This window comes from Dipteris shenzhenensis, chromosome 8 (genome assembly GCF_047967505.1).
Source record: "Dipteris shenzhenensis isolate YYH24624 ecotype China chromosome 8, Dip_SZ_1.0, whole genome shotgun sequence".
NCBI classification, from domain to species: Eukaryota; Viridiplantae; Streptophyta; class Polypodiopsida; order Gleicheniales; family Dipteridaceae; genus Dipteris; species Dipteris shenzhenensis.
This window is the reverse complement of record NC_141603.1, coordinates 23,201,306-23,456,010: the sequence shown is the minus strand read 5'-3', so window position 1 is coordinate 23,456,010 and position 254,705 is coordinate 23,201,306. Positions and strand designations below refer to the sequence as shown.

At 41.3% G+C, this 254,705-nt stretch overlaps 3 protein-coding genes and 1 pseudogene across 5 annotated transcripts; 3 read left to right on the top strand and 1 right to left on the bottom strand.

Annotated features, from left to right (window-relative positions):
- Positions 1-15,674: 15,674 nt before the first annotated feature.
- On the bottom strand, positions 15,675-17,235 carry LOC147899304 (uncharacterized; annotated as a pseudogene).
- Positions 17,236-67,240: 50,005 nt separating this feature from the next.
- Positions 67,241-70,649, top strand: SR (serine racemase). The gene is made up of 6 exons (XM_087378314.1): positions 67,241-67,645; positions 67,733-67,819; positions 68,006-68,236; positions 68,434-68,507; positions 69,978-70,164; positions 70,278-70,649. The coding sequence occupies exons 1-6, from the start codon at positions 67,410-67,412 to the stop codon at positions 70,516-70,518; spliced, it is 1,056 nt and encodes a 351-aa protein (XP_087234440.1). The 5' UTR covers positions 67,241-67,409; the 3' UTR covers positions 70,519-70,649.
- Positions 70,650-98,045: 27,396 nt separating this feature from the next.
- On the top strand, positions 98,046-220,868 carry LOC147899301 (UDP-glycosyltransferase TURAN-like). 2 transcript variants are annotated; one of them, XM_087377865.1, is made up of 17 exons: positions 98,046-98,136; positions 189,846-189,896; positions 190,140-190,254; positions 190,428-190,461; positions 190,615-190,670; positions 190,771-190,905; positions 191,763-191,911; positions 196,717-196,806; positions 196,918-196,984; positions 197,160-197,413; positions 203,471-203,592; positions 203,839-203,949; positions 208,040-208,101; positions 208,233-208,285; positions 208,386-208,461; positions 219,897-220,025; positions 220,263-220,868. In XM_087377865.1, the coding sequence occupies exons 3-17, from the start codon at positions 190,162-190,164 to the stop codon at positions 220,281-220,283; spliced, it is 1,452 nt and encodes a 483-aa protein (XP_087233991.1). In that variant the 5' UTR covers positions 98,046-98,136; positions 189,846-189,896; positions 190,140-190,161; the 3' UTR covers positions 220,284-220,868. The 2 variants fall into 2 exon arrangements, with proteins under 2 accessions (XP_087233991.1, XP_087233990.1); XM_087377864.1 differs by having other exon boundaries at positions 203,471-203,628.
- LOC147899302 (UDP-glycosyltransferase TURAN-like) lies at positions 98,072-129,093 on the top strand. Of its 2 annotated transcripts, none has more exons than XM_087377867.1 (16): positions 98,072-98,121; positions 98,365-98,479; positions 98,653-98,686; positions 98,840-98,895; positions 98,996-99,130; positions 99,988-100,136; positions 104,942-105,031; positions 105,143-105,209; positions 105,385-105,638; positions 111,696-111,817; positions 112,064-112,174; positions 116,265-116,326; positions 116,458-116,510; positions 116,611-116,686; positions 128,122-128,250; positions 128,488-129,093. In XM_087377867.1, the coding sequence occupies exons 2-16, from the start codon at positions 98,387-98,389 to the stop codon at positions 128,506-128,508; spliced, it is 1,452 nt and encodes a 483-aa protein (XP_087233993.1). In that variant the 5' UTR covers positions 98,072-98,121; positions 98,365-98,386; the 3' UTR covers positions 128,509-129,093. The 2 variants fall into 2 exon arrangements, with proteins under 2 accessions (XP_087233993.1, XP_087233992.1); XM_087377866.1 differs by having other exon boundaries at positions 111,696-111,853.
- Positions 220,869-254,705: the final 33,837 nt, after the last annotated feature.

Here is a 254,705-nt window from a genome sequence, read left to right as displayed (position 1 = left end):
CCTGTTGCGTTTAGACAAAACCACGTGAGTGAAATTATAGCAAAGTTTCGGATGTTTTTTATTATTAATTCCTGTAGGTGTTTAAACCCGAACATAAGACATCGATTCATGTCACGATGTAGAAATGACCATCGGAAACTCCTTCGAACATGACCATTCGTAAACGCTCAGAGCAGCCAGAGGTCGAGCTATTCAACTTGATATAACATCAAGAAAGATGTCCTTGAGGCCAGCTACGTCATCGTGGTTGACCATCGCAGATAGATACAAGCAATGGGTTAGTAATTGCGCGGCTATTTTCTCTAGCCTTCAAATCCGCGGTGTCTGTGGCATAACCACGCTACTGTCTGCAAACCAAAGGATCGTTTCTTCGCAAGGCATAGGGATCTCAAGCCACAGCGCCGCACTCGGAAACATGATACTTTTGGATGCCTGCGAGAATATGGGCATGCAAGTGACTTACTGGAAATGCCAAAGCTGCACACGAGATGCCCAGCGGAGCAGATACATTGTGCGGTTGATGCCACAGTACTCTCGGCAGTTGCTTAAAACAAACCACCTCCACATGCAACTGCTAAGCATCATAGATGTATCCATTTCAGTTACCACGACTGCAAATGCGATTGCTCGTGGCACACTCGATCGAAGGTCACTTCTAGACAATCCTCTGATATCTTGGCGAAACGTCCCACTAAGCTTGGCTCAAGAAATCGTGACGAACGAGCTATCAGGTGTGCTCGCATACAACATCGAGAACAATCCAATATTGCGCAAGTACAATTCTTTAGCAGAGCGTGCGGACATCAAGATGGGTATGTGCATCTTGAGTCCTCAAACCATTGCAGGTATCTTGGAACTACATGATGAGACAGCTCCCTTCGAGTTAATGTCAATAGCGGAATCTCAGCCTGAGCTCCTGCTTTTGCAAAACATGGTGGACCCCGCGAACCGTCGCACCTTTGATGCAAGGGACAAGCATGAGTTTGCCTCCATACAGCTACGGGGTACAGAAATGCTTTCAGAGAGGGTCGCTTCATTCCACGTCGATGGAGTAGCAGCAGCTGGCAGTGCGTGCGTTGACATAACCATGGAGTCAGCAATGTTCCCATTCCTGTTCCCTTTCGGACGGGGCTACTATGATGGCTGCATACAGTTCAGCAACTATGTGAAAATGAGAATATGCACCTTATTCTCTATCTACACACTCTACAAGCCATACCTGTTGATCATGTTCCAGTTAAAACAGGCAGTGATGATTGCCAATTCAAGCAACTCTACATGCTTGCAACGAGACATCGACCAATATAGGAAAGCCAACCCTGCCACGACCGATGAAGATGCAATGAGACACGTGCTTCGCTACAGCATGCCGTCAACAATGGCGGGGTCCCCATCGTGGCATCGACGGCAACTGAAGGACCTCATAACGATGGTCGATGCTTGGGGCCTCCCAGATTTCTTTCTGACATTCACTACAGACGAGGTCACCGATACACGGTGGCAAGAAATTAATGTGATCGAGAGCATCGCAACGCATTATAATGCGCAATTCACTTGGAAGGACTGTCTTGTTGAATGCGTGGCACTTTTCCACGCACGCTTCCACATGTTCATGCGCAAGCATTTGCTTTCATCCGACGGTCTGCTTGGCCGAATAGAACACCATGTCGTTCGTTATGAGATACAAAACAGGGGCTCCCTACACGCCCATGTCATATTGTGGGTCCACCATGATGACCGTCGGCGAATCGCAAATGAGATTGCAGCTTACGTCCCTAGGGACGAGGCCCTGGATCCTCGAAACACAAGGTTGCGAGAACTAGTTCTCAGGAAGCAATTGCACGTATGCAGGAAAGCGTGCTACGTCGCGGACCGTCACACCACAGTTGCAAGCACGGCTTCCCTTTCGCAACACAGCCAGAATATGAACCCATCCTCGACCCTCTGACGCAACGTTGGTTGTATTACCGGTCGGGACATGAGCACCGAAACGTCATCCCTTACCACCCTTCCGTGTTACTGTTGTGGGGTGCGCACATGAACATACAGCGGGTGACAAACTCAATCTCTCACTACCTCCTCAAGTACGCAATGAAGTCTGAACCAATGGGCAAACTGAACATCCGTTCAGAAGACGCCTCACGTTTGGGGTTGCAACATCTCGACGAAGTAAAGCTGAAACTCATCGCCGCGAGCCTCCTATCAAAACCAACCTCTCCAACAGAGGCCGCGCTAAACTGCATGCAGATACCAATAATCACAAGGAGCGAGACCGTTCACTATGTCGACTCCTCGCCACCATCTCTAAGACAACGCATTGTCTCGCGAAACAACAACGTCACCCTGCACCCGGTCGACATATACTGCGGGAGACCGAGCGTCATCGAGGAGAGCACGTTCTACGATTACCATAGGCAATATGTGATACGAAAGCCCAAGGAAACGCAATGTGGAACGATCGGTCTTGACCTCTTCGGCAACAGGATCGCAAAATGTGAGCGAGTAGTCAGATTCACTGACTACCACCCTGGACATCAACCAGAGGGGTACTTCTACAATGTGCTCTTGCGAAAACTCAGCTTCAGGAATGAAACGGAGCTCATATCACCTGCCAACACAGCTGGATCCTACTTTGTCGAATGCCAAATGCGCGGCCTCATATTGAGCAACGAGGACCTCGAGATGTATGTGACCGAATACACGCAAAGGAACTTGCTAGCGACTGACCACATGGACCAGTTGATCAATATGATATTGCAAAAGGTTGCGATCATCCGAGACTGCCCGATGGAAGCGCCTAACATCGACCAACAAATCGTCGAAGGGCCAACACGCGCGAGGATGTTGCAAAAAATGGCCGAGTTTCGCACCGTCGCCAATGCCGCATTGACAGTAGAACAACAAAGAGTCTTCGAAAGCCTGGCTTCAACAAGCTCGGGGCTACACGTTGTCTGTGGAACACCAGGTAGCGGCAAAAGCTTCTTGATACGGTACTATGTTTCGCATCTGGTAGCGCAAAACAAAACGGCAATACTCTGTGCATCAACAGGGGCGGCTGCGACGCGGCTGAGCGGGATTGCAACCACTGTACACTACCAATTCAAGATCCCTGTGCGCAGCAGTCAATACCCACTGAACATCCATGAGACGGATGAGCGACACCTCGCAATCAAGGAAGCCAATGCGATAATCATTGACGAGATGTCCATGCTAACAAGGATGACTTTCGATCTCGTGGTAAGACAAATCGTCAATGTCACTAATGGCACATTGCATGAGCCATTCAGACACAAAATGCTGATAATTTTTGGTGACCTGGCACAATTACCGCCAGTCTGCAAACACCGCGAGGATCTCTGCGAGCCATGCCACATCACGTCCTCCGCGCACTGGCCTGCAGCGAAAATGTACCACATGCAATTCTCGGTGCGACATGCACGAGACATGCCGTTCCTGGCATTCTTGCATACCATAAGACTCAGGACGCCCACAACTGACGAGATTTCCGACTGTTTGGGGCAGTGCATTGTCGACAAGGAAGGTGCATGCCACTTCATCGATGCCGAAACAACCATCATTTGCACACACAGAGTCGATGTCGCTACCTTCAACGATGAGCTTGTGGAGAAATTCAACACTCCCGAGACGATTGTGCATGTTCAAATACACAATAACGCCGCGAGTGAACCAGCTCTCAAAGAATGGTTGGAGGACAAAAGCTTCAACGAGATAGGAAAAATTTGCGTGGGGGCGAAGGCAATGATAACGGAAAACATCGACCTCGCAATAGGTGCCGCAAATGGAGCAATGTGCAAAATCAAGAGCATCAATGCAACTAGCAGGGGGGGAATCAACGGTATCACTGTCATCGTGGACACAACAGCGGCCGTGCTCACATTACGACGCTCGAAACATCAGCGAAAGGCAATAAATGGAAAATGGTTCCACAAGTCCACATTTCCACTGACCCTAGCATACGCTATCACGGGACACAAATCCCAAGGCGCAACCATATCCAACAAAGCGCTGCTCATATTCCGAGGAGTGTTTGCCCCTAGCCTGGCATACGTGATGTTGTCCAGAGTGACTGAGAGAACGAGGATGCGCATACTACATTGCCCACATCCAGACATATTCAGACCAATTCCACGAGAGTTCTCACAGCCGACAACACAACCACGCGCATAAAGGTATTCACTACCAGAGATTGAAAAAGGTAGAGGCAAGTCATGAATATGTTGCGTCAAACATGCGTGCAAGGAAAATGGTTTTAATATCTTGTCTGTTGTCGAGAACAGGTGCAGAGAATCATAAAGCTCGGGACATTGCAGCATAAGACATGGACGCAGACAAGGTAAATTCCACCAGCATGAAAGAATCTTTTTTTCTTGAAGATTTAAAAAGACGGCTCATTTGAAAAGACGGTGTAATAAGTCGTGCCTGCAAGCAGCTATTTGCACTATACAAAAGCAATGCGAAGGCAACAAAACCTCCACCAGCAAAGAGGAGGTTCTTCCTAACCACAAAGCAATTCCGGCTAGCAAACAATGCAGGAGAACGTCCGGGAGCTTACATCAACGGCTTCAACACGTATGCGGAACTACGCGACTTCATTGACAACTGCAATAGGCGTTTGCCAGCTAAAAGAGAGCCGGGAGGCTTGAGATTCGCAAATGGTGCGTAATGCTTCCGAAAATTTAAAAAAAACACAACAATTGAGAAAAAGAATTAACGAGTTGCAAGAACAACAAACTCATCATCGATTGCACTTCTCCTGCAGGACTCCTCAAGCAACGGCTATACTCGAACAATTCATGGAACAATTTGGAGGGACGCACGACGCGACGCACCCGATGATGACAATGGAGAAGCTAACGTATATTTTCGACAGGGACTTATACGAGGAGCGCTTCGGTGTTGGAAACGATCCTTTCACGCCAACAGAGAAAAACCAGGGCAAGTAAATAAATGCATTCTATTATGGAACTCAAATGGGAAAAAAAAGTCCGAAAACCTCGATGACTAACGTAACTGTCAATGTTTACGCAGGTACGACATTGAAAGACGCGAGCCTCGAGATGGAGGAGGAGCCTCCACTGAAGCGCCCGCGCAAGGGAATCGCGCGAGCCTCGTCGTCTACTGCATCACGTGCAAGCCCAACAACAGAAAGTACATAGGGAGCACGACGGACCTGCCGCGGAGGATCAAACAACACAATAAAAAACCACCGGCGAAAATGAAAGAGGACTTGCAACGTTACAAGCCCTTCGAAGAAAATTTCGAAATCAAAGTTTTGGAAACAACAGACACCGTAGACAAAGCACGAACTTTAGAGCAGTACTACATAAGGAGCCACAACACAGTAGGTCCATTAGCTTACAACACGCTCGAGGGCCATCCGGCCAGAGCGCGGAAGTACTATTTCCTAAAGCGTAGGAACATAATTTGACCCAAAAAATAAACATTTGTGCCTTAGAAAAAAGGGATCCAATGAAGTTGCAAATGGTGCTGGAACTTTTGTCGTACATGCAATGCAGCTTTGGGTTTGGATTTTTCCAGTCACAGTTGCATGCTTCTGGCTCAATTTGGTTTTGATTTATTATTTATACATTTCTGAAATACATCTCCTCATCGTTCGCTCGAAGTGGAATGACAATAGATTTGCTTACAGTGCAAAGAATAGGAATTTGTCTTCCTCCAAAAAAAAGAAAAACTACGTTTTACTGTCGACATGAACAACATCAAGTGCAAGCAGGACTGGATGATAACGGAATCTCTAGAAAAGGTTGCATGCAATTGAACATCAATCTTCTGCATCATTTCTGACAACGTGACTCATGTGAACCTCAACAATATAGCAAAAGAGAGAAGTATTCATCAAGAGCCCAGCTGGCCAAGCACTCTAGTTTAATCTAGGAGGAAGAAAGAGCAAGAGTGTGGAAGATGAGGATGCACGATCGGAGACAAGCTCTTGCAGAAACCCTTGAACGGTTTTGTTGCCCTTCCTCCTCCTCCTCCTCCTCCTCCTCCTCCTGCATAGCCAACTCCTTCTTGAGAGGCCATGGAAGCATGCATGAAGGTGCTCGTGTTGAATGGAGCGAGAAAAAGAGGAAGGGGAAGATAAGGATGGAAGGTTACGAGAGAAGCTCTTCAAGGTGTTGTTGCCCTCCCTCCTCCTCCCCCATAGCCAACTCCTCCTTGACAAGGCTTAGTTACCTAGCTTTTATTCAATTGGCTAGCTAAAGCCCAAATCATTCTAAGGAGGAGGGGGGGAAGCAAAGAGGTGACACTGAGGCTAGAGATGGATGAGGCCATGGAAGCAAGCATGAAGTTGCTGCTGAATGGAGGAAGGTGATGATGGAAAGTAGGAGAGTAGTAGGAGAGTAGCTCTTGAACCTCCTCCATAGCCAACTCCTTCTTGAGATACTAAGTTTTTTTGTTTGTTTTTTTTTTGTGTGAAAAAAATGAGAAATTTTATTAGAGGAAAAAAGAAAGAAAATTACAACTGACCCACAATAGAGCCAAACTTAAGCATAGCAACTGTTATATTGGAAACCTCATATCTTGCAAAGTACAATTGCTATAAACACTAAGAGTTCTATCTTGTACTAACAACATCCGACCAGAGACTATGCAAAATAATCCTGTTCCTGCAAAACTATACTTGCTCTATCACCACTGCTCTGATGATGTTGGACTTGAGAATCATTCAACTTACCAACATTACCAAGAAGTGCCATTTTCCACGTGAGGAAATATGGAGTTGAGATTTCCACATGAGGAAATACTGCTCCACAATGTCGTAATGGGAATACAAGTTCATAACAAATGAAAGTGCGTTTCAAAACAACATTTGCATAGAGGCTAACTGGAGAAATGTCTTTCCATTTACTACCCTATCTTTTTTTAATAAATTTGTAGAAAGCACTCTCCACAAAAGGAAGTTGAGGCAATTTTATGATGTAGCCCTCCAAACTCTACCAAGCATGCTACTCCAAATCATAGTGGAATCACGCGGGGCATGTAGACGCCAAGACTCTTTCAGCTTTAGTGGGATATTTTATGAACTAGCCTGCAAGAAATCCTTATGTGTTAGACAATCAATGGGATGCCCCTTAGCATTTATCCACCATTTCTACCCTGATAATTCACGGTAAACCAAATTGGATGGCCATGAATGGGGGCACTCTTTACATTGTGGAGTGCAAAAATTGTTTCTCTTGTGCCGTTAGTAAAAATACCTGCCCAATCATGTCTAGATCATGCCATTTCTAACATGAAAAATCCCTCAGTGTTCTCCATGTCGTAATACCCTTGTCATGAAGCCTTCTTGATATGTGCGGGCAAATCTATATAGGCGCGACAATGTTGACAAAAGGAAAAGCATTAAACCGAATATTTAGAGCAAAAAACCATCACCTTGAATGCACGATGATGCAGTCCAACGTATATCACCCAGTGCTTTCCTCCACAGCAAAATCAATTGAGATAGCACCTTTGATTCCTTGATGCGAACTGGGAATTTAGATGCTAGTAGTTATTGTCAAGAAATTCTTCCATGTGTGAAACCCATTGCACTAGTACTCTCAATAAAGTGCCTAGAAATCTTGGCCCATGGTTGCTCATACGGGATGCGTAACACCCACTTGCCATGCAAAGCTGCTCACAACGAGATTGCAGAGTGCAATCACCAAGTCCTCCATCTTCTTTGGGTGAAGCTAAGATCTTCCAATTGATAGAAAGCCACTGATCATTCCACATGAATTCACGAGCCATTTTATCTACTTGTTCACACCCAGCTGACGAAAAAGGAAGCAGATTACCAACATAAACCATAGATGCATCTAATATGTGCTTCAGTACCGTCATTCCTCTAGGAAGTGAATTTTTTTAATCCCACCATTTATGAAATTTCTCCCACACTTTAGCAAGACACCATTGTAAACATTGTTGCATCGTTATACCTAAGCCTATTGGGACAACCCAGATATCTAAAAACTATACTATAAGGAATTTTCTTGAAAGCATACTCCTCCATCCATTGTGGGCTTCTGTCCCAACCCAGATATAAACCTGACGATTTCGATGCATTGACACGTGAATCAAATAGCTTTGCGAATTCATTAACCACTTCTAGAAACATGTTTAGATTACCATGATCTGCTTCCAAGATATTAGCATTATCACTTGCAAAAAATTGAGAGGGAAAATAAGATCCATCTAGCACCTTTAAAACACAAATAGAGTGTCGTTGATCATGAAGATCAAGTTGCTTGAGAAGGGGCTCAATCAGTATTGCAAAAAGAAGAGGTGTAAGTGCTTGGCTTTTAGATCTTTGAAGTGGAAACAAATCATACCAATAGCCATTTAATGGAAGAATAACAAATGCATTAGAAAGAAGGTGCAAATCAGATTACAAAACCCTGCACCAAGTCCTAGCTTCATCAGTACTCGTAGTAGCATGAATCCCCAATTGACTCGATCCACAACTAATTGAATAAAAGCCTCCATAACTTAGTATCTCAAGAATATAACAGGCAATCTTAGATTCTTGAGATACTAAGTTGTGGAGGCTTTTATTCAATTAGCTAGCTAAAGCCCAAATCATTATAATCTTGTTGGGTGACAAGGGTGGTCTACATGACAGTCAATATGGAACTTTGCATCTTGCTTGTGGTGTGGTTTTGCAGGAAATTCACTGATCTGCCAAATTAAATTGCTAGCTAATTTTGGGGTGCTACAAAAAACTCGTATTAATTAATTAGTTTGTGTGTGGGGGGTTTTTTTTTGGGGGGGATGGGGGGGGGGGAGGGAGGGGGGGAAGAGGCTAAGGTTGCATGATATGCAATGTGTCGTGCCATGCGTGGGGGATTCTGGAGAGTTCCATGCTATTTTAATTTGCGGGCTTTGGCTGCCATCATTTGTGCATTGCACCACAATTAGGTATTCCTTTATGATGCAATTGAACATGATATATGTGTCGGACTGGAGATGGACCTGGTGGGTCATGAAAAGGAGGATGAAGGCAAAGGTACTAGCTATGCATTGTGGTGCGATAGATTCAAAGGAGGAGGATGACGAGGGTGACATAGATCACATATTGAAGAAGCTGGAAGGACATGTTCTTGTACATGAGAAGCCAGGTAAGTGTTGGAGTTGTATGTCAGAGCTTTGCATGAAGGGCTTGTATTGAAATTTGGTGCTTGTCATTGTAGGACCAAGAGGAGGACCGGGAGGCTTGTGAAGTGTAGTAGCAAGAAAAGTGCAGATCCTTACGAATATAGAGTAGTTCTTGTAGGAGGCTTGTATGTCAGGATTTTGTACTATCAAACATGGAGGTGCATTGTCTCACTTACATGTCCAAATGGTAATTCGGATTTCTTCTCGGAGCATATAGACCGTTAACAAATTGTTACATAAATATCAAGTGGTTGGGATGTAAAGAGGCGAGAAGGCAGTTGATTATGTGTCGTGGTTTGAAACAACGTAATAAGCATACTTACCACAGAATTAGGGTACTATCTCAAAGATTATGGACAGCCTCAATTCAAAAGCATATCTAAGAATGTAAGTTGTCATGATTTGGAAGTTGGGATAGAGCTTTATGTCAGGTATGGCATAGCTGAGATCAAGAACTGCATTTGTCCAAGCTACCTAAATGTTTTAATCATTCGTTCCACTTTTGGAAATTCAAGTTGGGAGATTGGGAATGCCCTTGAGAAAGTGTTTGTTGAAGATGCTCTGATCAGGCCAGTACCATCCATGTGCCGGGTGGGTAATTCCTTACCAGGGAAAAGGAATGGATGTTAGAAGGGCGCATTGTCTTTGGAAGTCAAAGATTTCTCCAAAAGCTTTGAAGCAGAGTGACGTGTGTTCAATATTCTTCTGTTGCAACCAATGTGTCATTCGGCACAGTGACTAACGTGTTGTGGGGATTTGGGAAGGATGTCATCAAAGCCTCTACTCTCAAGAAACTCTTTGTGGGAGCTTCGTATGCGCAAGCCTCATGCTTGTGTCACCCAAGTGTCTACCAGTCTTTATGCGAGTGATTCCATGAGGAGGAAAGGAGAGAGGAAAGAGTGGAAGGAAGAGGGAGGAAGGGAATGAGAGCAAGAGGGAGGGGGATAGTGGTAATCACAAGACAACTTAGCAAGAGGGAACAAGAAGGCTCAATGAAAAATAATGAAGAGAAGGAGAGAGATTGTATTCCAAAACTTGCAAGTACACAATGAGGACCAAAGTCAAACTTTTGGCCTTATATACATTCGGATAGGCATGCTGTTCCATAGCAATCACAATGAAGCTAATTGTATAATAAATGCCACCTATAGAAATGACTACATTCTACAACATACCTTTGGGGTCAACTGGTTGTTGATTTGCCATGTGCACTTAGAAAGGTGATAGCATATATGACTTGAACTTCAGTCTTGAGCAATCTCTCCAGAGATAATGTAACATGTTCACTCCTGAACCCCCATCCACTATTACTCCCAGTATCGTTTGTTTCTTAACCTTGATGATGATCATTGGAACTTACTCATCAGCTATCAAAGTATCAATCACAAGGTATAGTGGCTAAGGATTGCACTTTTGTTTGTTGCTCGGATGATTCCTTGTTCTAATGAGAAAAGAAATCATGACTGTATGGAGCTATTTGCATTAACTCGACAAATGTCAAACTGACTTGCATATTCTTAAATGTTTCCCATGCTCGGACTAGCTTTGCACTAGATGCTTGTGAAGCACTTGGTTCTATTTCATTTGCCTTAGATTTTGCGGATTCCCCTCTCTCAGTGACAAACTACCGAATCTACTTGGGCATTTCTACTACTGGAGCTTTTCCTTTCAACTCCCTTGCAAACTTGGCTACCAAATCCTTTTGAACCTTCCAAATGTTGTCTTTGCTCAAGGACACTTGGCAGTTCAAGAGAAGGACCTAGATGTTGCATGGAGTCGTGAACACTTGGAACTTCATGAGAAGAACCTAGATGTTGCATGGAGGCAGTGATCGAGTGGCGGTGATTCTTCACAGCTACAAAGACCTTCACGATGATTTCATACGTCCTTTTGTCGTAATCACGAGACATAGAGTCCTTTTGCCATGAGGTCATCTGTTAGAGTCCTCTGTTGTGCAGCTGCTCCATCAGAAAGTTAGGGTCATTAGTAGAGTCTTCTTGGTTTGCAATAAGCCAACAAACTCAGTAGAGTTGAGGCGCAGAGTCAGATTAAATAGAGAGACTTATTGTGTCGTCTATTTTGACTTCATCCGTTTGTGTACCGAGGTTATTTATTGAGTGATTCTTTTTAGTCTATGTGAAGAGTGAATCTCACAAGAAAGAATTGTACATTCACTCTATTTTCCAACACTTGGTATCAAAGCGTGGTTGTGAGGATCCTCAGAAGAAGAATTCATGAGCATAGTTAGAAGATTTAGCTCAGGCAGTCTTGATATCGACAGTCGTGTGTTGGTATGGAAGACGAAGAGGCCAAGGAGTAAACTACATCATCGTTCCAAAGCTCCTTTAGAAGTTCTAGCTACTGTGTGTTCTCAGTTGCTCTCGAATCGGGTGCATGCTAGATTGAAAGAATGGAGTCAATGAAGATGTTAGAGACGTCCCTCGCATCAGGTTCACTAGTAGGAATTTTGTGAGCTGGCAGCTATCGGCCAAATTGTGGTTCATGTAGAAGGGCTTGTGGGAGATTGTGTCCAGGTCAGAGAAGGAGTTGACAACTAGAGAAGTAGAGAAACGATTGTGGAAGAAGAACGATGACAAAGCAATTGGTATGATGGGGAGAGGAATACTTTTACCATCTTGAGATGACAAAGTCAGCAGCAATGAACTGGTCAATTCTAGAAGCACTATTCAGGACCAAAATGCGTAATTCAAAAGCGACTCTCAAACAACAACTTTACAATCTCCATATGAATGACAACGAAGATCTAGCAACCTTTCTGAATCACATGCAAGTGCTCTTGAAGCAACTTCAAGGAGTACATGCCAAAGTTGAGGACGATGATCAAAAGGCAATCCTCTGGAAAAGTCTTCCTTCCAAGTTCAGTGAGATAGCATGGATTCTCAGTGATGATGAAGCTGATTTTGTCGACTGTGTGTGACTTCTCATGAGCCAAGAAAAGAGGTAGGAGGATCTCTATGGCAGCGACACTGCTTTTGCTATGAAAGATAGGAGAAATACAAGCAGACACTCATGCATGTTACTATTGTGGCAAGCCTAGCCACATTGAGAGGTTTTGTGTTAAGAAACAGAAAGATGAGGAAGAAAGAAAAGAAAAACATAGAGCTTGCACAACCGGGGAGACAACGTCAAAGGAGAGAGCCAGACTAATGAGTGATGATATGCTCGACATTTTGATGGTTCTGCAGCTTGGCTATGATGCCAACCACTAGGCTTTGATGCTTGGGAGATTTTATGTGATTGAGCTACGATGCTTAGGAAGTTTTTGTGTGGACTGTGATGTCTTTCAAAGCTATGAGGTTTTGATTTTGTCTGAGTATTTAATTGTAATGGCGACAAGTTTGGTAGGAATGAGCTAAAATTTTTTTGTTGTGATTTATTATTGACTCCCTATTCGAATCAAGGGAGGGTGTTGGAGAGGTGATCCTCGTAGGAGTGGTATCATGATTAGGGTTTGGTGACAGCCTTGTGATTGGTTGATACATGCTGGTTGACACTTTGGACCATGTAGTAGGTCAAGCGTGATTAGAGAATTAAGGGAGTCGTGGACACTTGGCAGTTCAAGAGAAGGACCTAAACGTTGCCTTGGGGTGCCAACTCAATGTGTAATATATTACTACCCTCGTCCAAAATCCGAGGTATGGGGGGACAAGGTCCATATATAATATGCATGGATTTACTTTAAAAAATTCAAATATGCAAGAGAAAAATATAAAAATTTCATGGCCCCCCTCCCACAAAATATAAGCTATATACCTATAAAAATATTCAAGATTTTTTGATTTATACATAGTTTTCATAATATGTAAGGCCCAAGGCGGGGGATCTTTTGGAGGGGGGGGGGGGGGTAAAATAAAAAATACACTAAAACCTATCTCCTTTCAAATTAATGTAACATTTTCATGTGTTGCCCAAATTTCAAGGGTCAAAGACATATTTGAAGCTCTTTAAGTGTAGAACACAACCATGCTAATTTGAATAGTTTATACTCATGGCATATTATTAAATTCATCTCATACTCAAGATTTTGATAGGTTTTCTTACTAAAGGGAGTTGGCACCCTAGGGATGTTGCATGGAGGCGGTGATCGGTGGCGGTGATTCTTCACGACTACAAAGACCTTCACGATGAGTTCATATGTCCTTTTGTCGTAATCATGAGCCATAGAGTTGAGGTCGACATCTGTTAGAGTCCTCTGTTGTGTAGCTTCTCATTAGAAAGTTAGGGTTGTTATTATTAGAGTCTTCTTGGTTTGTAATAAGCCAGCAAACTTAGTAGAGTTGAGGCACAGAGTTTGATTAAATAGACAGACTTATTGTGTCATCTATTTCAACTTCATCCATTTGTGTATCGAGGTTATTTATTGAGTGATTCGATTTAGTCTATGTGAAGAGTGAATATCACAAGAAAGAATTGTACATTCACTCTGTTTTCCAACAAGTGTGTGCAAGGAGCGAGTTTTGGAGCCAGTTTTTTTTGGAAACCCACTATTTCTTATTCCACCTATTTTAGTTAGTCCTCTCTCTCTCTCTCTCTCTCTCTCTCTCTCTCTCTCTCTCTTGTTGTGTGTGTGTGTGTATGCGTGTGCGTGTGAACATAACAATGTGTGTGTGTGTGTGCATTTTCTGAGCGAAATCTTCCGAGCGTCCGAGCGAAGGAAAAAAAAAGCTTCCAACTATGCATAAATATGGCAAAAATCGATCAGAAGAAAACATAGTTTCACTTAGAAATATGCAAAGTATTATAGCAATGCCTATTTTATACAAAAATCTTTAGGTGAATCTGTAGGAATGGTGAGAGCATAATGGGATGGCTTTTGAAGAAACCCACATGTAGAGTAGACTTCTCTATGAAAATTCCCTTATGATCCTTCTTACAACTTTTACGTAATAGGGGGTGACATTGAAAACCCTCTCTCAACCTATCTTCATGAAAGAGTTTCTTCAAAGAAAACTCATTGAAGCAAGCCATCCAGGTAGGAGCAAAATCTTCCGAGCGTTCGAGCGAAGGAAAAAAAAAGCTTCCAACTATGCATAAATATGGCAAAAATCGATCAGAAGAAAACATAGTTTCACTTAGAAATATGCAAAGTATTATAGCAATGCCTATTTTATACAAAAATCTTTAGGTGAATCTGTAGGAATGGTGAGAGCATAATGGGATGGCTTTTGAAGAAACCCACATGTAGAGTAGACTTCTCTATGAAAATTCCCTTATGATCCTTCTTACAACTTTTACGTAATAGGGGGTGACATTGAAAACCCTCTCTCAACCTATCTTCATGAAAGAGTTTCTTTAAAGAAAACTCATTGAAGCAAGCCATCCAGGTAGTTTCGCCAGCGAAACCCCTTTGAAGCAAGTCTCCCAAGGTAGTTTCGCTGGCGAAACTACCTTGGATAGCACTTTTAAAAGTGACATAACTTTCATATCCAATGTCCAAATATAGTCATTCAACCACTCAAATTGATCGAAACACCCCATTTGAGCACATCTATGAAGTTATATTTTGGAAAATCTTCCATATATAGTATTAAATATTACATGTATTTTATGAGAGTGATATATAAGCCCAAGTTAATACTTATTTATAGTAATTTAAACTTCTTTAGAAACATGTCCATAAATATGCTATAAAAACACTAAAAAGATATTGCCATATGATATAAATGTGTTAATAAGTAATTATATATGCATAGTATTATTACATTGAGAGTGATTATGAGGAATGTTTCTTAAAGGAATCAACACTTTTTTAAGGTAATAAGAGGGGTACAAAGGGATGTCTCTAAATAAGAAAATTATGTTGTGTAAAAATGAATGAGTAACTAGTCTGTATATTTTTATGATAAAGGGATCTAGTTCTAGTGAAAATAAAAGTGTAAAAACCATGTTTCCTAAAGAAAATTTTTTTAAAAAATCTATTGAAAAACACGCTCGGATAAACCTGCTCATAGGTTTTTGCTCGTAAAATTGACGCATCCCTTGCATGCAAGGAATGCCTTCCTCTCCATCACTCGATCCATGAAATCCTGACAACTACATGCTAAGTTCTTGGCAATGTCAACATTATAACTTTCCCCCATCACTCTAGAGTTTTCAGCGTCTATCTTGAAAACTTCATGTTTCAAGGCTTTCAATACTGTGTGGTCCTTTACTATTCCTTCTAGAGGAAGGGCAGAATTGATCCTTGTAGCTACAGCTTCCGAGACTCCTAGTTGATATCTTGGTGTAGATGCATTCAAATGACACTCTATCGATACCCTGTGTAGAACAAATCCTCCTGTCTCTAGGGAGTTTATCTCATCCTTAGTAGATTTGTTCCATGAGCTACTGGCCATACTTGTGGAACTCTAGTCGGAGAATTTTTTATTGAGGAGAATATATTCCAGGCATGGTCCACGTTGTCATTGCAGAACCACATGTATTGCCTTTGTGAGCCCACTTGATTGCTTGGTTGCTTGTGCGAGGTGGACCACTCAATCATCTCCCAAAAGGATGGAGCTAGCACTCCTACTACTGTGTTCTTGGTATTTTCTTGCACTTTTCCTGTCAAGCACCACGTACTGTATAATTGAACCTGAGCCAAGGTTGTCCATTCGACTATGCATTATGTTGCTTCTAAGAATGTAAAGAAAACACATTTGCATGTACTTGCCATTGGGTTGGCCCTGTATGGTTTACTTGTGCCTTTGGATAAGAGGCTCCAACTCCTCAAGCATTGCCATCAACTCATTTTCCATAAGGGAGATGCCCGAGTCATGGATGAGGGTACTTGAGACTATTTTTTTTGCGACTACCATTTGTAGGTCTCTGGGACTTGCTGCACTAAAGTCCTTCACCATCTCTTCGACCATTCACCTAAGTCTTTTATGTGGGCTCTACAGGTATGTCTTTGCACCTCATGATTGTGTGTGCCCACGTGGAAAAAGAGTCTCGTCATTTTGGACCCTGCCATCACATAGTACGCCACCCATTTGCATTGCTTCAGAAGAATGGGGGACCGTTTGCAAAAGAAATAGGCCAAGGTTCCCAAGCCTGTAACAGACATTCCAATAGTTGGGATGTTGTTGTTCATTTTTCCTACACCAGACAAGAGAAGATTATAATATGCAATCAAAGAGACATAGTCAATGTTCTTTAACTCAATTTCTCAGCAATGGGTGTGCTATGGACTGACCTATCCATGCAGTGCGGTTCGGCAATCCATTAATTGACCTTCTGGAGCAAAGGGGGTTTGCACACTCTAGTTCATCTAGGAAATGTCATGGTTGTCGACATTGGTTTCATCCAGCACTGGTTGTCATACTTTTGCTCCATGCTGTCCATTGCACTCACTCCATGTGGTGTGGGCAGCAGTAGGAATGCAATGTTCCCATTGTACATTGTTGGAACTTCCATCAACTTCTCCACTATGGTTGAATTGTGCAACAGTTGATGAAGCAATCGATGACATCCCCCAGAAGACTTGATGTATGATGACATGCTAATAACTACTTGAGGACCCTCCATTGCATATATTATATCATTTTCATCATCGATTAGTACCATGCCATGGCCTCCTAATGTTTGTTCAACATGGCTTGAACTCGGGAGCTCGAGCTTCTTGGGCTAGCCATGAGATCTATTGTGGGTGTAACTTGTGCAATGGATGCCTTCCCTCGTGCTCAGAATGATGGGTCCAACTCGCATGGTCTTTGCCTCAAATTGGCCGGGCTTTGCATGAGATCTATTTTGGGTGGAGCATGGGCAGGTGCTCTCTTTCCTCTCTCCAGCACATAGTCACGTGACAACTCCGTGTTCAGCATGTACAATTGCCCCAATCCACTTGCCTGAATGGCTTCCACTTGTGTAGTTTGTAGGCGGCCATTTACATGTGATGGCCATCACACAAATGCCCTTGCCTGTCATGGGGTCATCCTCACTTAGCACAATGGTTCCGCCATTTTCATGTCGTATCATTGGCTTTGACGAGAAGGAGTTTAAATAGATATGCATTTCATTGAGGTTGCTAGAACTTACACCAGTTGGGCTGGCCATTGCAAGAGGGATCTGAGAGAGAGAGAGAGAGAGAGAGAGAGAGAGAGAGAGAGAGAGAGAGAGAGAGAGAGAGAGAGAGAACAACTATATAAAGACCACATATTTGTCAGACCACATGTAAATATTAAATACTATTTGTCAGACATCAACTATATAAAGACCACCTAAACCCCTTGAACCCCCCCCCCCCCCCCGCCCCGCACATCTCTCTCAAGCTCTCATTATCTCTCAACTCCTCCCCCATACCGAATGCAGGTCTTGCAAACCCAAACTTTGTACCGTATCCTCAATCTGCATCCTAGTAAGAATGGCATCACTTGTATTCAAGTGAGATGAAATCGTATCTTATACGATGAACAAACACAATCCCGTGGCTCAGGCACGCATCCATCAGACATGAGCTAGAAGGCATTCGATTCGGCAATGTTGGTGTCATCATTTCAAGCATGTATGAGAAGGCCCCATTTAAAGGAATCAACAAGGATGGGGCTTAAGTGGACCTCAAAGAGAACACGTTACTCGTGTGGCCCGTTGAACAAGTGGTGCGCTCCTCTATCATGTCTTTCTTTCTTTGCATCGGGCTTTGTTGGATTTTTCTGAACCCATTTTACCAATTTCTATGAGCAGAGACTTGATGATATAGCCCAGCCTGATATACCCCAGTCGGATGATGATATAGCCTAGGACATGCCTCTGATGGGGAGTGCAATTCTGCGAGAGGAAGATTGCGTGGTCCCAGGGGTGCTACTTCAACACAAGGGGGCGATAGACAAAGAAGGACAATTCAACTCAATCCCTCAGACGTGCAGGATCTTATCGATACATCATCGATGGAGGCTTGTCCTTGGAACTTTGTGGAGCCTTGGCGACATCTACTGGGGATAGTGTCGGTGCTGCTAAGGGGGATTCCAAAGGAAAGAGGAAACTTATGATGCAAGAGAGTTTAGTTGAAGAAGAGGATGATGAGGAAAACGAGTTCCTCAGGCGAGTAGCAAAAGTGTGAGCACACCCTCTTCTCGGGGGCAACATAGCAAAAGCAAAGGTCGATGTGCACCAAAGCAATCAGCTAGAGAGGAGTGTGAGGACGATGATGAGAAGGATGTGGTTGGGGAGATAGCATTGAGAGAAGACAATCATACGGGAGTGCATCGAGGACCACAGCTACAATCATTCACTGTGAGGCACGGAGTGAGAACAAATGTTTGGGCTAAATAATTTTTTTTCCTTTATAGGTGGGAAAAAATATCCCTTTACCACTTGTGTCAATTTCTCCCAATGCCCACTATTCATTAGATCACATCCCGGTGTTAGAAAATACCCAACGGAGGGTACACATAGTAGAAGACTTGTAGTAATGCCCAAGAGCTCACACAGTGTGCCTGTGGGATGTGGAATCACATTCTTCTTTACTTAATGTGCATTCAATAGATGTGCAGACTCATCAATATATAATGAATTGGCCAGATAGAGAAACCACCAAAATATATATTTCTGTCCAAAACTATGGACACAATACAAGAGAGATAGATTCAGAGTCCCACCAATGGTGTGGTCCTCTGATCTTACCACAAGGTCCTTCTCCTATGAGCTATTTTCATAATATGTTTGATGACAAGGCAACGAATGCATGTGCAAGACACACATGACAAACACTTGTGCCCAGTCATGCATAGCCATAGTGAGTTGTTGGATACTAACTTTTGAAAGAAATGAAGCGAAGCAAACTACAGTGTGAACAACAAGCTCTTGAAGATACATGTCAACTCCTGAAGTTGTTTGACCCTATACTAGGAGCAAGATGGTGCAAGCAAGTGAATTGTGGGGATTATAGGTGAAACGATAACAATTAGATGACAAGCTTGCATATAAAGTGATTGTTTATTGAAATCACTTTTGGTTTGTAAGACTGATGAAGCCCTTGGGGGTGATCAATGAGGAGAGGCTGCATAGCCTCGCTACGTTGGGGTTGATCGAGGATGATAAAATAAGGTCTGTGGAAGCTCTGGCAAGCGACGACAAGGGGAAGTGGTCATGATGGGCATTCTTGAGCGTATGCTTCAGCACACCCTAAACCCACAATGAATAGGCTGCTTTGGTTTTGAATCTGTGGGGGTTAAAGGTCACTGTGCCTTTACCCTGGTTATGTACAATACTCAAACACATATATAAATGAATGAAAAGAAGATTAGGGTGGTTCTGCACCCACCAAAACTTGTGTGGCTCTCTGTTTCTCTCTCTCCCTCTTCCATTCTTGCTTCCATTGAGAGCACTCTCAACTGGTATCAGAGCCCGGGTGATCTAGTTGAGCATGCGTGAATGCCTAGAAGCTCAGCAGCTCTATGGGAGGAAGGAGAAGCTCTGTGGGAAGCTTTGTGGGTGACTTTACTTGCATCCGAGTGTGCAGAGACCTTGGAGGAACCTTTGGAAAAGTCACTTTGGTTTTGCGAAGTGGTTTTGAGAGCCTGTTAAGTGTTTTCCAAGAAAAAGTCGTTTTTTGAGCTTTTCCTTGTTCCGTTCAATGACAGAGACTCTGTATTGACTTGTAGAGGCAACTATTGCTTACTTTTGGTGTCCACTTCACTTCAAGAGCTTGGAAACACCTTCATTCTTGAATCTGGGATCATTTCATTGGATTTCTGACTCACTGTGTCAGTTTCTGCGTTTTTCTGCCCGAGTGTTGGAACTCAAGTTTGGAGTAACCATTTGCAGATCTGTCAGTTCCGGTGGACTCAGGAGGTCCTAAAACTTCTATGTTGCTCATCATTCGCACTCCGGTGGAGTTTACAAATAGCTCTGTTTCCAAAAACGTTTTTCAGTCCATGTGTTAGACCCAGTGATTGAGACCACGGTTTCCAAAACTGTCTGTCCATTACGTTTCAGATGCCCAAAAACCCCTACCTGTTAGTTCTTATGCGATTTGATGGAGGATTTTCAGAGTTATAAATCTCTGTGTATTCAATTTCATCTCTCTTTTATGCAATTTTTCATTCTAAGGTTTTGAAACCTTAGATTTATGCCACATGGCATTAGATAAGTGTTGATTCCCATTTCTCACTCATCGATTGGGATTTTGGAGTTCTAGCAGAAGAGAGATATTTGCAGATTTTCTTGCTGAGTCTAATTATGCAATGGTGCCCATGTTTTGAGGCATCTCACGTTCTATTTTTAGTAGCGGTCTTTTTCGTGGGACCATGATTTCTTGAGCATACCTTATGCAGATCACTCGGTTACAGTTTGAGCCATGTGTGCTCATTCATGGTGTGCATTGGGTTACAATGGATGATTTATAGGCAATTCGGATGCATTGCGATCCTTATTAGATGCACTGATAGGCCCAGATTGCCTTGTGGGATGCTATTTTTATGGATGCTTTGCACATGGATGCTATTTTATGCTGAGGGACAGCTTTGACACATTGCAGGTGATGCACGGATAGTGCTATGCTCTCTTGGATGAGATATTATTAATGCATATGCCAGTGGACGGTGTTTATGCTTGAGTCATTTGGCACTTATTGGCATTTTCTTTTGGGCCAGATTTGCTCATATGGATGCATAGTATATGCACATGAGTCCGATGCTTTGAGACATGAGTTTGGTGATATTTCACTCTATTGTGGCATACACATTTGGGTGCACCTAGTATTTGGTGTGATTCTCTCTTGTAGGCACTAGCATTTGGGATTTTTGCTTCATTTGCATCATGGCATCCTCTTCCATGTCTGAAAAGGAGTTTTTTAGCATTAAAAAGTTTGATGGGACAAAATTTTCTTTGTGAAAAGAACAAATAAGGGATGTGCTTATTCAAAAGAAGCAGATTAAACCCTTGGTAGGGATTGAAGCTAAGCCTGCAAATATGTCTGAGGATGATTGGAATGAGTTGGATGCATTAGCAAAATCTACTATTAGACTTCATCTTGCAGAGTCAGTTTATTTCACAGTAGTAAATGAGCAGACTACGGAAGATTTGTGGAAGAAACTGTGTGCCACTTATGAAAAGGAAACTACCTCTAATAAAGTTTACCTCATGAAGAGATTGTTTGAGCTGCAGATGAAGGAAGGGGTCTCCATTGCTTCTCACTTGAATGAATTCAATATTATTTTCAGCCAGCTTCACGCTCAAAAGATGAATTTTGATGTGGAGACTAAGGCAATATTTCTCTTATGTTCATTGCCATCCTCATGGGATACCTTCCGTACAGCTGTCAGTAACTCTGCACCTGGTGGAGTACTGAAATTTAATGATGTTGTGGGTAGCTTGTTGGCCGAGGAGATTAGACGGAAGTCTATGGATGGCAACAAGCAAGATGCAGCCTTAAATGTGCAAAGGGGCAGATCACAGTTCAGGGGGAAGTACCAAGAAAGAGGGAAGTCTCATAGCAAATCCAGGGCATGGAACATTGAGTGTTACCATTGTGGCAAGAAGGGCCATATGAAAAAGGATTGCTACAAGCTAAAAAGAGACAAAAAGGATAAGAAAAAGAATGCAATTTGGGGTGCAAATCAAAAGGAAGAGAGTCCAAGGGAGGACAAAGGAAAAGTGAAGATCGAGGAGATCAATGTAGTCACACATGATAGTGACAATGATGTTCTCTTCTTTATCTGCAGAGTTGCTTACCACTTCAGATGATGCATCTTCCCAGGATTGGATTTTGGATTCTAGTGCTTCATTCCATGTTACTCTCCATAGGGAATGGTTCTCCACTTATGACAGTGGAAAGACAGGTTGCATGCATCTTGGAAATGACTATGCATGTGACATAGTGGGAGTAGGTGACATAAAGTTTTCTTTTGCAAATGGGTCTGCATTTATTTTGAAACATGTGAGACATGTGCCTAAGTTGACCAAGAGTCTTATTTCAGTGGGTCAACTAGATGATGCTAGTTTTCACACCACTTTTGGCTTTCAAAGTTGGAAAATTCAGAAGGGCTCTATGCTTTTGGCTAGGGGTGCCAAGTGTGGGACTTTATATCCCTTACATGTATCAGGGGTATTTGATCATGTTGTTGCAATAACCGAGCAGCCAAGCACTTCTTTGTGGCATTGCAGGTTGGGGCACATGAGCCAGAATGGAATGAAACTCTTATGCCATTTGGGTTATGTACTACATTTGAGTTTCTCTGATTTTGAATTTTGTGAGCACTATCTCTATGGGAAGCAAACTAAATCAGCCCATAAAAGAAGGGGAAAGAAAGAGTTTGAAAAGCTTGATTTGGTGCATTCAGACATATGTGGTCCCATGCCTACATGGTCATTAGGCAAGGCTGAATACTATGTGACATTCATTGATGATGTTACTAGGAAAGTGTGGGCTTATGCTATAGCTCGAAAGAGTGATGTGTTCCAGGTATTTCAGAAATGGCTGGCCTTGGTTGAGAATTAGTTAGGTAGAACACTTAAATGCCTACGGACTGACAATGGTGGAGAGTATCTCTCTCATGACTTTCAGCATTTCTGTGATACATGTGGGACTAAGAGGGAGCTCACATCCCCTCGTACTCTAGAGCAAAATCCAGTTGCAGAAAATATGAACCGTACCATTCAAGAAAGGTTGCAATGCATGCTTTCCAATGTAAGTCTTTCTGGTGGTTTTTGGGCTGAGGCAATGAAGACTGCAGTGCATGTGATCAATAGATCACCTAGTAAGAATTTGGATGGTGGTATTCCTGAAGAGGCATGGAGTGGCAAGAAGCCCTCTTACTCTCATTTGCGTATATTTGGGTGTGAGGCATATGCACATGTGCCAAAAGAGCTTTGAAAGAAGCTAGATCCTAAGTCTAGGAAATGCATCTTTTTGGGTTATGGTGAAAGTGAAGAGATGGTCTATTGTCTCTAGGATCCAAAAGCAAAGAAGATCATATGTAGCCATGATGTAGTCTTCAATGAGAAGAAGATGCATAAGGCACCCATGAGGGATGTGGAAATGAGGAGAATCACTTTCTAGGATGTGAATCCACCTGCATATATTGATAGACAGCAAGCTGTCCATGCACCAAATGTGCAAGAAATGGTACCACCAAGTACTCCCACAGGTATACAATCAAGGGTAGATGATGGATCCTCTATTGGTGGAAATGATGAGCGAAATGTGGCTAATATGCAGGTGGGACAGCAAGCTGAAATGCCCTTAAGAAGATCATCTAGAGTGTCTAGACTGCGTGATAGGTTTGTTCCATTGGTAGACTATGTGATGCTTATTGATTACGGGGAGCCTTCTTGCTACAGAGAGGCTATGATGCACGAGGATCAATGCAAGTGGGAGTATGCTATGCAATCAGAGATGAGTTCACTTATGAAGAATAAGACTTGGGACTTGGTTTCTTTGCCACATGGAAAGAAAGCATTGCCATGTAAATCGGTCTACAAAATGAAGGTCACAGATGATGATGTGCCTAGGTACAAGGCCCATTTGGTCACTAAAGGGTTCAAGCAAGAGAAAGGTGTGGACTTTGATGAGATATTCTCTCTAGTTGTGAAGATGACCACACTTAGATGCATGCTTGGAGTAGTGGCATCAGAGGATATGGAGCTTATGCAGATGGATGTCAAGACATCTTTCTTGCATGGGGATTTGCATGAGGAAATTTACATGGTGCAGCCGGAAGGCTTTAAAGAAAAAGGCAAAGAGCATTTAGTTTGCAAGTTGAAGAAGAGTCTCTATGGTCTTAAGCAAGCGCCTAGAGAATGGTATCAAAAGTTTGATGCTTTCATTTGGTCCCAGGGTTTTAGAAGGAGTGAAATTGATCACTGCCTCTACACTAAAAGGGCTAAGGATAATAGCCTGATAATCTTGGCACTATATGTGGATGATATGCTATTGGCTAGCAAGAATACTTATGAGCTAGATGCATTAAAGGCCAAGTTGCATGAGGCCTTTGATATGAATGGTTTGGGACTTGCAGGTCATATTATTAGTATGCACATCACGATCGGAGTAGGAAACTCCTTTGGCTTTCACAAAAAGACTATGTTACAAAAGTATTGCAGCATTTCAATATGGAGGAGGGGAAGGCAGTGAGTACTCCATTGCCTCCATATGTGAAACTGAGCCATACAGACAGTCCCAAATCAGATGAGGAAAGGGCCATGATGGCCAAGGTTCCTTATGCATCAGCAATTGGAAGTCTTATGTATGCTATGATAGCTACTAGACCAGACATTGCATTTGCAGTGGGAGTTGTTAGCCGGCATATGGCTAATCCAAGAAAGAGGCATTGGGAGGCAGTTAAGTGCATCATGAGGTACATGAAGGGTACCAAGGAGATGTGCATATTCTTTGGTAGAGGACACATGCGTGTACTTGGGTACACAGATTCAAACTATGTAGGACATGTGGATAGTAGGAGATCCACTTCTAGTTATGTGTTCACCCTTGCAGGTGGTGCAGTGTCATGGATGTCTCGTGCACGAAAGTGCATTGCTTTGTCTACCACAGAGGCTGACTATGTTGCAGCCACAGAGGGTTGCAAGGAGGCTATATGGCTTTATCGGCTAGTGGGAGATTTGGGGATTCATACACGTGTACTGACATTGCATAGTGATTCCATGAGTGCTATTTAGCTAGCACAGAATCTAGTCTTTCATGCAAAGACCAAACACATTGAGGTCAGGTATCATTTCATCAGGGAGGTACTTGAGGACAAGCGCATAGAGCTTGTCAAGGTTCATATAGATGATAACCCTGCAGATATGCTGACGAAGAGTCTACCTAGTTAGCGGTTTGAGTATTGTCATGTATTGATGGGCATTGGATAGTATGCTCACTGGTTGTTCTCCCTTAAAGGCACATTGTCCTTTAAGTGGGAGGTTGTGGGGGTTAAAGGTCACTGTGCCTTTACCCCGGTTATGTACAATACTCAAACACATATATAAATGGATGAAAAGAAGATTAGGGTGGTTATGCACCCACCAAAACTTGTGTGGCTCTCTGTTTCTCTCTCTCCCTCTTCCATTCTTGCTTCTGTTGAGAGCACTCTCAGAATCATGTTATCATTGCTCAATTGATGAACACTTGTTTTGGGTGCTTTTTTGCAAATGGAAGTGTGGTTTTCAGGACCTAGCTAAGGCGGGAGACATTGTGGTCCAAAATGCATGAAGATGGACTCCACATTTTATGGCATTGGAGAAATTTCTACTCAGTGCCAATAAGTTCTTTAGACACATGCAGGAAACCAAGCATAATTATGGGAGTGCCTCTTCATGCGCGTCCACAAACATTTCAAGTCGGTACTTCCTTGATAGCCCAAGAAGGTGCAAAAATTACAAGTTGGAGGCATGTGTATCGGTTTGCTTTGATGGCGCACGTTTTTTTATGAGATGTATTTGTGTTTCATAGTGGAAAGACTAACCTGGCAGGCTCGGCCTTTTGAATGTGCTAGTTTCATGTCTGTAGAAATGGTGAACCAAGATTTAAGCCATTTGCCAGGTGAGTGCAAGGATTGGGCAACGGTTATGATCCGAACGCATCAATGTATAAGGAGTTCTAGTTGGATCAAAAGTGGCTGGAGGAAGTGTACAAGAAGTGCCTGTTATTCTTGGACTACCCTATAGGGGAGCACCCATGGGAGGAGAAAGAAATGTACATGATGTACAATAAACTATGGGGGCCCAAAGAACCACATAGGCCTGCAATGATGGTACGTACAAACTCAAGTGTGCCCCAACAGATTTATCTTCTAGGTTATTTTATGTACTTACAAAGGACTCTACGCTACAAGAAAGTGTAGCAAGCAAGGTGGGGGCATGGGTACAAGACAAGATTGTGACAAAAATTAAGTTGGATTAAGAGTTGCATGGACGTTGTTTTTTATTTTTTAGAGGGCCTCAAATAATTGGCAATGTATTAGCTTCTACAAAAATAGAGCCACTAGCCACATAAGTTAGAAGAACCCAAATGCGAACCCAAATTGGATCTATAGGGGGAGAAGCTCAATGTGGAGATCAAGGTGAGGAGGAGCTTCGTGTGGCAGAATTTCTAGATGCAGCTAGGTAGGTGCTTAATGAATTACTGACACAAAGAAGTCAAATGGGATTGCTACTTTTGGCCCTCAATCCACCAGTGTAGGTGGGGGTGCAACTGTGTCCACACATATGATGTTTTGATGGCATGATACTTGCTTTATATGATTTGAGGGTTTGACGCTACTTGCTTTTTTAAAATAGTAGAGGCTGGCACCTTCTAGGTGTATTTTCTTGTCATGAATATAGCTTAGGCTATGCTACACACTTTTCTTAGTACAACGAGGATAGTAGGAAGACAACAAAGAGGCAAATGTTTTGTTCAAGGAGTTAGGATGCTCCACATAACTCACTCATTTTGAACCCAAAGTGGACCCCATTTGAACCAAGACTTCACACATGAAGACACCATGCTATGAAAAAATTTTCCAACCCATTCCACACCATTTAGGCATCACTGACGTGGGCCCCTTTTTGCACTAATTCACTCATAAATTTCAACCGTGACCTTGGATTTACAATTTGTCTGCACCAGCACATTTCCCCACTCACGTGGGACAATCCTAGGCACACTATTAACACGACGGTCCCTACTACACTAACGCATCTTGAACCCCCCTAACACACTTACATCAACAACCACACTTGTGGAAGAGCCACCCACTCCATCTCTCAACAAATCTGCATGCAACTATGCTTCAGCCAATGCTGCTTCTAACAACCCTCTGCCTCGAATTCCCCCCTTGAAATTCAACCAATCCCTTTGACGACTCCACAACACAACATGGTAGATCATTGTCGTGATGATGATGACCTTGAACTAGAAGCGAATGGGGACAATTTCTTTAACCCTCACAACAATTTTGGCCGCAACAATAATAATCAAGGAAGATGACCCTTGGGCAAACTTGAACTTCCCAAATACAATGGCCGGGGCAATCCAAAAAGATTCCTCCTACATTTTAATGCCACATGCTGAGCCGGATATCAAACAAAACCAAGGTCGCATAGTTCCCCATGGCTATAACTAATGAAGGCTCTGAATGGTACCTAGACCTCCTAGTGAAAGAATGTGCCACATGGGACCTACTGCAAACCGAATTCAAGAGGCACTTCCAAATGGAGAGACTACAAGATGATCCCGATCTCTAGCTAAGCAAGCTCAAGCAAGGTTGGCAAGAAGGTGTATGCATGTACTTGGGCAAAATGAAATGCTTAAATGCCAAATGTGACCCATGCCCTAGCGATAAGTACCTCACAGTCTCGTTCATTGCAGGCCTAAGAAAGAAATCTGAAAAGACATGAATTTAAAGATGCTATTGAAGCTACTAGTCAAAGAGGGGAGATTGTGATAGATAGGGAGCAGGAATTAGCATGAGGCTGTGATCTAAAAGTATGTAATCATTTTGATTTTATTTACATTCATCTATAACCTTTTTGTATAAGCTAACAAGAATCCATTATCTTTGTAGTACCATTTGTTCAATGCAATGTGGGTGTATGGTAATCATTGCTGAGTAGAGAAAATTGATGTAAGGCGTAACACATTTGATGGCATAGTTAGGTGCCCACAAGCACAATTAGGTGGTGGAGAGCCACATAGGATGATTGAGAGAATCTAGGAGTAGATTGAGGAGATGATTGTGGAGCTCTGAAGTCATCAGTGATGTCAGTGAGCATGTATGAGGTGCCTACTTAAGGACCTCACTCTTCTTCATTCCATAATGCAAGTATTCTGAGTTTGTGTTCACTCTTTGCTTTCCTTTCAGCTTACCAACATGGTATCAGAGCCCTTTGATCCCCCTTGAGCCCATTTCTGCCACATCATCATCTTCTTCTTCATCTTCTTCTTCCCCATTTTCCTCCTTCTTCCCAAAATCTTTGAGAGCTTGGTTCTCTGCCTACAAATGACCATTGCCCAAACCCTCTGAGCTGTAAACTCCTCTAGTATGGGCGAACTTCCACCTACAAGAAATTGAAGAAAAAACGTCTCTGTTGGCTGCCATTCTCCAAACAGTGCATTTTTTGCCATTCTTCTATTGCTTAATACTCCCTGCCTACTTCATTATTGCTTGAGCCCTCTTAGGAGTAGATGGGCGACCTCAAGACAAAGATTTTGAGTCATTTTTCAGCTCATTTGGTTCAGTAACAAAGGAGAAATTGTCAAAACTTAGGGTTAGCCTATAGCAACTCCCCCGAGCAATAGCGCACGCCATTTCGTCCAACCTCTGTGCTGGATTCTCTCTGGTATATGAGCTTTCTTTAGCTTCACAAATCCCTCTTTTCCTTGCTTTGAAGAGTGAGCTACAAGCCCTCCAAGTTTAGCCTTTTGGTTTTGATAGTTTTGGACAAGTTTTTGAAGATGATGCTACATAAAATGCTACTCTAGCACTTCTAAGTTTTTGAAGTTTTCAATAGCATCAATACAAGTGTGGCTTTAGTTTTTCTTGAAGTGCTAGACCTAGTTTTGATTGGAAAGTATTCATTTTAGCCACCTTTGTGAAGCATGTAAGTGAAAGCATCATTGATTGAAATTTGGTCACAAGACTTTGCTACATTAAATGCTTATATTTTGAAGCATTTCAGTTGTTATTCTAAGCCTTGTAAGAGAGAAGACAATGCCCAATACCTGGGTTAGACCCTCTCATGGCTTGCTTATGCAAAATATGTGAAAAGCCAAAACATAAAGCAATGTCTTGTTATGCTACAAAGGATGAAAATGCCAACCTGACTTCCTTGTTGAAGATTGCCAAAACAATGGTTGCCAAAAAGGAAGCAACTACAAAGCCAGAGATCTACCCTCTCATGGCACTTTTATTTGACTCCAAGTACAAGAAAAAGATGAAGGTCAAATACCTAAGATATGCTTCTCTACACAACTATGGAGATGACAAGATAATTGTTCTCTTGAAGGATATGATTTTCAGATCCACTTGTTCTATCATAGTACCATCTTATAAGGCACTAGACACTGCCCATGTGGTAAGACCTTGCCTTGACATGGATATTTTGCCTCTACAAGATGAGGCATCCCATGAAGATTATGCATTTTAAATCATCTCTATGTATGCTCCAGATCTCTCTTTTTATGTCAAGGTACTCAGCCTGGATAGTCCTCCAAAATGAATGAAAATAAACTATTGTGTTTTGTGTGTTTTGTAAACACCTCTAGTCACCTTATGATGTAGGCCATGTGTATGTTTTGCTCCATGTACCTCCTGCAGACATTGTGTGCATGTACATGCAGGGGAGATAACCATTGGAAGGTCTTTTTGTATCCCTTTTGTTTACCTTACACCCATGGGAACCCTTGCTAGCATGAGAACCTAGCCATAGATTTATCCTTGACCACCATGAGATGGCATGAGAAACTATGAGATTAGATGTATCCTTGACATAGCCTGAGGCATTCCCTTGAGGGGGGGTTTGATGGGATATCTCAAGGTGTATGCCTCAGGCACACCTTGGTTTCTATGTTTGAGTGCTAGAGGCACAGTTAGGTGCCCACAAGCATATTTAGGTGGTGGAGAGCCACATAGGATGATTGAGAGAATCTAGGAGTAGATTGAGGAGATGATTGTGGAGCTCTGAAGTCATTAGTGATGTCAGTGAGCATGTATGAGGTGCCTACTTAAGGATCTCACTCTTCTTCATTCCATAATGCAAGTATTCTGAGTTTGTGTTCACTCTTTGCTTTCCTTTCAGCTTACCAATAGTACTTGCATAAGGCTACTAATAATACCTCTTAGGAATCCAACTTGCATGTTCTACATACGATTCCTACATGCAACATGCAACTCCTACATGCAACATGAAACTCCTACATGCAATTTTTGTATGCAAGTTCTGCATGTAGAGAGAGAATGTCTTACAATTCCTACATGTAGAGAGAGAAGCTCTCCAACTTGTACAAATACCCCATAATGGAATGAAGCTCGCACTCTTTGGGGCGTTGTCTCGGGGGGGTCACTATATAAAAACCCTCTATACCACGTGCGTTCAAGGACTATTTCTAAAATCCCTTATCTATAAATTTTTCATTAATAAAATGTACCCCTTTTCTATACAAATCTGTAAATTTTTTCCAAAACTATTTTAAATAGTCCCTTATGTATATTTATTTCTGTAAATTTTAGAAATAAAAATTGTCCTTCTGTTGAACTCACGTGATAGGGTTATGTATGATGAGTGACCCCCCCGAGGGCGTTGTGTTGAGTTCTACTTTGGTATTCCAAGCAAATGTCTCAAGTGTTCATGCTTCCTTGCACTCGATGTCCTAAAGCATGTCCTACCCTTGCAACTCCTCCCTCCCCCTCCCTCCTCCTCCTCCTCCTCCTCCTCCTCCCTCCCCCTCCCTTCCTTCTCCTCAGGGAGGGAGGGAGGGAGGGAGGGATGGATGGAGGGAGGGAGAGAGGGAGGGAGAGAGAGAGGGAGGGAGGGGGGGAGGGAGGGAGGGAGGGATGCTTTTGATGTCCCATCATTGTGTTTTGGGTTTTCAAGTCTTTTTATGCTTATGAGTAATTTCAATCTTTTAGTATACAAGGAGAGTCATGCAACAAAGGGGAGCATTTGAAGAATTAAAATCCATAGAGTAAAGCTATGCGATGGAGGAGATTGAGTGCACAATATTTAGAATTTTAATGTCAAATTTTTACAAACAAGCAAAGGAAGGTTTTAACAACTTTTTAGGTCTTTCCCATTCATAAGTACCTTCCTTTAGGTCATTTTCTCATTCACTTTTTACTCCTCTCCTTCTTGGAAACTATCCTTATTTGCATAAGATTTGCTAGTCTATTGCCCTAGTTTGCACCATTTTGCTTCATAGTTATGGATTCTAGTAGGATTTGAGATTGGATGTAAGCAACTAACTCAATACTTCATAGCTTTGAGTGACCAAACCTACCTACTAGTATTTCGCAAGTCAATAAAAGTAGAGGAAACCTTTAAATCCTTCCTATCTACTGACCATCTCTCCCTCCAATTTTTTAACAAGCTTGTGGTAGCCAATCCTTGAAAACCCTTCAATAGTGGGTTCTTATTAATGTATTGTACCTATGGATACTACCCAAAAATTCAAGAAGGTTATTGGTAGGCTATAGAGAATTCCCCTTAATCTCTTAATGTGGAGTTTTTACCCCTCAAGGATACCTCCAATGTCCCCCCTCCATTGATCGAGAGAGATGAAGGCCTTATAGTAGTCATACAATCCTCACAATTTGAGGAGGATCTTGTGATAAGCATCTTGAGGGACCATCTTCTTCTATAATTTCTTCATGTGTTATCATGAACATATAGGCACCAAGATACAATCCTCGGGGGGGTCACTCATCATATGTAACCCTATCACGTGAGTTCAACGGATGGGTTTTTATTAATTCAATTACTTATAGATTTATATATACATAAGGAAGTAATTTAATACCCAAAGGTTAATATACAGAAGGGTGTTTCATATTAAAATTTGTCCAGAAGCTTGCAACATGTGACATGGATATTTGCATAGAGTGGCTTATGCCATGGGACATTTTGAAATGCTATTACTGGCATTTTCCTTTTGAAATGAGTAAGCGCTCCTCTTGCATTTTCTTGAATTCTAGAGAATTCTAAAAACCTTTTCTCTCTTTATTTCTCTTTTTGGACTTTGCATTAGGATGAGATTAGGATACTATGCTTTCTTGAATTCTAGAGAATTCTAAAAACCTTTTCTCTCTTTATTGCTCTTTTTGGCCTTTGCATTAGGATGAGATTATGATGCTATGATTTTTCTCTTTATTGCTCTTTTTTGGCCTTTTCATTAGGATGAGATTAGGATGCTATGCTTTCTTGCATACATTGATCTCTAATCTTGATGAACGCCATTAATTTTGAATTTATTTTTTGAAGTTTTTTTATCTCATCACTCTCTTTCTTTTCTTTCTGTCCACAGAGGGATTGCATTGAATCAATGGTGGAGGAGTATTTTTGAAGTTGATGCCTCTTATACTTGATTTTCTTTAGTTCTACTCAGTCTATATAGCACTGCCTTTGTAAATATCCTTCAGGCTCTCAAACAATTGATCTATTATTTGAAAATGGATAGATAGGGGAGAAACACTTCTATAATTAAATCCATCAGATAAAACCTGTGAGAGTAAAGAAGTAAGGTATTTATTTTTAGATAGCCCTATTCAAAAGGATTCTCCCACTTGGGAAAATATAGTATCCATATAGCAACAAGGGATCAAAGCAAAGGAAAATTATCATTGAGTGAGAATCCCATTATGTTTGAGGGTTTTTCACGCACTTTTGCCTAGAGTTGTAGATTAGCAAGTACCATGAGCATCACTACCAGTTACAGTTTGAACTAGAATATGGTAAACATGATCAATTTAAAGTAAATGAAAGAATAAAACTATTTCTAGGTTAGGAGAACATAACTTGTGTCTACTACATTGAGAGCTAAAGAAGGCTCTTATATATGGTATCTTCAAAGATTAAAGAAGACCCTTTCTAGCTTCTTAGACCATATCTTTTCTCGAGGTATTATATACGCTACACAATGCCTAGAAATGTCATCTTGTTGTTTGTGGCATATGCTACACAATGCCTAAAAATGCCTAGAAATGGCATCTTGTTGATTGTGGCATCTAGTGGTGGATTAGTTATTAGAAGGACAATGCTAAAATCTCCCCGAGTTGTCATGGATGTGGTTACACATAGGTGTTAGCATGGCGTTAGAGCATAGGTCCTAAATGCAGTTATATTATAGTCATATATGTAGTGATGCAATAAGCTATGTGCATATGCAATAAGCTATGTGCATATATAATTGAGATATAATTTATATTATTGTCATGTATTAGAGAGGTATTAGATGTTGATTTTGTGATGAAGGGATAGAAGACTAGAAGATGTGGCTACTCAATTGTTTTCTTTGTTGCAATCTATTATGAGTTGCATTCTTCTTGGGCAACTTATTTTCCATTACTTTTGGTCTAAACAATTGTGAATAATTCTACATCTTCTTAACATAGGTGGAGTGTATAAGAGTGTGGTATGACATTAAGGCTACATTTTTTGGAGACTAATATCTTTCCAAGAGCATCTCATGGTACAAGTTATAGAACGTATAGATGACTACAATTCATAACATGGCATGAAGAGAAATCTTGTTTCCAGATTGCAAAGTTATAGAAATCTGTTTAATGGGCCTAATTGTAGTTTTGCACTATTTTGCATAGTGTCTCTCGGACATAGTAAGCACCATTTTGTGAGCGTTTTATTGAGAATTTGTAACTCTTGTAATCTAGATGATATGAGAGTGATTCAAGCACCTATATTTTTCATTTTCTAAATAGAAAATTCACATGCGTAAAACCAATCCACATTAAATTTCATAAATTGGCATTAAGGTATTGGCACTTTTGCTTAATAGAAGCTAACATAAGCTATTCCAATTAACACAATGTATAGTAATAATAAAACCTAGCATAATTTAACAAGAAGTAGCTAACCTAATGTACACAGGGTTGAGGGGGGCACAAGGAAACCCGTTGAGCCACCTCCCTTTCACCATAGCTAGGAATCTTGGTGGATAGCAGGGCAACCACATGGCTAGGCAAGTTGAAGCAATGGATGAGCAGAGGTTAGTGTACAATAGAGAGCAAATGCTCGCCAGGAGGGCTACTATTTCCACGAGGCAAGGGGAGGCACAAGGCATTGCTAGGAGGACTGGGAGAGAGTGGGGCAAAGGAGGCCAAGGGGTAGCCACCATGGTTATATGCACAAATATTTGGTGTGCTTGGAAACTATGGAAAATATGCATTGGTGCACTGTACTTTTCACCATCAAACTACTATTGCCTTGTTAAGATTTTTAATTCTTGACATTGATTCCACCCATTACGAGCTATGGATCTTATGGGGTGGAATCTACATTTGCTAAATGCCTACATCTCCATCCTCTTCCCTCTATCATCTCTACACCAATGACAATGCAACTCTTGTGTTCAGAATCTATTTGCCATCATCAGTCACGAAGTTTCATTCCTTTGGTTAGGCCCTAGCACCCATTGCTCTACAAGAGACCTTTGTCTCACCCTGCCTCGATCCTTGACCTAGCGTAGAGCAATGAGAGGGAACTTGATCTGGTCTCTCATCTGGTCTTGGCTAGAGAGGTAGCCACTGTTCCAAGGCTCAATGTTGCCTTAGTTGGAGCCTTGGTGCCTCCTTGATGGGCATCACAGCTCTGTCTACTAACTCAAATCATTAGTCATGCCTTCTAATAGAACACCATTGTAACACATAAAATTAAGCATACTAACCAAAACATCCTAAATGACATGCCAAAATCCCTTATAAAATTCAACAATGAGGCCATCTTGTTTTAGAACATTCTCACAAATCCTCTCCCATTCGCTATCAACCATAGGAGAAGAATTGTCGAGGATGCAATTGCAAAATCAATCCAACCATGTGTCTAGGTTGTGCAATATTGTGAGAATATTCTTGAAATATGGAATAAAATGATATATGGTTGCAAGCTCTCTACAAGCCTTGGGGGGGTCACTCATCATATGTAACCCTATCACGTGAGTTCAACAGAAGGATATTTTTTATTTCTAAAATTTACATAAATAAATATACATAAGGGACTATTTAAAATAGTTTTGGAAAAAATTTACAGATTTGTATAGAAAAGGGGTACATTTTATTAATGAAAAATTTACAGATAAGGGATTTTAGAAATAGGCCTTAAACGCACGTGGTATAGAGGGTTTCTATACAATGACCCCCCCGAGCTACAAGCTGTGAAGGTGATAGCTCATGCAACCTTATCTTAATCTTGCTAAATCTTGCTGCCAAAATGTAATGGCCCTTTAATAGGCCGCCACTTTTGAAATCCCCTCCTAATCCTCTTCCATCTTCCTCACCATCTCCTTCTCCCCCATCCTCCACGATCCCCTCTTGCTAAATCAATAACTAGCAATGCAATATGGATAGAGTGTTTCTACAATGAGGTCATAGCCAACACAATGGGAGAGATGGTGCCCAAGAGTGAAATGACTGAAGGTGGAGTACGTCACATGATCAATAGCATAATAGGAAATATGAAGAAATGTGTAGAAGACTTGTGAGATGACTTGCCTCCTAATGTTGACATGGAAAAATTAGGTTTTTGGGATTTGAAGTGGAAAGAGGAGAAGGGTAGAAGCAAGAGGGCAAAAGACATAGATTCACATTTCACTATTTCGAAAAGAGTGCGATATGAGCAATCAAAACATTCATGTGATCTAACTTTTGAGGCATGGTTAGCTATTGACGGTAGTCGCGGAGATGCTTCTCACAAAGCACATTCATTTAGGAATAGTGATTATTCAATTGTGTTAGGTATCCCCCATGAGGCTATATAGGAGGGTGAGAATCTTGATGCTGGCTCATTTGGAGTATGCTTTAAAGTCACTTTTAATGGCATCTCTTTCTTTCCTCGAAGTATTACTTATGCGGCGAAGCGCTACAAAGGGAACATATATCACACCTTAAAGTCATTTGACAAAGAGTATGGAATGCAAATATTACATCCACGTATTGTCAAATGCATAGGATTTACTAGAAGCTTACCTTGGATCAACATTTTTCTATACTAGCATGGAGGGAGTATTGGAGACATGATGATGCAGCTACCCTTTGAGAAAGGGACTTTCAGAAAGCAAGTGTTATGCTTGAAAGGCAATGGAGTCACTAGGAGAGAACCAGATCCAATACTAAGTGATGTACAGCTTACGAGATTAAAGGCATTTGTGGAAGCTACCCCAGACATCATACACGCATTGGTTGATGCATTAGCAGCTGTACACCAAGAAGGCATTATACATTGTGATCTACACCCTTTCAATGTCATGCTAGATTTTACCAAGAATCATAGTCCATGGGTTGGCATCATTGATTGGGGATTGCTGCCAGAGAAGCTGTTAATTTTGTGAAGCGTACTTCAGATATGGATGATGTGACTTATAAGATCAAGAAGAGTACAACAATAAGACAAAATCAACTCTGGCCTTGGCAAGCTCCAGAAATAATCGACCCTGAGAACACCAATGCTTACAATAAAGAATAAGATGTGTTTGCCATGGGATACATGATTAAAGAGGTTATTAATTTTTATAAGGAGTGTAAGGAATACTACTTCAAAGAGGATTACACAAAATAGTCAGCATGGAGTGGCAAGTTGCAGCAAATTTATTTCAATGCAACTATCTATATGTTTGTGGAAAAACAAAATAGAATGACACTGGCCGAGATGAATAATCGACTAGCAAGATTTAACACTCAACCCCATGCCTGTTTGCGGCCTGTAGTTGAGATGATGCCTCAGTTCTATCAATCCGATTTTATTATAAAGCTACTCTTGGACAATTATGTTTATAAACTATAATGTTACTCTTTCAATGCACTTTGAATACTACTATATGCATCTATACTATTTGAATTTAATAAAGTATTATAATATATATATTTTTTAAATTCTCAAATTTTTATCTTCGTGCTCTAACTTCTTGCATTTTGAATACTAGTATATGTGTTTATAGTATTTGATTTTAATAAGGTGTAAAGTGTCTTAGAATGTATTTTTATTTTTTTTCCAAAATTTTATATTTGTATATTAGAATTGTGTATTAATTTGGGAAGAGTTTGTGTTTCTTATGGTTAAACTCAAACCCATGAGTCATGTATACAAATTTTTATTATAATGATTAAATTTAAACTCACCAGTCATGCACAAATTGGCAATCTAAATTTTGCAGGTCATGCACACACAGGTGGAGGGGGAGTTATAATTAAGGTTCTCATTTTATTTTGAAGTACATCGGTCTCCTATCATGGCATCTTTTTTCAGGATTCAAGTGATTGACTATGATAATAAGGAGGAATTAGGTGTTGTTAAGGTGACAAGAGACACAGGTCATCCCACATTCTCTCATGTTCGTGAACAAATTGAAGGTGATGAGCTTCTATAGGAACCCTTTGAGTTTGTTGAGGATGAATATACAATAACCAAACGACAAGAGGAACGATGGACAATCAATGATCAACTCTTAGTGCACATCAAGAGAAGTCTATGCCGCATAGAGGAAACTCCTTATCCATGTAAAAGACATTGCACTCAACTAGTTGATGACATAAATCTTGATGCCCAAGTGCACATGTCTTCAAAGCTTTCTAGTAGATTACTAAGCCCAACTATTCTTGAATGTTGGCAACGTGAATCTGATAGAGTTAGATCAAAGCTAAAGGAAATGGTAGTGTCAAGGGATGATAAGTTTGAGTTGCATTCTGAGGACTTCAATGGGGTGCCCCATGTGCGAATTTGTGTCATGAGTGTAATGAACTTTATGGTAAAGGATTGATAGAAGGCAAGCATGCAGCATACAATTGCTTCTCTAACTTCATGAGATTTCACATATTAGAAAGTAAAAAGCATGAGCTCAAGTATATGGTTGCTCGAGGACTACGAAAGAAGATATGCCCAAAGTAGTGCATCAACTGACAAAGGATGACAAAAGAGAGATAGAAGATGCGATAGAGAAGATGAAATCTTTTATGTCCACAAATGAAGGTATTATTTGTTCCTTTATTCCTCAATTAGTATTTGCCATCTTCTTACATTAAGTCTCTTACTCATCTCCTATTGTTTCAATAGGTTGGGATTTTGAGGTTGTTGAAGCTACAATACATGATTTTAAGGACAAGCTTGGTGAAGGTGTGATGCAAATATGATGATGCATGGTTGCGTTTATGTCCTCCAAGATCAAATTTGTACACGGTTCTCAATGAACACACAAAGTCAAACTCTCATATCAAGTTGCTCATGAGAAAAGATGAAAATCCAAAGGTAGCACTCACTGGCTTGCGAGGGTGTCCTCGAAAGGATAAGGAGCATGATCCAAAGCAAAGACTTCTTAGCAACTCTTTGGTTTCAACAAAAACTAGAAGCCCAAGTACGACGTGCTTTCTCTGTTGATTCAAGTTTTAATAGAGAAAATGAATCGTCTTTTGTAAATTTTGACTTGCTATGTTGGGGCCTTTGGAGCCATGAGGTCAAAGTAGGTAACAAGTATGTCAAGGTAAAGCCTTTCTTAGATGATCAATGTGGCAGGAAGTATTGGTTTATAGAGCGTCATGTTAAGGCAACAGTAAATAATGGATGTACTGATATTCATGTGGATGGATGCTTTTGTCACATAAGTTGCATATGCATTTCATAAGATGGGCAACCATTTAAAGGCTTTACATGCCACCATTGCAAGGGGATAGTTAAACTTGCTGACTTTAGAATGAGATTGTACAGAGAAGAGAAGGTTGAGAATAAGAGAGGAGATAGGGGTACCGGTTGTGGAAGAAGGATAGATTAACTTACAAAGACTGAGCTTAGAAATGCAACTCTTTTTGCTAAAAGTCGAGTAAGAGAGCTTTCTAAGCAACTATGGTGGACAAAGTCTCAGGTTGCCATTCTTTCAGTAAGAGTCCGCACTTTAAGAAAAGCTAGCATAGAGTCTCTCAATCGAAAGGATGTAAAACGATTTTGCAACAATATAATCGAAGCCCATAGATTGGAAAAGTTTGGTGGTAAAGTTGCCTTATGGGACTATCTACAAGATGTTGCCACAAACATAATCAAGTCAAGTACTGGACAAAGATATAGTGAGAACACAAAGGCAATATTTGAGGTTGCAAGGATGTTTGGTGGTCCAAGGTTACATGACTTCTTGAGTTCCAACCTCAATGGACCTTCTTTATCAACGAAAAAGTGAGGGCAAAGACTTGCTACTCAGTTTGTACCTGGTATAGATGGATATCTTTTTGATGCAATCACTGAAATTTATGAAAAAGAAAAAGAAAAGCATGGAATCATGTCAAGAATTCCCTTCATCATAGTGGAAGATGAAACTGCAATAAAGAAGCGAATAAGGTAACCTCCTTTTTCTCTAAATTATTTTCATAATCTAAATCTTGTTTTTGAATGCAAGAGGATTGCATATGATCTTACAGACTTGTGCTTATTATTGCTTGTAGGTGGAATCCAAAGCATGACATGCTTGTGGGTTTTGATGGATATAAAGTAGATGATCATGAGTGCATGACCACATGCATGATCAAAGTGGGAGAAGGACAAAAAGGGTATGATCAGATTATTGATGCATTTCAAAAAATTGTCATTGGTGGACGTGCAAGAGTTTTTCTTGCCAATCCATTGCATGATGCACTCCCATGCTTGGTTCTGGCACTTCATTGCACTTGCAGCCGATTTGATGCAAGTTTTGTCTGCAAGCAATGGGATGCTATCTTAAATTTATGGAATGAGAAGCTAAAGACCACGGTTGGTCCAATTATTAGACATGCATCTGATAGTGATAGTCAACGAAGAACATTGATGATCTCTGATTATCTAGATAAAAGAGGTAGTAGATTTGGGATAAAATGGGATGGATGGCCTCTCTCAGCAAAAGTTTTTGGGCTGCATGATCAAGATTTTGTACATAATGGAAAAAAGTTAGTCAATGTTCTTGACAAGCCTAAGCATCAATTGGCATTTGGCAATGTTTGGATCACCTTAAATCATGTCATTATTGTGTATGATGCTTTTTCTATCGACAAGTATATGCTAAGGGAGGGAGACATTAGGTGAGATGACTGCTAAAATTGGGTTGGAGCTCAAAGAATATGTAGTAGACAAGTGCAATGGTGCTTGGGAGAATTGGCAAACAATGGAATTCATAGAAAAGAGAGGAGCATGCTAGGAACACAAGCTTATCTTGAAATTGCTGGGGACTACATCGACATCTTCTTATCCCCACATTTGAATCTTGTGGATCGAGTCTATCTTGCAGGCAAAGTCTCTTTTTCTTTCAGATTTGGAGGTCTTGGATTGTTCATCATGCCAACTATACGTTGAATAGAAACTTCATAACTAAGGAAGCTTTCTTAGATGTGCAACTCTCATGCCAATTTGTGGTCCTACTGATCAAGTACTTTAGAGAATTTTGTCCAAGCCTAAGGTGTCCTTTACATCTTACAAGTTCAGATGCGTTTGAAATCTTCTTCAGTAAGATTGGAAGCATGGTGGGACAAGAACACGCTTATGACTTGATGGATATGTTACATAGTGCAGGTAGTATGAATAGGCTTGCACATTTTGAATGCAAAGAGGATAGTCCTCTATTTACAAGGGCATATAAGAAGCAAGAACATGTCTGGAGAGAATTGAATCTCAAAGAGAACATGCAAGAAGCTAATCTAGGGACTATGAAAGTGTGTCAACTGATGATAAAATCATCGAAGCATTGAAGAAGGGACTAAAAAGGTGCTCAAGAAAGGTGTGAAAGTTTGCATATGAAGCCAAAGGGTGAGAATATGAAGAGGTGGATGGAACCTTGGTCAAATGGATTTGCAGATGCATATTTCACAAGAATCTGATTCTAAAGAAGAAGACCAATGTCAAGCAGATCATGTGTCAAAAATAAATGATAATGACAATGATGCCTCCATAAGTGAAATCAGACATGTGGTGGATTCTCTCCTAGATGAACAAGAAGCAGTGAGCCCAGTTGTTACCATTGATGGTAAACTTCTCTTCAAGTCCACATTGGTAAGTCAACTTAATGGAAATCCCACACTCTCTAAAGATAGACTCACAAGGGTTCACCAAGGAGTATACTACTCTAAGGAAGATATACCTCTTGCTACATCAAATGAGAACCTATTTGGAATAGGTTCTGATTGTGCTGTATTATTTCATGAAGAACACAAAACAAGGAAAAGCAAAAGGAAATGCAATCCAAGATCTTTGCAAAAAAAGAAAACACAAGCTATATGGTACCTTGGACGAGTTCAAAAAATGAGGAGAAAGGTTGGTGGGGGGTATGTGGAATATAAAAGAGGGTTCAACCTTTCAGATAGACCTTTTGGAGTAGAAGTCCAGCTTGGGTGGTATCAAAAGGCAAAAGGTTCAAGATGCTTCACATATGACCTTACAGACCTTGACATGATAAATATTGAGAGCGTAATTGCATTGGCAAACCTCACCTATGAGTGTAATAGCAATAAGTATACTTTAGATGAGAATGATTGGAATGTATTCAATGACTTTGTAAAGGGGCATTAAATGCACTTGGTAGGGGCTTCTTTGTTATCGTTCTAATATGATAAAAGCTTTATTAGGATTATTACTATGCGCTGAGTTTAGTTTGATTTGTCTTGATGGATTTTTTAAATTATTTTTTTGCAGGACCTTGAATCATAGAAGTGGATGATTTGCAACCGTCTGGGTACTTTTGTTTATATGAATGCGATTAAGCAAGTTTGAAAATGCTATTTTGGCATCGGGTACAACAAGATGTTGTATGAATGTAGCCTCTATGGTTTTAATACCATGCTTTGATATGACTTAGTAGATGTTTGTATTTGGCAAGAAATAAATATTATATATCATCATTGAATGCTTTGTAAAATTGGCTAATCTATCATCCCTTCTCCTAGCTAAAAACACCCATACATATGGTTTTGTAAAAAATTGAAAGATATAAAGCATTTATAAAAGCTCCCAATCTTTCATGTAGTATTTTTATAAAGGTTGTTTCTTGAGCTCTTTACGTGTTTCAAGTGACTTTGCACAATTCTTTGCTCTTGGTGTACGGCACACATGATTTGTCTTGTTTGATATTTGTTCCTCTTAATTTTTGCACATATGTCTTTATTCTTTGTTTCTCTTGCCTTATGGCATCATCAAGACACAAACCCATCTTAAACTTATGCATTGCCCATTATTACAGTCAGTACCTTAATTTTTTTTGTGTGGATTCAAATAATGCAGGTGATGTAGAGATCTTGCAGTCTAAATATCTCATCCTACCTAAAGGGACTCCAAAAGTAGTAGTGTATAACTCACATAAGGACTTTTAAAATTCCTCTAGAAAAATAAATATACTTACAGAAGGGGATCTATAAAATTTCCCAAAATTTATAGAGGGGATACTAGGAAATACTACAAATAGGTTACATAGGGATTTAGAAAAGAACCCTTGAATGCACGTGATATAGACATATTACACTAAGTGACCCCCCAAAGATACAATCAAACTTGTCAAAGGGAGCCAGATAGTGACAAATTCGTTTTTAGACCCATTAAATTGTAAAATCCTTTCATTTATTGAATCTTAATAATGGATTTCCCCCCTCCAATTAAGGATATTACTCATTCCCTAATTTTCGTGTTATGAGGCCCTTTTTTTATTCCATATCTCCCCAAATAAATTTTGGCATTTGAAGCTTGGAGACAAATAAGATTCGAGGTAGAAAAACCACTAATAGATAATATTTTAGAGGCTTAAGCATTTTCAAAAACTTAGCTAAAATAAAGGAAGAAGTTGAGAAAAGTATCCATGACTATTGTAATTACTACAACAATGTTCAAGAGGAGCAAGGGCTTGTAGAAGATGCTCAATTGAGGGCTTTATAAACCAAGCAATTGTTGAGATATCGAGCTCCACTCGTGATATGCCAGGCTGACCGTTGTGCATTTATGTCATCGACTTGTTAGCTACAGATGCAGTTGGTACACCGCCCATGAATAATAGCTAGATGACAGCTATCCTTATCTACTCTAGTTTGTGGCTCAGTTAGTATGCCACCTTAGGTAGTTGAGTTTGGTTTGAGACCCACATATAGGGTTCTTCAATTTCTTTATACTAGAGTTCTTTTGGCTTTCACAACTAAAAAGAGGAAAAACAAGCTTGACAAGAACAACTTCCAGGCATGGAAGTTTAGAATGACAAATTTCCTTATGGGAAAAGGCTATTAGGAGTTCATTAGAGGAAATAAAGAAGAACCAGTTCTTCCTAATGTTCCCAATCAACAAGAAATGCTGGCATGAGAGAGCCAGAAAAGCTATGTACTGGCTGTCTATCAGTATTTCTAATTCTATGATTGTGCATATTCAGGATGCAAGTATGCCAAAGGAGGCATGGGATACTTTGGCAAAAATGTACATCACAAATACGCAAGCCAGGAAAATGCAGCTCAAACAGGAGTTGCACAATGTGCAGAGAGAAAATTTGAGCATCAATGACTACCACATGAAGGTGAAGAAAATTGCAGATGCACTTGCTTCCATTGGGTCGCCAGTGGAAGATGATGATCCAGTTTCTGTGACCTTGAATGGTCTAGGAAAGGATTATGCACAGTTTCGGACATCCATTGCTGTCCGTGAAAAATTTCTTGATTTTGAAGAGTTGTTTGCTCTTCTAATTTCTGAAGAGCAGAGAAATGGGGGTGCATCTTCTTCAAGAGGAACTTCAAAAGAAACTGTCTTCTACTCAAATGCTAGAAGAGGTAGAGGCAGAGGTAGAGGAGGCCAATCTGCAGACTGTGTAGAAATCAGAATATGCAGCAAACTCAAGAAAACCAGTCCTATGCAAGAGGACATGGTAACTCTAGAGGCAGGGGGAGCCAACGAGGCCGTGGTGGATGGCAGAGAGGCCAAAATGCAAACAACAATGTTGAATGCTACTACTATGGTAAAATGGGTCATATGGCTAAGGACTGCTACAAAAAGCAGAATGACATTATGAATGGAAAATTGCAGCAAGGCAATTATGCATCTTCCAGTAGACAGGGCGATGACAGAAATGAGCATCTATTTATGCTGCAGCACATGACCAATTCTGTGACAAGTGCAGAAGAATGAAATGATGTGTGGTATGTTGACTCAGGTGCATCAAACCACATGACAAGTCATGCAGAGTGGATGCAGGATGCAAGGAAAATGGAAAAACTAGGATTTGTGGAGACTGGTGATGAGACTGCACATCCTATTGTGCAGATTGGTAAAATTCCTTTGTTTATGCAGGATGGGAAAAAAAAATACCTGTCTGATGTATTTCATGTGCCGAACATTACCAAGAACCTGGTTTCTATTGGTCAAATGGTTGAGCAGGGCTTGCAGGTCAGATTTAATCCTCATGGATGCTTTGTTGAGGATATGAAAAATAACGGTCGCTTGATAGCAAAAGGAAAGAAGAAGGGCAGGATGTTTACGTTGGATGTGGACATGCCTGAATTGAGTGCAACAATGTTTGCACATGGGACTGGTGTAGTTGCAGATATTGATATCTGGCATAAATGCATTGGTCATGTTAATATACAGTGACTTAAATCAATGCAAGCCCAAAATATTGTTGCAGGATTGCCTAAATTCAAGGTTGCAAAAATGCATAAGGTTTGTGAAGCCTGTCAATTTGGAAAACAGGCAAGGAAACCATTTCCTAGGCATGTTGAAGAGAGTAAAAAGCCATTGGAATTAATTCACTCTGATGTGTGGACTACTAAAGCTGCATCTATTGGAGGCTGTCACTATTTTGTCACTTTTATTGATGACTTCAGCAGAAAAGTTTGGGTGTATTTTATGAAAAAGAAAAGTGAAGTGTTTCGGCACTTCAAAACTTTTAAAGCTATGGTTGAAAAAGAAACAGGCCTACAAATAAAATGCCTAAGGTCAGATGGAGGGAGAGAGTACCTCTCAAATGAGTTTTCAAGGTTCTTGCAGGAGCATGGCATAAAGCAGTAATATTCATGCAGTCATACCCCACAGCAAAATGGACTTGCAGAAAGGAAAAATAGGCATATTGGAGAGGTATCTCGGGCCATGCTAAATGAAAAAGATCTACCAGATTATTATTGGGCATTATTATTGGGCTGAAGCAGTTGCTATAGCAGTTTACATAATGAACAGGACTCCCATTGCAGCAATACATGGCATGACGCCAGAGGAGTTGTATACTGGTAGGAAACCAGACATTTCTCATTTGAAAATTTTTGGTTGCATTGCCTATGTTCATGTGCCAGATGAGTTGAGGTCTAAGTTGTATCCAAAGGCTGAGAAGTGCATCTTTATTGGTTATTCTCTACAGCAGAAAGGGTATAGATGCTATAACCCTTATACTTGTAAGTTTACAGTGAGTAGAGATGTTATTTTTTATGAGATGAGCAGCTGGTATAAACCAGTAAATGTGATGATTGATGTAGATGCACAAAATGGTAATGCTGCACAGAATTCAATGCAGCAGTCACAAAATATCAGTGGACCCACAGTGTCCTCTAGCAGTGGTTCACATACTTCGCCATGGACAGGCAGATTGAGATTAAGAGAATCTCCTCAAAGAATTGCCGATAGTGGTACGCAAGTATCACGAAAAGGAAAAGAGAAGGTAGATCAGCCCATGTTTGATGTGAATGCAGGTCACTCTTACTTGGAAGCAAATGCTACATGGGAATTGGTGCCTTTGCCTAAAGACAAGAATGCAATTGGCTGTAAGTGGGTTTATAAGATCAAGCACAATGCAGATGGTTCTGTGAATAGATACAAGGCAAGATTAGTTGTCAAGGGGTATGCACAGACATACGGCATTGATTATGAAGAAACATTCAGTCCGGTTGCAAGGATGGCAACTATAAGAGCAGTCATTGCTATGGCTGCATCAACATCAAATGGATGTAAAGAATGCCTTCTTGCATGGTGATTTGCAAGAAGAGGTCTTTATGGAGCAACCACCAGGTTATGTTCATGCTATTCATCCTGAGTTTGTTTGGAGGTTGAAGAAAGCGTTGTATGGCTTGAAGCAAGCACTTAGAGCATGGTCTGACAAGATAGGACAGTATCTTGTCACTATTGGCTTTCAGATTTCCAAGGCATATTTCTCACTCTATGTGAGAAAAACAGAGAAAGGTATTATGCTGCTTGTCATTTATGTTGATGATTTGATCATCACAGGTGATAGTGATGAAGATATCCTTCATGTGAAAATGCTATTGAAGCAGAAGTTTGAGATGAAGGATTTGGGAGAGCTGCGTTATTTCTTAGGCATTGAGGTGATTAGATCACCAAGTGGGATACAGCTCTTGCAGAGGTAGTATGGATTGGACATGCTATCCAAATATGGGATGACAGGCTGTAAGCCTATTTCAGTTCCTTTGGAGCAGAATATGAAGCTGAGCACAGATGCATGTGAGCTTTTGGAAGACCCTACTATGTATAGACGCATAGTAGGAAGTTTGCTTTATATGACTATTACCAGGCCAGATTTAAACTATGCTGTTGGATTGGTAAGTCAGTTTATGCAGGCTCCAAGGAAACCACATTTAAATGCGGCTAGATGCATACTCAGGTATGTGAAGTCCACATTGCAGTATGGACTATTTTATGAGGCTGGGGTTCTGATACAGTTGCATGGATACACTGATGCTGATTGGGCTGGTAGTACTTCTGATAGACGATCTACCAGTGGATATGTGTTCTCTTTTGGGAGTGCTGCAGTCACTTGGAGTAGCAAGAAACAGCCTACAGTTGCCTTGTCGAGCACAGAGGCTGAGTACAGGGGTGCAACAATGGCTGCATGTGAGGTATCTTGGTTGCATAAGCTACTTTATGATATACATCAGTCTACAGATGGGCCAGTTGTCATTTATTATGACAAAATGAGCAGTATACACTTGGCAAATAACCCAGTCTATCATGCTAGAACAAAGCACATTGAGGTGCATTATCACTATGTGCAAGAGAAGGTTTTACTAGGTCTTATTGATCTAGTTTATGTCAGCACAGAGGATCAGGTCGCTGACATATTCATGAAGGCATTGGGTGCAGAGAATCTGCGCAAGTTCAGAGACTTGCTTGGTGTGCAAGAATTGGGATTGAGCTCGAGGGGGAGTGTTGAGATACCGAGCTCCACTCGTGATATGCTAGGGTGATCGTTGTGCATTTATGTCACCGACTTGTTAGCTGCAAATGCGGTTGGTACACCGCCCACGAATAATAGCTGGATGATAGCTATCCTTATCTACTCTAGTTTGTGGCTCAATTAGTATGCCACCTTAGTTAGTTGAGTTTGGTTTGAGACCCACATATAGGGTTCTTCTATTTCTTTGTACTAGAGTTCTTTTGGCTTTCACAACTAAGAAGAGGAAAACTGTTTTCAGCCTCCACCTGTGTGTGTATTCCCCCATTGTGTATGTGAGAAAGCCGCAAGTGAGAGTCCTTCCCTCTCTCCCACTATCGTCACAACAATAGGCTAGGTAATCGCCCAACCAAGGGCTACTAATGACACGAGATCTTGGAAAAAACTTGTGAGGGCCTTAGAGAAGGTAGCTATTAGTACCTCATGAAACTCAAAGAATGGGTTTAAACAACAAGCCATAAGAGCATAAGAGCTCTCTTGATGCCTCAACAGGCTTGTGAGATTATGAGATATTTGGATGATGGGTAGAAAAGATGACCAAAAGGCTTTAGCTCACTTAAAGAAATATAGTCCATGAAACTAGAAACAGAACTGATGGTGGTAGCTATCTTCCTTCTAGTGATGACCTGCAACTTCACAAAGAAGGCTATGTAGTCATGAAGGTGGAGGAGAGAATGAGCTACAGGTTCAAGATGGTCACAAAAGTAGGGTTTAAAGTTGTGCACAATCACATAGAGATGGACAAGCTTAGAAACAAACCATGAATATTAACGATAAGATTTGGAGAGAGAAACTCCCCATATGATATATGGCCATTTAAGGAACTTTAGCCCTATTGCAATTTAACTTATAACATACCAACTGTTTCTAAGACCAAAAGTTGGAATTATTCATACTTTTGAATCCACTTTTGCATTTGTGGCTATTAAGTATACAAAACTCATCGACCTTATCTCTTCAAAATTCATCCATGTTTGCTATAATCCCTATCCCTTGAAGAATCTTGTCTAGGTCACATCGCCATCATTCTTACTATGCCAAAGGATTGACATATTAGAATCCATGCATGCAAGGAGATCTACCATTGTATACTAACCACCCTTGCAACAACCAAATCTCTGCCATGCTTGCTTTGCCTCATAATTTCCTTCAAGGTTTCCATAAAACTTTTAAGGAAAGACATCCAAATGGCCATGGATTGCTCTAACAATGGAAACATAAACATATGTTGTATCTTATCTATGATAAAAAAATATCTCAAGACTTTTAGTAGGATGGTTTAACCCTAGAAATCTTGTATATAATGAAGATCCCAACATTCTTGACAACTCGACAAATCCTTATACTCATGTTGAAAGAGAATGTAATCAATAGGACAAGTGTGGATAGTGTTGTAGTCCATCTCAACACTCATCATCATCTTCTTTACTTTATCCCTTGATGTTGGCATGGTATTTGGCTTAAACAAAATAATTTTGGATAAACCTATTATAAATTACATAAGCATGCAACTTTAGTAATATATTTTGTGAAAACCTCTACAACATAGTGTGAGAGCTCCTCCTCCCCTGATCTTGAAATCATGAAATATGGGAGCTCCTCTCTCGCTCTTCAAAAGCCCAATTTGGATGCTCTCCAAAACTTCACCAAGTCTGTACAAGAGGTGAACGTGAAGCCAGGGCAACTAGTCTATCAAGGTCAGAAGATTACCACCATCAATGAAAGCATGATTGAAAATGCTCTAGGAACTTTTGGAGGCAGCTTGCAAGCACACTTTTTCGAGAAGTAGTGGAAGAGACAAGATATTCTAGATGTATACCCTAATTATTAGATTAGTAAAGATGGTGGAGTCAAGATTTCGAGCTTGCCAATAGACCTCCAAGATGTGTTGAAGAAGACCATTCACTTCTTTCCTAATATAAGAGGAACTTGCAAGTTCAAGCAAGTTCAAGCAGCAGTAGAGTAACTAAAAGGACGTGATGTATCTTTCTAAAGGGCAATCTCCAAGAGTGTGTTAACCAACCTAAAGAATTGCATGGATGGCAAATCCCAATTGTCATCTTAGTCCGCTGGAGTTGCAATATAGCTAATGGCAAAGGGATTTTTGAGCAATACGATAAGCAGATGTTCAGAAGGTGACTTTTCTACAAGAGAAAGCTACCGATGTAGCAAAGGTAGGGCAACTTGAGAAAAGTTTCAAAAAAGTCTCAGCCAAGGTAGAGGAGGCATAAGCGAGGGCCTTGCAGGCACAAGACCAAGCTGAGGCCACTATAAAATTGGTCGACATCGAAAGGCATAGAAGAGAAGATTCAGCAGAGAAGCACATGAAGGAGCTCTGAGATAGGATCAAAGAAGTGAGAAATGACAGGGACATGGTAGACAAGGAGCTAGAAAAGATGTAAAAGAATCTTGAAGATCAGAGAGCCGAAAAGGAGGGTCTTTACAATTGGCTTTGCAACATGCAGAATGCATTAAACATTGAAAAAGGCCAAATGATGGAGGAGCTAAAAAGGGAGAATGCAGAAACCAGAAAGGTGATGTAGGAATTGCGAGAGAGCTTTAAGGCTAGGAAGGATGGGGGCAGAGAGCGATCGAGGTGGAGAAGACAACGAGGTAGCTCCCCAAGCCAGGAAGGATGCAAAGAGTAGCCATAGTGGAGCAAGTTCCAGCCACTATAGTGAAAGCCACCAGAGTGGAGCAATTTGCAGCAGCCATGGTGAGGGTTGTTTTTTTGAAACACTATTGGAAGTCCAAAGAGCAAGCTACAAGACCCTGCAAGAAGATCAAGATAGATGTTTGCACGAGTTGCCGTGGCTTTTGACAGTTACAAAAAGCAGTCTGTCATCCTGAGAGATTTCCAAACTAGAGTGAAAGTCTTGGAAATGGCCCATGAAGATATTTTTTCAACAATTTACGTAGCTTCAACAGATGCTGAGGGATTTAGATGAAGCTATTGCACAGAGTGAGCAAAAAGTGGAGGAGGGAAGGAGGACATCCACACCTTAGCATAAGGGAGGAAGATATTAAGAAGCAACTTTGTCATGTACAAAGAAAGACTATGGTACTGACAGCCACAATAGTTAAATCGGATGCCTATCCTGCTATCTAGCAAGGTCTGAAATGCATGGTCTGCCATGCCCACATCATAGATGGCTGCTGTATCTGATGGCCTATGTGCTACCACCCTATGCATGTTTTTTTCTTTGGAGTGTTTATGCATACACAATCACTATGTAGAGAATGCCATTTGCCATTGCCTAGGTCATGGACATATCAAATGTGCCTGCCTACTATAGCTATCTACAACGAGAAAGTAGATGCTGCAACTCAATTTGCCATTTGGGCAAAAGATCTTAAAGACAAAAAGCTCAAATTGAAGAAGGCCAAGACCAAGCCTGACTATGAGGAAAAGGAGCCTGAAGGGAGGAACCAATCCCCTTCAGGAAAGGAGCAAGAAGGGTTGAGCCTAGAGCCAAGAAGCTCAAGTCAAGGAAAGAGGAAGCGGCATGAAGGGAGGGGCCAGGCCCCTGCAGGAAGGAACCAACCCCATTCTGGAAAGGAGCAAGGAGGGTCGAGCCTACAATTAGGGAGCTCAACAAGGAGTCCTTGAGATGTAATCTAAAGTAAAGGAGTCTTTGAGATTGTAATCTATGTAATGTGTGTGTAATCTATTGAATTGTTAATGTTCTCTAGAGTTTATTTGGGCAATGCTTTCTCTGCTATGTGACTAGATAGTGTCCTTTAATCCACACCAACGCGATGATAATAATGAGACAAAAGAGCGATGATAATAATGAGACAAAAGATTTCGATTTGACAAATAATGTGAGACGAAGATTTTGATTAGATCACTAATGTGAGACAAAAAGATTTTGATTAGTGAACTAATGTGAGATGAAAGACTTTGATTAGACAACTAATGTGAGATAAGATTTTGATTAGACAACTAACATGAAACTGAAGAATGAGAATGTCAGTTCAATGAACTCTCTCCCTATTTAAGTGTAGTGTAGACAAAACTAAGATCCCGTTACAAAATCTAGCTTCAAAACTTTGTACACTGATCCAAACTTTGTACATCGATCCACCTACAACGAATATATGGCATACCCAAATAACTTTGGAATGCTATTGTTCTATTTGAAAACGATGTTGGATGGCATCCTCACAGAAATAGACTCAGAGAAGGAGGAAAATAGTTGCAAGGAGGACATGCTTCGGTGGCGGGTGTATTACTTGGAGTCGGCATAGACGGTGAATATTAATTTCCCTGGCTATTGTTTTTCCTATTTCCTTAAGGTACTTGTCAAGCTCATGATGTAGGTTTCTTTTGGCAGGACATGATAGAGGCGCGAAGATGTATAGAGTGCAAAGACCAGGATGAAGAGGACTCCCAGTGAAAGGAGGAGTTACTATGGGCATATAGGTTGACAGAGTCAAGCAAGTAGTGTGTAATCTGAGTGTGTGAAGAGGTATGCCATTGTGCAATAGACTAGCCTCAAGAACTGGGAGATGCTTGCAATAGAGAGGCTGATAAGATAGTTGGAGTCTAGAATTTCCTTGAAAAATCAAAATGTCATTGTGTTTTGAAATAATAAAAATCTTGCAGACATTTCTTGAACTTGTGGATATTCTCATGGTGCTCATAGTACCTAATTTTGTATCAACCTACTTCCATGTTAGTACTTAAATGTTTTAAGTAGCCTGGTGGTTGAAATCTGATGATGGTTAATTATAACTAGCCTAAAGGGCACTAGCATTGTGCTACAAATTTTAGGATAGCACGGCAGTAGTGTAGGGATAGCATGGTAGTAGTGCACGATTAGTGCATGATAAGTTATCGTCAGCAAGGTGGTTGGTTGCACTAGGACACTGTTGGCTCTTTCCCATGGCTTTCATAGGAAGAGCAGGGTATTCTCAATATGCAGGGTTCTAAGGCTTTTTGTCACCTATAGATATATTGGGGTTATCATTTGTAGTATATGTGTAGCTTAGAACCTCGAGTCGTATTCTAATGAGAGACATATGCTTAAGTGTGGTAAGAAAACATAGTGCATACATGTGTAAAAGGAACGTGTATCATCATGGTTGAGGTAATGAAGGCTTTCACCTTCATTGGGGGTTGAGGGGTTTATGAGGAATTTAAGGGTTAGAGGGAAGTTCAGGGTTTAGAAGAAGGTTCCAAGTTTTAGAGAGAGGTTCCAGAGTTTAGAAGGAGGTTCTAGAGTTTAGAAGAGTTTCTAGAGTTTGGAAGAGGTTATAGGGTTACGAGGAGGATCCAAGGTTCAGGGTAGAGTACATGGTGGAGAACTCATCTCCCTCATAGATCATGGAGGTTAAGGGTTGAGGAACTAAGGGTTTAGGGGGAGCATACGAGTGGGAGAGGAAGAAGATGTAAGAGCATGGGGGAAAGAAGGGAGGAGGGGGGAGGAGGAGGAGGAGGAGGAGGGAGAAGGAGAAGGGAGGAGGAGGAGGGAGGAGGAGAGGGAGGAAGGGGGAGGAGGAGGAGGAGGAGAAGGATGGAGGAGAAGGGAGGAGGAGGAGGGAGGAGGAAAGGGAGAGGATGGGTTGCAAGGTTAGAGGAGAGGGGACGAGGAGTTGCAAGGTTAAAACATGCTTTTGGACGTGGAGTGCAAGGAAGCATGGATATTGAGACAATTGCTTAGAATACCAAAGTAGAACTCAACACAATGCCCCAAAGAGTATGGGATTCATTCATACAAGTTGGAGAGCTTCTCTCTGTGCATGTAGGAATTGTAAGACATTCTCTCTCTACATGTAGAAATTGCAAGTTGCATGTAGGAGTTGCATGTAGAACTCACATGTAGGAATCGCATGTAAAAGTTGCATGTCGGAGTTGCATGTAGAACATAACTCGCATGTAGGACTTGCATGTAGAACTTTCATGTAGGACTTGCATGTAGAACTTGCATGTAGAACTCGCATGTAGGAGTTGCATGTAGGAATCATATGTAGAACTTGCATGTAGAACATGCAAGTTGGATTTCTAAGATGAATTATTTCTAGCCTTATGCAAGTACAAGTGGAGCTTTGCCGCTACTCTACACACTATCTGTACTACCTAAATCCATGTTGGCATAGAGACAACATACTCCCAGATCCATTTGATTACCCATCCTCTGGTTATGGCTTATTTTGATTTCGGAGTTGGGATGCCATGTGTGTAACCTAGTGGGTGTTGAGCTTATGGCATGTGAGCATTAGGAAAAAAGGGAGCTCATTTTGGGGCCCTATAAGAAATTCACTATTTTCTCTTTTCTCTCTCTACAAAAGCAAGAAAATATGGATACTTGCATGAGAAATGTCAGTGTGAAAAGGAATAAATATATTCTTTCACATGCTTTATATTCAATGTTCATATAAGAGCAACACTTTTCTGTGTAGAATTTGGTGATTCTGACACCGCAGATGCGTCCAGAACGGCCCAAAACCCCAAGAACGGCCATTTGAATCGCTGGTACCAAATCGCGTTTTTCTACAAATCTCACTTTTCGACCTTTTTTGATCGTTTTCGGGCCTCCGGATGTCTGATTCCAGCGTTTCCAATGCCATTCTTGGGGTTTTCGGCCGTTTCGGATGCGTCCGCAGTGTCAAAATCACCAAATTTTTCACAGAAAACAAATTTTTTAAAGATTCAAATTAGATCAATGTGACATGCTTCTATGAACATATAGTACTATTTCTTTTTCTTATTTTCATCTTCTTTTGTTGAATTTTCAACGTTACATTAGCCCACTCCTGATTGGTTGAGAGCCTATTTTCTCTCTCTTCGAAAAGGCCCCAAAATGAGCTCCCTTTTTTCCTAATGTTGTTCCTGCTGTAATGCCTTTGCACCATACAATTTCTGGTCTATAGTCAGGAAGCTTATCTCCTCTTAAGGAGGGGTAGACGGCTGTGAATTTCAGAGGGGATCTCGTTGCTGAGGATGTGGACTCTGCCATCGAATCTTCTTGGGAAGAGGTTTGGAGGGGTTCTCGTTATTGAGGCTAGCATTTCTTGCTACCTTGCATACATGTTGGATGCGGTTGCACCCATATCATTGAGCTTATAGAGATAAGATTGTATGCAAGTCTGATATTTTTGCATTTAGGAGATGGCTATGATGTTTGGGGAGGGTCTCATTATTGAGGCTGCAGACTCTTTTTTTGAGTTTTGGCATAGCTTCTTGTCCTGCTTGTGAATTCATTGCATGCTTTGAGAGTATGGAATGAAAGTTTGTGATACTATTATTGATGCAATCTACTATGTGCCTATGCAAAATCGTGTGAATGGATGTGATGTGTCGATTAGGTAGGGACTAATTCTATGCTTATTTGTGGGATTTAATAGGGAAACTAAGATTCAATCATCCCTAATACAAAATTGATTAGATCTTCCTAAATGTGCATATGGTAGTGAGTGTGCGTGTAACAATCTAGTGCAAACTATATGTGCAAAAACGTGCATATGCTAGTGAGTGCGCGTGTAACAATCTAGTGCAAACTATTGAAGACTTGGGGTTCCCAAAACTTCATTATTGTCGGGGATGGCTTGCATGATGATGTTGTATCACTTCAATCGGCTCCCGGTTATGGTTGTGTTGAATTGAAATCCGTCCAATGTTTCTAGCAGCACAACTTGAACTTTAGATTATTTTAGAGATCTTGGCATTGCTATGGGGACATTGCCACTTGTGTAATTTTTGATGTACTCTAGCACTTCTTGAAGATCAACCTTTGATGGTGTTGAACTAGCCTAACATGTGCCATGTGTACGGGGTGGCATAGTATTATAACCAATTTTTTTGGCTCTTGGAAACCTGTTTTTTCTTTTTCTCTTTTTTTTTTTTGCGGTAAATTCTCTTCATTGAACTTCATACGCACATGTGGCTTATACTTTCTAAACTTCTTATGTTGGGAACTATAGGGTAACTTTTCCACTGGTAAGGTGTTCCCAAGTAAGGGTTCATTTGCTGTGCATACTCCTTCCAGTCCCTCAGGGGACCATTCGAGAGGTGGTGGTTCTAATTTTGAGGGAGCTGGCTTTGCAAGATACAATTCGACGATCCTTGTTTGGACTCATTTGAATTCATTGAAGTATTTGGCCTTGGCTTTTCTACGATTTCCTCCTTTAGCTTTCTTGCGAGATCTCTGCTATTATTCAAGTTGGAGGTTCAATTTTTGGAAGCTCGTCTGCCATTAGGGCATGAAGACTGGCTAGGTCAAAGTCAAAGATTTGATCTTCGGCATTCTGGAGCATAGCTCTTACTAGATGAGAGTACACACATGTTTGTGGACTCTTATGTAGTAGTTTGTAATTGAGGCCTCTCTTGGATGTTTTTTTGTACCAAAAAGCTCCGATTACTACATCCCACTTCTCATAGGTTGTTACCCAATGATCCTTAAATGTTTCCTCAACCTTGTACTTAGGTTTTGTGCACTGCAACAGAAAGTATGGGTCATCTTCCTCGTTCTCCCTAGAATTTGCAACAACTACAAAGTTATCCCCCTCTTCCAGATAGTCAGTGAGGTCATCAAAACTCTCCTCAAACTGTGGCGACTCATTTGTCTCTCCATTGTTTGTCACTCCATTTGAATGTAGGGAAAACTTGTATTCACTCCCATGTCTTCATAATTGTAATGTTCTCACAACCGTCATGATCCTCTATGATGCACACACTGCAGAAATAAGAAAGTTTTCTCATCTTAATCAGTTGGTTGTTTGAAAAGCCCCATATGTTGTGCACACCACAAACACCTTTAATTTTCTCGCAAACATGCCAGCTTCTCCTTAGAAGACTAATGATGAATCTTTTAGTAAGTTCAAAGAATGGCATGTGATGGTCGAGAAAGAAACGGGGAGGAAGGTGAAAAGTTGAGATCAGACAGAGGTGGTGAGTTCACATCAAGTAAATTTGAAAGTTACTGCAAAAGTCACAGGATCAAGAGGCAGAAACCCCCGCCACATACACCACAGCAAAATGGAGTAGCAGAGCACAAGATGTATGTCATCTGCGAAATGGGCAGGAGTATGATGAAAGGGAGAGATTTGCCAAAGTCTTCCTGGGCTAAAGCATGTAACATGGCAGTTTCCATTCTGAATCGTAGCTACACGAAGACTGTGAACCGAGATGACTTTGCTGTAGGCCTTTTCTAGTAAGAAACCTTCAGCTGCACATTTTAGAGTTTTTGGATGTGACTGTTTTGTGCATGTCCCTGATGCTAATAGGACCAAATGGGAACCGAAGAGCCGAAAGTATATTTTCTTGGGCTACAGTGAAGAGACGAAGGGTTACCGTCTCTATAATCCTATTACCAAGAAGGTAATAGTAGTCGCGATGTGGTCTTCTCAGAACAGCCGCATTAATTAGAGGAGGATGCTTCCTTCCCAGACAACCAGGACCAGGATATCCATCCAGTATAACCACCAACAGCAGAACGAACCCCCCCAATGGTGCTTGGGAGGATTCAAGATAAAGAAGAGGAAGAAGAGCCTGTAGAACCAGAATGGCAACGGCCATTCCCGAAGTGGGTAAAGCAACTTTTGGATGGTAGAGAACCTCTAGCCATTGAGGAGGAACCATCCGAACACTGCCGGTCTAAGAGATTAGAGGAGCAAAGAAGGGCATAGGAACACTTGGTCAACTACGCTTTGATGACAGAGGTGATCCATGCTAAAGAACCCAAGTGTCTTGAGGAAGCACAGGGTGATGATAGGTGGATGGAGGCTATGCAGTCGAAGTATGGCTCCATAATGAAGAACAACACTTGGGACCTTGTGGATCAACCACTAAAACGCAAGGTAATCCGTACCAAGTGGGTGTACAAGACCAAGTACAAGTCCAACGGCACGTTGGATAAGTACAAGGCTTGGCTCATGGCAAAAGGATTCGCACAGGTACATGATTTTGATTATCAAGATGCTTTTGCTCCCACAGCTTGACTAACCACAATTCGCAGTGTTTTGGCTTTAGCAGCATAGGAAAGTTGGCCCATGTTTCAATGTAAAATCTGCCTTTCTAAATGGAGATCTCAAGGAGGAGGTATATGTGGAACAACCACCACGTTTTGTGATCCTTGATTCAGAAGGTAAAGTCTGTAAACTGAAGAAGGCACTTTACGGGCTAAACCAGGCCCCACGAGCATGGTACCAACGGATTGATGCCTACTTTCTACAAAACAGGTTCATGAGGAGCCCATTTGATGCAAATTTGTATATCTATAGAGAAGGAGGCAGGAGTATGATCGTGGTCCTTTATGTGGACGACCTTGTCATAATAGGGAACCATGAAGAAAAGATCTCGCAGACAAAGCAGTTGCTAGGAAGAGAGTTTGAAATGACAGACCTCGGACTGATGCATTTTTGTTTGGGGATTGAAGTTTGGCAAGAGCCAAAATAGATCTTCATCTCACAGCTGAAGTATGCTGGAGAGATACTGAAGGCATTTGGCATGGCTGAGTGCAAGACAATTGGCAACCCTATGGAGGTTGATGTGAAGCTCTCAAATGAGGATTCATCACCACTGGTGGACGAAGCGAAGTACTAAAGGCTTGTGGGCAATTTGATTTACTTGTGCAACACACAGCCGGACATCAGTTTTGCGACTGGTGTACTAAGCAAGTTTTCCAATAAGCCCCGGGAGAACCATTGGATGGCAGGGATGTGGGTGCTTAAATACATCAAAGGCACACTTGATTATGGCATCACCTATACCAAGGGCAACATCTTGACTAGATTCTATGACTCGGATTGGGCAAGAGATGTGGACAGCAGGAGATCAGTGATAGGTTACTGTTTCTCACTTGGATCTAGAGCTGTGTCATGGGTCAACAAGAAGCAACCTACAGTTGCTCTTTCTTCTACCGAGGCTGAGTACAAATCAACATGTTTTGCCTCTTGTGAGGCAGTGTGGTTGAGGAGGATTTTAGGGGACATGGGTGCAGTGCAGAACAAGCCTACGCAGTTATCATATGACAATCAGAGTTGCATGGCAATTGCAAAGAACCCTGTGTTCCACACTCACACAAAACACATTGAGATTCAATACCACTTTGTATGTGAGCTCATCATGGATGGAGAGGTCAACTTGGTGTACTGTCAAACTACAGAAAATGCTACGGACATCTTCACAAAGGCTCTTGGAAGAGACTTGCTAGAGAGGCATCTTCATCGACTTGTCATTGGGCCGAAAACGTAAGTTCATTTACGGGTGGACATTGAGGAGGGGTGTTAGATATCAATGCTCCACTCTTGTCTAACTACGTAGGAACCAGCTAACTCTACTTGTAAGGTCCCCATATGAGGAGAAGGCATGTGAGTAGCTCAGTTATCTGATAGGTTCTGGTTTGGACACCAGATGGGGGCCATGTGTGGCCTGATGGCTGGACGCGGCTTTAGATAGATTTGACACACTGCCAACTAGGCTACATGCAAGTGTGGGAAGGCATCCCATGACTGACCGCACTAAGAGTAGATAGAGCATTTCCCGAGGTAGCCCACTCTTGGGTTGCGGGGCCCGTTTGGAGCCCCAGATGATCCCAAATGGCTCTGGGCCAAACGAAAACCATATGTAAGTTGCTCTATTTTGCGCCACGGTTCTATCGTGTGGTCGGTGGCCTATTTCGAGACCAACCTCTAGTCAGTCATTTTGGGCGGACTGGGTCGGTCACCCAATTGGGTCTAACCGATGACTAGTGGCTATATAAGAGCAAGCCCGTGAAGCCCATCATTATCACTGGCTATAGCAACCCTGATTCCTTAGCATCCAGCCTCCGTCCTCTACTATTTCCAGCATGCCATCGAAGCTTCTCACATAGGAGAACACAACTGGGAGGCAGCGCCATCTATTGTATTAGTTTTACAGTAATCAAATTTTTGATTCTCCATACTATCTGCTTTTCTCTCTTGCATATGAGATCCTGTTATCTATTGACTCAGACGATGGGTGAAGGATTGCAAAGACAGAATGAGATGGGGGGATCATCACGCAAAGAAGGAGCGGATGTGTGGAGAGAAATGGCATGAGCTTGAGGAGTGGGGGGGGCTTGCTAAAAGGATCGACGGAGATGAGCAAGGGACTATGTGAAGGAAGAATGTCTTGATCATGGAGGCGTCGCTACTACATAGGAGAGCTTGGGGGAGTAACTTAGGCAACAAATGGAGGCTTGCTGATGGAGCATGCCTAGGTCCATAGCATAGCCAAAAAACAATCTTTGAAAAAAAGATCAGGCTCCACATACAACAGTGATCCTTCCATGATCCTCCCCCTCTTTACATAATTGCAATATTTTACTATCGACTTGTGTCTCTTAGTCTATGTTACAAGATGTGTAACTTTCACTTAGCTTGCCCATGCTTCATCACAGTACCATAGAGCAATCTTAGGCATGCATGTGGTTTGTTTTTAGCCATTGAATGCATTTCCTTACTCATATCTTAATAAAATATTCATTTCATTTGTTGTTTGAAGTATGATGGTTGTATTCATCATTAGGTGGTTATAACCCAGTTGGGTTGGATAATGTGCATTTCTAAGGTATTCTTCATTGTGTGACTAGATTGTTCAATGTGGAGCTCCAACCTCAATGCCTAAACTTTAAGAGAATCTAAGTCACTGATGAATAAATTTGTATATTCTAGTAGTATGTCACATAGAGCTACATATTGAAAAAATGTGTATATTCTGCTACTCTATGACACTAATGAAAAATAGTAAGTATTATGCTCGTATGGTACCTTAAGGGAGTTAATTTAATTGTAGATTTCTTTACAAAAAATAACAAAAATCCTTGATGAACATGAGTGTGGTATATGCCTTGTGAGTTTCCATTCCATCATGTTTATTTTTTTCTACTACCTTTGGTTGGTTAAAGTTTATGTCCAGCTTGATGTTTTGACATAGTGTAGTAGCCTAATGTTCAAATTTTAGCTTTTGTTATGGCTCAAAATTGTCCATGATTTCCTAACAACCCTCTTAGGTTTCACAAGTAGATATCATTATGTGTTTCATATCAATTCCAATCGTAAAATTATCTAAAGGTGTGTTCTATATCCAACCTCTAAAGCAAATTTCATTCCTTGTTTTATATCAAGTCCAATAGTAAACTTCTCTAAAGCTATGTTCTAACTTGAACCTCTAAAACTCCTTGAAAATCAAAACATGTTATCCCTTATACTCAGTCTTTTAAGAAAACTACAAGGTTTTTGTTCATTATTAAGTGTTGAGAAGTCCTTTCTATATGAATGACTCATAGAAATGTATGGGACTTTTACCAAAGTGATGATTTTTTGAAATATAGTGCTTAAGCTAATGAAAGAATCCTGAAATATAGTGCTTAAGCTAATGAAAGACTCCTTTTATTTACTAATTTCAGCTCATTTGTTTCTAATTATGATCTCAACCAGTTTACTCAAAAATTTAGATTATTTTAATTTTGGATTATTCTTATCTATTAATGTAGATCGCTTTTTAGTAGATCTGATTTCCTTAATGGAACTGGTAAAGGATTTTAGCATCCTTCTAGCTTTTTATGCTAACATGTTGTCACTAATGAAAAATATTGTGTATCTGGCTATTATGGACTTTGAGAGAGTTCATTGTGATTTAAAAAAAAAAGGGATATGTGGGTGCCTTTTCCTAATGAACATCAAGGTTGTATGTTCCTTGTGTGTTTCCATTCATTACGCTTGCTTTTTGGCACCTTTAGCTCGTGAAAGGTTTATGCCTAGCCTAATGTTGTACCATGATATAGCAATCTGATAATCATATTTTAGCTTGGGTTGTCGCTCAAAATTACCCATAGAAACTTAACAACCCCTTCAAGCTTCACAAACATTCCTTATTTCATAGCAAGTCCACTAATAAATTAATGCATTGAGAAGTCCTTTGTATATGAATAACTTACAGGTAATGTAAGGGATTTTTTACCAAAGTTGATAATTTTTTGAAAATACGGTTCTTAAGTTAATGGAGAAAGGCTCCCTCTATTAACTATCTTTAGCTCACTTTTTCTTATTATGATCTCAACAACTAATAGAAACCCTACTCAAATTTTTCTAGTTATTTTTGTCTATTGGTGTAGAGAATTTTTCATAAATCTAGCTTCTTTTATGTAAGTAGTAAAAGTATTTAGTATCTCTTTACTACATATTGCTCTTGGCTTTTATGCTAACATGTTGTCCATAATCTCACCCTATTTATGATGCTATCTCTTGTAGTTGCAAGTTAACAATGTACCTAAATACAATTATGAGTCTAGTTCAATATGATTGGATATTTGTAATAAATCCAAGTTGTATTTTAAGTTTGGCTCACAACACACCACTGCTTAGCACTGAGCTTTTAAGCTGTAGCATACTATTGGATTGTGTACCCATCCTTCTTCTAAAATATGGCTATACATAAAGTACATTTTCTCTACAATACTAGTGAGCAGTTGGCTAACTAGTAGAGATTGGTTCAGTTAAATCTAAGCAACATCTAGCTAACCCTCTTTGCTAGATAGTAGCATGTATGTGGGTTCCCTAAAAGTGGTGCACATCATGAGCAAGAGTTCATGTTTGCACAAAAGCACTGGCTTTGGCTATGAGACTTTCTCAATTAAGGCTCTTTCCAAAAGAAATTTGAAAACAATTTCCCCACCCATGTAGTTAAAAAAATGTATTAAGGTTACTTCAAAGTCAGTAGCTTGTACTTAACCCTGAGAGACCCGCTTATTGTCACTGATAGCTCTCTAAATTTCAGACTCCTTGGTATGTCTTTATTAATTCATTCATTGCTCACTCGCTATACTTCAGAGTTCCTTCTTTTGTCACAGAGCACATAACTACTATCTTAAAATGAAACTTGGATCCTGCCGTTTAATGAAATTTTCCTTAAGGAAAAAAAAAGGAGCAAAAAAAACATGAACATGAGACACAACACAAGGTCCATCAGGACCCAATCCTCCCTGCAAATGTCAGGGGTAGTGTTTTATTATTACATTGGTGACATACAAAGATATGCACCTTTTGGGAATTGAAGCCCAATAAATACATGAACAAGACTATGCTCACAAGAGCTCAAAACTCATCCTTGGTTGCAACTTAAATAATATTGTGTCATGCAGTAGAATCATATGAAATGTCATCCTTCCACCTTGTACCTAACTGGGCTATCTCTACTGATTCCAATTCTTTACCTTTGATCAAGGACATGCATCAAAATCTATGAGTCGAGAGGATGATGTAGACCAAAACAAGGAAATATCTAGAATGTTAAACCAAAATTAAGTAATCTAAAGTCACCTCTCAAACATTAACAAAGTTATTGTCAAATTGGCCATATGTCACGAGCTGAGACCACCTGCAAAGGATGGACTTCAATTCTTTGAATGGTTTTTGTCAAACAACATGCAAGTTGAGTGCCCAGCGAGGAACTACTTAAAGAAATGTATAATTTATACAGAGATATGAAAACAAAGATGGAAAGGCAAAATTTTTGAGGTTAACAATGAAGTTAACCTAGGTCACGTGGAAGAGCAATGAAGGATGATTGAGATCGCTAATAACACTCCATGTCACTTTTCACAGGCACCAACGAACACTCAATAAATGGAGTTGCACAATCCAAGTATTTAATGGACCCACGAGGGGCTACCTCTTGAGGCATCAGAGTTTTTAGAATCACCCTGCTCCATTCAAACATAAACAAAACGTCAGAGCTCTCAAACAACTTTGGATGAAAAATACATAGCAATCGTTTGTATGATTGATGGACCCTCGATAAAACTCTATTTATCAAAATTTGCACCAAAACCTATACCCTAGAACATGCTGGTCTCCATCATGAACTTCCTTGGAGATGAGGCCCATAAGTCCTACACTCCCTCCACCATAGACCAAGTTTATTTTATGCTTCACCTGCAATAGTTCTTAGATTAATCAAAATTGGTTCTCAATGTGTGACGCATTAGAAATTATTCAATCAACTGCAAAGAATCCTTCATACACCCAAATTCCCATAAGCTCTTCTAAAGATCCATGTCCACCTACAAAGCATGGACTTCAATTCCTTGAATGGCTTTTGCCAAACAATAGGATAAAGAAAAGTGTTTGTAGGACAATTGGCCAGTGAGGAACTACTTAAAGAAATGTATTATTTGTACAAACATACAGAAACAAAGATGGAAGGTGAAATTTTCGAGGCTAACAATCAAGGTTAATCCAAGTCACCTAACAGAGGAATGAAGGATGACCAAGATCAATAGTCGATGTCACTCTTCACAAGCACTAATAAAAAGATATCGAACACTCAGTCAATGGAGTTGCACAATGCAACGGCAGGCAAAAAGCCCTTTCGGAAGGTAAAAATCCATTTTCAGTAGGCAATAACTTTTTTCTAACTGAATTCTAGCCTCTTCGCTGGATTAGTGGACCAATATTGTTGCATCATCTGGCCTCTTTGTTGGAGAAGTGGACTAGCATTGTTGCATCAATATTTGTAATTGTGTGGGGCAATCAGATGGTACAATTGGCCTGCCATTCTACATAGACCTTAAGACAATTAACACAAATCAGATAGTCTACTCAATATCAACAAAGTTTTTAGATACCATGCTTGTGGATAGTGGGGAAACTTACTTTCTCAATATGTAAGCAAGATGGGTCACGGGAGGATCCCAAACACAGTAAGATTAGTTCATCCCATCCAACTCATAGTGTACAGGCGCTGATCTATAGTTTATCCTCCTATTAAACTATCATCCTTTCAACACTTTGCATCTTTAATGCTTCAAAGAATACCTATCTTAGAGCATAAGTAGATGAGACTAAATGGAAATTACCTTTTGGGAAATTGCAAACACAACTTGAACCATAGTCATTCCTTCAAACGGGGTTAGGCTAGTTAACAGCTCCCAAAGAATGATGCCAAAACTATAAACATCAACTTTTCTAGAACAAGGTTTCTCTTTAATCATTCTAGAGCCATCTAATGATAAATTCTCATATAACCTTTCATCGTGTCTTTAAGCCAAAGTCTGCCACTTTAATGTGTAGGTCAAATGTCATGATAAGATTACCTAATCTTAAATCCCTATGAATTATGCCTTGCAAATGAAGGTACTCGATACCTCTTGCCACATCAAGCACTATACTAGCCACGAGTTCTATTAGGAGTTAGTTCTAAGGAAAGGGAATGTGGCTCCCTTCTATGTAAAAAGGCCTTTAACGACCCTCCAGGCAAATACCCCATGATGGACTAGAAATTCTAGATGGCTTCACACAACACAACCATGGGGAGAAAGAATCCCAACATGAGGTCATAAAGATGCTAATCTATGCGACCCACAATTGAAGAAGTAACCTGGATTTGAGCATGGATGTCAAAGGGTGGCTTCTTGCATGCAGCAACAAAATGTAATCAAAATTGAATCCACAATAACCATGGGGCCAAATACATGACGTTCATGCTTGCTGCCAAATGAAAAGCAAAAGCTTATTTCAACAATGTTGCAATGGTGAAGATAGCAATTGACACTTGGAGGCTTTTTAACTACATATTGATGCAGGAATGTTGGTTTTTTTCAATTCGTGTCAAAGGAATTTGCAGGCGGATTAATGCCTCCGAAATTTCGCATCAAAGGTATTTGCAAGCTAATTAATGCCTCTGAAATTTTGCATCAAAGGAATTTGTACGCGGATTGATGCCTCCTAAAATTGTGTCTCGCTTCAACTCGGAGTTAAAATGCCTCTGAAAACCAATGTTTCTTCTCGTTGTCTTGATTGTCAGAGCCAAAAGTTAACAGCAATGTAAATTTTGTTGGGAAACTTAAAGGTTTTAGCAACAATCCATTATTTGTCGCTCTCTCAATCGAATCAAACCACATCACAACAATCTTTATTAACGCTTCATTAACAATCTAATTCTACAGTTCTATCATTCTTGGCTTGACGGAAGTTTAATTACTAGGGTGCCGGGCAGACACTTGACCATGCAACCAAATCGACAGTAACAGCTTGAATATGGAGATTTTGCAGATACAACTTGTTTTGTGCTGGGCGAGGAAATGGACCTGCAACTATTTTGGCCTAGTTTGTTGCATAATCGCATAGCCTGCTATTGAGAGAGAGAGAGAGAGAGAGAGAGAGAGAGAGAGAGAGAGAGAGAGATGTTGAAAAGCCAACAACCATCTAAAAGTAGAGGTTAAGAATTTTAAAAATTTCTAATAAAAATTCATAAAACTCTAAGAATAATCACAAAACTCCCACTCAACTCAATCCTAAAGCATTGTCTTTAGGAGAGCCAACACTAATAAAGAGAGATGAGTTCCCCTTATCTATTGGTCAACTCAGCCACTACAAAGTTCTTCTTGAGTTTGTTGCTTGTAGTAAGTTTCTTTCTTATACTCAGGCCTTCTTTATCACAGTACCAGCAAGTGTGGGCTTAAGTAGAGTAGTATGTTCCACACGCTGTTGTCTTCTCTCTCTCTCTCTCTCTCTCTCTCTCTCAAATCTTTCTAATACCCTTTGCAAGGGAGAAAATAAGATGACCTGGGGCCAATTATTAATATGCATAAAGCTTGGAGAAAAAGGGTAAAATGCAAGGACAAGGGAGAAGGTTGTGTATAGTAATAAGTGTTGGATATAAGGAATAAAGTCTTGAGAAATAGTATTAAATAGGATATGAAGAGGCAGGAGAGTGGGTTGAGAGCTAAAGACACAACTCTTAAGCCCATATAATGATTATACACTATGTGTTTTTGCCTTTTTCAACAAATTACTATCATGTACTTTGCTCTTGAGCACTCTATAGGATGTATTCTTATAATAATGCTTTTGGGTCAGGTGTTGTAGCTTTTACAGCTTACATATGTTTTTTGGATCAATTGTTGTAGCCTTTATAGCTCACATACGTCACCTTTTGGAGATGGGAAATTCCGATGTATATATTTCAAAAACTTTAAGAATACAATATTAGATCCTAGTCCGTGCCACTTGCATAGCTCGATATTTACAAAGTACCTTTGTATTGTGCCTACCTCTTTTAGGAAGCTTACTTTTCTTCTATTTTGTATTCCCAATTTTGACTATATAAATAAGAACTTTTTTCTCCCCAAAAAAAAAAAGATACAATATTATTTTCTCTTGACAAACAAAACCCTTGAGTTTCACGCAAGTGTAATGGGTCCAAACTTAGGAAGTGAAGCATGACCAACAAACAATGAACCCTAAATGCAATACCATCCATAACAAGGCTAAAAATACAATAGAGTGTTTGGAGAGTCACTCTTGTGTGAACTCACTATTGGGGCCCTTACATCCTGGGGGAAATGAGAGGTAAATGCAACAAGTGCCATGTCAGCCCCATCAAAAAAATTATGTAGTCTATAAACACACTCTGTCCGCAATCCTCCTCCTCACGTGCTCATTGGTTAGTGGAGCGTAGCCCAAGCTTGGGCACTTCTGTGTGTAAACACCCTTAGCATGAGGGCCCTAAGACCTTTGGTGTTCTCTCCCCCCACTCTTAAAGGTCAGGGCTCGACTTAGATTTAATTTGAGCTATCCAATTTGGCCACTTTCAAAAAGGGGATTAGCCCCCCCCCATTAAATGTGTCGTGTCAATTCGTCGCGAAAATCTCGCCCAACCTCCTGTTGTGCTACACCACGCGATGACTATCTGACACATTGGGCAACGCAATTGTAGCACGACATTGGCGTGATTGTGCCATGTCACCTGCCATTGTCCGCCTTACTTTGGTGCTTCACACAAGGAATAAGCTGAAGTCGGACATTCCAAGGAGGTAAATGCCCAGAGTGCGGGGTGTTTCTTGTTCGAAATGCCCTCTCCCCGTCCCATTCCCACTATTGCACACTCTGTGTTTCTCTCTCTCACACACGAGTGAGTCCTTCTGACAGGTATGTGTTGATGTGGCAAAACATAACGTGCAATCGGTGCCTAATGTTGCTTATCCAAGTGCACAGGTAGGTAAGTTCTGCAACTCATCCAACAACCAATAGGATGGTTGCCACCCCACTCGAGCACGCACTACAAAGAGTCTACCTACTGGATTCCTATCAGATCATGTGCCAATAAATCCGAGAAGGCCGAGCGAGCTTCCGGTAACCATGTGCTTATAAATCCGAGAGGGTCCCATAGGCAATATATGCCCCCCTCCAAAAAAAAAAAAAGAGTTCTATCTTGGTCATCCATTAAGGGGGCGCTACAAGCACTTTCAATTTCAGTACAATATATACAATCTCTTGGAGACATGTTTGAGGATCTATCTCCTCTCCCCTCGCTCTATAACCTTGTAATTATAGCATAGGCATTTCCGTCCCCTATACATTATAGCAGAGGCATTTCCGTCCTAGTAAGTCGCTCTATTACCTTGTCATTATAGCACAGGAATTTCAGTTATGTCATTGTAGCACAGGCATTTCCGTCCTATGAGTGAATTGGTCTTGTTCAATGGGAAGTTCTACGGTCGAGGCCAACAATCACTCGACTCCGAGCTCAAATGCTAGCTCGCATCAAAACCCACTTGGTATTTCCAACCCCCAGTATGCTGCCAGTCTCGCTTCGATCCAGGACGCCCTCCAACGCATCCGCCCATCCGTTCACATCACCCCCGTGCTCACCTGTTCCTCTTTGGACCAGCACGCTGGAAGAAAACTTTACTTCAAGTGCGAGCTCTTTCAGAAGGGGTATGAATCATGCTTGTTGTTGGGTTTCGATTATATCCGCGTTCTGGAATCCCTGTGGAAACATGGGTTTTAACAATTGTCGTGCAGAGGAGCTTTTAAAATAAGAGGAGCCTCCAATGCTATACTTTCTCTATCTCCGGAATCAGCCAGTAAAGGTGTCCTCACGCATAGCAGGTAGAATGAGCTCTAAAGTGCGGTTTTTCGTAGGAATGAAATAGGGACCTTGTGTTTCCTCCGAGATAAAAGGGACATAATTCAAATTTTACGTCAGCTGGTGTGAGAAGGCTCCGACATCATCCAAAGGAACGGTCGTTGGGTATCCAATTTTTTATAAGCTCACGTGGGCGTTGTGACAAACAGTGGCAACCATGCTGCAGCAGTGGCTTTGGCTGCAAAGCTGCAACATATTCCAGCCTACGTCGTGATGCCTAAGAATGCTCCCAAATGTAAAATTGAAAACGTCAAGAGATACGGGGGCAATATCATTTTCTGTGAACAAACGATTGAGGCTCGTGAGGAGACAGCTCTTAAAGTGCAGCAGCAGACGGGCTCAGTGATGATTCATCCATTTAACGATGGACGTATCATCAGGTACGGGCTCAACTTTTTAGTGCGTGTAAGCACTTTGCTTACCCATGACTTGGTGCTTACAACTTTATGTCAAAATATCAATGCATCTACATGTTTGCCTTGAACTGATATGAAATGAGAAATCTTTCTAGATCAACCAAACCTACAACCATCAAAGTTCACTTTCATTTAACCCACCTATTGTTTTAATGAAGCAGTGGGCAAGGTACTATTGCGCTAGAATTTTTGCAGCAGGTGCCACAACTTGATGCCATCATCGTTCCCATTAGTGGTGAAGTGCTGCTTGCCTTAACAAAAGTCTTTTGGTGCTCATCTATTCTGTTCTTAAGCTTGAATAAAAAGCTCTTGAAAAGTTTCATACTTCGTTAGGTCTTGCTCAGCAGTTGATGTTGTTTTGTTTTTTGGTTGTTTCAAATTTGTGGGATATAGTTGTGCCTCTGGCACATTTGGGGCTGTATATTGTGGGGCACCAATAAAGTGGGTGGAGAAATTGAATTAGCTAGTCCATGCTAGGCATGATTGGCCTCATGGCTTTATAACTTCTCAAGTTCTCATGTGACCAAGTCAGTTTAAGAACTTCGCCTTTTGTTTTATTATATGCGATCAGTTTAGGCATACCAGATATTCCTGTTTTTCAACGTTAATTCCATAGCCAGTAATTTAGTGCGTATATCTTTCCATGTATGAGTACCGCTTTTTTTAAGAGCGTATGATTGTCAAAATGTAATATGGCATTATTTAAGGTCGGAAGCTTTTTTTTGCTGCTCTATAAGTGCAAGATCAAGACGGCAACTCACTGCCCTTCCCTCCGCCTCCCTACTAGCCTGCTTGCTGGCCCCCTATGCATGGCGCATTCACCAATGTAGAACGTGTCCAATCTCTCCAAGAGTCCGTCATGTCGGTGGTGCTGGCCAAAGGAGTATCAGAGGCTGCCTAAGGGTCTCAACCACTTATGGGGAAGATTAACTTTGTTGAAAGGGAGGCATTGCAGAGAAGAAAGCCGCCCCAAGCTTGTCTTCGCATGCTAACCATTCAAGATCCCAATCCTAGCATCCCCATCCATATGCCCATCCCACAATGACCTCACTCTAGGGGCAAGGGCTTGGCCCACCAGGATGCACTGGGCCCTCCTGGAAGGATGCTTCTACGTCGGTGCTGAGAACATATGCTTCTGAAGCAGAAGAATGTCCTTTAACTACCAAAAAAGGGCTCTCTGTAACTCCTACTGCCATCAAACAAAGTGTTGTGGCTACTAACATTGGCTATTAATCAGCAACAGTCACATCACTGGGAGTTACATGCCACTTGCCTGGCTTTCTCTGGTAGGCTTACCTGGCCACTAGGATGATTTTTCACCTGACTTGTATTTGTATTGTTTTTAAAAATGAACTTGGTTATTGAGATGCTCCTGTCTTTAAAGCTTTTTTAGCTTGGATAAAGAGACTGTTGACTCCTTTTCATAGCCTCTTAGTATGAGCCGTTACTCACAACAGAGTCTGCCATTCACTACAATGATCTCTCAGTATGAATACCTTAGCAAATGAATGCGCATGTATGATTGTGTGGATGGGTGAGGGCTGTATGTTTATACTTTTGTCTATATCCATCATTGGGCACCGATGATATTGGTGGGTTTTGTCATGGTAGCTAATCACGAATATATGATATGTATATCTCTCTCTGATATTGGCTGATATTTTATTCAGTTGGTCACAGTTGCTCATCCAGTGCTTGCATGCAGGGGGTGGCTTAATTTCAGGGATTGCACTGGCGGCTAAAGCGATCAAACCCAGCATTCAAATCTTTGCCGCTGAGCCCAAAGGTGCTGATGATGCAGCGCAATCCAAGGCTGCAGGACAAATTGTCACTCTGTCTCATACAAACACAATTGCAGATGGTTTGCGAGCATGGTTGGGAACTCTAACATGGTACATACAAATGTGTCAGCTAGATGATCTGATTAGTACTTGATTAGTACCTAGCCAAGTGTCGATTCAGTAGTTATTTGAGCTCTAATTAGTGATTGTTTGATGCTTCACAGGCCCATAGTTCGTGACATGGTAGATGAAGTTATTACTGTTGAGGAAATAGAGATTGTAAAAGCGATGCAGATGTGTTACGAAAGACTGAAGGTGGTAGTGGAGCCAAGTGGAGCAGTAGGTTTGGCTGCAGCTCTATCACAACGCTTCCATCCGTGTGCAAGTTGCCAACATGTTGGGATTGTGCTTTCTGGTGGTAATGTGGACCTTGGTTCTTTAGGTGAGATGTTCAAAGATGTTTGACCAGCCATCCCGAGTTCCCAACATTGTGCAAGATACGCTATAATGCATATTATATGAGAAATTCTAGTGACTTGAAAGCTGTGGATTGTTCTACTGCAGACTTAAGTTCAATCTTGCTTACCTTAAAATTACTATTTGGCTTTCACAGCACCTTTGGTATCTAAGTACACTTCTGAGGGAATTTTTCTTGTTCCTCACAATATTCAAGTACATTTTAATGGGATATGTTCTAAAATACCTCAGATTCTCCGTAAGGATAATTATGCATCCTGTGGATCATGGGCTTATCGTGAAAGATAAGGTGTCACTGCATGTGACTGGATTTGATCACGTCTTTAGCAAGAGGGCTTCAAGAATTGGACAAGATGGCTCCTAGAGTCATTGTCTGCTGCATGGAATGCAATAGCTCCACAAGAACGGCGTACTTTGCTCAGGACATGCCCCTGGTTTCCTCTAGATATATATTCCCTGCTGTGTTAGCAGGCCCAAAATTTCACCTCGTGAAGTTTATTTCGCAGGTTGCAATTGTGATTCTCTCTTTAAATTTGGCTGTGCAATGCCATTTCAGCTGTCCTTTGCAAACTTTTTCTAAGGTTGTTTGATTAGAAGCTGTTTGTATGATAGAGATGGAAAAAGTTTGGTAAAAAGTTTTTTGTTAAAATAGCCATGAGCGGGTTAAATCACTCTTTCAGGCAGTAAATCTAACACCTTGCAATGAGGAATACACTTGCAGAACTTGATAGCCTTTCTCGTACAGGGGGAGATAGAAAGCAATTTATGAGTAGCTAGATTAGGGAGTGTGGGAGACAGCTTTATTGGCAAAGACAAGTAGATCAATCCAATGTAGGGCTATTATCCTTATCACTCAAGCGAGAATCTTGTTTCTTTGGTTTGTTCTCTTCCATCTTAACATCTTCATCCCAATACTCTTTTGACTTGTGAGCTTCTGTACCTTCTCTTGAACATTGCCCTCGACTTCATGCAAAATTTCATCTTCGAATGAGGTCATGCATTTTGAAGTGTGTATCAAACTTGTCAAGCTAATATTTAGTGTCAATGATATTCATATCAATACCCTTTCATAATAATGCTTCAGGAACAAACCCATTCGATTGTACCCTATTTGTATCAATGAGGGATGCGTTGGTTTTCTATGAGCATTCAATTTAGTCTTTTCTCTCTTGGAATTCTTTGGAACTTTGAGTGGAAGACCACAATCCCTATGGAAAAATGCAATCATTATAGGTTGTTAGACCTAAATTGATAATTAAGGTCATTGTGTAATATGACATCTCATATGTGAGAGTGGTAAATAATGGATCCCTCTGAGCTTATGTGATAAAAAGGACGAATGTTGATCTTTTTGTTGCCATGGCAAACAACCTTGTATGACAATTGTGTAAGGTCAATAATCCCAAACACAATGAGGCCTTGTAATTTATCAAAGAAGAACACATGGATCCTCCCCACCATCAATGCTTATTGTCATGAATTACTCTACATCAATGTCACTCACCAACACCATTTTTGTAGCATCGTTGGACAGCTAGGAGATGCTGAAATCGTTGTTGGTTCTATGCTTTACGGTGCTATCCATGCCATTCTTCTTTATCTCTACATGCATGTCTCCAAAACTTTTGGCATCTTGGCTCCTAATCCTTTATTGGTGTCGCATCGATTTCCCATGACTTCATCCACCTAATAGCCAATTTTTGTCAAACATTTGACTAAGTCATGTGATTTTCTCTTATCGATATCACTTGTTTTACAAGCTATGAATGCCGTTCCCATGGGTTTCATTGAGGGAGAGGGAACTTTGAGAGATAAAGGGAGGGGGAGGGATTTTTGGGGAGGGGCATCTTTTGAGGGAGCAGTGCCTTGGGCACTGTAATGAAAAGAGTGCAAAGTATTCAAGGGGAAGTGAGGAGTGGTGATCCCTCAAAACATCATGAGGGGAGGGGGAGGGAATTTTTTAAAAGGGGGAATCATGATACAAAGGGTGATGCATTGGGGTAGTGAAGCATGGAGCTGTCTTGGGAGTGTGGCGCGATGCTCGAGGCACTGTCAACATGAGGGAGGGTTGATAGAAGAACGTCTAAGTAGTGAGGAGCTACGAGGATTGAGGGATAGAGAGGAATGCCCATTGCATGCAACATATCCAAGGAAACTTGGAAGGCAGGAAGGATGAAGGAATGCCCATTGTATGCAGCTAGAGAGGAATGCCGGCGGGTGGCTAGAAACAAGAGTGAACATGGGGGGGAGGTTTTGAGTGGTGCCAAAGGAAGTAAATCAAGGGAGAGAGGGAAGGGGAAAGCTTGGGGTTTTGAGGGTGCAAGGAGGGGCATACAAGTGGCGCACATGTAGCATGCATGAGTGGAGTGACTAAGAGGGAGGGGAGTGATTAAGGTTGTCAGAGGCAGGGCCTAAGTGTGGCAATGGCAAGAGGGGGAAAGTGCCTAAGCGAGGGGGGGTTGGAGGGTGGGTAGAGGGATATTTGGGGGGGTGGGTAGGGGGGGCTTGACAAAATTGAGTGAGGGAAAGATGAAAAGGAACTATGATGATAGGGCAGTAATTCAAATGAGAGGAGGGGAAAGGGAAAGAGAGACAGGGTGAAGGGAACATAGAAACTAGAAGGGGTGGAAAATGGAAATGAGAGGGGGTAAATGGAAAGAGAAGATGAGAGAATAAAAAAAGAGGGAGAAGAAGGATGGAAGGGGGAGGAAATAGAAAGAGGAAGCACGGAAACAAAAAAGGGAGGAGGGAATGGAAAGGAGAGGAAGAAAGAATGGAAGGGGGGAAAGAGGACAAAAAAATGGAAGTAAAGTTTTAAAAAAAAGGGGGAGGAGATGGAAAAGGGGAGGGATGACAGAATAGGGGCCCCCAGTTGGTGAAAAATGGTATTAGCTAGTGGAGGATGGGGTAAGGGGGGGAGGGGGAGGGATTATGGAGGAAGGATAAGATGTCACGTGTCCTACTCAGCGCTTGTACAGGTCTCTCCAGATGTTTCTGGCTCCCTGCTCACTGCATATAAAGAGACTCCGTACCTCCTCCTCACATTTTGAGATGCTTAGCATATCGCAGATCTGTTGCAACACCTTCCGTCCTTCCATGTCCTCGAAGCCACCGATGGCAACAAGCATGTTGTTTGAACAAAGGGCATGGGGCGATTGACGACTGGTTGAGGAGGGAGTGGGAGGTGTTTGGGATATGGATGAGGATGTCAAACACAAAAATAGTCACTCCATGTGTCGCCGTTGAAAGGCATAATGGAGCCCGAATTTTGTTGCTTAATATTCCCATTTCTGAACATTACTTAGCTATGCAAACAGAGGTGGATGGCGAGGTGTGGATATGCTAGCTCATTGGAGGTTTGTGCATGGGGGATTCGACAAGGTGAGGGAGATTCTGGGGGCACTGGATATTGCGAAACATGCAAAGAGGGAGTGGAAAAGGCCATAGCGAATGGATGTTGCGAGGTGTGGATCTGTTGGCTCCTTAGAGGTATGTGGATGGAGGATTTGACAAGGTGAGAGATTCCAAGGGCACTGGATGTTGCAAAATATGCAGAGAAGGTGGGGGGTGGGGGGGGAAGGATGGAGTGGAGGAAGTGAGTGGAGGGGGGGCGGCAAGGCAGAGGGAGTAGGGTGGTGAGGATGTGGAGAGCTTGAGGGGGAGGGAGGGTTATTCTAACCTTGGAATCTCCCATCGTCCTCCCTTCTCCTCCTTATCATCTCTCCACCTCCTCCCTCCACCTCCTCATCCTCCTCCCTCCTCCCCCTCCTCCTCTCTCCACCTCCTCCTCCTCCTTGCCTCCTCCCTCCTCCTCACCCTTCTTTCAATCCTCCTCAATTCTTAACCCAATGAATCCATGAAGGAGGCCCTGCAACTATTTCTCAACCCTCAACTCACCCTAAACCCTACAACTCTCTGTCAACCCTAAACCCTTATCCTCCTTCTAAATATCCTAAAACCTCATATGGATGTGGGAACCTCCATCAAACCTTGTGATTAACACTTCTTTTTCACCTAACCGCATACATGACTATTTTCCTTGCTTTGGCCTACACCTCTCATTGGAAAACGAACTGAGGACCAATGATACAATTGTGAAAACCTATGGTACAATGAGCAACATCATAACTTTAGTTGACTAAACCCTCAAAACTTAGAAATAAGTAAAAAAGTGACAACATTTTGGCACTATTTCCGGGGATGTTAGCACTTGAAGAAAATTTCTTGTGTGGAAAAGTACTACTTATGACAACTATCAACAATAAATCACTCAAGGCAAAGGAGTACAAAAATGATTCCAATTATTGCTGAATTATGAAAATTTAACTTCACTATAGGCTCCTAAATGGTGAATTTTGTAAAACAAATTAACGACTAATCACCCTTTAAATAGCCACACCCTATAAAAGCATCTCCCCCATTCCTCAATCTTTCCTAGTCACTTCTGTGCTCCCCCTCTCTTTTTGAATCTCTCAACCTACACCTCTTCCAATTCCATGTTCATCCACCTCCACTTCCTTTTTTTTTTCACCATCTCCACTTCCAGCTCCACTTTCCACCTCTTCTCCACCTCTACCTCCAATTTCCATCCACCTCTTCTCCACCTCCACTTCCACATTTCACCCACCATCCTCACCTCCTTCTCCACTTTCTATCCACCTTTGCTCCATTGCCACCTCCACTTTCTGTCCACCTCTTCTCCTTCATCACTCCATCTACTACCTCTCCATTTGGATTTGTTGCAGGGGGTTTGTAATTTTGTGTCTCAATTGTCTGTGCATTCAAAGATTGCATTGCATGTGTAAAGCTTCTTGGATTTGCCAAATTAGGTTTAAAAAATAATTGCTAATCTAATTAACACTTTAGCCTAAGTTTAACCCCCCAATCTAGTTAATGTAAACTAATCTAATTAATTTAACTAACCTAACAAGATCAACATCATGAAGTAGGCCTTCCCTCAATATGATGCTTCTGGGAAATCGAAGAAGGACTAAAAATTACATTCCATCACACCCCTGTAATGGGAATGTCCTTCCTCTATGTCAAACCAAAAGCTAGTCGGTGTTTCTCGAATAGCTCTTTATTGAGTGGTATGGTAAAGATGTCTGCAACATTCTCTTTGTTATCACAATGCTGTAGTGTGATGTCACCAAGTAACACTCTTTCTCTGATGAAGTGCTCTCTGAAATCAATGTGCTTTGTCCTGGAGTGATATACTGGATTCTTGGCCAATGCTTGAGCTGATTGATTATCATAGTATATTGTTGTTGGCTTTGACTCATCAAAGTAACCTTTGCACCTATGGTAAAGCTACATACTATCAAAACTAAAAGTTATATTTGATATAGCATGGATGCCCTATACTTTAGACGAATACAAACCATTTTTACATGGTTATCTAGAAAAATAGGTTTATGTGGAGTAACTAGAGGGTTCGCGGAAAAATGTTAGTGTGCAAGATGAAAAAGTTCCTTAATGGTTTGAAGCAAGACATGGCTTTCTTTAGAAATATTTTAGATTAGTGGCCAAGGGTTATAGCAATGATGAGGGATTGATTATTGTGATACCTTTGCACCTATAACAAAGATAAATACTATTACAACTATATGTTCCTTCATAGTGTAACATAGGTGGCCTATACTTGAGATGAATGCAAAATCTAATAGAGACATAGCAACTAGGCAGGCTCAATGGATTACAAGAGTTCTACTATAGATTGTGCTTAGGCATAATAACTTGGAATAGGAAAAGGTAAAAAATGGTTGCATTTGATCTATTCAATCAGAGTACAAAAAGCAAGGAGCATAAGTACATGTAAAGACATCTGGTTTAGGCGTCTACTCAAGGAAATTGGGATGGCACAAGTAGATTGACAATTGTGTTTTGTGATAATAAAAACTATTTTTTCCTTTTTTAAAATCAAGTGTCGCATGCCAAGATGGAACCCATTAAATTGCAATGTCACTTCATAAGGGAGAAGATTTTGGCAATGGAATTGGATATCATCTTTTGTACTATAGATTAGAAGGTAGTTGATATCATCACAAAACCTTTGGAATGCAAGAAATTTGAGTGGTATAGGACTATGATTGGGCTGAAAGATATGAATTTAAGCATTAAGGGAAAGTGCTAGAAGTACTGCTTAAGTTTTTATACTAAGTATGTCTCTTTTGGACCACTCAATGGTAATCTTTAAATTTGAATATTAGCTAGTTAAGCTTAACTAGGTTAACTTGCAAACATAGTGGGTGAATTATATACATTATGGTATGTTCTTTTGTGAGTATAATGCTTTATCATTGGTGGTTGGGTGTTTTAGATAATTGTCACACACTATAGATAAATTCTTTTTTTTACTAACATAGTTGTAGTCATGGTGATTAATGGAGATGTGATGGGACATTTCAAATGCCCATTAAGGGAGAATTGGGGTCTCAAAAGGTCCTTATAAGGACAGTATTAGGAAATGGATTAGGCCTCATGCAAGCCCTATTGTGGGGTCCAACAGAATCCTAACCTCTCCACCCTAGGTGGGTTAAGTCTAAAATTGTCTCTCCCTCCCTACCCCCCAACACCCTCCGTCCTCCCTCCTACTCTTCCACCTGCACCATTTCTCCTCCTCCTCCTCCATCTTCCTACATGCCTCCTCCCTCCTCCCTCCTCCTCCCCCCTCCTTCCACATGCCTCCTGCCTCCTTCCACATGCCTCCTCCTCCTCCTCCTCCTCCTCCTCCTCCTCCTCCTCCCCCTCCCCCTCCCCCTCCTCCTCCTCCTCCTCCTCCTCCTCCTCCTACTCCTACTCCTACTCCTACTCCTACTCCTCCTACTCCTACTCCTCCTACTACATGATCCTCCTCCTCCTCCTCCTACATGATCCTCTGCCTCACCCTCCTCTCTCCCCCTCGTGTGTTCCTCCTCATGCATGTTCCTCTTTCCTTTCACTCATGCTACTTCTCCTCTCTCTTTTAATGCCTTCTTCTCCTCCCTCCTGTTGCTATTGCCTACTCTTGCTCCTCCTCCCTCATGCTCATGCTTGCTCCTCCTCTTGCTTCTCCTCATGTGTGCTTTCTCCTCCTCATGCCTACTCCTCCTTCCTCCTACTCATGTTGCTCCTCATCCCACTTTCCATGCCTACTTCTCCTCCAATTTATCATGATTGTCTTCTCCTCATCCTCCCTCCTTCCTCATGTTCATGCATCCTCCTTTGTCCTCATGCTTAGCTTGCTCGTCCTCTTGCTTCTCCTCCCTCCTACTCATGCACGCTCCTCTACCATGATGCTCATGGCTGCTCCCCCTCTTTCTTCTCCTCCCTCTTTCTTAGGCATGCTCATTCTCATCCCTCCTTATCCTGACATTACCTTCTATCAAGGCCTCCTCTAGTTTCTCTATAGTCTGTGAGTATTGATGGCACCATTTAAGGAGATCTCCAACAAGTACCATGTCAATTTATAGTCAGAGGCTCAATATGTGCTCCATATTCTTTGCTGGCAAGAAAAGAAACATTTTTACCTACTAGAGGGGCTTTGCAAAGGAGAATCTAAGCCACAAGGTTGTTTCCATGAAATTTCTTACTTTTGATGTTCATGATACTGTATTGTTTATGCTAAGGTTTACTTGTGTTCTTTAGGAACTTCATGTAGGATGAGATGGGAACAATGGTCACAGATGATAGGACTTGTCTTTCAAAAGACAAAAAGACGGGCATGTGAAAATAGTTGGAGAAGTGACATAGGACTTGAAGGGCACGGTGATGCAAAGGAGATGCCTGGAGCTCATGATGTTGCTAATGTAAGCCATGAAGCTTACACATCTATTTTTAAAATTTTCAAGTTTGCTATTATGGGAAAATATAAGAAATCTATAGTGCCACTACCAACACCTAGAATCTTGTTCATGCTTATAATTTGATTCTAGAAAAAAGAATGCACATGATGCATTACATAAGCTAAGAAGTTATTGTTATAGTTAGAGGACATGTAAAACTTAAGGAGACAACACAAACTATGCATATTACAATGCCATGTTTCTAAAATTTGGTTTCTTCATGTGTGTAGCATATTCTCTATGCACATAGACCTATAAAGCAATAGCAGAATCTATCCATTTGGAACAAGAAGGCATGGAGAAGTTACACTATTGACCTAAGGCCAGCCTACGTGATCCATTCCAATGGGGTGTACGTGAGATTGCACAAAATTACTAGTTGGACATGAGATTCAACATAGCATAGCCTTAGTGTACTGGTGTCTTTAAGGACTTATTGGGGATTCAAAGACCCATATTCTTGATGTGTTAGAGTTATACAAAAGGGAGACTGGCTGTGAAGCCTCTTTGTAATACAATTTGAAATACAAAAGTGTATTTCCAATATTCTTTTATTTATGGACAAATTTCTCATTTATCTATGGATAAATGGTGAATCTTTTGTATGTAAACCTAGTGTAAAAGTTATGGCTATTTTCATCTTATGGTTATATCATATTCCATGCAAAATTTTGTTATATTCCATGAAATTAATTGTTGTTGATATATCATTTGCTATTTGAATTTCAAATCACGGCATTTTGATACAACTTACAACTTGTCAACAAAATGTTTTCTACCAATTTTGGCCATTCCAAAAACCATTTCTAGCAAATCTAGAAGGAATTTGAGGATTGCACAGAAGAGTGTCCCAAAACATCAAAATCCTCTACGGCACGGCCATTCGGATGGTGATCAAATTTTCCTTCTGTTTTGCAATTAAAGTGGTCATTGGAATGGCCAAAGTTGCTAAAATTCTTCATCTACCCCTTTAAAATATATATTTCTTCATAGAAAATCATGAAATGCACAACTTTAAACATATATTAACATAGAAAAGGAAATATTTCTAAAGTGATGTAGCAAATGACAGTTGGTCAAGATGCTACCAACTTGTGTCTTGCAAAGAAGTCTACTCAGACCCCTGCCTCATATATTCATGGCATGCAAGAGGGAAGGAAACAATATATGTTTTTGGCTACAAAGGAGGAGAGCCTTAGCACCCTTTCTACGAGGTTTAGATTTAGGGAACTTACTTAGGGATTTGAAGGCCTCTATTTTCAATGTATTAGAGCTAGTAAAGAAGAGAGATAGGCTATGAAGCTAGTTTGTATGTGAATTGAACAATTATTATACAAACAAGTATTTTTATCACGCTCTTATCCTTGAAAAAAATAAAATTTCTCATTTATCTATGGTTGAATTTTGAATGAGTTTTTGATGTGATATAAGGTAACATAGATTCGATTTCTAAAGTGTTGAATACACCACCCCCAAGTTTCTTGTGCAGAGAGGTGAAGCTTTTGACCCTATATCTCTTTTCTTTTTTTGAGAAAAAAGGTTTATATTATAAATAGTTCATATGATATACATTGATGGTTCACAAAAAAGAGTCTGCATTTCTATGTATCTTAAAACATCTAAGAAGAAAGCTCAAAGCTGCCTCAGTCTATCTCAGAGTCAGTCTCATAGTAAATGGAACCCTTGAAGTGGCACTCTTGATTAAAGATCTGACGATGCTCCAGCTCATGTTTAAAGAATTGCGCAAGGTCTTTGTCATACATCTTCGAAGCTTGCTAACCATTCAACAAAAAGATATTCTGCGTCAATAATCTTATCAATTAAATTGAAAATGATTTCTAGAAATCCACACAAACAATAATGCATGCGCTCGCACTAATGCCCAGTGTGAGTGTTTGACTTTAGATGCATCTCCCAGCAAAATTGCTTTTTAGTTGACTGGCTGAGCACCTAGTTGTATTTGGACTCTCTTCCATACTTTCCTAGCTGATGGGCATGCTACAAAAAGGTGGAATATGTCTTCCCGTGCGTCCTGGCATCGCCGACATTTGCAGTCCCCTTTTCCAATCCTGAGGCCTCTTGCATTTGTCCAGACAGCTTTTAGCAACACCAACCAAAGCAACGTCGACATCTTCTCCAGAATTGCCTTGGCCCAAATATAGTGGAATCTGTGCTTCCAATACAACGTAGAGTCAGAGGTGTTCCAATGGGAATTTAAAATCGAAATCAGCTCTTCAATAGAGTCAAAAGGAGTAGGAACAGGGAGCAGATGTGGGGAGAGGATCCAGCTAAATTCTAATGCATAATTCAGCATTGAGCCCCCCTTCCACTGAGTGTCTCCTTCCCAAAGTGCTATTATGTTGGTGACAAACATAGAGTCTTGGTTCGTCAGCCTAAATTCTATCCGAATTTCAAGCAAGGTCTTCCATCTTATCTGATCTCTATGCCACAGCTGACCCCAAGATTGAATGCCCTTATTGAACAAGACACAAGCTCTGGTAAACTCGATGTTGCTGAGTAGAGCTTTTCTATGTATCACTGATGCCCAAATAGAGTCAAGCTTCATGAAAGAACCTTTGCCAAAGAATCGTAGTTGCATTTTGATAGATTCAAGTGCTCTCCATAAGGACTTCCATAGATCACTGCCTGTAGTGAAGCAGGGTTCCAAGCAAAAAAAAATAGATAGAACTAGGTAGTTCTTCCATCGTTTTGCCTTGACAGGTTGAACATGCTTGAAGTTGTGAGCGAGGAGCATGGCCACCGGGTTCAGAAGGACCTTGAAAATCTAGGCCGCTACTAATTTCATCGCCACCTGCTTTATGTTAATCACTCGTAGCCCCCCTTCACTCTTTGGACGAGTGCAAAAATCCCATCTTACCTTGGATATTTGGTTGTAGCCTCCCCACAGAAAGGACTTGCATTTAGCGATGAGTTTATCAAGACCTGATTGACTAGGATGCCAATAGGACAAGTAGAAGATGGTTATGGGGTAGATGCAATGATTGAGTACCATCCTTCTTCTTGCCAAGTTGGATTGAAATCCTCTCCACTTTTCCAGTTTTGAGCTGAGAATGTTAAGTACCCATTCCCATCTCTCCTTCATTGACACCTCAAAACCCCTGGGTATGCCCAACAGTTTGAAAATAGTACCTTTTTGGATTAGTTGTTGATAGCCCAGATGCTCCAACTCATCTTAAGTTTTTTCGCTGCCCGTGCAATATCTTGTTTTACTATGATTGATGAGAGAGCTAGAGGCTAAACAATAGGTGTTCAGGCATTCCATGACTTCTCTCACATCACATGTAGTGTTCCTAGGAATTAGATTGGTGTCATCTGCAAACTAGCTGCATCACCATCTGTTTACCATTGGGCAACTCAATTCCTTTTAAAGATCCCTCGGTAGTCTTTTCTATCAGTAGCTAGCCCAACGAGTTAGCAGCAATAGCATACACAGTAGTGGGGCGATGGGGCAGCCTTGCCTAATTGATCTTCTTAGTTGAAAAGTTGAGGACATCTCGCCATTAATGCAGACCTTGGTTGTGGCGTTGGACAACAGTAGCTTGATCGCGACAATGAAATTTGGTCCCAGACCCATGTCTGCCAAGGATTGCAGAAGAAAGGTCCAATCAAGCCTATCATATTCTTTATCAAAGTCTATTTTAATGAAGCAGAAGTCTTGCTTAGATCCCCTAGCATGCTCACATCCTTCCCAGACATTGACAATAGCCTCTAAAAGGTGTCTCCCTTTTATGAATCCCTTTTGTTCCTATAATATCCATCTGTCCATCTTGTTCTGTATTCTTATTGCTAATGCCTTGGCAGAGATTTTGTAGCTGCAATTAAGCATCGTCAAAGGTCTCCAGTTCTTTATTAAATCTTTTCTTCCATTTTTTGGGATAAGTTTAACTATCCCGTTGTTTAAGTGTTTAGGGAGAGAGGAAGTGGAGATACTTTTCTGCCAAACCTCAAGTAGTTTGGGGCCTATCCAATCCCAAAAGACCTTATAGAATTCTACAGGTAGGCTATCCTCTCCAGGAGTTTTGCCATCTTTTATGGCCAACATTGCTTCCTTGAGTTCACCCAGGGTTAGAGGCGCTTCCAAGCTCTGATGGTCAAGACTAGTGATGACAACCTTTTGTCTTGATGCCTAGCATCTAGCTCTTGTCTGCACAACTCTATCATCTGCATGCATCATTTCTGACAAGATATTCTTAAAGTGATCAGCAATGTACTCTCTCTTCTCAGTGTCCGATTGAGCCCAAACATTTGCCTTGATTTCTAGGAGTGGTATTTCCTCTAACATTCTTTTCCTACGTATAACCTTCAATGTCTCTTTGGTTGGCCTATCCAGCTTGCCAGCCCACCACTTTCTGGTGTATAATTTGGCTGACGAGTACCTTAAGCTTTCAAGCATGGCTAGATCACTCTTCGCGAGATGGAGATGGAGTTCGACATGCACTTGCGTGTCATAGTTACGTGCCTGGGCTTCAAGAACATTAAACCTTTCTAGACATTGAAAATCCTCTGACATCAAACTTTATCTCTGATCTTTCTAGCCTGCTTAAGCACTTCCTGCATTTTGAGGATAGTCTGGATCCAAAAATCAGCCCCGTGGACTCATCAATGGGAGCAATCCATAGATCCTTCACTTTATCTTGAACAATCCCTAGCTAGAAGAGGGTGGGATCCGCGCCTTAAACCAAGATGGGGCACTTTTACCTGACCCAAAATCACATGAAAGGAGAAGTGGTTTGTGATCAAAAAATGTAAAATTGGAGAAGACTGTGCTTTTTAAATTAGAAGTATCTTGGAGGAGGGCTTGGGCGAGATACACTCTATTTAAGTGAGCCTCTCTTCTTGTGTCCCCAATCTGCCTGTTGGACCATGTGAAATCGCTTGCTCCAATAGTGTCAACCAAATGAAGAAAATTTTTGAGATCACTCCAAGAGCATAGTTCAGATCCTCTTAAAGTGTTCCCTTTTCCCAACCATCTGTCATTACTTGATTCAACCATGTTGAAGTCTCCTAAAGGCACAAGGTTGTCTCCAAGTTTGGATAGGGATTGCCACCTCTCACAATAGCCTAGTAGGTGCATAAATTTATTCTAACGAGAAGGAAATGCCCTTGAGTAGGCACTTCAAAAGAATCCACTGTTGTCAGTGTCAAGAATCACATCTAGAACACTTTGAGAGTAGTGCGACAGAATTTCGATTCCACACCCCCCTCTACCTTCCTTATGTGTTGTGGAAAACTGAGTTCTCCTCTTGTCAACTCTCTTGAGTCGAGCATCCATAGCTTCGCCTATTGTTTTAATTTCTTGTAGTGCCAAAAATTTTGAAGAGATAAAGTTATCTCTCAACCAAGCGGCCAGCATACCTGCCCTGCTGGGGTCTGTGAGACCTCAAACATTCAGGGCCAGAAAAGAAATGGGTTTAATACCATTATTTTTTTGCCCCTTTTTGGCCCTAGGCTTTGGGCTACTTGCATGTGCTGCAGGGCCTTTAGCTATAGACAATCTTCTCTTCTTGTGTGTTGTAACAGTAGGTTTTCCCTTAACTACTATGTCTTTATTTGGCTGGGGAGGAAGAGGGAGATCTTCTTCAGAGTCATCTAGATCCTCCGTAAGCATATCATCACTCTTTATTACTTCATCTTCAAAATTCTTATCCCAATCATCACCCTATTCCATCTTGGGGATGATCTGAGGGCTGGGTTCAGGAACAGGTTCTACCAATGCTTTAAAAGCATTTTTCATTGGTATGTCGGGCGTAGCACTGGCTTTTGGTACTGGACAGACTACCTATTTTGGTTTAATCAAGCTGGCGAGGTGGGATATAGTTTTTGCCTACTTGGGAATCTCAGGCAATTTGGGCATCCATTTTTTGTTAGGACCTTTGGGTTGATCAGAGTTGTTTTTGGCCTTGACTCATTTTAATGGGCAGCTCTTAACTATGTGGTCTGATAGACCACGCAGAAAGCACGAGTTGGGAAGGTCCTTATACAAAACATTTTGTTCTCTTAGTATTCCTCCTCTCCTGTTAAGAATCACTATTGTATCAGGCAACTCCTCTGCTACATCGAGTTGCACACAAACCTGGGGATTACCTCTAGGATTAATGAACTATTCCCTTTCTACACTAACAACCTCTCCTAGACTACTGGATATTGATGTAGCTTGGTTGCATAGTGAGAAAGGAAAATCTGGAAGCTCTACCCATACCGATAGAATTGTTGATCGTAGGTTATCCGGACTGAAGAAAGGAGACCACTTGTCGAGATAAAGAGGCTAGTTGTGCACAGTCCAGAGACCATGCAGCAAGACTCTCACATCATGGTCTGCTTTTTCGAAGAGGAAAATGAAATAGCCTCTTTAGAGGAAACAGACATTGGTTACTAGATTGCCTCTCTTGCTCCAGTTGGTTCTAAACCAATTTTCAAGGAAAGCAATTGGGGGACAAGGGCCATGCAGATATCCAACAAGTGCATGTGACTCGATCCATTCAGCTGATTCGTCAAGAAGATCTTCATCGACTTGGGCAAACATGGTTTTACCTGGTTCAAAAGGTGTCCTCTCTCCTGAAATGCTTGAGCTGTTCTTTTGAAAGCCTCATGCAGCATCAGATAATCGATTTCCTACTTTTGTTTCATTGGAGGCGGGGGCATCACCTTTGCGAGGGATCTTATTGGATGGCTGGCCTTCCTTTTGGGTCGACTTCTCAGCTACGGCCTGGGTCCCATTCCTCTTTTCTTGTATGCCTGCTTGTTTGAGAGCTGCCAGAAGGTTTTTTCTTTCTCTAAAGGGGATAGAGAAGAAGCCCCCTCTACTCTACTGAAGAGCCCCCATGTATGAGGTGCCAGGTGATGAAGCTTGTCCAAGGCAGCTAGGAGATGCTGCTCTGGTGTTGAGAGAACCACTACCTATAGCCCTTCCAAGTATGCTCCCTCCATGAGCAGCAATGGCTTAGGAGTTTCCTCGATCACTGGTTCATCTTTGGGTTCCTTCTTGGGGGCCAGCAGGAGAGGTCCAGGTATCTCTGTATCCATCTCTGACATTCGTCTGGGAAAGCACAGGCGAGTTGTCTACTAGCAGCGAGAATGCAGCAAGGTTTGTGAAGTGAGGGTCCAAGTAATCTCTTCCAAAAGAGGAAATGAGGGGCGTAGCCACTGTCACATCTTGCATGCAGAACGAGGGATTCTCAATGAGTGTTGTATTTGGCAAAGTGTGAGTTGAGTGGGACAAGAATGACATAGGAAGGGCACCGTACACAGGTCTGAGAGGGAGTGGAGGGAGCCTAGATTGCGAGGGACACAAGTCATCATTGCCATCACCGTCACTGTCCTTCATCCCTATATCTCTTTCTCTTCCTTTGTATCCAAAGTAGTTGCAAATTATGACGGCCTCAACTTGTCACTCGTTTAAACGATCTTTTACATTGAATTTGAAGATTTGGAAAAAAATACGGTCATAGTTTTGACTCTTCGAGCACACATTGAACGATGCATATCAAACATGGAAAGACACGTCCAAAGACCCAACAAGAAACCATTGACTTCCAACATGCTTTTTTCCAAAAGAATATCGCATGCCCAACACTATCACTAACTAGCAACAACAACTCCATCGCAACCACAAGCACATGTCCAAAGACTAACAAGAAACCATTGACTTCCAATAGCTTTTTTCCAAAAGAATATCGCATGCCCAACACTACCACTAACTAGCAACAACAACTCCATCGCATGACCAACCTCTGGCATCAACAGAAAAATTTAACCTCGCAATTGACATGGATGCCTACAAAAAAAGAAATGACCTCCACACAATCAAACAACCTAAACAACAACTCTATCGAATGACTCATACTACAAAAAGCTAAGAAAATTGAACCCCGAACAATGCCTCATTTTAGATGACATTATGCTTTTAAAAATAACATGTCAAGGAGGGCAAATTTGCTTATTCTTACTAGGCAATGCGGGAGCGGGTAAACCTTTACTGCAACGATAATAGCAGAGGCACTGCATCGATACTACTCACTGATTGACATTGACTTGCCCAAAGTCTTACTGCTAGCATACACTAGAAAGGTGGCAAGAGCAATTGAGGGGAGTACAATACATGCAGCACACCACTTGCCATCACTAATGAGCTCCTACACAAGCCTTTCGATAGAGAAATTACAAAACTTGGGTACACAATACAAAGACATCAAAGCCATTCTGATAGACGAAGTGTCATTGGTAGGAATTAACATGTTCCTCATAGCAGACATGCGGATGAGAGAGATAAAACATAATCACAATCAACCCTTTGGCGGTGTTGATGTATTGCTTTGTGGCGACCTTTGCCAAGCGAATCCCATGAAAGACTCTTGGATCTTCTCCAAGCAATCAACAACAACATGTATGCTTGGTTCATTTTGGAGATCGCATGTCAACTACTATGAATTGCAACAACCTATGCAATAAGAAAACATCGCGTTCTTAGATGTACTCAATAGGATCAGGACATGAACACAAAATAATGACGATATTGACAACCTAAATGCAGCACACTTAAAGAACCTAACAACAAAATCATTATCGCTCACTTATTTTATACAAACTTGGCAAAGAAAAAATCACAACCAATATGTATTTGGTTTAGTCTATTCCATAGGATGGGGCACTCATTAGCCATGTGGTTGGACATATAGTGTGGGCACTAGACATTGTCTCTTCTTGGGTACTGTGACATGAAGTTGGGGGTAATAAACTTCACGCACCTCTTCACTTCCTACTACTTTTGAACTGAGTGACAAAGATATTTATCACTAGGAAAGGGACATTAAAAAGAAGCTTTTATGCCAAGATAGCACACCATACTTTCCTCCCTTAGATGAGAATGAAGATGGTAACATCCCAAGTGATGTACTCAAGCTTAGGGAGAAGGAAAGGATCAGCAGAGGCCATAATCTCAGCAAGCCGGTCTGTACCAAAGGGAAGAGCGATACGTTGTTGAAAGAAGATCTTATGGCTCAACATGACATGAACTGATATATATCAAGGGGTTTGAAGGGGCTGATTAGGTCAGATGGGCAGGTTTTGAGGAAACATTGCACCTCCTTCATAGATACCTTTACAATTAGCTCAAAACACTCTACTAATTGTCCTTAGACACAGAGGCCTATAACTTTCAGTAGAGACATGATATTAAAGATTCAAACACACATAGAGATTGCCTTGAGATGGACTTCGTGCTGATACATGTTTTATAAGAAACAAAGAAGCGACCAAAAAATTATGGGTGGTTTACTAAATAGGGGTAAAAACTATCATGAAAACAGACTATCAGACACAGAGACTCATAACTTTTTTATGTAGTATTTGATTCAAGGTCTAATACATAGAGACATGCCTCTTGAAGAGAGCTTTGCGCTGATATACATCTCGTAAGAAACAAAGAAGGGGCTAGAAAATTATGGGCAGTTTACTAGACGGGGTAAAACATATCATGAAAACCGACTATCAAACACAGAGACTCATAGCTTTTTTCTATGGTATCTGATTTAAGGTCTAATTTTATAAAGACATGTGCTTGAAGAGAGCTTCATGCTGATATAAGTTTCATTAAAATCGGACTACCGAGCGGAAAGTTATGAGCAAAACACTAACAGGGGGTTAAACTATTGCCCTCCACCCATGCTAATTTCGCTTGAGCAGGATGCTCCCTCAAGACTTCACCTTCATCAACGATCCATCACTCATAGATTTTTCCTAGAAGAGGGTAAGTAACTCCCTTCATGGCTCAAGAAATGGATGGACCATGTGTGTGCAATGAGCATTCGAATAGAAAGGACTTTTAAGGCTTTGAAAGAAAGAAAAGGGAAGAGAGACTCAAGAGAGGGAATGCAAAGTGATCTTGATTGTCAATAGAGTGAGACTCCACTCCAATGCAACTCAAAATACTACAAAACAAGGGAGAAGAAGAGGTTTCATACGTACAAGAGGGAGTGGAAACTCCAAGACTACTCATAGAGAGAGAATGAACTAGAGAGAGGTGGACTCAAGAGTCTACATAAGAGAATATCTACAAGAGGGAGAGAAGGCTCATGGAAGAGGCCTAAGGAGACTAGAGCTACAGCAACATGAGGCCTAATGGTGGAAGAGATGATGAACAAGGGAGAGGAGGAATCCTTTTATAGAGATTTTGTCACCCTCCTGCACCCATTTACAATTGCTGCCTGTAGATTTCTTTCCCCATCAATCACATAAGCCTGTATGTCACCATCCATGTCCTTTTTGGGGTCTTGCCATGTGTCCCATCAAAAGATGCTCAAGACTCTTAAAATATTGAGAAAGTCAAGAGTCTCCCCACATGGATCCCATAGGGACCCTCTCTTTTCCATATGTCCACATTGTCCTTATTCCTCATAGGAATTCTAGAAGGATTCCTCTTGACTCCACACTCCTCCACATGCCTTCCACATGCTTGGCATGTGGCCTCTCTTATATTATTGGAACACATGGACATGAGCCCACCTCTTTATATGACTCACTCTTCCTATTTTCTCAAAACCCCATAATATTCCATACACAAATAACTCTCACCCCATACCAAGGTATTTATCATTCATACACATGGTATTTACAATGATTCATTCCACTCATCCTCTCAATCCCATACAATATCTTAGAAAATAGAAATAACTAAGAGCCACTAGGCTATCACTTGATACTCAAACTCTTATCAAACATAGAGAAAAACAATACCAATGCCAAATAAAAAATATCAATTTTTGGCGTCAAATCTTTCTCCCCCCAGTAGATCCTCTCTAGTGACATAGAGGGTCTACTGGCCCTCAAGGTGGTCGAGCATAGAAGAATTTAAGGCGATACTCATTGGTGCATTCGGGTATCACCATGCCGTAAATATCCTGAAGCTGATAGGTTCCATTGGTGAACTTCTTCTTGACTTGATATGGTCTCTCCCATCGGGCAATAAACTTTTTGTCTGGCCGCTTGTCCAAATGGCTATCAAATCTATAACCAAATGTCCTTCTGCAATATCTTTCTTCTTGCGTAATTTGGTGTCAAAACAGGCCTTGCGCCTTTTTTGAGAAGCTTCCAAGTTTTGCGAGGCCTGTAATCTACATTCATCTAAGGCTTCTAGCTGTACCAAGCGTTGAGCATTGACATCCTCTTGTCCTTATATTCTAGCAACAGTAGTGCGAAGACTATGTGTCTCCAATTCAATGGGCAAAATGGCTTCTATTCCATACACTAGTTGGAATGGTGTAAAGCCAATATCTAGATTGTGTTTGGTTCTGTAAGCCCATAAAATTTCTGCCAAGTGCCTATCCCAATGCCTTTTCTTGGTGTCTACAAGCTTTCCCATTGAATTGCACAATAATCCATTTGTTTTCTCAGCCAAGCCATTACATTGGGGATAGTATGGCGTGGACATGCTATGATTTACGATTTTAACTTCTCCATGTGATCTATGCACTGAGAATAAATGGAAAAATCATCCAAAAACACCCTTATGAACTTTCCCAAGTAAGGCTCAAGCACTTGACTCATGAACCTTTGAAATGTAACTGGTGCATTGGTCAACCCAAAAGGCATCACTCTGTAAGCAAAAACTCCCCAAGCTGTGACAAATGATGTTTTCTTTTGATCTTCCTCCCGAATACAAATTTGAAAGTACCCAAAATACCCATCACAGACAGAATACATCTCATGCCCTGCTACTTGGTCTAGTATTTCATCATGGAATGGCAAAGGAAAATGATCCCTCTTAGCGCATGCATTCAAAGGATGAAAATCCACACAAACCCGCCACTTATTTCCTTTCTTTGGTGTGACAAATATAGAAGATATCCATTCTGAATCATCAACAGGAAAGATGAATCCTACCTCAAGTAGTTGTGTTACCTCTTTCTTTAGTGCCTAAGCTTGGATCACCCCCAATCGCCTTAAGTGTTGCACAACTGGCTTGCTTTCTGGCTTCAATTCAATCTTGTGCTCCACAAGAGAGACTGCTCAAACCTATGAATAGCTTGTTGCAAAGAGATATGGGAAATCATCTAGCATATCCAAGTACTGGAGCTTCTCAATACCTGATAGAGAATCACCAAGAAGCTCTTCATTGCATTGGTGTCATTTAGTGTGCTCCACATCCTCCACATGAAGTGTCTTTATAGGATCTTCTTGCACCACCACCTTGTTTCTTCCTGACTCATCCCAATCAGCACCAAGACAAAGACCAAAGGCCACTCCTTCCATGTCACCCTCTGAGTTGTACTCCTTGGAGCTACACCATGTCTCTTCTTCTTCATCGGTTAATCGAACTCTCTGATGTTGAAGACTCATCCTTGACAACTTCCTTTTTGCAACTTCTGATGTTGTAGCGCACCTTCTTATCATTTCCCTGCAAAATCAATTCTCTAGTATCCCACTTTTGAACAGCCTTCACCTTGCGTAGCCAAGGCCTTTCCAAAATCAATGGATAGGCACGTGCATCTGGCTTGGTAGGGATCACCTAAAAAGTAGTCGCGGCACAGAAATTCCACATACATCCACCTCTAGATTCTTCACAACTCCCAAGGTCTTTATCCTAGTGTTGTCAACCAATTTGATACGATAAGGAGAGGTAGTACTAGAGTATTTTAAATCAGCATCTATCATGGTCTTCTCACTCATGACATTAATCGATGCACCTCCATCAATGTAAACATTAGAAATCACTTGACCATCAATGATCACATCAACCACAGGTACATCATCACCAACATCTATATCTACCTTTTTAACAACAAGAATGGCACTTTTTTTCTTTTTCTTCTTTGACACTCTTGTGCTTGCTAGCTTTCCCCATTGTTTTCGTAGTTTTGGAGACAAAGCAAGTAATTGACCAAAGGTGATATGAGCTTCCTTTTCTTTAAGGTCAGACAACAAGTCATAGCTTTCAATGCCTTATCCTAAAGGAAAGTCTGACTGGCTAATTCTCCTTCTAGATGCCCTCTTTTTCTTAATACGGTGTTCCTCTTCCTGATGTTCCTCATCTACTTCTTCCTTGCTTTCTTCTTCTTCTTTTGCTTTACCATGCCCACGTTTAGCCATCATTACCTCTCTTTCCTCATCCCCTGAAGAAGCTTCTAACAAGGATACTTGTTTTTCTTCTTTCTTTCTCAATCCAGGACACTCGAGGCGATAGTGACCTTTTTCATTACATTCATAGCAAGTGACCCCACTCTTATCTCGAGGCCTGTCCTCACTCTTTGGTGCTCTAGGTTGTCGTGCATTAACTAAATGCAATTTCAAATCAGCAAACTCTGCCATCAATTGGGAGATATTATGATCTAACTCAAAGAAATTTGGTACCTGAGGAGTGCCCATTACCTCCACCTTAGAAGTTGAAGCTGTTGAAGACACAAAAGAGGATTCGATCTTTAGTGCCTCCACGTATGTTATTGGATCTTTACTCATTACTTTTGATCCAGAAAGTTGGCATCTTTGAACAAAAGCCCGAAGATAAGACTCCGGGTCTTCCCCTTGGGTCCCTCGAAACACTGGAATCTTCACCATGATGAAACACAAAAAGGAAACACCAAGATCCAAATAATATCCCAAACAAGATCCCACAGAGCGTTAGTATACCAAGACCAACTTATTATGCATAACCACTTGTTGAAAACCCTCCATATTGTGATCCTCAACAAAATCTTCAAAAGTAAGTGACCAACCAGCACCATGAAAACATTGTGTATACATGTATTCAAGAATCACTCTTGTCACAATTGGAAGTGCACATAACAGCTTTAAGATATTGTACTATTGATCATTTGCATAGCAAAAGAAGTTGAAAGCATTGAGAATCACCACTCCATTGTTATAGTCAAAAACTACCCAAAGACTCAACTCTTCTTCACACCAAGCTGCCAGTGCATGAAACAACCCCCAATCTATCATTGTGTCTGCTGCTGGCATTGTTGATTCACCAACATATTCAAGAGTGTAAACATAAAGGATATGATCATGATGGCCGTACGAATAGCTTGAGCATCACCTTCACAATCTTCTAGTTCTCTTAAACGGGCTGCAATCTATTCTAATAGAGTTCTTCCAGGCATCTTCTTTATCACATTAGAAAACACATGCCTATACTAGGCATAACATGCAACCAAGACCATTTGTTGAGATATCAAGCTCCACTCGTGATATGCCAGGGTGACCGTTGTGCATTTATGTCACTGACTTGTTAGCTGTAGATGCGGTTGGTACACTGCCCATGAATAATAGCTGGATGACAGCTATCTTTATGTACTCTAGTTAGTGGCTCAGTTAGTATGCCACCTTAGTTAGCTGAGTTTGGTTTGAGACCCACATATAGGGTTCACCTATTCCTTTTGTACTAAGAGAGTTCTTTTGGCTTTCACAACTAAGAAGAGAAAAATTGTTTTCAGCCTCCACCTTTGTGTGTATTCCCCCATTGTGTATGTGAGAAAGCTGCAAGTGAGACTCCTTCCTTCTCTCCCACTCTCTTCACATGGTATCGGAGCTCGGTTCGTGGTAAGGAGCTCAAGAAAGCAAACCAAGTTTGCAGTGTCTTGGTAAGAGGATCAGTGTTGCTTTCCTTTTTCGAGTTTGGGAGCAAATCTCTACAGGTAGCACAGCCGAAAAGTGCAAGAGTGCACTGTCGCAGATTGGGATGCCCTTCATGGTGTGGCGAGAGGGAATTATATGCTACGGGAGAGGGCAAAGCCCAAGTGACATTATTTTTTTGATTCAGGGTCATTTCGGGACCCATTTTGGTGGTGGAAGTTTTTTGCAGGCACTCAGAAAAGTGCCCTGTTTTTGCTGTGCGACCACTGTTTTGTAGGTCGGTGAAAAGTTGTCGTAGAAATTACATCATATGGCTATGCATAGAGATATTGGGAGTGACAGAATCATTTTTATTGCCTATTGATGCATAATCATCACTAGGAAGTGACTGTGTGGTCAAATACCACTCTCGTCAATTTTGCAGTTTTGCCCTTGTGAGGCAGAAGTTGTGTTTTTTTGCAGTGACAGAATATTTTGTAGTGTTCTATAATGGCGTCTGATGCTCTTTCAGAGATTGTCACTGAAAAGCTTGACAAGAACAACTTCCAAGCATGTAAGTTTAGAATGACGAATTTCCTTGAGGGAAAAGGCTATTGGGAGTTCATTACTAGAGCTAAACAAGAACCAGTTATTCCTAATGTTCCCAATCAACAGGAGTTGCTGGCATTTAAAGAAGGCTAGCATGAGAGAGCCAGAAAAGTTATGTACTAGCTATCTATCAGTATTTTAGATTCTATGATTGTGCATATTCAGGATGCAAGCACGCCGAAGGAGGCATGGGATACTCTGACAAAAACGTATAGCACAAATACGCAAGCCAGGAAAATGCAGCTCAAGCAGGAGTTGCATAATGTGTAGAGAGAAAATATGAGCATCAATGACTACCACATGAAGGTGAAGAAGATTGCAGATGCACTTGCTTCTATTGGGTCACCAGTGGAAGATGATGATTTAGTTTGTGTGACCTTGAATGATCTAGGAAAGGATTATGCACAATTTCGGACATCCATTACCATCCATGAGAATTTTCCTGATTTTGAGGAGTTGATTGCTCTTCTAATTTCTGAAGAGCAGAGAAATGGTGGTGCATCTTCTTCAGGAGGAACTTCAAAAGAAGCTGTCTTCTACTCAAATGCTAGAAGAGGTAGAGGCGGAGGTAGAGCAGGCCGATTTGGAGGCCGTGGCAGAAATCAGAATATGTAGCAAATTCAAGAAAACCAGTCCTATGGAGGAGGATGTGGTAACTTTAGAGGCAGGGGGAGCCAAAGAGGTCATGGTAGATGGCAGAGAGGCCAAAATGCAAACAACAATGTTGAATGCTACTACTATGGTAAAATGGGTCATATGGTTAAAGACTGCTATAAAAACTAGAATGACATCATGACTGGAAAATTGCATCAAGGTAATTATGCATCCTCTAGTAGACAGGGTGATGACAGAAATGAGCATCTGTTTATGGTGTAGCACATGACCAATTCTGTGACAAGTGCAGAAGAAAGCAATGATGTGTGGTATGTTGACTTAGGTGCATCAAACCACATGATAGGTCATGCAGAATGGATGCAAGATGCAAGGAAAATGGAAAGACCAGGATTTGTGGAGACTGGTAATGATACTACACATCCTATTGTGCAGATTGGTAAAATTCCTTTGTCTATGCAGGATGGAAAAAAGATATACATGTCTGATGTATTTCATGTTCTGAATATCACCAAGAACCTGGTTTTTGTTGGTCAAATGGTTGAGCAAGGCTGGCAGGTCAGATTTAATCCTCATGGATGCTTTATTGAGGATATGAAAAATAAAGGTTGCTTGATAGCAAAAGGGAAGAAGAAGGGTAGGATGTTTACATTGGATGCGGACATGCCTGAATTGAGTGCAGCAATGTTTGCACATGGGACCGGTGTAGTTGTAGATATTGATATATGGCATAAACGCATTGGTCATGTTAATGTATAGTGACTTAAATTAATGCAGGCCCAAAATATTGTTGCAGGATTGCCTAAGTTCAAGGTTGTAGAAATGCATAAGGTATGTGAAGCCTGTCAATTTGGAAAACAGGCAAGGAAACCATTTCCTAGACATGTTCAAGAGAGTAAGAGGCCATTGGAATTAATCCACTCTGATGTGTGGACTACTAAAGTTGCATCTATTGGTGGAGGTTGTCATTATTTTGTCACTTTTATTGATGACTACAGCAGAAAAGTTTGGGTGTATTTTATGAAAAAGAAAAGTGAGTGTTTGGGCATTTCAAAGCTTTTAAAGCTATGGTTGAAAAAGAAACAAGCCTACAAATAAAATGCCTAAGGTCTGATGGAGGGGGAGAGTACCTCTCAAATGAGTTTGCAAGTTTCCTATAGGAGCATGGCATAAAGCAGCAATATTCATGCAGTCATACCCCACAGCAAAATGGACTTGCATAAAGGAAAAACAGGCATATTGGAGAGGTATCGCGTGCCATGCTCAACGAAAAAGACCTGCCAGATTATTATTGGGCTGAAGCAGTTGCTATAGCAGTCTACATAATGAACATGACTCCCACTATAGCAATACATGGCATGACGCCAGAGGAGAGGTATAATGGTAGGAAATCAGATATTTCTCATTTGAAAGTTTTTGGTTGCATTGCCTATGTTCATGTGCCAGATGAGTTGATATCCAAGTTGGATCCAAAAGCTGAGAAATGCATCTTTATTTGTTATTCTCTGCAGCAGAAAGGGTATAGATGCTATAACCCTTCTACTCGTAAGTTTACAGTTAGCAGAGATGTTGTTTTTTATGAGATGAGCAGCTGATATAAACCAGTAAATGTGATTGATGATGTAGATGCACAAAATGGTAATGCTGCATAGAATTCACAACAGCAATCACAAAATATTAGTGCACCTATAGTGTCCTCTAGTAGTGGTTCACATACTTTGCCATGGACAGGCAGATTGAGATCAAGAGGATCTCCTCAAAGCAATGCAGATAGTGGTATGCAAGTATCACAAAAAGGAAAAGAGAAAGTAGATCAGCCCACGTTGACGGGGGCTCCAGACAGCAGATGCTGCGATTTGAAAATACTGGCGCTCATTGAATTCAGTAGTTACAAGTGTAGATGAGCTAGAAACGAAAGACACAAAAATCTAAAAGATAGTGGACCAAGTGCCTCAAACACGAATTACAGGACATGAAAGCCGATGTAGATTTTCGTTGATACAGAGAAAAACATATATTGCAATGGAAGCTCCGAAGAAAATCAAGTACCATGAGAACATAGACCTTGCTCAAACTCCCTGCTACTAGTATCCATAGATTCTCCGGAGTGTGTTTATCTACCTTCAGAGACCCCCTACTCTGCTCATGACATTGTGATTACCAGGCTCTCACACAAGGAAGCACGAGCTAACAAGCATAAGCAAAAAACAAAAGATGAAAAATCACACAGACGGAGGAAGCATAGAAATGTCTTTTTGTAAGGAACACGATCCCTCTCGTTTAAGACATCTGATGGCCATAAACATTCCTTCTGCTTATCTCCTCTCAATGCAAGCCATATCTTTCCCTAACGATGGCAAATGACTTGGTTCTCCTCTATCACCGGCACCCATACCTTTCCTTGCGAAGCCAACCCTCTTCGGAACTATCTAGAAGCCTCGCAACCAACGAACATGTAAACGTCTTACTCAAAAGCATGCATCACTCCTGCATTCCTAATTTCTCATTCACAGTCCCACAATCCTAATTTCAAGGAAACATATGTTACCAATTTTGTGTGTTCACCAACAGAGCATGCATGCAAGGCACGGTTTTTAGGGGCAAAAAACAATTCCTCCCTCATCACGCATTCCACCTGCACCTCATAGTTCATAATAGCGAGGTCACTAATGAACTCTGCGTGTTCAACCACAAAGTAGAAACCCGTGAGAATAAGAGATATTGACCAAGTTGAACACAGATTCCTACATGTAGAAATTGGGAAAAGGATCAGCATCCATTTGCGATTTGCAAACATCCATTAGTCATATACAAACGAAGGCAGTTAGCAGTAGAATGATACCAGGCACCTGGAAAGAATCGATTTATTTCTATGAGTAAACTAGCTAGCAACCCAAACCATATCATATCCACCCCCCCCGGTGTAGAAGAAGGATCTAATCTTTTATCATACCTACTTCGGATTCGTCAAAATGATCTATCAAATTACGAGATCTGTGAGTTGGATCCTGCGCGACTCATTCAACAACAAGAATCGAAGAATTCGACACTTCAATAAAAGCAAATAGACCCAATTCCTTGAAATCCATAGCCTAGGGATGGGGAGAGGCCGTCTCGACGACTCTGAATAATCTAACTATTGTTTGATGTTGACACAGGGTCTTTCAGTTGGCACCGAAAGAGCATTAGCTTAACATAAGAGGAAGCAAAGATTCACAATAAAACAACATGAAAGAACTCTCAAAACCACCGGATAATGTATGTAGAGGAGTAGGGATAGCGGAAGAGGGCATGCAACAATCCACCGTCACGAATCTGTCCACCATGCAAATGGTTGAGAATTTGTCGACCATGCAGCAGAGAGCAAGCCAAACCAAAAAGAGGCTAGACTGCACTATTCCATGGAAATAGGAGGCGGCATGCAATGGCGCACAAAAAGATTGACACGTGGAGTAGACGATCGGACCACAGGACACGAACGGACGGATGAGGCGAAAACATGGCGCAGTAAGCGTGGTTGGTTATATACACTAGTAGTCGAGGCACGCGTGGAACAAACCCGCAATTTTCAAATAACAAGATGAATTTAATTCATGTGGCCTGCCAAGAGAGAGAAGAAGAAGGAGAAGAGGGAGAGAGAGAGAGAGAGAGAGAGAGAGAGAGAGAGAGAGAGAGAGAGAGAGAGAGAGAGAGAGACAGAGAAATGCAAGAGGAGAGAGAGGGAATGAATGCACTTCCAAAAAAAGCACACGAAAATTTGAAAGACATGCTGTAAAGTCAACACACCAACCAATCAAAGAATTTGCCAAAAAAAACACATGTATAAAATGCTAGAAATTATTTTTGGTTTCTGAAAGTTGAACCTTACTATGGCTACCTAAAGGCAGGCCAAAAAACTAATAAAGAGAATTTTGGCTTTGGAAGCAGTCCTCGCCTCCCCGTGGCAGGGCAAAAAAGAGTTCAGATTCACTCTGTACTTTCAGTTAAGATCCACTCTGTACTTAAATACCATCCATTTTCCTCTACCTCATTGGATTCGCTTCCCATTTGACTACAAGTATTAAAGAATTGCCCAACATCTTCAAAAGATATGTTATCCATCGAGATACCAAGGTTTATCTGATCTAGCGAAATTAGATCACCCTCAAAAACCATTTTTGAATCGATCACTTGAGGAGATTATACAGCAAGGCTGATTTTTTTTTTGCAATCTGACCTGAATTAGTGCTACATTTCGCGGAGTCAAGATGGAAAAGCGAAGTCGAGCTGCGGTTGTGGTGTTGGGCGATCTTGGACGGAGCCCTCGTATGCAGTATCATGCGCTTTCTCTTGCGAATCAGGTATCTATGTGTGTCTGTGTGGGCTGGATCCACGATCAACCTTGAGACATTTCTTCTGTTATAACCTCCCTGGTGTGTCCACATTGCTGTAGTTCATAGCAGGGCTCGCTTCTGAGAATATGTCTACAAACATGTTCCCTCTTGTGTAAAAAGATTACGTCTCTCTGTTTCAGGCTGGGCTGGAGGTTGATGTTATTGCATATTCAGGTACGTTGCAGCAGTTCAGAGTCAACCTCAAGTCGGCATGCTCTAAGAATTTTGTTCATCAATCAGTCTCTACATTTGCAAAAAGATGATAAAACAAAAGGAATGTTTTTGTCATCCGATGAAAGCTCAGTCATGGGTTTCTACTTGTGCTAGGAAGCGAGCCTCATGCTGACCTAACTCAGAACTCACGAATTCACCTGCATCTGATGGTGAGCAAATTACCACGCATGTTATTACTTTCTAGTCTGGAAACTTAGTGGAAAAGGTGTTTGATATGCCCAATCGTAACCTGTAATATTCTGTGGACAGAAATCACCACTTCCCCAGGGTTTGCCGAGGATTTTGTATTTGGCTGTCTTACCTTTGAAGATGGCTATACAACTCTTCACACTTTTCTGGATTTTATGCATTCAAGTGTCCGCTCCAGATTTCATTCTTGTACAGGTGAGCTTCGCAGAGACTGGCTATTGCATTTGAAAATTGACTATGATCAGACAGTTTTTGTGTCTAATAAGTTTCTGGCTTGGAATTTGTGCAGCAAGTTGAATTGTGAAATTTTAAGTCACGTGTATAAAACTTGACACAAAGGAGAAGATAATAAAATAGGATCTCAGATTGAACCTATTGTAATAGATAGTAACATGTTATATTCTGAATCTAGTTTTTTAGTGAAAAACTATGCTTCTTGAATCGTTTTGATGCACAATCTTTAGAGAAGGTCCACTTGAGTTTGACTACCTAGTTCGCTTCCTAGGCTTATTTAGCATTTCCTAGATCAATACGATGATGTGTCCAACAACATAACAAATTGCGCAAGATACTTAGCCAACGTTGGAGTAGAGCAGTGTTATGCTATGTTTTGCGTACTCAATGCTTCTTAATGACGCACGAAGAGGGTTTCCCGAATGAGGGATAAGTTTGTTTAGTTAGGACTTAGCAAATTGTTATTGTTGTAAGCTGGTTGTGTTTCAGCTTAATTAAATTTACATGTACTAGGTTGGCAATAGACATGAGCTGTAATGGCTCCTTTGAGAGAATGAGCTAATATAAGTTTTTCCTATATTTGTATTCCCCCCATCTATCTTGCACTTGAAATATGTGTTTGCATGCTGTCCACTGGTACTTAACCTATTTATTTGAATGGCCACTTTGGTAATAAAGAGGGATTTACACTTATATCTTTGATTTTTGACAGTGGTGAGATCTTTCAAAGCTTTTGCTTTAAGAACAAAATATCACTGTTTTGGCTTTTGGTACATTGAAAGATTTGTTCTTACACAGTTCTTGTGTTGTGTTGACAGAACCCGCCTTCGATTCCTACATTTACTGTTGTGCGATGGGCTTCTTGGCTTCGGAAGGCAGCTTTTATAATTGACTGGCATAATTTTGGCTATACCATTCTTGGAATGTCTCTTGGTGCAAGTCATCCGCTTGTAAAGCTGTATTCTTGGTAGGTCATAGTGTTATTTGGGCTTTTGAACATACATCAATCTGCCTTAAAATTCTAGACATAGGCTGGGTTTGAAAATCGATGTGACATAATTGAAAATGATGGAAAGAGGTAATCAAATGGTTGATAGTGTTTTGCCAAATACAATATGAAATTTGGATGGCTCATCTTTTGACTCTCTCTCTCTCTCTCTCTCTCTCTTTCACACGATTCCGCACGTGCACAACTTTCACATGGTATCAAAGCACAAGTTCAAGGAGGGACTAGGAGAGCATGGAGCTGATGCGGTCCAGGCAGTCTGACAGATCTGAAGGAAAACGAGGTGCTGGTCAGTGTTTGCAGGGCCTGTTTCAAGGCGATCTGAGGCAGAAGGTATAGGATACTGTTCGATGCAGTCTGCCCTAGCCGTGAAAAGCACAGCATCATAGGAGGCTGTTCGAAGCAGTTTCCCAAGGCGTGGACTTGTGGTGACCTGGCAGCACAATGCCCAAGAGACGATCTTGCATTCTGGTGAGAGTTTGGTGAGAATCAGTTGCTCACTGACACGTGCATTCAAAGTTACATAGAAGAGAGATGGACATGAGTCAAGCTAACGGTGAGCATCTCCATATATTCGGTTCAATAGCATATGCTCATATTAGAAAAGATAAAAGGGCCAAGTTTGCAGCAAAGAATGAGAAATGCATATACAGATGAGAAATGCAGCAAAGAATGAGAAATGCATATACAGAAGGCATATAAGTTGTACCATATGATAACCAGAAGATTTTTCAGTCAAGAAGTCACTGTTGAAGAAATATCAACATGGCATGGACTTGGTCTAGCAGATTTGAAGGATAATCCAAACAAAGAATTGGAACAACTGGATGAACTGCAATGATTTTCTGATTTCCATCTTTCCTATCCTAAGCTCTTGGAGCCTGTTTCAAACCAGAAAGTGCTTGTTTCAGCTTGCATACTACCTAAAAACCTAGTGGCTGTTCCAAGTGAACCTCTTGCTATAAATTTTCATTGAGAAAAGCAAAATTGACATCCATCTAATGAGCATGCAAGTGTAGGATGCATGCACCTGCTGACAGCAGCAGTCTGATTGTTTTCGTTCTCATCATTGGTGCAAGATTTTTCCTACTTAGAGTAATCTTTTGCAACCGATCTTACTTTGCTACTTGCAACTGTGCTATCTAACTGGATGTTTGCTCACTCATAGAATTCGGTGCAGTGAGGAGCGATTTCCAACAATTGGCCTATTGGAATCATCACATTCAGCTCACTGAATTTTGCCATGCTGCATTTAATTTTTTTATAATCCATTAGATTGCCTTCCATTTCATTGTTACTATCTGGCTCTTTCTTGCTTCAGTTCTTCATCTGATCACATTCTGGCTCTTCTCTGCTTTGTCTAACTGCAATCTGACTCTCTCTTGGTTTCGCCAAGGGCTCTTTCTTCTTCATCTTTTGCTTCTTCCACCAGTCTTTTAACCCATCTTGTTTGAGGTTTTCATGTTGATGCACACTGATCCGCTTTTTTCTTCGCAGAAGAACTTGATGTTCCCTACTTGACTCCCGTGCCTTAGGTTGTTGATGACCTAGAGATATATCCAAAATGTCTATTCTTCATGTATCTCCTTTATTGCCTCTCGTATTTGTTAGATTGCTGGATGATCTTATCCGAACAGGCAATAACGTGGAAATGATAGATTATATCAAGGCAGAGCTGTGTAATCAATTTGATATGAGAGATCTAGGAGAATTGCATTGCATGTTGGATATTGAGTTTGGGAATGTTCCTGGATTCATCTAGGTATATGCTTCTGCCGTATTAGCGGACATGCAAATTTCACCTTGTGAAGTTTTCGTCCAAGTTGCGGCCTGTTGGTATTGTGATAATTCTTTCTATGTTAAATGGTGCATTGCCCTATCAGCTAGATTTAGATTTAGATGCTCGTTGGGGAGAGACTAAAATGAAAACGTCTATAGACTTCACAAGCAGTTGTAGCTTGAATGAAGAGATTTTGGACTACCTTTTGATTAGCCTTCTCCTTTAGTGCTAGCCTTCATCATGGCTGAGTCAGCCCTTCACCTCCGGAGTGCCGACAGAAACTCAGTACAAAGACTTTGTATAAATGGATGCTCAAGTATGTGTGGGTGTGTGGATTTGTATGTGTGAGAGCATATTTTTATACTATGGTCTACACCCACTGTTGGGCGTTGATGATGTTAGTGGGGATGTCATAGTAGCTAGTCCCTGCTATGCATGATGGAGTTTATGGTTTTCAACCTTGGGAGTGACTATCATGAGATTGAAACTGCACTATGTTGTGTTTTTAGAGGATGAGTTTGGGAATGTTCCTGGATTCATCTAGGTATATGCTTCTGCCGTATTAGCGGACATGCAAATTTCACCTTGTGAAGTTTTCGTCCAAGTTGTGGCCTGCTGATATTGTGATAATTCTTTCTATCTTAAATGGTGCATTGCCGTATCAGCTAGATTTAGATTTAGATGCTCGTTGGGGAGAGACTAAAATGAAAACGTTTATAGACTTCACAAGTAGTTGTAGCTTGAATGAAGAGATTTTGGACTACCTTTTGATTAGCCTTCTCCTTTAGTGCTAGCCTTCGTCCGATAGAAACTCAGTACGAAGACTTTGTATAAATGGATGCTCAAGTATGTGTGGATGTGTGGATTTGTATGTGTGAGAGCATATTTTTATACTATGGTCTACACCCACTGTTGGGCGCTAATGACGTCAGTGGGGATGTCATAGTAGCTAGTCCCTGCTATGCATGATGGAGTTTATGGTTTTCAACCTTGTGAGTGATTATCATGAGATTGAAACTGCACTCTGTTGTGTTTTTAGAGGATGAGTTTGGGAATGTTCATGGATTCATCTAGGTATATGTTTCTGCCATATTACCGGACATGCAAATTTCACCTTGTGAAGTTTTCGTCCAAGTTGCGGCCTGCTGGTATTGTGATAATTCTTTCTATCTTAAATGGTGCATTGCCCTATCAGCTAGATTTAGATTTAGATGCTCGTTGGGGAGAGACTAAAATGAAAACGTTTATAGACTTCACAAGCAGTTGTAGCTTGAATGAAGAGATTTTGGACTACCTTTTGATCAGCCTTCTCCTTTAGTGCTAGCCTTCGTCATGGCTGAGTCAGCCCTTCACCTCCGGAGTGCCGACAGAAACTCAGTACGAAGACTTTGTATAAATGGATGCTCAAGTATGTGTGGGTGTGTGGATTTGTATGTGTGGGAGCATATTTTCATACTCTCGTCTACACCCACTGCTGGGTGCTGATGACGTCAGTGGGGATGTCATAGTAGCTAGTCCCTGCTATGCATGATGGATTTTATGGTTTTCAACCTTGTGAGTGACTATCATGAGATTGAAACTGCACTATGTTGTGTTTTTAGAGGATGAGTTTGGGAATGTTCGTGGATTCATCTAGGTATATTGCATGTTGGATATTGAGATCAATAGAACAGAAGATGGGAACTTTCTCAATCAGAAAATATAAATTGACGAGATGCTCCAACAGTTTGATATGACAGAATGCAAACCTGTCAGCACTTCAATTTTAAAAGGTCACAACACCTTTGAGGTTGTGAGTGAATAGTTTCAAGATGCTACACTAAATCGACAAGTATCAAGCAGTTGAAAAACTGATTTATTTGATGACAACAACTAGCCGAGACATCAATTATGTAATGGCAAACCCATGTAAGCATCATTGAAAACTGGTGAAGAGGATCTTCAAGTATCTTAAAGGCACGATGGGGCATCAAATTTCATATTTGAAAGATACAGGCCAAAGACCACAGCTTATGGGATGTTTTATGGGGATTGGGGTGGATGTACAGAGGAAAAAGTAAACAACTGGTTGTACACTCTTTGTGTAAAGATTGAGAGTTTTGATTTACTGGTTGTAGAGTCTTGCTCAATCAGCATTGCATAGTATGGTCAAGCAAGAAGCAGGGTACAGTTGCTATTCTACGACAGAGGCAAAATATATAGCTTTATGAAAATTTGCTTGTGAAGCAATATTACTGGGGAGGCTTCTAAGTGAACTTGGGTTCAGCCCAAGGGGAAGTTACTGTGATCTCTTGTGATGGCATGACCTCCATGGCTTTAGCAAAGAATCCATAAGATCATGGGAAGGCGGAGCTCATTGATATTTCCTATAATTCCATTTGCCATTAGATCGAGGAGGTAAAAAATGGAACCATCGATTCTTTCTTTGGAGATTTTTGGCACACAATTTAACCAAGGCATTGCCACGATTGAAATTCAAAAATTCAGAGAACTCTTATATATTATAGACACGAAACTTTGAACTGAAGGGGAAGTGTTAGAATGTCATTAACCAGTTTATGGGTTTTATATGTAACTTAATAAGTTTTCATAGGTTAGTGTTTGGATAGAGTAATATACATGTGGAGAAGAGGATCAAGTTTCAACCCCATCCACTCATGATTTTTTATATAACATTTAATTGATAATGTTAGATGCATATTTGTAAGGCATTCTTGTTTCTCTCTTGCTCTACGTTTTCCTCCCTTCCTCCTTTCTTCTTTACAGATATTTTGTAGAACATTTGAGTATTTGTAGTAATATTTGGCTTGTAGAATTACAGATAGAATTGTTTCATCCAATAGAAACACAAAAAGTAAATTTCCGATTCATTTCTCAATATTTGGAAACAGGCAGTCCCAGAAGTGGTTCATAAACTGTTCCTAATAAGCTGCCTACATTTTGCTAATTTATTGGTCACTGAGGTTAACAAGTGTTTAGCTGACAGGTACGAGAAGAAATATGGGAAGATGGCAGATGGCCATCTGTGTGTAACAAAGGCCATGCAGCACGAGCTTGAGCAAAACTGGGGTATACAGTAAGCTACCTATTCCGTGCATAATGCATATAACACAATCATTGTGAGGTAATGTGCAGTTACACCTTCTCTCACGTTAGAGTGGAAACTGACCCTGGATTCTATGTGCAGAGCTACTGTTTTGTACGATCGGTCACCAGGATATTTCCATCCCACTTCAATAGAGGAGAAGCACGAGGTATTCTTAGTCCTTTCATGTCAATGTGCGGGTTTCTTTCTGTGGAAACATTAGTATACCTGAACCCATCAAAAAGTGCCACATATGTCTGCAAGGATACTTATTCAGCTGAGCATGCTTCACAGTTCCTTGTGTGGGATTTTCGGTTAACATAATTGCAAATAGTTTTATGCAGCTTTTTTGCAGACTTCACCTGCATACTTTGAAGCCTCTTGGTGTTCAAAATATTCCCTCTGGCTCTCAATCTAGGCAGGAGGATAGTAAATCCACAGAAGAGCAGGACGTTGAAGAAGATCCTGCTCAACTTACGCTTTTTACTGGCTGCACACAATCTTCTACAGGAGACTTGATTCAAGAGGGAAAACGTGAAGAAAGGAAAGTGTGGATTCGAGAAAACAGGCCTGCTCTCATTGTAAGCAGCACTAGCTGGTAAATCCTTGCCACTATGATGTTTTTTCCATAGCTTGTTCACCTCTCTCCTTCATCCCTATAACTTACTTTGGCGTTCGGCTGTAGCTGTCTGTGCTTATGTTACAGTAATGTTCACTCCTTGCAGTTTCTTTGCAAAGTTGCCATGGACAATTCAAATTTTCTCTATACCTGTTTATCTTGTTCTACAGTTATGATAATCACAGTCTATGCTGTTAAAATTTAAGCAGCTATATACTTGGGGAGATTTTTGCAATGCTTTGCTTACTCTGTCACTTTGTAAGAGCCAATAGAGTGAATCTTCTGCCTCGTTTTTTGGTGTTGTTTGTGTATTATGTAGGAGTCAATGCCAGGCTTTATTATTGCCATTTTCCAAAGTAGGCCTACAGTGCCCAAGCTATTGGCTACATGAAGACCTTGATTGCCTTTGATGGTGTGCCAATAGATGGACAGGAAACTAGGTTCTTGTCACATGCACCCCTACATTAGGGAGCATGGTGACACACAGTCTGACCCATTTGTTGTACGCCGTGACCCTGTTGTGAGCCCTATTCCAGGGATGAGTCAGGCACGAGCTACGGGGGTCCATTGCCAGTTCCCAAAGTCACAAGCCACGGCGGAGCAGTTCAGGTCGCCAGGGCAAAACGTTGTGAGGTATCCACCTAGCAACAAGTTCAGAAGAGGAGAATATCACATGCACCAGGGTCAAGCCTAGGTGGCAGTAACAACTGGCTGCCTAGTCACCAAATCGCAGCATATTTGGCAAGCTTTGGAGGTCCCAAGGGCAGGACACAGTGTGGACGGAGGGCAAGAGGCGCACCCCAGCCCCAAAGCCTTCTTGAAATGGCCCAAAAGGGCCTGATTTTATAGGCAAGGGCCAGCAGCCTGGTGGGCCAAAACCGACCAGCCAGTTGGTTGTGCTGGCCCAAGGTTGTGGCTGGTTCCCAGCCCAATATAAGGGGCCTTCAGCCCCCCTTTTCACTCACTCAGCCTTCCTCAGTTCAGGACTCAGCTCCCGGCCTCCAGCAGAGTTTCCAGCCAGCATATGTGCGAGGTTTGGGTGTCCTATTTCCGCAGCATAGTTCCATCTCCCGCATGTCGTAGTTGGGGGAGTGGTCTCAGTACAGTTTTGTATACCGATTTGGCAACCATGTATAAATAAAGCAGCGTACTATAGTTAGGTAGATCTCTTGTGTCTCTCATGCTTAAGTTCTCCCGTATGTTCATCTATGTTTCCACTCAGCTAGTCCCTGCATGTTACATTGGTATCAGAGCAATATGGTTCCTTCTGATCTGAGTTAGGTTGGAGGGAGTCCTGGCAGCAAAGCTTAGTTACGGGGACTCAGTTAGCAGAGGAGGGAGCATATCTAGGATATTATCTAATTCTGTTTTTTGTTCCTACCCCGGACTAGTGGTAGTACCATACTCCATTAGCCTTTGCCCCCCAACCTTCATCACGCATCCGATCAGCTCTCGTCTTCACCCGTATGTGTTTACACCTTGCGGGGCAAGGTTAGGGGGGAATTTTTTTTCCCTCTGGCAGTCATTATTGCAGCAGTTGATGGGTCTACCAGCCTTCTATCATGGACCCGTCCAATAGAGCAGCTCTCAGGCAAGCGGTCAGGGAGCAGGGTCATCTCCTTGAGCAGAATGTGCTCTTTTCTGAGCAGCTCGAGCAGGACAAGAAGACAAAGGAGGATGCAAGGACATTGTACCGTTTCCGGCTTCTGTTGGAGCAAGAAATCCTTGAGGCGGCCGCGCAACGACCTAGACGTCTTGCAGACTTGGCAGCAAATGAGGTCCAATGCAGGCCAGACCGAGAGCGGATGCTTGTACATCACCATCAGTTTCTCATGGCGTTCTCACAGTTCCTCACCTTATCCGTAGTACCCACAGACCGTGCATCAGCTGGAAGTCCTTTATCTGCACTGGAGTCTTCCATCTCTGAGCACAGTTCAGTGGACTATTTTGCAGCAGCTCAGACAGTGGTTTCCCTTGGGTCTACCAATCTAGGGGATCATCAGTTTCCATAGTTGCTACATGCAGTGCCTCAGGGTTTTCCACCCATGGGGGTAGTGCAGCCATTTCCACAGCGTGCTCTTAGGGGTCTTCCATCCCTAGGGCGAGCTTAGCTCATTCCGCACACCCATTGATGAGATTCTTGGGTCTACCACCCACGGGGATTATTCATCTTCAGCAGCCTATTCTCTTGGAGTTTCCACCCGAGAGGATCAGCCAGTTCATGCAGTTACGTTGGATGGGTCTTTCACTCGTCCAGCAGCTTAATCATGTCGAGTTAGTTCCTCTAGGTATTCCACTCTGGGAACTCAGTCAGCTGGATCAGATTTAGTAGGGGAACATATGGTTTTCATAGCTATGAGGGATGGGTCTTCCACCCTTGGAGATATCTCAGACCCATCAGCATTTGCCATAGATGAGCCTCTTGGGTCCATTGCCCGAAGGGAGTTGTCTATTCCCCACAGTTAGTTCTCTTGGGGATTCCGCCCAAGGGAACACCCTAGATGCAACAGATAGGTGTGATGGATCTTCCACCCATCATGCCTCTTCATCAGCTCCGATCAGTTCCTATGGGGCTTCCGCCTTTGCAGCTCAGTTGGCCACATCTGTTTTAGTCGGCATGAAGCACATTTCACCTTCTCATTAGGAGTGTTCATGATTAGGGGGCTCAGTTTCCAGTCCCACTGGCGGTGATGCTTAGTGTCTTAGGAGTTTTCCAGACCAGTGTCAGGCCTAGCAGGAAGGAGTATCCTCATAATTGGAGTCGTAGGTATAGCTGTCACTAGTACGAAGGTTGATGATTCCTTGGCAGCTCGTGAGGATAGTCATGCAGTTCCCTTCACAACTCCCCTTCCTCAGCACTTTAGGGAAGCAACAGTTGCAGCACCAGTCAGCAGAGAGGTCGACGAGGCCTTCCCATTATTGTGTCTTGCACTCTAGGAGGTTAGTCATATAGTGTCCTCTCCATCAAATCGCGACCCACGAGTAGTAGCAGTGACCAGTGTCTACACCAGTAGTCCCAGGCTTTCAGTTTTGGTTGTCTAGCTTCAATGGCTTTCTCATCGCCCCAACAGTTCTTAGAGTAGCACTTGCATTTCTATGTCAGTGGATATTCCGCAGTGAGGAGAATGCATGCCAATAGTTGGTAGCCAGTTTCATGCCATTGGACTTTCGGAGTGCAAGGCCTCCACATGAGCAGCCCAACCACTCCTCAGCAGGTCACAAGGACAATAGGCAGTCCCTATGTCCAGGAGCCTATCAGAGTGCCATATCACCCAAGGATTAGGAGTTCACAGTAGTAGTGTGGTGGGATGACTCGCCTCAGTAGTTCCGCTTCCAGTATTCACGGCAGTACCGGCTCTTAGGAGTTTTTATTGAGCCGCCGTGTTATCATAATAGAGCATTCGTTCCTCAGCCTTTTGGAGTGGTACCAGATCAATCCCAGTGCCAGACTGTTATTCCTCAGTTCTTTGGGAGGATAGTCAAGTTTCCAACAGCAATTGGTGGTCAGCACGATCACATTTACTTCGCAGTTCACTCAGTCCCTCAACAGCTACAATCATCCAGAATTTAAGCAAGCGGGAGTGTCACATGCACCCCTACACTAGGGAGCATGGTGGCATACAGTCTGACCCATTTGTCGTACGTCGTGACCCCGTTGTGAGCCCTAGTCCAGGGACGAGTCAAGCACGAGCTACGGGGGTCCGTTCCCAGTTCCCAAAGTCACAAGCCACGGCAGGTTGCGAGGGCAAAGCGTTGCGAGGTATCCACCTAGCAACAAGTTCAGAAGAGGGGAATGTCACATGCACTAGGGTCAAGCCCAGGTGGCAACGACAAATGGCTTCCTAGTCAGCAAATTGCAGCATATCTGGCTTGCTTTGGGGGTTCCCAAGGGCAGGACACAGTGTGGGACGGAGGGCAGTTGGGGCACCCTGCATACCCAGCCCCAAGGCCTTCCTGAAATGGCCCAAAAGGGCCTGGTTTTATAGGTAAGTGCCAGCATCCTGGTCGGCGAAAACTGAGCAGCCAGTTGGTTGTGCTGGCCCAAGGTTGGCTGGTTCCCAGCCCTATATAAGGGGCCTTCAGCCCCCCTTTTCACTCACTCAGCCTTCCTCAGTTCAGGACTCAGCTTCCAGCCTCCAGCAGCGTTTCCAGCCAGCATATGTGCGAGGTTGGGTGTCCTATTTCCACAGCATAGCTCCATCTCCCGCATGTTGTAGTTAGGGAAGTGGTCTCAGCACAGTTTTGTATACCGATTTGGCAACCATGTATAAATAAAGCAGTGTACTATAGCTAGGTAGATCTCTTGTGTCTCTCATGCTTGAGTTCTCCTGTATGTTCATCTATGTTTCTGCTCAGCTAGTCCCCTCATGTTACAGTTCTTGTGTCATTTCGTGAACAAGTACATGTTTCTCTTGTGTTGTATGTTCCCTTGCTCTGTGGCAGGTAGCTTTTATCAGGCTATTTGCCACAGCAAGCCCTTGAAGATTATTGATCAATGGTACTACGTAGGGCCTTAGCACATGGGCTGAGTTAGGATGGGTTTGGAATTCCAATGTGGAATCCACAGCCTGTTTAGAATGGGAATAAAGTGGGAAAAGCCACTTGTTCTGAGGGCCTCTAGACCCCATGGTATATCGTGTGTTTATGAATTATGGTAGGAAAAGTGGCTATTTCTATCCTTTCCAATTGTACGTTAGCACATGTTCTCCATATTTGTTGTGGGAATGAACTTTTGACACTTAATAGATACCTATCATATCTCCTCTCATGTGCTAAGACCCTGAGGAACAATCGTCTCATGGCTTAAGCCTTATAATGTTTCTCAATGCTGGTTCCAAGCAAGAAGGTATCTGACTTCAAAGTGTTAATGATGCGTGGGTTCATTGAAGGTAGTTTCTAGACACTGCAGACCCTTGGTTTTAGCCTCACAGTCATGGATCGATATATTTCCAGCATCATTATCAGGGACGTATTCCCCCTTCTAGGTACAAGGGAGTGCCATCTCAGAGGATAAGTACTAAGGGCAACGAGGAACGCCTGGAACGGCATTTGGAATGCCACATGTGCACACCAGATTTTGGAACACTCAAGAACCACGTTTTGTCCTTCTCAGTATATTTCTAAAATGTCGGTCCTCGGTGTTCTGGCATTGGGGCTCACTATGGTACCCTCAGGGACGACTTTTGAGGCTTCATGGATAATGGGATCATCGGCAATGGCAGATGAAATGCCTCTAGTTTTATCATGTTTTGTACTTTGTTATATCATGTACTTGAGTCTTGAGTTTTGCCTATTTTCTGTTGAGGGCTGAGGGCTTGAGGCCCTTGTTTGCGGCAATGTATTACATGGGCAGTTTGTTTTGGGGCTTGGCCTCTTTTTTTGCCTCTTTTTTTGTTTATTGCATATTTATATGCTTTTATGATCTATTGAATATCATCCATCATATATGGCATTATGCATTTCCATTTTCTATGGATTTTTAGTTATACGGGTCCATGATCACCCTTCCCGAAACGTTCCATCTGATATTCCAGAACGTTCTCACTCCTTGGTAACAATGATTTCCAGCCTCTTCTTCAAATGGCAATGGCTCTAATCTTGGATCTGCCTCTGCCAATGGTATTGACATGATGGGGACTTACTCTATTTGTCCCCTTTTTCATCACTAGTTGACAAGTAAGGAATGTATTCCTGTTGTACTTTGTAAGTGGCTTTCGCCACTTTTCTTTGATCTTTAATATTACTGTCAGATTTATCTAGCTCGACAAAATAATTTTGTACTGGTTCAGCTATTCTGGATCTGAAATCCTCAGGTCTCTCAATGACTACGCCAAATTGTATGAGCCTGAAAATACGGATTCTTGTTAAATGCATGCCAAACCCCTGATATGACCGATGCTGATGCATGGATGTACTTTGTTATTCAATAATCATACGGCCTCATGATGGCAGAATTTGGAATGAGTTTCTTCATGGTATTGTATTTGAATATGATTCTAATTTCTGCTGATAACCTGGCTATTTTACATATTGCAGGACAGCCGATGAGGATTTTAGCATGCTTTTAGAAGCAGCAGTTTGTTATGACTGCCGGGTTGGTGCCCTGTTGGGAGAGGAGGATTCTTTAGCAGGGACGTCTGCACAATTTGGGGCAGCAGGTGGTCCATTTCCACATCTTCTTATCATAGTAACAGGTCTGGACAAGAGCATTCTGTTAACCATGGCCACTTTGAGCTCTTCATTTCAGCAAAAATACAATTTCAGTGATGATTCATATAGCTGGGAGCAGTCTTCTTCTTGGGTAGAGTGTGTTTTCCCCTTAATGCTTTGAATTGGCTAAGCTTTATACATGCTGAAATTCAATATGAAAACTGGTAGTCTTGCATGCTTTCTTGGATGTTTAGGAAAAGGACCTATGAGGGCAGAATATGAGAAACGCATACGGAAGTTGAGGCTCCGACGTGTGGCTTTTCGTACAATGTGGGTATCTGCAAAGGACTACCCTCTTTTACTTGGTGAGAATATTCCTGAGCCATGGCTCTAATTTCATACGGCATTCTATTACATGTTTACATTTTGGAATGCCAAGTTGAGTTCACTATTTCAAATCTGTGGTTCAAAGGGAATTGTGTGGTTGTAGGCTTCCGTAGGTATGATATCTTGAGAAGACTAAGCATGGTCTACCTGTGTATAACCCTCCTTTTCGCATGTGCTACTTGTTCCTGTTGTGTTCTTGTTTATTATTTTCTTTAAGCCTTGAGAAGAGGAGTGCCAGCAGTACCTCCTGTGAGCAATGCATGTGCCAACATTTTATTCCAACCTAAATTTGGCTGTTAACTTCCCTCTTAATGAGTGGGAAAAGCAGGGAATTTTGCTGATTGAGCCAAGGCAGGCTATGATTGTGTAATGCCATTCCACTCCCCTCTTTTGGAAAAGGCCTGCTTAATTGTTTATTGCACGTGAATGTGATTTTCTTTCTTCACCTTTCACTTGAACCATTGTTTTCCAATGCGGTGGGTAACGTGAATTCTCTAGAATGCATGTCCAAGCTGTTTTTACATTTGAGATTTTCAAATTTAACTCCCAAGGTTGCTTGATTAAACCATAGTTACCCGGAACGAGAATGCCGATTGGCACTTCGGCCCCTTTCGAAATGGGAATGGGAACACGAACACGAAGGGAATGGAATGGGAGCAACATGCTCATCACACACATCATCACTCGTATACACCATTACAAGGAAAACATACAATTACAAATCTTAAACTTCCAGTCACCTTTGTCCTAGGGATAAAGGCTTCATATTCTAAACAATTCACAGGAAATGTTTGTGATATGGTCCCAAGAAACTTACAAAAAAATACACTATTGAGAATCCTTTTAAGTTCTCACTGCAAAGACAATCTTCATACATTGATCCTTTCTTTTGTTTCCTCTATGAAGGGCTTACTACACAAGATTATCTCCAATATAATACTGTGGGCACTGTAGGATATGTGTGCATGCTGCGTTCATGTTATATTTTTTTCCCTTCTCGTTTATTTTTTCCTGGGGCAGATAGGGCGTGGGGGTTTGATTGGATTCAGTATAGGAAGATCATGTCACAATTTTACTATGATCTTAGACCCCTAGTGGATAGATGTTTTGGTAACTGCCAGAGACAAGATAGAGGCTTTCCACCAGTTGTGCATTCTTAGAGAGTATCGTATGAGGTGGTATCACATCCACTGTATTGTGGCTACGTTAGATCTGCGATAAAGACCTGTCATTGTCTGCTATACGTGGCATTTTTTCCCCATCCTTGGGTTACGCTCGCTTGTGTAAAGAGTACTAGTATACAACCCGCGCTACGCCGCGGATGTAAAAGACTTCAGGATATGTTAAATTTCCCTACATTGCATGTCACACATTGGAGCAATCAAGGCCAAATCAACAACAGATTGAAATCAGATAGATGCAATTGGCCGACTTATCCTAAAAGGAAACATGCCATGAAACATGTCTCTCCCACTTAGGGCCTTAGCTCATGGATGGGGCTAGCTTTTTGTCATCGTTACTCCCATCTAAACCAAGGGGTCTAGGATGGGTTTAGGATGGGAATAGTGACTTTTTCTCCCATCTTGGACCATGGCCTCAAGACCCTGGCAGCCATCCCCTTTTTTAGGGATTTGAAGGCATGGAATGATGAAATGTGTCCTCGTTCCACCTCCTAAACATATGAAATGATCAGTGATGCCATGTGTCCTCTCCCGCATAACCATCCGTAGTTCTTTTGACTGTTAGCATATGGTGGGAAGGGAATAGGATAGAAATACATTTGATCATGGTTTGGACCACTTTTTCCTATCCCATGGTATTTCCTCCCATGTGCTAAGACCCTTAGTCTTTACACTGCTGAAACCACAGTCATGGCTCTGCCACAGGAGTAAAATTATTTGCGATTCTTATACCTTCTCATTGGCTTCAGCTTCACATCAGTATGACATGAAACATCTTTCTCAGAGTAGTGAAAAAGGGGCCTACTTACGAATTCTCAAGGGATGGATCATGGCATGATTGCAGCAGTCACATCCAAGACTGCAGGAAAGCACACTGCCGATCTTCTTTGTTCAATAGACATTCAAAGATCATGAAGAAGAAACACAGATAAACCAAAGACACTGGTGGCAGTATATTTCCATAAAGAACCTTTTGCCCAAAATGGGGAAAGTTCCTGCGAACAAATTGGAGAGTTCTCTTTTAAGTTGAAAAGTATAAAGAGAGAGCCAATCTATCCTGAAGAAATATTTCCTTAGCATCAGATTCTTCGATTTCATCTATTGGAGCACCCAACACTAAAAGGCTCTTTACACACCGCCAACTTGCCCGCCTGCCAACCAAAAATGCAAGGGCGTTTAGCCACATGGGGAGGCCCAATTGGCCCCAAATCATGTACCCTGCCCAAACTTGGGCAGCCAAGACCCCTTGCCCAAGGGCTTGGGCGGGGGGTTTCTTCTTCAAAACATTAAATGCACTTTGAGGTGGTGGGGCTTGAACCCACAACCTTTTGCTACATGCCCAAGATTCACCATGGCAGTGTGTAAGCATCCCTGCCCGGCGAGATCAGGCTTTGGGGGGTGGGGCTTTGGTGTGTAAACACCCTAGTTCATCTATTGAAGCACCCGTGACCAAATCTTTGCTTGACACAGGAGAAATATTTCCTCAACATAGATGTCAAGTGTTCGTAGAGAAGTTTTATGATTATAATAGCCCTTCTTGCGATGTAGCTTCAGCTTCAAATTCCTTGTCCATCTTGAGAAACCTCCCAACAGCCATTCTTGCGATGTTCTCTCCTAGCTTGAGCTCCAAATCCCTTGTCCATATTTGGATCAATCTGTCGAAAATACACTTTTGTCCTCGCCTCTTCTTTTGAGATCTGATTCCTTGCGACTTCCATAGTTCCCCTCTTCCAATTTATCGGAAAATTCCTGTCCTGCAGCGCACTCCTTTCCTCACTGTAGTATTCGATCAATTCGGACTGCACATCATTACATTACCTGAAATTTTACGTTCATCAGTTCAGTGAGTAGACTTCAGAGTTCAGAGGCATTGCAGATTGATTCAGTGGGCATAAGAGGATATCGATTTGTATGCTGTCCTCGGTGTGCAAAAGAGCTGCTCTGCTTCAGAGGTTTGGAATGCGTGTAAAAATTTGGCCATGTTACATTTTTGCCTCTGCATGTGTATGATCTGCTATTCCCATACCTCTGCCCTCGCCCACATATTCCATTGATTCCTAGCCATGGCAGTAATCCTGCAACAGCTTGTACAACAGCATCGATTCCCATACCTCTTCCCCCTTCCACATCTTCCGTTGATTACTAGCCAAAGATCTTCTTAGGTTTCACAGCAAATTGATTGACAGCCAGGATCACGGTTAAGCTCCTAAACGTCCCCCTTACCCACATCTGCTTGCACAGAGGAGCTGAAGATCATGATCGTGGGTCAAGTGTTGATCATGGCGTTGCTGAGGTCAGTGAGCCCATGTAAGCATCCAGGTCCATAGACAGTCAAGAGCATCCCAGTGAGGAAACCTGCAGCACTGGCGGCATAGCCAGCACTCTGCTCATTATTATGGAAGGCAATGACAGTGAGATGTTCAGTGGCAATTGGTCTCAAGATTCAGAGCAGTCGTGTTAAGCGGGTCCTAAGTCGTGATAGACTACATTCTCAATCTCTTGCTGAGGCATTTATGGGAATTTGGAAGCTGGAACCACTCTCAAATTTCAATAGGAATGGAGCATCAGTCAATTTAAGATCCAAAAAGAAACAAATGGAACGAAAAACTACGCTAAAGACCCATTCAGACAGAAAATGTTTCATGTGCACACATTTTGACACAGCTTCTTCTGGAGCATCTTTTCTCTGTCTGAGGGATAAGATTGCTTTTTGTGAGAAAACAAAAGCGAAGAAGCTATTAGTATTTGCTACGTTTTTTTAGAAACATACCAGGAAGTTTAAATTGAGCTGCCAAACAAACAACTTAAAAAGATTTACGGGGATTACCCTTTTCCTCTGGAAAATTGATTGGTAGCATCTATTTGAGACTGACTTGATTTTCTGCAGGTTCGGCAGATCTTGGTGTTTGCTTGCATACTTCTTCTTCAGGATTAGATCTTCCTATGAAGGTAAGGAACAAAATATAACCGCCTTTTTATGTTCGTGTAACTGGTTACAACCAAAAAATCTGTGCTTATAAATGTTCCATGTTGTGGGATAAGCTTCCTCATATGCTATGCGAGTGGGAGTGGTGGTGCAGGTGGTTGATATGTTTGGGTGTGGCCTTCCTGTTTGTGCAGTTTCATATTCCTGGTACCTCTTTTAGCCTTTACTTAGACATTAAGCAGCTGCTCTATAACATCTGTGATTTGCTGTATTGAGATGATTGTCTGATTGGAGTCTGCATTGGCAGCATTAAGGAACTCGTCAAAGAAGGAGTGAATGGTGTACTGTTCTCATCATCTTTAGAGCTTGCTGACCAATTTTTGGTAATGATCTCTATATTCTTATTGATCATGCACTGTCTTCGATCAAGTTTGTCGCGGCAGACGTGGTTATGTATCAAATGGTTCATCATAAGTAATTTGACAGTAGAATTAAGCCTGCATAAAACGTATAATCTCTGAAAGCTTTAGAAGTAGATGACCAGTCTCATTGCAAAGCACAGAATGCATTCACATGTCCAAGGGTTATCCAAGGGTTATGAGGATCAACATTATCCTGGGACAGGAACATTCACACTATCGCATCTCTGTTTGTATCTTCATGATCTGGGAATGATTCACGATGCTGGAGTGTTGCACTTGTTACAAGCTGAGACTTGGAAGATCTGAATTACTTCTTCTAGGATTCATCTCTAGTGGTTGTCTCTGTGAGCGTTGTGAGTGCGGAAGCATACAGTAGAGAGAGAGAGAGAGAGATGTATTAATGTCTGGGGGAGGCCTCACGGGCCTATGGGACAAAGCACACACAAAAAATAGACTCATACAAGCCTCAGTGGGCTGGAGCCAAGGGCGTGCTAGGGCCCTTGCTGAGTACTAATTTATACTAACAAAATCATAATGATCATAATCAATCAAGTACAAACTGAATCAAGTCAGTCACGGAGCTGGGACTCGGGAACCGAAGCCTGGTACAGTGATGGCTCTCTAGTGAGCTGTGAAAATATCTCGTAACTGCGTGTCGCGCACTGTGGCGGGGGATGCAGTCTCCTCGATCTCTGAAATCTCTCGGCTATGTCCAGAGTGACCCCTCATCTCTGTCGATCCCCTTGAGGAAAGCTGTGATAGGTCGGACCACAATAGAATGCGCTTGGGCACTCTATCTCATGCGTGGTGTCTGCGTCCCTCTCTCGGTGGCACCGTGTTGGCTCTCTTGGCAATGGTAACTGTATATACAGCAGGGGAAAACCGTAAACAGAGGAATATAACAAGCTTGAGAAGATGCCCTACAATGAGGAAGACATGGCCTGGCAGTGGCCGACCCAGGGCCGCCACATAAACATAGTCAAACCTATCCTGTATAGGGCGGGCACACCCACCCTCACTCACTATTAGATTCACACAACTTTAACACCCTCTCTGCAGCTCAAAGTGAGAAAATGATCTGAAGAAGTATGCTGATGATGACTCCACCATGGGCCCTCTAGCATTGTAGGAGTGTCTGAGGAGAGAGCTCCGGATAGCTTGGATCCTGGAAGAAGTGCCACCTTGAACTGTGAAACTATTGTCCTCAGTTGTAACTTCCCAAGGAAGTGGCATTGTGCTCCCAATGGAGTAATGTGAGGAACCCCATACACTAAACTCGAACTCATTGGTCCAAAGTCTTTCCGACCCCAAGCAATGAACCTCTAGCTCCACACTGTTACCTTGCCTGCCAGACTTTCAACTGATTAGGGCAGAGGCAGCCCTCTCTCTTGCCCACATGCCCTCTCTGGCTATGACCCGTGGGGGGATGATGTGGCACTCAGGGGATCACATGCAATGATTGTGCCTATGAAGCAGTGTGCTGATGTGGCAGTGTGAATTCAACCCTGAATCGTCCGATTGGGAAGGATAAGAAATCCTGTACATTGACATACCGCGCAGACGGTACCGCTCGGTGTCTGTGAGAAATCCTATAAAAGGACCCCGCTCCCACCACTACCGCCCTGCCAAACCTGTCGCTTTCCGCCACAGTTGTCTCCCAAGCCTTTTGGTGAGATTCTAGGAGCTTTTAGAGTCGGTCAGGCGGGCTAGGTGATGACCCGCCTCAGCCGGTCAGATTCACCTCGCCTGGTTGATTGTCAATAGGCTGTTTGAGAGAGGGAAAGAGAGGGACTGAAAGAGAGAGAACGAGAGAGGAAAGAGAGGGAGAGAGAGTAAAAGAGAGAGAGGAAAGAGAGGGAGAGTAAAAGGGAGAGAGGAAAATAGAGAGAGAGAGAGAGTAAAAGAGAGAGAGGGAGAGATGTTTGTTTATGTCTCAGTCAGGCCAGGAGATGATCCGCTTCGGCCGATCGGATTCGCCTCGCCTCGACTGATGTGTGTAATAGTAAAGATCGAAGCCGGGTGATGGCTCGCATCTGCGAGTCGGTTCCCCCCGCTACTGTCATAAAGCTGGTACTATCTTGCGGTCCTTGATAGTCATAGCTGCTGTTGTCTTAGAATCACAATGCACATGCTTGGTCAGAGACTCAAGGTAAGTCCAAGGGTAAGTCTCAGCGGTCGAAAGTCTTTCCGACCCCAAGCAATGAACCTCGAGCTTGTCTGGTCCATAGCTCCACATTGTTACCTTGCGTGCCAGACTTTCAACTGATTGGGGCCAGAGGCAGCCCTCTCTCTTGCCCACATGCCCTCACTGGCTATGACCCTTGGGGGGAGACCTTTTACTGTCATAAAGCTGGTACTATCTTGCGGTTCTTGATAGCCATAGCTGCTGCTGTCTTTGAACCACTTGCTTGGTTAGAGACTTAGGGTAAGTCTCAGCTATGACTCAGGGTTAGAACCACTGCAAGTCAAGGGTAAGTCTCAAGATCCCATTGTCTTAGAACCACTTGCTTGGTCAAAGCAGCTCCTGGTAACAAAATCTGGTTGTGGATGACCTTAGCCTTCATCAGGAAGGGCTGCATCGTACTGCCAATGGGGAAGTCGAGACTATATAGCTGTCCCTGAAGAGTAACATCTGTCATCGCCATAGTCACAAGAAATGTTTCGTCTGTTTCGCTGTTTTGCCATTTCGACAGGTTTTGTTTCGTTTCGTTTCGTGTTGTCAGATGAAACGGATAGGTTTCGAATTGATACTTAATATATACCCTTATAGGGACAAAACGATATGTTATATTTAAGTTAGAGTGAACAATATAAGTCAAGATACTAAAAGGAAATTCAAAACATAAACACCTTGGATTCTAGAAAAAACAGGGCAAAAAAGTTTATTTTGATTTGGGCGAAACAAAGGTTTCGTTGAGAGTGTTTCGTCCTATTTCGAAACATTTGGTCTGTTTCGCGTTTCGAGGTTTCAAAGAGGACGAAACGGGTTTTCATGTGACTATGGTCATCGCCGATTCTTTAGAAAGATCCTCTAGTTTGGACCAGACCTCATAGGCAACTGTCGAGGGTCTGCACTACCGGAGAAACCTCTAGTATGAGGTGTGTGCACCGATATTGAGTGTGCCTTTTGAGTCATGATCCTCCCAGTTTGCTAGCTCCTCAAGAAACTCACCCTGCTTGTCCTGGATCCACTTCTTCAGGTTTGTAGGATGCTCAGGTTTCTTTTCGAACCCCTGAACCAGCTCCCAGAGCCCCTTGTGAATGAATCAAACCTTGAGTTGAAGCCTCCAATGAGAATAATTAGCTTTGTCCTCCTTACTCGTGCACGGGGGAGCCATAGAAACTTGATCTGCCTGGGACTATTCCTTAACACCTTTGCTTCTGATCCTAATAAAAGGAACGACACCCACTGGATCTATATGATCTTGGTCAAGACACAGGTGATAGTTTCATCCATGCGCGATGCAATAAGGGTGGGTAGAAAAAGGACCTAAACAATGCCCCGGTGCTGACCCCTTTCGTTGTCCTTGCCATGTGCGGACTACTCTGCCGCCTCTTTCAGTTGCTTTGTCCTCCTGGATGTAGGCCTAAAGTTGCTGGTCTGCTGCTCCAGTCTGCTGTCTGCAGTGGTGCTCTGGTGGATGTGGAATGAGGCCCAAGGGCCTCCCTTTGTAGGGGCTGGATGTCCCCCAACTCAGCCGACCTGGTAGGGGGAATTGGGCCAACCCAATCAGTCCCCCCCACCGACCTTCTGGTCTGTGAATTAGCCCCTGGTGGGGGCACATAATTTGAGGGCTGGGTGGCCCTGCCTGGCCACGTGGCAGGCTGCCACTGGCCCAGGCCTGTCCAGCCCTAACCCTATCTGATGCAGGGCTTCTGGGCCTCCAAACCTGTCCCAAACCCTTGGCAACCTTGCTCTGTAGATCCGCCTCTGTTCCAGGTCTTTCCAGCCTTTGGATTCCAAGCTGCAGCTCCATGTAGTGCCCTGCAGCACCTCGTACCTGTCCGTACAGATACTGACGTCACATGCCACATCATCACAGTGTTCTTTGCTGGATTCCCTGCGCAGATCTGTCCTCTCCAATCGTGGACAGCCACGTAGCATAGCCGTGCCAGATCTGCCCTCCAGGAGATGCTCCTTCTACCAGGTACTCCTTTTTCTGTGCTGCCCACATGGCAGCCTGTTTGCTGCCCATGTGGCAACCCCATAATTGTTTGTTTTGCCCTCCCCCCCCCCCCCCCCAATGCTTACGGTGACTAACCCTATTCCAACACATGGGTCAGTCAACTGACCAAGAACTCTGGACTTCGAACACTATTACACCCAGATCCAGACTTCGAACATTGGTACACCCCAGATCCGTAGTCTTTGCACCACCAGTGAAATCAAACTCATCTGGTTCATATCTCAACAATGTTGCAACTTGCCTTGCCTGCTAGAATTTCAAATGATTAGGACCAAAGCCCAACTTCCTGCCACAAGCCCGCTCTGGCTGTGACCCATGGGAAGACCCGAAACTAGTGCTAGAAGGCTGGGGTAGTCTTGGCAACAACTGCCTTTGAACCACTACAGTAGGAAGAGGAGTCCCACTCCTGGTCCTTTAGATTTCTTATTGGACCAACAATCTCTGGCTAGATGCCATTGCTTACCGCATTTATAACACTTGCTATGCTTTTTCTTGTGCATTGACGGAAAATGCTTCACCTCCAACTGGGGTGCCACCTAGAGTGATCCTCTATCAACTGGGATGTTGACCGAGAGGAAAGTTTCAGGACGAGCTCAAGGATTGGGAGGATTGAGATTCAAAGGCACATTCAGCTTTGGTCAAGACCATCATGAAGGACATTTCTCCAGCTATGTTGTCACCTTGCAAGGAGAGTTGTACAACCTCGAGTTTCCCAAAGGGAGTTCTATGCAATGTTTCCTTATGCAGGCTACGATTCTCCATGATCAGTTACAGGCTATGGGTGTTGCCCTAACTACGAGTCAGTCGCTCATTCTCACCAAGCTACGTCCTGATTAAGAGATGGTTACCCGAGCATTGAGGTGCTAGGTCACAACACGTCAATTGGACTTTCATGGCCTAAGCTCCCTTCTCCTTGAGAAGAAAGCAGTTCTTGTCTCCTAGGGAAAGCACAGGGCTTAGGCTTCCATTCATAACCCTCTATAAGGAAAAAATGGATGAAATGCAATCCCAAAAGATAGTCATCTCAAAGCTTGAACTCCAATTGCTAGTGCACAACAATGCGGCAATGGAAGAGTAGGGTATTCTCAATATGCAGGGTTCCGAGGCTTTTTGTCACCTACAAATCTATCGGTGTTGTCGTTTGTAGTATAAGTGTAGCTTAGGACCTCGGGTCGTATTTTGGTGAGGGACGTAGGCTTAAGTGTGGTAAGCAAACATAGTGCATGCATGTGTGAAAGGGACGTGCATCATCATAGCCTTAGATTGCCTCTAGGTAGCAGGTCCATAACGCACAGTAGCAGTGAATTAACAGCCCCCTAAAAACATGTGAATGCCTTCAGAGATTGTGCCTGATGACTTTTACCCTCACATTGACAATGATCAGTTACAGGCTATGGGTGTTGCCCTAACTACGAGTCAGTTTGCGTCGCTCATTCTCACCAAGCTACCTCCTAATTACGACATGGTTGCCCGAGCGTTGAGATCACAACACATCAATTGGACTGTGATGACCTAATCTCCCTTCTCCTTGAGGAGAAATCAATTCTTGTCTTCCAGGGAAAGCTCTCAGTCCAGTGGGAGGTGAAGCACTTTCATCAGTGCACAAGAAAAAGCAGAGCAAGTGTTATAAATGCGGTAAGTGAGGGCATCTGGCCAGAGATTGTGGGTCCAAGAAGAAATCTAAGGACTAGGATCGAGAATCGGATTCCTCTTCCCAGTTTGGTGGTTGAAAGGCAGTTGTTGCCAAGACTATCCCAGCCCTCTAGCACTAGTTCCGGGTGTCACAGCCAAAGAGGGCTTGTGAGAGGGAATGTGGGTTGCTTCTGGCCTTAATCAATTGGAATTCTGGCAAGCAAGGTAACAGTGTGGAGATGTGGACCAAATGAGTTTGAGGTTCACTGCTTGGTGGCGTAGAGACTATGAATGCTGTGTGTACTAGCGGCTGAAGTCTGGAGTTCCTGTATGTGATATGTTCATTGGAGGGTAAAGGTCCTTGGTGGGTGCCACAGATCTTATACCCCACTGGGAACTTAGTGCACTGACTCAGTGTGAGCCTTGAACTCATTTGGTCCCTTGAACTCATTTGGTCCATAGCTCCACACTGTTACCTTGTGATTAAGGCCAAAAGCAGTTCACATTCCCTCCCACAAGGTAAAAGTGTGGAGCTATGGACCAAATGAGTTTGAAGCTCATTGCTTGGTGGCTATAGATGTTGTGTGTACTAGCGGTTGAAGTTTGGAGTTCTTGTACGTGATGTGTTCATTGGAGGATAAAAGTCCTTGGTGGGTGCCACAAATCCTTATACCCCACTGGGAACTTAGTGCCATTGATTCAGTGGGAGGCTTGAACTCATTTGGTCCATAGCTCCACATTGTTACCTTGCTTGTTAGAATTTCAACTAATTAAGGCCAGAAGCAATCCACCCCGCCTCCCACAAGCCCTCTATGGTTGTGACCTGTGGGGGAACCCGGAACTAGTGCTTGAAGGTTGGGGTAGTCTTGGCAACAACTACCTTGAAACCTTGGATTGGGAAGAAGAGTCTGATTTTGAGTCTTGGTCCTTAGATTTCTTCTTAGACTGACAATATCTTTCCAAATGCCCTCGCTTACCTCATTTGTAACACTTGTTCCGCTTTTTCTTGTGCACTCATGAAAGTGCTTCATGTCCAACTGAAGTGCTACCTGGAGTGAGCCTGAGCTTTCCGTGGGAGGTAAGAACCGATTCCTCCTCTAGTAAAAGGGAGCTTAGGTCATCAAAGTCCAATTGATGTGTTGTGACCTGACACGGGTAATCCGGATGGAGCTTGATAAGAATGAGCGATGCCAATTGACTCGTAGTTAGGGCAGCATCCATAGCCTGTAACTGATCTTGGAGAATCTTGGCCTGCATCAAAAAAGTTATGTAGAAATCCCTTTTGGGAACTCGAGATTGTACAGCTGTCCCTGCAAGGTAACATCATGCATCGCGGAGTCCTCGGGATAGAGGTCGTCTAGTGTAGAGCAAACCTCAAATGCACTCTCTAGTGTTTGGATAGCCGGAGAAACCTCCTTGATAATGGTCCTGACCAAAGCTGAATGTGCCTTTGAATCTCGATCCTCCCAATCTGAAACTTGTCCTCCTGGTCAGCATCCCAGCTGATAGAGCTCTTCGGATGCTCAGGCTTCCGCTCCTGAACAAGCTCCCACAAACCTTAATGGATAAACCATATCTTCATGGTGAACCTCCAGTTGGCATTATTGGTGCCATCAAGCTTGTCCTTGTTACTCGTATATGGTGACCCATGAAGCTATTCCTCCTACTGTTGATCTTAGCAAAGACGCTCCAAAGAGTGGAGGAAAAGAGATACAAGATGAGATAGAGGTGTAGAAGAAAAAGCTTCCCCTTTGACGTCTCCACCAATCACGAACCTCTGTCGATGTCCTTGACTCCAACAGGCTGCTGCAAACAGCCGCCAAATTCTCCTGCCTCTTGGACTAAGTGCGGACCCTGCTGGCTATCCTTGAGGTGGGCAAACTGCCCTGAACTACTACACCAAGACGTCGTGGGCAAACAGCACCGAAATTGCTGCCTAGAACTGCTGCCTGGAACTAGAACCAAACAGCCCTTATGAGCAGCCTAGGAGAATTGCTACAGATCGTCCTCAAGAAGGGTGCTCCATTCGCTCCTCAGAAACCCCTATTGCTGCAATCATTTGGATAGATCAGTTTGCCTATAGGGCTGATCGCTGACCTCTGTTGTGAGACTAGGATGTGCAAAACTGCATCAAAAAAGCCACCTATGTGGGCCGCATCAGGTCGCCTGACAAGCAGGCCTGCAAATGCTGAACAGCACCTCAAATGCCTCTGGATCTATGCTGCAATGCCCTCAAAAAGTGCGCTGGATTTCTACCCTAACTTGGTCCCTGTCTGACCTAGTCATTTGATACCATGTGAGAGTGGTGCAGTGCGGAAGCATACATCACAAAAGAGAGACAATCGACACAGATAGAGGCAATGGCAACTGTATATACAGCAGGGGAAACACCCAAACAAGGAGAAGAGAAATGCTCCAGAAGATGCTCCACAAAGGAGGAGGGCAGGGCTATTTATAGCCTGCCAAGTGGCCGCTGCAAAGGGTCAGTCAACCGATCAGGTCTGGTCTGTTGACCTGACCTTCAGGTCAGTTGACCCGACCAGGGTTAAAGCCAAAAGTGGCCTGGCCAGGTGGGTCTACAAGATGTGCGATGCAGCCCTCCCTATAGCCTTGGAAAATGCCTCTCCACACAAGGAAACCTATCTTGCATAGGGCGGGCACACCCACAAATAAGCCCTCTCTCACTTTGAGATGCACATAGCTCCAATAGTATCATGTGGCACACTTTCCTATTATTTTGTGCTTGCAAGGACCACCTAAAGTGTACATGGACAATTTATTCTGTTTTTATTTAAATGGACTTTCTATTAATGCTTGAAAGACCAACCATAGAAATCAGCAATCAGTGAGGCATTGATTGCGCGAAACCATTGAGAAAACTCGATGTCAGCCAACCTGTCTTCAGAGAACCCAGCTCATTGCCCACCTCTCAGCGGTCGCTCTAAATCTAGACGCCCCCGCTCCCAAATGGCATGCAAGGTAAAGATGATGTCCTACCAGATGGCAACGAGGGTAGCTGCTGGGGGGACCTGGTGGCCTCTCATCAGATATTCCAAGCAGGATGCTGGACACCGTCTCCTCTCCCACATACAGTCCTCTGGGGAAGAAATAGGACACTTCTGAGAAAGGGGGAGCCGCATCTTGTTCTTTGATCCGGAGGACACTCTGTCCCTGGATCCTAGAAGTTGGGGTGACCATGTCAATGGGGAAGTTGTGCCCCCCCCCCCGGGTCAACGAGGCTGCCATACTGCAAGTAAAACCCCACTGCAACCTCTGTGCCGGAACCAATATCTGAAGGGCCCCTATCGAATCCTCTGTGCTGCAGGGCAACTCCTGAGACAGTGTGGGATCGTCTAAAGGTCTCCCTCCATGCAGCTTTGGCGACTCTCATGAATGTACATCTGCTCCAGCTTCCCAAGCTCGACCAAAACCTGAAAATGACCTCCCGGAGATGTATAGCTAAAACAGAACGATATATAGATGAATCTCAGGTACAAAAACTTGCCAACATATGTACCAACACCTTTTGGTTGGAAACAATCCCGGAGGTACCGTACCAAAACAAGGGTGTTTTGCTGCACCCTTTGTAGGAAACTCCTCTCTGCCACGCGCCTCTGTGATAGGCTTCAGTAGCTGCTCAAGGTTGAGCACTCCTGCAAAAGTCCTGCTCTGAAGATGTACTGCAGAAAATGCTCCCTTTGCTGCTCTCCTATTGTGTGTAGGTCTGCACCTAGGTGTGCTGCAGACTTCTGGACTTCTGCCCTGCAAGAACACTCCTGTGTATAAGGTAATGCCCAAGTGTCCACCCGATACCCCCGAGGATCAATCTCCGGTTAGGGAGCACCCTCAAGGACAGCCAGTACAGATGGAAAACACGTGCACATCTGTAATAAAATGTAATTATGCTATTTAAGGGAGGTTTGCAGCAGTTTGGAGGAGCCAATCTTTACCAAAGGCATCTTTTCTAAGTTATCTTCCTTGGACAAAGCAGGTTAAATCTTTTCTACATTTAGATCTCTAAGGTATTTACCCATCCCGGGTAGCGTCATAAGCTGGAGAAATGACTTACATAAGCTGTTTGTCAGGGTTTTGGTACTAGAAGGGCCAGCTCCAAGCAGTGGTTTAGTGAGGCCTAGGAGAGTATAGGTGGTTGCCATAGACAATGGTCACTGATCAGCGAGATAGTCCATGTATCCAGTGATATTATGCGGAGATACTGTTGCCTTGGCTTGTTAGGCTTGTAATTCACCTAGAGCGTATTAGATAACTTCACATTTGATCTTTGGAGGTACTTCTATGTGGCGTCTCCAGGCCCTTGGCCAAGTGGTTTAAATGCTCTCATACAATGCCTAATTCTCGGGTACTTTAATCTTCTATCCAAGGGTTGGGGCCTGAAACACTAAACTTTATTTTACGACGTCATGGGACATCAATTAAGGGTTTTTCAAGACAGAACAATCACATGTAAAACTAGGGGCAAGAACTGTTCCAAGATTGGGCCTGCCTTATCATCAAGAAGAGTCAAGATTGATCACTCTTCTGCATGGTTTGTAGCACAGTTGCCAACTGCACTCAACACAGTAGCGAGGAAGACCTGTTGGCAAGTTTAAGAGAAATACTTGCTACATCTGTGGGGCTCTGTGGCCTGGTTGACCAGTAAGGTTCTCAAGTTTTTCATAGAGAGCGGGACCATGGTCTATTCTTCACATATACCAGGACAGGGCCTTCATTGCATTCCACTCTCCAGATTGGTTACCAAAGCCTCTCCTTGTTTTGGCAAGTTTTTGTATGTGGCTTTTACAGGATTTTATCCTAGTTTGTTGTTGTAATTTGGTCGTACTTATTAGCTCAGTTCCTTGAAAAATAAAATAAAAAAATAACGCATATTTTGACATGTTATGTAAGAAATATTCTTATTATCATTTTTAAATCTTTTCAGATGTTTTAAAAAACCCGGATCCTTTTTGAAACATTTGAAAAATGCATTTGAAATAACCTGGCAACACTGTTCTCTTGTGTTGTTGGGTTTCAATTCAAAGAAGGATCTTTATTTACTACTCTAAGAAGGGTCTCCTTTCTAAAGAAGAAACCATCTTCCTCATATGAATAGTATTCTTCTATGCTGCCACGATCTGAACGACTGAGAGAATTATATTTGCAACTTTTTGCCTCCATTACATTCAATCTTTTAGATGCAAGAAATAATCAAATGGTACGTGGGTAGTGCCAGTGTGTATATCATTAACGTATGCTTACGCTCATTGTTTTATTCTGGTATGAGCAGGAGAATAAAAATGACAGGGCAACATAGAAACTTATTGGCTTTGTGGTGTCTTGTGGCATTTGAAAGGCAGTGTTTGGATTGCTTATCAAAACATGCTGGTAGACCTGTTTTTCAGAGAGCTAAAAGAACTCCTACCTATATGCCCGGAATAGCCTCTAGAGCTAAGAAAATACTGGATCTTATTGGCAAAAATGCCTTCTGTCCCCCTATCCATCTTGCAATATGCTATTTTTGTCTTCGTAGTTTTCTTTACTTTTTTGCATGCCTTGAACTCTTCAACCACATTGGTGCAGGATCTCTTCAAGGGATTTCCTCATGAATGTAACCAGCTTAGCAAGCTGCGAAGTGGAGCTTTGGCCTCTGGATCAAGTTCTCGATGGGCAGATGAATGGGAAAAATATGTACTTCCTCTCATTAAGGAGGTACTACTGTCTCAACTGAATGATCAGGGACAGGGAGAGAAGCTTGATCCTGCTCAGTCTGAAATGTATTGTTAAATTAATGGAGACCCTGTTTCCTCTCTGATATGAAAGTAGTGAAGAGACAACCATCAATTGTTTTTTGAAAAGTTGTAACTCTCGACTTGGCAGACTTCTCAATATACGTCCTTTTGCTTTGGTTAAGGAAATGGTTCTTAGGGATTTTAGTCATATGTGCAGGTACCAGGTACGACAGGATGAGCGCATGCTTGGATTTTTACCAGTATCAACACCTAAGCGGCACAGACAGCTTTCCCTATCATCTTCTTGAGCCATAAAACTCCAATTTGCAAAGAAGTCATTGAAACGCACAATGAGCATGCTATGTAATTGTGTAAAGTAACAAGTAGATATTAAAGCTACAGGGGCTTTCCTGTCAAGAAAAAAGCTTGAGAATAGGAAATCATAGAAACGTAATGAACAATGAGTAGTTATTTGAACATGGACTGCTTCAAATATTGTCATGATATGTACTGTCATTTCATTTAGGATGTTGTATATCTTGCTAGATCTTAATTTAGAGGCCTACACAATCTTTTTTGCATGCTGAGACTCGGACAGAGCCAGTAAAAATTACAAGGTAAATATTTACCTTCACGTTTCAAGTCTCTTAATATTTGACCAGGAGTAGCTTTTGCTTACCTCTGCCAGGTTTGTTACATCTCCAAGCAGCAGGAAGCAATGTCTAAAATAGCCAGGAAGCTTAAGCAATATGGATACTAAAGTGAATTGAACTGCCATGGGATCTGCCTAGATACCTATACCAACATCTGCAACTAATGCTAGGGGAGGACCTAATCACCAGTCACCAGGCATTCTGTCTGAAGTTCTAGGGTGTGTCTTCAGAGAAGAAATTGATGTGTAATTATACCTTTCAGATAAAAGTATATTGTAAAGGATTTATTGGACCTGAAACAAGTATCAGGCAACGTATTATGCACATCTACTCATCTTTTCTTACCATGGTTGTACAACTCTTTAGGTGCGTGTGTTAGGTGTGAGCTTTGGACGAATTGTATTTTTGAAATACGAAAGAGGGAGGGAAAATATTCACATGAGGAGCATAGGGCATACATAAATTACCTGCAAATCCACGTACGGAAACAATCAAGAGCAAAGGAACCACGAGAGAATCTTGTAACAGAGGGTGCTCAAAGGGCAATGAGACAGGGCTGATATATTGAGAAAAGGCTAAAAGAGGGCAAGGGGGTGAGAGATCTGAGTGAGGCTGCAAGAGGTCAAGGGGTTAAGAGCTGATTAAGAGGGCATGGGTGTGGAGATAGGGCTGAGAGAAGGTAAGGTGGTAAAAAGAGGGTGGAGAGTGCTGCTAGTGGTCAAGGACACATTGAAAGCCATGTGGAAGGAGTTGCGGCAGCATCGGGTCTAATGGAAGCACCTCAGGAAGGCAGCGGGTGTTTTGAATAACACCTTATGATAAGCTTTGAGGTTCGAGTCAACCATCCCTCTGACAGACACGCTTTGACTTGTTATTTCCTAAGCTCTTCTATATAGAAGTGGGAGCTATAAGACTATGGTCCTTGAGCAGTTATTCTATACATTGATTGCGGGGTGTCATACATTTGGTTGTAACTTCACATGAACCTTGATGTTTATTTGTTTGATAAAGTCCTCTCTCTCCCTCTCTCTCTCTCTCCCAAAAAAAAAAAAAAAAGTGAAATCATATATTTTTGTGTGGGAAACCTCAAAAGAGGTGAAAACCCACCATTAAGTATATAAGTAAAAAGATTACAAGTGAAACTCTTGGGAGAAAAACTTCCTAGAGATTAGTAGAAAGTAGAAAAATATACATTAACCAGGAGGAGGATCAAGCAGTATATCCTCCATCTTAAGATTATTCACTTCCAGAAAATGAGTAAGGGAGCAGTGGCCCCATCAATGAAACAGAGTTGCTTTTTGCCCTTGTGGTTCTTTTTTAGATAATGTGGTATCTTGAACTTCTGAACCAGAGGGTCAAAAACTTGCCTCAACCATGGATGAAAAGAATCCAAACAAAAAGGAACCTCAGTATCTTGAACACAACTAGTCTCCAAAATAGATGCCTGCATTGCAGCCACGGTCCCAACAGAAGCATCCGATAGAGAGGAGGAAGCAAAATCCGACATCTGAGGAGCATGTTCGACAAGTGTATCCAGTTCAGCAGAAGCATCCATAGTTTCAACCCCAGTGTGAAGGCATATCTAAACCAGATGAAATTGTATCCACAATAGGCAAGGCATCATGGGGCGAAACCTCAGTAGTAGGCATAACCATAGAATGCGTGACTGCTTCACTATTGTCATCTTTAGAGTCCCCAGTAGTAACAGGAGTGTGAGCAATAGCTGTATGAACATCCATGATAGGCATGTCTCCAGTAATAGCAGGAGTGGGATCAATAGCAAGAGGCAAAGACTTATCAACCTGGCGACATTGTTGCTTAACCAATTGCTTGCTAGAAAGAGAAACCGATCTTGGAATAGGGGTAGCTAAAATTGCAGCCGAAGTAGAGATAGGATGCCGAAGATCCAAAGTGCAGTGGCGAGCAAAATGACCCAATTGTCGACATCTGTAATATGCATTTGGGAAAGAGGCAAACCGGAGAGGGACTTCATAAAGATGAAGCGGGAAATAGTCTCTCTCTCTCTCTCTCTCTCACACACACACACACACACTTTTTTTTCGTGAAAGCTCACACACACACACACACGCACGTGCACGTGTACACGCACGCACACGCACATGCACACCCACGTCCATGCCCAAGCCCACGTATGTATGGATATACTGAAAGGGTCACCTTAGGGGCTCATGCCAATCTTAGGGGCTTACATGGCCACACCAACCACACAACACAAAGAGAGATGTCAATGATCTTTGATAGAGTCAAGCCAAAATCTATTGCTCATGTAGTCACACTTGGATGCCATCATAATTATAGGCAATGATTGGGCATTGAGCAACTTGTTATGACTCGAGATTGTAGTATGATAGTAGAAAAATGTAGTTTTGTAGCTAAAGAAAGTATTCAGGGTGTATACTACAAAAATTCCATAGGCAAGGTAGAAGATTAATGTCAATAATGATGTAGACAATGTTGAAATTGGATGTTGACGTTAATGACCTAAATGCACAATTTATAACTTTGGGGCCTTGTTGTGAGAGCATGTAGTGAAGATTAGAAATTCATCATGATATATAAATTTCCTTGTATATTTTGGGAAGGTGTCAATACTAGATTACTTTTATAACTAGGATAAAGAGATGTGTAACCCATGTAAAGGCCAAATGGCTCCTTATTTAGAGGATAGTGTTGGAAGTTGAGAAGCCTTAAGTCGAGTTACATAGGATCCTTAAGTTGATTAGAGTGCATTCCCAGGATGGGCCAAGATAACATATTTTCTTCAAACGTTGCAAAATTCTTGCAACGGGTGTATGCCCTGTTAATCTAGGTGATGGAAATGATGCCCCCATTGGAAACATGAAAATTGGCATGAAAGTATTGCAGAGGGACTGTTTGCTATGGAGTGCTAGTGTTTGCTTGGGGAAGGTAGCATATTTGTTGAGGTGGCAAGCCATGGAAAAGCAATATCGGCAATAATAATTTTTGGCATCATCCATGTGTGTAGAGTAGCTCTAGGTCCACCTTCTCCCTTCGTTGACCCCAATTTGAGTGGAACCCCCAACCCAACAAGGGCTAGTTCCAATAGGGGGGGTGCCAATCCACGCAAGCCACCATGGAATTTCCCAAAGTCAAGACCTTTGCTACCTCAACTCCATTAATCGAGCCCTCATACTCGGACATTGTAGCATTATCGACACCCACTCCTTATGTGAAGACTTATTTGAGATAGAGGATCATCTTTGATCCACATGAGCAATCTATTTCTTGCAGTAAGAAATCACAAAGCTCAAGCTTCATCTTGTAGCCCTTGGGAAAAAAGTGCAGAATACGGAGAGTAGTGGAAACTAGGAAATTATTTCTAAGCGGTCGTACACAAATGAAATGTATTTTCATCAGCATCAATTTCTTATCTTCATGGTTAAGGATATGGTCACCAATCAATTGAGCTCAATCAAGCAAGAAACGATAGTTGATGCTAGCAATAAAGTCAATAGAGCGGACCTTTATGTGGAACTAAAAGAATAGAAACACATAAGTTGAAGGGTGCAAAGATTTATGCTAATAAAAGGTCTTGAAAAAGGCCTTTTGTTTTGAACTGCCCAGATATGAGTTTGTATTTTGCTCACCTGTATGAGACACTTTGACAGAATGCCACATGCAATGACATTTGGAATACAAGGTTTGAAATCTGAACTACTAAAACGTTTGAAATCTAACCCACTAGTAACTAGTTCCCTATGACTTCGGCCTTGACTTGAAGCCTGGTTGGGTGGGAGGCTTAGAGCTTAGCTATTCCTTTGCAAGTTGGATGCCATGAAGGTGGAAGTTGGTGTTGCTATTGAACTTAAGTCTCAAAAATATAATTGCAGCTACACGCAAAGATCACTATCCCATCGACCCATGTACACTACTATCCCATCGACCCATGTAGTGTGCAAGTCATCCAAGTCACCATGTCCATAAGGTCGAGTCTATCCCTCCCCACTTGCCCAAGGTTAGTAGTCCATGGAGCATTCGACTTGCTTACCGATAGCTCTGCAAGGTTGGCCGAGTTGGCCCTAGGAGAGCTCTCTCTTTGGGGCTTGAAATTATCAATCCACATTTAAACCTAGTTGTTAGCTAGTACTAGATGCCTGCAAAATTCAACTCTCCTCGATGAAATCATTTCCTTTACCGTCGAGTAGTGGCTAAATAGTGCAAACTCTCATCCAAGAGCAATTGTGGCCGTTTGAACATTTCCGTAAGATGTTCTAGAGATTCGAATCGCCATTTCTGGCCAATGGACAGGACGATGGGAAAAAGGTTAACAAATCCACTAGTCAAGACGCCGCTCCCATCCTATCTCGAAGCTATTTCTCCTCGGTTAATTGGTCTCCAATTTTGCAATGGCCAGGGATGCTAGTACGTGCTACAGGTTATCCCCAGCTCATTTGATCTCTCCTTCTTTACGTGGACCGTGTCGAGCTTAGTTTTCTAATTGTCGCAATTAAGACTTAAAGATGACTTCAGCGACTTCTCCGTAGTCGATCTCATGGTCAATCTTCAGCTGTTTGCCCTTCTCGTGTTGAACTTCTCTTGTTCAGTTGCCCTTTGGGCTCAAATTTCCTCTTGCATCCTCATGGACGCCACTATATAAGCGATTGAGGTTTGTTCAAAGTGCGTCCTGCTGTGAGAATTTAGCATCTTGGGCAATATTACCATGCATTGCATTCATGCTTTCGTTGCATTGGCAGAACTTGATCAACGTAAGTATCAACCCCGTTGTTAGGTCAAACTCATCCCTAAGATCAGCCTAAAGATTAGCACGTGAGCATGGGCTCAGATTTACGTAACATGCACACAATAATGTATCCTCACATGATCACGAGGAAGCTGGTTAGGGGATCACCGAATTACATTAAGTAGGAAGCACTTGGCTTTGCCATGAACGTAGGAGGTGATCATGAAGTGCAATCTATAAAGGTTGCTTGTAAGGACCTTACCCAGCGCGCAATACAACTATCAGTTCGAGGTGATCATGAACTGCAATCTATAAAGGTTGCTTGTAAGGACCTTATCCAGCGCGCAATACAACTATCAGTTTGTTCTTGCTCATTGCTTTCTACTATTTTCATTGATTTTACGTTTTTACTTAACATTGGTATCAGAGCCGGTCGTCCATGCAACCACACCTCCCTCGTGATTTCATAAGTTTGTGTGAGAGAGAGATGGCGATTGCTACGTCGACCTCCACCCTTCGCCTTGTACCTGTCTTTGACGGAACTGGTTTCGAGGCTTGGAAAGGATGATGTCTTTGCATCTCAAAGCTGAAGGCTACTATGGGATCACAGCTGGAACAGATGCAAAGCCAAATGCTGAAGGAGAAGCAAAGATATGGCAAGCCAAAGAAGACAAGGCGCTGGCTGCCATTGGTTTGAGCCTCAAGAAAGAAATTGTTCTTGAGGCACCATGTGAGACGAGTGCAGGACTATGGGCTTGGCTCATCCAAAAATATGAAAAAAGATCAGAAATAGCGGTATTACATATCTTTCATAAACTTGAAAATCTTCATTACATAGATGGCAAAGATTTGCGTAGTCATGTGCGTGCTATGAAGGAGTTGTTCAATCAGCTGGCTTGTGTTGGAGATGCGTACAAAGTACCTGCTGAGCAACAAAAGCCCAAACTCTATCAATCACTTCCTAGCTCGTGGCATAGCTTTCGAAGTGCTTTAATGACTAACAAGCAATTGACTTGGGAGCAAGCTGCATCTGCTTTGTATGAGGAAGAAATGATGAGGATCGATCTTGGAATGCACAGCCCAAGTATAGATCATGCACTAATTTCTCATGTTCCATCACCTCCTCCCAAGTCTCACACAGGTCCCAGAACCAATTGACATAAGGGCAGATGTCGCTACTGCAACATAGAGGGACATTTCGAGTTCAAATGCAGAAGGAAACTATCAGACCTTGAGAAACAAGTCAAGCAACTCAAATCAGGGGCATCTCAAGTCGATTCATCAAAAAAGCCTAGGATGCATCATACATAAGAAGCTTTTACGCCATCACAAGTCTCAAATTTAACACTAGTTTGGTAGCATAACAGGACATAAAAGTGTCCTTTTGAGGTTTTGGCAAAAAAAATCACAACTTGTTGTAGATGTGTTTTTTGGTGATTTCCTCTCTTGAGCTTGAGGTAGACTCATAGGACTATTATCTAAAAATATAAGGAGCACAAAAAACTATTACATGTGATTACAAAATGCTCACAAATGTATGGTAACACGGTCGTTCACCCAAATTATAGTACTTAGATTTGAAACTTTACCTAGTATGCCTAAAAATAAAATTGATTTCAAGGAGCTAGCATTTTTTACAAAGTGTTTATAAGTATATCAAACACCTAAGAGTGACAAAACTTTGTTTAAAAATTATTTTGGTAAGATTAATTTATCAATTAACAAGAGTGGTCAGCCTAGCAAGTTGCATTGTAAGTCACATTTCATAAATAAACATCTTTTTATACTACACATAATAGCCACAAAGCGTCATATCTTAATTATAACAATATTATATCATAAGGTAAAGTTACCACATCATAATAAAGGCTAAAATTAAAAGATATTAAGTGCTCCTAATATCAACTACCAAAACATGTTTCGCATTAGATCTCACTTTTATAGTTTTGAATTATCATGTATATAAGTGTTTTGCATATAATTTTTTAATTGGTATCACTCATTCATGATTAGAGGCACTCTACAAGTATAATTTTAAGCGTATTAATGTTCTTATGATATCCTTTAACCCTTCTATCTTGAATTTAGCATGAATTACAGCACATGGAACAATCAATATACGATTTGAATTGGTGTTCTACATGACATTAGGTCCCCTAAAAACTCACGCTACTCCATAATATCCTATTGAAGAAAAGTACTAAGTATGGTTGAGTTTGGAACTTTTTAAACATGCCAAAGAATTTGTAAAAAATCGATTTTTGCCTTGTCATCAACATTCACTAAAATTACATTTAAGGCCATAGATCATAATGAATATGATTATCTAGCTCCGAGGAAATATAAACATATGTGTTATAGTTATCCTTAGACTCTAGGACTTCAAAACTCTAAAAAAACTCATTCTACGTAAGAAGTATGGCCGTTTTATCTAAAACTTCAGCTTGAAATGTTGGTGTTTGGTTGACCTTAAAACTTTAGGTAGAACTCAAAGTAATAGGTGCAAGTTCTAATCCATAATAATTCCAAGTCTTTTTCAGCATATAAGCTATTATGGAAAATAATCAAAACCCCAAAATACCTTATCGATGCATTTGAATAATTCTAGGAAGTTGATAAATTGATAGGACATAAAAGTGTCCTAGGACATTTTTATTTCCTTCTACTAAACTAGTGTTAAAGATGATTGATAATCTCGTCCTTGATTTAGGAGAAAATCAGCACATGACCTTCCACAAAGATTGGTATGTTAGCTTCAAGACTTGCACTTCTCGACTTATAGTTTTGAAAATGGGTGATGATTCTAAACATGATATCGTTCAATTTTCTCTTCCTACTGGTAATATATTCCGTCTCTCTGGTGTATTGTATGTCCCAAATCTCAAGAGGGATTTGATTCCTATCTCATGCCTCACTGATATGGGAGTCACAGTAGAGTTCACTGCCACTAGTGTTAAAGATGATTGATAATCTCATGCTTGATTCAGGAGCAAATCAGCACATGACCTTCCACAAAGATTGGTATGTTAGCTTCAAGACTTTTACTTCTCGACGTACAGTTCAAATGGATGATGATTCTAAACATGATATTGAAGGAATTGGAGACGTTCAATTTTCTCTTCCTACTGGTGATATATTCCGTCTCTCTGGTATATTGTATGTCCCAAATCTCAAGAGGGATTTTATTTCTATCTCATGCCTCACTGATATGGTAGTCGCAGTAGAGTTCACTGCCACATCTTGTATCATTCGTCTCACAAGAATACTAAGCAAATTATTGCTTAAGGTGTGCGCAGGCAATCTCTTTATCTTTTAAGTGATACAGGTGATGTTAAAAGTGTTGTAATGATAGCCACTAGTCATGGCACGACTGATCTTTCACACAAAATACTTGCTCATGTCAATCTCAAGTCTATCAAGTATATTCATGTGCATCAACTGGTCCATCATGGTCTTGATTTGGATTCACATCCAACACTCACCACTTGTGAAGCATGTATTCTTGGCAAACATCAGACTCGAACATTTCATCAAAGTTTCCTCGTGCTTCCACAATGCTTGCTCTTGTTCATAAAGATATTTAAGGTCCTATGCCCATGCCATCCAAGGAGGAAGCATATATTATCATTAATTTTTCTTGATGATTTCAGTCGATGGACCGAAGTGTACTTTCTCAGGCATCGTCATGAGGCTTTTCAACGTTTCATAGAGTTCAGGCAGATGGTTGAATTACAGACCGGACACCAACTCAAGATATTGCGATCTGACAATGGTGGGGAGTGCTTGAGCAATGCGTTCAAGGATTATTGTGAGCAACAAGGCATTCTACGAGAGCTCACCGTTCCCTACACACCTCAGCTTAATGGTGCAGAAGATAGAAAGAATCATACTACTAATGATTATGCTCGTACTATGCTCTCTGATAGTCATTTGGATGGAATTTTTTGGGCAGAGGATGTGCATACATCTATTTTCATACAAAATCGCATTCCGACAGCAACTCTACATATCATTACTCCTTATGAACAATGGTATGGTTCCAGACCTGATATCTCTTTTCTCAGAGTCTTTGGTTGTCAGGCATATGCTAAACTACTTGAGCATTAGTGCACCAAGTTTGATCCTCGCAGTATCAAAACCATATTTATTGGTTATTTGCTAGGACATGTGGGATACAAATTGTGGGATCTGATACATGCCCGTGTTATCATTAGTACTAATGTAATTTTCTCTGAAGATGTTTTTCCTACCATTGCCAATGGGACTCCCGATTTATCTTCCGATTTGTTTGTTGATCAACCTTCAGTTTGCACTCTTCTCTTAGATGATGACTTGATTGGTGTTCGTTTAGTAGATGAATCTAATCTACCTACTGATGTCTCACTTTTTGATGATGATGATATCCCAAATGATGCTGATGATGCCTCTACATCTTCATTCGCTGATCCTAATACCTCCTCTATTGCCTCTCTAGGATTTGCTATCTCTCCATTATTCATGCCACCATCTACATCTTCTACATCTATCAACCCTTCTTCCTCATCTGGCTAATTCCTCCTTTGATTTCCCTCCTACTCTTGATCCTCTTTCCTTCAATGATGTGTTTTGTGATCATGCAGACGATGATGATGTCATTGACATGGAACCACCTTCCTTACCTCCTTGCACGCACAGGCCATCTATCAAGGTTATTGAAAATGCACAGTCATATTATGCTGTTGAATGCCCTTGGTTTCAAGCCCAAGCTCACTATTAAATTGAAGATGCTGGTCCTAACCCTTCTCATTATCAAGATGCTCTTGATAGTCCTCAGGCAACTCAATGGCAACAAGCAATGGATGACAAATATGCTTCTCTTATTCACAATCACACATGGACACTTGTAGATCTCCCATCCAACAGAAAAGCCATTCCTTGAAAATGGGTTTATAAACACAAGTTTCTCTCACTTTCAAAGTTTAAAGCACAATTGGTGGCCAAGGGATATTCACAAATTGTAGGTCTTGACTATTTTGAATTTTTTTTCCCATTGTGAAGCTTATGACCATTCGCATTCATCTAGCTTATGTAGTTTAGGCCGATCTTGAGATTCAACAACTTGATGTTAAAACCACATTTCTTCATGGAGACATCACTGAAGAAATCTATATGTTGCAACCTCTTGGTTATTCAGATTCTCACCATCCACATCAAGTTTGTAAGCCACACAAGCCTCTTTATGACCTCAAACATGCTTCTCATTCTTGGTTCTCCAAGATTGATTCATTTCTTACCACTCTTGGTTTTGTTGCCTCTTCTAGCCTCCTCCCCTCATTTTGTTTTCTTGGCACTCTATGTTGATGGTATCATTCTTTTTGCCAATGATGTTCCTCTCCTACAACAAGTTAAAACTCAGTTGAGATCCCACTATGATATGGTCGACCTTGGTGATATTGGTTATTGTCTTGGCATGGAGATCAAGAGAGATCGTTTTAAGGGTATACTTCATCTTCATCAACATAAATATGTTCGAGAACTTCTATCCTGATACCATATGAGTACCTGCAATTCGGTAGCTACTCCCATGGAGACTAGCACTATTTTTTTTTCAAATATCCTCCAGATTCAGATTCTTTTAACTCTCCTGATTTTCCTTACAAGAATCTTGTTGGCAGCTTGCTTTATACCATGGTTTGCTATAGACCAGACATTGCTTTCTTGGTGATCACTCTATCTCAGTATAGCTCCAAACCTTCCCTCACTCATTGGAAACTTCTCAAATGAATTGTTCGTTACCTCAAGGGGACCGATAACTTTGGCTTGTTCTTTCAATGAGCCACGACCTCTCAGTTACATCTCGATGCCTATTCTAATGCCAATTGGGGTTTGGATCATCACACAGGAAAGTCAGTTATGGGATGTTGTTTTCTAATCAATGGCATGGGTTCAGTAAGCCACAAAAGACAGTAACATTATCTTAAACACAAGCTGAATATATTTCTGCTTCCTTAGCTACCTGAGAAGTGATATGGCTATGACGACTTCTTCAAGATCTACAACAACTCCCTTTTGGTCCAACCATCTTGTGGTGTGACAATCAGAGCACCATAGCTCTCACTAGCAACCCGGTTCTTCATGCTCATACCAAGCATTTTGCACTATATTATCACTACATCCGTGATTTGGTTCGAGATGATCTCCTCCATGTCAAATACTTTGGTATCAACAATGAGATGATTGCTGATCTTCTCACTAAACCTCCGCCTCGACCTCATTTTTAGGAACTTCACCTCAATTAGGTCTTTTGTCCTCTTCTATTAAAGGCATCACATAAAGAATCAAGTTTCTTTATCCTCTTCAAGACGAGTTTGAGGGGGGGATGTTAGGTCAAACTCATCCCTAAGATCAGCCTAAAGATTAGCACGTGAACATGGGCTGAGATTTACGTAACATGCACACAATAATGTATCCTCACATGATCACTAGGAAGCTGGTTAGGGGATCACCGAATTACAACAAGTAGGAAGCACTTGGCTTTTCCATGAACGTAGGAGGAGATCATGAACTACAATCTATATTTAGGTTTCTTGTAAGGACCTTATCCAATGTGCAATACAACTATCAGTTTGTTCTTGCTCATTGCTTCCTATTGTTTCAATTGATTTTACGTTTTTACTTAACACCCGTGAGGTCGAAGGCTCCTCCTCTTGCTGAGGATTTCCTTTGGGTGTTTAGTCCTTTCCATGTATGGGTTTTGCTAGCAATGCCTAGGAGGGGACAGGATGGCCGCCACATGGCAGGCATGGAAAGCTGTTAAGACTAGCATGCTGGAAGCTTTAATTGCATCCAAGGATGCCTTTTCCATTGTACCTACCCTCAGAATGTGCCTAGGAGGGGATGGGATGGCCAACACATGGCAGGCATGAAAGTTGTCAGGACTAGCACACTTGAAGCTTTAATTGCATCCAAGGATGCCTTTTCCCAGTCACTGATAGAAACCCTGCAAACTATATACAATGAACCTGCCACAATTTGTAAAAAATATTTTTGCAATTTTGTAAAATCTGTAAAATTGTAGATAGTTTAGTTATATTTTAGCTTAAAAACCTGCATATTCTCAAGAAAAGCTTTCAAAATTTTGAACCCCAAGTTTTGTGATTTGTTGATAAAAATGTTTTCTGTGAACACTCACCTTTGCCATTCTACTTGCCTTCAGAACTTGCTCTCAAAGCTTGCAACTAGTGGATTTCGATCTATGCTCTTTGGGAAATGCATTCGTGCAAACATGCATCTTGTTTCTAGAAATTGGATCCTTCTTGATTACTTTCTTCCTTTTCCCCTTTGGCTTATGGACCTTGTGTGTGCTATTAGACTTCAAGGTTAGAGGTTGACAATTGTAATTCAAACTCTATGCATGGCTTGTCTGATTCCAACTTTTGTATCAATTTTTGTGCATTCCTTGTCAATGTCCTCCTTTTGACAAAGCATTTGACCAATTGTTGATTTATGAATCTCAAGCTTTGTGCTTGTATGTGCAACCTTTAAATGTCCCTATGTTTTGCATTATTTTCAGTAGTGTCAAGTCCTTGTTTCTAGTCCCTCATGGCTATAAGAACTTGAAGTGATGTCGTATGAGCTAAGATGCATAAAAAGTAATCTTGGAGATATGGCCTTGCTCCAACATTGATGTTCTTGCTAGCCACTTTCACTCAAATAGAGCAATGAATTCTTTAATGTCACCTTTGCTTGAAAACATGGGCATAAATACATGTGTATCTAATGCATAAACATGATCTTCTCAAATGACCTCTAGTTGCTACATTTCATTGGTGTATGACTATGCATAGGGGTAATTCATATTGTTGTTCATAAGAGGAATTTTTGGCATGGGATCCAGATGCAACATTTCGTTGGTGCATTCATACTCGCTCTTGATTTTTATTCTAAGTGGGATTCTACTCTCTCATTGGATAGGCTCTAGGTCTTTAGAAATCTAGTTTAAAAGAAAAAGTGGCCTTTTTGTAACTACTAGAGTGGTGAATTGGAATAACTCTAGGGTGGGGGATTTTTCTTTATTTAGGTCTACTTATCAAATGTTTGCTTGGTTATTTTGAACACATAAGTGGAAAGGATGTCCAAGGCTAGTTCTTAAGGTTGGAACTACCTCTATTGCAAGAAAAATATGGAAATATTCAAGGTAGAGTAGAAATTATTTTGTACATCTCTTTGCACGCGGCTTTGGAACACTCAAAATGACCTTTAGGAGCATATAACTAGCAAGCAAAAGGCAAAAAAAAAGGTTCAAAGTTTGGAAAATAACAACCATGACTTTTTGAAGGAAGTAGAGTTGCAAAGCTAACAAATTGAGGCATTGAATTCAAAAATACACAAATTCAAGAGCACACCTTTTGGTTACAAGTAGAGGCATAGGACTATCTAACCAATGGAGTGCTTAGCGGCTATTGGTGCTGCAAGGAAGCAGAGAGTCCAAGCCACATGGTTTGTATTATGACCCTTTTTTAAAATTGTATTTGTTGAATGAACTATCAGTTTTTGTATTGTTTCTCTCCATTATGTTGAATTCGTGTTCATAAAGTGATTTGTAGGAACTTTAGTAGTGACATTGTTAGAAAGAACACTTGCGACAAGCCTTATGCAATGAATGTGATGCTAACCTATGACCTATGCAATTAAAACTGGTCTCCCAGTTGTATGTTAACCAGGCACCAAAATATATAGTGAAGATTTATTTCATCAACTTCCATAAGGCCTTTGTTAAGGCCTAAATCTAGGATTTAATTAAGGTCCTAAACCTAAGCATTAAAAGCTAGGCCTTTATCAAAACCTAAGCTTAGGCTTTAAACCTTGGTTAAGCCTTTGCTAAGGATTACTTAAAATAACACTCAAACAACTATCTAAAACAAGAGGCTAGCTAATCACACTATTCATGTCATAATCATATATCCTCTTTTCTTGGCAAGGACTAAGCCAACCGTCAAAGAGACTAAGAAGTCACACCAGCAGATAGCAAAAGAGATTCATAGGAGAAGGAAAATCCTACAATGGCATACTATAGAGTAGCAAGAAGAAGAAAGGGATGAGGACACAGAGGTTGAATTACAAGAGGAAGAAAGGGATGAATCCGACAATGCAATAGAGGATTTAGAGACCAAATCGGATGCTCCTTTGAATGAAGCAAATGGGGGGATTGTCGACGATCTAGAAATCAAGCGATGGAAACAAGAATAAGAATAGAAAAGATTGCAAAGAGTGGAGAAGATGAGGAAACTCGAAGCCCAATGACACAGGAATGACCATGGCTTGGAGTTGTCAATGACATTACACATGGGAGGCCTATGGTGGGAGGAAAGAAACTCCCAAGGAGACCCCCACAAGCAGGTCCAAGCTAACAATCCACTAGACCCACAAGCCAAGAGCCCAGAAGAGAATCTCCAAGACAAAGAATACACAATAGAAAGTGGCCTAGAGGTGGTCACTGTGGTGGTGGTGGTGGTGGCAGTGGCGGTGGCAGAGGTGGCAAAAGACATACTAAAGGAAACCAAGGAGGAGGACACTTTTAGAAATAAAGAATTATCAAAAGAGTGTGGAATCACTTATACCTAGAGCTCCTTTTTCCCATTTCGTGAAAGAGATTATGCAAGAATACATGGATGGTGCACGAATTGTAAGCGTTTCATTGGCAACATTGCAAGAGGCCACAGAAGTACATATAATCATTGTTATGGAAGATGCTAACTTGTATTGCATACATGCAAAGAGAGTGACCATTATGGGCAAAGATATAGCTCTTACTATTCGAATCAAAAGTGATCCATGGTTGAAAAAATCATGAGTTGTACATATTTTATTATAACCGATGTTACCAAAATTTTCTAAATGAAATACAATTTCGTTAAAAGATATGTCAAAGGTCCATACATAGGAGAGGTGTGTGCTTGGTAGCTCGTGCATGGTTGCCACACGGCCACATCATGCTAGGGGGTTGATTAAGAAATGAGCGCAAATCGAGGCTTGCCTAGTAGTCAGGATGTGTGGGTGCAATGATGAGTAGGACTCTGTCTCTTCCTCCGAAGGGAGCGGCGGGGACTCCAAGTGAGACATGCATGTCGATTAGCAAGGCAATCCTAAGACAGAGTCTTACCTCAAAGTGGTGGCTAAAAAGCTATAGGTGGGATTCTCCTTGCTGTAGGAGGAGCCAAATTTCTCTTGCAGGTCGAGGTGGCACATAGGGCCAAAGCCTGTATCCAAGAAGACATGGTTCGAGGTGGGACGTAAACGTTTGGTCCCATGCGAGCTGGGAATGGAGGATGTTAAGCCGGACCTAGAAAAGGTTGCATGGGGAGAGTTCTCGGAGAGGTTTACCTCTTCTTCACTGGGTGGGTCCCATCTCTGGAAGAGCTAGAGCAATTTTTGGCTTATGACTGTGAGCTCCCTGCCAATGGCTATGTGGCTAGGTTTCAAGATAAAGGTTTCTTTCTACTATGTTGTGTGTCAGAGGTGCTTCAAAATGATATTCGGGGTAGGTCTATTGTGTTCGAGGGGGTGTCATCGTTGGTCATCCTGTGGAGTGCACACTTTAGTATCAAAGAAATCCTGTTCCAAGAATGCCCTGTGTGGGTTGATTTTCCAAACCTGCCTCCATGGTTGGGTAATAATGTGGTGAAGTTGGGTATGGCCTTGGGATGAGTCTTGCTGGTGCCTCAAATGTCAGATCGCAAGCGATCTTGGATCCTGTGGGGGAACAGATCAAAAGATCTCCCCTATTTTATTGACATTCAACTCCCAGATGGGCTCACCATGGCTCAGTAGATTAGATTTGGGCCATTCCTAGATGCATGCTTCCTATGCAAGAAGCTGGGTCATTTCACAAGGTCTTTTCCTGATCATGCGACTCACATAGCTTTGGCACAAGGGGATGGAACCCAAGAGCAGGAGAGGGTGGTGCAATTGGAAGACTAGCCATCGGGAAAATCTCCAGTTGCACAAGGCAACACGGAGGAAGAGTCGAATCAACAAGCCATCAAGAAAGATGGGCTTGTGGCTATGGGAGTCGACACGACTAATGCTTCGGAACACGGTGAAGGATGGCACATGGGTGGTAAGAAGGGAAGGACCACAGTGATGGCAGTTGATTTAGACTCGAAGAATGGAGTGTCCAGTGAAGAATCTAGTATGGCCCTATGTGAAGATGCCAGAAAGGAGGTGGTGGCTGAAGAACCTTAGGAAGATGCCAACCTCCTGCATGTCGATAAATCTAAAGAATTGTTACCTGAGGCTTACTACAAGAAGCACAAGCTGGAGGAGAGGATTTCTAAAGGCTCAAAATGTGGTGAAGAAGGCTCAACACGAAAAGTGGAAGTCATTTAGAACACCCCTACACCTAGAACCTTGAAGCAGTTATCACGCTTTGTTGGGCAGATCAAGTGGCACATCAGATTTTTATGGTATCTATCGCATGTTTGTGTACCGCTGACAAAGCTTACTAAGAAGGGAGAATTGTTTACATGGGAAGAACCACAACAGAGGGCATTCATTTTGTTAAAGAAAATGCTAGTTGTAGCACCCATCCTAAAACCACCAATTGGAAGTTGCCATTCCACATTTTTGTGGATGCTTCAGATGTGGCTATTGGAGCAGTGTTGATGCAACGATTTGTTAAAGGTTGGCTTCAGCCTATATACTATGCAAGCAGGAGAATGACAAAAGTAGAACAAAATTATAGTGTGACTCAGAGAGAAGCATTGGGGATGGTGTATGCTCTCCAGAAATTTCGACATTATTTGTTGGGAAATAAAGTGGTACTACATGTGGATCATCAGGCACTTATTTATTTGGTGAATAAACCACAATTGTCTAGCCGAATAGCTAGATGGATATTATTGCTTCAAGAATATGATTATGACATTGTGCATACACCAGGAAAATAGCATGTTGTTGCAGATTATTAAAGCAGATTGCTGAGTGGTGAAGAACCTTTGGGGGTTCAAGATGATTTACCTGATGCTCATTTATTTTCTATTAGTACGAAGGAAGGGCAGGATTGGTATGATCGGATGTTGCTATTTTTGACAGATGGGGTGGTACCTCAGTCATTATCCCGAGATCAGAGAAAGAAATCTGTGCTACATAATAAACCATTTTTGGTCATAGTTGGAGTGTTGTATAAGAGAGGCATTGAGTGATCCAGAGGTGTGTCCTAGATTATGAGAGAAAAGCTATTTTGATGGAAGCACATGCTGGAAGTTCAGGAGGTCACTATTCGGGTGACATCATTGGGAAAAAGATACTTCAGGACGGTTTGTGGTGGCCCACAGTCTTGAAGGATGCTCATGAAGTTGCCAAGACTTGTTTACCTTGTCAACGAGATGGAAGACCAACAGATGCAGACAGGATGCCACATCAACCTATAGTACCTCTAGGTCCTTTCCAAAAATGGGGGCTTGATTTTATGGGACCTATTAAACCTCCTGCTAAGTATATTGGAAATAAGTATATACTAGTGGCTATAGATTACTATACAAAGTGGGTGGAAGCAATTGCTCTAAGGAATAATACAGCTGCAAGCACAGCTAAGCTTCTATATTATAATATCATGACTAGAAAGGGCGGTCCAATTGAGATAGTATTTGATCACGGAGTTCATTTTCTGAACAAAGTAACGAAAAAGCTAACAAGTTTACATATGATTGTGCATAATAAATCAAGTACGTATTATCCACAAGCTAATGATCAAGCTGAAAATTCAAAAAAGACATTCAAGAAAATCCTCAAGAGAACAGTTTCAGAGAATAGAACTGATTGGGACTAGAAGTTACATTCGGCATTGTGGGCATTCCGGATAGCATACAAGGTAACTACTAGAATGACACTGTTTTGTCTGGTGTATGGGTGTGAATCTATGGTTCCAATGGAGTTCATTGTACCAAGTCTTCAAATAGAGGCTGAAAGTAGATTGTCTCCAGAAGAGTCAGTTAATCCTAGGATCCAATAGTTGCTGAAGTTGGAAGAAGATCGGGTTGTTAGTTCATACATTTCAGATGTGATCCAGAAGCGAAGACAAGCATGGGTCAATAGGAATCTCAAATTTAAGGTGTTCCGGAAGGGGGATCTGGTGTTAATGTTTAATTCTAACTGGGCCCTCATCCTGGTAAAGTGAAGTTAAGATATAATGGTCCCTACAAGATTGTTGAGGTCTTGGGAGAGGGAACATTCAAATTGGAGGATATGTATGGGAATGCAATTCTGAAACCGATCAATGGATATCGGTTAAAACCATATCATGCTCCAACACTTTCTGTGGAGGTTGTGGTAGAGGTGTTGGTGGTGTAGTGCATGGTGGCAAAGTTGTATGCAATGACTGTGCAGGTCCAAAGATCCGAAGTTTCAAAGTGATGTGAGATCCAAATGCGGAGCTCTGATTCAAGTTCCAAAGTTCTGAAGTTTTGAATGCGTTAGTAGTACTATCTGTACTATTGGCGACATTTCAAGCATGCCGGTGATGATTCTGCATGTCCAAGGTGAGAGATTGATGCGACGGTCGGCATGGTCAGTTCGTCTAGTCTAATTATTGTTGGTAACATCTCGTCATTAAAAGAATTCCCTTCAATTTGAGTTGATGTGTGTGGGATTTAGCTACTTTTGTCCCTTATAGTATCAGTTTGTTCTAACTTATGTTCGAAGTTGTGTTCAAGCTAATATTTCTTGGAGGATGTCCATTGTGAGTGTTGATCTTCATAATGAAGGAGAGCTCCCGAGGTCGTGTCCAGAGCTTGATTTTTTATCGGACGCAGTGGCAAGTGAACAGATGGCCCCAAAGTCGAAAGTAGCACCTGTGCGATGCAGTAAGATGCAGTAAGAGGGTGAAAACGGAGGTGAAACTTCCGGAAGTGGATTTGTGAGATGTTTCAGAAGATTTAGAAACAAAGTCAGATGAACCACCAAAAAAGAAAACGTCGAAGAAGCAATAGATGGTAGAGAGTCCACCGGTTTTTCAACAATCCAAGGTATTTCTGAATTGGCAGGGTGAACAAAGCGTGGCTAAAGAAGATCAAGTTGTACGAGTTTGCATGCTTATCGTGGGAGTTGTGGAGGGATAACCCCGAAGTCTTGAGTGAGTTTCAAATATTGTTGTGCATAGTGGGAGAAATTTCTTTGGGGGTTAGAATCACACCAGAGTTGGTAGAGTTGGTAGCTGCAGTTTTTCATCTGCCATACTATGAGAAAGAGATTCAGCTACACAAGTGTTCGGATGATGTGATGATGGTAGAGTTTGGGAATCCTTATTCATCTAAGAATTCCTATATGATAAGCAAAGTACAGGATCCTATCAAGAAACAACGGTTAGCCTGGTTCGTAGAGCAAGTGGTTCTGTTAGTTCGCAATGACTATATGGCAAAGGAAAATTATGCCTATCTGGCGGCAATAGAGCAAGGGGAGAAGGTGTCATGGGCTACACTATTGTGCACAAAGCTTTTGCAAGAAATTTCCAGAAAGCAAGTTCAAACCCCGAATCAGTTTTTGAGAATTGCTCCTTATGTAATAGCCTTATTCAGTCATGTTACTCCTAAAAAGGAGAGGACTCTATCTCGCAAAGGAGAAGGGCAAGCAATTGTTTGGAGATGCAGATGATATTATCAGTGATACAATTGATGATTTGGTGCAAGCCAAATACACTTATTAGCAATCAGTCGAGATGGTGATAGGTAAACCACTATCTTTAGCTTTATGGAATACACCTATTGTTAGCAAGGAGAAGCTATTGCATAAAGATCAACCAGTTACGAAGTCAAAGATTTTGGTAAGAAAGGGAGCCATGATGGATTTAAAGAAAAGACTGGCTATGTCTCAGGACCAGAGTGTAGAGGGTGTAGATGAAATGGATACACCAATTGTCAATAAGAGTTCAGTGTCTAGTATTTCATTTGAGCAATTCAATCATGCAGTTGAGATTGTACATAGTTTTGGAGGTCAGATATAGGCAACTCAGCATCAAGCTGCTACTGATATTTTTGATCTACATGAAGAAAATCATAAATTGTTACAATAGGTCCAAAAAGCATTGAGATGCAGAAGATCAAACAAGACTTGGCACAGTTACAGAAAAATTTTCAGGTTTATAAAGAGCAAAAGGAAAGTGACCAGCAGAAGCTAATGCAACAGATAGAAAAACAGTAGGCATGTGTTCCTATTATTACTAAATGGTTGAAAGAGATGCAAGATCAATTTTTTAATGTTTTGGAAGTAGTGTCTAAACGCAACACAGAGCTGCAAACTAATAACTTATGGTTGCAAGCAAGACTGGATGCATTGCAGAATTTGGAGCAGCAGTTGAAAGACATTTCAGATGAAACAGAGGTGGAGGGAGTATTTATGGCAGCAGATGCTGTGGACAGTCTTAAAAATGACTTGGTAGTAATATCTCAAGGAGTGTGGGATAATTTAAAAGAAAGCTTGTTTATTTTGGCTCAGAGGCCTTATGAAGCTTTTGCTTCTAAGATATACAACAAATATCTTGAAGGATAAGGTTCAAGAACAAGAAAACCAGATTCAAGAATTACGGCAACAACTGTTGCACTTCTAGCAATAGTCCCACGCGACATCAGCAACACTTTAGGATACTTATTCGATTGAAATTTTTTCTAAGCTTTTGTCTATGCAGGTACGTGAAGATATGGCACCAGGGACAAGTAATCAAAGTAGCGGTTGAGTGGAGCTGAAGGAAGACTTTCAAGAGGAGTCGGTACAGCCAGAAGAAATACTTTAAGCTTTTAAAGTTGTTCATGATTTGACTAGAGGAAACCCGGATACATTGATATTCAATCACCATTCGGAGGATATATTCAATGTAGTGCAAAAGAAAGATGAGAATATAACTAATATTGATCCAAAGAAACAGGTACAGAATGAACAGGAATAGTTTGAAGATCAAGTGGAAGATCAATTTGAAGAGCAGTTTATGGGAGTTCAGCATGAAGATCATGATGTTGATCATGAATTAATTCCAACTAGATCGTCTCAGTAGACCACTGTATTGGATCTACTACAACAGATAAATGAGTGGGTTCGAGTCTCAATAATTTTGTGGCACAAAAGTGATTGTTCCACAGGGTGTGCCAGTGTAGCTCAAACACATTTATGAACTATTTATCTTTAGCAATGATATAGGATGTATGGAAAACCTTAATGGGAGTTAGTTGTGCAATCACTGATGAGGCGTGTCTGCGAGTTAGTAAGCAACTACCATATGTAAGAAGTTAGTTGTTCGACTCATATACCTGTTATACAGTATTCCGAATGTGGATATGATGTTCCTGATCGCTTTGTCTAGTTCTATGCCTATTCTATATATGCTGTTGTTATAGATGCATTTGCGATACAAGAAATATGCAGTTGTTTACCTTAATCGACTATCTATGTTGTACTAAATCCTGAGTTGATGTGTTCTCTTTCGGAAGTTGTGAATGCATTCTTAAAGATGCTGTATTTCTACTGATAGGTAGATTTTGGGATTTAATCTCTACCTGTTACATTTAGGTTCCTTTTTACTAGGCAACCTTTAGGTTCCTTTTTGTCAGGCAACCTATTGGTGGAGCGAACGAAGTAAGTGTAGAGAAAACAAAGAGCAACGAAAGGAAAGGAGCATCAGTTTTCTGCTACCCCTAAGGCACTCGTAGAGCAACAGGAGAGCAACACTCCTCCCAAACATCACATAAGGAAGGAGGTCTTCAGAGGGGGAGAGGGAGAGGGGGAGGGGGAGAGGGAGAGGGGTCTAGATTTAGAAAGAGGTGTTGTGGAGGTAGGAGGAGAAGAAGCTGGAGGAGGAGGTAGAGCCAGGAGTAGAGATTTTAAAAGTGGAGGCTCTATTAAATTGTCATTGGATTTTGGCAAGATCGAGTGTTGAAATTTGGCAAGATTGGATTTCATTTTTTTGCCTGCCCAAGGGGTAGCCTTAGCAAAGGTTCTTCTTTTGCAAAGCTAAAAAAAACTATTTTTTAAAATTATAAAATGTGTTTTTTTGTGATTGGCAGGTTGTTTGGTTTCTTTGTCAAAGATATTGAAGGCGCCAAAACTTTCCTCCCATTTTTGCCATTTGGTTTCTTTTCAATGCCTGATATTGGGAGTCAAGATGGATTGCAAACTGGGCACCTAATGGTTCTTATTTGGCCTCGTATTTGCTTTTGTGCTGCATTATTATGTTTTTTCTTTAAGGTTCAAAGTACAATAACAACTTACAAGATGACAAATGCATACTAGAATTTTGTTACGGCTGCATGCGATCATTTTTAGCCCACGCTTCTTTTGTTTTGGCCCGCTCCCTTCTTTACTATCATCGTTCCACAAAATGTGTATACAGGAAGTAGGAGCTCTAAAAGTAGTACATCATTGTTGATTGGTCATGTTTGCAGGGCGCCATGCGTGCTCACTCTCCTTCTGTCAGTACCCTGTAGTGGTCTCTGCATAGCTTATATTAGGAGTCTCTTCCTTTATTATCAATTCTATGATCGAAATTATCTAGCAGGAGCCTAATTTGACGTTATTTGGGTGAATACCCGGGGTGATTGGGAGATCATTCGATTCTCTAACGTTCACATGAATCGGCCGGATTCGTCCTGGAGACACAGTCGATTATGCATTCAGTTGTTGTTTTCAATGAGAACCTGGCTGAAGTTAGAACAAAATCCAATAAGAATGCCCAAATTCGAGCTTGCAAATAGGTCTTCATGCTTTATAGATTTTGATGTGTCTCTCCTCGAGCTTGCAAATAGGTCTTCATGCTTTACCGATTCTGATATGTCTCTCCTCTAGTAACCCATTCTGTGAAATCTGGCGTCTGAACTGCGTTACAGATCTGTCAACCATATTGTGTCATTGTTTCGTCATGTTAGTACCTTGCATAAAAGTTTCATAAGCTCGTTTGTTGTTATAAACCCTTTTTGAAAGGGTGGTGACTAATAAATTTCTCAACTTTGCCGATTGATATGATCTTATAATTAGTGTAATGTTCCAAGGAGGCGTATCTATGTAATATGCCAAATTTGGTTCTAAAGACAATGTCTTGCCGCGCTAAGTTGCCAACCGGTTTGTAAGTGGTTTCTAACTTGTGAAGCAAATGTCTCACTAGCTTTAATACTCAGCAAACGAGGTCAAATATAATTTCAAAATAATGCTTCCATAACAATTGAAGTTTTTTGCAATATTGAAATGCTTCCATAACAATTAAAGTTTTTTGCAAACTATGAATGCACTTTTGCGACTAATAAAGGTCTATGTTAGCGTGAGGATGTTGTTCACCCAGGGCATCCTTCAATTTGACATGGACCTACACACGGAGTTCATCAAATGAGACATCCAATCCATCTTGATGTTGAAGGAGAGTTGTCCTTACACCGGCCTTGAGCCCCAACGTATTCACCTCTTGCTTTTAGTTCCTACTCTCATTGAGCTTATATAGTAGGTTGCAACCTGCTAAGCTCTTCAACCACTCACCGACGGTCAAGATTTGTCCTATCACTAGGCAGGCCGAATGAATCATAATTCATCTTGTTATTGTGGTGAAGCACTTGGCATATGCATAATTGATTTGCCACAAATCTAGTGTGTCCTTCTTGCTTTGCCAAAACTTTGTGGAGTCAATAGTTACAAAGCCAGTTGCATGGCATTTGATTGTTGCATTAGGGACTCTTTCCACCACGACCTTAAACTACTTGACATCCAAAATATATACAAAGAAGTGCCGAAAGTCAAGCTTAATAATATCTTAGATTATGCCACAATAATCATCCATGGCTCCATTGGCTCCCTCAAAGTTAGCAATGATGCCGCAATCTTTTGTGTTTCTCTTATCATCAATCTGTTGTATCAAAAAATGCTTGCCCTCACACCATATAGCATTGAGCATAGTACACTATACCAAGACAAAATTAATTGATTAAGCAATCTAAATTGTCTTATGCATAACATTCTATATACTGACCTTTTGCATGCATCCTCTAGCATACTCCCATTATTCCATTGTGATATGCATTCCCTCGTCTCTCTCTGCTCTCTCCATTTCGTCAAGTAGCCAATCGACATGAATATACTTTGAAAGTGTGGCCCTTTCTCCTTGTCTTCTTGCCTTTGCATCCTCATATCTTGTCACCCATCTTTTCATCACATCACTATTAAGCATGCAATAGAGGTTTAGATTATTAACTCCTTGTCCATTACCTTGCTCTGGGTCCTTCCCTTGAGACACAATAGAGGTCATCCTTAGGTCTTCTTCATCTCTCTATAGTCGTGGAAGAGAGCTATCCACATCAACAAGAAACTCAGAAATATATACAAGTGACTCTTGTACCAACTAACCCTCGGCCATGCTACCTTCGAGCCTTGCATTTTGCCTCACAAAACCCTTCAAGGTCTCATGAAGCACTTGAGGAAGAACAACCATCATGCATGTACAGTGCTGCATATAGCAATCTCATCCACCAAATGCACTATGAGATATAGTTTGCTTGTGAGAATAGAATGTGAAAAGGTCTCCTCCACTAAACAAACCACCTCCACTGACATAACTCGAGCATCCTCAAGCATGGTGGGTTCTATTTCCTTTGAGCTCACATACTTAGAAAGAAAAAAGTGCACCATATTAGCAACATGAAAACCTTGCATCACGCATTGATATGCTTCACATTTTGTGTAGTATGAAGTACCTTACAAGCTTACCCATCTTGTAAATACAATCCTTCACGTCCTTTTGATGTACTATGAGAAATGCTAGTAGGTAGTATGAACTGAACATATGAGCAATGGTTGATTAGTTGCTTCTATACTCACAAATTTGGAAGTAAAAAGAGATTATGCCAAGTCATACTTACTTGGAGCATCTTATGCCAATCATGATATTTCAAGCCGTATACACCTCTTTTCTTACTCTTTGTGAAGGCCCCCTTCAAACACCTCATTCATCCAATGGGAGTATGAATTGTAGTGATAGCTCGCTTCACTACCACCATCTCTTTCTTTGATAATGTCCATGGTGCACAGGGTAAAAAGACATACCTATTTGGCCTCTCTTGTGGCTAAGCTTCATGCATCCTCTCTGTGGTGCGTAGATCCTCCTTTATGCTCACAGAATATCGTGTCCCATTCAAATGTTCCCAAATGTTAGATGCCACATTCTTGAAGATATGCATGGGATCAAGCAGGTGATTGATCTTGATGTGGGACCAATATGGTAGCCAATAAAAGATGGAATATCTAAGCAAAAGATTGTGTTAGAGTGCAATCTTTATTTCCATTCAATATAGCACACAATAGTTATGAACCCTTATTGGCTCATGCCACATGGAGGAGTCGTGGAAAGGTCCCAAAGTTGCTTCCAATCTCCAACAGTGAGTGACTGTGGGGGGACTTCATTCTAAGGGGCAACATATCTATGATGATCAAGTGGGAGAAATCGATGGTGATTCTCATAGATGACCTTAGTCAAGTCCTCTGGCCATGACGCAACTAGCGAAGGACCATAATCAGTACATGCATGGTAACTCAATGTAGTGCTCATGTAGTGAGACCTAAACAATAGATGCAACTGCATAAGCAAGGTGGGTTCCCAATGCCACATGGATTGCCTACTCATAATTAAAAGTTCAATGCTTACCTGAATACGAAGTCATGCATCGTCCACATCAAAACTACCTTGCATGTGAAGTTTCATGTGATAAGGGAGGCGGCACTCTCATGTTGCCATGCACCTTGATCCCTCTCCAAAGTATCTCCAGCTCATCAATCAAAGGCTCTAGATAAACATCCATGTTTTTTAATTTATATTTCCCTGGAATTAGAAGGGATAACATAACATGTCCTTTCTTAATCGCCATAGAGGGTGGAAGATTATAATTCACCAATATCACTCGCCATACACTATAAGAGGTGCTTTTGAGACCAAATAGGTTCACACTGTCTACACCCAATCCAAGTCTCAAGTTCCTAGGTTCTTCCTTGAAGCTTGTGTGAAGAGAGTGGGAGAGAAGTAAGGAGTCTCACTTGTAGCTTTCTCACATACACTATGGGGGAATACACACAAAGGTGGAGGCTGAAAACAGTTTTCCTCTTCTTAGTTGTAAAAGCCAAAAAAATCTCTTTTAGTACAAAAGGAATAGGTAAACCCACATAAATAGTTTTCCTCTTCTTAGTTGTAAAAGCCAAAAAAATCTCTCTTAGTACAAAAGGAATAGGTGAACCCTATATGTGGGTCTCAAACCAAACTCAGCTAACCTAGGTGGCATACTAACTGAGCCACTAACTAGAGTACATAAAGATAGCTGTCATCCAGCTATTATTCATGGGTGGTGTACCAACCACATCTGCAGCTAACAAGTCGGTGACATGAAGGCACAATGGTCACCCTGGCATATCATGAGTGGAGCTCGATATCTCAACACTCCCCCTTGAGCTCAATCCCAATTCCTGCACACCAAGCAGGTCTCTGAACTTGCGCAACTTCTTTGCACCCAATGCCTTTGTGAATATGTCAGCTACCTGATCCTCTGTGCTGACATAAACTAGATCAATAAAACCTACTAGAACCTTCTCCCACACATAGTGATAATGCACCTCAATGTGCTTTGTTCTAGCATGATAGACTGGGTTATTTGCCAAGTGTATACTGCTCATGTTGTCACAATAAATGACAACTGGCCCACCATCTAACACATATTCACTAGTAGATCATCTATTAGAAATACCACCAGCCCAATCAGCATCAGTGTATCCATGCAGCTACATCTGAACCCCAGTCTCATGAAATAGTCCATACTGCAATGTGGACTTCACATACCTCAGTATGCATCTTGCCTTTTATCTGCTCACAGAACCATCTGCATTATTGTGCTTCATCTTATAAACCCACTTGCAGCCAATTGCATTCTTGTCTTTAGGAAAAGGCACCAATTCCCATGTAGCATTTGCTTCCAAGGCATCCATTTCTTTATCCATGGCTTTCTCCCATTTTTCTTTTCCCATGGCTTGCTCAAAAGAAGTGGGTTCTGGTTCGTGTATCACTTTGACCATATAGGCATAGTGAATGGCTGTAAATCCATCATATTTCAACCTATCCACAGGATACTTAACTCTGGTAGACCTACGCAAAATAGGCTCACTACTAGGTGCTCTCAAAACATCCCTTGTCTTCCTTACTCTAGGTGTAACAACTCATCATCAAGGCTCTGTTCTGAGCCACTAGATTCACCATCCACATAAGAGTGACCTGCATTCACATCAACCATGGGCTGATCTACTTTCTCTTTTTCCTTTTGTGAAACTTGCATACTACTATTTGCATTGCTTTGAGGAGATTCTTCTGATCTCAATCTACCTGTCCATGGTGAAGTATGTGAACCACTGCTAGAGGACACTAGAGGTCCACTAATATTTTGTGATTGCTGATGTGAATTCTGTGCAGCATTACCATTTTGTGCATCTACAAGCTGCTCATCTCATAAAAAACATCTCTACTCACTGTAAACTTACGAGTAGAAGGGTTATAGCATCTATACCCTGTCTGCTGCAGAGAATAACCAATAAAGATGCACTTCTCCGCTTTTGGATCCAACTTGGATCTCAACTCATCTGGCACATGAACATAGGCAATGCAACCAAAAACTCTCAAATGAGAAATATATGGTTTCCTACCAGTATATCTCTCCTCTGGCGTCATGCCATGTATTGCTGCAGTGGGAGTCCTGTTCATTATGTAGACTACTGTAGCAACTACTTCAGTCCAATAATAATCTGGCAGGTCTTTTTTGTTGAGCATGGCACGAGATACCTCTCTAATATGCCTGTTTTTCCTTTCTGCAAGTCCATTTGCTGTGGGGTATGACTGCATGAATATTGCTGCTTTATGCCATGCTGCTGCAGGAATCTTGCAAACTCATTTGAGAGGTACTCTCCCCCTCCATTTGACCTTAGGCATTTTATTTGCAGGCCTGTTTCTTTCTCAACCATAGCTTTAAAAGCTTTGAAATGCCCAAACACTTCACTTTTCTTTTTCATAAAATACACCCAAACTTTTCTGCTGTAGTCATCAATAAAAGTGACAAAATAATGACAGCCTCCAATAGATGCAGCTTTAGGGGAGGTAGCAAGCTAAGGGTGTCCACTTCCGGACCACTTGCGGGGGAGTGTGACACCCCCTTGAGTGAAAATACAAAGGTTTTGCTTCGATGTGAAATACCTCGATCGAGGTATCGTCTCCAATGAAATTCGCACACGAGGACAATTGAACCAAGCCAATACCTCGATCGAGGTCCTATACTTTATTCCATCGAACCGAGCCTATACCTCGATCGAGGTATCGTGGCAAGACACATATACCTCGATTGAGGTATTGTGGCAAGTCCACATACCTCGATCGAGGTATCTTGGATAAATGACATGGGTCGTGTTGAATACCACGATCGAGGTATGTGGCATCCAACATGGCTGTTGACATACCTCGATCGAGGTACCATGGCAAGTCCACATACCTCGATCGTGGCATGCTCGATTGATGACATGGCCACATGTCAAATACCACGATCGAGGTATGTGGCATCCGACATGTACTGTGCTGGCAGCTGACATACCTCGATCGAGGTATCATGGCAGGTCTATACCTCGATCGAGGTATGCTAGACCGATGTGTATGTGGCATGTCAAATACCACGATCGAGGTATGTGGCATCCGACATGTACTGTGCTGGCAGCTGAGATACCTCGATCGAGGTATCGTGGCATGTCTATACCTCAATTGAGGTATGATGGACCGATGTGTATCTGGCATGTGAAATACCACGATTGAGGTATATGGCATCGCAAGTGGTATGCTGGACCGATGATGTATGTGGCATGTCCAATACCACAATCGAGGTACGTGGCATCCCAATACCTCGATCATGGTATTGAAACCCTAAATTTTCGTATATAAAGAGAGGGACCCTCTCATTCTTCAAACCTCGATCGAGCTCCTCCTCATTGAAATCGACGGAATTGTGGGAGCGATGGAGAAGGACCGACGGACAACGACGGAGCGATGGAGATGGACAGAGCACGAGATTCCAGGTAAGGTTTTTTAAATGTAGCTTTTTTTTTTTGCGAAAATTTATTTAAATTTTAGTTTATAGGAATATCTAATTTAATTATAAAATATTTTAAAATTTAAAATGCATTTTAAAGTTTTTTTAAATTATTTTTTTAATTATGTAAGTTTCTATTTAAAATGTGAAAACGTATATATTTTGTTTTTAAAAATCATCTATTTAAAAAAAAAGAGATTAAAGTAGTTTTTATGTTATTTTTCAAATTAGTGATTTTTTTATTTAAATAAAAAAATATTTAAATTTTATTTTTAAAAATCATCTTTAAAAAGAAAAGAAATAAGAGTTTAAAGTAGCTTTTATATTATTTAAGTTAGTGAAGTTTTTATTTAAATATCAAAACGTATATATTTTATTTTTTAAAATCATCTATTAAAAAAAAAAGAGATTAAAGTAGTTTTTATGTTCTTTTTTAAATTAGTGAAGTTTTGAATTAAATATAAAAACGTTTAAATTTTATTTTTAGAAATCATCTATAAAAAAAAAGAAAATAAGAGTTTAAAGTAGCTTTTATATTATTTTTCAAGTTAGTGAAGTTTTCATTTAAATGTCAAAAGGTATATATTTTGTTTTTTAAAATCATCTATTTCGTTTATTTTAAAAAAGAGATTAAAGTAGTTTTTATATTATTGTTCAAATTAGGGAAGTGTAGCATCTTTAACACAAAGTTTGAAATTTCTTTGAAAATGAAATAAGACCAAGGATGTACATCTAAATCCCTTTTTCAATAACACCGTTAAATAACTATTGTGTGTGCATCTTCCATTGAAGAGTGGAGCAACTTAGAGCATGTAGGGAGTGCATGTGTTGCATTTGCAACATAGCACTGTTGTAGGCATAGCCATACATTTGGCCCATCTACCGTTAGGTGCATAGGATGATCCCAACGACATCCTACCTCATCAAGGAGTACGTGACTAAGTGTAATCAATCAAACAAATAGGATGATTTGAACAACACATTCGCCTACACATAATTTTCAAATCATATGGTGCGAGAGGTTGATGCAAGGAGAGGGTAGATCATGTGGCTAGCAATCCCTTTAGGTGGCACGTGAAACTATAGAAATAGGAAACTAGGGAAGGTTGTAGATCTATGTATGGATGAGGTATGGATATAGTTACATAGACAAATACAAAGACTTATGTGATTCCATGAAACCTTGTCATGAGCTTTTGCAAAAATTCAATCAAAATTGGCTAGCTAAAAGTTTTCATTACGCAAATAGATTATTAAGTCCCATTGAATAGAATATTAATTTTCATTACCCAAATAGAATATTAATTTCCATGTGTTTTTTTGTGCATGCGCCAGCCACCAGCGTGCAGGTTCTGGCACCACTGTTCATATGCAGATAGCGATTTTGAGAGCTAAGATGAGGGCGCTGTAGGATGCTAGGGCACCCTCTCACTTGGTTGCGAGTCTCGATTCAGTCATTGATGCTCTAGGTCGATTAGACACAGTTGAGGATGTTTTGGATACCTTTCAGGCACAGGCTGAGGCAGAGATTGGTGGTCATGGCTTGGATTGGAGAGCCATTTGAGAGTTGTTTGAGCGTGAGTCACCTCACAGGTAGGCCTTAAAGGATATGTTTTAGGATGGTCACACTGAGGCGATGCGACCACGATCAAGGCAGCCCTTTTATATTTTACGTTGTAGGAACCCCGTCATAGCAGCACACATTTATCTGAGATATCTCGCTGCGAATGGTGGTCGATTGCCTCACAACCATCACATAGCCAGGTCATTTGCCATGCAGCTATAAGACAAGTTTATGCTTGGTCATCGGGTAGACTACCTTAGTACCCGTCCAGGATCAGGAGCGGGACATGGTAGGGTGGGGTGTCAAGAGCGTCAGACTACAGGTGTTCGGCGTCGACGTGAGGCACCAGAGCTGTACACTATACTTGCACCGGCATTGCGAGCTATTGGAGGATGGATTAGGGGGGATGTTCATTCAGTGGCCTCATCCTTGCACGACATGGTCTCTGCCCTATCGAGATCACTTTCGATTCCACCTCCCCCACCTCCCACATCTATGGAGCCTCCCACATCTACACCACCTCCCACATCTACACCGCCTCAGCATGAGTTGGATACTTGAGACACACGGATTGCAAAGTTGGAGGCATTGTTGGCTGAGTCTAGGGTCGATGTTAGTTATTCTGATTATTTTAGTTTTTTTTTTCGCGTGTTTTGAACTGAAGATTTTTTGTTCATTCTCACCATGGACGCGACATGTTTGCTTGGCAGGCACATTTATTGTGACAAGATATGGAGTCTCGTGTACGACAGTTGGAGGCAGATTTGGAGGAGCAGAGGATTCAGACACTCATAGCCTACCATCAAGCAGAGCACTATATTTTGCAGTTGAGACATATTAGTCGTGATCCATCTCGCCATAGGATCCACCCCAGTGTGGCCCTGTACCCCGCTCCTCCTGTAGATGTGTCGACTAGGACATCCATAGATGCACCAGTCATAACCAGGCTTCCTACTACCACTTGCGTCCTTTGCCATGAGGATTTTGACACCGTAGGGTGGTTTGGACTAGGGTGCGGCCACATCGCACATCTCCATTGCATGACCCACCACATGGTGGCACGATCAGTGTGCCCTGTATGCTTTGCTGACATTGATGTGGCCACATACAGAGGACTAGGCATGGATGATCTGTATCCTGGTCATCGTCAATCCATCAATCCATTTGCCCATGTGGTCTTGCCAGAGCACTACAGGGAGGAGGCACAGAGAGCTTTGCTACAGTAGGAGGGTGCTGATACTTCAGTGGTTGCAACGTGTGTCCCGCGATGCTTCTCATATGGGGATTTCATGCCAGGTGATGAGGCACGAGCAGAGGAGGCACGTCATATTGAGCGAGAGGCAGAGCTTCATATATCATTACAGCAGTGGGTAGAGTAGCAACTTGGGTGGGGCCGAGACCAGTGTCTTCTACATGTAGAGACGATTACTCGTGCTAGATTTGAGGCACGAGTATTCACAGATGCATGACTTTGGGAGCTGAGGCATGCATACATAGAGGAGGCGAGGGAGGCAGAGATGGCAGTGGTGGCTCGTGCAGCATGCCCTCCTCTTCATCAGGATGAGGCTGGCCCATCTGATCCAGGAGATGAGGCTAGCCCATTTGATCCAGCTTTGACTGAGGGCACACAGCGGACGGTTGGTAGCGGGTCATACAGGAGCCACGTCAGAGGATGACTAGAGGATCATATGTGGAGTTATTAAATTCTGATTCAGGATGATTGTTTAGGCTTCACACATATCTTGTTTAGGGATGCACTTCTGCACAATGATGATGATGATGTACACATTCATTTTGGTACTTTCATGATGTTGTTCTTACTTTTACGATGTATGAGCATTTTGGTACTTTCATGATGTTCTTCTTACTTTGTTTATCTCAGTTTATAGTTTGTTCAAATCTAACATAAACATTTAAAATTAGGAGTATAATTTTGAATTTCAGATATCTCAATTCACACATCTAATACATAAGGTATTTTAAAAATAATGCCGTGTGAAGTAATTGTAAACATTAAGCATTGAAAAGGTGTTCAAGTATAAGGTCTCTCTCTCTCTCTCTCGTGCTATGAACTTTATCATTTTGAATATCATATTGAATTTCGTATATATCAATGCTTGTAATTATTACACTAATATTATCACTAATTTTTGTAAATTGTAGATTAAGAAAAAAATGTCAATGTTTAGCATGGAATGGTGCTCATTGGTAGTAACATGTGTCAAACATTGATACATGATTATGTACGATTGGTCCTAAATCATCCCCAACAGATAAGTCCACAGGCGTATTTGGTTAGTACGTACGCCATTTTTCATATGTAGTCACTAGTAGGGATTGTAAAAATGTACGCATTATACCTTCCACATGGCACATACCAAATCAGTTGGAGACTTAATCTTGCATGGATGTAGGTCTAGAGTAGCCTAAGAGCCGTACAAAGTTTCATCCCTAAAAGATAAGTCCACATGCGTATTTGGTTAGTACATGCGCCATTTTTCATACGTAGTCACTAGTAGGGATTGTAAAAATGTACACATTATACCTTCCATGTGGCACATACCAAATTAGTTGGAGACCAAATCTTGCATAGATGTAGGTCTAGGGTAGCCTAAGAGCTGTGCAAAGTTTCATGCACAACAGATAAGTCCACCAGCATATTTGGTTAGTATGTTTGCCATTTTTCATACGTAGTCACTAGTAGGGAGTGAATGCAAAAATGTATGCATTATACCTTCCACGCGGCACATACGAAATCTATTGGCAACCAAATCTTGCATGGAGGTATGTCTAGGGTAGCCTAAGAGCCGTGCAAAGTTTCATTCCCAACAGATAATTCCAAATGCGTATTTGGTTAGTATGTGTGCCATTTTTCATACGTAGTCACTAGTAGGGAGTGCATGCAAAAATGTATGCATTATACGTTCCACGTGGCACATACCAAATCATTTGGAGACCAAATATTGCATGGATGTAGGTTTAGGGTAGCCTAAGAGCTGTGCAAAGTTTCATCCCCAATAGATAAGTCCACATATGTATAGGGTATGTCTAGGGTAGCCTAAGAGCCGTGCAAAGTCTCATCCCCAACAGATAAGTCCACATGCATATTTGGTTAGTATGTGCGCCATTTTTCATACGTAGTCACTAGTAGGGATTGTAAAAATGTACGCATTATACCTTCCACATGGCACATACCAAATCAGTTGGAGACCAAATCTTGCGTGGATGTAGGTCTAGGGTAGCCTAAGAGCTGCGCAAAGTTTCATCCCCAATAGATAAGTCCACATGCGTATTTGGTTAGTACGTGCACCATTTTTCATATGTAGTCACTAGTAGGAATTGTAAAAATGTACACATTATACCTTCCACGTGGCACATACCAAATCAGTTGGAGACTAAATCTTGCATGGATGTAGCTCTAAGGTAGCTTAAGAGTGATGCAAAGTTTCATCCCCAACAGATAAGTCCACATGCATATTTGGTTAGTACGTGCGCCATTTTCCATACATAGTCACTATCAGGGAGTGCTTGTAAAAATGTACACATTATACCTTCCACGTGGCACATACCAAATCATTTGGAGACTAAATCTTGCATGGATGTAGGTCTAGGGTAGCCTAAGATTTGTGCGAAGTTTCATCCCCAACAGGTAAGTCCACATGCATATTTGGTTAGTACGTGCACCATTTTCCATACGTAGTTACTAGTAGGAAGTGCTTGCAAAAATGTACGCATTATACCTTCCACGTGGCACATACCAAATCATTTGGAGACCAAATCTTGCATGGATGTAGGTCTAGGGTAGCCTAAGAGCCATGCAAAGTTTCCTCCCCAATAGATAAGTCCACTACCAAATATCTCCAAATACCTCGATCGTGGTCATAAACCATGACAATTTGATTATTTTGCCACCTTTGGATACCTCCAAATACCTCGATCGTGGTCATAAACCATGACAATTTGATTTGTCATTTGATTATTTTGTCACTTCCAAATACCTCGATCGTGGTATTCTATGCTTCACGCACATCGTGGTCATAAACCTCGATCGTGGTATTCTATGCCTCACGCACTCAAATCACATGCATGTATAACTTACCATGCATGTTGATGATGTGGCTCGCCATCATCATGATGTGTATACATGTGGCTGATGTGGCACCATGCATGGTGATGATGTGGCAATATGGTGTGGAATATATGAGTCTCTTCCATGACGTGGAAATGTGATGTGGCATGATGAGTTGGCATTCATGAGGTGGTAGATTGACATGGCAAATTGAGGTGGAGGGATTGGTGACATGGCCATGTTGACGAGGTATGCCAAGGTAGCAAGGTGTGATGACATGGCTCCAAGAGTTCCTATAATGTGAAATGATGAGGTGGCACATGTGGCTGATGTGGCAGCATGTGTGGCAATATAAGGTGACATGGCAAGGAGTGATGTCACATCTCCTTGATGACATGGCACCATGCGGTCTAACAACGTGGCATGGTTGCAAGGCAAAAATAGATGACTCAGCCTTCCACATGGGCAGCATGCACACTCCAAAGGCTTGCCACTAGGGTCGGTGATGCTCCTAGCCTACCTCACCAATCCTAATACCAAGCCTACCTTGTCTTGGTATTAGGCTTGGGTGGCCCTTTTTCCCCCACAAAAGGGAGATTTCACTTTTAGAGGCCATATTGTATGTTTCCCTTACTCAAATTTAACCAAATTTTTTTCCTCTTATTCATCATGCGGAGGACTAAAAATATTGACATTTTTGAAATGTTTGGTCATGTTTGAGAATTACTAGATTTATTTTTAATATTCTTTATTGATCCTTTAAGGAGTAAAAGTAAAAATTAAACTTCAATCTTCCTAAATCTAACAGTTGGATTTGGGATTTGATGATTGAACCACACACCCTTATGTGCCTACTAACCTTCCACCGAATTGGATTTGCTTAATTATTCAAAATACTAAAAGAATGTGGTGTGCTACTAAAATGCATGTATTTTATGACTTTATTTATTATAAATAATTATTTGTAATTAGATAAATCATTCAAATAATTACCAATAAATCAAGTTAAGCTCTACATAATGTAAAGAGACCACCTACAAAGTTTCAATAACATTTAATCTAAAATGAGTGAGAAATTTAGAATTTAATATGACACTCTCTGTTCGTGACAAAGGTGTGACCCCATGCCATGTGACACAAAGAAATTTTTTGTGTGTGCATTGAATTTTCGATTAGACTATACCATTGTGTGCACAATAGCATGTGTGATGTTGTGTCTGAAGACTTCAAAGACTAGATCCATAGGGAAGTAGGTGAGATTTGCATTTTTGTGTGCTAAAAAGCTTGTTTTTCCACCTCCTAAGGATTGGGGAGTGAACAAAAAGTGGACACCCTTAGCTTGCTACTTCCCTTAGTAGTCCACACATCAGAGTGGATTAATTCCAATGGCCTCTTACTCTCTTGAACATGTCTAGGAAATGGTTTCCTTGCCTGTTTTTCAAATTGACAGGCTTCATATACCTTATGCATTTCTACAACCTTGAACTTAGGCAATTCTGCAATAATATTTTGGGCCTGCATTAATTTAAGTCACTGTACATTAACATGACCAATGCATTTATGCCAGATATCAATACCTGTAACTACACCAGTCCCATGTGCAAACATTGCTACACTCAATTCAGGCATGTCCACATCCAACGTAAACATCCTGCCCTTCTTCTTCCCTTTTGGTATCAAGTGACCTTTATTTTTCATATCCTCAACAAAGCATCCATGAGGATTAAATCTAACCTGCAAGCCCTGCTCAACCGTTTAACTAACAGAAACTAGGTTCTTGGTGATATTTGGGACATGAAATACATCAGACAGGTATTTCTTTTTCCCATCCTACATAGACAAAGGAATTTTACCAATCTGCACAATAGGATGTGCAGTATCATCACCAATCTCCATAAATCCTAGTCTTTCCATTTTCCTTGCATCCTGCATCCATTTTGCATGACTTGTCATGTGGTTTGACGCACCTGAGTCAACATACCATCCATCATTGCTTTCTTCTACACTTGTCACAGAATTGGTCATGTGCTGCACCATAAACAAATGCTCATTTTTGTCATCACCCTGTCTACTAGAGGATGCATAATTGCCTTGCTGCAATTTTCCATTCATGATGTCATTCTGCTTTTTGTAGCAGTCTTTAGCCATATGACCCATTTTACCATAGTAGTAGCATTCAACATTGCTGTTTGAATTTTGACCTCTCTGCCATCCACCACGACCTCTTTGGCTCCCCCTACCTCTAAAGTTACCACATCCTCCTCCATAGGACTGGTTTTCTTGAATTTGCTGCATATTCTGATTTCTGCCATGGCCTCTAGATCAGCTTGCTCTACCTCTGCCTCTACCTCTTCTAGCATTTGATTAGAAGACAGTTTCTTTTGAAGTTCCTCCTGAAGAAGATGCACCACCATTTCTTTGTTCTTCAGAAATTAGAAGAGCAATCAACTCCTCAAAATCAGGAAATTTTTCACAAACGGCAATGGATGTCCGGAAGTGTGCATAATCCTTTCCTAGACCATTCAAGGTCACAGAAACTAAATCATCATCTTCCACTGGTGACCCAATGGAAGCAAGTGCATCTGCAATCTTCTTCACCTTCATGTGGTAGTCATTGATGCTCATATTTTCTCTCTACACATTATGCAACTCTTGCTTGAGCTGCATTTTCTTGGCTTGCGTATTTGTGCTATACATTTTTGTCAAAGTATCCCACGCCTCCTTCGGCATGCTTGCATCTTAAATATGCACAATCATAGAATCTAAAATACTGATAGACAGCCAGTACATAACTTTTCTAGCTCTCTCATGCCATCCTTTAAATTCCTGTAACTCTTGTTGATTAGGAACATTAGGAATAACTAGTTCTTGTTTAGCTCCAGTAATGAACTCCCAATAGCCTTTTCCCTTAAGGAAATTCGTCATTCTAAACTTCCATGCTTGGAAGTTCTTCTTGTCAAGCTTTTCAGTGACTATTTGTGAAAGAGCATTAGACGTTATTATAGAACATTGCAAAAATATTCTGTCACTGCAAAAAACACAACTTCTGCCTCACAAGGGCAAATCTGCAAAACTAATGAAAGTGGTATTTGACCACACAGTCACTTCCTAGTGACGATTTTGCATCAATAAGCAATAAAAATGATTATGTCACTCCTAATATCTCTGAGTATAGGCATACGATGCAATTTCTGCAGCAACTTTTCACCGACCTGCGGAACAGTGATCACATAGCAAAAAATAGGCCACTTTTCTGAGTGCCTGTGAAAAACTTCCACCACCAGAACGGCCTCGAAATGGCCTCGAATCAAAAAAATAATGTCGCCTCTCGCCACACCGCGAAGGGCGTCCCAATTTGAGACAGTGCACTCTTGTACTTTTCGGCTATGCTACCTGCAGAGATTTGCTCCCAAATTCAAAAAAGGAAAGCAACACTGATCCTCTTACCAAGACACCACAAACTTGGTATTCTTTCTTAAGCTCCTTATCACAAACCAAGCTCTGATACCATGTGAAGAGAGTGGGAGAGAAGTAAGGAGTCTCACTTGCAGCTTTCTCACATACACAATGGGGGAATACACACAAAGGTGGAGGCTAAAAATAGTTTTCCTCTTCTTAGTTGTAAAAGCCAAAAGAGTCTCTCTTAGTACAAAAGGAATAGGTGAACCCTATATGTGGGTCTCAAACCAAACTCAGCTAACCTAGGTGGCATACTAACTGAGCCACTAACTAGAGTACATAAAGATAGCTGTCATCTAGCTATTATTCATGGGCGGTGTACCAACTGCATCTGTAGCTTACAAGTCGGTGACATAAATGCACAACGGTCACCCTGGCATATCACGAGTGGAGCTCGATATCTCAACAACTTGGCCATGTGTCTTCAATATGCTTCCACATAGGAGATCTCCACTTGCCATCGGTTGATTGATGGGAGAAATGCCATGACATGAGCTTTGCAATGGATTTGCACTTGAACATATGTTGGATGCGAGGGATTATGGAAAAATGTCGTAGAACCTCGCGACCCACATCCAAAGTTTTGAGATCTGCTCTATATCTTGCCTCACCACATGTAGGACTCCTTATGTGCTCTACGAAACAGAACGCAATCATTGACGCATGCGTGGATTCGCTTGTAATCCAACCCTCCAAGAGATGTCACATGCTGCCTCGGTGCCATATCTCTTCAGGCCGGTAATTTATTCTCCCTTGGAAGCATTTTAGACAATAGCTTGCATGTGAAGACCATAAATGAGAAAAAGTATTCCAGTATTTGATCCATTAGCATAATTCATCATGTTGACAAAACATAAAGCTTACTTGAGTAATGCATTCAAACTTGCATTGCTCCATCTGCAAGTTTAGTAACTCAAGGGAGGCACATAGAACAAAGAATGTGCACCCCTCAAATACTGGTGTCGATGCTGTAGTAAAAATATCCTCTTCCTCCATGCTATCATCCCTACTTGAGGACTGATGGGCAAATAAATCTTGCACTATATCATCGAACACCTCCTCCTCCACAGCCTCATGAGTTAATGGTTGAGGGCTACTATAATGGTCGAGGGCTACTATCACCATCATAACGGTCCCTCCTGAAGATCCCACCTCATATTGTTGACACTTTGCCTCCTCATGATGAGCATAGGGCAACATATGCAGGTGTGGCACTACATCCTGTATCAAATTAGAAAAGGATCATATATCAAACACTTGAACAACCAATGTAGGTATCTCAATCAATCTCAACGCTTTAACACTTACTATGGATACGGTTGCATCTTGTTAGATATCAATGCTCCACTCTCATGTAACTACGCGGGAACTGACAAAATATGAAGAGGGGAGAGGAGAAGAGTGAAGATGAGGAGAGAGAGCACAGCTAGAGAGCACACCACAAATGACTAACTGTACACTAGATTTAGTTGAAAAAATAGAATATATACAAACCCTTTTAGGGTTAGGGTTAGGGGATCTAACCCTTTCCTTTATAGCACTCTATAAGGTTAGTGCTATGCACATATGGTCACGTGATGGTGCTATGCACAAATGATCACATGATGTTGAGCATGAACTCTCAACACCTTCCCTCAAGATCAACATCATGAAGTAGGCCTTCCCTCAAGATGATGATTCTAGGGAATCGAAGAAGGACTAAGCATTACATTCCATCACACCCCTTTAATGGGAATGTCCTTCCTCTGCATCAAGCCAAGAGCTAGTCGGTGTTTCTCGAATAGCACTTTACCGAGTGGTTTGGTAAAGATGTCTGCAACATTTTCTTTGCTATCACAATGCTGCAGTGTGATGTCACCAAGTAACACTCTTTCTATGATGAAGTGCTCTCTGACATCAATGTGCTTTGTCCTGGAGTGATATACTAGATTTTTGGCCAATGCTTGAGCCGATTGATTATCACAGTATATTGTTGTTGGCTTTGACTCATCAACGTAATCTGTTTCTGACAATAGTCTTCTGAGCCATATAGCCTCACATGCACCTATAGTGAGTGCTCTATATTATTCTGCTTCAGTCGAAGACAAAGAAACTGTTGGCTGTTTGTTTGACAACCATGATATAGCACCTTGATCAAGGAAAGATGCATATCCCTGTGTCGATCTCCTAGTCTCATGATCTCCGGCATAGTCACTGTCACAGTATCCATGCAACCGTGGATGACTTCCTCTGTATTCTATCACAAACTGTCTTGTACCTCTGATGTATCTCACGACTCTTTTGGCTGCATTCCAATGAGATTGTTTTGGATTTGCCGTAAACTGTGCTAGTGAGCTTACTGCATAACAAATATCTAGCCATGTGATTGTCAAATATATAAGAGATCCGATGAGCTGCCTGTAGTATCTGTCATTGACTATAGGCTTTTCTGAATCTTTAGTAAGTTTCAAACTCTGTTCCATGGGAGTGGCTGCAATCTTGTAATCTGCCATATGAAACTTCTTCAGGATACTGTCAACATACTTGAGCTGACTCATGAATGTGCTATCTGAATTTCTCCAGAACACTCAATTCCAAGACAATAGTGCATAAGTCCAAGATCTTTCATGTCGAACTCTGCAAATAAGTCTTGTTTCAATTTTTTGATGAAGCTATCCTTGCTTCCTGTCACAATCATATCATCTACGTAAAAAAGTGCAATAGTTATGTCTTCCCCTTGAACTTTATAGTAGAGAGTATGATCTGCATTGGACTTCATGTATCCCAGATCAGCAAAATACTGGTCGATTCTGCTGTACCAACTTCTAGGTGCTTGTTTTAAGCTATAGAGACTTTTCTTGAGATGGCAAACCTTATTCTCCTTTCTTGGTTCAACATAACCTGCTGGTTGTTGCATGTAGACTTCCTCGTCTAGATAACCATTGAGAAATGCATTCTTGACATTGAGCTGATACACATTCCATTTGCTGAATGTCGCTAATGATATCAAGAACTGTATGGAATCCATCTTTGCTACTGGAGCATAAGTCTCATCATAGTCTTGACCATATTGTTGTGCAAATCCTTTTGCAACTAATCTGGCTTTGTATCTCTGAATACTGCCATCTAGATTATACTTCACTTTGTATACCCATTTGTTTGCTATGGCCTTCTTTCCTGGTGGAAGGTCACATAATTCCCAAGTGTTATTTTTATACAAAGCATCCATTTCTTCATTCATAGCAGTTTGCCATTCTAGCTTGTCTACTGCATCTTCAAAGTACACTGGCTCTTCTGTAGCCATGATGGTAGTCATAAGAGCATAGTTGGTGGTTTCGACATGAATTGCTTTGTCTTTTTGAGCATATGTCAATCTAGCTGGAGGTCTACTTTCCCTAGTAGACCGTTTGAGCTGCTGTGGCTCTGCTTGGGGTGTTGTTGGCAATTCTTACTCTTCTTCATCAACCTGTTCTGTAGATGACTGTGGAATCGATGCTTCTATCTCCTGTGTAGGTGAGGTTTTCCATTCTGATTCCTCATCAAAAATTACATCTCTGGAGATAATGACTTTGCGGTTGATGGGATCATACAATTTGTATGCTTTGCTTTCTTCACTATAGCCAACCATGGTGCATTTACATGACTTTGCATCCAATTTCTTGCGATGATCATCATGTATGTGGGCATATGCTATGCAACCGAATATGCGGAGATGTCCAATGTGTGGCTTTTGTCCAGTGAATGCTTCATAAGGAGTCATACCTTGTATCGGTTCGATAGGAAGCCGATTAAGCAAGTAGTTTGCAGTGGCTATTGCTTCTGCCCAATACTGATTCGAAAGATGCTTTTCACTAAGCATTGCTCTAGCACTATCTGCTAAAGTCCCATTCTTCCTTTCAGCTCTTGCATTCTGCTGAGGAGTATCTGCATATGTGAATTGTCTTCGTATGCCATGATTTTTGCAAAAGTTCATAAATGCTAAAGACATGTATTCACCTCCTTTGTCTGATCTCATGACCTTGATCTTTCTGCCTGTTTGGTTTTCTACCATGGCTTTGAATTCTTATAATCTGAAAAACACTTCAGATTTCTCTTTCAGAAAGTAGACCCAACAATATCTGCTGTAGTCGTCGATGAAGGTCAAGTAATAAAGTGAACCATTGATGCTGCGGGTCTGGGCATAACCCCATATATTTGTATGTATCAAATCAAGAATACCTCATGCATGAGAGATACTTCTGACAAAGTTGGTTCGCTTTTGTTTGCCGAAGCAGCATGCTTCACAAACTTTTCCAAGAAACTGTAGCTTCGGAATCCCAATGGCCATATTCTGATTCTTGAGATCTAACAAGTACTTGAAGTTGACATGCCATTTTGCAGATAGTGGCATCTGTTGCGGTTGAGCTGACATGGCATCCTTATCTGGTACTGTAGCTAGCATTCTATATAAGTGTCCTTCCTTGACACCTTTTGCTACTAGCTAACATCTTTTGGATTTAGTGCATTCATCATGTTGAAGATGACTTTGTAATTGTGTTCCATCATTTGACCTACTGACAAAAGGTTCTTGTTGAGCTTCGGAACATAGAGCACATCTTTGACCAATCCTTTTGTACCAGTGAAATTGTTCATAAGGATAACACCTGTCCCTTGAACTGGATTCAGTGTATTGTCTGTTGTGTAGATGTGCTGTGTAGATGACATTTTTCTGTCCTTCTAATGGCTTCATTTCTGTGAACCATTCCTGATGATTTGTCATATGAGATGATGCATAGCTGTCGATGTACCAAGGATCCTGTTCCACTTGGCCGACTTGATAGTTGTAATCCTCTTTGGGATTGAAATCAGTGTCTAGGTGCATTGTCTAGGTGCATCGTATCAGTCTGATGCAATTCCTCACTTGTAAGAAACATATTTCCATGTTCATTTGCAAAATGACTGTGACTAGAATGTCCACCACGATGATTTCCTCTTCCTTGAGAATTCCCTCGATTATTGCTGGATTGACCGCCTTGGTCGTACTGCTTCTTGCGGCAATCTCTTTCATAGTGTCCAAACTTGTGACAATAGTTGCACTGAATGTTTGACACATTGGTGGATGCATTCCCTTGTCCTTGAAATCTTCCTCGGTTGGAATGATTTCCTCTTTGCTGATTCTGATGTTGCTGAGGATAATGCTGATGCTGATGCTAATTCTGACTTTGATTTTGTTGATGATGACCACTTTTCTGGTATGATCTACCTTTGCCTTTGCCTTTGTCTCTACTTCTATCTGAAGCTGTGAATGCCTAATCATTAGAATGACCTTTATGTGCTTGAATGGCCTGAGTCCTAAGTTCTTCACCAAGTAGAACTGATTGAAGTTCTTCTAATGTCAGAATTTACCGTTGGATGGAAATACTCTGGACTAGATTCTCATATCCCTCTCCTAGTCCATTCAGGATTACTTGAACCATTTCTGCGGGGTTCATAGTCTCTCATGCTGCTGCGAGTTGATTGTTGTAGTCTTTTATGCGGTTACACATGCCCGACACCTGAGAAACTACAAAGCCTACCCACACTTTAAGCAAGCTTAGAGTTACTTGTTCTCGATTAGGTCTCACTCGTAGGCCAAAATACATTTATTGCAAAATAGATATGTGGATGAGTGAAATTAAACACAATCACTCAGAGCCCTTCAAAGGAGTAGATGTTATGCTTTGTGGAGACTTATGTCAAGCGATCTTAAGTAGAGACGATTGGATTTTTTGGGGAAAACATGCTAGCGTAACAATCACACCATCAGTTTGGAGACAACATATTTCATCCTATGGGCTTATCCATCCAATGAGGAAAAAAAAAAATCTTCTTAGACATCCTCATTAGATTACAAATGAGGCAACATTCCCAAGAAGACATTGACACAAGGAACTTCTAGCCATTCACTATATAGGGAAAAAAAGGACTTTTCCTAGTTCCAAATGAAAAGAACTAGGAAAAGTCCTAACTAGAGAAAATGGGTCACTTCCTAGATACTCTTCCTAGGAAAACCAAGGAGTTTTTTCCACATCCAATTTCTTGTATAGGAAGTTTTTCCTATATAGGAGTTTTTTCCTACATAGCGTTTTTTTCCTATATACTTAATTTTTCCTATGTAGGAGTTTGTTTCTATATAGGAAAAGTAAAACAAAGTGGTTTTTTATTTATAGTAACTTTTCATTTAAATAAAAGTATTTATTTTACTTCAATATTGATTTTTTTTTATTTCAACAAAGTTTAATCTATAAAATATATAACTTATATGTGTTTACTTGAAAATCACTGACAATGAAAGAATAATTGTTCATCAACTTTATTATATAGAGAGAACTTGGAAATGAAAAAACTACTAATTTGTTTAATTAAAAGTTGTTGTCAATGGAAAAATAATTGTTCAAAATGTTATAATTATACCAATTCTACATCCTCAAGATGCAAAGTTGGTGCTCCATGATTTTTATGGATATTTTGCCTTCTTGCAAAAGCCATTCTACTACTTTCTCTCTCATGGAATGATAATCCTTGTCACTTCCAATGGCATGTGAACCTTTTGTCTTACTCTTTACGCAATTCCAAACAAGTTTTAATTGGATATACATCTCATCTACAGTTCTAGCTCCAATGAATTTCATGACTATCGTTTCTTGATTAAATACACTCCAACCTCCTCCTTGCAACAAATGATAGAGGAAACTAAATCAAAATTTAATGCAAGTATAGTATCTTAATTTATCACTTTAATTTGTATTTAGAATAATAATAATGTAAATTTAAAAATATTAAATAATACAATGGAACTTTTAAAAACTTCATGAATAATTGTGCTCTATAAATTATCTCACCTTAATAGGCTGTGCAAAATCTTTACTTTTCAACATTGGACCTTGATGTAAATCCTATTATCAAATGAAGATTCTTTAGAATGTATGAAAATTATAATTTAAGTGTTGTAAATATATTTTCAAGCTATATTTACCTTGGCCTTTCTTTTTGCTTTACTAGCAATGCTTGATTCCTCTTTTTCCATTTGATCACTGGTTACCCTTTTTAACCTCATATTTACCTAGCAATAAAAAAAGTAATTAGTAACATGAAACCTCACTCTCTTTTTCCTTTTATAGTGATTTAAAATATCAATGTATACCTTCCGTGGATGTTGACTCATTCTAATACCGTCACCAGTGACACTTTGAACACTTTGGTGCTCTTTATTATGTGGATGTTGACTCATTCTAATACCATCACCAATGACACTCTGAACACTTTGTTGCTCTATATTCTGGGAAAAAATCCAACACATGCATATTAAAATGACATTGTGATATTGAATTACTTTAAACTTTTAGGAAACATAATATAAAAAATATAGATCTATACCATATTTGAAGAAAAAGACTCCATGCCTCTTCCACCTATGTTATCTGTTTCATTTGCAACCTGGACAATTTAAATTTTAGAAGGAATCAAAACAAAAAAGAGTGTAGACCTAAACCTATCTAGAGCCATGCCTGCAAAAATATAGCTTCTCCATTAACAATCCAAACATTTAATCAAATTCATAACCATAATAAAATGAATTTATCTTTACAATTATCCTTGTTAAGAAAACTTTTTCTAAGAGTAAAATTCTAATATGTGTACACTTTTTATAATATAAAAAATAATTCAAATGCAAACATCATTATATACCTTGATAGGTTGTTGACTCTTTTGACTACTAGCCCTTTGTTGCTTTGATTTCTTATTCTAGAAAAAAATATTAACTCAAAGTACAATAAGAAATTATTACATCAATTAATAACACGATTAACCTAGAAAGGCAAAAGTTACAACATGTTCACCTGCATACTTAATGCATATTGTGTGCCATGTTATTCCTATCCACATCTTGAAGAAGCTATAAAAATGACCCAAAAATTGGGAATTGTGTCCCATTTTCCACACTGTCATAATAATCATCCTACAAATGAATTACCAAAGTTATAAATTAATGAATATAAGAATCTCTTTTGACTCAATCTTGGAAAAGATGAAAACATGCAATGAAAATACACATTCAAAATCGCTCAAAATTTGAACATGCAAAAACATAATTAAACTTTAAAAACTCTTGGGTTCATTATGACTTAAGTTACTAAGTACCTCATTCACAAAAGTTCCATCCACATCGCTCTCATGATCCATATGGGTAAGTATGTCATCATCCTATAAAATTTTAAGTCCATACAACTCAAAATAATGAAACTCTAATTCTCTAAAATCATCATCGAAACTAAAATGCATGTGTTAAGAAATTAAATAAATATGAGCTCTATCCTATTAAACTAGAAGAAAATATAAAATTATAACTTTATTTGCCACTTTTTTACTCATAGCGTAAGTTTAGATGGGAATACCTTGTCCATGTGAAAAGAGTCCACAACTCTGTTGTTGTCATGATCCTCCACGTGAATTGATTCATTATGCACTCCTTCACAAAGATAAATACAAATATGATGGCTAAAGTAAATAAGAGTAGACACAATAGAATCTTAAAAACTTGAGGATTCAACATGATAAAAGCAACTAGATAGCACCTATATAAAGAATACAAAAGTTCAACACCAAACATTGAAGATATCTTACATATTAGAACACCTCTAAAAATTATAATAGATTACATTCTACATGCAATGGAATAAAACTAAGCATGTCTAATAACAAATTAATCACCACAAAAGCTAGTTTGGAACCATGGCACATTAAATCATCCTTATTATAAAACTATAGGACATGAGAAGCACAATCATTAAGGCTAATGGAGGACATGATCGGATGGAGAGATTGAAGGCATCTTATACACTAGAACACTTCTGAAGATGATAATCAATTGTATAACCCATGTAGTGAAATAAAATTGAACATATTTGATAAAAACTTAATTGCCACAAACATTCAACACTGAACCGTGAAGACATCGTATGCACATTAAATCATGCTTACTACAAAACCATAGGATATGAAAAGCACAATCAAGGTTAATGGAAGACATGATGCAATGGAGAGATTGTAGACATCTTATATTCTAGAATAGTTCTAAAGATTATAATCAATCATATAAGCCATGTGGTGGAATAAAACTAAGCATGTTTGATTAAAAATTAATTGCCTCAAACATTCAACACAAGACATTGAAGACATCATATGCACATGAAATCATGCTTGTTACAAATCCATAGGATATGCAAAGCACAATCAAGGCTAATAGAAGACATGATGCAGAGGAGACATTGAACTAGACATCTTATATACTAGAACACTTACAAAGATGATAATCAAGCATACAACCCATGTAATAGAATAGAACTGGGCATGTTTGACAAAAAGTTAATTGTCACAAACATTCAACACCAAACATTGAAGTTATACACAGGAACAATTCTAAAAATGATAGTCAAGTGTACAATACATGCAATCAAATGAAACATAGCATTATTGATAAAAAAGTAATTATCACAAGAGCTTCACGCTATGTCACAAATTAATTTCTATGCCACTTTGTATTCACAATATAGATGACTAGATAGTACCTTCTCCATGTGAGAAGACTCGACAAGTCGTATATTGTTGTCATGATCTTGCATGTGCATAGATTCTTGAAGCATCTCCTTCATGTTGGAAGGCTCGACAACTCTTATGTTGTCATGATCCTGCATGTGTGCATAGATTCACAAAGCATATCCTTCAAATTATATATGAATACAAATATCATGTTAAATAAATTTGATAAACACAATACATTCTTTAAAACTCAAGGATTCATCTTGATAGATGTTGCTAAGTACCTAGTTCTTAGAAGATCCCTCTATGTTGCTCTCCTGACCAACAAGGGTAAATATGTCATCATCCTAAAAAATTTAACATCTATTAAACCTAATAAGATAATCTGATCATATGCCTATCATTCTTAGACTAGAAGTAATGATGAAATCCATTTCACTTTTGTATTTCTAGCATAATATTGAAAGATAGTATCTTCTCCATGAGAGAACAATAAAAGAGTCTTTCAAGTATGATAAAAATTTAAAAACTCAAGTAATGAATACAATTTAAGTTACCAAGTACTTGATTCAAAATAGATCCATCCACATCTCCTATGTGGATTGTATGTGTCGGTGTGGTATTTTCCTACAAATCAACCCAACTTATTATAACAAATTTCCAAGTGATTCAAATCATTAAGAAAACCAAATCAATGCATTTATATATTAAGATAATAATCCCAAATCAAGAAAGTATATTGCATTTTAAAAATACTAAGATCAATCTCATATTTATACATTCGGCTCACCATTTCTTGGGGTAATGGTGTGCTTGGAGTAGTCATCATCTTTTGTTTCTTCTCGTACTTTCTTTTTCCTTGCATCCACACCAAGACCCATTGATAGATATCTTGCTCTTTCCATAAATAACTCACTCCTAGAAACTGCAATGGTAATATATGATGGAAACTTCTAGAAATTACATCTTTTATCTGCTCTTGTCCCTTTGAATTATGATGCAAATCCACATGTACATTATCAAACCAACTTCGTATGAGATGACGATTGGTGCACAAGATGGCATGTTGCTCTTTAAATTGCATGGCCAAGAGCTATTTTCTGTACATCTTATTGGTGTCTCGATCCCTCTTGGCTGGCATACAAAATATTTGCTCATAGGTCGGTCTCTCAACCAAGGGATCAATGCTAGATCTAGATCTAGCATTGGACTTTTCCTTGATCTCTTTAATGTGAGAAGAAGAAAGAGCATCTTTTTTCTATTGAAGGTTCTTTGAGGCTAGTTATCATGTGTTTCATTAAAGGACTCAACTCCTTTGAGTTCAACATATGCTCAACAAGAAGAGTAACATCATCATAAGTGTAATGTTTATCCATTAAAAAAGGTTGGTAAGACCACTGTCACAAATATAAAATTCACCACATTCATCAGTAAGAAACTTAAGATCACTATGTACAATTGAACTTCTATTTAAAAATATATTTAACATATAAATGTATCAAATACTTGAAGAGAAAATGCAGCAAAACCAAGGTCTAGGATTTACCTTTAAAAGATTCAAGCTTACCTTTGATGGTAAAAATTCATGAAATGAGAAAGATAGATGACTTTATCATTATTAATAATTACATTGTTGCTTGCCATGCCATTGGCAAGATCCTCACATTCCCATCAACCTCTATTCTCTTTCTTTTAATAACCACCCAATTACACAAACTAATGCAACAATGCCAACTCCTCCAATTGTCCTATTCAATATCAACTTTCCACTTGTCTCGTTACTTTTGATATTGTCTCAACAATGCTAGTTGAACTTGCTTATTCTCAATGTCCACTTGTCTGACAACTGCATATTGTGAATCCTGAGAGCCTTCCATATGATCATTTAGCTTCACTAACATGATGACATCACCCTTCTTTGGCCATGGAGGTACACAACGAAGAAACCATGGACTCAATAATCTCTTAAGGAGTATTAAATCCTTACATTCATATGCAATGACACTATAAGATCCCTTACTCAAGGGTATGAACTTGTGCAACAAAGAAGTTATAGGTCATATGCAATCCCAAGTAAATGGAATGTAGTTTCTTTACAAGATACTCATTCTAGTCACGTCAAGTCTCAATCCCCTCTTCAATTTTGATCCGTTGCCTATAATATTCTGTACCAAAAAAAAGCATAAACTCCCCACCTTGTTGGATAGAAAAAAAAGGATATCATACATCCTTTCCAATTTCCCACACTTGATAAGTCTTCAGCACTCTCATCTAGTTTGACAACTACCTCATCTCCCAGCTTGTAGACTTCTCCCTTTAACAATACTTTTTTATAAGCGATGACATTTCCAAACTCTCCATGGTTCCTTTCAATACCCAAGAAGTGCTCTAGATAGCGAGCTTCTTCATCTTGTAGGCAACAATAAGTTTTATTCTTCTTAGATATTGCAATCCCTTTTCGCCGTAAAAGCCTCTCACATGGATATCCTTGACCATATTGAAGAAAAGAACCCATATTTCTTGGGCCTTCACAATACAAAAGACTTCAATAATCCCATGCTTGTGCCAATCAAAGCAGTCACATTTTTTGGGATCTAAAGCTACATATCCATTTGGAAGAACAAGGAATGTATGTATATCTCTAAGCATTTTGAAAATAGGCAAATATGTCCCTTTGTATGTGATCAAAAACCCAGGTAAATAATCTCTGAGTATGATAGTTAAGATAAGATATCTCATTGTTGTGATTGTTTGAGGATATCTTAACATATGTAGATACCTTGCGCTCAAAAACATAGCACCAAAAAACATCATGCATGCCGTGTCATATAATATCATCAAAAATTTCACCCATACCTACATAAACATAGATTTTGCATATATAAGATGCCATAAATAAATCTTACATAGATAAATCTTATACATATGCAAGATGCCATGAGGAGGAAAGCACAAACCTGCCACATGCTCAAGAGGAGATGAATTTGGACCCATATATTCCTCTTTCTTGACTGTCCAAGCTAGTAGCAAGGTATTTGCCACTTGCATATTTGACTCTGACCATCCCTTATCACCAGTGTAATTATAAAACAAGTGAGCAATGTAAATTAAGAGAAGTCCTAAGTCATGTAAATGGGTGGGAATACCTTGTACTACACCAAGGATAGAAGGCAAGCACCATTGAACAAACTTTTGATTCTCCTCAGCCTTGAAGCTCTCATGATACTTGCTAGGATTTCGAGGCCATCATCCAAAATGCACTGAGTTAGGAGAGACCTTGAAAACCTCTTCAGTAGTTCCATCAATTGACCTTTTAACATCATTTGGTGATCCCTTAATAAGAGAAGAGATATACTTTTTGAACAAGTTAAATGGAAGTATATGTGTGACATCAAAAACAAGATCCAAGGAGATATTAATGCCATACAAGTCATACAACCTCCAAAGAATTGACTCTCCTGATAATCCCACATCTCATAAAATAGCCTTTCTATTAAGTTGAGTGTACACTCTCTTTGACAAGGACAATGCATGTGCCATTTCAAAGACTGATATTTTCGGAGGAGGATATCTTCCTTAATACCTATTTCCATCATAGATATATCATCCTTTGAACCTTGTATTTGAAGTGTCCAAAGTAGCTTGCAGCTTGTCCCTACAACAAAAGGCTTGACTACCATCTTTGAGAAGACAAACTTTGCATTGTGCGGGATGATCTCCAATAAACATCATGAGAATAACACGAACATTACACTTTTTTGACATGCCTAAGCATTTCTCACGATGGATTTGGTTGGATAATTATAATATAGATCTATCCCCTCAATGAATAGGTTCTCTAGCTCAACAACCAAGGGGCTTAAAAATGCACCCAAAATATCATCAGAATTTTGAATAAGAAACTTGCAACTAAAAGGTATAAAGATAACGGGTAACACCTCTATCTTAGATCTCTTTCCACTATTTAGAATGAGGACTTCAGCCACACCACAATCCTTTTGGGTTGTACAGGATGCTTGAAAGCCATCAAAGTGGACACAAAAAGCAAAATTTCGAGGATCACCCTGTCACAAAAAAACAAGAAACTTCAAATGAGCATATTATCAACATGCAAACAAGCCTTCAATGATGGAATATAGTATAATCAAATAGCTACTTACATATTCTATTTTCCTTTCACATTGAATATGAGAACGTGAGCTTTCGCAAAAGAAGTCATACACTTTTGCTTCCTCATTCCACCTATCTTGTAACACTTGTGACATATTAGAGCTTGGAAAGGCCCTATATGCTTTCTGGCAATAAGATTTGTTACATATCACTGGCAATTCATATGTGGAGTTTGGATTCCAAAAGTTTTGATATTCTCTGCATTTCATACCATCCCAAAACTCATTTATATATTCTGGTTGGTCATTTTGTCTTTTTCCCAACCATCGCTCTTGATTATGCCACATTGTGAGAAGCTTGTGGCATAGAGAGCGACTCCTAGTCAAAAGTGATAGTTGTTGATGCAGAGGAACATAATCAAACACAATCATGTCCCTTCTCATGATATTACATTTTGGGCATTTCTTAGAGCATTCTATGCAATCACGCTTGAGCTTCTTCTTGATTTGAGCATTTGCATCACACAAGCAATAGATAACCTTTCCTGTGTATCTATCTTCATCACTAGGTTGAAATACCTCTGGACCATGTGCATTATCTTTGCTACCAATACGCGTTGTGCTTGAACCATACCAAGTCCGGTGTATAAGTTATTCAACTCTTATTCAATTGATCCCAACATGCTGGAACTCTAACTCCATCAAGATCACCATCCCATGTTTGTGGAAGTTGAACTAGCAATGAACTAAGGCTTTGCTTTGTGTTTGTGATGTTTCTTTTTCCAACGCTTTTTCCTCCCATGTCTCCAAATAGCAGTTGAAGCATCTCATTTTGAAACTGTATTGATGCTTGATTTCTATCCCACAAAGCTTGCATCTCAATGCATCTTTCTATGATTCTATCCTCTAAGGTAAAGTCCTTTTGTAGACTCTCATCAATGTCCTGTAGTAGATCCGCCTCATCTCCAAAAAAGCTATCCTCAAAGAAATTCTCATCTCCAATAATATCAGAGTCCTCTTCAACATTTTCTTCACAACATTTATTAGGATCCTCAACCAATGAAGACAATCCTAAATTTGAGAGAATCCTTGTATGCCTTTGTTGGATTCTTTTATGTCTTGTGAAAGTAGAATGTGATACCTCTCTTCCCCCATGACAATATACAGTACAATCACACCATACTCTTCTCACCCTTCTTTGAGGATGTGAAGTAGAAGGTGATGCTTCCATATGTGTTGTTGCCTCTCTATTAGGGTTGGGAGTAAGTTCTGACTCTTGCATATCTATCCTTGGCAAAACCTCAGATATGTCTGCTTGTTCCACTTGCCGCCTGACACTTGGATGGATATTTCCAAGTAAATCTTGACGAAAACGTTGAAAGTATGTGCTCCTACTCACAAATTGCATTCCACTAGGTGTATGTTTACACCTATAGTTGCACATGCACTGCCTATAACTAGTTCTAGCCGCATTGTCCATCTATATGCAAGCAATACATCAATAAGTCATAAATCATGATTGAGTTAGAGAGAGAGAGAGAGAGAGAGAGAGAGAGAGAGAGAGAGAGAGAAAGAGAGAGAGAGAGAGAGAGAGAGAGAGAGAGAGAGAGAGTCTACACACATGTACAACTAGGTGTATGTTCACACCTATAGTTGCACATGCACTACCTATAACTAGTTCTAGCTGCATTGTCCATCTATATGCAAACAATACATCAATAAGTCATAAATCATGATTGAGTTAGAGGGAGAGATAGAAAGAGAGAGAGAGAGATAGATAGATAGATAGATAGAGAGAGAGAGAGAGAGAGAGAGAGAGAGAGAGAGAGAGAGAGTACACACATTTTCGCATTATTGTCTTTCATATAATCAATCTATATGGAATATAAAAAAATTTAACACCAAACATTGAAGCTATCTTATGGATGAAAGAATTCTAAATTTAATGATGATTAATTTTAGACTACATGGAATATTTTGATAATAGATTAATTACCACAAAACATCGTATGCACTAGAACACTTTTTAAAATAATCATCATCTCTAGAATACTTGAAATTAGATAAAACTAAGCATATTTGATATTAATTTATTTGCCACAAAAACTCAACACAAAAAATTAAAGACATCTTATGTGCTAGAACACTTTAAAAAATGATGGTCAATTCCATGATACATGTATTTAAAGAAAACTAGTCATGCTTGATGATGAATAAATTGCCACAAAAAACTCGACATCAAACATTGAATACATTTTGTGGACTAGAATACTTTTAAAAATGATGATAAATTCTATAATACAAGTAATAGAATAAAACTAAGCATATTTGACAATAAAATAATTACCATAAAAAATCAACACCAAACATTGAAGACATCTTATGCATTATAATACTTATAAAAATAATGATTAATTTCATATTACATGTGACAATACAACTTAGCATATTTGGTAGCAAACTAATTTTCACACAAATTCAAGAAAAAAAAAGAACACTTTAAAAAATGATGATCAATTCCATGATACATGTATTTGAAGAAAATTAGTCATGTTTGATGATAAATAAATTGCCACAAAAACTCGACACCAAATATTGAATACATTTTGTGGACTAGAACACTTTTAAAAATGATGATAAATTCTATAATACAAGTAATAAAATAAAACTAAGCATATTTGACAACAAAATAATTACCACAAAAAATCAACACCAAACACTGAAGACATCTTATGCATTATAATACTTATAAAAATAATAATTAATTTCATAATACATGTGGAAATTCAACTTAGCATATTTGGTAACAAACTAATTGCCACAAAAATTCAAGAAAAAAATCAATACATATAATTATGCAATAGAATACTTTTAAAAATAAAAAATGAAAGACATCTTATGCACTCAAAATTTTTCTAAGCATATTTCATAACGAGTTCATTGCATTAACTAAATGCAATTTCAAATCAGCAAACTCTGCCATCAATTGGGAGATATTATGATCTAACTCAAAGAAATTTGGTACCTGAGGAGTGCCCATTACCTCCACCTTAGAAGTTGAAGCTGTTGAAGACACAAAAGAGGATTCGATCTTTAGTGCCTCCACGTATGTTATTGGATCTTTACTCATTACTTTTGATCCAGAAAGTTGGCATCTTTGAACAAAAGCCCGAAGATAAGACTCCGGGTCTTCCCCTTGGGTCCCTCGAAACACTGGAATCTTCACCATGATGAAACACAAAAAGGAAACACCAAGATCCAAATAATATCCCAAACAAGATCCCACAGAGCGTTAGTATACCAAGACCAACTTATTATGCATAACCACTTGTTGAAAACCCTCCATATTGTGATCCTCAACAAAATCTTCAAAAGTAAGTGACCAACCAGCACCATGAAAACATTGTGTATACATGTATTCAAGAATCACTCTTGTCACAATTGGAAGTGCACATAACAGCTTTAAGATATTGTACTATTGATCATTTGCATAGCAAAAGAAGTTGAAAGCATTGAGAATCACCACTCCATTGTTATAGTCAAAAACTACCCAAAGACTCAACTCTTCTTCACACCAAGCTGCCAGTGCATGAAACAACCCCCAATCTATCATTGTGTCTGCTGCTGGCATTGTTGATTCACCAACATATTCAAGAGTGTAAACATAAAGGATATGATCATGATGGCCGTACGAATAGCTTGAGCATCACCTTCACAATCTTCTAGTTCTCTTAAACGGGCTGCAATCTATTCTAATAGAGTTCTTCCAGGCATCTTCTTTATCACATTAGAAAACACATGCCTATACTAGGCATAACATGCAACCAAGACCATTTGTTGAGATATCAAGCTCCACTCGTGATATGCCAGGGTGACCGTTGTGCATTTATGTCACTGACTTGTTAGCTGTAGATGCGGTTGGTACACTGCCCATGAATAATAGCTGGATGACAGCTATCTTTATGTACTCTAGTTAGTGGCTCAGTTAGTATGCCACCTTAGTTAGCTGAGTTTGGTTTGAGACCCACATATAGGGTTCACCTATTCCTTTTGTACTAAGAGAGTTCTTTTGGCTTTCACAACTAAGAAGAGAAAAATTGTTTTCAGCCTCCACCTTTGTGTGTATTCCCCCATTGTGTATGTGAGAAAGCTGCAAGTGAGACTCCTTCCTTCTCTCCCACTCTCTTCACATGGTATCGGAGCTCGGTTCGTGGTAAGGAGCTCAAGAAAGCAAACCAAGTTTGCAGTGTCTTGGTAAGAGGATCAGTGTTGCTTTCCTTTTTCGAGTTTGGGAGCAAATCTCTACAGGTAGCACAGCCGAAAAGTGCAAGAGTGCACTGTCGCAGATTGGGATGCCCTTCATGGTGTGGCGAGAGGGAATTATATGCTACGGGAGAGGGCAAAGCCCAAGTGACATTATTTTTTTGATTCAGGGTCATTTCGGGACCCATTTTGGTGGTGGAAGTTTTTTGCAGGCACTCAGAAAAGTGCCCTGTTTTTGCTGTGCGACCACTGTTTTGTAGGTCGGTGAAAAGTTGTCGTAGAAATTACATCATATGGCTATGCATAGAGATATTGGGAGTGACAGAATCATTTTTATTGCCTATTGATGCATAATCATCACTAGGAAGTGACTGTGTGGTCAAATACCACTCTCGTCAATTTTGCAGTTTTGCCCTTGTGAGGCAGAAGTTGTGTTTTTTTGCAGTGACAGAATATTTTGTAGTGTTCTATAATGGCGTCTGATGCTCTTTCAGAGATTGTCACTGAAAAGCTTGACAAGAACAACTTCCAAGCATGTAAGTTTAGAATGACGAATTTCCTTGAGGGAAAAGGCTATTGGGAGTTCATTACTAGAGCTAAACAAGAACCAGTTATTCCTAATGTTCCCAATCAACAGGAGTTGCTGGCATTTAAAGAAGGCTAGCATGAGAGAGCCAGAAAAGTTATGTACTAGCTATCTATCAGTATTTTAGATTCTATGATTGTGCATATTCAGGATGCAAGCACGCCGAAGGAGGCGTGGGATACTCTGACAAAAACGTATAGCACAAATACGCAAGCCAGGAAAATGCAGCTCAAGCAGGAGTTGCATAATGTGTAGAGAGAAAATATGAGCATCAATGACTACCACATGAAGGTGAAGAAGATTGCAGATGCACTTGCTTCTATTGGGTCACCAGTGGAAGATGATGATTTAGTTTGTGTGACCTTGAATGATCTAGGAAAGGATTATGCACAATTTCGGACATCCATTACCATCCATGAGAATTTTCCTGATTTTGAGGAGTTGATTGCTCTTCTAATTTCTGAAGAGCAGAGAAATGGTGGTGCATCTTCTTCAGGAGGAACTTCAAAAGAAGCTGTCTTCTACTCAAATGCTAGAAGAGGTAGAGGCGGAGGTAGAGCAGGCCGATTTGGAGGCCGTGGCAGAAATCAGAATATGTAGCAAATTCAAGAAAACCAGTCCTATGGAGGAGGATGTGGTAACTTTAGAGGCAGGGGGAGCCAAAGAGGTCATGGTAGATGGCAGAGAGGCCAAAATGCAAACAACAATGTTGAATGCTACTACTATGGTAAAATGGGTCATATGGTTAAAGACTGCTATAAAAACTAGAATGACATCATGACTGGAAAATTGCATCAAGGTAATTATGCATCCTCTAGTAGACAGGGTGATGACAGAAATGAGCATCTGTTTATGGTGTAGCACATGACCAATTCTGTGACAAGTGCAGAAGAAAGCAATGATGTGTGGTATGTTGACTTAGGTGCATCAAACCACATGATAGGTCATGCAGAATGGATGCAAGATGCAAGGAAAATGGAAAGACCAGGATTTGTGGAGACTGGTAATGATACTACACATCCTATTGTGCAGATTGGTAAAATTCCTTTGTCTATGCAGGATGGAAAAAAGATATACATGTCTGATGTATTTCATGTTCTGAATATCACCAAGAACCTGGTTTTTGTTGGTCAAATGGTTGAGCAAGGCTGGCAGGTCAGATTTAATCCTCATGGATGCTTTATTGAGGATATGAAAAATAAAGGTTGCTTGATAGCAAAAGGGAAGAAGAAGGGTAGGATGTTTACATTGGATGCGGACATGCCTGAATTGAGTGCAGCAATGTTTGCACATGGGACCGGTGTAGTTGTAGATATTGATATATGGCATAAACGCATTGGTCATGTTAATGTATAGTGACTTAAATTAATGCAGGCCCAAAATATTGTTGCAGGATTGCCTAAGTTCAAGGTTGTAGAAATGCATAAGGTATGTGAAGCCTGTCAATTTGGAAAACAGGCAAGGAAACCATTTCCTAGACATGTTCAAGAGAGTAAGAGGCCATTGGAATTAATCCACTCTGATGTGTGGACTACTAAAGTTGCATCTATTGGTGGAGGTTGTCATTATTTTGTCACTTTTATTGATGACTACAGCAGAAAAGTTTGGGTGTATTTTATGAAAAAGAAAAGTGAGTGTTTGGGCATTTCAAAGCTTTTAAAGCTATGGTTGAAAAAGAAACAAGCCTACAAATAAAATGCCTAAGGTCTGATGGAGGGGGAGAGTACCTCTCAAATGAGTTTGCAAGTTTCCTATAGGAGCATGGCATAAAGCAGCAATATTCATGCAGTCATACCCCACAGCAAAATGGACTTGCATAAAGGAAAAACAGGCATATTGGAGAGGTATCGCGTGCCATGCTCAACGAAAAAGACCTGCCAGATTATTATTGGGCTGAAGCAGTTGCTATAGCAGTCTACATAATGAACATGACTCCCACTATAGCAATACATGGCATGACGCCAGAGGAGAGGTATAATGGTAGGAAATCAGATATTTCTCATTTGAAAGTTTTTGGTTGCATTGCCTATGTTCATGTGCCAGATGAGTTGATATCCAAGTTGGATCCAAAAGCTGAGAAATGCATCTTTATTTGTTATTCTCTGCAGCAGAAAGGGTATAGATGCTATAACCCTTCTACTCGTAAGTTTACAGTTAGCAGAGATGTTGTTTTTTATGAGATGAGCAGCTGATATAAACCAGTAAATGTGATTGATGATGTAGATGCACAAAATGGTAATGCTGCATAGAATTCACAACAGCAATCACAAAATATTAGTGCACCTATAGTGTCCTCTAGTAGTGGTTCACATACTTTGCCATGGACAGGCAGATTGAGATCAAGAGGATCTCCTCAAAGCAATGCAGATAGTGGTATGCAAGTATCACAAAAAGGAAAAGAGAAAGTAGATCAGCCCACGTTGACGGGGGCTCCAGACAGCAGATGCTGCGATTTGAAAATACTGGCGCTCATTGAATTCAGTAGTTACAAGTGTAGATGAGCTAGAAACGAAAGACACAAAAATCTAAAAGATAGTGGACCAAGTGCCTCAAACACGAATTACAGGACATGAAAGCCGATGTAGATTTTCGTTGATACAGAGAAAAACATATATTGCAATGGAAGCTCCGAAGAAAATCAAGTACCATGAGAACATAGACCTTGCTCAAACTCCCTGCTACTAGTATCCATAGATTCTCCGGAGTGTGTTTATCTACCTTCAGAGACCCCCTACTCTGCTCATGACATTGTGATTACCAGGCTCTCACACAAGGAAGCACGAGCTAACAAGCATAAGCAAAAAACAAAAGATGAAAAATCACACAGACGGAGGAAGCATAGAAATGTCTTTTTGTAAGGAACACGATCCCTCTCGTTTAAGACATCTGATGGCCATAAACATTCCTTCTGCTTATCTCCTCTCAATGCAAGCCATATCTTTCCCTAACGATGGCAAATGACTTGGTTCTCCTCTATCACCGGCACCCATACCTTTCCTTGCGAAGCCAACCCTCTTCGGAACTATCTAGAAGCCTCGCAACCAACGAACATGTAAACGTCTTACTCAAAAGCATGCATCACTCCTGCATTCCTAATTTCTCATTCACAGTCCCACAATCCTAATTTCAAGGAAACATATGTTACCAATTTTGTGTGTTCACCAACAGAGCATGCATGCAAGGCACGGTTTTTAGGGGCAAAAAACAATTCCTCCCTCATCACGCATTCCACCTGCACCTCATAGTTCATAATAGCGAGGTCACTAATGAACTCTGCGTGTTCAACCACAAAGTAGAAACCCGTGAGAATAAGAGATATTGACCAAGTTGAACACAGATTCCTACATGTAGAAATTGGGAAAAGGATCAGCATCCATTTGCGATTTGCAAACATCCATTAGTCATATACAAACGAAGGCAGTTAGCAGTAGAATGATACCAGGCACCTGGAAAGAATCGATTTATTTCTATGAGTAAACTAGCTAGCAACCCAAACCATATCATATCCACCCCCCCCGGTGTAGAAGAAGGATCTAATCTTTTATCATACCTACTTCGGATTCGTCAAAATGATCTATCAAATTACGAGATCTGTGAGTTGGATCCTGCGCGACTCATTCAACAACAAGAATCGAAGAATTCGACACTTCAATAAAAGCAAATAGACCCAATTCCTTGAAATCCATAGCCTAGGGATGGGGAGAGGCCGTCTCGACGACTCTGAATAATCTAACTATTGTTTGATGTTGACACAGGGTCTTTCAGTTGGCACCGAAAGAGCATTAGCTTAACATAAGAGGAAGCAAAGATTCACAATAAAACAACATGAAAGAACTCTCAAAACCACCGGATAATGTATGTAGAGGAGTAGGGATAGCGGAAGAGGGCATGCAACAATCCACCGTCACGAATCTGTCCACCATGCAAATGGTTGAGAATTTGTCGACCATGCAGCAGAGAGCAAGCCAAACCAAAAAGAGGCTAGACTGCACTATTCCATGGAAATAGGAGGCGGCATGCAATGGCGCACAAAAAGATTGACACGTGGAGTAGACGATCGGACCACAGGACACGAACGGACGGATGAGGCGAAAACATGGCGCAGTAAGCGTGGTTGGTTATATACACTAGTAGTCGAGGCACGCGTGGAACAAACCCGCAATTTTCAAATAACAAGATGAATTTAATTCATGTGGCCTGCCAAGAGAGAGAAGAAGAAGGAGAAGAGGGAGAGGGAAAGAGAGAGAGAGAGAGAGAGAGAGAGAGAGAGAGAGAGAGACAGAGAAATGCAAGAGGAGAGAGAGGGAATGAATGCACTTCCAAAAAAAGCACACGAAAATTTGAAAGACATGCTGTAAAGTCAACACACCAACCAATCAAAGAATTTGCCAAAAAAAACACATGTATAAAATGCTAGAAATTATTTTTGGTTTCTGAAAGTTGAACCTTACTATGGCTACCTAAAGGCAGGCCAAAAAACTAATAAAGAGAATTTTGGCTTTGGAAGCAGTCCTCGCCTCCCCGTGGCAGGGCAAAAAAGAGTTCAGATTCACTCTGTACTTTCAGTTAAGATCCACTCTGTACTTAAATACCATCCATTTTCCTCTACCTCATTGGATTCGCTTCCCATTTGACTACAAGTATTAAAGAATTGCCCAACATCTTCAAAAGATATGTTATCCATCGAGATACCAAGGTTTATCTGATCTAGCGAAATTAGATCACCCTCAAAAACCATTTTTGAATCGATCACTTGAGGAGATTATACAGCAAGGCTGATTTTTTTTTTGCAATCTGACCTGAATTAGTGCTACATTTCGCGGAGTCAAGATGGAAAAGCGAAGTCGAGCTGCGGTTGTGGTGTTGGGCGATCTTGGACGGAGCCCTCGTATGCAGTATCATGCGCTTTCTCTTGCGAATCAGGTATCTATGTGTGTCTGTGTGGGCTGGATCCACGATCAACCTTGAGACATTTCTTCTGTTATAACCTCCCTGGTGTGTCCACATTGCTGTAGTTCATAGCAGGGCTCGCTTCTGAGAATATGTCTACAAACATGTTCCCTCTTGTGTAAAAAGATTACGTCTCTCTGTTTCAGGCTGGGCTGGAGGTTGATGTTATTGCATATTCAGGTACGTTGCAGCAGTTCAGAGTCAACCTCAAGTCGGCATGCTCTAAGAATTTTGTTCATCAATCAGTCTCTACATTTGCAAAAAGATGATAAAACAAAAGGAATGTTTTTGTCATCCGATGAAAGCTCAGTCATGGGTTTCTACTTGTGCTAGGAAGCGAGCCTCATGCTGACCTAACTCAGAACTCACGAATTCACCTGCATCTGATGGTGAGCAAATTACCACGCATGTTATTACTTTCTAGTCTGGAAACTTAGTGGAAAAGGTGTTTGATATGCCCAATCGTAACCTGTAATATTCTGTGGACAGAAATCACCACTTCCCCAGGGTTTGCCGAGGATTTTGTATTTGGCTGTCTTACCTTTGAAGATGGCTATACAACTCTTCACACTTTTCTGGATTTTATGCATTCAAGTGTCCGCTCCAGATTTCATTCTTGTACAGGTGAGCTTCGCAGAGACTGGCTATTGCATTTGAAAATTGACTATGATCAGACAGTTTTTGTGTCTAATAAGTTTCTGGCTTGGAATTTGTGCAGCAAGTTGAATTGTGAAATTTTAAGTCACGTGTATAAAACTTGACACAAAGGAGAAGATAATAAAATAGGATCTCAGATTGAACCTATTGTAATAGATAGTAACATGTTATATTCTGAATCTAGTTTTTTAGTGAAAAACTATGCTTCTTGAATCGTTTTGATGCACAATCTTTAGAGAAGGTCCACTTGAGTTTGACTACCTAGTTCGCTTCCTAGGCTTATTTAGCATTTCCTAGATCAATACGATGATGTGTCCAACAACATAACAAATTGCGCAAGATACTTAGCCAACGTTGGAGTAGAGCAGTGTTATGCTATGTTTTGCGTACTCAATGCTTCTTAATGACGCACGAAGAGGGTTTCCCGAATGAGGGATAAGTTTGTTTAGTTAGGACTTAGCAAATTGTTATTGTTGTAAGCTGGTTGTGTTTCAGCTTAATTAAATTTACATGTACTAGGTTGGCAATAGACATGAGCTGTAATGGCTCCTTTGAGAGAATGAGCTAATATAAGTTTTTCCTATATTTGTATTCCCCCCATCTATCTTGCACTTGAAATATGTGTTTGCATGCTGTCCACTGGTACTTAACCTATTTATTTGAATGGCCACTTTGGTAATAAAGAGGGATTTACACTTATATCTTTGATTTTTGACAGTGGTGAGATCTTTCAAAGCTTTTGCTTTAAGAACAAAATATCACTGTTTTGGCTTTTGGTACATTGAAAGATTTGTTCTTACACAGTTCTTGTGTTGTGTTGACAGAACCCGCCTTCGATTCCTACATTTACTGTTGTGCGATGGGCTTCTTGGCTTCGGAAGGCAGCTTTTATAATTGACTGGCATAATTTTGGCTATACCATTCTTGGAATGTCTCTTGGTGCAAGTCATCCGCTTGTAAAGCTGTATTCTTGGTAGGTCATAGTGTTATTTGGGCTTTTGAACATACATCAATCTGCCTTAAAATTCTAGACATAGGCTGGGTTTGAAAATCGATGTGACATAATTGAAAATGATGGAAAGAGGTAATCAAATGGTTGATAGTGTTTTGCCAAATACAATATGAAATTTGGATGGCTCATCTTTTGACTCTCTCTCTCTCTCTCTCTCTCTCTTTCACACGATTCCGCACGTGCACAACTTTCACATGGTATCAAAGCACAAGTTCAAGGAGGGACTAGGAGAGCATGGAGCTGATGCGGTCCAGGCAGTCTGACAGATCTGAAGGAAAACGAGGTGCTGGTCAGTGTTTGCAGGGCCTGTTTCAAGGCGATCTGAGGCAGAAGGTATAGGATACTGTTCGATGCAGTCTGCCCTAGCCGTGAAAAGCACAGCATCATAGGAGGCTGTTCGAAGCAGTTTCCCAAGGCGTGGACTTGTGGTGACCTGGCAGCACAATGCCCAAGAGACGATCTTGCATTCTGGTGAGAGTTTGGTGAGAATCAGTTGCTCACTGACACGTGCATTCAAAGTTACATAGAAGAGAGATGGACATGAGTCAAGCTAACGGTGAGCATCTCCATATATTCGGTTCAATAGCATATGCTCATATTAGAAAAGATAAAAGGGCCAAGTTTGCAGCAAAGAATGAGAAATGCATATACAGATGAGAAATGCAGCAAAGAATGAGAAATGCATATACAGAAGGCATATAAGTTGTACCATATGATAACCAGAAGATTTTTCAGTCAAGAAGTCACTGTTGAAGAAATATCAACATGGCATGGACTTGGTCTAGCAGATTTGAAGGATAATCCAAACAAAGAATTGGAACAACTGGATGAACTGCAATGATTTTCTGATTTCCATCTTTCCTATCCTAAGCTCTTGGAGCCTGTTTCAAACCAGAAAGTGCTTGTTTCAGCTTGCATACTACCTAAAAACCTAGTGGCTGTTCCAAGTGAACCTCTTGCTATAAATTTTCATTGAGAAAAGCAAAATTGACATCCATCTAATGAGCATGCAAGTGTAGGATGCATGCACCTGCTGACAGCAGCAGTCTGATTGTTTTCGTTCTCATCATTGGTGCAAGATTTTTCCTACTTAGAGTAATCTTTTGCAACCGATCTTACTTTGCTACTTGCAACTGTGCTATCTAACTGGATGTTTGCTCACTCATAGAATTCGGTGCAGTGAGGAGCGATTTCCAACAATTGGCCTATTGGAATCATCACATTCAGCTCACTGAATTTTGCCATGCTGCATTTAATTTTTTTATAATCCATTAGATTGCCTTCCATTTCATTGTTACTATCTGGCTCTTTCTTGCTTCAGTTCTTCATCTGATCACATTCTGGCTCTTCTCTGCTTTGTCTAACTGCAATCTGACTCTCTCTTGGTTTCGCCAAGGGCTCTTTCTTCTTCATCTTTTGCTTCTTCCACCAGTCTTTTAACCCATCTTGTTTGAGGTTTTCATGTTGATGCACACTGATCCGCTTTTTTCTTCGCAGAAGAACTTGATGTTCCCTACTTGACTCCCGTGCCTTAGGTTGTTGATGACCTAGAGATATATCCAAAATGTCTATTCTTCATGTATCTCCTTTATTGCCTCTCGTATTTGTTAGATTGCTGGATGATCTTATCCGAACAGGCAATAACGTGGAAATGATAGATTATATCAAGGCAGAGCTGTGTAATCAATTTGATATGAGAGATCTAGGAGAATTGCATTGCATGTTGGATATTGAGTTTGGGAATGTTCCTGGATTCATCTAGGTATATGCTTCTGCCGTATTAGCGGACATGCAAATTTCACCTTGTGAAGTTTTCGTCCAAGTTGCGGCCTGTTGGTATTGTGATAATTCTTTCTATGTTAAATGGTGCATTGCCCTATCAGCTAGATTTAGATTTAGATGCTCGTTGGGGAGAGACTAAAATGAAAACGTCTATAGACTTCACAAGCAGTTGTAGCTTGAATGAAGAGATTTTGGACTACCTTTTGATTAGCCTTCTCCTTTAGTGCTAGCCTTCATCATGGCTGAGTCAGCCCTTCACCTCCGGAGTGCCGACAGAAACTCAGTACAAAGACTTTGTATAAATGGATGCTCAAGTATGTGTGGGTGTGTGGATTTGTATGTGTGAGAGCATATTTTTATACTATGGTCTACACCCACTGTTGGGCGTTGATGATGTTAGTGGGGATGTCATAGTAGCTAGTCCCTGCTATGCATGATGGAGTTTATGGTTTTCAACCTTGGGAGTGACTATCATGAGATTGAAACTGCACTATGTTGTGTTTTTAGAGGATGAGTTTGGGAATGTTCCTGGATTCATCTAGGTATATGCTTCTGCCGTATTAGCGGACATGCAAATTTCACCTTGTGAAGTTTTCGTCCAAGTTGTGGCCTGCTGATATTGTGATAATTCTTTCTATCTTAAATGGTGCATTGCCGTATCAGCTAGATTTAGATTTAGATGCTCGTTGGGGAGAGACTAAAATGAAAACGTTTATAGACTTCACAAGTAGTTGTAGCTTGAATGAAGAGATTTTGGACTACCTTTTGATTAGCCTTCTCCTTTAGTGCTAGCCTTCGTCCGATAGAAACTCAGTACGAAGACTTTGTATAAATGGATGCTCAAGTATGTGTGGATGTGTGGATTTGTATGTGTGAGAGCATATTTTTATACTATGGTCTACACCCACTGTTGGGCGCTAATGACGTCAGTGGGGATGTCATAGTAGCTAGTCCCTGCTATGCATGATGGAGTTTATGGTTTTCAACCTTGTGAGTGATTATCATGAGATTGAAACTGCACTCTGTTGTGTTTTTAGAGGATGAGTTTGGGAATGTTCATGGATTCATCTAGGTATATGTTTCTGCCATATTACCGGACATGCAAATTTCACCTTGTGAAGTTTTCGTCCAAGTTGCGGCCTGCTGGTATTGTGATAATTCTTTCTATCTTAAATGGTGCATTGCCCTATCAGCTAGATTTAGATTTAGATGCTCGTTGGGGAGAGACTAAAATGAAAACGTTTATAGACTTCACAAGCAGTTGTAGCTTGAATGAAGAGATTTTGGACTACCTTTTGATCAGCCTTCTCCTTTAGTGCTAGCCTTCGTCATGGCTGAGTCAGCCCTTCACCTCCGGAGTGCCGACAGAAACTCAGTACGAAGACTTTGTATAAATGGATGCTCAAGTATGTGTGGGTGTGTGGATTTGTATGTGTGGGAGCATATTTTCATACTCTCGTCTACACCCACTGCTGGGTGCTGATGACGTCAGTGGGGATGTCATAGTAGCTAGTCCCTGCTATGCATGATGGATTTTATGGTTTTCAACCTTGTGAGTGACTATCATGAGATTGAAACTGCACTATGTTGTGTTTTTAGAGGATGAGTTTGGGAATGTTCGTGGATTCATCTAGGTATATTGCATGTTGGATATTGAGATCAATAGAACAGAAGATGGGAACTTTCTCAATCAGAAAATATAAATTGACGAGATGCTCCAACAGTTTGATATGACAGAATGCAAACCTGTCAGCACTTCAATTTTAAAAGGTCACAACACCTTTGAGGTTGTGAGTGAATAGTTTCAAGATGCTACACTAAATCGACAAGTATCAAGCAGTTGAAAAACTGATTTATTTGATGACAACAACTAGCCGAGACATCAATTATGTAATGGCAAACCCATGTAAGCATCATTGAAAACTGGTGAAGAGGATCTTCAAGTATCTTAAAGGCACGATGGGGCATCAAATTTCATATTTGAAAGATACAGGCCAAAGACCACAGCTTATGGGATGTTTTATGGGGATTGGGGTGGATGTACAGAGGAAAAAGTAAACAACTGGTTGTACACTCTTTGTGTAAAGATTGAGAGTTTTGATTTACTGGTTGTAGAGTCTTGCTCAATCAGCATTGCATAGTATGGTCAAGCAAGAAGCAGGGTACAGTTGCTATTCTACGACAGAGGCAAAATATATAGCTTTATGAAAATTTGCTTGTGAAGCAATATTACTGGGGAGGCTTCTAAGTGAACTTGGGTTCAGCCCAAGGGGAAGTTACTGTGATCTCTTGTGATGGCATGACCTCCATGGCTTTAGCAAAGAATCCATAAGATCATGGGAAGGCGGAGCTCATTGATATTTCCTATAATTCCATTTGCCATTAGATCGAGGAGGTAAAAAATGGAACCATCGATTCTTTCTTTGGAGATTTTTGGCACACAATTTAACCAAGGCATTGCCACGATTGAAATTCAAAAATTCAGAGAACTCTTATATATTATAGACACGAAACTTTGAACTGAAGGGGAAGTGTTAGAATGTCATTAACCAGTTTATGGGTTTTATATGTAACTTAATAAGTTTTCATAGGTTAGTGTTTGGATAGAGTAATATACATGTGGAGAAGAGGATCAAGTTTCAACCCCATCCACTCATGATTTTTTATATAACATTTAATTGATAATGTTAGATGCATATTTGTAAGGCATTCTTGTTTCTCTCTTGCTCTACGTTTTCCTCCCTTCCTCCTTTCTTCTTTACAGATATTTTGTAGAACATTTGAGTATTTGTAGTAATATTTGGCTTGTAGAATTACAGATAGAATTGTTTCATCCAATAGAAACACAAAAAGTAAATTTCCGATTCATTTCTCAATATTTGGAAACAGGCAGTCCCAGAAGTGGTTCATAAACTGTTCCTAATAAGCTGCCTACATTTTGCTAATTTATTGGTCACTGAGGTTAACAAGTGTTTAGCTGACAGGTACGAGAAGAAATATGGGAAGATGGCAGATGGCCATCTGTGTGTAACAAAGGCCATGCAGCACGAGCTTGAGCAAAACTGGGGTATACAGTAAGCTACCTATTCCGTGCATAATGCATATAACACAATCATTGTGAGGTAATGTGCAGTTACACCTTCTCTCACGTTAGAGTGGAAACTGACCCTGGATTCTATGTGCAGAGCTACTGTTTTGTACGATCGGTCACCAGGATATTTCCATCCCACTTCAATAGAGGAGAAGCACGAGGTATTCTTAGTCCTTTCATGTCAATGTGCGGGTTTCTTTCTGTGGAAACATTAGTATACCTGAACCCATCAAAAAGTGCCACATATGTCTGCAAGGATACTTATTCAGCTGAGCATGCTTCACAGTTCCTTGTGTGGGATTTTCGGTTAACATAATTGCAAATAGTTTTATGCAGCTTTTTTGCAGACTTCACCTGCATACTTTGAAGCCTCTTGGTGTTCAAAATATTCCCTCTGGCTCTCAATCTAGGCAGGAGGATAGTAAATCCACAGAAGAGCAGGACGTTGAAGAAGATCCTGCTCAACTTACGCTTTTTACTGGCTGCACACAATCTTCTACAGGAGACTTGATTCAAGAGGGAAAACGTGAAGAAAGGAAAGTGTGGATTCGAGAAAACAGGCCTGCTCTCATTGTAAGCAGCACTAGCTGGTAAATCCTTGCCACTATGATGTTTTTTCCATAGCTTGTTCACCTCTCTCCTTCATCCCTATAACTTACTTTGGCGTTCGGCTGTAGCTGTCTGTGCTTATGTTACAGTAATGTTCACTCCTTGCAGTTTCTTTGCAAAGTTGCCATGGACAATTCAAATTTTCTCTATACCTGTTTATCTTGTTCTACAGTTATGATAATCACAGTCTATGCTGTTAAAATTTAAGCAGCTATATACTTGGGGAGATTTTTGCAATGCTTTGCTTACTCTGTCACTTTGTAAGAGCCAATAGAGTGAATCTTCTGCCTCGTTTTTTGGTGTTGTTTGTGTATTATGTAGGAGTCAATGCCAGGCTTTATTATTGCCATTTTCCAAAGTAGGCCTACAGTGCCCAAGCTATTGGCTACATGAAGACCTTGATTGCCTTTGATGGTGTGCCAATAGATGGACAGGAAACTAGGTTCTTGTCACATGCACCCCTACATTAGGGAGCATGGTGACACACAGTCTGACCCATTTGTTGTACGCCGTGACCCTGTTGTGAGCCCTATTCCAGGGATGAGTCAGGCACGAGCTACGGGGGTCCATTGCCAGTTCCCAAAGTCACAAGCCACGGCGGAGCAGTTCAGGTCGCCAGGGCAAAACGTTGTGAGGTATCCACCTAGCAACAAGTTCAGAAGAGGAGAATATCACATGCACCAGGGTCAAGCCTAGGTGGCAGTAACAACTGGCTGCCTAGTCACCAAATCGCAGCATATTTGGCAAGCTTTGGAGGTCCCAAGGGCAGGACACAGTGTGGACGGAGGGCAAGAGGCGCACCCCAGCCCCAAAGCCTTCTTGAAATGGCCCAAAAGGGCCTGATTTTATAGGCAAGGGCCAGCAGCCTGGTGGGCCAAAACCGACCAGCCAGTTGGTTGTGCTGGCCCAAGGTTGTGGCTGGTTCCCAGCCCAATATAAGGGGCCTTCAGCCCCCCTTTTCACTCACTCAGCCTTCCTCAGTTCAGGACTCAGCTCCCGGCCTCCAGCAGAGTTTCCAGCCAGCATATGTGCGAGGTTTGGGTGTCCTATTTCCGCAGCATAGTTCCATCTCCCGCATGTCGTAGTTGGGGGAGTGGTCTCAGTACAGTTTTGTATACCGATTTGGCAACCATGTATAAATAAAGCAGCGTACTATAGTTAGGTAGATCTCTTGTGTCTCTCATGCTTAAGTTCTCCCGTATGTTCATCTATGTTTCCACTCAGCTAGTCCCTGCATGTTACATTGGTATCAGAGCAATATGGTTCCTTCTGATCTGAGTTAGGTTGGAGGGAGTCCTGGCAGCAAAGCTTAGTTACGGGGACTCAGTTAGCAGAGGAGGGAGCATATCTAGGATATTATCTAATTCTGTTTTTTGTTCCTACCCCGGACTAGTGGTAGTACCATACTCCATTAGCCTTTGCCCCCCAACCTTCATCACGCATCCGATCAGCTCTCGTCTTCACCCGTATGTGTTTACACCTTGCGGGGCAAGGTTAGGGGGGAATTTTTTTTCCCTCTGGCAGTCATTATTGCAGCAGTTGATGGGTCTACCAGCCTTCTATCATGGACCCGTCCAATAGAGCAGCTCTCAGGCAAGCGGTCAGGGAGCAGGGTCATCTCCTTGAGCAGAATGTGCTCTTTTCTGAGCAGCTCGAGCAGGACAAGAAGACAAAGGAGGATGCAAGGACATTGTACCGTTTCCGGCTTCTGTTGGAGCAAGAAATCCTTGAGGCGGCCGCGCAACGACCTAGACGTCTTGCAGACTTGGCAGCAAATGAGGTCCAATGCAGGCCAGACCGAGAGCGGATGCTTGTACATCACCATCAGTTTCTCATGGCGTTCTCACAGTTCCTCACCTTATCCGTAGTACCCACAGACCGTGCATCAGCTGGAAGTCCTTTATCTGCACTGGAGTCTTCCATCTCTGAGCACAGTTCAGTGGACTATTTTGCAGCAGCTCAGACAGTGGTTTCCCTTGGGTCTACCAATCTAGGGGATCATCAGTTTCCATAGTTGCTACATGCAGTGCCTCAGGGTTTTCCACCCATGGGGGTAGTGCAGCCATTTCCACAGCGTGCTCTTAGGGGTCTTCCATCCCTAGGGCGAGCTTAGCTCATTCCGCACACCCATTGATGAGATTCTTGGGTCTACCACCCACGGGGATTATTCATCTTCAGCAGCCTATTCTCTTGGAGTTTCCACCCGAGAGGATCAGCCAGTTCATGCAGTTACGTTGGATGGGTCTTTCACTCGTCCAGCAGCTTAATCATGTCGAGTTAGTTCCTCTAGGTATTCCACTCTGGGAACTCAGTCAGCTGGATCAGATTTAGTAGGGGAACATATGGTTTTCATAGCTATGAGGGATGGGTCTTCCACCCTTGGAGATATCTCAGACCCATCAGCATTTGCCATAGATGAGCCTCTTGGGTCCATTGCCCGAAGGGAGTTGTCTATTCCCCACAGTTAGTTCTCTTGGGGATTCCGCCCAAGGGAACACCCTAGATGCAACAGATAGGTGTGATGGATCTTCCACCCATCATGCCTCTTCATCAGCTCCGATCAGTTCCTATGGGGCTTCCGCCTTTGCAGCTCAGTTGGCCACATCTGTTTTAGTCGGCATGAAGCACATTTCACCTTCTCATTAGGAGTGTTCATGATTAGGGGGCTCAGTTTCCAGTCCCACTGGCGGTGATGCTTAGTGTCTTAGGAGTTTTCCAGACCAGTGTCAGGCCTAGCAGGAAGGAGTATCCTCATAATTGGAGTCGTAGGTATAGCTGTCACTAGTACGAAGGTTGATGATTCCTTGGCAGCTCGTGAGGATAGTCATGCAGTTCCCTTCACAACTCCCCTTCCTCAGCACTTTAGGGAAGCAACAGTTGCAGCACCAGTCAGCAGAGAGGTCGACGAGGCCTTCCCATTATTGTGTCTTGCACTCTAGGAGGTTAGTCATATAGTGTCCTCTCCATCAAATCGCGACCCACGAGTAGTAGCAGTGACCAGTGTCTACACCAGTAGTCCCAGGCTTTCAGTTTTGGTTGTCTAGCTTCAATGGCTTTCTCATCGCCCCAACAGTTCTTAGAGTAGCACTTGCATTTCTATGTCAGTGGATATTCCGCAGTGAGGAGAATGCATGCCAATAGTTGGTAGCCAGTTTCATGCCATTGGACTTTCGGAGTGCAAGGCCTCCACATGAGCAGCCCAACCACTCCTCAGCAGGTCACAAGGACAATAGGCAGTCCCTATGTCCAGGAGCCTATCAGAGTGCCATATCACCCAAGGATTAGGAGTTCACAGTAGTAGTGTGGTGGGATGACTCGCCTCAGTAGTTCCGCTTCCAGTATTCACGGCAGTACCGGCTCTTAGGAGTTTTTATTGAGCCGCCGTGTTATCATAATAGAGCATTCGTTCCTCAGCCTTTTGGAGTGGTACCAGATCAATCCCAGTGCCAGACTGTTATTCCTCAGTTCTTTGGGAGGATAGTCAAGTTTCCAACAGCAATTGGTGGTCAGCACGATCACATTTACTTCGCAGTTCACTCAGTCCCTCAACAGCTACAATCATCCAGAATTTAAGCAAGCGGGAGTGTCACATGCACCCCTACACTAGGGAGCATGGTGGCATACAGTCTGACCCATTTGTCGTACGTCGTGACCCCGTTGTGAGCCCTAGTCCAGGGACGAGTCAAGCACGAGCTACGGGGGTCCGTTCCCAGTTCCCAAAGTCACAAGCCACGGCAGGTTGCGAGGGCAAAGCGTTGCGAGGTATCCACCTAGCAACAAGTTCAGAAGAGGGGAATGTCACATGCACTAGGGTCAAGCCCAGGTGGCAACGACAAATGGCTTCCTAGTCAGCAAATTGCAGCATATCTGGCTTGCTTTGGGGGTTCCCAAGGGCAGGACACAGTGTGGGACGGAGGGCAGTTGGGGCACCCTGCATACCCAGCCCCAAGGCCTTCCTGAAATGGCCCAAAAGGGCCTGGTTTTATAGGTAAGTGCCAGCATCCTGGTCGGCGAAAACTGAGCAGCCAGTTGGTTGTGCTGGCCCAAGGTTGGCTGGTTCCCAGCCCTATATAAGGGGCCTTCAGCCCCCCTTTTCACTCACTCAGCCTTCCTCAGTTCAGGACTCAGCTTCCAGCCTCCAGCAGCGTTTCCAGCCAGCATATGTGCGAGGTTGGGTGTCCTATTTCCACAGCATAGCTCCATCTCCCGCATGTTGTAGTTAGGGAAGTGGTCTCAGCACAGTTTTGTATACCGATTTGGCAACCATGTATAAATAAAGCAGTGTACTATAGCTAGGTAGATCTCTTGTGTCTCTCATGCTTGAGTTCTCCTGTATGTTCATCTATGTTTCTGCTCAGCTAGTCCCCTCATGTTACAGTTCTTGTGTCATTTCGTGAACAAGTACATGTTTCTCTTGTGTTGTATGTTCCCTTGCTCTGTGGCAGGTAGCTTTTATCAGGCTATTTGCCACAGCAAGCCCTTGAAGATTATTGATCAATGGTACTACGTAGGGCCTTAGCACATGGGCTGAGTTAGGATGGGTTTGGAATTCCAATGTGGAATCCACAGCCTGTTTAGAATGGGAATAAAGTGGGAAAAGCCACTTGTTCTGAGGGCCTCTAGACCCCATGGTATATCGTGTGTTTATGAATTATGGTAGGAAAAGTGGCTATTTCTATCCTTTCCAATTGTACGTTAGCACATGTTCTCCATATTTGTTGTGGGAATGAACTTTTGACACTTAATAGATACCTATCATATCTCCTCTCATGTGCTAAGACCCTGAGGAACAATCGTCTCATGGCTTAAGCCTTATAATGTTTCTCAATGCTGGTTCCAAGCAAGAAGGTATCTGACTTCAAAGTGTTAATGATGCGTGGGTTCATTGAAGGTAGTTTCTAGACACTGCAGACCCTTGGTTTTAGCCTCACAGTCATGGATCGATATATTTCCAGCATCATTATCAGGGACGTATTCCCCCTTCTAGGTACAAGGGAGTGCCATCTCAGAGGATAAGTACTAAGGGCAACGAGGAACGCCTGGAACGGCATTTGGAATGCCACATGTGCACACCAGATTTTGGAACACTCAAGAACCACGTTTTGTCCTTCTCAGTATATTTCTAAAATGTCGGTCCTCGGTGTTCTGGCATTGGGGCTCACTATGGTACCCTCAGGGACGACTTTTGAGGCTTCATGGATAATGGGATCATCGGCAATGGCAGATGAAATGCCTCTAGTTTTATCATGTTTTGTACTTTGTTATATCATGTACTTGAGTCTTGAGTTTTGCCTATTTTCTGTTGAGGGCTGAGGGCTTGAGGCCCTTGTTTGCGGCAATGTATTACATGGGCAGTTTGTTTTGGGGCTTGGCCTCTTTTTTTGCCTCTTTTTTTGTTTATTGCATATTTATATGCTTTTATGATCTATTGAATATCATCCATCATATATGGCATTATGCATTTCCATTTTCTATGGATTTTTAGTTATACGGGTCCATGATCACCCTTCCCGAAACGTTCCATCTGATATTCCAGAACGTTCTCACTCCTTGGTAACAATGATTTCCAGCCTCTTCTTCAAATGGCAATGGCTCTAATCTTGGATCTGCCTCTGCCAATGGTATTGACATGATGGGGACTTACTCTATTTGTCCCCTTTTTCATCACTAGTTGACAAGTAAGGAATGTATTCCTGTTGTACTTTGTAAGTGGCTTTCGCCACTTTTCTTTGATCTTTAATATTACTGTCAGATTTATCTAGCTCGACAAAATAATTTTGTACTGGTTCAGCTATTCTGGATCTGAAATCCTCAGGTCTCTCAATGACTACGCCAAATTGTATGAGCCTGAAAATACGGATTCTTGTTAAATGCATGCCAAACCCCTGATATGACCGATGCTGATGCATGGATGTACTTTGTTATTCAATAATCATACGGCCTCATGATGGCAGAATTTGGAATGAGTTTCTTCATGGTATTGTATTTGAATATGATTCTAATTTCTGCTGATAACCTGGCTATTTTACATATTGCAGGACAGCCGATGAGGATTTTAGCATGCTTTTAGAAGCAGCAGTTTGTTATGACTGCCGGGTTGGTGCCCTGTTGGGAGAGGAGGATTCTTTAGCAGGGACGTCTGCACAATTTGGGGCAGCAGGTGGTCCATTTCCACATCTTCTTATCATAGTAACAGGTCTGGACAAGAGCATTCTGTTAACCATGGCCACTTTGAGCTCTTCATTTCAGCAAAAATACAATTTCAGTGATGATTCATATAGCTGGGAGCAGTCTTCTTCTTGGGTAGAGTGTGTTTTCCCCTTAATGCTTTGAATTGGCTAAGCTTTATACATGCTGAAATTCAATATGAAAACTGGTAGTCTTGCATGCTTTCTTGGATGTTTAGGAAAAGGACCTATGAGGGCAGAATATGAGAAACGCATACGGAAGTTGAGGCTCCGACGTGTGGCTTTTCGTACAATGTGGGTATCTGCAAAGGACTACCCTCTTTTACTTGGTGAGAATATTCCTGAGCCATGGCTCTAATTTCATACGGCATTCTATTACATGTTTACATTTTGGAATGCCAAGTTGAGTTCACTATTTCAAATCTGTGGTTCAAAGGGAATTGTGTGGTTGTAGGCTTCCGTAGGTATGATATCTTGAGAAGACTAAGCATGGTCTACCTGTGTATAACCCTCCTTTTCGCATGTGCTACTTGTTCCTGTTGTGTTCTTGTTTATTATTTTCTTTAAGCCTTGAGAAGAGGAGTGCCAGCAGTACCTCCTGTGAGCAATGCATGTGCCAACATTTTATTCCAACCTAAATTTGGCTGTTAACTTCCCTCTTAATGAGTGGGAAAAGCAGGGAATTTTGCTGATTGAGCCAAGGCAGGCTATGATTGTGTAATGCCATTCCACTCCCCTCTTTTGGAAAAGGCCTGCTTAATTGTTTATTGCACGTGAATGTGATTTTCTTTCTTCACCTTTCACTTGAACCATTGTTTTCCAATGCGGTGGGTAACGTGAATTCTCTAGAATGCATGTCCAAGCTGTTTTTACATTTGAGATTTTCAAATTTAACTCCCAAGGTTGCTTGATTAAACCATAGTTACCCGGAACGAGAATGCCGATTGGCACTTCGGCCCCTTTCGAAATGGGAATGGGAACACGAACACGAAGGGAATGGAATGGGAGCAACATGCTCATCACACACATCATCACTCGTATACACCATTACAAGGAAAACATACAATTACAAATCTTAAACTTCCAGTCACCTTTGTCCTAGGGATAAAGGCTTCATATTCTAAACAATTCACAGGAAATGTTTGTGATATGGTCCCAAGAAACTTACAAAAAAATACACTATTGAGAATCCTTTTAAGTTCTCACTGCAAAGACAATCTTCATACATTGATCCTTTCTTTTGTTTCCTCTATGAAGGGCTTACTACACAAGATTATCTCCAATATAATACTGTGGGCACTGTAGGATATGTGTGCATGCTGCGTTCATGTTATATTTTTTTCCCTTCTCGTTTATTTTTTCCTGGGGCAGATAGGGCGTGGGGGTTTGATTGGATTCAGTATAGGAAGATCATGTCACAATTTTACTATGATCTTAGACCCCTAGTGGATAGATGTTTTGGTAACTGCCAGAGACAAGATAGGGGCTTTCCACCAGTTGTGCATTCTTAGAGAGTATCGTATGAGGTGGTATCACATCCACTGTATTGTGGCTACGTTAGATCTGCGATAAAGACCTGTCATTGTCTGCTATACGTGGCATTTTTTCCCCATCCTTGGGTTACGCTCGCTTGTGTAAAGAGTACTAGTATACAACCCGCGCTACGCCGCGGATGTAAAAGACTTCAGGATATGTTAAATTTCCCTACATTGCATGTCACACATTGGAGCAATCAAGGCCAAATCAACAACAGATTGAAATCAGATAGATGCAATTGGCCGACTTATCCTAAAAGGAAACATGCCATGAAACATGTCTCTCCCACTTAGGGCCTTAGCTCATGGATGGGGCTAGCTTTTTGTCATCGTTACTCCCATCTAAACCAAGGGGTCTAGGATGGGTTTAGGATGGGAATAGTGACTTTTTCTCCCATCTTGGACCATGGCCTCAAGACCCTGGCAGCCATCCCCTTTTTTAGGGATTTGAAGGCATGGAATGATGAAATGTGTCCTCGTTCCACCTCCTAAACATATGAAATGATCAGTGATGCCATGTGTCCTCTCCCGCATAACCATCCGTAGTTCTTTTGACTGTTAGCATATGGTGGGAAGGGAATAGGATAGAAATACATTTGATCATGGTTTGGACCACTTTTTCCTATCCCATGGTATTTCCTCCCATGTGCTAAGACCCTTAGTCTTTACACTGCTGAAACCACAGTCATGGCTCTGCCACAGGAGTAAAATTATTTGCGATTCTTATACCTTCTCATTGGCTTCAGCTTCACATCAGTATGACATGAAACATCTTTCTCAGAGTAGTGAAAAAGGGGCCTACTTACGAATTCTCAAGGGATGGATCATGGCATGATTGCAGCAGTCACATCCAAGACTGCAGGAAAGCACACTGCCGATCTTCTTTGTTCAATAGACATTCAAAGATCATGAAGAAGAAACACAGATAAACCAAAGACACTGGTGGCAGTATATTTCCATAAAGAACCTTTTGCCCAAAATGGGGAAAGTTCCTGCCAACAAATTGGAGAGTTCTCTTTTAAGTTGAAAAGTATAAAGAGAGAGCCAATCTATCCTGAAGAAATATTTCCTTAGCATCAGATTCTTCGATTTCATCTATTGGAGCACCCAACACTAAAAGGCTCTTTACACACCGCCAACTTGCCCGCCTGCCAACCAAAAATGCAAGGGCGTTTAGCCACATGGGGAGGCCCAATTGGCCCCAAATCATGTACCCTGCCCAAACTTGGGCAGCCAAGACCCCTTGCCCAAGGGCTTGGGCGGGGGGTTTCTTCTTCAAAACATTAAATGCACTTTGAGGTGGTGGGGCTTGAACCCACAACCTTTTGCTACATGCCCAAGATTCACCATGGCAGTGTGTAAGCATCCCTGCCCGGCGAGATCAGGCTTTGGGGGGTGGGGCTTTGGTGTGTAAACACCCTAGTTCATCTATTGAAGCACCCGTGACCAAATCTTTGCTTGACACAGGAGAAATATTTCCTCAACATAGATGTCAAGTGTTCGTAGAGAAGTTTTATGATTATAATAGCCCTTCTTGCGATGTAGCTTCAGCTTCAAATTCCTTGTCCATCTTGAGAAACCTCCCAACAGCCATTCTTGCGATGTTCTCTCCTAGCTTGAGCTCCAAATCCCTTGTCCATATTTGGATCAATCTGTCGAAAATACACTTTTGTCCTCGCCTCTTCTTTTGAGATCTGATTCCTTGCGACTTCCATAGTTCCCCTCTTCCAATTTATCGGAAAATTCCTGTCCTGCAGCGCACTCCTTTCCTCACTGTAGTATTCGATCAATTCGGACTGCACATCATTACATTACCTGAAATTTTACGTTCATCAGTTCAGTGAGTAGACTTCAGAGTTCAGAGGCATTGCAGATTGATTCAGTGGGCATAAGAGGATATCGATTTGTATGCTGTCCTCGGTGTGCAAAAGAGCTGCTCTGCTTCAGAGGTTTGGAATGCGTGTAAAAATTTGGCCATGTTACATTTTTGCCTCTGCATGTGTATGATCTGCTATTCCCATACCTCTGCCCTCGCCCACATATTCCATTGATTCCTAGCCATGGCAGTAATCCTGCAACAGCTTGTACAACAGCATCGATTCCCATACCTCTTCCCCCTTCCACATCTTCCGTTGATTACTAGCCAAAGATCTTCTTAGGTTTCACAGCAAATTGATTGACAGCCAGGATCACGGTTAAGCTCCTAAACGTCCCCCTTACCCACATCTGCTTGCACAGAGGAGCTGAAGATCATGATCGTGGGTCAAGTGTTGATCATGGCGTTGCTGAGGTCAGTGAGCCCATGTAAGCATCCAGGTCCATAGACAGTCAAGAGCATCCCAGTGAGGAAACCTGCAGCACTGGCGGCATAGCCAGCACTCTGCTCATTATTATGGAAGGCAATGACAGTGAGATGTTCAGTGGCAATTGGTCTCAAGATTCAGAGCAGTCGTGTTAAGCGGGTCCTAAGTCGTGATAGACTACATTCTCAATCTCTTGCTGAGGCATTTATGGGAATTTGGAAGCTGGAACCACTCTCAAATTTCAATAGGAATGGAGCATCAGTCAATTTAAGATCCAAAAAGAAACAAATGGAACGAAAAACTACGCTAAAGACCCATTCAGACAGAAAATGTTTCATGTGCACACATTTTGACACAGCTTCTTCTGGAGCATCTTTTCTCTGTCTGAGGGATAAGATTGCTTTTTGTGAGAAAACAAAAGCGAAGAAGCTATTAGTATTTGCTACGTTTTTTTAGAAACATACCAGGAAGTTTAAATTGAGCTGCCAAACAAACAACTTAAAAAGATTTACGGGGATTACCCTTTTCCTCTGGAAAATTGATTGGTAGCATCTATTTGAGACTGACTTGATTTTCTGCAGGTTCGGCAGATCTTGGTGTTTGCTTGCATACTTCTTCTTCAGGATTAGATCTTCCTATGAAGGTAAGGAACAAAATATAACCGCCTTTTTATGTTCGTGTAACTGGTTACAACCAAAAAATCTGTGCTTATAAATGTTCCATGTTGTGGGATAAGCTTCCTCATATGCTATGCGAGTGGGAGTGGTGGTGCAGGTGGTTGATATGTTTGGGTGTGGCCTTCCTGTTTGTGCAGTTTCATATTCCTGGTACCTCTTTTAGCCTTTACTTAGACATTAAGCAGCTGCTCTATAACATCTGTGATTTGCTGTATTGAGATGATTGTCTGATTGGAGTCTGCATTGGCAGCATTAAGGAACTCGTCAAAGAAGGAGTGAATGGTGTACTGTTCTCATCATCTTTAGAGCTTGCTGACCAATTTTTGGTAATGATCTCTATATTCTTATTGATCATGCACTGTCTTCGATCAAGTTTGTCGCGGCAGACGTGGTTATGTATCAAATGGTTCATCATAAGTAATTTGACAGTAGAATTAAGCCTGCATAAAACGTATAATCTCTGAAAGCTTTAGAAGTAGATGACCAGTCTCATTGCAAAGCACAGAATGCATTCACATGTCCAAGGGTTATCCAAGGGTTATGAGGATCAACATTATCCTGGGACAGGAACATTCACACTATCGCATCTCTGTTTGTATCTTCATGATCTGGGAATGATTCACGATGCTGGAGTGTTGCACTTGTTACAAGCTGAGACTTGGAAGATCTGAATTACTTCTTCTAGGATTCATCTCTAGTGGTTGTCTCTGTGAGCGTTGTGAGTGCGGAAGCATACAGTAGAGAGAGAGAGAGAGAGATGTATTAATGTCTGGGGGAGGCCTCACGGGCCTATGGGACAAAGCACACACAAAAAATAGACTCATACAAGCCTCAGTGGGCTGGAGCCAAGGGCGTGCTAGGGCCCTTGCTGAGTACTAATTTATACTAACAAAATCATAATGATCATAATCAATCAAGTACAAACTGAATCAAGTCAGTCACGGAGCTGGGACTCGGGAACCGAAGCCTGGTACAGTGATGGCTCTCTAGTGAGCTGTGAAAATATCTCGTAACTGCGTGTCGCGCACTGTGGCGGGGGATGCAGTCTCCTCGATCTCTGAAATCTCTCGGCTATGTCCAGAGTGACCCCTCATCTCTGTCGATCCCCTTGAGGAAAGCTGTGATAGGTCGGACCACAATAGAATGCGCTTGGGCACTCTATCTCATGCGTGGTGTCTGCGTCCCTCTCTCGGTGGCACCGTGTTGGCTCTCTTGGCAATGGTAACTGTATATACAGCAGGGGAAAACCGTAAACAGAGGAATATAACAAGCTTGAGAAGATGCCCTACAATGAGGAAGACATGGCCTGGCAGTGGCCGACCCAGGGCCGCCACATAAACATAGTCAAACCTATCCTGTATAGGGCGGGCACACCCACCCTCACTCACTATTAGATTCACACAACTTTAACACCCTCTCTGCAGCTCAAAGTGAGAAAATGATCTGAAGAAGTATGCTGATGATGACTCCACCATGGGCCCTCTAGCATTGTAGGAGTGTCTGAGGAGAGAGCTCCGGATAGCTTGGATCCTGGAAGAAGTGCCACCTTGAACTGTGAAACTATTGTCCTCAGTTGTAACTTCCCAAGGAAGTGGCATTGTGCTCCCAATGGAGTAATGTGAGGAACCCCATACACTAAACTCGAACTCATTGGTCCAAAGTCTTTCCGACCCCAAGCAATGAACCTCTAGCTCCACACTGTTACCTTGCCTGCCAGACTTTCAACTGATTAGGGCAGAGGCAGCCCTCTCTCTTGCCCACATGCCCTCTCTGGCTATGACCCGTGGGGGGATGATGTGGCACTCAGGGGATCACATGCAATGATTGTGCCTATGAAGCAGTGTGCTGATGTGGCAGTGTGAATTCAACCCTGAATCGTCCGATTGGGAAGGATAAGAAATCCTGTACATTGACATACCGCGCAGACGGTACCGCTCGGTGTCTGTGAGAAATCCTATAAAAGGACCCCGCTCCCACCACTACCGCCCTGCCAAACCTGTCGCTTTCCGCCACAGTTGTCTCCCAAGCCTTTTGGTGAGATTCTAGGAGCTTTTAGAGTCGGTCAGGCGGGCTAGGTGATGACCCGCCTCAGCCGGTCAGATTCACCTCGCCTGGTTGATTGTCAATAGGCTGTTTGAGAGAGGGAAAGAGAGGGACTGAAAGAGAGAGAACGAGAGAGGAAAGAGAGGGAGAGAGAGTAAAAGAGAGAGAGGAAAGAGAGGGAGAGTAAAAGGGAGAGAGGAAAATAGAGAGAGAGAGAGAGTAAAAGAGAGAGAGGGAGAGATGTTTGTTTATGTCTCAGTCAGGCCAGGAGATGATCCGCTTCGGCCGATCGGATTCGCCTCGCCTCGACTGATGTGTGTAATAGTAAAGATCGAAGCCGGGTGATGGCTCGCATCTGCGAGTCGGTTCCCCCCGCTACTGTCATAAAGCTGGTACTATCTTGCGGTCCTTGATAGTCATAGCTGCTGTTGTCTTAGAATCACAATGCACATGCTTGGTCAGAGACTCAAGGTAAGTCCAAGGGTAAGTCTCAGCGGTCGAAAGTCTTTCCGACCCCAAGCAATGAACCTCGAGCTTGTCTGGTCCATAGCTCCACATTGTTACCTTGCGTGCCAGACTTTCAACTGATTGGGGCCAGAGGCAGCCCTCTCTCTTGCCCACATGCCCTCACTGGCTATGACCCTTGGGGGGAGACCTTTTACTGTCATAAAGCTGGTACTATCTTGCGGTTCTTGATAGCCATAGCTGCTGCTGTCTTTGAACCACTTGCTTGGTTAGAGACTTAGGGTAAGTCTCAGCTATGACTCAGGGTTAGAACCACTGCAAGTCAAGGGTAAGTCTCAAGATCCCATTGTCTTAGAACCACTTGCTTGGTCAAAGCAGCTCCTGGTAACAAAATCTGGTTGTGGATGACCTTAGCCTTCATCAGGAAGGGCTGCATCGTACTGCCAATGGGGAAGTCGAGACTATATAGCTGTCCCTGAAGAGTAACATCTGTCATCGCCATAGTCACAAGAAATGTTTCGTCTGTTTCGCTGTTTTGCCATTTCGACAGGTTTTGTTTCGTTTCGTTTCGTGTTGTCAGATGAAACGGATAGGTTTCGAATTGATACTTAATATATACCCTTATAGGGACAAAACGATATGTTATATTTAAGTTAGAGTGAACAATATAAGTCAAGATACTAAAAGGAAATTCAAAACATAAACACCTTGGATTCTAGAAAAAACAGGGCAAAAAAGTTTATTTTGATTTGGGCGAAACAAAGGTTTCGTTGAGAGTGTTTCGTCCTATTTCGAAACATTTGGTCTGTTTCGCGTTTCGAGGTTTCAAAGAGGACGAAACGGGTTTTCATGTGACTATGGTCATCGCCGATTCTTTAGAAAGATCCTCTAGTTTGGACCAGACCTCATAGGCAACTGTCGAGGGTCTGCACTACCGGAGAAACCTCTAGTATGAGGTGTGTGCACCGATATTGAGTGTGCCTTTTGAGTCATGATCCTCCCAGTTTGCTAGCTCCTCAAGAAACTCACCCTGCTTGTCCTGGATCCACTTCTTCAGGTTTGTAGGATGCTCAGGTTTCTTTTCGAACCCCTGAACCAGCTCCCAGAGCCCCTTGTGAATGAATCAAACCTTGAGTTGAAGCCTCCAATGAGAATAATTAGCTTTGTCCTCCTTACTCGTGCACGGGGGAGCCATAGAAACTTGATCTGCCTGGGACTATTCCTTAACACCTTTGCTTCTGATCCTAATAAAAGGAACGACACCCACTGGATCTATATGATCTTGGTCAAGACACAGGTGATAGTTTCATCCATGCGCGATGCAATAAGGGTGGGTAGAAAAAGGACCTAAACAATGCCCCGGTGCTGACCCCTTTCGTTGTCCTTGCCATGTGCGGACTACTCTGCCGCCTCTTTCAGTTGCTTTGTCCTCCTGGATGTAGGCCTAAAGTTGCTGGTCTGCTGCTCCAGTCTGCTGTCTGCAGTGGTGCTCTGGTGGATGTGGAATGAGGCCCAAGGGCCTCCCTTTGTAGGGGCTGGATGTCCCCCAACTCAGCCGACCTGGTAGGGGGAATTGGGCCAACCCAATCAGTCCCCCCCACCGACCTTCTGGTCTGTGAATTAGCCCCTGGTGGGGGCACATAATTTGAGGGCTGGGTGGCCCTGCCTGGCCACGTGGCAGGCTGCCACTGGCCCAGGCCTGTCCAGCCCTAACCCTATCTGATGCAGGGCTTCTGGGCCTCCAAACCTGTCCCAAACCCTTGGCAACCTTGCTCTGTAGATCCGCCTCTGTTCCAGGTCTTTCCAGCCTTTGGATTCCAAGCTGCAGCTCCATGTAGTGCCCTGCAGCACCTCGTACCTGTCCGTACAGATACTGACGTCACATGCCACATCATCACAGTGTTCTTTGCTGGATTCCCTGCGCAGATCTGTCCTCTCCAATCGTGGACAGCCACGTAGCATAGCCGTGCCAGATCTGCCCTCCAGGAGATGCTCCTTCTACCAGGTACTCCTTTTTCTGTGCTGCCCACATGGCAGCCTGTTTGCTGCCCATGTGGCAACCCCATAATTGTTTGTTTTGCCCTCCCCCCCCCCCCCCCCAATGCTTACGGTGACTAACCCTATTCCAACACATGGGTCAGTCAACTGACCAAGAACTCTGGACTTCGAACACTATTACACCCAGATCCAGACTTCGAACATTGGTACACCCCAGATCCGTAGTCTTTGCACCACCAGTGAAATCAAACTCATCTGGTTCATATCTCAACAATGTTGCAACTTGCCTTGCCTGCTAGAATTTCAAATGATTAGGACCAAAGCCCAACTTCCTGCCACAAGCCCGCTCTGGCTGTGACCCATGGGAAGACCCGAAACTAGTGCTAGAAGGCTGGGGTAGTCTTGGCAACAACTGCCTTTGAACCACTACAGTAGGAAGAGGAGTCCCACTCCTGGTCCTTTAGATTTCTTATTGGACCAACAATCTCTGGCTAGATGCCATTGCTTACCGCATTTATAACACTTGCTATGCTTTTTCTTGTGCATTGACGGAAAATGCTTCACCTCCAACTGGGGTGCCACCTAGAGTGATCCTCTATCAACTGGGATGTTGACCGAGAGGAAAGTTTCAGGACGAGCTCAAGGATTGGGAGGATTGAGATTCAAAGGCACATTCAGCTTTGGTCAAGACCATCATGAAGGACATTTCTCCAGCTATGTTGTCACCTTGCAAGGAGAGTTGTACAACCTCGAGTTTCCCAAAGGGAGTTCTATGCAATGTTTCCTTATGCAGGCTACGATTCTCCATGATCAGTTACAGGCTATGGGTGTTGCCCTAACTACGAGTCAGTCGCTCATTCTCACCAAGCTACGTCCTGATTAAGAGATGGTTACCCGAGCATTGAGGTGCTAGGTCACAACACGTCAATTGGACTTTCATGGCCTAAGCTCCCTTCTCCTTGAGAAGAAAGCAGTTCTTGTCTCCTAGGGAAAGCACAGGGCTTAGGCTTCCATTCATAACCCTCTATAAGGAAAAAATGGATGAAATGCAATCCCAAAAGATAGTCATCTCAAAGCTTGAACTCCAATTGCTAGTGCACAACAATGCGGCAATGGAAGAGTAGGGTATTCTCAATATGCAGGGTTCCGAGGCTTTTTGTCACCTACAAATCTATCGGTGTTGTCGTTTGTAGTATAAGTGTAGCTTAGGACCTCGGGTCGTATTTTGGTGAGGGACGTAGGCTTAAGTGTGGTAAGCAAACATAGTGCATGCATGTGTGAAAGGGACGTGCATCATCATAGCCTTAGATTGCCTCTAGGTAGCAGGTCCATAACGCACAGTAGCAGTGAATTAACAGCCCCCTAAAAACATGTGAATGCCTTCAGAGATTGTGCCTGATGACTTTTACCCTCACATTGACAATGATCAGTTACAGGCTATGGGTGTTGCCCTAACTACGAGTCAGTTTGCGTCGCTCATTCTCACCAAGCTACCTCCTAATTACGACATGGTTGCCCGAGCGTTGAGATCACAACACATCAATTGGACTGTGATGACCTAATCTCCCTTCTCCTTGAGGAGAAATCAATTCTTGTCTTCCAGGGAAAGCTCTCAGTCCAGTGGGAGGTGAAGCACTTTCATCAGTGCACAAGAAAAAGCAGAGCAAGTGTTATAAATGCGGTAAGTGAGGGCATCTGGCCAGAGATTGTGGGTCCAAGAAGAAATCTAAGGACTAGGATCGAGAATCGGATTCCTCTTCCCAGTTTGGTGGTTGAAAGGCAGTTGTTGCCAAGACTATCCCAGCCCTCTAGCACTAGTTCCGGGTGTCACAGCCAAAGAGGGCTTGTGAGAGGGAATGTGGGTTGCTTCTGGCCTTAATCAATTGGAATTCTGGCAAGCAAGGTAACAGTGTGGAGATGTGGACCAAATGAGTTTGAGGTTCACTGCTTGGTGGCGTAGAGACTATGAATGCTGTGTGTACTAGCGGCTGAAGTCTGGAGTTCCTGTATGTGATATGTTCATTGGAGGGTAAAGGTCCTTGGTGGGTGCCACAGATCTTATACCCCACTGGGAACTTAGTGCACTGACTCAGTGTGAGCCTTGAACTCATTTGGTCCCTTGAACTCATTTGGTCCATAGCTCCACACTGTTACCTTGTGATTAAGGCCAAAAGCAGTTCACATTCCCTCCCACAAGGTAAAAGTGTGGAGCTATGGACCAAATGAGTTTGAAGCTCATTGCTTGGTGGCTATAGATGTTGTGTGTACTAGCGGTTGAAGTTTGGAGTTCTTGTACGTGATGTGTTCATTGGAGGATAAAAGTCCTTGGTGGGTGCCACAAATCCTTATACCCCACTGGGAACTTAGTGCCATTGATTCAGTGGGAGGCTTGAACTCATTTGGTCCATAGCTCCACATTGTTACCTTGCTTGTTAGAATTTCAACTAATTAAGGCCAGAAGCAATCCACCCCGCCTCCCACAAGCCCTCTATGGTTGTGACCTGTGGGGGAACCCGGAACTAGTGCTTGAAGGTTGGGGTAGTCTTGGCAACAACTACCTTGAAACCTTGGATTGGGAAGAAGAGTCTGATTTTGAGTCTTGGTCCTTAGATTTCTTCTTAGACTGACAATATCTTTCCAAATGCCCTCGCTTACCTCATTTGTAACACTTGTTCCGCTTTTTCTTGTGCACTCATGAAAGTGCTTCATGTCCAACTGAAGTGCTACCTGGAGTGAGCCTGAGCTTTCCGTGGGAGGTAAGAACCGATTCCTCCTCTAGTAAAAGGGAGCTTAGGTCATCAAAGTCCAATTGATGTGTTGTGACCTGACACGGGTAATCCGGATGGAGCTTGATAAGAATGAGCGATGCCAATTGACTCGTAGTTAGGGCAGCATCCATAGCCTGTAACTGATCTTGGAGAATCTTGGCCTGCATCAAAAAAGTTATGTAGAAATCCCTTTTGGGAACTCGAGATTGTACAGCTGTCCCTGCAAGGTAACATCACGCATCGCGGAGTCCTCGGGATAGAGGTCGTCTAGTGTAGAGCAAACCTCAAATGCACTCTCTAGTGTTTGGATAGCCGGAGAAACCTCCTTGATAATGGTCCTGACCAAAGCTGAATGTGCCTTTGAATCTCGATCCTCCCAATCTGAAACTTGTCCTCCTGGTCAGCATCCCAGCTGATAGAGCTCTTCGGATGCTCAGGCTTCCGCTCCTGAACAAGCTCCCACAAACCTTAATGGATAAACCATATCTTCATGGTGAACCTCCAGTTGGCATTATTGGTGCCATCAAGCTTGTCCTTGTTACTCGTATATGGTGACCCATGAAGCTATTCCTCCTACTGTTGATCTTAGCAAAGACGCTCCAAAGAGTGGAGGAAAAGAGATACAAGATGAGATAGAGGTGTAGAAGAAAAAGCTTCCCCTTTGACGTCTCCACCAATCACGAACCTCTGTCGATGTCCTTGACTCCAACAGGCTGCTGCAAACAGCCGCCAAATTCTCCTGCCTCTTGGACTAAGTGCGGACCCTGCTGGCTATCCTTGAGGTGGGCAAACTGCCCTGAACTACTACACCAAGACGTCGTGGGCAAACAGCACCGAAATTGCTGCCTAGAACTGCTGCCTGGAACTAGAACCAAACAGCCCTTATGAGCAGCCTAGGAGAATTGCTACAGATCGTCCTCAAGAAGGGTGCTCCATTCGCTCCTCAGAAACCCCTATTGCTGCAATCATTTGGATAGATCAGTTTGCCTATAGGGCTGATCGCTGACCTCTGTTGTGAGACTAGGATGTGCAAAACTGCATCAAAAAAGCCACCTATGTGGGCCGCATCAGGTCGCCTGACAAGCAGGCCTGCAAATGCTGAACAGCACCTCAAATGCCTCTGGATCTATGCTGCAATGCCCTCAAAAAGTGCGCTGGATTTCTACCCTAACTTGGTCCCTGTCTGACCTAGTCATTTGATACCATGTGAGAGTGGTGCAGTGCGGAAGCATACATCACAAAAGAGAGACAATCGACACAGATAGAGGCAATGGCAACTGTATATACAGCAGGGGAAACACCCAAACAAGGAGAAGAGAAATGCTCCAGAAGATGCTCCACAAAGGAGGAGGGCAGGGCTATTTATAGCCTGCCAAGTGGCCGCTGCAAAGGGTCAGTCAACCGATCAGGTCTGGTCTGTTGACCTGACCTTCAGGTCAGTTGACCCGACCAGGGTTAAAGCCAAAAGTGGCCTGGCCAGGTGGGTCTACAAGATGTGCGATGCAGCCCTCCCTATAGCCTTGGAAAATGCCTCTCCACACAAGGAAACCTATCTTGCATAGGGCGGGCACACCCACAAATAAGCCCTCTCTCACTTTGAGATGCACATAGCTCCAATAGTATCATGTGGCACACTTTCCTATTATTTTGTGCTTGCAAGGACCACCTAAAGTGTACATGGACAATTTATTCTGTTTTTATTTAAATGGACTTTCTATTAATGCTTGAAAGACCAACCATAGAAATCAGCAATCAGTGAGGCATTGATTGCGCGAAACCATTGAGAAAACTCGATGTCAGCCAACCTGTCTTCAGAGAACCCAGCTCATTGCCCACCTCTCAGCGGTCGCTCTAAATCTAGACGCCCCCGCTCCCAAATGGCATGCAAGGTAAAGATGATGTCCTACCAGATGGCAACGAGGGTAGCTGCTGGGGGGACCTGGTGGCCTCTCATCAGATATTCCAAGCAGGATGCTGGACACCGTCTCCTCTCCCACATACAGTCCTCTGGGGAAGAAATAGGACACTTCTGAGAAAGGGGGAGCCGCATCTTGTTCTTTGATCCGGAGGACACTCTGTCCCTGGATCCTAGAAGTTGGGGTGACCATGTCAATGGGGAAGTTGTGCCCCCCCCCCCGGGTCAACGAGGCTGCCATACTGCAAGTAAAACCCCACTGCAACCTCTGTGCCGGAACCAATATCTGAAGGGCCCCTATCGAATCCTCTGTGCTGCAGGGCAACTCCTGAGACAGTGTGGGATCGTCTAAAGGTCTCCCTCCATGCAGCTTTGGCGACTCTCATGAATGTACATCTGCTCCAGCTTCCCAAGCTCGACCAAAACCTGAAAATGACCTCCCGGAGATGTATAGCTAAAACAGAACGATATATAGATGAATCTCAGGTACAAAAACTTGCCAACATATGTACCAACACCTTTTGGTTGGAAACAATCCCGGAGGTACCGTACCAAAACAAGGGTGTTTTGCTGCACCCTTTGTAGGAAACTCCTCTCTGCCACGCGCCTCTGTGATAGGCTTCAGTAGCTGCTCAAGGTTGAGCACTCCTGCAAAAGTCCTGCTCTGAAGATGTACTGCAGAAAATGCTCCCTTTGCTGCTCTCCTATTGTGTGTAGGTCTGCACCTAGGTGTGCTGCAGACTTCTGGACTTCTGCCCTGCAAGAACACTCCTGTGTATAAGGTAATGCCCAAGTGTCCACCCGATACCCCCGAGGATCAATCTCCGGTTAGGGAGCACCCTCAAGGACAGCCAGTACAGATGGAAAACACGTGCACATCTGTAATAAAATGTAATTATGCTATTTAAGGGAGGTTTGCAGCAGTTTGGAGGAGCCAATCTTTACCAAAGGCATCTTTTCTAAGTTATCTTCCTTGGACAAAGCAGGTTAAATCTTTTCTACATTTAGATCTCTAAGGTATTTACCCATCCCGGGTAGCGTCATAAGCTGGAGAAATGACTTACATAAGCTGTTTGTCAGGGTTTTGGTACTAGAAGGGCCAGCTCCAAGCAGTGGTTTAGTGAGGCCTAGGAGAGTATAGGTGGTTGCCATAGACAATGGTCACTGATCAGCGAGATAGTCCATGTATCCAGTGATATTATGCGGAGATACTGTTGCCTTGGCTTGTTAGGCTTGTAATTCACCTAGAGCGTATTAGATAACTTCACATTTGATCTTTGGAGGTACTTCTATGTGGCGTCTCCAGGCCCTTGGCCAAGTGGTTTAAATGCTCTCATACAATGCCTAATTCTCGGGTACTTTAATCTTCTATCCAAGGGTTGGGGCCTGAAACACTAAACTTTATTTTACGACGTCATGGGACATCAATTAAGGGTTTTTCAAGACAGAACAATCACATGTAAAACTAGGGGCAAGAACTGTTCCAAGATTGGGCCTGCCTTATCATCAAGAAGAGTCAAGATTGATCACTCTTCTGCATGGTTTGTAGCACAGTTGCCAACTGCACTCAACACAGTAGCGAGGAAGACCTGTTGGCAAGTTTAAGAGAAATACTTGCTACATCTGTGGGGCTCTGTGGCCTGGTTGACCAGTAAGGTTCTCAAGTTTTTCATAGAGAGCGGGACCATGGTCTATTCTTCACATATACCAGGACAGGGCCTTCATTGCATTCCACTCTCCAGATTGGTTACCAAAGCCTCTCCTTGTTTTGGCAAGTTTTTGTATGTGGCTTTTACAGGATTTTATCCTAGTTTGTTGTTGTAATTTGGTCGTACTTATTAGCTCAGTTCCTTGAAAAATAAAATAAAAAAATAACGCATATTTTGACATGTTATGTAAGAAATATTCTTATTATCATTTTTAAATCTTTTCAGATGTTTTAAAAAACCCGGATCCTTTTTGAAACATTTGAAAAATGCATTTGAAATAACCTGGCAACACTGTTCTCTTGTGTTGTTGGGTTTCAATTCAAAGAAGGATCTTTATTTACTACTCTAAGAAGGGTCTCCTTTCTAAAGAAGAAACCATCTTCCTCATATGAATAGTATTCTTCTATGCTGCCACGATCTGAACGACTGAGAGAATTATATTTGCAACTTTTTGCCTCCATTACATTCAATCTTTTAGATGCAAGAAATAATCAAATGGTACGTGGGTAGTGCCAGTGTGTATATCATTAACGTATGCTTACGCTCATTGTTTTATTCTGGTATGAGCAGGAGAATAAAAATGACAGGGCAACATAGAAACTTATTGGCTTTGTGGTGTCTTGTGGCATTTGAAAGGCAGTGTTTGGATTGCTTATCAAAACATGCTGGTAGACCTGTTTTTCAGAGAGCTAAAAGAACTCCTACCTATATGCCCGGAATAGCCTCTAGAGCTAAGAAAATACTGGATCTTATTGGCAAAAATGCCTTCTGTCCCCCTATCCATCTTGCAATATGCTATTTTTGTCTTCGTAGTTTTCTTTACTTTTTTGCATGCCTTGAACTCTTCAACCACATTGGTGCAGGATCTCTTCAAGGGATTTCCTCATGAATGTAACCAGCTTAGCAAGCTGCGAAGTGGAGCTTTGGCCTCTGGATCAAGTTCTCGATGGGCAGATGAATGGGAAAAATATGTACTTCCTCTCATTAAGGAGGTACTACTGTCTCAACTGAATGATCAGGGACAGGGAGAGAAGCTTGATCCTGCTCAGTCTGAAATGTATTGTTAAATTAATGGAGACCCTGTTTCCTCTCTGATATGAAAGTAGTGAAGAGACAACCATCAATTGTTTTTTGAAAAGTTGTAACTCTCGACTTGGCAGACTTCTCAATATACGTCCTTTTGCTTTGGTTAAGGAAATGGTTCTTAGGGATTTTAGTCATATGTGCAGGTACCAGGTACGACAGGATGAGCGCATGCTTGGATTTTTACCAGTATCAACACCTAAGCGGCACAGACAGCTTTCCCTATCATCTTCTTGAGCCATAAAACTCCAATTTGCAAAGAAGTCATTGAAACGCACAATGAGCATGCTATGTAATTGTGTAAAGTAACAAGTAGATATTAAAGCTACAGGGGCTTTCCTGTCAAGAAAAAAGCTTGAGAATAGGAAATCATAGAAACGTAATGAACAATGAGTAGTTATTTGAACATGGACTGCTTCAAATATTGTCATGATATGTACTGTCATTTCATTTAGGATGTTGTATATCTTGCTAGATCTTAATTTAGAGGCCTACACAATCTTTTTTGCATGCTGAGACTCGGACAGAGCCAGTAAAAATTACAAGGTAAATATTTACCTTCACGTTTCAAGTCTCTTAATATTTGACCAGGAGTAGCTTTTGCTTACCTCTGCCAGGTTTGTTACATCTCCAAGCAGCAGGAAGCAATGTCTAAAATAGCCAGGAAGCTTAAGCAATATGGATACTAAAGTGAATTGAACTGCCATGGGATCTGCCTAGATACCTATACCAACATCTGCAACTAATGCTAGGGGAGGACCTAATCACCAGTCACCAGGCATTCTGTCTGAAGTTCTAGGGTGTGTCTTCAGAGAAGAAATTGATGTGTAATTATACCTTTCAGATAAAAGTATATTGTAAAGGATTTATTGGACCTGAAACAAGTATCAGGCAACGTATTATGCACATCTACTCATCTTTTCTTACCATGGTTGTACAACTCTTTAGGTGCGTGTGTTAGGTGTGAGCTTTGGACGAATTGTATTTTTGAAATACGAAAGAGGGAGGGAAAATATTCACATGAGGAGCATAGGGCATACATAAATTACCTGCAAATCCACGTACGGAAACAATCAAGAGCAAAGGAACCACGAGAGAATCTTGTAACAGAGGGTGCTCAAAGGGCAATGAGACAGGGCTGATATATTGAGAAAAGGCTAAAAGAGGGCAAGGGGGTGAGAGATCTGAGTGAGGCTGCAAGAGGTCAAGGGGTTAAGAGCTGATTAAGAGGGCATGGGTGTGGAGATAGGGCTGAGAGAAGGTAAGGTGGTAAAAAGAGGGTGGAGAGTGCTGCTAGTGGTCAAGGACACATTGAAAGCCATGTGGAAGGAGTTGCGGCAGCATCGGGTCTAATGGAAGCACCTCAGGAAGGCAGCGGGTGTTTTGAATAACACCTTATGATAAGCTTTGAGGTTCGAGTCAACCATCCCTCTGACAGACACGCTTTGACTTGTTATTTCCTAAGCTCTTCTATATAGAAGTGGGAGCTATAAGACTATGGTCCTTGAGCAGTTATTCTATACATTGATTGCGGGGTGTCATACATTTGGTTGTAACTTCACATGAACCTTGATGTTTATTTGTTTGATAAAGTCCTCTCTCTCCCTCTCTCTCTCTCTCCCAAAAAAAAAAAAAAAAGTGAAATCATATATTTTTGTGTGGGAAACCTCAAAAGAGGTGAAAACCCACCATTAAGTATATAAGTAAAAAGATTACAAGTGAAACTCTTGGGAGAAAAACTTCCTAGAGATTAGTAGAAAGTAGAAAAATATACATTAACCAGGAGGAGGATCAAGCAGTATATCCTCCATCTTAAGATTATTCACTTCCAGAAAATGAGTAAGGGAGCAGTGGCCCCATCAATGAAACAGAGTTGCTTTTTGCCCTTGTGGTTCTTTTTTAGATAATGTGGTATCTTGAACTTCTGAACCAGAGGGTCAAAAACTTGCCTCAACCATGGATGAAAAGAATCCAAACAAAAAGGAACCTCAGTATCTTGAACACAACTAGTCTCCAAAATAGATGCCTGCATTGCAGCCACGGTCCCAACAGAAGCATCCGATAGAGAGGAGGAAGCAAAATCCGACATCTGAGGAGCATGTTCGACAAGTGTATCCAGTTCAGCAGAAGCATCCATAGTTTCAACCCCAGTGTGAAGGCATATCTAAACCAGATGAAATTGTATCCACAATAGGCAAGGCATCATGGGGCGAAACCTCAGTAGTAGGCATAACCATAGAATGCGTGACTGCTTCACTATTGTCATCTTTAGAGTCCCCAGTAGTAACAGGAGTGTGAGCAATAGCTGTATGAACATCCATGATAGGCATGTCTCCAGTAATAGCAGGAGTGGGATCAATAGCAAGAGGCAAAGACTTATCAACCTGGCGACATTGTTGCTTAACCAATTGCTTGCTAGAAAGAGAAACCGATCTTGGAATAGGGGTAGCTAAAATTGCAGCCGAAGTAGAGATAGGATGCCGAAGATCCAAAGTGCAGTGGCGAGCAAAATGACCCAATTGTCGACATCTGTAATATGCATTTGGGAAAGAGGCAAACCGGAGAGGGACTTCATAAAGATGAAGCGGGAAATAGTCTCTCTCTCTCTCTCTCTCACACACACACACACACACACTTTTTTTTCGTGAAAGCTCACACACACACACACACGCACGTGCACGTGTACACGCACGCACACGCACATGCACACCCACGTCCATGCCCAAGCCCACGTATGTATGGATATACTGAAAGGGTCACCTTAGGGGCTCATGCCAATCTTAGGGGCTTACATGGCCACACCAACCACACAACACAAAGAGAGATGTCAATGATCTTTGATAGAGTCAAGCCAAAATCTATTGCTCATGTAGTCACACTTGGATGCCATCATAATTATAGGCAATGATTGGGCATTGAGCAACTTGTTATGACTCGAGATTGTAGTATGATAGTAGAAAAATGTAGTTTTGTAGCTAAAGAAAGTATTCAGGGTGTATACTACAAAAATTCCATAGGCAAGGTAGAAGATTAATGTCAATAATGATGTAGACAATGTTGAAATTGGATGTTGACGTTAATGACCTAAATGCACAATTTATAACTTTGGGGCCTTGTTGTGAGAGCATGTAGTGAAGATTAGAAATTCATCATGATATATAAATTTCCTTGTATATTTTGGGAAGGTGTCAATACTAGATTACTTTTATAACTAGGATAAAGAGATGTGTAACCCATGTAAAGGCCAAATGGCTCCTTATTTAGAGGATAGTGTTGGAAGTTGAGAAGCCTTAAGTCGAGTTACATAGGATCCTTAAGCTGATTAGAGTGCATTCCCAGGATGGGCCAAGATAACATATTTTCTTCAAACGTTGCAAAATTCTTGCAACGGGTGTATGCCCTGTTAATCTAGGTGATGGAAATGATGCCCCCATTGGAAACATGAAAATTGGCATGAAAGTATTGCAGAGGGACTGTTTGCTATGGAGTGCTAGTGTTTGCTTGGGGAAGGTAGCATATTTGTTGAGGTGGCAAGCCATGGAAAAGCAATATCGGCAATAATAATTTTTGGCATCATCCATGTGTGTAGAGTAGCTCTAGGTCCACCTTCTCCCTTCGTTGACCCCAATTTGAGTGGAACCCCCAACCCAACAAGGGCTAGTTCCAATAGGGGGGGTGCCAATCCACGCAAGCCACCATGGAATTTCCCAAAGTCAAGACCTTTGCTACCTCAACTCCATTAATCGAGCCCTCATACTCGGACATTGTAGCATTATCGACACCCACTCCTTATGTGAAGACTTATTTGAGATAGAGGATCATCTTTGATCCACATGAGCAATCTATTTCTTGCAGTAAGAAATCACAAAGCTCAAGCTTCATCTTGTAGCCCTTGGGAAAAAAGTGCAGAATACGGAGAGTAGTGGAAACTAGGAAATTATTTCTAAGCGGTCGTACACAAATGAAATGTATTTTCATCAGCATCAATTTCTTATCTTCATGGTTAAGGATATGGTCACCAATCAATTGAGCTCAATCAAGCAAGAAACGATAGTTGATGCTAGCAATAAAGTCAATAGAGCGGACCTTTATGTGGAACTAAAAGAATAGAAACACATAAGTTGAAGGGTGCAAAGATTTATGCTAATAAAAGGTCTTGAAAAAGGCCTTTTGTTTTGAACTGCCCAGATATGAGTTTGTATTTTGCTCACCTGTATGAGACACTTTGACAGAATGCCACATGCAATGACATTTGGAATACAAGGTTTGAAATCTGAACTACTAAAACGTTTGAAATCTAACCCACTAGTAACTAGTTCCCTATGACTTCGGCCTTGACTTGAAGCCTGGTTGGGTGGGAGGCTTAGAGCTTAGCTATTCCTTTGCAAGTTGGATGCCATGAAGGTGGAAGTTGGTGTTGCTATTGAACTTAAGTCTCAAAAATATAATTGCAGCTACACGCAAAGATCACTATCCCATCGACCCATGTACACTACTATCCCATCGACCCATGTAGTGTGCAAGTCATCCAAGTCACCATGTCCATAAGGTCGAGTCTATCCCTCCCCACTTGCCCAAGGTTAGTAGTCCATGGAGCATTCGACTTGCTTACCGATAGCTCTGCAAGGTTGGCCGAGTTGGCCCTAGGAGAGCTCTCTCTTTGGGGCTTGAAATTATCAATCCACATTTAAACCTAGTTGTTAGCTAGTACTAGATGCCTGCAAAATTCAACTCTCCTCGATGAAATCATTTCCTTTACCGTCGAGTAGTGGCTAAATAGTGCAAACTCTCATCCAAGAGCAATTGTGGCCGTTTGAACATTTCCGTAAGATGTTCTAGAGATTCGAATCGCCATTTCTGGCCAATGGACAGGACGATGGGAAAAAGGTTAACAAATCCACTAGTCAAGACGCCGCTCCCATCCTATCTCGAAGCTATTTCTCCTCGGTTAATTGGTCTCCAATTTTGCAATGGCCAGGGATGCTAGTACGTGCTACAGGTTATCCCCAGCTCATTTGATCTCTCCTTCTTTACGTGGACCGTGTCGAGCTTAGTTTTCTAATTGTCGCAATTAAGACTTAAAGATGACTTCAGCGACTTCTCCGTAGTCGATCTCATGGTCAATCTTCAGCTGTTTGCCCTTCTCGTGTTGAACTTCTCTTGTTCAGTTGCCCTTTGGGCTCAAATTTCCTCTTGCATCCTCATGGACGCCACTATATAAGCGATTGAGGTTTGTTCAAAGTGCGTCCTGCTGTGAGAATTTAGCATCTTGGGCAATATTACCATGCATTGCATTCATGCTTTCGTTGCATTGGCAGAACTTGATCAACGTAAGTATCAACCCCGTTGTTAGGTCAAACTCATCCCTAAGATCAGCCTAAAGATTAGCACGTGAGCATGGGCTCAGATTTACGTAACATGCACACAATAATGTATCCTCACATGATCACGAGGAAGCTGGTTAGGGGATCACCGAATTACATTAAGTAGGAAGCACTTGGCTTTGCCATGAACGTAGGAGGTGATCATGAAGTGCAATCTATAAAGGTTGCTTGTAAGGACCTTACCCAGCGCGCAATACAACTATCAGTTCGAGGTGATCATGAACTGCAATCTATAAAGGTTGCTTGTAAGGACCTTATCCAGCGCGCAATACAACTATCAGTTTGTTCTTGCTCATTGCTTTCTACTATTTTCATTGATTTTACGTTTTTACTTAACATTGGTATCAGAGCCGGTCGTCCATGCAACCACACCTCCCTCGTGATTTCATAAGTTTGTGTGAGAGAGAGATGGCGATTGCTACGTCGACCTCCACCCTTCGCCTTGTACCTGTCTTTGACGGAACTGGTTTCGAGGCTTGGAAAGGATGATGTCTTTGCATCTCAAAGCTGAAGGCTACTATGGGATCACAGCTGGAACAGATGCAAAGCCAAATGCTGAAGGAGAAGCAAAGATATGGCAAGCCAAAGAAGACAAGGCGCTGGCTGCCATTGGTTTGAGCCTCAAGAAAGAAATTGTTCTTGAGGCACCATGTGAGACGAGTGCAGGACTATGGGCTTGGCTCATCCAAAAATATGAAAAAAGATCAGAAATAGCGGTATTACATATCTTTCATAAACTTGAAAATCTTCATTACATAGATGGCAAAGATTTGCGTAGTCATGTGCGTGCTATGAAGGAGTTGTTCAATCAGCTGGCTTGTGTTGGAGATGCGTACAAAGTACCTGCTGAGCAACAAAAGCCCAAACTCTATCAATCACTTCCTAGCTCGTGGCATAGCTTTCGAAGTGCTTTAATGACTAACAAGCAATTGACTTGGGAGCAAGCTGCATCTGCTTTGTATGAGGAAGAAATGATGAGGATCGATCTTGGAATGCACAGCCCAAGTATAGATCATGCACTAATTTCTCATGTTCCATCACCTCCTCCCAAGTCTCACACAGGTCCCAGAACCAATTGACATAAGGGCAGATGTCGCTACTGCAACATAGAGGGACATTTCGAGTTCAAATGCAGAAGGAAACTATCAGACCTTGAGAAACAAGTCAAGCAACTCAAATCAGGGGCATCTCAAGTCGATTCATCAAAAAAGCCTAGGATGCATCATACATAAGAAGCTTTTACGCCATCACAAGTCTCAAATTTAACACTAGTTTGGTAGCATAACAGGACATAAAAGTGTCCTTTTGAGGTTTTGGCAAAAAAAATCACAACTTGTTGTAGATGTGTTTTTTGGTGATTTCCTCTCTTGAGCTTGAGGTAGACTCATAGGACTATTATCTAAAAATATAAGGAGCACAAAAAACTATTACATGTGATTACAAAATGCTCACAAATGTATGGTAACACGGTCGTTCACCCAAATTATAGTACTTAGATTTGAAACTTTACCTAGTATGCCTAAAAATAAAATTGATTTCAAGGAGCTAGCATTTTTTACAAAGTGTTTATAAGTATATCAAACACCTAAGAGTGACAAAACTTTGTTTAAAAATTATTTTGGTAAGATTAATTTATCAATTAACAAGAGTGGTCAGCCTAGCAAGTTGCATTGTAAGTCACATTTCATAAATAAACATCTTTTTATACTACACATAATAGCCACAAAGCGTCATATCTTAATTATAACAATATTATATCATAAGGTAAAGTTACCACATCATAATAAAGGCTAAAATTAAAAGATATTAAGTGCTCCTAATATCAACTACCAAAACATGTTTCGCATTAGATCTCACTTTTATAGTTTTGAATTACCATGTATATAAGTGTTTTGCATATAATTTTTTAATTGGTATCACTCATTCATGATTAGAGGCACTCTACAAGTATAATTTTAAGCGTATTAATGTTCTTATGATATCCTTTAACCCTTCTATCTTGAATTTAGCATGAATTACAGCACATGGAACAATCAATATACGATTTGAATTGGTGTTCTACATGACATTAGGTCCCCTAAAAACTCACGCTACTCCATAATATCCTATTGAAGAAAAGTACTAAGTATGGTTGAGTTTGGAACTTTTTAAACATGCCAAAGAATTTGTAAAAAATCGATTTTTGCCTTGTCATCAACATTCACTAAAATTACATTTAAGGCCATAGATCATAATGAATATGATTATCTAGCTCCGAGGAAATATAAACATATGTGTTATAGTTATCCTTAGACTCTAGGACTTCAAAACTCTAAAAAAACTCATTCTACGTAAGAAGTATGGCCGTTTTATCTAAAACTTCAGCTTGAAATGTTGGTGTTTGGTTGACCTTAAAACTTTAGGTAGAACTCAAAGTAATAGGTGCAAGTTCTAATCCATAATAATTCCAAGTTTTTTTCAGCATATAAGCTATTATGGAAAATAATCAAAACCCCAAAATACCTTATCGATGCATTTGAATAATTCTAGGAAGTTGATAAATTGATAGGACATAAAAGTGTCCTAGGACATTTTTATTTCCTTCTACTAAACTAGTGTTAAAGATGATTGATAATCTCGTCCTTGATTTAGGAGAAAATCAGCACATGACCTTCCACAAAGATTGGTATGTTAGCTTCAAGACTTTTACTTCTCGACGTACAGTTCAAATGGATGATGATTCTAAACATGATATCGTTCAATTTTCTCTTCCTACTGGTAATATATTCCGTCTCTCTGGTGTATTGTATGTCCCAAATCTCAAGAGGGATTTGATTCCTATCTCATGCCTCACTGATATGGGAGTCACAGTAGAGTTCACTGCCACTAGTGTTAAAGATGATTGATAATCTCATGCTTGATTCAGGAGCAAATCAGCACATGACCTTCCACAAAGATTGGTATGTTAGCTTCAAGACTTTTACTTCTCGACGTACAGTTCAAATGGATGATGATTCTAAACATGATATTGAAGGAATTGGAGACGTTCAATTTTCTCTTCCTACTGGTGATATATTCCGTCTCTCTGGTATATTGTTTGTCCCAAATCTCAAGAGGGATTTTATTTCTATCTCATGCCTCACTGATATGGTAGTCGCAGTAGAGTTCACTGCCACATCTTGTATCATTCGTCTCACAAGAATACTAAGCAAATTATTGCTTAAGGTGTGCGCAGGCAATCTCTTTATCTTTTAAGTGATACAGGTGATGTTAAAAGTGTTGTAATGATAGCCACTAGTCATGGCACGACTGATCTTTCACACAAAATACTTGCTCATGTCAATCTCAAGTCTATCAAGTATATTCATGTGCATCAACTGGTCCATCATGGTCTTGATTTGGATTCACATCCAACACTCACCACTTGTGAAGCATGTATTCTTGGCAAACATCAGACTCGAACATTTCATCAAAGTTTCCTCGTGCTTCCACAATGCTTGCTCTTGTTCATAAAGATATTTAAGGTCCTATGCCCATGCCATCCAAGGAGGAAGCATATATTATCATTAATTTTTCTTGATGATTTCAGTCGATGGACCGAAGTGTACTTTCTCAGGCATCGTCATGAGGCTTTTCAACGTTTCATAGAGTTCAGGCAGATGGTTGAATTACAGACCGGACACCAACTCAAGATATTGCGATCTGACAATGGTGGGGAGTGCTTGAGCAATGCGTTCAAGGATTATTGTGAGCAACAAGGCATTCTACGAGAGCTCACCGTTCCCTACACACCTCAGCTTAATGGTGCAGAAGATAGAAAGAATCATACTACTAATGATTATGCTCGTACTATGCTCTCTGATAGTCATTTGGATGGAATTTTTTGGGCAGAGGATGTGCATACATCTATTTTCATACAAAATCGCATTCCGACAGCAACTCTACATATCATTACTCCTTATGAACAATGGTATGGTTCCAGACCTGATATCTCTTTTCTCAGAGTCTTTGGTTGTCAGGCATATGCTAAACTACTTGAGCATTAGTGCACCAAGTTTGATCCTCGCAGTATCAAAACCATATTTATTGGTTATTTGCTAGGACATGTGGGATACAAATTGTGGGATCTGATACATGCCCGTGTTATCATTAGTACTAATGTAATTTTCTCTGAAGATGTTTTTCCTACCATTGCCAATGGGACTCCCGATTTATCTTCCGATTTGTTTGTTGATCAACCTTCAGTTTGTACTCTTCTCTTAGATGATGACTTGATTGGTGTTCGTTTAGTAGATGAATCTAATCTACCTACTGATGTCTCACTTTTTGATGATGATGATATCCCAAATGATGCTGATGATGCCTCTACATCTTCATTCGCTGATCCTAATACCTCCTCTATTGCCTCTCTAGGATTTGCTATCTCTCCATTATTCATGCCACCATCTACATCTTCTACATCTATCAACCCTTCTTCCTCATCTGGCTAATTCCTCCTTTGATTTCCCTCCTACTCTTGATCCTCTTTCCTTCAATGATGTGTTTTGTGATCATGCAGACGATGATGATGTCATTGACATGGAACCACCTTCCTTACCTCCTTGCACGCACAGGCCATCTATCAAGGTTATTGAAAATGCACAGTCATATTATGCTGTTGAATGCCCTTGGTTTCAAGCCCAAGCTCACTATTAAATTGAAGATGCTGGTCCTAACCCTTCTCATTATCAAGATGCTCTTGATAGTCCTCAGGCAACTCAATGGCAACAAGCAATGGATGACAAATATGCTTCTCTTATTCACAATCACACATGGACACTTGTAGATCTCCCATCCAACAGAAAAGCCATTCCTTGAAAATGGGTTTATAAACACAAGTTTCTCTCACTTTCAAAGTTTAAAGCACAATTGGTGGCCAAGGGATATTCACAAATTGTAGGTCTTGACTATGTTGAATTTTTTTTCCCATTGTGAAGCTTATGACCATTCGCATTCATCTAGCTTATGTAGTTTAGGCCGATCTTGAGATTCAACAACTTGATGTTAAAACCACATTTCTTCATGGAGACATCACTGAAGAAATCTATATGTTGCAACCTCTTGGTTATTCAGATTCTCACCATCCACATCAAGTTTGTAAGCCACACAAGCCTCTTTATGACCTCAAACATGCTTCTCATTCTTGGTTCTCCAAGATTGATTCATTTCTTACCACTCTTGGTTTTGTTGCCTCTTCTAGCCTCCTCCCCTCATTTTGTTTTCTTGGCACTCTATGTTGATGGTATCATTCTTTTCGCCAATGATGTTCCTCTCCTACAACAAGTTAAAACTCAGTTGAGATCCCACTATGATATGGTCGACCTTGGTGATATTGGTTATTGTCTTGGCATGGAGATCAAGAGAGATCGTTTTAAGGGTATACTTCATCTTCATCAACATAAATATGTTCGAGAACTTCTATCCTGATACCATATGAGTACCTGCAATTCGGTAGCTACTCCCATGGAGACTAGCACTATTTTTTTTTCAAATATCCTCCAGATTCAGATTCTTTTAACTCTCCTGATTTTCCTTACAAGAATCTTGTTGGCAGCTTGCTTTATACCATGGTTTGCTATAGACCAGACATTGCTTTCTTGGTGATCACTCTATCTCAGTATAGCTCCAAACCTTCCCTCACTCATTGGAAACTTCTCAAATGAATTGTTCGTTACCTCAAGGGGACCGATAACTTTGGCTTGTTCTTTCAATGAGCCACGACCTCTCAGTTACATCTCGATGCCTATTCTAATGCCAATTGGGGTTTGGATCATCACACAGGAAAGTCAGTTATGGGATGTTGTTTTCTAATCAATGGCATGGGTTCAGTAAGCCACAAAAGACAGTAACATTATCTTAAACACAAGCTGAATATATTTCTGCTTCCTTAGCTACCTGAGAAGTGATATGGCTATGACGACTTCTTCAAGATCTACAACAACTCCCTTTTGGTCCAACCATCTTGTGGTGTGACAATCAGAGCACCATAGCTCTCACTAGCAACCCGGTTCTTCATGCTCATACCAAGCATTTTGCACTATATTATCACTACATCCGTGATTTGGTTCGAGATGATCTCCTCCATGTCAAATACTTTGGTATCAACAATGAGATGATTGCTGATCTTCTCACTAAACCTCCGCCTCGACCTCATTTTTAGGAACTTCACCTCAATTAGGTCTTTTGTCCTCTTCTATTAAAGGCATCACATAAAGAATCAAGTTTCTTTATCCTCTTCAAGACGAGTTTGAGGGGGGGATGTTAGGTCAAACTCATCCCTAAGATCAGCCTAAAGATTAGCACGTGAACATGGGCTGAGATTTACGTAACATGCACACAATAATGTATCCTCACATGATCACTAGGAAGCTGGTTAGGGGATCACCGAATTACAACAAGTAGGAAGCACTTGGCTTTTCCATGAACGTAGGAGGAGATCATGAACTACAATCTATATTTAGGTTTCTTGTAAGGACCTTATCCAATGTGCAATACAACTATCAGTTTGTTCTTGCTCATTGCTTCCTATTGTTTCAATTGATTTTACGTTTTTACTTAACACCCGTGAGGTCGAAGGCTCCTCCTCTTGCTGAGGATTTCCTTTGGGTGTTTAGTCCTTTCCATGTATGGGTTTTGCTAGCAATGCCTAGGAGGGGACAGGATGGCCGCCACATGGCAGGCATGGAAAGCTGTTAAGACCAGCATGCTGGAAGCTTTAATTGCATCGAAGGATGCCTTTTCCATTGTACCTACCCTCAGAATGTGCCTAGGAGGGGATGGGATGGCCAACACATGGCAGGCATGAAAGTTGTCAGGACTAGCACACTTGAAGCTTTAATTGCATCCAAGGATGCCTTTTCCCAGTCACTGATAGAAACCCTGCAAACTATATACAATGAACCTGCCACAATTTGTAAAAAATATTTTTGCAATTTTGTAAAATCTGTAAAATTGTAGATAGTTTAGTTATATTTTAGCTTAAAAACCTGCATATTCTCAAGAAAAGCTTTCAAAATTTTGAACCCCAAGTTTTGTGATTTGTTGATAAAAATGTTTTCTGTGAACACTCACCTTTGCCATTCTACTTGCCATCAGAACTTGCTCTCAAAGCTTGCAACTAGTGGATTTCGATCTATGCTCTTTGGGAAATGCATTCGTGCAAACATGCATCTTGTTTCTAGAAATTGGATCCTTCTTGATTACTTTCTTCCTTTTCCCCTTTGGCTTATGGACCTTGTGTGTGCTATTAGACTTCAAGGTTAGAGGTTGACAATTGTAATTCAAACTCTATGCATGGCTTGTCTGATTCCAACTTTTGTATCAATTTTTGTGCATTCCTTGTCAATGTCCTCCTTTTGACAAAGCATTTGACCAATTGTTGATTTATGAATCTCAAGCTTTGTGCTTGTACGTGCAACCTTTAAATGTCCCTATGTTTTGCATTATTTTCAGTAGTGTCAAGTCCTTGTTTCTAGTCCCTCATGGCTATAAGAACTTGAAGTGATGTCGTATGAGCTAAGATGCATAAAAAGTAATCTTGGAGATATGGCCTTGCTCCAACATTGATGTTCTTGCTAGCCACTTTCACTCAAATAGAGCAATGAATTCTTTAATGTCACCTTTGCTTGAAAACATGGGCATAAATACATGTGTATCTAATGCATAAACATGATCTTCTCAAATGACCTCTAGTTGCTACATTTCATTGGTGTATGACTATGCATAGGGGTAATTCATATTGTTGTTCATAAGAGGAATTTTTGGCATGGGATCCAGATGCAACATTTCGTTGGTGCATTCATACTCGCTCTTGATTTTTATTCTAAGTGGGATTCTACTCTCTCATTGGATAGGCTCTAGGTCTTTAGAAATCTAGTTTAAAAGAAAAAGTGGCCTTTTTGTAACTACTAGAGTGGTGAATTGGAATAACTCTAGGGTGGGGGATTTTTCTTTATTTAGGTCTACTTATCAAATGTTTGCTTGGTTATTTTGAACACATAAGTGGAAAGGATGTCCAAGGCTAGTTCTTAAGGTTGGAACTACCTCTATTGCAAGAAAAATATGGAAATATTCAAGGTAGAGTAGAAATTATTTTGTACATCTCTTTGCACGCGGCTTTGGAACACTCAAAATGACCTTTAGGAGCATATAACTAGCAAGCAAAAGGCAAAAAAAAAGGTTCAAAGTTTGGAAAATAACAACCATGACTTTTTGAAGGAAGTAGAGTTGCAAAGCTAACAAATTGAGGCATTGAATTCAAAAATACACAAATTCAAGAGCACACCTTTTGGTTACAAGTAGAGGCATAGGACTATCTAACCAATGGAGTGCTTAGCGGCTATTGGTGCTGCAAGGAAGCAGAGAGTCCAAGCCACATGGTTTGTATTATGACCCTTTTTTAAAATTGTATTTGTTGAATGAACTATCAGTTTTTGTATTGTTTCTCTCCATTATGTTGAATTCGTGTTCATAAAGTGATTTGTAGGAACTTTAGTAGTGACATTGTTAGAAAGAACACTTGCGACAAGCCTTATGCAATGAATGTGATGCTAACCTATGACCTATGCAATTAAAACTGGTCTCCCAGTTGTATGTTAACCAGGCACCAAAATATATAGTGAAGATTTATTTCATCAACTTCCATAAGGCCTTTGTTAAGGCCTAAATCTAGGATTTAATTAAGGTCCTAAACCTAAGCATTAAAAGCTAGGCCTTTATCAAAACCTAAGCTTAGGCTTTAAACCTTGGTTAAGCCTTTGCTAAGGATTACTTAAAATAACACTCAAACAACTATCTAAAACAAGAGGCTAGCTAATCACACTATTCATGTCATAATCATATATCCTCTTTTCTTGGCAAGGACTAAGCCAACCGTCAAAGAGACTAAGAAGTCACACCAGCAGATAGCAAAAGAGATTCATAGGAGAAGGAAAATCCTACAATGGCATACTATAGAGTAGCAAGAAGAAGAAAGGGATGAGGACACAGAGGTTGAATTACAAGAGGAAGAAAGGGATGAATCCGACAATGCAATAGAGGATTTAGAGACCAAATCGGATGCTCCTTTGAATGAAGCAAATGGGGGGATTGTCGACGATCTAGAAATCAAGCGATGGAAACAAGAATAAGAATAGAAAAGATTGCAAAGAGTGGAGAAGATGAGGAAACTCGAAGCCCAATGACACAGGAATGACCATGGCTTGGAGTTGTCAATGACATTACACATGGGAGGCCTATGGTGGGAGGAAAGAAACTCCCAAGGAGACCCCCACAAGCAGGTCCAAGCTAACAATCCACTAGACCCACAAGCCAAGAGCCCAGAAGAGAATCTCCAAGACAAAGAATACACAATAGAAAGTGGCCTAGAGGTGGTCACTGTGGTGGTGGTGGTGGTGGCAGTGGCGGTGGCAGAGGTGGCAAAAGACATACTAAAGGAAACCAAGGAGGAGGACACTTTTAGAAATAAAGAATTATCAAAAGAGTGTGGAATCACTTATACCTAGAGCTCCTTTTTCCCATTTCGTGAAAGAGATTATGCAAGAATACATGGATGGTGCACGAATTGTAAGCGTTTCATTGGCAACATTGCAAGAGGCCACAGAAGTACATATAATCATTGTTATGGAAGATGCTAACTTGTATTGCATACATGCAAAGAGAGTGACCATTATGGGCAAAGATATAGCTCTTACTATTCGAATCAAAAGTGATCCATGGTTGAAAAAATCATGAGTTGTACATATTTTATTATAACCGATGTTACCAAAATTTTCTAAATGAAATACAATTTCGTTAAAAGATATGTCAAAGGTCCATACATAGGAGAGGTGTGTGCTTGGTAGCTCGTGCATGGTTGCCACACGGCCACATCATGCTAGGGGGTTGATTAAGAAATGAGCGCAAATCGAGGCTTGCCTAGTAGTCAGGATGTGTGGGTGCAATGATGAGTAGGACTCTGTCTCTTCCTCCGAAGGGAGCGGCGGGGACTCCAAGTGAGACATGCATGTCGATTAGCAAGGCAATCCTAAGACAGAGTCTTACCTCAAAGTGGTGGCTAAAAAGCTATAGGTGGGATTCTCCTTGCTGTAGGAGGAGCCAAATTTCTCTTGCAGGTCGAGGTGGCACATAGGGCCAAAGCCTGTATCCAAGAAGACATGGTTCGAGGTGGGACGTAAACGTTTGGTCCCATGCGAGCTGGGAATGGAGGATGTTAAGCCGGACCTAGAAAAGGTTGCATGGGGAGAGTTCTCGGAGAGGTTTACCTCTTCTTCACTGGGTGGGTCCCGTCTCTGGAAGAGCTAGAGCAATTTTTGGCTTATGACTGTGAGCTCCCTGCCAATGGCTATGTGGCTAGGTTTCAAGATAAAGGTTTCTTTCTACTATGTTGTGTGTCAGAGGTGCTTCAAAATGATATTCGGGGTAGGTCTATTGTGTTCGAGGGGGTGTCATCGTTGGTCATCCTGTGGAGTGCACACTTTAGTATCAAAGAAATCCTGTTCCAAGAATGCCCTGTGTGGGTTGATTTTCCAAACCTGCCTCCATGGTTGGGTAATAATGTGGTGAAGTTGGGTATGGCCTTGGGATGAGTCTTGCTGGTGCCTCAAATGTCAGATCGCAAGCGATCTTGGATCCTGTGGGGGAACAGATCAAAAGATCTCCCCTATTTTATTGACATTCAACTCCCAGATGGGCTCACCATGGCTCAGTAGATTAGATTTGGGCCATTCCTAGATGCATGCTTCCTATGCAAGAAGCTGGGTCATTTCACAAGGTCTTTTCCTGATCATGCGACTCACATAGCTTTGGCACAAGGGGATGGAACCCAAGAGCAGGAGAGGGTGGTGCAATTGGAAGACTAGCCATCGGGAAAATCTCCAGTTGCACAAGGCAACACGGAGGAAGAGTCGAATCAACAAGCCATCAAGAAAGATGGGCTTGTGGCTATGGGAGTCGACACGACTAATGCTTCGGAACACGGTGAAGGATGGCACATGGGTGGTAAGAAGGGAAGGACCACAGTGATGGCAGTTGATTCAGACTCGAAGAATGGAGTGTCCAGTGAAGAATCTAGTATGGCCCTATGTGAAGATGCCAGAAAGGAGGTGGTGGCTGAAGAACCTTAGGAAGATGCCAACCTCCTGCATGTCGATAAATCTAAAGAATTGTTACCTGAGGCTTACTACAAGAAGCACAAGCTGGAGGAGAGGATTTCTAAAGGCTCAAAATGTGGTGAAGAAGGCTCAACACGAAAAGTGGAAGTCATTTAGAACACCCCTACACCTAGAACCTTGAAGCAGTTATCACGCTTTGTTGGGCAGATCAAGTGGCACATCAGATTTTTATGGTATCTATCGCATGTTTGTGTACCGCTGACAAAGCTTACTAAGAAGGGAGAATTGTTTACATGGGAAGAACCACAACAGAGGGCATTCATTTTGTTAAAGAAAATGCTAGTTGTAGCACCCATCCTAAAACCACCAATTGGAAGTTGCCATTCCACATTTTTGTGGATGCTTCAGATGTGGCTATTGGAGCAGTGTTGATGCAACGATTTGTTAAAGGTTGGCTTCAGCCTATATACTATGCAAGCAGGAGAATGACAAAAGTAGAACAAAATTATAGTGTGACTCAGAGAGAAGCATTGGGGATGGTGTATGCTCTCCAGAAATTTCGACATTATTTGTTGGGAAATAAAGTGGTACTACATGTGGATCATCAGGCACTTATTTATTTGGTGAATAAACCACAATTGTCTAGCCGAATAGCTAGATGGATATTATTGCTTCAAGAATATGATTATGACATTGTGCATACACCAGGAAAATAGCATGTTGTTGCAGATTATTAAAGCAGATTGCTGAGTGGTGAAGAACCTTTGGGGGTTCAAGATGATTTACCTGATGCTCATTTATTTTCTATTAGTACGAAGGAAGGGCAGGATTGGTATGATCGGATGTTGCTATTTTTGACAGATGGGGTGGTACCTCAGTCATTATCCCGAGATCAGAGAAAGAAATCTGTGCTACATAATAAACCATTTTTGGTCATAGTTGGAGTGTTGTATAAGAGAGGCATTGAGTGATCCAGAGGTGTGTCCTAGATTATGAGAGAAAAGCTATTTTGATGGAAGCACATGCTGGAAGTTCAGGAGGTCACTATTCGGGTGACATCATTGGGAAAAAGATACTTCAGGACGGTTTGTGGTGGCCCACAGTCTTGAAGGATGCTCATGAAGTTGCCAAGACTTGTTTACCTTGTCAACGAGATGGAAGACCAACAGATGCAGACAGGATGCCACATCAACCTATAGTACCTCTAGGTCCTTTCCAAAAATGGGGGCTTGATTTTATGGGACCTATTAAACCTCCTGCTAAGTATATTGGAAATAAGTATATACTAGTGGCTATAGATTACTATACAAAGTGGGTGGAAGCAATTGCTCTAAGGAATAATACAGCTGCAAGCACAGCTAAGCTTCTATATTATAATATCATGACTAGAAAGGGCGGTCCAATTGAGATAGTATTTGATCACGGAGTTCATTTTCTGAACAAAGTAACGAAAAAGCTAACAAGTTTACATATGATTGTGCATAATAAATCAAGTACGTATTATCCACAAGCTAATGATCAAGCTGAAAATTCAAAAAAGACATTCAAGAAAATCCTCAAGAGAACAGTTTCAGAGAATAGAACTGATTGGGACTAGAAGTTACATTCGGCATTGTGGGCATTCCGGATAGCATACAAGGTAACTACTAGAATGACACTGTTTTGTCTGGTGTATGGGTGTGAATCTATGGTTCCAATGGAGTTCATTGTACCAAGTCTTCAAATAGAGGCTGAAAGTAGATTGTCTCCAGAAGAGTCAGTTAATCCTAGGATCCAATAGTTGCTGAAGTTGGAAGAAGATCGGGTTGTTAGTTCATACATTTCAGATGTGATCCAGAAGCGAAGACAAGCATGGGTCAATAGGAATCTCAAATTTAAGGTGTTCCGGAAGGGGGATCTGGTGTTAATGTTTAATTCTAACTGGGCCCTCATCCTGGTAAAGTGAAGTTAAGATATAATGGTCCCTACAAGATTGTTGAGGTCTTGGGAGAGGGAACATTCAAATTGGAGGATATGTATGGGAATGCAATTCTGAAACCGATCAATGGATATCGGTTAAAACCATATCATGCTCCAACACTTTCTGTGGAGGTTGTGGTAGAGGTGTTGGTGGTGTAGTGCATGGTGGCAAAGTTGTATGCAATGACTGTGCAGGTCCAAAGATCCGAAGTTTCAAAGTGATGTGAGATCCAAATGCGGAGCTCTGATTCAAGTTCCAAAGTTCTGAAGTTTTGAATGCGTTAGTAGTACTATCTGTACTATTGGCGACATTTCAAGCATGCCGGTGATGATTCTGCATGTCCAAGGTGAGAGATTGATGCGACGGTCGGCATGGTCAGTTCGTCTAGTCTAATTATTGTTGGTAACATCTCGTCATTAAAAGAATTCCCTTCAATTTGAGTTGATGTGTGTGGGATTTAGCTACTTTTGTCCCTTATAGTATCAGTTTGTTCTAACTTATGTTCGAAGTTGTGTTCAAGCTAATATTTCTTGGAGGATGTCCATTGTGAGTGTTGATCTTCATAATGAAGGAGAGCTCCCGAGGTCGTGTCCAGAGCTTGATTTTTTATCGGACGCAGTGGCAAGTGAACAGATGGCCCCAAAGTCGAAAGTAGCACCTGTGCGATGCAGTAAGATGCAGTAAGAGGGTGAAAACGGAGGTGAAACTTCCGGAAGTGGATTTGTGAGATGTTTCAGAAGATTTAGAAACAAAGTCAGATGAACCACCAAAAAAGAAAACGTCGAAGAAGCAATAGATGGTAGAGAGTCCACCGGTTTTTCAACAATCCAAGGTATTTCTGAATTGGCAGGGTGAACAAAGCGTGGCTAAAGAAGATCAAGTTGTACGAGTTTGCATGCTTATCGTGGGAGTTGTGGAGGGATAACCCCGAAGTCTTGAGTGAGTTTCAAATATTGTTGTGCATAGTGGGAGAAATTTCTTTGGGGGTTAGAATCACACCAGAGTTGGTAGAGTTGGTAGCTGCAGTTTTTCATCTGCCATACTATGAGAAAGAGATTCAGCTACACAAGTGTTCGGATGATGTGATGATGGTAGAGTTTGGGAATCCTTATTCATCTAAGAATTCCTATATGATAAGCAAAGTACAGGATCCTATCAAGAAACAACGGTTAGCCTGGTTCGTAGAGCAAGTGGTTCTGTTAGTTCGCAATGACTATATGGCAAAGGAAAATTATGCCTATCTGGCGGCAATAGAGCAAGGGGAGAAGGTGTCATGGGCTACACTATTGTGCACAAAGCTTTTGCAAGAAATTTCCAGAAAGCAAGTTCAAACCCCGAATCAGTTTTTGAGAATTGCTCCTTATGTAATAGCCTTATTCAGTCATGTTACTCCTAAAAAGGAGAGGACTCTATCTCGCAAAGGAGAAGGGCAAGCAATTGTTTGGAGATGCAGATGATATTATCAGTGATACAATTGATGATTTGGTGCAAGCCAAATACACTTATTAGCAATCAGTCGAGATGGTGATAGGTAAACCACTATCTTTAGCTTTATGGAATACACCTATTGTTAGCAAGGAGAAGCTATTGCATAAAGATCAACCAGTTACGAAGTCAAAGATTTTGGTAAGAAAGGGAGCCATGATGGATTTAAAGAAAAGACTGGCTATGTCTCAGGACCAGAGTGTAGAGGGTGTAGATGAAATGGATACACCAATTGTCAATAAGAGTTCAGTGTCTAGTATTTCATTTGAGCAATTCAATCATGCAGTTGAGATTGTACATAGTTTTGGAGGTCAGATATAGGCAACTCAGCATCAAGCTGCTACTGATATTTTTGATCTACATGAAGAAAATCATAAATTGTTACAATAGGTCCAAAAAGCATTGAGATGCAGAAGATCAAACAAGACTTGGCACAGTTACAGAAAAATTTTCAGGTTTATAAAGAGCAAAAGGAAAGTGACCAGCAGAAGCTAATGCAACAGATAGAAAAACAGTAGGCATGTGTTCCTATTATTACTAAATGGTTGAAAGAGATGCAAGATCAATTTTTTAATGTTTTGGAAGTAGTGTCTAAACGCAACACAGAGCTGCAAACTAATAACTTATGGTTGCAAGCAAGACTGGATGCATTGCAGAATTTGGAGCAGCAGTTGAAAGACATTTCAGATGAAACAGAGGTGGAGGGAGTATTTATGGCAGCAGATGCTGTGGACAGTCTTAAAAATGACTTGGTAGTAATATCTCAAGGAGTGTGGGATAATTTAAAAGAAAGCTTGTTTATTTTGGCTCAGAGGCCTTATGAAGCTTTTGCTTCTAAGATATACAACAAATATCTTGAAGGATAAGGTTCAAGAACAAGAAAACCAGATTCAAGAATTACGGCAACAACTGTTGCACTTCTAGCAATAGTCCCACGCGACATCAGCAACACTTTAGGATACTTATTCGATTGAAATTTTTTCTAAGCTTTTGTCTATGCAGGTACGTGAAGATATGGCACCAGGGACAAGTAATCAAAGTAGCGGTTGAGTGGAGCTGAAGGAAGACTTTCAAGAGGAGTCGGTACAGCCAGAAGAAATACTTTAAGCTTTTAAAGTTGTTCATGATTTGACTAGAGGAAACCCGGATACATTGATGTTCAATCACCATTCGGAGGATATATTCAATGTAGTGCAAAAGAAAGATGAGAATATAACTAATATTGATCCAAAGAAACAGGTACAGAATGAACAGGAATAGTTTGAAGATCAAGTGGAAGATCAATTTGAAGAGCAGTTTATGGGAGTTCAGCATGAAGATCATGATGTTGATCATGAATTAATTCCAACTAGATCGTCTCAGTAGACCACTGTATTGGATCTACTACAACAGATAAATGAGTGGGTTCGAGTCTCAATAATTTTGTGGCACAAAAGTGATTGTTCCACAGGGTGTGCCAGTGTAGCTCAAACACATTTATGAACTATTTATCTTTAGCAATGATATAGGATGTATGGAAAACCTTAATGGGAGTTAGTTGTGCAATCACTGATGAGGCGTGTCTGCGAGTTAGTAAGCAACTACCATATGTAAGAAGTTAGTTGTTCGACTCATATACCTGTTATACAGTATTCCGAATGTGGATATGATGTTCCTGATCGCTTTGTCTAGTTCTATGCCTATTCTATATATGCTGTTGTTATAGATGCATTTGCGATACAAGAAATATGCAGTTGTTTACCTTAATCGACTATCTATGTTGTACTAAATCCTGAGTTGATGTGTTCTCTTTCGGAAGTTGTGAATGCATTCTTAAAGATGCTGTATTTCTACTGATAGGTAGATTTTGGGATTTAATCTCTACCTGTTACATTTAGGTTCCTTTTTACTAGGCAACCTTTAGGTTCCTTTTTGTCAGGCAACCTATTGGTGGAGCGAACGAAGTAAGTGTAGAGAAAACAAAGAGCAACGAAAGGAAAGGAGCATCAGTTTTCTGCTACCCCTAAGGCACTCGTAGAGCAACAGGAGAGCAACACTCCTCCCAAACATCACATAAGGAAGGAGGTCTTCAGAGGGGGAGAGGGAGAGGGGGAGGGGGAGAGGGAGAGGGGTCTAGATTTAGAAAGAGGTGTTGTGGAGGTAGGAGGAGAAGAAGCTGGAGGAGGAGGTAGAGCCAGGAGTAGAGATTTTAAAAGTGGAGGCTCTATTAAATTGTCATTGGATTTTGGCAAGATCGAGTGTTGAAATTTGGCAAGATTGGATTTCATTTTTTTGCCTGCCCAAGGGGTAGCCTTAGCAAAGGTTCTTCTTTTGCAAAGCTAAAAAAAACTATTTTTTAAAATTATAAAATGTGTTTTTTTGTGATTGGCAGGTTGTTTGGTTTCTTTGTCAAAGATATTGAAGGCGCCAAAACTTTCCTCCCATTTTTGCCATTTGGTTTCTTTTCAATGCCTGATATTGGGAGTCAAGATGGATTGCAAACTGGGCACCTAATGGTTCTTATTTGGCCTCGTATTTGCTTTTGTGCTGCATTATTATGTTTTTTCTTTAAGGTTCAAAGTACAATAACAACTTACAAGATGACAAATGCATACTAGAATTTTGTTACGGCTGCATGCGATCATTTTTAGCCCACGCTTCTTTTGTTTTGGCCCGCTCCCTTCTTTACTATCATCGTTCCACAAAATGTGTATACAGGAAGTAGGAGCTCTAAAAGTAGTACATCATTGTTGATTGGTCATGTTTGCAGGGCGCCATGCGTGCTCACTCTCCTTCTGTCAGTACCCTGTAGTGGTCTCTGCATAGCTTATATTAGGAGTCTCTTCCTTTATTATCAATTCTATGATCGAAATTATCTAGCAGGAGCCTAATTTGACGTTATTTGGGTGAATACCCGGGGTGTTTGGGAGATCATTCGATTCTCTAACGTTCACATGAATCAGCCGGATTCGTCCTGGAGACACAGTCGATTATGCATTCAGTTGTTCTTTTCAATGAGAACCTGGCTGAAGTTAGAACAAAATCCAATAAGAATGCCCAAATTCGAGCTTGCAAATAGGTCTTCATGCTTTATAGATTTTGATGTGTCTCTCCTCGAGCTTGCAAATAGGTCTTCATGCTTTACCGATTCTGATATGTCTCTCCTCTAGTAACCCATTCTGTGAAATCTGGCGTCTGAACTGCGTTACAGATCTGTCAACCATATTGTGTCATTGTTTCGTCATGTTAGTACCTTGCATAAAAGTTTCATAAGCTCGTTTGTTGTTATAACCCTTTTTGAAAGGGTGGTGACTAATAAATTTCTCAACTTTGCCGATTGATATGATCTTATAATTAGTGTAATGTTCCAAGGAGGCGTATCTATGTAATATGCCAAATTTGGTTCTAAAGACAATGTCTTGCCGCGGTAAGTTGCCAACCGGTTTTAAGTGGTTTCTAACTTGTGAAGCAAATGTCTCACTAGCTCTAATACTCGAGCAAACGAGGTCAAATATAATTTCAAAATATCAAAATGTTTCCATAACAATTGAAGTTTTTTGCAATATTGAAATGCTTCCATAACAATTAAAGTTTTCTGCAAACTATAAATGCGCTTTTGCGACTAATAAAGGTCTATGTTAGCGTGAGGATGTTGTTCACCCAAGTATGTTCGTGGTTTCTCAAGTGGGCATCCTTCAATTTGACATGGACCTACACATGGAGTTCATCAAATGGGACATCCAATCCATCTTGATGTTGAAGGAGAGTTGGCCTTACACCGGCCTTGCACCCCAACGTATTCACCTCTTGCTTTTAGTTCCTACTCTCATTGAGCTTATATAACATGTAGGTTGCAACCTGCTAAGCTCTTCAGCCACTCACCGACGATCAAGATTTGTCCTATTACTAGAGAGGTCGAATGAATCATAATTCATCTTGTTATTGTGGTGGAGCACTTAGCATATGCATAATTGATTTGCCACAAATCTAGTGTGTCCTCTTGCTTTGCCAAAACTTTGTGGAGTCAATAGTTACAAAGCCACTTGCATGGCATTTGATTGTTGCATTAGGGACTCTTTCCACCACGACCTTAAACTACTTGACATCCAAAATATACACAAAGAAGTGCCGAAAGTCAAGCTTAATAATATCTTAGATTATGCCACAATAATCATCCATGGCTCCATTGGCTCCCTCAAAGCTAGCAATGATGCCGCAATCTTTTGTGTTTCTCTTATCATCAATCCGTTGTGTCCAAAAATGCTTGCCCTCATACCATATAGCATTGAGCATAGTACACTACACTAAGACAAAATCAATTGATTAAGCAATCTAAATTGTTGAAAGCTCCTAACTTATGCATAACATTCTATATACTGACCTTTTGCATGCATCCTCTAGCGTACTCCCATTATTCCATTGTGATATGCATCCCCTCCTCTCTCTCTGCTCTCTCCATTTCGTCAAGTAGCCAATCGACATGAATATCCTTTGAAAGTGTGGCCCTTTCTTCTTGTCTTCTTGCCTTTGCATCCTCATATCTTCTCACCCATCTTTTCATCACATCACTATTAAGCATGCAATAGAGGTTTAGATTATTAACTCCTTGTCCATTACCTTGCTCCGGGTCCTTTCCCTTGAGACACAATAGAGGTCATCCTTAGGTCTTCTTCATCTCTCCATAGTCGTGGGAGAGAGCTATCCACATCAACAAGAAACTCAGAAATATATACAAGTGACTCTTGTACCAACCAACCCTCGGCCATGCTACCTTCGGGCCTTGCATTTTGCCTCACAAAACCCTTCAAGGTCTTCATGAAGCACTCGAGGAAGAACAATACAGTGCCGCATATAGCAATCTCATCCACCAAATGCACTATGAGATGTAGTTGGCTTGTGAGAATAGAATGTGGAAAGGTCTCCTCCACTAAACAAACCACCTCCACTAACATAACTCGAGCATCCTCAAGCATGGTGGGATCTATATCCTTTGAGCTCACATACCTAGAAAGAAAAAAGTGCACCATTTTAGCAACATGAAAACCTTGCATCACGCATTGATATGCTTCACATTTTGTGTAGTGTGAAGTACCTTACAAGCTTGCCCATCTTGTAAATACAATCCTTCACATCCTTTGATGTACTATGAGAAATGCTAGTAGGTAGTATGAACTGAACATATGAGCAATGGTTGATTAGTTGCTTCTACACTCACAAATTTAGAAGTAAAAAGATATTATGCTAAGTCATACTTACTTGGAGCATCTTGTGCCAATCATGAGATTTCAAGCTGTATACACCTCTTTTCTTGCTCTTTGTGAAGGCCCCCTTCAAACACCTCATTCATCCAATGGGAGTACGAATTGTAGTGATATCCCGCTTCACTGCTACCATCTCTTTCTTTGATAATGTCCATGGTGCACAAGGTAAAAAGACATGCCCATTTGGCCTCTCTTGTGGCCAAGCTTCATGCATCCTCTCTGTGGTGCGTGGATCCTCCCTTATGCTCAAGGAATATCGTGTCCCATTCAAATGTTCCCAAATGTTAGATGCCACATTCTTGAAGATATGCATGGGATCAAGCAGGTGATTGATCTTGATGTGGGACCAATATGGTAGCCGATAAAAGATGGAATATCTAAACAAAAGATTGTGTTAGAGTGCAATCTTTATTTCCATTCAATATAGCACACAATAGTTATGAACCCTTACTTGCTCATGCCACATGGAGTCGTCGTGGAAAGGTCCCAAAGTTGCTTCCAATCTCCAACGGTGAGTGACTGTGGGGGGACTTCATTCCAAGGGGCAACATATCTATGATGATCAAGTGGGAGAAATCGATGGTGATTCTCATAGATGACCTTATTCAAGTCCTCTGGCCATGAAGCAACTAGCAAAGGACCATAATCAGTACATGCATGGTAACTCAATGTAGTGCTCATGTAGTGAGACCTAAACAATAGATGCAATTGCATAAGCAAGGTGGGTTCCCAATGCCACGTATATTGCCTACTCATAATTAAAAGTTCAATGCTTACCTGAACACTTGCCATAGCCTAGGAAGTCATGCATCGTCCACATCAAAACTACCTTGCATGTGAAGTTTCATGTGATGAGGGAGGCAGCCTGCTGCTCATGTCGCCATGCACCTCGATACCTCTCCAAAGTATCTCCAGCTCATCAATCAAAGGCTCCAGATAAACATCCACGTTTTTTACTTTATATTTCCCTAGAATTAGAAGGGATAACATAACATGTCCTTTCTTAATCGCCATAGAGGGTGGAAGATTATAATTCACCAATATCACTTGCCATACACTATAAGAGGTGCTTTTGAGACCAAATGGGTTCACACTGTCTACACCCAATCCAGGTCTCAAGTTCCTAGGTTCTTCCTTGAAGCTTAATCATGTGTCTTCAATATGCTTCCACACAGGAGTGTTTGCAGAGGAGATCTGCCATCGGTTGATCGATGGGAGGAATGCCATGACATGAGCTTTGCACTGGATTTGCACTTGAACATATGTTGGATGCGAGGGATTATGGAAAAATGTTGCAGAACCTCGCGACCCATATCCAAAGTTTTGAGATCTGCTCTATATCTTGCCTCGCCACATGTAGGACTCCTTATGTGCTCCACGAAACAGAACACAATCATTGACGCATGCATGGATTCGCTTGTAATCCAACCCTCCAAGAGATGTCACATGCTGCCTCGGTGCCATATCTCTTCAGGTTGGTAATTTATTCTCCCTTGGAAGCATTTTAGACAATAGCCTGCACGTGAAGACCATAAATGAGAAAAAGTATTCCAGTATTTGATCCATTAGCATAATTCATCATGTTGGCAAAACATAAAGCTTACTTGAGTAATGCATTCAAACTTGCATTGCTCCATCTGCAAGTTTAGTAACTCAAGGGAGGCACGTAGAACAGAGAATGTGCACCCCTCAAATACTGGTGTCGATGCTGCAGTAAAAATATCCTCTTGCTCCATGCTATCATCCCTACTTGAGGACTGATGGGAAAATAAATCTCGCACTATATCATCGAACACCTCCTCCTCCACAGCCTCATGAGTTAATGGTTGAGGGCTACTATAATGGTCGAGGGCTACTATCACCATCATAATGGTCCATAACGGTCCCTCCTGAAGATCCCACCTCATATTGTCGACACTTTGCCTCCTCACGACGAGCATAGGGCAACATATGCGGGTGTGGCACTACATCCTGTATCAAATTAGAAAAAGATCATATATCAAATACTTGAACAACCAATGTAGGTATCTCAATCAATCTCAACGCTTTAACACTTACCATGGATACGGTTGCATCCCATTCTCCGTACTTTGAGATGTGACTGAGTGTAATTCTATGTGCACGATACATGTTTCCTCGACATCAATCACAAATACATTTGATTTTTTGCTCAAACCACATTTCTTGATGGTGGATACAGAGGGATTCATCCTCATTGGAGTTGAAGATGAAGACATCCTACAAATAATAACTCAAAAAAAGTGTTAGTGCTTGTAATTTTTATGACAACTGTGCAACGCATCTATAAATGTGCCTATTAGTGCATATGTACTATGAAGCGCATCTATAGGTGCGTCTAATAGATAGTGTAGATGCACCAATATACGCATTTGTAGACGTGCTAACTGGTTTTTAAACCTACATTTCCTTCATTTCCTCACTACGTTGTGCTTTCATTCATTTCAACACCCACACCCGCCTCCAAGAGGAACTCATCTCCAAGTAGCATACACCTCATCTCCAAGCATACACATTCATCTCCAAGCATACAAGAGAAGAGGGTGAAGAAGGAAGCCACAAGAGAAGATGGAGAAGAAGCTTTTCATACCTCTATCCAAGGTAAATCTCTTGTCAGTTACTCTTCTCTCTCAATATATGATGCTTCTTGTACTTGTGGATTGTTCTCTTTAGATTTGTCCTTTGTCGCATGCAAGAAAGAATGTCTTTGGGTGCTTTTGTTCTTTGTGGGGGTCGGATAGTCTATCATTGTCAGTTTTTGTCGAGATTCGTTTGATGGAGCACGTCCAAGAGGGCGTCAAAATGTATTTTGAACTATGCAGCCACGCCTATAGACGCGTTGTTAGCCACGTCTATAGATGCACTGTGACACATCTGTCCTTCTTCTTCTCCTTCTCCTTCTCCTTCCCCTTCCCATCTCCCTTCTCCTTCCATTCTCCCTTCTCCTTCTCCTTCCAATTCAATTTTCCCTTCTCCTTTTTTCCATTTTCCTTCTTCTTCTCCTTCTCCTACCCTTTTCCTTTTGCTTTTCCTTCTCCTTTTCTTTTCCTTTTTCCCATACTTATTCCTTGTTTTTCTCCTTGTCTTTCTCTTCTCTTTCTCGATCCTTCCCTTCTCCTTTCACTTGCATGCATGTTTAAGTTGAATTTTCAATGCCTTAAGCATTCATGAGGAAATAAGGGATTGCATGCATGATGGAAATAAGGGATTGCATGAGGGAAATCGGGACTGTAGCAAGAGGGCAGGATAGGGAAAGAGGAGATGCATGATGGAAATCATGGGATTGCATGAGGGAAATTGGGAAATTGGCATAACTCTTTTAGATATGCATATGGAAAGAGGGCATGCATGATGGAAAACACCCCTCTTACTTCTTTCTTTCTTCTCTTCTCTTCTCTATTCTTATTTCTTTCTTTTCTTCTCTTCTCTACTCTTCTTATCTTCAACCCTTCTTCTCTTCTCTTCTAATCTTCTTCTCTTCTTTTATGCAGTTCATCATGTGGTCAGGAAGCTCTTCAAGAGCCTCGCCTGACCCTCGAGATGCCTTATTACAGTAGCTATATAACATTTTGGGGCACCATCCCACTCCACAGGAGCTATATACATACATGACGGGCACTCAAAACACCCCTCATGAGTCGAGAGTACAAACTCTAAACCACCCCACCACCTGAGATTACTCCTGTGGAGTCCAGACAGCCTAGCAGGCAGCAAAGCTGCCAGCCTTCTCCCATGTGGTCAGGAGTCCCTTCTAGATCATCATAGCTGCCAGCCTATTCTCGTGCAGTCTCGGGAGCCCCTTCTCCAAAGGCGAGTGCCCATCAGAGTAGCTCGTCAATGACATGGCAGTAGGCATACTAGCAGGGAGAGATTTGGCACAGGGTGCATGGCACAGTGCTTTGGGGCGCAACACTGGGAGCAGGGAGGATTCAGATGCAAACATGCCAAAGGGTGATGATCTTCTATGATATCACTCAGACGGGCGGCATCTTACAGGATGCACGAGGGAAGGATGTCATGTCCTTCATGTGCTCTGTAGTTCATAACAACTATAGAGATTGCTTTATTCCATTCAAAGAGCACAAAGAAAGTTTGGCTGAGGATACCATCAAGACTATGCGCAAGAGGTATCCCAATCTAGAACGTGTTGAGTTCACTAAGAAATGGGCAAAGACAAAGATTACCACTATCCTTGCCACAATAAGAGGTCTTTGCTTAAGAGGCAAGCACTAGCCGAGATTGCTAGGACAGAGGGAGGACAACCACAAAGGGGCCAGCCACACACCGCTCATAAGCGCGAGTGGAAGAAAGTGATGAAGGCAGCGAAAGCGGACCCCAGTCTGCAGCAAGTGGAGGCATGACGGCGAGATGGAGCGATCTTCATCTCTCAGCAGAAATATGCAAGGGAGATCTTGATGCACTACTGTTTGGGGATTGAAGTCTGGCAAGAGCCAGGCAAGATCTTCATCTCTCAATAGAAATATGCAAGGGAGATCTTGAAGGCATTTGGTATGTCCGAGTGCAAGGAGATAGCTACACCTATGGAGGTAAATGCGAGGCTGTCTATGGAGGATGCCTCACCACCAGCAGACATTGGGAGGTACAGGAAGTTGGTCAGCAGTTTCATCTATCTGTGCAACACCAGACCGGACATCAGTTTTGCTGTTGGCGTTTTGAGCAGGTTCTCCAATAAGCCCTGGGAGAATCATTGGAATGTAGGGATGCAGGTGCTCAGGTATGTGAAGGGCACTCTTGATCATGGCATCACTTATGGTACGGGCACTTCCTTGGCTGGTCATTGTGACTCAGATTGGGCTGGAGATGTTGATTCCAGGAAATCAGTTTTTGGATATTGTTTCTCTTTAGGTTCAAGTATCTTCTCTTGGATCAGTAAGAAACAACCAACAGTGGCATTGTCTTCTACCGAGGCTGAGTACAAGGGAGCATGTTTTGCTGCTTGTGATGCAGTGTGGCTGAGGAGGATCTTATGGCACATGGGAGTGCAAGAGGATGAGGCAACTGTGCTGAGGTGCGACAATCAAAGTTACATGGCCATTGCTAAAAATCCAGTGTTTCATGCGCGCACAAAACATATAGAGATTCAGTATCACTATGTGCATGATTTGATCGAGGATGGGATAGTGGAATTGGTCTACTGTCTAACATAGCAAAATGGAGCAGATATCTTCACCAAGGCACTCGGGAAGGATCAGCTTCAAGGTCATCTTCAGAGACTCGGCATTGGGCCGAGAAGGTAGTTCACCTATGGGTGGACATTGAGGGGGGGTGTTAGATATGCTCAATGCCCCACCCTCCTGGTAACCACTAGTGGTCCAAGGTGCTCAAGTTGTAAGGCCCCCATATGAGGAGAAGCCATGTGTGAGCCCAGGACATTGGATGGTTCCTAACTTGCATGTCAGATGAGGTCTATTAATGAGATCGTTGATGGTAGAAAGGTGATTGTGTGGAAGCTCCTTATTCTTGCTAGGGCCTGGGGGGTGCTAGGGGTGCCAACGGCCCCCTTGGTGGGGGTTCAGGGGCGAGAGCCCCTGAGGCGACAATATAGGGAATATTCCCTGAATATTCCAGGGACGACTAGTCGGTTCCACCGACTAGGTTGACTGGTCGGCTTCACCGACTAGGTTGACTGGTCGGTTCCACCGACTACCGCCCTGATAGCTATAAAGAGGCGACCTCCCCAGTCCATTGTATCAGATAAGTTCAGATCATATCAGATCTTCTAGCTAGTAGCTCTTCACCTAGTATCTGTCTAGATTGCCATCTAAGCTCCACTGTGGGAGCGCACAGGTGGACGGAGCCACCATCTGTACTACATCAGTATTGAAGGAAAAGTTTGTTCCTCTTCAGTTTGACTGGTCGGTTCCACCGACTACGTTGATCCGACTACCACCCTCATAGCTATAAAGAGGCAACCTCCCCAGTCCATTGTATCAGATAAGTTCAGATCAGATCATATCTTCTAGCTAGTATCTCTTCACCTGGTATCTGTCTAGATTGCCATCTAAGCGACACTGTGGGGGCGCACAGGTGGATGGAGCCACCATCTGTACTACATCAGTATTGAAGGAAAAGTTTGTTCCTCTCCAGTTTGTTGTGTACTCTCTATTCTTTGTTCAGTTTCTGTTCTGCTGCGCCGTGTAATTTAAAATCTTTCGCTCAACTCGTTTGAGCGATTTGGTATCACCCCTTTCACAAGGAAAATTTTGTAACAAACAACATTCTTTTGTAATTACTATAAAAAAAACATTAGTGGGGCAAAACAAGGCTTGATGTGGCCGTGTTTAGCCCCACTAATGTTTTTTTAAAGTTTTTGTTAAGCATCACTATATAGCGACGCTTACCAGTGTCGTTATATAGTGATGTTTGCTAGAGTCGCTATATAGAGACGCTTATATAGCGACCGTTCTTTTTTGATGCTAATAGCGACGTAAATACCAACCTTTGCACCCGTCAAAAAAAAACTTTTTAGTGTAAAAAAGGTCGATATTTCCATTGGAAAACGGCCTGTGCCTTGTAGTGATTGTTCCTCTCTGGTAATGCATGAACATGCAAAACCTTTACACTGTTGCTTCTGGTACAAGAACTTCTTCGCCACTACTCACACAAAGAAACATTAGATGTTGACAAACCAAAAGCTCTGCTTCTAGAATACACAGGCAAAGCCACCTACAACATTGGGGGATCTACTATACACTCCGCACTACATTTGCCTTTTATGGTGACAAGTCACAAATTACACATGCTCGACACCTGAGAAACTACAAAGCCTGCCCACACTTTAAGCAAGCTTAGAGTTACTTCGATTAGGTCTCACTCGTAGGCCAAAATACATCTCAAATACATTTATTGCAAAATAGATATGTGGATGAGTGAAATTAAACATAATTCAGAGCCCTTCAAAGGAGTAGATGTTATGCTTTGTGGAGACTTATGTCAAGTGATCTTAACTAGAGACGATTGGATTTTTTGGGGAAAACATGCCAGCGTAACAATCACACCATCAGTTTGGAGACAACATATTTCGTCCTATGGGCTTATCCATCCAATGAGAAAAAAAAAATCTTCTTAGACATCCTCATGAGATTACAAATGAGGCAACATTCCCAAGAAGACATTGACACAAGGAACTTCTAGCCATTTACTATATAGGAAAAAAAAGGACTTTTCCTAGTTCCAAATGAGAAGAACTAGGAAAAGTCCTAACTAGAGAAAATGGGCCACTTCCTAGATACTCTTCCTAGGAAAACCAAGGAGTTTTTTCCACATCCAATTTCCTGTATAGGAGTTTTTTCCTATATAGGAGTTTTTTCCTACATAGGGGTTTTTTCCTATATAGTTAATTTTTCCTATGTAGGAGTTTGTTTCTATATAGGAAAAGTAAAACAAAGTGGTTTTTTATTTATAGTAACTTTTCATTTAAATAAAAGTATTTATTTTACTTCAATCTTGAATTTTTTTTATTTCAACAAAGTTTAATCTATAAAATATATAACTTATATGCGTTTACTTGAAAATCACTGACAATGAAAGAATAATTGTTCATCAACTTTATTATATAGAGAGAGCTTGGAAACGAAAAAACTACTCATTTGTTTAATTAAAAGTTGTTGTCAATGGAAAAATAATTGTTCAAAATGTTATAATTATACCAATTCTACATCCTTAAGATGCAAAGTTGGTGCTCCATGATTTTTATGGCTATTTTGCCTTCTTGCAAAAGACATTCTACTACTTCCTCTCTCATGGAATGATAATCCTTGTCACTTCCAATGGCATGTGAACCTTTTGTCTTACTCTTTACGCAATTCCAAACAAGTTTTAATTGGCTATACATCTCATCTACAGTTCTAGCTCCAATGAATTTCATGACTATCGTTTCTTGATTAACTACACTCCAACCTCCTCCCTACAACAAATGACAAAGGAAACTAAATCAAAATTTAATGCAAGTATAATATGTTAATTTATCACTTTAATTTTTATTTAGAATAATAATAATGTAAATTTAAAAATATTAAATAATACAATGGAACTTTTAAAAACTTCATGAATAACTGTGCTTTATAAATTATCTCACCTTAATAGGCTATATAAAATCTTTACTTTTCAACGTTGGACCTTGATGTAAATCCTATTATCAAATGAAGATTCTTTAGAATGTATGAAAATTATAATTTAAGTGTTGTAAATATATTTTCAAGCTATATTTACCTTGGCCTTTCTTTTTGCTTTACTAGCAATGCTTAATTCCTCTTTTTCCATTTGATCACTAGTTACCCTTTTCAACCTCATATTTACCTAGCAATAAAAAAAGTAATTAGTAACATGAAACCTCACTCTCTTTTTCCTTTTATAATAATTTAAAATATCAATGTATACCTTCCGTGGATGTTGACTCATTCTAATACCATCACCAATGACACTCTGAACACTTTGGTGCTCTTTATTATGTGGATGTTGACTCATTCTAATACCATCACCAATGACACTCTGAGCACTTTGTTGCTCTTTATTCTGGGGAAAAAATTCAACACATGCATATTAGAATGACATTGTGATATTGAATTACTTCAAACTTTTACAACGAAACATAATATAAAAAATATGGATCTATACCATATTTGAAGAAAAAGACTCCACCTGTGTTATTTGTTTCATTTGCAACCTGGACAATTTAAATTTTAGAAGGAATCAGAACAAAAAAGAGTGTAGACCTAAACCTATCTAGAGCCATGCCTCTACCCTTGTGCTATGCAAGAATATAGCTTCTCCATTAACAATCCAAACAATTAATCAAATTCATAACCATAATAAAATGAATTTATCTTTACAAATATCCTTGTTAAGAAAACTTTTTCTAAGAGTAAAATTCTAATATGTGTACACTTTTTATAATATAAAAAATAATTCAAATGCAAACATCATTACATACCTTGATAGGTTGTTGACTCTTTTGACTACTAGCCCTTTGTTGCTTTGATTTCTTATTCTAGAAAAAAATAACAACTCAAAGTACAATAAGAAATTATTACATCAATTAATATCACGATTAACCTAGAAAGGCAAAAGTTACAACATGTTCACCTGCATACTCGATGCATCTTGTGGGGCCATGTTATTCCTATCCAAACCTTGAAGAAGCTATAAAAATGACCCAGAAATTGGGAATTGTGTCCCATTTTCCACACTGTCATAATAATCATCCTACAAATGAATTACCAAAGTTATAAATTAATGAATACAAGAATCTCTTTTGACTCAATCTTGGAAAAGATGAAAACATGTAATGAAAATACACATTCAAAATCGCTCAAAATTTGAACATGCAAAAACATAATTAAACTTTAAAAAC

What these genes read in the sequence shown, in the direction of transcription:
- SR (XM_087378314.1), top strand. Translation starts at nt 67,410, where the DNA reads ATGGGAAGTTCTACGGTCGAGGCCAACAATCACTCGACTCCGAGCTCA. An exon ending in TGCGAGCTCTTTCAGAAGGG is followed by an intron (nt 67,646 to 67,732) that starts GTATGAATCATG and finishes ATTGTCGTGCAG; the next exon opens with AGGAGCTTTTAAAATAAGAG. An exon ending in GGTGTCCTCACGCATAGCAG is followed by an intron (nt 67,820 to 68,005) that starts GTAGAATGAGCT and finishes TGTGACAAACAG; the next exon opens with TGGCAACCATGCTGCAGCAG.
- LOC147899302 (XM_087377866.1), top strand. Translation starts at nt 98,387, where the DNA reads ATGGAAAAGCGAAGTCGAGCTGCGGTTGTGGTGTTGGGCGATCTTGGA. An exon ending in CAGATTTCATTCTTGTACAG is followed by an intron (nt 99,131 to 99,987) that starts GTGAGCTTCGCA and finishes TTGTGTTGACAG; the next exon opens with AACCCGCCTTCGATTCCTAC. An exon ending in TGTGCAGTTTCATATTCCTG is followed by an intron (nt 116,511 to 116,610) that starts GTACCTCTTTTA and finishes CTGCATTGGCAG; the next exon opens with CATTAAGGAACTCGTCAAAG.
- LOC147899301 (XM_087377864.1), top strand. Translation starts at nt 190,162, where the DNA reads ATGGAAAAGCGAAGTCGAGCTGCGGTTGTGGTGTTGGGCGATCTTGGA. An exon ending in GAGCAAAACTGGGGTATACA is followed by an intron (nt 196,807 to 196,917) that starts GTAAGCTACCTA and finishes TTCTATGTGCAG; the next exon opens with AGCTACTGTTTTGTACGATC. An exon ending in GATTAGATCTTCCTATGAAG is followed by an intron (nt 208,102 to 208,232) that starts GTAAGGAACAAA and finishes GTGGTGGTGCAG; the next exon opens with GTGGTTGATATGTTTGGGTG.